Source organism: Macaca nemestrina, chromosome 2, assembly GCF_043159975.1.
Source record: "Macaca nemestrina isolate mMacNem1 chromosome 2, mMacNem.hap1, whole genome shotgun sequence".
In the NCBI taxonomy this organism is placed as follows: domain Eukaryota; kingdom Metazoa; phylum Chordata; class Mammalia; order Primates; family Cercopithecidae; genus Macaca; species Macaca nemestrina.
In genome coordinates, this window is record NC_092126.1 from 183,211,152 (window position 1) to 183,439,931 (window position 228,780).

The 228,780-nt window shown below is 39.6% G+C and overlaps 4 protein-coding genes and 1 long non-coding RNA gene across 9 annotated transcripts; 2 read left to right on the top strand and 3 right to left on the bottom strand.

Annotated features, from left to right (window-relative positions):
- Positions 1-19,173: 19,173 nt before the first annotated feature.
- Positions 19,174-72,174, bottom strand: LOC105477479 (leukemia NUP98 fusion partner 1). 2 transcript variants are annotated; one of them, XM_071092520.1, is made up of 4 exons: positions 72,052-72,174; positions 47,108-47,296; positions 23,534-23,821; positions 19,174-19,714 (listed from the first exon to the last, which is right to left on the bottom strand). In XM_071092520.1, exons 1-4 carry the CDS (start codon positions 72,145-72,147, stop codon positions 19,565-19,567), a joined length of 723 nt encoding a protein of 240 aa, XP_070948621.1. In that variant the 5' UTR covers positions 72,148-72,174; the 3' UTR covers positions 19,174-19,564. The 2 variants fall into 2 exon arrangements, with proteins under 2 accessions (XP_070948621.1, XP_011732295.1); XM_011733993.2 differs by lacking the exon at positions 72,052-72,174 and adding an exon at positions 70,815-71,812.
- Positions 31,651-32,801, top strand: LOC139362081 (uncharacterized). The gene is made up of 3 exons (XR_011620395.1): positions 31,651-31,768; positions 31,906-32,001; positions 32,669-32,801. It is a non-coding gene; the product is annotated as an uncharacterized lncRNA (long non-coding RNA).
- Positions 72,175-72,314: 140 nt separating the features above from the next.
- LOC105477480 (translocase of outer mitochondrial membrane 70) lies at positions 72,315-108,112 on the top strand. Its single transcript, XM_011733994.2, has 12 exons — positions 72,315-72,638; positions 84,610-84,783; positions 85,242-85,368; positions 87,026-87,135; positions 89,831-89,979; positions 93,677-93,884; positions 96,441-96,575; positions 97,911-98,018; positions 98,828-98,944; positions 102,388-102,485; positions 103,376-103,498; positions 105,834-108,112. The coding sequence occupies exons 1-12, from the start codon at positions 72,315-72,317 to the stop codon at positions 105,985-105,987; spliced, it is 1,827 nt and encodes a 608-aa protein (XP_011732296.1). The 3' UTR covers positions 105,988-108,112.
- An 8,083-nt stretch (positions 108,113-116,195) lies between these two features.
- On the bottom strand, positions 116,196-135,940 carry LOC105477477 (nitrilase family member 2). Of its 2 annotated transcripts, none has more exons than XM_011733991.3 (10): positions 135,769-135,940; positions 132,345-132,463; positions 131,606-131,726; positions 130,070-130,158; positions 123,703-123,796; positions 123,126-123,200; positions 121,106-121,184; positions 119,005-119,103; positions 116,716-116,771; positions 116,196-116,366 (listed from the first exon to the last, which is right to left on the bottom strand). In XM_011733991.3, exons 1-10 carry the CDS (start codon positions 135,923-135,925, stop codon positions 116,275-116,277), a joined length of 981 nt encoding a protein of 326 aa, XP_011732293.2. In that variant the 5' UTR covers positions 135,926-135,940; the 3' UTR covers positions 116,196-116,274. The 2 variants fall into 2 exon arrangements, with proteins under 2 accessions (XP_011732293.2, XP_011732294.2); XM_011733992.3 differs by lacking the exon at positions 123,703-123,796 and adding an exon at positions 123,825-123,873.
- A 9,417-nt stretch (positions 135,941-145,357) lies between these two features.
- LOC105477472 (TBC1 domain family member 23) lies at positions 145,358-209,340 on the bottom strand. 3 transcript variants are annotated; one of them, XM_011733978.3, is made up of 19 exons: positions 209,126-209,340; positions 191,183-191,294; positions 189,087-189,192; positions 187,159-187,363; positions 179,041-179,164; positions 174,838-174,962; positions 174,698-174,744; positions 173,765-173,868; positions 172,009-172,131; positions 170,723-170,815; positions 167,487-167,657; positions 164,840-164,882; positions 163,190-163,296; positions 159,515-159,654; positions 158,169-158,213; positions 154,028-154,116; positions 151,073-151,208; positions 149,610-149,804; positions 145,358-147,015 (listed from the first exon to the last, which is right to left on the bottom strand). In XM_011733978.3, exons 1-19 carry the CDS (start codon positions 209,176-209,178, stop codon positions 146,934-146,936), a joined length of 2,100 nt encoding a protein of 699 aa, XP_011732280.1. In that variant the 5' UTR covers positions 209,179-209,340; the 3' UTR covers positions 145,358-146,933. The 3 variants fall into 3 exon arrangements, with proteins under 3 accessions (XP_011732280.1, XP_011732281.1, XP_011732282.1); XM_011733979.3 differs by lacking the exon at positions 158,169-158,213; XM_011733980.3 differs by lacking the exons at positions 187,159-187,363; positions 209,126-209,340.
- Positions 209,341-228,780: the final 19,440 nt, after the last annotated feature.

Here is a 228,780-nt window from a genome sequence, read left to right on the forward strand (position 1 = left end):
AGCCCTGAAGAAAGCAAGATACAGACACAGAGGATGTTGGTAGAGGATGACGTGACATCTGACCTCAAGGTTTTTGTCCATAATAATGGTGATCTGCAACTTTAGCCATTTGTTAACACTGTCTTTATCCATTTGTCAACAGACAATTTTGTGCTACCATTTGAAGAATCCTGCAATTAACATAGGAATTCAAATGTCTTTCCAAGGTAGTGATTTCATTTTCTTTGAGTAGATACCCTGAAGAGAGATTGCTGGGTCATATGATAATTCTATTTTAAATTTCTTTAGGAACCTCCATACTGTTTTCCACCATGGCTGCATCCATCTGCATTCCCACCAACAGTGTAAAGAGTTCCCTTTTCTCCAACCACTAATGTCTTTTGACTTTTGAATAATAGCTGTCCTAACAGGTGTGAGGTAATATCTCATAATAGTTTTGGTTTGCATTTTCCTAGAGATTAATGATGTTGAGTGCCTTTTCATATAATTGTTGGTCATTTTTATGTCTTCTTTGGAGAAATGTCTATTCAGGTCCTTTGCCCATTTTTTAGTTGGCTTCTTCATTTGTTTTTCTGCTGTTGAGTTGTATGAGAGCTTTATAAACTTTGAATATTAACCTCTTTTTTCAGTTTTTAAAATTATTTTATTTTCTTTTGTTTTGAGACAGGGTTTCCCTCTGTCACACAGGCTGGAGTGCAATGGCACAAGGATGGTTAACTGCAGCCTCAACCTCCTGGGTTCAAGTAATCCTCCCACCTCAGTCTCCTCAGTAGCTGGAACTACAGGTGCACACAACCATGCCTGGCTGTTTTTTAAAAAAATTTTGTACAGTGGGGGGGTCTCACTATGTTGCCAGACTGGTCTCAAATTCCTCAAGCGATCCTCTCACCTCAGCCTCCCAAAGTTCTGGAATTACAAGTATGAGTCACTGAATCCAGTCTTTTCTTTCAGTTTTAAACCACACACATGTATTAGCTCACAAGTTCTGTGGTTCACAAATCCTGGCTTGCCTTAACTGGGTCCTCTGCTTCAATGTCTCTCACAATGATGCCAGATTTTTTGCTCCTTAGCTCAACTAGGTCTGAGTTCTTGTCTCACAACCAGGAAGAAGTGGAGACACTTGAAAAGTGAACAAGGGGGGAAGTTTTATTGAGTGATGAAACAGCTTTTAGTGGGGAGGGGACATGGGGGTGGTCCCCCTACCCAAAGGCAGGAGAGTTCTCAATATGGCTAAGCCTGTTACTTTTTATGGGCTCAGAATAGGGACTGTCTGCTGATTGGTTTGTGAATATGCAAAAAAGATTAAAACAAAGACACCACTCAAAGCTGGGCATGATAGTGTGGAAAAAAAATTAGGAAAGGATAGGTATATGTAAAATAGGTGATGGCTGGGATTCAATCAGAGGAAAGCATACCAAATGGAAAGGCGGGTTCTCAGTCCAGTTCAAGGATTTACCCAGGAATGTTTCTGACTCGAATGTTGGATTTCACCAGGTACCCACCTCTATCTGCTTAAACATTTGTCTGCCTCCTGCCTCTATCATTTCCCTCTCTGAAGAGGTGCCTCTAAATGCAGTTAGAATGGGCAGGAAGAGCAATCTTAACTGCTTCCTGTTGACAGGGTATGCTGTTTTGGGAAGATAGCAGTCAGATCTCCCTCAGAGGCCTATCTAAGGGTCCACAGTAAAAGGGAGCCATCATTCAAGACTCTGTTTCCACAACCATTTGGAGTTTGAAGGCCTAAAGGAGAGAAGAGACAAACTGGGTTGTTAGAAGATATATATCAAAGTAAAACAAGCAGTAAGGACAGCTAAAAAAATCTTGAGGCTGCTGACACACCCAGATAACTGGTGGCTATAGTTATGCCTACTAAGATTTGGGTGCATGGGGCTTGGCTTTGGTTAGCTTCCTTGGTCTTATTTTCTCAAAGAAACTTCTGGGTTATGGGCACCCTATGCCTTTGGCAGAATTTACAGGATAATTGCCTAGAACTATAATATTGTTCCAGATTTTTATATTACCCATCCCTTCTTGTTTCTTCTGAGCTGCAGCCAGAAATCAGTAGTTGATTCACAGAAATAAACAGGGTTAGTCTAAAATATAGGCCAAAAAAAACTTAAAAACAACTAATAAGACTAGAATTTAATGACAAATGTGTAAGTTTTGAAACATAATTTATCTCTCTCCAGTCCTCATTTTTGTTAAAAACAAATTATGATAGGACTGAGTTGTTTGCAAAATAAACTCAGTCTTATACTTGGCTTGATTATTTGCATAAAGTGCAGCAAGAATAATTATTTTTCACATAGGCTTTTAAATTGGCTTTGATGAAACACTCTTCCACAAGGAATCTCAGATAAGACTTTTTAAAGCTGAGCGCAACCATGGGTTTGTACCCTTAAATACCTATGAGTTGGGTGAATTCCTCTCTTCTTGTGGTCCCAAGAATATGGGGTTTCTGGGCCTGTTAGAAAGTGGCATTCTTTACTTACCACAGGTTGGGAACCCTTATCTACACAGGGACTGACAGGGACTGTGTAGATAAGGTATGAGGCCAGTTTTTCCAAGGGGCTTTTATTGGCTCTGCAAGTCAAGCTTGATTCCTTAAAGAGAAGCATACCCTTCCAGTCAAAGCCTTGGTAAAACACCCAGTTTCTCCAATTGTGTCCTGTTGCAAAAGAAAATGGATTCTTACTGTGCTGATGAAAATAACTATGTTGCCATGAGTGAGGAATACTCACAAATAGTTTCCAAATTCTGGAGAAGCCAGACAGAGAAAAACAAATATGCTCCAAATTTTGTTCACAGGAGTATACCTTCCTGAATTACTAAAGAATACAAATAGCTCAAAATAAAAGTTTCCTTGACTCTGAAAAACAAAACAAAGATCAGCAAAGTTTTAAGCAAAAAGGTTAAAAAGATTAGTTCAGTTTTATCTTAGTTCAGTCCATTCTGTTAACTCTTGTTCTGCTTGATATTCATGAACGTTTTAGCTCTTTGTTTACATTTTTCCTTTATTCCCATGTCACAGTCTCCAATGTTATCAGAAACCTGCACTTTATGCACCTGTCAAAGTCCTATAGCTGATTATAAACCATCTTTTGAAAAGGATCAAAGCAAGACAATTGTCGGTAAATGACAAAATATCCAGGGTAGTTACAGTCAGACACAATTAACAAAGAAATTTTGTTATCTCTGTGGTTTACAATAACTTAACATAAGAATCTTAATTATGATTGATAGCATACACTCAGACATTAGAGTTTTAGAAATCCTCTACAATTTTGGAACATGACCTAAAGATTGAACATCACTTTGGCAATCCCAAGTAACTAAACATGTTAAATAATCCTGTTTCCAAATAATCCAGGGGCCCTCTGTAGCGTCCAAAAGCTAGAGGTCAGGAAAGATTATTTTTGAAGCTGAAGTTTGATTTTGGGAAGCCTGTTTAATATGTTAGAGGTTCAAAGCACTTGATAATGATGAAATAGAATTCCAGATTACCATAAGCTATTTACCCAAAATGAGGACTCAAAAAATATTTTTTAAAGGCAAACAAGCTTTCATTATCCTTTACTATTACATGAAAATCTTATTCAAGAGAGAAAGCCAAATTTTACCCTTACATTAGTCTACTGTTAATGTCAACCCCATTTTCTAATGAAACCTTATAGACAATTCTATCCAATTTTACCAGTTTGACCATGAGGTGAGATTCTTATAAACCTCTAATAATTCTTTACACACTTTACTAGAGAGCAGATTTGTGCCTTAAGAGAACTTTGTTGTGCTTTTATTTCAATGCACAATTTATGGAAAAACCATACAATACCCTTTTAAATTTATTTCACGCACAAAATTTATGTTCATGCACAAAATTTCTTTTGCAAGATTAATTTTTAAAAATCCTTCCACAACTTGTTTAAACCTTCAGCTCTATCTCATCTAATTCAAAACAATTCTTTAACCCTAGGCAAAAACTTACTTTCCAAGCCTTCTTATAATATTTTACTAAAAACACATTTTTTACTGTTCTTACACACCTTGTTTGTAAATCCATTTTCAGTTGTCTCAAATACATGTTATAATGGTAACTCTTAGCAATTTTTAACTTTAATGTAAAAACTGATAAGTTACTTTAATTATGCACTAGACACCAATTAACTCTGACTCCTTCCAGCATAATTAAGAGCACAGTTAATTTCATATGTCCCTAGGCCTTACCAAGTTGTAAAGCAGGCTAGTCGAACAATTCTCAAAGGCCAAAGAAGCAGTTTACAACCTTAAAACATTTAGCAAACCTAGCTAAAACCTGACCTGACCTACATGATTCAGCCCACATATTTACATTTTTATGACATTTGCTTTTTACTAATTACCTTCAAATTGCCTCTATTTCTCAAAGATTAAAGTCACATGAACTAAAAGGCATTACAGCTTTTAGTTTTCCTTCAAAAAATATTTGACCTAAAAACTTATTTTTCTTTAAACAAATTAATTAGAGCTCTTTTTTATATAAACATCACACATACAACACATATATGATTACACAGACAGACAGAAGAAGATCCAGTAGTTGTAACATTTTTCATCTGCCAATCTCCTAATCTGATTATTGGCTTCAGGGTGGAGCCCTTCAAGAAACAGAATAATCAGAATAATATGGTTTGGCTCTATGTCCCCACTCAAATCTCATCTTGTAGCTCCCATAAGTCTCATGTGTTGTGGAAGGGACCTAGTGGGAGATGATTGAATCATGGGTGTGGGTCTTTCCTACACTGTTTTCAGACAGTAAATTAGTCTCACAAGATCTGATGGTTTTTAAAACAGGAGTTTCCCTGTACAAGCTCTCCTCTTGCCACCACCATGTAAGAAATGCCACTCGCCTTCTGCCATGATTGTAAGGCCTCCCCAGCCATGTGGAACTGTAAGTTCTTAAACCTCTTTTTCTTTATAATTTACTCAGTCTCAGGTATGTCTTTATCAGCAGCGTGGAACATGACTAATACAGTAAATTGGTACCAGTAGAGTGGGGTACTGCTGAAAAGATTCCGAAAAGTGTGGAAGCAACTTTGGAACTGGGTAATAGGCAGAGGTTGGAACAGTTTGGAGGGCTCAGAAGAAGACAGGAAAATGTGGGAAAGTTTGGAACTCCCTAGAGACTTGTTGAACGGCTTTGGTCAAAATGCTAATAGTGATGTGGACAATGAAATCCAGGCTGAGGTGGTCTCAGATAGAGATGGGTAATTTGTTGGGAACTGGAGCAAAGGTGACTCTTGCTATATTTTAGCAAAGATACTAGGGGCATTTTGCCTCTGCACTAGAGATGTGTGGAACTTTGAACTTAAGGGAGATGATTTAGGGTATCTGGTGGAAGAAATTTCTAAGCAGCAAAGCATTCAAGATGTGACTTGGGTGTTGTTAATGGCATTCAGTTTTAAAAGGAAAATAGAGCATAGAAGTTCAGAAAATTTGCAGCCCAATGATGTGATACAAAATAAAAACCCATTTTCTCAGGAGAAATTCAAACCAGTTACAGAAATTTGTGTAAGTAACAAGGAGCCAAATGTTAATCACCAAAATAATGGGGAAAATGTCTCCAGGGCATGTGAGAGATGTTTGTGGCAATTCCTCCCATCATAGGCCCAGAGTTGGAGGCATTGGAGGAAAATATGGTTTCATAGGCCAGGCCCAGGGTCCCCATGCTCTGTGCAGGATTGGACGTAGTGCTCTGCGTCCCAACTGCTCCAATCACAGCTGAAAGGGGCTGACATAGAGCTCAGGCCATGGCTTCAGAGGATGGAAGCCTCAAGCCTTGGCAGCTTCCACATGGTGTTGAGCCTGCGAGTGCATGGAAGTCAAGAATTAAGATTTGGGAACCTCTGCCTAGATTTCAAAAGATGTATGGAAATGCCTGGATGCCCAGGCAGAAGCTTGCTGCTGGAGCGGTGCTCTCATGGAGAACCTCTACTAGGGCAGTGAGGATGGGAAATGTGGGGTCGGAGCCCCTACACAGAGTCCCTATTGGGGCACCACCTAGTGGAGCTGTGAGAAGATGGCCGCCAGTCCAGATCCCTGAATGGTAGATTCACTGACAGCTTGCACTGTGTGCCTGGAAAAGCTGCAGACACTCAACACCAGCCTGTGAAAGCAGTTGGGAGGGAAGCTGTACCCTGAAAAGCCACAGGGGCAGAGCTGCCCAAAACCATGGAAACCCACCTGTTGCATCAGCGTGACCTGGACATGAGACATGGAGTCAAAGGAGATCATTTTAGAGCTTTAAGATTTGACTGCCCTGCTGGATTTTGGACTTGCATGGGCCCTGTAGCCCTTTGTATTGGCCAACTTCTCCCATTTAGAATGGCTGAATTTACCCGATGCCTGTACCCATGTTGCATCTAAAATGCAACTAACTTGCTTCTGATTTTATAGGCTCATTGTTGGAAGGGACTTGCCTTGTTTCAGAGGAGATGTTGGACTGTGGACTTTCGAGTTAATGCTGAAATGAGTTGAGACTTTGGGGGACTGTTGGGAAGGCATGATTGGTTTTGAAATGTGAAAACATGAGATTTGGAAGGGACCAGAATAACATAGTTTGGCCCTTTGTCCCTGCCCAAATCTCATATTGTAGCTCCCATAATTCTCAAGTGTTGTGTGAGGGACCTGGTGGGAGATAATTGAATCATGGGGGTGGGTCTTTCCTGTTCTGTTCTCGTGGCAGTGAATTAGTCTCATGAGATCTGATGGTTTTTTAAATGGAAATTTCTCTGTGCAAGCTCTCTCTCTTGCCACCACCATGTAAGAAATGCCTTTCACCTTCCACCATGATTATGAGGCTTCCCCAATCATGTGAAACTGTAAGTCCTTAAACGTCTTTTTCTTTATAATTTTCCCAGTCTTGGGTATGTCTTTAACAGCAGTGTAAAAACTGACTAATACACAGGGCTAGGAAAGCATGCAGTTTCTAGGGCCCAATAAACAGGCATAGCTGGAAGACAAAAACAGATTTTAAGAGGGATCTATCCACTTTCAATTCCTGGGGTTCTATGAGGAAAACAGAGGTTTCTTCCCAAAATGAGGTCAGTGGCACACTCTCTGTTTTTCCCAAGGAGTCTCATGTGCCCAGAAGTTATCTTAGGGCCTCTCATGTGTGCATTAAGAGTGGCAAGACAAAATGGAGAAAAGTAATTCAGTCAACTGAGAAAAAACCTTTTCCAGAAAAACAAGATCCAAGAAGAGAAAAACATAAAGGTCTCTTAAATATACCTATAGCTTCGATATCCACTTTTAATTAAGCTGAGCATTCTTTAAGAAAATCCTTTTAAATCCCTTGTTACCCAACCTTAGCCATGTGAAGCCACCAACATTTCTGGCTTTTGAACTTTACCAAAAGTAACCTCAAAGGTGAAACCAACAAGCTTCAATCAAGGTTATGACTTAACTGAATGTGCAAGGTATATTTTCAAAAAGGTGGGAAGCAGTTTTTACAAAATCTAGAACCTCTAAAGGTAACTCAGAGAATGGAAGCTAGAAGTTGTTCATGGGCGGGAAGAGAATCAGCAAATGGTAGAAGTCACAGAGCTGTTTACTTGAAAGTACTCATTCCCCAAGCCAGGATTGAATCCAGGTCACCATTGTAAAATGTCAGAGACTAAAATTAAGTACTGCCACGTGATTACATTTCAAGCTCCCAAGGACATAAAACAATATGGTGGCCTGCAGTAAAGTTTGTTACTGACCATTTGTTGGGCTAACTTGAACAGTGCACTTATGGGGTCCTAGGCCAAATTTCTATCCTAAGGTTCTTTCTGACAGAACTGTACAGAAAAACACACAAAGTACACCAGATTGACTACAGCTTAAGACAAACTTCATAAATCATTTTTAATTAATCAAAACTTTACAGATAATATAAGCAGTAATCCTTACCATTTTTTGTTATCAGTTTGCACAGGGAGAGAGGCCAAAAGACTTGGCCTAACATGGCCAAAAGTCTGACCGGTTAAAAAAAAACTTTTACCCTTTTGCTGGCAGGTCAGGCTTCTGGGTTCCCTTCCGCTGAGCTCAATTCTAAGCCAAGCAGTTTAAGGTTTGGTAAATTAGCTTTTCCTAGTTTAGAGGATGCATCTGAGAGGAGTGTCCTATGGTATGGGAATGCAATTACCCATCCATAAAGAGAGGACAGAGGAGGAAAGAGGAAAAAGAAGGCTTTTTTACCAAGGTACCCCCCTAGGACTCAGGATGCATTCAAGGGAGGTACGAACTAAAGATGAATGGTTCCCCATTCATGAATGGTTCTTTAGACAAAAGAACTGCCTCAGCAAGTGCATGGACTAAAACAGAGAGAGTGCCACTGACCCCATTTGGGGAAGATGAATGGTTACCCAACTGGGAAGAGGGGATAAGCCATCCCCAATTCCTTTTACTTCCCAGTGAATACCCAGGGTACATGAGGGAGAGAAAGAGTAGGCATCCCTTTTCTTTCTTATGTCCTTATATCCCTGAGTCCCAGCAACCTTGACAGGGTGCCACCCATGGGTGCCAATGTGGCTTTCATTCATATTAACAGAGCAGCCAAGGGGGTAGGAATATTTGCACACACCCACAGATGCCCTGCCCCTGCTTGTTGTCATAACCTTTGTGTTCCCTAGACCTCATTTATGCCATAGATACAGGCATGACCTCTATCCATGAAACAGGAGGCTTGGTTTAATTGGCAAGAATTAGCCATGGTCACCAATGCTGTGCATTTTAACTTCCACTGTTGTCTGCCTCTGGACCCCTCATATTCAATTTTCTATCCTAAGTCTTCAACCCTAAGCTTGGAATTGAGTTTGAGACAAAAGAACTGCCTCAGCAGGTACATGGAATCATCAAGTCCCAGGTGTCTCTCGCCAGATTGCAGCCAGCAGCCAGGGGGACTGCTCTTCTGCGGCCTCCTTTCCATAAGCCAAATGCTAAGGTAAAGCTGAGGAGCTGGGTCCTCCTCAAACAAGGGTGCAAAAAAGGGTGTCCTGTGGCCTAACAAGATGCCTTCCAAAAGGAGAAAAAAACTCTTGCATAGAAAAGCTCCCTATATCGGCCAGGCACGGTGGCTCATGCCTGTAATCCCAGCACTTCGGGAGGCCGAGGCAGGCGGATCACGAGGTCAGGAGATCGAGACCATCCTGGCTAACATGGTGAAACCCTGTCTCTACTGAAAATACACACACACACACAAAATTAACTGGGTGTGGTGACAGGCACCTGTAGTCCCAGCCACTCGGGAGGCTGAGGCAGGAGAATGGTGTGAACTCGGGAGGCAGAGCTTGCAGTGAGCCGAAATCGTGCCACTGCACTCCAGCCTGGGCAACAGAGCGAGACTCCGTCTCAAAAAAAAAAAAAAGAAAAGAAAAGAAAAGAAAAGGAAAGAAAAGAAAAGCTCCCTATATCTACAGGGCTGTGCTAACTGTTGACGGGGTGGAGAAAAGGAAGAAAAAAAAAAAAAAGCTTAAGTTCAGGGCTGGGAAGATGCCAGGGGTAGAAACCTCCTATTTATTCTTATGCAAGTGGGTTTCTTCAACAGGGAAAGAAACTTTTAATTGCTATCTCCTCCTTCTTGGCTCAGCAAGGGGAGGAAAGACTTCTTGGGCACCTAGCAGGAGGGGAGGGCAAGTGAGAACCGCTGGCCAGCCAGCCATGTGGGACCCCTGTGCTCTGTGCCCCAGCCAGGAGGGGAGCAGGGCAGGGAGCTTGACCATCTGTATGCCTGTGGCCATTGGGGTAGGGGTGGAACACCCCCACTATTGTAAAAGAAAAGATAGATGCCATTACAGTCCTGAAAAAAGAAGGAAAATGCCATAGAAAAGACTGGGTTGGACCAAGTCCAACATTCCTGACCCCTGAGAGCAACGTGGGGGCGAGGGGTGTGGGTTGCAGTATCCCCTGTCTTCAGAAAAAGTCTGAGGATGAGAAAGCTCAGAAACAAAAGTGAAAGAGATTGTTGGGTCCACATTTTACTCAATCTTCTGACAAATGCCAGACAAGCCTCCAAAATGATGCAGAATTTTTTGCTCCTTAGTTCAGCTTGGTCTGGGTTCTTGTCTCACAGCCAGGAAGAAGTAGATACGTGGACACTGGAAGAGTGAGCAAGGCAGGAAGTTTTATTGAGTGATGAAACAGCTTTTAGTGAGGAGGTTACACAGGGGTGGTTGCCCTGCCTGAAGGTAGGAGAGTTTCCAATATGGCTGAACCTAGGGCTTTTTATGGACTCAGAATAGGGAGTGTATGCTGATTGCTTGTGAGTATGCAAAAAAGCTTAAAGCAAAGACACCACTTAAAAATGGACACGATAGTGTAGGAAACCAATTAGGAAAGGGTAGGTATATCTAAAATAGGTGAAGGCTGAGGATCAATCAGAGGAAAGCACACCAAACGGGAGGGTGGGTTCTCAATCCAGTTCAAGGATTTACTCAAGACTATTTCTGGCTTGAAGGTTGAATTTAACCAGGGACCTGGCCGTATCTGCCTAGGTATTTATCAACAAGGCTGCAATCAAGTTGTCAGTCATGTGAAGCTCGATTAAAGAAGGATCCATTTCCAAGTTCATATGGCTGTTAGCAGGATTCAGTTCTTTGCAGGTTTTTGGAATGAGGGCCTCATTTCCTTGGCAACTACTGGCAAGAGGTCACCCTCAATTCCTTCCCCATGGGCCTCTTCATATGGCAGCTTAAACCCCCTTATACATACATAGTTTGCAAATATTTCTTCCCAATCTGTAGGCTGCCATTCCTTTGCTATGCAGAAGCTTTTTAGTTTGATATAGTCCCATCTATTTATTTTTGCTTTTATAGCCTGAGCTTTTGGTATGATATCCAAAAAATTATTGCCACTGCCAGTGTTGAGAAACTTTTTCCCTTTGTTCTCTTTTAGGGAATTTATAGTTTCAGGTTTACATTTAGGTCTTTTATCCATTTTGCAAAACTCCTAGTTTTGGTACATAGCATCTATTACACTCAGTCCTCTGTATCTGTGGGTTCCACATCCATGGATTCAACCAACCATGAAAAAAATATTTGAGAAAACATAAAATGGTTATGTCTGTCCTGAACATTCACAAACTTTTTTTCCTTTTTATTTTCTCCTAAATGATACAGTATAACAACTAGTTATATAGCATTTACATTGTATAAGTTATTATAAGCAACCTAGAAATGATTAAAAGTACAGTTATTCCTTGTTATATGTGGGGAATGTGTTCCAGGATGCCCAAGTACACCAAATGCCATACATACTCCGGGTCTTGAAGTCAGCCCTTTGGAACCCACATATAAGAAGAGTTGGTGCTCCATATACACTGGTTTGACATTCCTCAATAATGTATTTTCCATCTGTGTTTGGTTGAAACAATCTGCTTATAAGTGGACCTGCACGTTCAAGCTCTCATTGTTCAAAAGTCAACTGTATACAGAAGGATATGCATAGGTTACATGTCAATGCTGCACCATTTTATGTAAGAAACTTAATCATCCACAGATTTTGGTATCCACAGGGGGTCCTGCAATCAATCCCCTGTGGATATTGAAGGACAACTATGTATCTTGATGCCTCAGTCAAAATCTCAACATAAGCATTCTGTTTTGTATACATGTCTATTTTTCCAACTAAAATTGAAGTTCCTTGAAGGCAAGAACTGTGTCTCACTCACCTTGATGTGCCCCACCTATTACACTGCAGTACATGCAGCCCTTAGTAAATATCGATGAATTAGCAAAGCAGAGAGGAAACTGTTTCAAGATGTTTATAATACTTAAGAAATGGCTTTGCTGGCTGGGCACAGTGGCTCATACATGTAATCCCAGAATTTTGGGAGGACAAGTTGGGCTGATCACTTGAGGCCAGGAGTTCGAGACCAGCCTGGACAACATGGCAAAACCCCATCTCTACCAAAAATAGAAAAATTAGCCAGGCATGGTGGGGCGTGCCTCTAATCCCAGCTACGAGGGTGGCTGAGGCAGGAGAATCACTTGAACCCGGAAGCAGAAGTTGTAGTGAGGAGTTTGTACCACTGCATTTCAGCCTAGATGACAGAGTAAGACTGTCTCAAAAAAAAAATGCCTTCACTGTTGTTTCTTTCATTATTTCTTTCACTCATTCAACAAACCTATTCATGCACCGTGCTGTTTGCCAAGAGGATATTCTCAACTTAGAAGGAAAGTACCATAATTTTTTTCCCACTTCAAGAAACTCTTCCTTGTCTTCTAGCCACAGAGCTAACAATGACTAATGATGGAACTTTGGGGAAGCAGCATGGTAATGTATCTGAAGTGGCATAGCAATGTTGCCTCTGAGATGTATCCCTCCCTGAAATTGTCACACCATGTGATTCACTGAAAACCTTCCAGTAGCTTCCCACGACACTTAGAATAACAACCAGCTAGGTAACAGATTATCCACCCTTTGCATTTTCCAGCTTTGTTTTCCATTACGCACCTGTCATGCATTCCTTTCCAGGAATATCTTGCTATTTTTTAAAAAAGCCAAGCAAGCTCTTACCTTAGTGCCTTTACACTGATGTGCTGCTGCCTGAGACCCTTTTCCCTCATTTCGTTCATACCTGAGCTCAAATACCACCTCATCAGACAGGCTTTTTTGGAAATACACTTAAAAAGCATTTCCATTGTCTCTATTTCCTAACTGTTTTTGATTCTTCATGACATTATGCTATATTTTTCTTTGATTTTTGTTTACCATTTGACATGGTTTGGCTCTGAATCCCCACTCAAATCTCATCTCAAATTGTAATCCCCACGTGTTGAGGGAGGGAACTGGTGGGAGGTGATTGGATCATGGGGGCAGTTTCCCCCATGTTTTCTTGTGATAGTGAAGAAGTTCTCAAGAGATTTGATGCTTACACCCGTAATTCCAGCCCCTCAGGAAGCTGAGTGGGGGGATCCTTTGAGCCCAGGAGCTTGAGGCTGCAGTGAGCTATGATCACACCACTGTACTCCAGGCTGGGCGACAGAATCTAAAAAAAAAAAAAAAAAAAAAGTAACAGTAGTGATTTTCTCATTGGCCAAACACTGAGGCTTGGGTCCTGCACTACCTGTCCAAATGCTGGTTCAAGTCTGCCCCCTAGAGTGGAGTAACCAGAATGTCTTGACAGTAATAAAGAGCTGTGTTAAGGTCGTAATGACACTTGGCTTTTCCGGGAGGCTGTCATATTGTTTTCTGCGTTATTAGAAAATGTGTCAGCTATTACTTTTATAAGCAAAAAAAAGTTTCCATTTTATCAGGGAAAATATTAACTACAAATACAATTTTTCATTGTAAGAGAGTAATCTGTGACAGTGTTTTGCCTACAATAGGCAGAATTAATTCAAGTTTTAGGGTTCTGCTTGTTTAGATAGAGTCACACCCTCAAACTGCATATGGTTGTCCCTCAGGATACACAGGAGGTTGGTCTCAGGATCCTCACAGATACCAAAATCCGATGATGCTCAGGCCTCTTATATAAAATGACATAGTATTTGCATATAACCTATTCACATCCTCCTACATATTTTAAATCATCTCTAGATTACTTATAATACCTAACACAATGTAAATGCTATGCAAAAAGTTGCTATACTGTATTGTTTTTATTTGGATAGTTTTTTATTGTATTATTATTATTATTATTGGTTTTATTTTTGAATATTTTTGATCTGTGACTGGTCGAATCTGTTGATGTAGAACCTGTGCATATGGAAGGCCAGCTATATATTGAGATGCTACTATGTGATAGGTGCCTACTGAGTTTTGGGAATGGAAAGATGATTAAGATATGGTTTCTCTCACTAAGAGTTCACAGGCTAGAGAGGAAGACAGACATGTAAGGAAATAATTCCATTACATAGTGAAACCTACATGAGGTATACTATAGCACAAGAAAGAATATGAATAGACAGGGCACTTTTATTTGGAGAGGAAAGATGGAAAGAAGGAAGAATGGAAGAAAGACAGTTTAGGTATAACGAAATTTACTTAAACTGTTGTAACTAGTATTAGGCCAATTAACCCAAAATAGCACCTTGGATTAATTAAATTTCAACACACTTTAAGCTCAGTTAAACTTAAAAATTAAAATTTTAGTAATATAAAAAGAGGCTTGAAAGTTAGCCAAGGTATAGATCAGTGCTATCTAATAGAAGTATAATATGAGACATATACATAATTTTTAATTTTCTAGTAACCACATTTATATAAGGGAAAAAAGATAAAAATTAATGTTTGCAATATATCTGATTTAACCAAATATATCTGAAATATTATTATTTCTATTGTAAGAAACAAAGCAAGATATAAAGGGCCTGAAATCAGGTAGTAGCAATGAGAATGGAGGGAATTGGGTAGATCCAAGTGATATTCAGAGGCAAAATAGGCACAAGTTGATGATTAATTAGATGGAGAATGGGAGAAGTGGAGGAGTACAAGTGGCTTCAAACCCAGGCAAGTTCTTCTACGAGCAACTGTTAAATGATGCTACCAGTCACTGAGATAGGTAACACAGAAAGAGGGGCAGGAGAACACACAGGGCAAGAAAGAACAGTTTACTTTCAAAAGATGAGTTGAGATGTCTGTGAAACCTATAACTAATATGTCAAAGGGATGCTTTTATGTATAAGTGTGCTGCTCAGGAGAGAGTCTGCACCACAGGGACAGATTTGGGAGCCATCAGCACATAGGTGGCAGATACCCTGGACATGTTTGAGATTGCCCAGGGAAGATAAGGTGACTGAGACAAGTGCTTAGGCAGAGCGCTGAAGAAAATCCGTATTTAAGGTGTATAGATCTCTCACCAAAGCACCAAAGACAACCAGGAGTGATGGGAGAGGTACAAGGAAAACCACAAGAATATAAGTCTCAACAGCCAGCCAGAGAGGGGGCTTCAAGAGGGGGGGAGTAATCAGCAATGTCTGATGCTGCTAGAAAGTCAAGCAAAGTCGAGAGAAGTTTTCACGGAATTTGACAGTAAAGGGCTCAAGGGTGACTTTGAAGAGAATGGTTTCCATAAAGGGTAAGGATAGAAGTCACATTGCAGCAGACTGAAAACTGAGGGAAAATGTAGATAACTCTTCAAGAAATTTTTTGTGAAAAGGAAGATAGCTAAGTTGGTTACTATTGGCTATCAAGAATGGTATCTCTTGGTATGTTATGAGGGAAAGTTTTTATGATAGACGTGACAGCTGGGCGCCGTGGCTTACGCCTGTAATCCCAGCACTTAGAGAGGCTGAGGTGGGCGTATGACGAGGTCAGGAGATCGAGAGCATCCTGGCTAACACAGCGAAACCCCGTCTCTACTAAAAAAGTATAAAGAAATTAGCCGGGCGTGGTGGCGGGCGCCTATAGTCCCAGCTACTCCAGAGGCTGAGGCAGGCGAATGGCGTGAACCCAGGAGGCGGAGCTTGCAGTGAGCTGAGATCGCACCACTGCACTCCAGCCTGGGTGACAGAATGAAACTCCGTCTCAAAAAAAAAAAAAAAAGTGACTTGACTCCACTTAAAGACTATTTAAAATTATGTAATAAACAATTTTATTGATTAAAGAGATGTTAATGATATATTCTTAACTGAAGATTATGACTGAAAAAGTGTTTAATGCGCACTTCTGTTCATGTACACATGTACACGTAAATAGCATTCTGGAAGTATATACACCAAGATATTAACCATATTTATCTCCAAGAAGGTAAACAAACATGTTTAAAATTTTTATTCTGTCAGGCTTGGGGGCTCACACCTGTAATCCCAGCACTTTGGAGAGGCCAAAGCAGGAAGATCTCTTGAGCCCAGGAGTTTCAGAACAACCTGGGCAACATGGGGAAACCTCTCCGCAACCCTTACAAGTAATTTTTTTAAAATTAGCTGGCTGTGGCAGTGTGTGCCTGTGGTCCCAGCTACTAGGGCAGCTAGGGTGGGAGGATCATGTGAGCCTGGGAGGTTGAGGCTGCAGTGAGCAGTGTTTGCATGCAGAAGATGATTGGATCATGGGGGAAGTTTTCCCCAGTGCTGTTCTCATGATAGTGAATGAGTTCTCACAAGATTTGATGGTTTTATAGAGCAATTTTCCCTGCTTTTGCAAGCGCTCACTTTCCTGCCGCCATGTGAAGAAGGTCCTTGCTTCCCCTTGAGCTTCTGCCATGATTGTTTCTTGAACCCTCCCCAGCCATGTGGAACTGTGAGTTGATTAAAACCTCTTTTCTATGTAAATTACCAAGTCTTAGGCTGTTCTTTTTTTTTTTTTTTTCCAGTGGAATCTTGCTCTGTCTCCCAGGCTGAAGTGCAGTGGTGCAATCTCAGCCCACTGCAACCTCCACCTCCCAGGTATAAGCAATTATCCTGACTCAGCCTCTCGAATAGCTGGGACTACAGCACCCACCACCATGCCTGGCTAATTTTTTGTATTTTTATTAGAGATGGAGTTTCACCTTGTTGGCCAGGCTGGTCTCAAACTCCTGACTTCAGGTGATCCACCTGCCTTGGCCTCCCAAAGTGCTGGGATTACAGGCATGAGCCACTGCATCTGGCCTCAGGCAGCTCTTTATAGCAGTGTGAGAATGAACGAATACAGGAAACTGGTACTGCAGAGTGGGGTACTGCGATACAGGTACCAGAAAATGTGGAAGTGACTTTGAAACTGGGTAACTGGCAGAGGTTGGAACAGTTTGGAGGGCTCAGAAGAAGACAGGAAAATGTGGGAAAGTTTGGAACTTAATAGAAACTTGTCAGATGGTTTTGACCAAAATGCTGTTAGTAATGTATACAATGAAGTCCAGGCTGAGATGGTCTCAGAAGGAGATGCAGAACTTCTTGGAAATTGGAGCAAAGGTCACTTTTGCTATGCTTTAGCAGAGCAACTGGTGGCATTTTGCCCCTGCCCTAGACATCTGTGGAACTTTGAACTTGAGAGAGAGTATCTGAAATTGGAACTTATGTTTAAAAGGGAAGTAGAGCATAAACGTTTGGAAAATATGTAGCCTGACGATATGATAAAAAAGAAAAATCCATTTCCTGGGGAGAAATTCAAGTTGGCTAGAGAAATTTGCAAAAGTAACAAGGAACAGAATGTTAATTACCAAGACGATGGGGAAAACGTCTCCAAGGCATGTCAGAGACTTTCACAGCAGACCCTCCCATCACAGACCCAGAGGCCTAGGAGGGAAAAATAGTTTCCTGGGCCAGGTCCAGGGCTCCCCTGATGTGTGCAGCCTTGGATTCAGTGCCCTGTGTCCCGGCCGCTCCAGTCGTGGCTAAAAGGGACCAAGGTGCAGCTCAGGCTGTTGCTTCAGAAGGTGCAAGCCCCAACTCTGGGCAGCTTCCATGTGGGATTGGTACTGCGGGTGCACAGAAGACAAGAATTGAGGTTTGGGAACCTCTGCCTAGATTTCAGATGTATGGAAACACCTGGATGTGCAGGCAGAGGTGTGCTGTAGGGGTGAAGCCCTCATGGAGAACCTCTGCTAGGGCAGTGCAGAAGGGAAATGTGGGGTTGGAGCTGTTCTTATGATAATGAGTTCTCATGCAATCTGATGGTTTTATAAGGCAGTTTTTCCTGTTCCTGCTAGCTCTCTCTTTCCTAATACCATGTGAAGAAAGGTCTTTGCTTCCCCTTCACCTTCTGTCATGATTGTAAGTTTTCTGAGGCCTTCCCAGCCATGCAGAACTGTGAGTCAAACCTCTTTTCTTTATAAGTTACCCAGTCTTGGGCAGTTCTTCATAGCAGTATGAGAACGAACTAACACACCCCTTTTCCTTTTTATTTCTACTAAGTCAAAGTCAGTGCTTGCACAAGCAATCAATTACAGATTAGTTATGAGTAGTACTTTTGGGGGATTTTCCTCTTCACAAAATGGAGTATGTAGCTGCCCTTGGGCATTTGAAGGTCTAAGACAGATGAGGAATAAACAGAGAGAGCATTAGAGAACTCCAGTATCTTTGCTTTCAGGGGAAAACAATTACTCATAGAGTATGGTTCCACAAAGTTAAAACCCAGTGCATAAATCTGACCTCAGAGAATCAGTCTTCACCCAAGTAATCAAAACTGCAACCTACCCCACTCCTGCTGTTCTTGCTCACATCCACTCATTCACATGCACATCACACACAGACTGTCTCAGAACCTGCTACTAGAGAAAAATGAACATCCTGCCTCACGTGAGAACCATAAGCTCTGGCATCAGAATGAACTCGTCTCTGGCCCTAACTCTGCCACCTAACTCTGCCAGCAAGCTACAGAACTCTCTAAAATTTGTTTCCTCATCTAGAAAGTGAAGAAAAAAATAGGTCTATGATGGTTAATGTTAGGTGCCAGCTGGACTTGATTAAGGGGCACCCAGACAGCTGGCAAAGCACTATTTCTTTCTGCACAGATATGTCTGTTAAAGTGATTCTGGAAAAGATGGGCATTTGAATCAGTGGACTGAATAAAGGAAGATCCTCCTCACCCAATGTGGGCAGGCACCATCCAATTGGTTGAAGACCTGGATAGACAAAAAAGGCAGAGGAAAGGAGAATTGTCTCTCTCTCTCTCCCCTCTCTCCCTCAAAGCTAGGATGCCCTTTTTTCCTGCCTTGGATATTAGAACTACAGGTTCTGTGTGGCCTTTGGAGTCAGGGACTTGCACCAGTGACTCTCCCCTACCCTACCTTCAACCTAGGACTGAAAGTGATATCATCAGCTTCCCTGGTTCTGAGGCTTTCAAACTTGGACTAAGCCACCCTACTGGCTTCCCCGGTTCTGAGGCTTTTGAACTTGAACTGAGCCACACTACTGGCTTCCTTGGTTCTCCAGCTTGGAGACAGTTTATGTTGGGATTTCTCTGCCTCCATAATCATGTAGGCCAATTCCCCTAATAAATCCCCTCTCATATATCTCTATTCCTATTTATCTCTACCTCTATCTCTATCTATCATCTCTCTATCTATATATCTATCCATCTATCTATCTATCTATCTTTATCTCTATCCTATTGGTTCTCTCTCTCTGGAGAATCCTGACTAATACAAGGTCCCACCTCAGAGTAGTGAAGCTTATTTTACATAATGCATTAAAGCATCCAGCATAGTACTTGGCAGGTTAATTACCAGTTCTCCTTAAATGATGGCCATTAGACATACTTACATAATTACTTCTGACAAGAAAGTAAACTCAAGAGTCATACCAATGACTTTTATTTAAGATGATTTGTGAGTTGATGTGTAAGAAGGGTTGGTAAAGCTACGTGGGTGGCTCTTTAAATACCTTGTATTACGTTTTCAAATTTTTCTTTATTCTATTAAAATACCTTTTATTCTCTTTATTCCCATAAAAAGGCAACCAAGCAGAATATACTCTCAACTAAGATGCCAGCAGTAATTGGGGTATGATGCAAGTCATCTTGGAGCAGCTACCTACCCTGCCCACTGCAGTCACTCAGCATCTGCAGTTGCTTTTTATAGCTGTTTTTACCCCCAACCCCGCCCCCGTCCACATCCTGAAATGGTGAATTAGGGCTCAAAGAAAAAAACCAAAACTAGCATCTGATGTCATGAGGCGGAAGCAGAGTATTATTCAGGCCCTTTTTCAAACAGGGGAGCCATGTGTGCTTCTCCATGTTCTTCTTTCCTAGAGCTCCTTTCTTCCTCTACTTTCTTTCGGGATTTTATCTCCATCCTCAGGCATTCTCTTTCATTTCTCTCCTTTCTGCTTTCAGGTCCCTGAAAGGGAAAGAGCAGAAACAGGTAAAAATGCACAAACAGCTGACAACACTCCACATTTCTCTTAATAATCAGACACAGAGAAAGCCCTGATGGTTTAGCAGACTTCCACCTCTTGGTTCCAGAAATACATTAGCATAAACCTAAGGATGTTGCTAAAGGTTTTGGTCACAAAGAAAAGAATAGAGGGGATTGGGCATCAGCAGATGGTCTGGGAAGGAAGTACAACCCGCACACACCTGTGACTCTTTGTCTCTGAACATACTGAGGGGCATGATTTCATGGCACGATGAAATTAACAATCCCCTGGTGCTTTTTGAAAAGGAAAGTGTCAAGTGAGATCACACATGGAATGATTCTTAGCGCTCTGTGTTCAGTCCCTTAAATTATATTAATAGTAGAGTTTTCACTAAATTTTAATGTGAGGACTGTGGGAAGAATGAAGTGTTAAGGAATGACACCCAACCAGATTAACAACCCCCAATATGTGTCCCCAGGATTCCACATTATTCACTGATTAATTGAACATATACTGTTGTTGTCGGATCAGGAGATATAACACTAAATAGACCTACTTCCTAGATATTACACCTAGGTGGAGGGATACAGACAGTCATCAATAAGCCTAAAAGGAAGTGAAAAAATAATCCACAGTGATAAGTGCAATGATAACTGTAAACAGAGTGATAGGGACCTACTGGAGGGTGGGGGGTTGCTTCTTTAGTTTGTATGGCCAGAGGGTGCCTTTCAAAGGAATTATCAAAACGATGGCATTAATAAATGTGGCCACGGTATCTATTTATGCTTCTATTTTAAAAAATAAACAAGCAAAACCATTACTCCTCTCCTATTCAAACTAGAAATGTTGGGAAACCCCTTAGTGTTTATCAGGTGAAGTTAAGCAGTGGTGAGTGGCGGTCACATGAGCAAGGTCATGCGTGCTCAGCCGTGCTGGCTGAGAGTTATTGAGGCATCTATCTGTTTAACACAGTGGTGTCAGCCACTCTACAGTGTTAATGCAGTCATTAAGGTCTCTTACCAAAATGGTATAAGAAAGAGAAAATACAGTGATGATTAAAGACCATCTGAGAAATGCTTGTAAATAACGCTCGGAAATACATTTTATCACACCACTTAGATGCTAAATGTGAAAATTATCAAAATAAGCCGACTGAATTTTTAAATATCAAAATGAAAGAATTTAACATTGTTGGTCATGATCAGGACACAGAAACAGTTTCTGGTTCTTTTTGATGTCAAACTATGTAAAATTTAAATCTAGGTATTAGTATATATTTGGTCCCCAAACAAAAGACGATATAAATCATTTTTAAATTTGCTGAAAAATAACACTTTTTAATGTAGTTAGCCTTAGGAAAGCGTGTAGATTATCAAATAGGGAAAAGTTGAAGTGTATCTGTATATGTTCTGAATTTCTAATTTTGCATTAAGATTTTATAAAGTACTCTTTAAAAACTGATATAAAATAAAATATTTAAATTAAAATTAGTTATATAATGTGCAAATTTTAAAAATTTTATAAATTCCTAACAGGTTTCTAGTTATTATATATAACCATGAAAAAGAGTTTCGATTTTAAAAAGTAGAAAATGCTTCCCTAAGTATCTTGGAACTCAAAAGGAAGAACGTGGAAAATGAATGCAACAAGCATATTTTATATTTTAGAGATAATACGATGAGGATCTTTTTAAGCAAAATGACTTTATACACTTCTAGGGATTATAATAATAATATTAGCTAATGTCATGAAAGACAAGGAAAGACTGAGAAAGTGCTCCAGGGTAAAATAGACCACAGGAACATGAACATCAGAAGCAACACATGATTTCAAATTTCACTATAAAGAATATTATTGGGACAACTGGCAAAAAATATAAATAAGGTTTATGAATTAGAGATAATAGTGTTATATCAGTATTAATTTCCTGAGTTTAATTATTGTATTGTGTTTATGTCAGAGAAAGTTCTTGTGCCTGTGTTTGGAGATGGGAAGAGGAGAGATAGTGCAGGCAAATATGGACATGTTAACATTTGGAGGTAATCTAGGTGAAGGGTGTATGGGAATTCTTTGTCCTATTCTTGCAACATTTCTCTAAGCCTGAGACAATATGAAAACAAACAGTATTTTTTTAAAAAAGCAAAACAGCAATTCTTTTTTTTTTTTTTTTTCCTTGAGAGTCTTGCTCTGTTGCCTAGGCTGGAGTACAATGGCTCCAATCACAGCTGACTGCAGTCTCAAACTTGGGCACAAGGGATCCTCCCATCTCAGCCTCCCAAGCAGTCAGGAATACAGGTACAGGCCACCATGGCTGGCAGTTTTGTTTTTTTTTTTAATTTTCATAGAGACAGGATTTCACTATGTTGCCCAGGCTGGTCTCAAATTCCTGGCCTCAACCTTCCAAAGTGCTGGGATTATAAGAATTCTTAATAATAAGGTTTAGATACAGTAAAACGACAGCTGTCCACTATTTTCCCTTCCTTGTTCCTCTTCTGATCAGGTGGAGAAAGCAGCCTACAGAAGGGAACCCATATGGATACAGGGTCACTCTGAGCAAAAGTAAGGTGTCACCTGTAAGGCAAAGATGCACAGTGAGTCTCAACAGTTAATCTGCTAGATAGACAGCACCGTGCTCAGATGGACAATGAAACACAAAGCACTCAAGTATCTTCACCAGTGGACTCAGAGTCTAGCTCCAGAACCAGGAGTCATTACGCTTAGGTTCAGTTATTTGTTTTGTCTACTACACGGCAGCAACCCATTATTATTCCGGTTTTGCAAAATGAAACAAAAAACCAAAGACCTACAAAAAAGAAGCATTTTGCTCAAGGCCAGTCAGTGAGCATGCTGCAGAGTTGAAACATTAATTGATCTTTAGTTTATTACTTTATTTGATCTTTAGTTTATTACTTTATTTATCAAGTTTAGCATCATGAGTGGAGTTTCTATATTTCTATACTTCCCCCCATTTCATGTCTGTCTCTTCCTTTTACTTTACTGAGACTCCCATGACATCACCGTGAGCACCTAGCCCACTCCTATTCCTGGATACTTACTAGACAGTGTTTGGTCGTTCTTGTGTTTTTTAACTATAGGAGAACAAAACACCATCATGGACTATTTGCTAGAGGATTAAATATGAAAGGAGAGAAGCCACAGGGGCAGTTTTTTTCCCCCAAATTGTAAAAGGAGAATGAGTTACAATTATTTATAATAAGGTTGATGAAAGTAGGCTCAAGAAACTAGGGGGCTGAGTGTGGTGACTCACACCTGGAATCCTAGCACTTTGGGAGGCTGAGGCAGGAGCACTGCTTGAGCCCAAAAGTTTGAAAGCAGCCTGGGCAACATAACAAGACCCTGTCTCTAGAAAAAAAAAGTTTAAAATTTCGTCAGTCATGGTGGCACATGCCTGTAGTCCCAGCTACTCAAGAGGCTGAGGTGGGAGGAACACTTGAGACCAGGAATTCGAGGCTGCAGTGAGCCATGATCAGGCCACTGCACTCCAGCCTGGGCAACAGAGTGAGACCCTATCTCGGAAAAAAAAAAAAAAAGAAAAACTAGAAGACTTTGGTAAGAAAAATGTTTCAGGAACTCTTCCTATGCCAGATGTCTTCAATTACAAATAATAATTTTCAAAAATTCAATCTGGGTTGTGTTAAACTGAATGTCATTTTTCAAAGATCTTATTACTAAGCTGTAAATGAAGAAGTTACATTTGTTCCCCTCAATGTTAAAGAGGACAAAACCTTTGGGTTTCCTTTTCTAAAGTGGCTTAAATATTCAGTAGCTCTGCTACATACCAAAGAGGCAGAACGTTTGGTTCTAAAGCACAGCTGTCGTTCAAAGGACTCCGAAAATTTCTCAATTTTGGAATGGGATCTGCCTTTTGATTCCAGTGGCTCCTTGAATGACCCGTCCTCTGAGTATTCTCCGTAATCCCGCACATGGCTACGGCATCGAAATTCTTGGTCCTCATGAGAATGCCTTCTAGGAAGACGGTCAGATGATCGGCATCGGAATTCCTGGTCCTCATGAGAATGCCTTCTAGGATGGCGGTCAGATGATGGAATTCTGGGAAGCACAGGAAGCTGAGAATACAGAATGAAAAAATTTACAATATAAAAGGACTGTGCAATGTTAGCACAGAGGCAGAATGTTTATAAACTACTAACTAAATGAATCTCACGTTGAATTGATATGTTTTCTTTGTGAAAGGAAAATAAAACTTGGGGCCCCCAAATCACTAAGCTAAAGGGAAAAGTCAAGCTGGGAACTGCTTAGGGCCAACCTGTCTCCTATTCTTTCAAAGTCACCCCTCTGCTCACTGAGATAAACGCATATCTGATTGCCTCCTTTGGAGAGGCTAATCCGAAACTCAAAAGAATGCAACCATTTGTCTCTTAACTACCCATGACCTGGAAGCCCCCTGCCCACTTTGGGTTTTCCCGAAACCCTTTGCTTTGAGTTGTCCTGCCTTTTCAAATCGAACCAATGTTCATCTTGCATATGTTGATTGATGTCTCATGTCTCCTTGAATGTATAAAACCAAACTGTGCTCTTACCACCTTCGGCACACGTCGTCAGGACCTCCTGAGGCTGTGTCATGGGCATGAATCCTCAGCCTTAGCAAAATAAACTTTCTAGATTAACTGAGACCTGCCTCAGATTTTGGGGGTTCACATTTTGGCAACCATGAAGGGATTCTGAGCGGAGATGCCCTTGACCTTTGACAAATCTCCTATTGGTGCTTGGTACCAGCATGAGCTAACTCTATGGCTCAAACCAATAGGACAATTTGCTGAGGTCTGAGAGCACCCCCTCCAGAGAGTCCCTGATCTCCCAAAATTTGGTCTCGATCTAAAGTTTATTTTGCTGTACAACTCCTCTCTCTCTCTCTCCTTTTTTTTTTTTTTTTTTTTTTTTTTTTTTTTTTTTTTTTTGGAGTTTAGTTTTACTTGCTTCCAACAAGGAAGGCAAGATTTCCTGTTTCCATGATGATGGAAGGCAGGTAACTTTTATGGAGTTTGAGCTTGCTTCCAACAGGGAAGATGAGGTGTTTGCTTTTTTCTTTTCCTGCTTGTTAGGATGGTAGAGAGCAGTCCACAGCCTGAGACCCATCCCTAGGTAAGGAACTGAATTAGCATTTGTCTTGGCTAAAGTTAAGATTGACATCCAGGCCAGGCATAGTGGCTCATGCCTGTAATCCCAGCACTTTGGGAGGCCAAGGCAGAGGGATCATCTGAAGTCAGGGGTTCGAGACCAGCCTGGACAACATGGTGAAACCCTGTCTCTACTAAAAAACAGCAAAAGATTAGCTGGGCGTGGTGGTGTGTGCCTATAGTCCCAGCCGGAAGGCTGAGGCAGGAGAATAGCTTGAACCCGGGAGGCAGAGGTTGCAGTGAGCTGAGATCGCGCTATTGCACTCCAGCCTGGGCAAGAAGTGCGAAACTACGTCTCAAAAAAAAAAAAAAAAAAAAGATTAATACACAGTTCCAGCTGGCATTAATTTCTCTTTGCCATTAGAGCACTCAGTGACCATATAAGTTGTGCCATCATTTGTTTTGTTTAACTGTTTTTTTATTTTTGTTTCTGTTTTTGTTATTGTTTCAGTCTTTTTCCCATTGGGTTTGATCAACTCTACCTGACTTGATCAAATCAAAAGGAAATTTCCAAAACTATGGGGAATAAGGCCTCTGAAGTGGCTATGTTCCCACCAAAAAAGTGATATGGTAGGGGGAGAAAAACAGCCAGCAAAAGGAAAAATAGAAAAAGGAAAGATTTTTTTACTTTGACTACTTAAGAGTCTTTATTTACATAACAAGGCCATCTTTTTGCTATCCAGGCCAAACTGAAAGCAATGGCTGTCACCCCACATTGCAGTTTGATAGCTAAGGTCCTGCCTTCTTTTTTCCACCATGACAGCCTGGGTTTTGTTTCTTAAATAAAGCCCTTTCTGGTTTGATACTTGGTACTTCTGAAATAATTGTAATTTGTCCTAGCTCAAATATGGTAATAAGATTTAAAAAGTTTTTTTTAAGGAGCTCAATGATTAAAGTAAGCTTAATTAAAAGCTAACATTGAAGATGTATGTGTATATGTGTATGTGTGTGTGTTTGTATTTAAAAGGCCTTCATGTTTTTGGTTGTTTTTTTGTTTTTCTTTTTGTACGTTTGTTTGTTTGTTTTGTCTCCTAGGACCTTGTCCTTTTTTAAGCAGAAGTTTTTTTCTTCACGGTTGACTGAATCCTGTTTTCTTCATTTACTTCTGCTGTCTCTCCTTTCTCTTGCACCCTCTGCTGCATGAGAGACCTAAAATAGTATATAATAGCCCAGGGTTCTTTAACGAAAACAGAGAAGGTGCCAGACTCCCTTTGGGGGAGAAACCTGTTTTTCCTTATGGAACCACAAGAGTGTAAACAGACAAGTTTGTCTCAGCTTTTAAACTGCTTGCTTTTGTATTCTGTCACCTGATTTATTGTCTAAAATAATTACTGCAACAGAGAATGCTCTTGGGTTTGTAAAGAAGAATGTATTTAGACACTTAGAAATGTCTTTATTGAAAAAAAAAAATTAAGTGCACTGTAAAAACATCACATGGGCTAGCCTCAGGACAATTCTCCATTTTTGGAAAGCCAAGATTCAGTGTGGGCTCTGCCCAAAGCTCAGACATCCAGTTGAAAGATAGGTAGTCCCTATGTAAATAAAATTAGTCTCCTTATACAATCCTATAATAGATTTTTATAATTTTATGTTTTATTTGACATCCATTGTTAATCTTCCTCTAGCATACCAGACTTTTATTCTCCATACCTTACAATGTAAGTTTTGCTACTAGATTTTTCACCTGAGTTGCTTCCTTTAATATGTAAACTTAAAGCTATTTAGCTGATAACTGCCTAGGGTTGTGAAACAGGTTATCAAGAATCTGAATGTCTAAGATAGGAAAAAAAAAACAACGGTTTTTATGAATCTATAAGATGTACTTCTTTCAGCATCCCTAATACCTCTATGTATTTATGTGTTGTGGACACAGTGTTTCACTACTGAAAATATATAAAAGAGCTCTAATTAATTGGTTTAAAGAAAAATAAAAGCACTTGAATCAATACTTTATCAGGACAATAGAAAAGACTAGTCAAATGTGTTTTCAACTTTATGTAACTTAAGTAAAACCTTTAATAAGTAAGCTAACTTTAAAATTATTGGTAAAATAATACTAGAAATGTTTTAAGAATTGCCAGCATACATATTTGTTTGCATTTATTAATCAAGTAATTTTATGCTTATCCCTACCAAATACTATAAGGTGACAAAATTTGACATAGGGGTTACAGAACTATAAACCCAGCCAAAAACAGAATGATCTTTACTTGTGTAACATTTAATAATTTGACAATGATATTGGTTTAATAAAAACAGCTACATTGTGAATTTAGTAAGATTACCATAACTTCTCATCTTGTGACTTTAGGCAGTCTAGTCCACAGGCAGTGAGGTTTGTTTTGGCAAAGGACTGTTATTGTCTTTGTTTCAAAGCTAAATTATAAACTAAGTTCCTCCCAAAGTTAGTTCAGCCTATGCCCAGGAATAAACAAGGACAAACTTAAAAGGAGGTTAAAAGCAAGATGGAGTCAGTGAAGTTCAATCTTTTTCACTGTCTCAGCTATAATCTTACAATGGTGGTTCCATAACTTTAAATGATGATTATTACAGTTTTCATAAATAATCCAGGTAAACAATTAAAATAAAATGATTAGGTAAATGTAATGGGATAAATACTTGTAGACAAACCTGTCATAATTTAGAATCTAAAGTTAAATTAAACAATAGATATTTCATTATTTGGGTATTTTCCAACAAAAATATATTTGTAGGAAAACATTCTTTCTTAAAGAAAAGGTGTGTTATTTTAAAAGAGAAGAACAATTTTTGTCTAATTCAAAGCTTATTTAAAGGTCATATATAAAACAAGGTAACAGGAAACAAGAGAGATGTAAAAAAAAAGTTATAAAAATAAAGAGGGAGTTTCTTTGTAAGAAAGCTTGAAGAGAAATAATTTCATAGGAGAAAGACTCTTGTATGGTAAATTTAGTCCTAGAGTAAAATGACTGATTGTTTAAGAAAGAAGGATGCTCAGATCAAACCAGAAAATCCAAGCATGTCATGAATGGTCTGTGTAAGACATAACAAAAGGATTTTATTTTATTTTAATTATACTTTAAGTTCTAGGGTACATGTGCACAATGTGTAGGTTTGATACATAGGTATACATGTGTCATGTTGGTTTGTTGCACCCATCAACTCATCATTTACATTAGGTATTTCTCCTAATGCTATCCCTCCCCCAGGCCCCCATGCTCCATCAGGCCTCTGTGTGTGATGTTCCCCACCCTCTCTCCAAGTGATCTCATTGTTCAATTCCCACCTATGAGTGAGAGCATGCGGTGTTTGGTTTTCTGTCCTTGTGATAGTTTGCTGAGAATGACGGTTTCCAGCTTCATCTATGTCCCTGCAAAGGACACAAACTCATCCTTTTTTATGGCTGCATAGCATTCCATGGTGTATATGTGTTGCATTTTCTTAATCCAGTCTATCATTGATGGACATTTGAGTTGGTTCCAAGTCTTTGCTATTGTGAATACTGCCACGATAAATGTATGTGTCCATGTGTCTTTATAGTAGCATGATTTATAATCCTTCAGGTATATATACAATAAATATATGTGTGCATGTGTCTTATAGTAGCATGATTTCTAATCCTTCGGGTATATGCCCAGTAATGGGATTGCTGGGTCAAATGGTATTTCTAGTTCTAGATCCTTGAGGAATCACCACAGTGTCTTCCACAATGGCTGAACTAATTTACACTCCCACCAACTGTGTAAAAGTGTTCCTATTTCCCCACATCCTCTCCAGCACCTGTTGTTTCCTGACTTTTTAATGATCACCATTCCAACTGACGCAAGATGGTATCTCATTGTGGTTTTGATTTGTATTTCTCTGATGACCAGTGATGATGAGCATTTTTTCATGTATCTGTTGGCTGCACAGATGTCTTCTTTAGCGAAGTGTCTGTTCATATCCTTTGCCCACTTTTTGATGGGGTTGTTTGTTTTTTTCTTGTAAATTTGTTTGAGTTATTTGTAGATTCTGGGTAATAGCCCTTTGTCAGATGACTAGACTGCAAAAATTTTCTCCCATTCTGTAGGTTGCCTGTTCACTCTGATGGTAGTTTCTTTTGCTGTGCGGAAGCTCTTTAGTTTAATTAGATCCCATTTGTCTACTTTGGCTTTTGTTGCCATTGCTTTTGCTGTTTTAGTCATGAAATCCTTTCCCATTCCTATGTCCTGAATGGTATTGCCTAGGTTTTCTTCTAGAGTTTTTATGGTTTTAGGTCTAACATTTATGTCTTTAATCCATCTTGAATTAATTTTTGTATAAGGTGTAAGGAAGGGATCCAGTTTCAGCTTTCTACATGCAGCTAGCCAGTTTTTCCAGCACCATTTATTAAATAGGGAATCCTTTCCCTGTTGCTTGTTTTTGTCAGGTTTGTCAAAGATCAGATGGTTGCAGATGTGTGGTGTTGTTTCTGAGGCCTCTGTTCTGTTCCATTGGTCTATATATCTGTTTTGGTACCCATACCATGCTGATTTGGTTACTGTAGCCTTGTAGTATAGTTTGAAGTCAGGTAGCGTGATGCCTCCAGCTTTGTTCTTTTGGTTTTGGATTGTCTTGGCAATGCGGACTCTTTTTTGGTTCCATATGAGCTTTAAAGTAGTTTTTTCCAATTCTGTGAAGAAAGTTATTGGTAACTTGATGGGGATGGCATTGAATCTATAAATCACTTTGAGCAGTATGGCCATTTTCACGATATTGATTCTTCCTAGTCATGAGCATGGAATATTCTTCCATTTGTTTGTGTCCTCTTTTATTTAATTGAGCAGTGGTTTGTAGTTCTCCTTGAAGAGGTCCTTCACATCCCTTGTAAGTTGGATTCCTAGGTATTTTATTCTCTTTGTAGCAATTGTGAATGGGAGTTCACCCATGATTTGGCTCTCTGTCTGTTAATGGCGTATAGCAATGCTTGTGATTTTTGCACACAGATTTTGTATCCTGAGACTTTGCTGAAGTTGCTTATCAGCTTAAGGAGATTTTGGGCTGAGATGATGGGGTTTTCTAAATATATTTTTTAAAATACCAAAAACTTTTATACGATCAAGTTGTCATAATATTATTAGGTTTTGGTTTGCTAAAAAAGAACTGAGATTAAAAATGTTTTTTATTTAAGGTTCTTAACATCGTGTATCTCTGTTTATGCACTTTTAAAGTACTTGTGTCACTGAGTTACAGGCTTTGACTCCTGGGTCTAAAAAGGAAACCAAGTCCTGTTAAATGTTAAACGCTGACAGCAACTAAAGCCCTATCTTCAGGCCCTGTAGAAAATGCCAATCAAAATAAACTGCATTCCTGAGACCCAGGGCCAGAAATTAAAGCTATTCAACTCCTCAAGGCCTGGGGACTATCAAGGAAGAGGTGGGTGTGTGAGATTGTAAGGGACAATTTTGAGAGAGAAAATAAGTTCAGTTTCTCTATAATTTTTTTTGAGAGAAAGTCTCGCTCTGTCTACCAGGCTGGAGTGCAGTGGTGCAAGCTCAGCCCACTGCAACCTCCGCTGCCTGGGCTCAAGCAATTCTCCTGCCTCAGCCTCTCAAGTAGCTGAGATTACAAGTGTCCACCACCATGCCTGGCTCATTTTTGTGTTTTAGTAGAGATGGGGTTTCACCATGTTGGTGAGGCTGGTCTCAAACTCCTGACCTCAAATGATCTGCCCACCTCGGCCTCCCAAAGTGCTGGGATTACAGGCATGAGCCACTGCACCTGGCCAGTTTCTCTATAAGTCAATAATCAGTGTCAAAGGCACACTGATGCAAGGCCAGCTTATGGGCCCCTATGTCAAATTAACAAGGATTTCTTGAAGCATTAGCCAACTCCTTAATGAAGGTTATAAAGGTTTTAAAAGGCTTATGGAAGTTATATCTTACAGTCAGGATTAAAATTTTATAGATTGTTTATAACATTTTGAAAAACAAATGTAATTGGCTTGATGCAGTTTTTATTAGGGCTTATTGTTTGGAAAATTAAGTCTCCTATTTCAAAGAATGAAGATTTCACTTTTTAAAAAAAATCCTTTATCACTTTAGTTAAATGAAATGACTTATTTTATAATGACCTGCGATCCTATTTTGTGATATCAAGTGTTTTAAACCTTCGATATTTGACGAACTTTCCAAATCAAATAATAAATTATGTCTTTTTCTGACCCAATCAGTCCTTTAAGATAATAGGTTCCCTAAAGTCCAAAAATGACATAATTGGCTCAGCTGGCATAACAATTATACAGGAAGCACTGTCAAATATAAAATGGTGTTTGGTTTTCTTAGGGCTGTATTTCTATAAATATGTTATTGGTATGTGTTCCAAAATTATGGGAAACTCCTATAATTCCAATATGACTTAATGGACATTATCAGTAATAATTATAATTGTTAGGTTAAATTATTGTGTGCCACAGAAGTAACAAATTTCCTTGTCAATTGTGTCTTTAACTATGGCTGCCCTAAAAGTTTTTTGTCATCCATGGACAATTGTTGTCTTGTTTTGGTCCTCTTTAGAAGGTGGTTTTATAATCAGCTATAAAACTCTAACAGGTGCTCTTGAATGCAGGTTTCTGATAACTTTGGAGATTGTGACATCAGAATAGAAGAAAGACGTCAGGACTCATGGAGAGCTGAAATGTGTATGACTATCAAGCAGACCAGGAATTAACTGCTAATAATAGAAGTCTGAAGTAATCTTTTTAACTTTTTTAACTTTTTGCTTAAAACTTTGCTGAGCCTTTGTTTTGTTTTTCAGAGTCAAGAAAACTTTTAAGCTATTTACAATAGGTTTTAATAATTGAGTTAAGTACACTCCCATGAACAAAATGTGGGGCATATTTGTTTTCTCTCTACCTGATTTCTCCGGAGTTTGGAAACTGTGAGTATTCTTAACTTACGGCAATACAGTTATTTGCCTAAGTGCAATAAGAATCTGTTTTCATTTACAGCAGGACACAGTTGGAGAAACTTGTTATTTTACCAAGGCTTTGACTGGAATGGTGTGCTTTCCTTTAGGGAATCAAACTTGACTTACAAAGCCAGTAAAAGTCCCTGGGGAAAACTGCCCTCAAACTTGTCTACACAATTCCTGTACAGGGTTCCTGACCTGTGGTAAGTAAAGAATGTAACCTTCTTACAGGCCTAAGAGCCCCAGGTTTTATCTTAGAACCTCAAGAGGAGAGGATCAACCAACTCAGCTCACCTTTAAAAAAAGTCTATAGAACAGAGATTCCTTCTATAGAACAAAGTTCCATCAAAGCCAACTTAAAAGCCTATGTAAAAAATAATTACTCTTGTTGAACTGTACACAAATGATTAGGCCAAGTATAATAAAGCAAAGCAGTCCTACCATGATTTGTCTTTGGTAAAAATGGGAAACTGGAGAGAGAAAAATTGTTTCAAAAACTATAGCATACCTGTTGTTAGATTTTAGACTTGCCTAATGTTTTCCAATTTTTGTTCTTTTCTACATTTTGGACCAAATTCTAAATTTTCTTGGCTACAAGTCTTCAAAACAATGTTTTCCATTTTTCCCATGTTTTTCTCATTTGGAGTCACCAAAATCCAGGCCATGCTTTCATAAAGCCCTGCAAACCAAAGCTAGACAACTTAAACTTCAGAAGAAAATAACAGCAACCTATTTACATATATAAGCCACTTTCATACCTTCCTACTGATGTATGGACTTCAGAGTAATGTGACCAATATTGATATTCCAGAATTGTTCTTTTGTTTGTTGTTGTTTTTCTTCCTTCCTCCTCCTATTTTCTCTTCACAGGACATGAGACTTCACAACTCGCTAAGAATGAGCCTGCCTAACAACTTGGAACCTACCTGTCTAGGAATAAACCATTCTATCCATGAGAGAGCAGTGGAACCTACCTGTCTAGGAATAAACCATTCTATCCATGAGAGAGCAGTGGAACCTACCTGTCTAGGAATAAACCATTCTATCCATGAGACAGCAGTGGAACCTACCTGTCTAGGAATAAACCATTCTATCCATGACAGCAGTGGAACCTACCTGTCTAGGAATAAACCATTCTATCCATGAGAGAGCAGTGGAACCTACCTGTCTAGGAATAAACCATTCTATCCATGAGAGAGCAGTGGAACCTACCTGTCTAGGAATAAACCATTCTATCCATGAGACAGCAGTGGAACCTACCTGTCTAGGAATAAACCATTCTATCCATGAGACAGCAGTGGAACCTACCTGTCTAGGAATAAACCATTCTATCCATGAGAGAGCAGTGGAACCTACCTGTCTAGGAATAAACAACCATTCTATCCATGAGAGAGCAGATGAAACCTGAGACCAGAGACTCATTTCCTTCTAAAATACTTATTCCAAAAAATTGTATTTAAAAAAAAGGAGGGAAATGTGAAAGAAAAATAATCTTGGGGCCCCAAATCACTAAGCTAAAGCAAAAAGTCAGGCTGGGAACTGCTGAGGGCCAATCTGCCTCCCATTCTTTCAAAGTCACCCCTCTGCTCACTGAGATAAATGTATATCTGATTGCCTCCTTTGGAAAGGCTAATCAGAAACTCAAAAGAATGCAACCATTTGTCTCTTATCTACCCATAACCTGGAAGCCCCCACAAGCTTTGAGTCTTCCTGCCTTGCTTTGAGTTGTCCTGCCTTTCCAGATAGAACCAATATTCATACTGCATATGTTGATTGATGTCTCATGCCTCCCTAGAATGTTTAAAACCAAAGTGTGCTCTGACCACCTTGGGCACTTGTTGGGACCTCCTGAGGCTGTGTCACAGTTGCGCATCCTCGAGCTTGGCAAAATAAACTTTCTAAATTAACTGAGACCTGTCTCAGATTTTCAGGGTTCACATTTTCTTGATCAGTAAGACTTTTCTCCTACAGTGAGGCAGCAGAGTCAATTGGTTAAAACGTTAAGTAGAACATCCTGAGACTAGCTTTGTTGCTTACTACTCCATCATTAGAACACTAAAACAAAAGATGCCAATCCTTAAGTTGATATGTAAAAATATATCCCCAAATTATTTTGTAAATGTTTTAATGGAGCCATAAATGTTTAAGGAATATAAAAGTAAATATTCATGTAATTTTTACATGGAGAAAGAATTTCTTTTTTTTTTTTTTTTGTGACGGAGTCTAGCTCTGTTGCCCAGGCTGGAGTGCAATGGCCGGATCTCAGCTCACTGCAAGCCCCGCCTCCCGGGTTCACGCCATTCTCCTGCCTCAGCCTCCCGAGTAGCTGGGAGTACAGGCGCCTGCCACCTCGCCCGGCTAATTTTTTTTTTATTTTAGTAGAGACGGGGTTTCACCGTGTTAGCCAGGATGGTCTCGATCTCCTGAACTCGTGATCCGCCCGTCTCGGCCTCCCAAAGTGCTGGGATTACAGGCTTGAGCCACTGCGCCCGGCCACATGGAGAAACAATTTCTAAGTAAAAGAGTAATGGAAGAAGTCATAAGTAAAAAAATCAACTTTACTATATAAAAATATAAAGCTAGGCCAGGCACTGTGGCTCATGCCTGTAATCCCAGCACTTTGGGAGGCCGAGGTGAGTGGATCACCTGATGTCAGGAGTTTGAGACCAGCCTAGCTAGCATAGTAAAACCCTGTCTTTACTAAAAATACAAAAAAATTAGCTGGGTGTGGTGGTAGGCACCTGTAATCCTAGCTACTTGGGAGGCTGAGGCACAAGAATCACTTGAACCCGCGAGGAGGAGGTTGCAGTGAGCTGAGATTGCGCCACTGCACTCCAGCCTGGGCAACAGAGCGAGACTCTGTCTCCAAAAAGTAAAAATAAAATAAAAAATATATATATATATAAAGCTAATATGTATTAAAAGCAACATAAACAAATTTAAACTACAGGTGAAAAAATGAACTTTAAAAAATGTGCTATATATTGCTAATGTTTAATAAATATCCTAGAGATACATCAGTACATCTCACACACATAAAAAGAGATCATATAATATAATGACATCAATCATTAACATCACAATTGGAAAATGGGCAAAGGACAGACAGTTTAGACAAGCCAAACTTTTTGAAATAATTATGACACTTGCTCTCTCAATTTCTCGGACTCACTCAACTCACTCCAGTCCAGCTTCCTCACCCACAGCTAATTTTGATCAGGATGTTGGTCTTCATGTTGCCAAATTCTGTGCACTTTTTGCTCTTCATCTTAGTCATTCAGTAGCATTCAACTCTGTTATCCACAGGAGCCTTTTGAAAACACTGTTTCCTTGCTTGCTACCACCGCACCCTCCTGCTTTCCCTTTGATCTGGCTGCCACTGTGATTTAGACACGTGCTCACTTCTTCCTTCTGTCAGCTCATAGCTGTTGGGGCTCCCCAAGGTTCTAGACTAGTCTTCCTTTTCTACCTTTCCTTTCTCACTGGTCTTTGATCTTTCTCTTAAACTCACCTGCTCCTGTGTAGTGCAGGCACTGGCACAGGCTCCTCCCTGCCAGTGACCTCATCCACGACCCTACTCCCTCATCTTTCTATTTTTTTTTTTTTTTGAGACGGAGTCTCGCTCTGTCGCCCAGGCTGGAGTGCAGTGGCCGGATCTCAGCTCACTGCAAGCTCCGCCTCCCGGGTTCACGCCATTCTCCTGCCTCAGCCTCCCGAGTAGCTGGGACTACAGGCGCTGCCACCTCGCCCAGCTATTTTTTGTATTTCTTAGTAGAGACGGGGTTTCACCGTGTTAGCCAGGATGGTCTCGATCTCCTGACCTCGTGATCCGCCCGTCTCGGCCTCCCAAAGTGCTGGGATTACAGGCTTGAGCCACCGCGCCCGGCCTCTCCCTCATCTTTCTAATGGCTAATCATCCTTCAGTCACAGCAAAAACTGCATTTCCTCAGAAAGTCTTTTCTACGTCTCTGATTGGTTCAGGTTCCTGCCAGATGCTCTCTTGGGTTCCAGTACTTCTCCTCTGGGAAACTTATCACAACTGTGATTAATAATTTGGGTAGTTTTGTTCAGTACCTCCCTTCTCCACTGGATTGTGTGCTGCATCGTATCAAGGGCTATGCTTTACTCTCTGCTAGTACCCAGCACCTTGCCTTGTTCATGGCATGGGTTCATTAAATATATATTGAATGTACAGTATAAAGAATAAAAGAAAAGGAAATACCAAATGGTTATGAATGTTAATATTTAATTAGCAGTCAAAGATTCTGTAAAATAAAATAACAATATTTTACCTTTCAGGTTAGCAAAAAAAAAAAAAATGTGTTTTAACAATGCCAACACTGGCAAGAGTACAGGGAGACAGGAACTATCATCCCTTACTGATGGGATTATAAATGTGTGCAGCCTTCTTAGGAAGCCTTGAGAAATATGTGCTAAGAAGCTTAAACTATTGGTGTCCAAGAAGATGTAAAAAAGAAAAAATAATAAGCTTAAAATATTCCCCTCCTTAGATCCAGCCATTGTATGTTGTTGTGGGTTGAACTATATCTCTCCAAAAATCATAGGTTGAAACCCTAACCCCCAACAGCTCTGAATGTTACTGCATTTAGCCATACGGCTTTAAAGAGGTGATTAAGTAAAATGAGGCCATTAGGGTGAGCCCTAATCCAATCTGACGGGTGTCTTACAAGAAGAGGAAATTTGAACACATAGAGAGACAACAGAGTTGCTCACTCACAGAAGACAGACCATGGAAAATCACAGTGGGAAGGCAGCCATCAGCAATCAAACAAGCGAGGCCCCAAAAGAAGCCTTAATCTTGGACTTCCTAGCCTCCAGAACTGTAAGAAAATAAATTTCTCCCGTTTAAGCCACCCGGTGTGTGGTATTTTGTTATGGCAGCACTGGCAAACATATGCATATCTTTCTAGATATGCATACCTAGAAACTTATTCTCAAATAATCAGAAATATGGTTAAAGATGTGTAAAGCTGCTAAGATACCTAAGATAAATCTGTATATATTAGTCCATTTACTAAATAGGTCAGTCATGGTAGTAGGTGCTGTGGATAGGATGGGGAGCAAAACAGTCTCTTAGAGATTGCATCTGCACAGGAGATAGATGTTTAACAAATAGGGCATGTGTCTGCATCCTTGGATAAATGCTTTAAAGGGGAGTTCAAGGTGCAATGAGAAGGTAGAATGGGGTAAACCTATATATATTGGGGTGGGTCTTAGGGGGGTAAGGAAGAAGGATCCAGAGAGAATTCTGTGAATGTGTGACGATTGAGCTACAAGCTGAAGGATGAGCAAGGGTTGGAGGACAAGGACTACTTTCTGCCTGGAGATGAGCACCACATGGGCAGATCCACTGCCATGGAAGAAGCTTGCTGGCATAGTGGTGCTGGGGAGCACAGTGGACCAAGAGGAGCCAAGAGAGCTGGAATAAGGAGACATTGAGGGATTTCAAGTAGGGCAATATCCCAAGATTGATAATGTGAAAACATATCAAACTCTTACCAAAGGTTTTCTCTGTGGTGTGCTATTGTTTTCTTCCTTTTCCTTTTTTTTTTTTTTTTTTTTTTTTTAAGTATTTTTCACAGTTATATCTGGGTAGCATGTATGATATTGTCAGGAAAAAAAAAAAAAAACAATACCTTAAAGTTTTGCAACTGGGGCCGGGCGCGGTGGCTCACGCCTGTAATCCCAGCACTTTGGGAGGCCGAGGCGGGCGGATCACAAGGTCAGGAGATCGAGACCACGGTGAAACCACGTCTCTACTAAAAATACAAAAAATTAGCCGGGCGCGGTGGCGGGCGCCTGTAGTCCCAGCTACTCAGGAGGCTGAGGCAGGAGAATGGCGTAAACCCAGGAGGCGGAGCTTGCAGTGAGCCGAGATCGCGCCACTGCACTCCAGCCTGGGCGACAGAGCGAGACTCCGTCTCAAAAAACAAACAAAACAAAACAAAAAAAAAAGTTTTGCAACTGGGAGTGAAATGGAAGTTTGTACAAATGTCTTTTTCCGTTAAGGAGCCTAAAAAGAATGGCATGGCAAGAGTTTGATCACAACATAAAGTGTGTACTTAAAACTCCCTACAGCAGATAGATTTTCCAGTTTGTCTCTTTGCTTTGGCATATGACTTTGTAGAAAATGAGCTTAAAAGAGAACTGTAATTAGGACATGGAGAAGCTCTTCCTCTTTAAAAATGTTTACTTGCTATGCGAGTTCTATTTTTGGAATTTTATATGACCTCCTAAGGTAATTTTCCTCAATAAGACCTAAAACAATGTCCCAAATGGCTTAAAATAGCCTCACCTATCTATCCCCTACTTTGTGAATCATGCTGTAGAACCTGGGTTGCTACCTTCTCACACTCTGAGCTCACCCTGGGCTCCTGGGCTACCGCGTTGCAGCAGGCACTGACTGAGGGACATGACTGCCCTGTACACCGACTCTCCTAATTAGAGTGCTCCAAACAGCATGACTCTTTCCCCTGTGGTCCCAGAACAACAATCTCCATCAAAGAAAATCCCATGCACTCTCTATCCCCAAGTCATTAGTTCTCATTTAAAAAGAAATTGGTTTTTAGGACAGTGAAACTATTCTGTGTGCCACTATAATGGTAGGTGCGTGCCATGATACATTTGTACAAACCCATAAAATGTACAACAGCAAGAGTGAATCCTAACGTGTAAACTATGGACTCTGGGTGATAATGATGTGTCAGTGTGGGTTCATCAACTGGAACAAATGTACTGCTCTAGTCAGGAAGGTTAATCATGGGAGAGGTATGCATATCTGGGAGTATGAGGGCTATGGAAAATCTCTGTACTTTCTGCTCAATATTGCTTTGAGCCTAAAACAGATCTAAAAAAAGAAAGGGTTTTTTTTGTTTTGTTTCTGTTTTTTAAAGTGCCAATAAACCTAAAAGGAAAGGTGGGGAGAGGGAGATTGGTTAGGTAATATATTCACCTCAAGAGCTTAACTACTTGATGTTCTTTATTTTGGCTTTAATTGCAATCACCCTTCAATTGTATCCCTTCCACCCTGTAGTCAATGGTTAACAGCATGATGAGACATAATGAGAAAGATCCAGGTGCTGGGATAATAAGACCCATATTGAGTCCTAGTGCACAGTATGTGCCTGGCACTCTGGGGCCATGTCCTTGATAGCTAACTTCAGAATAAAGTCTACAAGGAGTGATTCTTCCCCTTTTACAGATGAGGAAAATGCATCTTAGTGAGACTAAGTCTTGCCTAAGACTTATGTGACTAGTGACTTTATTAGAGAGATAAAGTGACATGCCTAAGCATGTGACATCTGGTTCCTGGCTTAGCAGTACTAAATCCTTTATCTTTAACAACAGCAACAACTTCATTCTATTTCCATGTGAAACTGCCTGTAAATGTGACTTTTAACCATGTGCCAATTTAAACAGAATTCTATTATAAAGTTAGTAATAATAATCTATAGGTCTTTAGGAATTCATCTAAAAGAATTTTATATGAGGAGTATTTTATAACGTAGTCTCATGCTATCATCAGAGCCAGAGGACTACAAATGAGTAGACTAGCTATACATGGAAACACTATCAGGGCAAACATTCAAATGTTCAACTGGTAAAATGATAGTTCTTTTAGAAATAATAAAGATAAGCTTAGTAGCCATGTACTATACATCCTTCAGGGAAGTCAAACAATGTTTTAAACTAATCAGTAAAATAACTTTGTTTAATTGGGGAAATGAACAGACCCTGCTTGGTCACACTATTACACACTAAATCAATGCAAAACTGTCATCAACACCCTATCACAAGTCATACAGTGGCTAGACGAGAGCTATAAGAAGAAACTCCTGTGAGCTTATAACACTTCACACCTCAGGCACTTGGAATCTTTTCCTAAAGCAAAATTCAAGGACTTGTCTTACTCATCCCAAAGCTGCAGTAGCCAAACTAAGCCCATCTAAACCATATGCCTCTGAGATCATAACCCCAAATGACATTAAATTAGGTCATGTATAATAATGTTTTCCCTACTAGCTCTCCACTCTCTAGTGATGATGCTTGTTATGAAAATGTATTAGTCACCTTGGGCTGCCATAACAAAATACCATAACCTGAGTAGTTTATGCAACAGAAATTTGTTTCTCACAGTTCTGGAGGGTAGGAAGTCCCAGATCTAGGCTCTGGCTAATTCAGTTCCTAGTGAGGGCTCTCTTCCTGGCTTGCAGATGGCTTCCTTCTCACTGCACCCTCACATGTCTGCTTTTTTTTTTATGCACACATTGGGAGACAGAGAGGAAGAATAAGCTCTCTGATGTCTCTTCTTATAAGGGTATTAATCCCATTAGGCCAGGACCCCACCCTCATGAACTCATCTAACCCTAATTATCTCTCAAAGGATCCATTTCCAAATACCATCACATTGGAGATTAGGGCTTCAACATATGAATGGGCAAGGGGAAGCACAAACATTCAGTCCATAACAGAACATATGCTACCTGCCAGTGTTCAATATAAAATTACCAATGATCTTCCCATTGTAATATAAAAGAGAAACATGAAAGACAATGAAGTAAACGGAAAATGAAAAACTCTAGAATTTTGTGCAGTAATTAACTGAAGGCATCTGGAAAAAAATTTCCAAGTGTCAACACCTCTGACAGAGGAGGAGGAGGAGGTGCAGAGGGAGGAGATGGAAAGAGAGAAAGCATCTTATTAGGTATGTAAACTAAAAATAAAATCCTAAGCCCCCCATCAACTGAACAGACCCCCTCTTGGCCAAGGGGATTCCATAAAAACCTTAAAAACTTAGTTCCGAGCCATGACAGGACAGGAGCTCAGATGCGCCTCATTGTACCCCGTCATGTATGGTTTAGACACAACAATTGACCAGCATTAATGTTAAAATAGAGATCACAACACTGACAGAATAAAGTCTTTGTGGCAATAAGATACCTAATTATAAACAGAACCTAAGGCCATGCTAGGCAAGGGTTAAGTCGTGCACCCCTACACTTAAAGAATAAACCATGTTCTGACTGCCACAAGGTTTTTACTTTCCTCTAGCAGCTAAACAAGCACCAGCTCTGACACATGCAGCATTAAAACAATTTGTAGCTCCATCACATGCTGACTAGCTGATTCTCTTGTTCCACCAGCCATTACTACAGTTTTGATTGGACAAGAGACTGATTTCAATAACTTTCTCCTGACAAGACTACCAACCATGGACTGGTCCTAGCCGGTTTATGGGGGCTGCACACTCACTCACCTTCCTGCCCTGAGAAGATCTTTTCAGGAATAGGGCCTAATTGTAATATATTTAAATGTTAAGTCTCCATCCCAAAGTGAGCATGGGTCATACATGCTACATGCATGTTTGTTCAAAATTCCTGTGTCCACAGAACTGTGTCAGGATCACCTTCAAGAATATTCATAGCTCCTCCTATCAGCTGTTGCCTATGGATGTTTAGCCAACCTGTTCAGCATAAAGCTCCTACCCCTTACCCCTCCTCCTCTGAAGTGTCTGTCTCCAGTCTTTCTGGAGGCTATGCTTCCCAGGCTGTGGGATGGCCACCTTGCAGGCTATAAGCTTTACAGGAAATAAAGTCCCCTCTCCTTTTCTAAATGTATACACTGTATACATTTAGCATTAAAAAAAAACTTACTATTTTAATAAATAAGTTAATAGGTACTAGGCACTGTCCAAAGCACTATATATACACATTACTTATTGAATATTCATAGCACCTTTATGAGATCTGTACTATGATCACCAATCCCATTTACATGTAGGGAACTGGAGGCAAAGAGAGTTCAAGCAGCTTGCTCAGAGTTATGCTGCTAGTAAATGAAGGACACAGGAGGCCAGCTCCAGAGCACTTGCTCCTGACCACTCCTCTCCGCTGCCTTTCTACAACTCCTCCACCTTAGCACCTAGAAGAAGACAGAAAAGTCCACGGAACATTATGCTAAAAGCTCCCTTACAGTTGTCACTGGTACCTGAAATTCTATCATTAGTTTCATTTCCTTGGATTAAGGAATTGCCTCCTATGAAAATTAAATTCAAATATAAGCTGAAATACAAGAAGCCACTGCCAATCATGACACTTGATAGTATGTGTCCAGGTTTGTGAGAACTCCCCTAAGAGGGCCATGCCCCACCTGCCCTGTAGAGAGATACTATAAGAATGAGAGTGTAGCCAACTGAAAGTAGATCAACGATAAAAACTAAAATTACAAATACCTTTCATCATTTTAAAGTGAGAGCATGGAGAGAGAATATACAATGGAGAAAGGTAATTTTATTAAAAAAAAAAAAAAAAAAAAGACAGCCGAGTGCAGTGGCTCACACCTGTAATCTCAGCACTTTGGGAGGCCAAGGCGGGCAGATCACCTGAGGTCAGGGGTTCAAGACCAGCCAGGCTAACATGGTGAAATTTCATCTCTACTAAAAATGCAAAAATTAGCCAGGTGTGGTGGTGCATGCCTGTAGTCTTGGCTACTCAGGAGGCTGAGGCGGGACAATTGCTTGAACCCCAGAGGCAGAGGTTGTAGTGAGCCGAGATCTCACCACTGCACTCCAGCCTGGGCAATAGAATGAGACTTCATCTCAAAAAAAAAAAAAAAAAAAAAAAGAAAAAAAAAAAGAAGAAAGAAAGAAAAAATAAAAAGAAAAAAGAAGAAAAAAAAAGAGGCATCATGCTACCTGACTTCAAACTATACTATAAGGCTGCAGTAACCAAAATAGCATGGTAACAGGTAACAGGTACCAAAACAGACACATAGAGCAGTGGAACAGAATAAAGAAGTCAGAAATAAGACCACAGTTATATAACCATCTGATCTTTGGCAAATCTGACAGAAACAAGCAATGGGGAAAGGATTCCCTATTTAATAAATGGTGCTGGGAAAATTGGCCAGCCATATGCAGAAAACTGAAACTGGACTCCTTCCTTATACCTTTTACAAAAATTAACTCAAGATGGATTAAAGACTTAAATGTAAATCCCAAAACCATAACAACCCTAGAAGAAAACCTAGGCAGTAGCATTCAGGACATAGGCGTGGGCAAATACTTCATGATGAAAACACCAACAGCAATTGCAATAAAAGCCAAAATTGACAAATGGAATCTAATTAAACTAAAGAGCTTCTGCACAGCAAAAGAAACTATCATCAGAGTGAACAGACAACCTACAGAATGGGGGAAAATGTTTGCAATCTACTCATCTAACAAAAGTCTAATATCCAGAATCTACAATGAACTTAAACAAATTTACAAGAAACAAACAAACCAACCCATCGAAAAGTGGGCAAAGGATATGAACAGACACTTCTCAAAAGAAGACACTAATGCGGCCAAACAAACATATGAAAAAAGCTCAACATCACTGATCATTAGAGAAATGCAAAATCAAAACCACAATGAGACACCATCTCACACCAGTCAGAATAGCGATTATTAAAAAGTCAAGAAACAATAGATGCTGGCAAGGCTGTGGAGAAATAGGAATGCTTTTACACTGTTGGGGGGAATGTAAATTAGTTCAATCATTGTGGAAGACAGTGTGGTGATTCCTCAAGGATCTAGAACAAGAAATACCATTTGATCCAGCAATCCCATTACTGGGCATATACCCAAAGGAATATAAATCATTCTACTATAAAGACACATGCACACGTATGTTTACTGCAGCACTATTTACAATAGCAAAGACATGGGACCAACACAAATGCCCATCACTGATAGAGTGGATAAAGAAAATGTGGTGCATATATACCATGAAATACTATGCAACCATAAAAAGAATAAGATCATGTCCTTCGCAGGGACATAGATGAAGCTGGAAGCCATCATTCTCAGCAAACTAACACAGGAACAGAAAACCAAATACCACATGTTCTCACTCACAAGTGGGAGTCGAACAATGAGAACACATGGATCCAGGGAGGAGAACAACTCACACACTGGGGCCTATCAGAGGGTTGAGGGCCGGGGGAGGGAGAGCATTAGGATAAATACCTAATGCATGCGGGGCTTAAAACCTAGATGACAAGTTGATAGGTGCAGCAAACCACCATGGCACATGTATACCTACGTGACAAACCTGCACGTTCTGCATATGTATTCCAGAACTTTAAAGAAAAAAGAAAAAGTCTTGGGTGTACATCGGTAGAGACTTATTCTATATCCTTCAAACTATATCATGTGGGCAAGTACATATGGTGCCTTCCCTGGAGCACAGAAGAAGCACTGTGAAGGCCCATCTGGAGTTACAAAAGCCCTGGGCCAATAAACGCAGTTTCTTCTCCCAAAGATCTTTCATTTAGCACAATCTTCCCTTCCACGAGGCCCAGACTACATAGAACAATGTTAAGAGAACCATGTTAAGCTGAAGGAGATGATGACTAGAAAGCTAAACAGACTAAACATATTAAAAATGCACTTCCACAGAATAAATACATGACAGGGAAACTGTTTTACTTCAGTTTTGTATTCATGTGATGTTGGAGAGAGAAGGCAAGTCAGTTTAATAACAAGAGAAACTTCATATTACGTTCCTTTCACTAAGGACAACAGAACAATAACGTTGGATTTCTTTATTCACTTTAATTCAGCAAACACAGGTTCTAATGAGTCTGGAGAAAAAGTAGCATTCTATAAAAAGGCCTAAGCTTTACCCTTTGTTGTACCTCATTCTTTCTGCCAAATTTGTATTTTCTACTAGACTGACAGTTCCACAAGTGTGGGGTCTGGGCATGTCTTGTTTCACCCTGTGATACTCGGACAATGTTTGGCTCACAGTAGGTGTTCAATAAATATGTGAAATAAATTAACGTTGATCATTGTGGTTTTGTGTGAATCATGAGACTGATGAAGATGTATTAGAAACTACATTCAAGGAGAAGTGGGGAAAAAAAGAAACCACATTCAAAGTAGGCAAGGGCGAAAGTTCTTCTCCTCCTATGCATATAATACTGAATGTAATATTGATGGTTATAGAGTATTAAAAGGTTGAGAGAGGGAAGGGCCTTAGAGCAGTCGGGAGAGAAGAAAAAAAGTAAGGATAAGAGTAAGCTTTTCTCTTTAAGGTATTTTCATTAGCTCAAAGCAGACGAAAAATTGAAAACCAAACTGTTCCTTAAAATAAGAATATATATATATGTATATATATATATATATATTTTTTTTTTTAGACAAGGTCTCATTCTGTTACCCATGTTGGAAAGCAGTGGCATGACCACCATTCACTGCAGCCTCGACCTCTTGGGCTCAAGTGATCTTCCCACCTCAGCCTTCCAAGTAGCTGGGACTATGGGAGCACCACCACACCCTGCTATTTTTTTTTTTTTGGAGAGACGGAGTCTCACTATGTTGCCCAGGCTGGTCTCAAACTCCTTAGTTCAAGTGATCCTCCCACCTTGGCACCCCAGAGTGCTGGGATTCTAGGTGTGAACCACGGCACCGCACCAAAAGTAAGAATATTTGATTACATTTTAGAGATAGAAAGAGTTAAGTATTCAAGTATAGATTCACTTATACACATACAGCATTACGTACATAAAGAATGAAGTATTAGACTCCCCAACTACTTTCCAGGACTCTGCCCACTGACCTCTGGTTCCTCTGATTTGTGCTCTGTGCTTACTGTTTCTCCATTCTATTCGGTCATATTTTTAACTTCTTTAATCCAGCAATTTTTATTCTGCATGTTAGTCTAATAATTATGGAATTCATTGCTGACTCAGATAATCTAAACAGATTAATTCAGGCAAATGCCCGAAGCAGGGATGAGCAGATAAAGATGTCATAAGGACACAGTTTACAAATGTTATACATAATAGATGCTGTGATTCCATAGACTAAGGCAAACAACATTGCAACCTAAAAGTGAATTATGTAAATAGGGTAACCATCTCCATTTTAAAAGCCCTATAGACGCTAAAGTTTATTCAAGGAACTAGTAAATCATATTTCTTTCTTTGTTTTCATATTTCCTGTGGCTCCAAGGGGCCATTGTAATAAATAGTAAATTATGGTTTTTGTTTTTGTTTATCCCTGTTCTCACATCTGGAAACTGGAAAGTAATCATACTCCTGGTTCACACAGCCTGGATACTTCACTTATTGTGGAACATAGATTAAAATGAGAGGCAATAAGTAGGTGTTTATTTTATAACAGAACATGGAAGGTCAGAGGTAGAAGGGCTCTTAGCGATCACTCAGTCCAACACCCCCATCTTTTTCACTTCAGCAACCTGAAGCTGAAAGAAGGGTTGAAGATTGCCCTTTGTCCCTGAGAATGCATTTGGCAAGGGATCTATTTTGAAATATTTGTGTCTCAAAGAATTCTCATTCCTCGAACTTGCTGATCACCAGGAGTAACAGAGGTTGCCTTATACACTTTCATATGTCTTATAGACATTATGTGTCTGGGAAGCCTGAAGTTAAAAATAAAATAATATTACCCCAAACAAAACTTACTTGGTTCTGGGGTTGGCAACAGCAGGGGATTGGGAAAGTATCCTCTGGTAGCTGACATTTCATGTGACTTACAAAAAAGAAAAGCTGTATTATTGCTGTGTAACTGTGAAGCGGAGGACACACATGTCTACTGTGGAGCCTTCTAGCATCACAGGAGAGCAGAGAGAATAGCCACCCGTACCTGCCACTGAGTCCACAGCTGACCAAGCCCAACCATTCCCCTCTTGGGAGCTTTTCTGCATCTTGTTCCCCAGATACCAGGTGCTCTGCCTAGCCATAACAAAACAGTGCCGAGGGCAGGAGAATTTTAGCTCCCTCTCCCATCTAGAGACGAAATGGCCTCCCAGAAAGAAAAACAAGTATGTCAAATGTCTCAAAGGTAGTGACTTGTTATGTGGGATCCCCAGTTCCTTAGAAGGTCTACCAAAGAGTGGAACAATTTTCAGTATTTCAGATGGAAATCACACATTGAGCCACAAGGCTACACAGACTAAGTAGAGCATCAAGTTTCTTTCCTTTGGCTTAAGTTCTGTCACTCGGTGGGATTATCTCAGGCTTATCAGGAGCTCTGGAGAGTGGTTAAAGATCTCTCAGAAAACTGAAAATGAAGAAATCATTACCCATTAGACGAAAATCAGGTCCCTTGAAAGACAAGATGGAATAATAAGAGAGATTTCTGTGGGTATGAGAAAGACTCGGAAGTACTGGTTTTAAACCAAAGAAAACTTTAAATCCAAAGACTCCTCAAAAAATTATTTAAGAGAAACCCCCTCCCCTATTCCAGCTCTCCCCTCCGGTTCCATGACAATCACTCACTGGGCAGGGCAGGGAGGTCTTCCTGTGACTGGTGGCTTGTGGTCGGTGGCGTTCCCGGAGTCCTCTCTGATCCTCCTCTCTCCAGCTGTGGCCCCAGAAGCTGCTCATCCATTTGGCAAAAGACACATCATCATCATCATCATCTTTGTGCTCCATGTAAAGGTGATGCCAAATATTGAAGGCCTGCCCCTAAATCCGACAGAGGGAAATATCACCCAACAGGGCTGACAATGAAACCCAGATCTCCCCCAAAAGACAAAATGAAACTGGTCTTTTTAAAATGGTCTCCGATACTGGCATCCTTAAAGGAGAAAGATTTACTAAACAACCACTTCATCATCAGGCAGCCTTGGGCAATGTCTATTTATAAATTGTGCAGCCCACATTCCCCTCCCCTTGTCTTTTTAAATTGAGAGGCTTTCTAATCCTTCCATTGCTGGGGCTTGTGCCTCACAGCCTAAGGGTGGGAAGCAGAGTCCACTGCCTGGTTTTCCCTGTGCTTTGCTGCCAATGACATGTGATGGCATCTCCAGCTGTCAATGATGATGGAGCATGACCCTCACAATATGCCCGTCAGCTCCAGGCAAGCTCTGAAATGGGGCCACATACAAGGAACACACTGACCACAGCTTGCCAGGTAGCCAGCTGTTGCCATGTCATATCTAGAGCTAGATACTCTCCTAATAAAATGATATTGATATAAAATCCAGCTCCTGGATCAAAACGAGTAGCTTTTAAAATTGATGTACAGGCCGGGCGCAGTGGCTCAAGCCTGTAATCCCAGCACTTTGGGAGGCCGAGACGGGCAGATCAGGAGGTCAGGAGATCGAGACCATCCTGGCTAAAACGGTGAAACCCTGTCTCTACTAAAAAATACAAAAAACTAGCCGGGCGTGGTGGCGGGCGCCTGTAGTCCCAGCTATTCGGGAGGCTGAGGCAGGAGAATGGCGTAAACCCGGGAGGCGGAGCTTGCAGTGAGCTGAGATCCGGCCACTGCACTCCAGCCTGGGCGACTGAGCAAGACTCTGTCTCAAAAAAAAAAAAAAAAAAAAAAAAATTGATGTACAAATGTAAATAATATACAAGTACATGTAAAATGTACAAATCATAAGTGCACAGCTTGATGGATTTTTATATACGTATACCCCTGTGTTACCACCACCATGCAGGTAAAGACATAGAACACTGCCAGCACCCCAACTGGCTCCATGTATCCCCCTTCCAATCCATACTCCCTTCAAAAGTTTACCATTAATGATCTGTGTCACCATAATTTGCTTGTTTTTGAATTTACTTTCAATGCATTATACAGTATGCATTATCCTATGTTATTCAACATTATGTCAGTGAGATATATCCATGTTTTTGCAGTAATAGTAGTTGATGCTGTGTGTAGTATTGCATTGCATCAACATGCCACAATTTTTAAAAATTCAGTCTACCAGTGATGGTCATTTTAGGCTGTCATTTAGATTTTTTCTAGTTGGGGCTTTTGTAAATAAAGTTTATATAAATTTTACAGTCCCTGTCTTTTAGTGGGCATTTTTTTCAAGGTAAAGAGAATATTACGTTTATGGAACTCCTACTTTGCATCAAGTATGGAGCCACCAAGTACTCCATATTGCTCATTTTCTTTTTTCTTTTCTTTTTTTTTTTTTTGAGATGCAGTCTGGTCCTGTGGCCCAGGCTAGAGGGCAATGGCACGATATCGGCTCACTGCAACCCCCGCCTCCCGGGCTCAAACGATTCTCCTGCCTCAGCCTCCCGAGTAGCTGGGATTATGGGTGCCCACCACTACGTCCAGCTAATTTTTGTATTATTAAAAAACCCCGTAGAGACGGGGTTTCACCACGTTGGCCAGGCTTGTCTCAAACTCCCGACGTCATGATCCGCCTGTCTCGGCCTCCCAATGTGCTGGGACTACATGCATGAGCCACCACGCTGGACCCCATATATGCTAATTTTCTTATAACAACCCTGTGACTGGGAGATTTGTATGACATTTTATTGATAAGGAAGTTGAGATGCAAATAGATCACCCCTTGCCAAAGTGAACTTAATACTAAGTGGCAAAACCAAGTTTGAAGTGGGGAATAGAAAAACAAAGTCCAGGCTCTTTCCACCATCCTGTCAGTATTTCAAGAGAACTTGGAGAAGTCTTGCATTTTCAATCAGGAATTCTTGGCCATTTGCCATACGAAAATCCTTCCTTGAGCTGCAAAAAGATAAGCTTGGTAACTATGACCAATGTTTGTAGAGCATGGTATCACAACTTTTATGTTACTAAGGAAAAGTAGCCAAAGCTTAACATATCTTGTAACATTTTTATTTTTTGCAAATGGCCAAGACTTCCTGTGTTATCACAACTCATTGCTGGAGGAATTAAGCACATCCTGTGGGACTGCACTGGAACAGGACTTTTTGGAAGAGTGTGCCTAATTTCCTCCAGACTGCACCCCATATGCCTTTTCTATTTTCTTTCTCAGTTTTACTTTGTATCCTTTCAACATAATAAATCGTATCCATGAGTACGACTATATATGCTGAGTTCTAGCAAATCCCCAAACTGGGGATGACAGCTACTATCACAAGTGGGATTTGCTAAAAAAAAAAAAACAACCCAAATCACTGAAATATGGCTAAAGCAGGGTTTGGGAAAAGGGAGGATGAAGAGGACACGATGGTGAACCTTCAATGCCCAGTGGCTACCTAGCCATCTGTAGAATGAATCAGCTGTTGAGATGATGTCTGTTGTGAGAGGTAAAAGTTACCTACAGAATTCAAAATAACGGACTCAACCCCAGGACAATTGGTTCATTAGATTCCCTGGATACTTTTGGCCATGGGTAGCTAAAATGAAGGGATTAAAAAGTGCAGCCTGGCTGATGCCTTTGGGTTTTGTTCTCTCCTCTAGACGAGAAGAGAAAGGGTCCAAACATTCCCAAAACACATTTTGCATGGGCCACAAATGTTAAAAGTTTGCATTGCTTTCTCTTTCAAGTGGGAAGGAAGAGAAAGCAATGCAAACTTCTACCATTTTTGTTAAGTCAGTTCCAAGAGCTAGAACAAGGCTTTAGATAAACCAGCAAGAAAGGGGAGTGGGGGAAATAATACCCCATTGCCTGGTACAGCAGCCCTTTACATTCCAACTAGAAATCTCTCAGCAGGTATAATGTAAGTCATATATGCTGAATTTACCACTTTACTACTAGGAGTTTGAGAAAACCTGCAATGAAAAAAAAAAGAGATTTTTAAAAAATGGCTTCTATTCTGTGGCTATTGTACCTGAATGAATATGACAAAAACTGATGTAAAATATTATATGCTTATAATTTTGTAAATGCTTGAGGGATTGCCCTAGTTAGGGAAAGTGACTCTGTAAGAAATATTAGGAGAATATGCACCTCTTGATTTTTGTTGCTAGTAGACACATTACAATGTAAACTCTGAGTATTTAAATACTGAAATCTCCATAACTGATTATTTTGCTATAATTTTTGCCTGTTGGAGCCTATGGGAAAAGGTAGACAACAGAAGGATAGCTCATCTCCACTGGAAAAAACACCTTTTGAGTTTTAAAAAGCGGTTTTTAGTTTGCTAATAAGTTCTTATAAAATCGGGTGTCTGTCTGACCCTCAGAGGCTAATGATTTTCCAGCCTAATGTGCTTATTTTGGAGTGGGTCGATTGGACTCTAAACCTGACAATATAAAAAGGGCTTAGAAAACATTTCTTGTCAATTGCACTTGGAACACAGTTGTTTGGCCCTGTATCTTCTTGGCTTTGCTGCTGCTAAAGAAGAAATTTGCTAGCTAGTTTGGAATCCTGAATTCACGGATCCTAACTGCCTGGAGCTTATGCTAAGCTGAAACTTGATACTGTCTGTGAGGGACGGTTCCAATCTCTGAAGACAGGCATAGGCTCAAGGAACAGAACTCAGTCTCTGGAACTATTGCAGGTTTGTTTACAAAACTCCTCTGTGGGGCCATAAACTATGCTATCACATGGCTCACTTGCAGATGCCTACGGGAAAGCGCTTGTTCTTTGATAGGACCATTTGAAACCGAACTAGTTGCACCAGAAATGATTGATCCCAAGAACCCTGTCAAAAGCTGCAAGCTTGGGGAGAGCACATCGCAGAGAGTGGGACCCCTCCATCCATTCCTGACAGATAGGGCTCTTGACCCCTTCTGGGGATAGCTTACTGCTATTAATTTGTGTTCAGCTTGCCAGAGTATTTTGAAATTTGCAATGATGGATTGATAGTCTGACTCTTCTTTGCTCGCCTCTCTTCTTAGTTAAGCAGTTTGATTGCTAAATGCAGCTGCTCCTAGACAGAAATTGATATTTTCTAGGCTGCTTCCTGAATAAATAATCAGGACAAAAGGGATAAGTAATGTAAACACAGTCTGAAAATTTTTGAAAATTCAGGATTTTGTCCTAGCCCATTCTGAAACATGATGTTGTTTTTCTGGTTGTTACATGAAACAGTGATTTTCTATGTAAATCATTTTGTCCCTCTAACACCCAACCCTTCCTACCCTTCCTCATAAAAGGTCTAGATAAGAATAAACAATGGCTGGGGAAGTTATGATTTCTGAATGAATCACACTGTTGTGTAATAGCAAAGAAGGAAAAAACCCGGCACCTGGAGCAGGAGAAAGAGGGCATTAACGATTTGTTTTTTGGAACTGCTCCTGAACACCAGTGCTGCCTTTGCAGGATGCTGTGAGGGCTTGAATTCAAACTGACTGCTGAGCCTATGATCACACCCAACAGTACTGACTATGAGAGAGCAGCAACTGGCCCCAGCTCCTCTGGCTTCCAAGAACACCTCCAGATACTGTCCACACTTATGAGCAAAACTGACAGAAACAAACTGCCTTCAGGCAGTCCTTCTAAAACAAAGAACTTAGCTGAATTATTTAGACTGGACAGGGAAACTGTGGGCCGAAGTCCCCACAGTGGAAAGCCATACTGGGGGCTCTGCTAACCTGACTAACGCATGTCTTCACTGGGGTAATTGAACTTGAATTCTTTGTTTCTAAGAATGCTCCCTGGGATTGTACTTCCTGTGTAAATATCTTGACTATCATGGCCTGCCTCAGCCCAAGAAGGCAAGCAGGTCAGTTTCAATTTACTACCCAGAGATGTGCTGTGCTTGAATTGATGCCTCGGGCTAGGTTAAAAAAGGTTAATACAAAAACTGAAGGAGAAAGCCACTGGCTTCCTAAGATTAACCTTTATAGCTAATGGGATTTGTTTTAATTGGCTAAATCCAAGACCTCCGGATTTTAAGTAAAGTCAATATTCAGGTTAGTTTCATACTGTGTCGTGGGACACTACTGATAATAATTTTGCTATAAAATGCCTTGACCAAGGAGATCAGCTACACAGAAAATGGTTAACATAGCAGGCCTGAAACTGCTGATCCTTAGAAGGACCGGCTTGCAAGATTAGCCCTTAGCTGGCTTCTGGGAACTTGGCTGGTAAACAGTTCTTGCAGTAACATAACATTTTCCTTAAATTATAAGAGTGGTCTAAACTGTTTGCCCGACCAATGTGGTTTATGCTGAACAACTGACTTTCTTCTGCAAATCTGGAGTTTGTGTATGTGGTAGACAGTGTGCCTACCTGACCAACACCCAGGAAATATCTGGGGTACCGAGTCTCTATTGAGCCTCCATAGTAAACACTTGCCTTGCACATGTGCCACAACTCGTTGCTGGAGGAATTAGGTGTGCACTTTGTAACTCCACTGGGAGAGGACTCTTGGAAGCTTCAGCCAGATTTCCTCCAGACTTTCCCTATGCAACTTTTCTCTTTACTTGTTTCGCTTTGTATCCTTGCACTATAATAAATCTTAGCCATAAGTACAACTATATGCTGAGCCTTGTCAGTCGTTTTCAGCAAGTCAAGAACCTAAGAGTGGTCCTGGGGAACCTCCTAATACTGGAATGAAAGGGAACTCTTCAAATCTTTTACCAAAAATTATCCCAAAACAACAAGATGTAAATATACCCCAGAAAGAAAAAAAGATTTGAACTACATTATAGAAAACGAGACTTCCAACTCCATTATTTTCCCTAGTTAAGCCTATTTCTTCTTTAAAAATATGAGGAAAAGATAGCTCCCTACTCTGCCTATGCTAAGGTTCTTAAAAACAAACATGGGGCAGCAAAAAAGCAACAGCAGAAAGTGTCAAGTCTTTCAGCACTGGGAGAGATGCTCTTCTGGGCTTTCTTGGGAGCCCTGGCCTGAGGGGAGGCTCCAGCCCACCCTTGAAGCCCAGACACCTGCTTCCCTAGCAAGGGCCCCGGGCACCTGCCTTGAGGAGATGCTGCTGGGGACACGTACCAAAGGGAGCTGCCCTTTTGACCCTGCACCTTTTTGAGTCTGCAGGATGTATGCAAAAGCTGCCGACAGTTGCAGCTTCTGAGCTGAGAGTTTGAGTAGGCATTTTCTTATCATGCTGAATGTGAAAAAAATACCTTCTCTTAGAGAATAGGAAGTTTGTGGTGTGTGTATTCTCATAAAGTGACCAGACATCGTGGGTGCCCAGGTAATCAGTGAAAATGATCCTTGGGCTGTCAAGTGGCTTCTCAGTGCCCTCTCTCTTAGGAGACTATACAATGATGAGAAAACAATTTTCCCTTTATTTATTTTATTTATTTATTTATTTATTTATTTTTATAGAGATGAGGTTTCACTATGTTGCCCAGGCTGGTCTCGAACTCCTGGGCTCAAGAAATCCTCCAACCTCAGCCTCCCAAAGTGTTGAGATTATAGGAGTGAACCACCACGCCCACCCGATTTTCCTTTTATTTATTTCATTTTCCCAGTGCCATGCCTCTGTGGCAGCAGTAACTTATTTTTTTTATTTCATTTTTTTTTTTTCCTTAACAGTTAAGGGAAAGCATCATTGTTCATACTGATTTCAAGCTTGACTGAACTGGTCTCATTCTAGAAAGGAAATGCTATGTCCAGAAGAGCTAAACTGCTACATCTTCTTTTTTTTATTTTTAATGGTCAAAATACATCATTGGTTTTGAGTCAGTTTTTACTTCCCAGAAAGCAGTGCTTAAATACTTGAAACTGTGTGCTATGTTCTATTCAATGACCCGATTGCCAGAATCTTGTTTAGTGGCAATGTGTCATAGTATAATCATCCATTTCCATGTATGTTATCAAGTTACACTGTGAAGTTTGCCACTCTTTTGAGGTGGTCATCAAAGACACACCTTTTTTAACCAAGTGTCCTGAAGCATGTCTCTAAGGGTATATCACCATTATTTTTTACTCTAAAAAGCCATGAAGCACGTATTATAAGAACTGTTTTTAGACTATACCACTAGTGGTGTAAAAAAAAAAAAAAAAAAAAAAAAAAAAGGAGACAAAGAAAAGTATGTTTTCAGAGATTTGCCTACAAAATATTGGTTATATAAATATCCAGTTACCTTGGCATTAAGCATCATTAAATTCTTCAGGATTTTGGTTAATGGTGGGCTTCATAATAGTTGTTAGACATTGGAAGAGGTTTTGAAGAGCCAATAAATCATCTCTTCCACAAGAAACCTTCAAACACCGCCCTTATTCTCATCTGCCAAAGATGAAATCTGTGCAGCTTTGCCTCCAGAAATGTTATTAGTTGGTTGACCTCTCAAGGTCTCTTCAATCCCTAGGCACCAATTATCCTAAAACAGATGAGCTACTACTGTTAAAATTTACTACTATGTAAAAAACTTTTTGGGAGGCCAAGGCAGGCAGATCATGAGGTCAGGAGATCGAGACCATCCTGGCTAACATGGTGAAACCCCGTCTCTACTAAAAATACAAAAAAATTAGCCAGGCGTGGTGGCGGGCACCTGTAGTCCCAGCTACCTGGGAGGCTGAGGCAGGAGAATGGCATGAACCCGGGAGGCAGAGCTTGCAGTGAGCCGAGATCGCGTCACCGCACTCCAGCCTGGATGACAGAGCAAGACTCTGTCTCAAAAGAAAAAAACCACTTTATCAATCCAGTTCATCAGTGTGCTATACTTCAGAAAAGGCTTCCTTTCAGTTATTAACTGCAATGTCACAGAATCTAAAGGTAATATCTCAGCACTTCTGTTGAGTCTACAAGCCTCTCCATAAGAAGTGATCCAAACAAGAACTGGGGGAATTCAGAGTCCTGGGTACCTCATATTTGAGAGGGACAAAATGTTGCAATTTAGAATAAAGAAGAGGATCATCATACACATAAAGAAAACTGACAGAAGACAACATTTAGGAAAATAAATTGCAAAAACTAAAGTTTGAGTCAAAAAATAATGTGAAGTTTTCAGACTATTAAAACAAAAAAAATGAAGCTCCATAACAATCTTTTCTGAGGATGAAATGTCATATGTTATTAGTAGGAATAAGGTCTTTATGGAAAGGTATATGGCAACATGCATTTAAAAGCTTTAAAAAAAATTTGCATCCTTTGACCCAGAAATTTCTCTATTTTTTACAAGTAGATACTAAACATACAAGGATGTTTGTTCATATAACATTATTTAAAATGGCAAAAACTTGTAAGATGTGGCAACATCTTAAAAGTACAACAACTGGAGATCAGGCTAATACATTATATTTTTACAATAGAATTCTATGCAATTATCAAAAATCATAGGATTTAATGACACAGGAAACTTCTCAAAATAAAATAGGTGACAAAATAAAATACAATACAGGGTGATAATTAATTTTATGTGTCAGCTTGCTGGTCTATGGTGCCCAGATATTTGGTCAAACATTAATTCTGGATGTTTCTGTGAGGATGTTTTTGATGAGATTTATATTTAAATAGGTGGAATTTGAGTAAAGCAGATTTCCCAATTAGTTGAAGGCCTGAATAGAATACAGATTAACTGCCCCAGCAAGATAATCAAGAAATAGACCCACATGTATTTCTAGCTGAATTTTGGAAAGAGTACAAAAGCAATTTAATGGAGGAAGGATAGCCTTTTCAACAAATGGTGTTGGAGCAATTGAACATCCACAGTTTAAAAAATGCTTCAGCCTGGTGCAGTGGTTCATGCCTGTAATCTCAGCACTTTGGGAGGCCAAGGCAAGAGGATCACTAGAGCTCACAGACTGAGGTTCCAGTGAGCCATGATTATGCCACTGCACTTCAGCCTGGGCAACAGAGCAAGATTCTATCTCAAAAAATAAAAAAAGAATATTACATACAAATGAACTCAAAATGGATCACAGACTTAAATACAAATTGTAAAGACTTTTAGAAAAAAAAAAGCATAGGAGAAAATCTTTGGGATCAAGAGCTAGGCAAGAGCTCTTACACTTGACACCAAAAGCATAATCTATAAAAGGAAAAATTGATAAATTATACATCACCAAATTAAAAACTTTTGCTCTATGAAAGCTCCTGTTAAGAGGATGAAAAAGTAAGATAAACACTGGGAGAAAATGTTTACAAGCCATGTATCTGACATAGGACTAGTAACTAGAATATATATATATTTTTAATTTCAAAATTAAACATTAAAAGAACAAACAATCCAATTAGAAAACAAAGGCCAAGCATGGTGGCTCACACCTGTAATCCCAGCACTTTGGGAGGCCAAGATAAGAGGATCGCTTGAGCCCAGGAGTTTGAGACAAGCCTAGTCAACACAGGGACATGCTGTCTTTATAAATTTTTTTTTTTAAAAAAACTAGCCAGGCATGGTGGCATGCATCTGTAGTCCCAGCTACTCAGGAGGCTGAGGTGGGAGGATGGCTTGAGCTCAGGAAGTTGAGGCTACAGTGAACTGTGATCATGCCACTTTATTTTTTTTTATTTTTTTTTTTTATTTTTTTTTTTGAGACGGAGTCTCGCTCTGTCTCCCAGAGACAGAGCACTTTACTGCACTCAGGCTGGAGTGCAGTGGCCGGATCTCAGCTCACTGCAAGCTCTGCCTCCCGGGTTTACGCCATTCTCCTGCCTCAGCCTCCTGAGTAGCTGGGACTACAGGCGCCCGCCACCTCGCCCGGCTAGTTTTTTGTATTTTTAGTAGAGACGGGGTTTCACCATGTTAGCCAGGATGGTCTCGATCTCCTGACCTTGTGATCCGCCCGTCTCGGCCTCCCAAAGTGCTGGGATTACAGGCTTGAGCCACCACGCCCGGCCTGATCATGCCACTTTATTCCAGCCTGAGTGACAGTAAAGATCCCATCTCAATAAGAAGGAAGGAAGGGAGGGAAGAAGGGAGGAAAGAAGGAAGGAAGGAGAGAAGAAGGAAAGGAGGGAAGGAGGAAAGGAGGGAAGGAGGGAGGCAGGAAGGCAGGCAGGCAGTCAGGTAAAGAAAAGAAAACAAGAAAACAAGCCAATGACATCAAAGACATTTCACCGAGAAGGATATACAAATGGTGTCTATGGCCATAACACCTTGAATGTACCCAATGTCATCTGATTTCAGAAGATATACAAATGGCAAATAAGTCCATGAAAAGATGTTCAACATCATTAGCCATTAGATAAAGACAAACTAAAATCACAATGCAGTATTACTACATACCTATCAGAATGTGTAAAATTTAAAAAGAGTATTAACACCAAATGTTGAAGAGGAAGCAGAGAAGCTAGATCATTCATACATTGCTGATGAGAATAAAAAATGGTACAGCCACTTTGAAAAATAGTTTGCGGCCGGGCGCGGTGGCTCAAGCCTGTAATCCCAGCACTTTGGGAGGCCGAGACGGGCGGATCACAAGGTCAGGAGATCGAGACCAGCCTGGCTAATACGGTGAAACCCCGTCTCTACTAAAAAAATACAAAAAACTAGCCGGGTGAGGTGGCGGGCGCCTGTAGTCCCAGCTACTCGGGAGGCTGAGGCAGGAGAATGGCGTAGACCCGGGAGGCGGAGCTTGCAGTGAGCTGAGATGCGGCCACTGCACTCCAGCCTGGGCGACAGAGCGAGACTCTGTCTCAAAAAAAAAAAAAAAAAAAAAAAAAAGAAAAATAGTTTGCCTATCTCTTCTAAAACTAAAAATACATCTACCATGTGACACAGTGATTGTACTCTTGGGCAATTATCCTAGAGAAATTAAAACCTACCTTCATGCAAGAGCCTGCACATGAATGTATAGGCTTAACACACACAACTTGACATATTCAAGAGAACTATGTTGAGTAAAAAAGTTCAATCTCAAAAGGAATTTTATAATTGTATAAATAAAAATACAATCCTATATAAATACAAATAATTTTTATATAGCATTCTTCAAATAACACATAGATGAAGAACAGATTAGTGGTTCCCATGGGTTAGAGATTGGGGAAGTGGCTATCAGAGTTTAGTTTGAGGAAGCTTTCTGATGATAGACCAGTTCTGTACTTTGATTGTGACAATTACACAAAGCTATGGATGTGATAAAATTGCACAGAACTACATACACACACACACACACACAAATGAGTATGTGCATAGCTAGTGAAATTTGAGTAAGTTATATGGATTACACCAATGTCAATTTCCTGGTTTTGACATTATACTATAGTTATACAAGATGTCAACATTAGAAGAGTAGGTGGAGGATGCATGCGACTTCCGTGTATATTTATTTGCAACTTCTTGTCATTATTTCATAACAAAAAGTAAAAAAGAAAAATGACATATCAAGAAAAAGAAACTTCTCTAAATGGGTAGCTACAGGATCAAAATGCCGTGGAGTTAGAGGTACTCTGGGAAAAAAGCAACAATGACAACATAAATTTTTAATCTCTTTGAATCCCCACATGAAAACTAATAGAGCAACTGTAGCAGAAAAAAGAAAAAAACCTATGGCCAGCTCTACAACAAAACTAAGTGACAAGCTGAACCCCAAGATGTCCTCTACTCCCAAGTGCAGGTTGTGAGGTCAAACCACCAATATAGCTATAGACCTGGTATGGTTGTCCATGCAGGAGGAAGAGGAAAGAAGCAACAGGGCATCCTCCAGACCTGAGAACAGGAGAACCACAAAATAGCCAATAGTTTGGAAAGCACAGGGAACCAACTGGAGAATAGTAGCTGAAACTGGGAAGGATTTGTTCTCTCCGATACTGAGTGAGTACAAAAAGCCTGTGGTAAGAAGGATTGAAAGGGCTGAACTGTCCAGCCACCATAAACTCTCAAATCTGATCTTCTAGGACAAAGCCTCACACTGAGGAGAAACTGGGAAGAGTGGAATCAAAACTGCAGTAGACAGGCACAACAGAGATAAAGAAAAGAGTGGGTCTAAAACAAAATGGGATGGGGAACACAGCCAGCACATCTTAGAAAGCAAGCTGCCATATTTGTGAACACTACACGAACACAACAGAAGAGGAAGCTCTGTGGAATTTCAAAAACTTACCTGCACCCTATGTCATTCTAAGAGTTCCAGAATTGTACATAAAAATGAGGGGCAGAAAATATCAAGGTAGAATCTCACACAGCATTTCTGTTTTAAAAATCAGACTATAGACCTACAGACAATGAAAGCATGCCAAAAAAAAAAAAAAAAAAAACCTACAAAACAGATCAATATTGTTAGCCACTATTTCAAAATGAACTAAATGATAGTTACAAAGTGATGTGAACAGATCAATGTTGTTAGCCACTATTTCAAAATGAACTAAATGATAGTTACAAAGTGATGTGAAGTGAGGCACGGTGGCTCATGCCTGTAATCCTAGCACTTTGGGAGGCCGAGGCAGGTGGATCACTTGGGGTCAGGAGTTCAAAACCAGCCTGGCCAACATTGTGAAACCCCATCTCTACTAAAAATACAAAAAAAAAAAAAAAAAAAAAATTAGCCGGGTGTGGTGGCAGGTGCCTGTAATCCCGGCTACTCGGGAGGCTGAGGCAGTGATTTGCTTGCACCCGGGAGGCAGAGGCTGTACTGAGCTGAGATCGCACCACTGCACTCCAGCCCGGGTGACAGAGTGAGATTCCATGTACAAAAATAAATAAATAAATAAATAAATAAATAGTATGAGACATGAAAGAACAAAACAGAATTAGAATAACATACAAATGATATGATAAAACTCAGGAAATACTCAGAAATAAAGAGAAAAAAATCATGTCAGAAAAGGTTAAGCTAGAAGGAATGAGTAAAAAATGCAACCAATAATGTCTCCAAATAAATAGAAGATAAAAAATATTTTTTTAATAAATGAAGAAAGAAATCAGAAGAATTCAAGACTAACCATTACAAAGATATGCAAAGGAGAGTGACATTATAGATAATGAACTCCCCGAAAAAGAAAAGAAAAGCAAAGGAACAGAGCAAATACTGTAACTCAAAAAAACGCTCTCCTGAAAAGAAAAAAAGATTTAAAACTACATATTGAAAAAGTATACTGGCAGGGAGAGGTGGCTCATGCCTGTAATCCCAGCACTTTGGGAGGCTGAGGTGGGTGGATCATTTGAGGTCAGGAGTTCAAGACTGGCCTGGCTAAAATGGTGAAACCTCGTCTCTACTAAAAACATAAAAAAATTAGCCGGGAATGGTCGCGTGGGCCTGTAATCCCAGTTACTCAGGAGGCTGAGGCAGGAGAAGTGCTTAGCCTAGGAGGCGGAGGTTGCAGTGAGCCAAGATCATGCCAGTGCACTGCAGTCTGGGTGTCAGAGTGAGATCCTCTCTCAAAAAAAGAAAGAAAGAAAGAGAAAGAAAAAGTATACTATATATTTGAAAATATCAACCCCATACAACCAACACCAGGACATATCATAGTATGTTTGCTATATTTTAAAAGAGAAAGAAAGATTCCTTAAGGGAACCTGGGCAGAGATGGGGAGAGGGAGGTAATAGAGAGCATGAGTTATAAGGAAAAGACAATTAGATTATCCGCAGACCTTTTGCCAGCAATATTTTATGGCCAAGGAAAATATATGAACTTAAGATACCAAGGAAACATTGCTTTGGAAGTATGGTTTCCAAAAAGCATACTGTCAGCACAATTAGAATAAAAAATATGCACAGACGCAAAAAGATAAACAAAGAAAGAAAGAAGGTATGAGCTAGGAATTTTATACCTAGCAAAATCAACTGTGGCAGACATGAACTTGAATGGGACATGTCAAGATGAACTCAAGGGGAACAACATACACCTGGGCCTGTTACTGGGTTAGGGGCAAGGGGATGGAGAGCATTAGGACAAATACCTAATGCATGCAGGGCTTAAAACGTAGATGATGGGTTGATAGGTGCAATAAAGCACCATGGCACATGTATACCTATGTAACAAGCCTGCATATTCTGCACATGTAACCTGGAACTTAATGTAAAAAAAAAAAACTAAACAAACAAACAAAAAAAAGTACTTATATATTTAACCAAAATATTTTTTTACAATAAGGACAGACTAAAAACACCAAAAAAAAAAAAAAAAAAAAAAAAAAAGATGTACTCAAGGTATTAATATCCTGACTCTGTCCATAGAAAAGGCCTAGAAGCAAGGGCCAACCCAAATGCAGTGAAAACCCAGACTGTGGTCTTGAAATGCCAATTCTCATTAAACAACAACAGCAGCAGCAACAACAAAAGATTTAAAAATAAATGAAGACAAAGAAAACAAAACAAAACAGGGCTTCTTGAAGAAATGGCTGACTCCTGGTCTGTTGCAGGAAATAAACAAAATGACCTTGGAACCTCTTGACATAATATAGAACAAGGAAACTATGAATGACTACTCGGGTTTTTTTGTTTGTTTGTTTTTCAAAAAGACTCAAAGCCTCAGATGGAACAGTCTGAATTTCAATTTCCCCTTATAAAAATATCAACTAATAAATGAAAATGAGAGAAGAGAAAGAATTAGAATATTGCCATTTTGTGATCACCATTGAATTAGTGAGCAGTAAGCATAAAGGGTTGCTAATATTACAGACAATCAGACATTATCTGCCTTCTGCCTTGCAAAGGAATCAAACCTTGGTCTAGTCCAGACTCTAGGTGCATCTACCAACATAGATTACAAGAAACTTAGAAAACATCAATTTTTGCTAATGGACAAGACTAAACCACAGCATCTGGGGTTGCACACTTGAGTGACAACACAACTTTTTTCTTTTTTTTTTTAAAGCAAGTAAACTATTGTTGATAGTCAAGATAATGGTTACTTATAAGTGGTAGAAGAGGATTTGTGATTTGGATAACAGTCATAGAAGAAGCTTCTAAGGCGGTGGCACAGTTCTATTTCTTGGCTTGAATGGTGAAAGATAACATCAAGGGTGTTATCTTTACGATAATCCATCCATTCTTCTACTGGTAAGCTTTTATGTAATTTCCAGTTTTTGCTATTACACGCAATGGTGCCCTAAACAGGTTTTTTGTGTGTGCAGTGTGTTTTCTATCTAGAGGTGAAATCTCTGGATTGGAGGTATCTGAATCTTCCATTTTATTAAACACTAACAGTTGAGAAAAGGAACCCACAAAAAATATTCACAACGGTTGGCTCTCTAAAGTAGTTAAATCAATTTACAATTCCATTTTTTGACATTCTTGCCTCACTGGTACTGCTGGATTTAAAAACTGTTGCCAATATTGTAGATGCAAAATGAAATTTCATTGTTGTCTTAATTTGTATTCCCCTATTTATTGGTGAGATTATGTTTTCATATGTATATTTTCCATTTGCACTTCTTTTACAAGTAGCTTGTTTATATCCTTTGCTCATTTTTCTTCAGAGTTGTCTTTCTCTTATTGATCTATAGGAGTTTTACATGTATTCTGTATATAAACCTTCTATAAGTTTTATACATCACAAATACCTTTTCCCAGTATGTCTTAGCTTCCGACCCTTTGTAGTATATGTTTTCTGTAAGTTAAAATCTTTTAATGTACCCAAACTGATCTTTTTCTTCATAAGCTTATCCTTTACCCTATCACAAAGTCATCAAGATATTCTCTCATATTTTCTCCTAAAAGTTTAAAGTTTTAGTTTTCTGGGATTTTAATCTATTTGCCATTTTGTGTATGGTATGGGGTAGAATTCTCCTTTAATTTTTGTTATTTAGGTATCTTTATTAGTTTTCTTTGGCTGTATTTCAAATTACCACAAACTTAACAGCTTAAAACCACACAAATGTATTACAGTCTTCAAGACTTAGAAGTCTGAACACAGGTTAGCTGAGTCCTCTATTAAGGGTCTCATTAGACTGAAATCAAGGTATTTGAGACTCTTGTGTCTTCCAAGTCCACCCATTATTGGAAGAATTCAGTTTCCTGGCTGTTGGCCAGGGATCACTCTAAGCTCCTAGAGTTCCTTTCTATGTGACCCCTCCATAGGCAGTTTGCTTCTTCACAGCCAGCAGGAAAAATCTCTTTCACTTCCAATCTCTTTGACCTCTTCGAAGGGCTCTCTTGATTAGATCAGGTATACTCAGGATCATCTGCCCTTTGATTAACTTTTTTTTTGTTTTAAGACTGAGTCTAGCTGTATTGCCCAGGCTGGAGTGCAGTGGTGTGATCTCGGCTCACTGCAACCTCTGCTTCCCAGGTTCAAGCGATTCTCCTGCCTCAGTCTTCCAAGTAGCTGGGATTACAGGTGTCTGCCACCATGCCTGGCTAATTTTTGTATTTTTAGTAGAGACAGGGTTTCACGATGTTGTCCAGGCTGGTCTCAACCTCCTGACCTCAAGTGATCCGCCCACCTCGGCCTCCCAAAGTGCTTGGATTACAGGTGTGAGCCACCGCACCTGGCCCCTTTCATTAACCTTGATTAAACCATCTTGAACCTTCAGACCCACCCATTCAGCAGCTGAATAACACGGAGTAATCTCTGTTGATATTACCAGAGGAGCCATGTCCAAATTCCTGAGTAACAAAATTATGATATGTAATAAAACAATGTTTCAAGACACTGAGTTTTGGGGTAGTTTGTGAAGCAGCAACAGATAGTCAGAACATAGTTACAGAAACAATTTTTTTTTTTTTTTTTGCAGTTTTTAATGTTTCTCAAAATTTGACAAAATTGGGTCTTTTCTTCATTGTTGAAGTTAAGGCTATTTTCCACTGGTTGGGAAAAAATGGCAGAAAGATGGAAAAGCATGGACTAGAGGCTCTCAGGTTCAGTGCTAGAGCAATGCTAAGATCAGCACTGCATAACCATGGCTACTAGTCTGAATGCCTTTTATGAGTGAATACTGTAGGCCCATCACTTAGTAACGGACCAGCATTTTCATGCAAATCATAAAAAGCAGCACCTTTCTCCAGGCAGACAGAGTCTGACATAAGGCTGTGCTGAGCAAAGTGCAGGCTGGACCTCAACCCCCATTTGCCCCAGCATCCTTGTGTAGGGCACCATGAGCATAATCTGTATGTAATAGCTTTATAAATTAAAGTGCAGGGCAACAATTCTGCATTTACAAATGACACAAATTCTTGTGGGTGGCAATGAACTAAATTGATGAAGATGGAAAGATCTTATAAATTCATGTGAGTGGGAAGAAAGGTGGCAAATGAGCGCATAAAATATACATATGAGCCATCAGTCACAGCTAAGGAGAGGAAACTAGTGTTACTACAGATTGTTCCCTGAAGATAAATGCAGATGCTCCTTCTGACAGCAAAAAGGGCAACCACTTGATTGAATCGTAAAGTGACATTCCCTCTGAGAAGTGAAGCAGTACCACCCACTCAACTGATGCTTTACTGGAAGTTGAATAATGCAGAAACCATCAGGATTGGGAAAAAAAATAACGGCATAAGGGCTCAAAAGAAACAGGCTTCTATATATCATAAATGAGCTACAAAGCACAAACCAATCAGGTCTTCCAGGAAGCAGCTTCAGTAGTGGAGGTGGTAGCAGTGACCACAGCATGCTGGGGACTGGGATCTAGCTAGAGGCTACAGAGGTGGTAGAAGTAGACTATTTCTGGTGCTGGCAGCTGCAGCAGCAGGAGCATTGGTGTCCCAGCTGACACCAGTGGTACTGGACAGCAATGGTGGCGCCAGGCTGCTAATATTGACAACAGTATCAGTTAGAAACTTGTTCAACAAACACTTCATCAACTTTTTATTTGGCATTGACCATGTTTCAGGTATTGTGTTGGGTGGATAAATAAGTTTAACAGGCACCCATCATATGCCCAACTCTCTTATAGATACAGGAGTACACAGATGACTAGAACATGGTCCCTGCCCTTCAGGGACTCAGAATTGAGCACAGGCAGCAGATATGAGAATGAATAATTATGGCAATATAGTAATTGTGAGGAAGAAATAGAAACTGAGGTATGATCTAATACAAAAAGAGAAAACATATTACTTTGCTCTGACATACAGAATTAGAGAAGGCACTGTAGATTTTGTACAGGATACAAAATAAATCAGACACAGCTTCCAATGTTGAGATACTTATAATCCAGTGGATGAGTTAGGACAAACATAATACTATAAAACAAGGCAGAAAAGTAATAAGTTTTGAGAAAGTCCCAGAAAAAGTATTTTGGGAGTTTAGGTGAAGCAAGTCTATATAGAAAGAAGGAGACATAAGAGACTCCATTTTGTTCTGTATTTGAGATGCTGTTAATCTGTGACCCTACCCCCAACCCTGTCCTTGCAAGAGACATGTGCTATGGTGACTCAAGGTTTAAAGGATTTTGGGCTGTGCAGGGTGTGCTTTGTTAAACAAGTGCCTGAAGGCAGCCTGCTAGTTAAAAGTCATCACCATTCTCTTAATCTCAAGTACCCAGGGACACATACACTGCGGAAGGTTGCAGGGACCTCTGCCTAGGAAAGCTAAGTATTGTCCAAGGTTTCTCCCCATGTGATAGTCTGAAATATGGCCTCGTGGGAAGGGAAAGACCTAATCTTCCCCCCTGCCTGACACCCGTGAAGGGTCTGTGCTGAGGAGGACTAGTACAAGAGGAAAGAAGGTCTCTTGGCAGTTGAGAGAGAGAAAAGCATCTGTCTCCTGCCCGCCCCTGGGCAATGGAACATCTCGGTGTAAATACCCAATTGTATGTTCTATTTACTGAGATGGGAGAAAACGTCTTATGGCTGAAGTTTTGCTGCTCTTTATGCACTGAAAAGGTTTATGGAGATGTTTACATATGCATATCAAGGCACAGCACTTTTCCTTAAACTTATTCAAGTCACAGAGATCTTTATTCATATGTCTTACTGCTGACCTTCTCCCTACTATGATCCTATTATCCTGCCACTTCCCTTTTCTAAGATGGTAAAGATAATGATCAATAAATACTGAGGGAACTGAGAGACCAGGCCAGCGCCGGTCCCCTGGGTCCACTTTTTCTTTCTCTATACTTTGTCTCTGTGTCTCATTGCTTTTCTCAAGTCTCTCGTTCCACCTAATGAGAAACGCCCACAGTTGCGGAGGGGCAGGCCACCCCTTTATACACTAAAATTAAAAATCAGCCAGATGCAGTGGCTCATGCCTGTAATCCCAGCACTTTGGGAGGCCAAGGCAGGCGGATCACGACGTCAGGAGTTCAAGACCAGCATGGCCAACATGACGAAACCCCATCTCCACTAAAAATACAAAAATTAGCCAGGCGTGGTGGCGGGCGCCTGTAATTCCACCTATTTGGGAGGCTGAGGCAGGAGAATCGCTTGAACCCGGGATGGGGAGGTTGCAGTGAGCTGAGATCATGCCATTGCACTCCAGCCTGGGCGACAAGAGCAAGACTCCGTCTCAAAAAATAAAAATAAAAAAATAAAAATCAAGGAATCAAAAGCACCACCACAGACACATGTATAATGTTTAAAAAACTATCTGGGTATCCCATGGCCCAGTCAAACTGACACATGAAATTACCCATCACACCACCTATGTTCTGGCTCTGGCTGTACAAAATGAGAGGTTTTTTTTTAGACAGAGTCTCGCTCTATTGGCAGGCTGGAGTGTAGTGGGGTGATCTCGGCTCACTGCAACCTCCGCCTCCTGGGTTCAAGCGATTCTCCTGCCTCAGTCTCCCGAGTAGCTGGGATTACAGGTGTGCGCCACCACACCTGGCTAATTTTTGTGTTTTTAGTAGAGACGGTTTCACCATGTTGGTCAGCCTGATCTTGAACTCTTGACCTCAGGTGATCTGCCCGCCTCAGCCTCCCAAAGTGTTGGGATTACAGGCACAAGCCACTGCACTCAGCCCACATAGGTAATTTCTAATAGTGCTAGGTGCTAATATCTTAGACCAAGGAAAGTGAAGAGGTGTATGAAGGGAGGCATGGGTGGGCAGAAACATCGAACCTTATAGTGAAAGTGAAGAGGATTTAAAAGTCTTTGTGCTCAAGAGTGAAATTACAGTTATGCTATAGGAAGAGCAATTTGATATCAAGGTGCAGGGTAACACATAGAAGAGAGGCACTAGAGGCAGAGAAGTTATCTGGGAAGCAAGCAAATATAGAATTTTGGGAAGATGAACGAAATGAATAAAAGAGAAAAAAGAAGGGAATGTGATAGTATTAGGTGTTGAGGCCTTTGGGAAGTGATTCGATTATGAGGGTAGAGCCCTTAAAAACGGGATGAGTGCCTGAGTGCCCCTATAAAACAGATTCCAGAGAACTTTCTTGCCCCTTTCCACTATTTGAGGACACAAACCAAATTTGCAGTCGTCAACCCAGAAGAGGGCTCTTACAGAACTTGACCATGATGGCACACTGATCTCTAACTCCCATCCTCAGGAATTGTGAGAAATAAATTTCTAGAGTTTATTAGCTAAGTAGTTGTATGGTATTTTTGTTATAGCAGCCTGAAATGAGTAAGACGGGAAGAAACTATTTATAGAGCATCTGTTATGTGTTATACGTACTCTTAGGAGTTTTCACTTATACGAACTAAGAAGTGTCTGAAGATGTGAAAAGAAAACTGTAAGAAAGATACTACAACAAAGTTGAATTTGTTGAAGACTTAACAGCTGATTTTGTGTTTACGTGTGTATATAAATACAATAGCATAATCATTTGTGCTTGGGTAGGTAAGGTTGAAAAAGAGAGAGGTCTATAAAGGTCTATGGTTTCAAATACAAGTAACTGCTCAGGAAATAGTGGTATTATTAGAAAAAATGGATAACACAGGCTGGGCACAGTGGCTCATGCCTGTAATCCCAGCACTTTGAGAGGCCAAGGTGGGCGGATCACCAGGTCAGGAGATCAAGACCACCCTGGCTAACATGGTGAAACCCCATCTCTACTAAAAATACAAAAAATTAGCCGGGCCTGGTGGCGGGCGCCAGTAGTCCCAGCTACTCAAGAGGCTGAGACAGGAGAATCACTTGAACCCAGGAGGCAGAGGTTGCAGTGAGCCGAGATCACGCCACTGCACTCCAGCCTGGGCGACACAGCAAAACTCCGTTTTGGGAAAAAGAAAAAGAAAAAGAAAAAGAAGAAAGGATAACACAGAGAAAGAATGGGTGGGGGAAGATTATGAGTTATATCTTTGACAAAAGTCAGGAATCCAAGAAAAACTGCTGAGTAATTAGTAGGAAACATAGGGCTAGAGGTAAAAAGAGAAGCTATGCCAAAAGATATATAGACTGTGATTATCTGCACAGAAATGGTAACTGAAGCAATGAGATTTACTTTGGTTACTAATGGAGAGATTGAAAATAAAGAAGAAGACATATTCTAATAAATTCCTCACTTGAGGAATATCTAGAGCTGTGCTGTCCAATATGGTAGTCTTTAGCCACATGATACTACTTAAGTCAATTAAATAATGAAAACTGTAGTCCTTGTCACACTACATTTCAAGTGCTCAATAGCCACATGTGGCTAGTGGCTACCATATTGGACATCATAAATATAAAACATTTCCAACATCATAGAAAGCTGTGACGGACAGCACTGATCTAGAGTTTGGTCAGGGTGTAGAAGAACCAGAAGAATCTATTCTCCTGAAAGCCAAGGGAAAAAACATTTCAAGGAGAGAATAATCAGTGGTATGAAGTAAAAGTGGGTGACAGCCAACCTCTCCCCCACAAAAAAAAAAAAAATGAATTTTATGACTTCTAAAGCACTTTCAGACTAATTATAAAGTTGTAAACTAGATTACAACAGATTTTGGATGAAATGGGTGCCAAATAAGTAACAGATGTAGACAATTCTTTTCAGTAATTTTTCAGTAAGGAAAAATTGAATGAAAACATCAGACAGCTGAAAGAGAATAGAGTTGTTCTATATGTACGTGCTTAATATAAGCAGATTTGTGCACTGGCTGGAAGGCTTGGATGCCAGTCAACCAGCTATTTACCAACTCTAGCAATCTGAAAGGCTTTTCATGTAGTAATGACAATTGAAGGGACAGGATTGCATCATTTTAAGACAATAAGGAGCCTTAAAAATAATCTAATCCACCCCTCCTCACATTATAAAGAAAGCAGAGTTGCCCAGGGTCACACACACTACTCAGTGGTATTAAAATCTAGAATAAGAACTCAGGTCAGCAGGGCATGGTGGCTTATGCCTGTAATCCCAGCACTTTGGGAGGCTGAGGTGGGTAGATCACCTGAGTTCAGGAGTTCGAGACCAGCTTGGCCAGTACACAAAAAATTAGCCCAGCATGGTAGTAGCCTGTAATCCCAGCTACTCAGAGGCTGAGGCAGGAGAACTGCTTGAAGCCTGGAGGAGGAGGCTGCAGTGAGCCGAGATGGTGCCACTCACTCCAGCCTGGGCAACAAGAGAGAAACTCCATCTCAAAAAAAAAATACAAAAAACAAAAAAATAACTCAGGTCTTCCACAACTTAGTCCATTAGACTATCTCATTCAACTGCCTCCTAAGATACAGATCAAAGGTGAAGAAAGCTTCTTCAGTTGAATTCCACTAATCTACCAAGAAAATGATAATGTCTATGTTCACATATACACAACTTCAATTTTTTAGAAATGAAATGCAGTCCATTACTTCTTGACTTTAAAATTTAGAAAAACTGAGAACTAAGCATCAAATATCTATTACTTTGTAACAAACATCAAAAGAACTTTAAATATTATCTAAGTAAATCTATGGCCTGAGAGGTAGATGTTTTCACCATTTCACAGATTAGAAAAACATGCAGCAGATCAGTAAGGTCCCAAAGCCAGTAAGCGACACACTCTTAATGTGCCTCTACACTACCATCAATCAGGAAATGGAGGAGAAAAGAAGAGAATAGAGCAGCACAGGCTAGGGAATGGAAATGAGATGTTTATCAAAGTATAAAAGTAACCAGAACAGATTTGTTTACTAATGCCAACCTTAAAAATAAAGCCAAACAAAATGAGGCCTTCAGATAAACATTTTTATGTTTCGAGAAAATAACACCGATTCCCTTTGGAGAGGGGAACTGTGCAGCGGGGGGACAGGGATTGAAGGAAGACTTTTCACAGTAAACTCTGTAACTTTTGGAGTTTAACCATAACAGTGTATTGCTTACTCCAATAAATAAGAAAAAGGGTTAAAAAAAAAAAAAAACCTTTAAATATGTTTTAGTTCCTATCAAGTTTGTAATTGTTAGCATTCTACAATCCTCCAACAGGCCACAGAAAAACTGAAATTTCAGAAAACAAAAAATCCTAACTTCTGTTTTGAAAAAGGCAAGGCAGAGCTTATATTAAGGGGAAGAAATTTTGCCTTTGGGGATTGGGGGATCAGGCGGGGAGAGAAGCCGATTGCCTGCAACGATCAACTCAATTCCATTCCTATTTTTAGCCCATTTTTTTAGTCTGTTGCTAAGAAACCCTGTTGCCCGAAGGCAATTTACTAATAGGAACTTACATGAAGCAGGAGAAACCGGTGATCCTGAAATTCTTTCAAATCAGGCCATTCTATTTTAATCAATCCATTTTGGTGCCACTTGATAAAATATCTCCTTTCAATCTTTTTGTAGCTCTACTGTGATGTTGTTGCACTTGAAAGCAAAACGATCATTTATGAAATTTTAATGTAAGGCTTCTGCAAACCAGTATACCAGAAATGGAGCGCCATAGTTCTGGACTCTGATTTTCTATTAATAGTTGTCTTTTCTTCATGAAAATACCGTGAATTCCAAACAATGCCTTGCAAGGTAATTTTATGTTTTAAGAGATCTGGGGCGGAGCATCGGAAAAAGAGTTGATAAAGCTATTACAGAAACGAAAGTTTATGAATTGAAATTACGATCTGGGAATGAGAGGAGAAGAGGGCTGAGACAGCTATTGCAAAACAACCCGGGGGTGTGCGGACCTGAGCGAGATGTGGGCTGGTGTGTCACGTAGAAATCAGCTCAAGATACAAACACGTCAAAAAAGGCTCGAAGCCGGCGGGAACCCTGACGCTTCGCATTTCTACCAACTCAGTTTAAGAAATACCTAACAACGTAGAAGTCATCGCTTTCGTAATTGGTGGCGACGATAAGCCACAGCGACCACGCTCAAACCGTTTCGACTGCAGCCAACCTAGAAATGCCATTTCCACCTAGTCTTCTGCCATCGCTAACCTCCCCTATAACCTCAAATTCGTCCAAATTAAAATCTGGCTGTGTTAGTGGTAAGAAGTTCAGTGATGCAGCAGGCTTCTTCAGCAGTGAGCTCTTTCCTCATACATCTTTAAAAGTCCTTCCAATCCGTTGGTTTCCCGGGCACGCGGGCAGAAAACCGAGCTAACGGCCAGAGGTTCAAGAGGTGCCAACGTGGCTATAACGGGAAAACTGGATCCGAAATCAACCAGTAAACTGGGTAGCTAGCTCTACGCCCCGCCCACCACCCTTGCCAGCCAATAGCCTTCACAACTCTTCTGCCACTCCCGCCCATTCCAGTGCTACGGCGCTGCTTTTTCCTCCGCTCTGATCTCTTGAGTGCCGCTAGCCAGGTGTATACGCGCCCCTCCTCGGCTTCAGTAGGCAAGAGGGCCATCTGCCCTTCTCTCCTGAAAGTAAAGGGGACAACACCAGCTACGACGGGACTCCAGAAGTCAATCTCTCGAAAAGCAGCGGGGCGAAAAGAAAGAAAAAGGGTTTCCGAGGACTTCCACTCACACCCACGCTTTGCCTTAACCCGGAAGTGATTTCCGCCCCTCCTCTCCCTCTACGGTTGAGACTGGAGGAGAAGGACGGCCAGGTCTGGCCCGGCATGCCCTGGGCTTCCGGTGACCTCTGGCCCTTTTCTGTCGTCCGCTCTCTCTGCCTAGCGTGCTCGCTCGCTCATTGCCTTCCTTCCCTCCCTCGGTCTTCCTTCGCACGCTGCTTGGTGATTGTGGCGCTCGCGACAGGCAGGGAGGCGGTGGCGGAGGACACTCGTCATGGCCGCCTCTAAGCCTGTGGAGGCGGCGGTGGTCGCAGCAGCTGCACCAAGCTCCGCGAGTGGGGTGGGCGGCGGCGGGACTGCGGGCCCGGGCACGGGGGGGCTGCCGCGATGGCAGCTGGCTCTGGCGGTCGGGGCACCCCTGCTGCTAGGCGCGGGTGCCATATACCTGTGGAGTCGGCAGCAACGGCGCCGGGAGTCCAGAGGCCGGGGCGACGCCAGCGGCCTGAAGCGCAACAGCGAACGGAAGACCCCGGAGGGCAGGGCCAGTCCGGCCCCCGGCAGCGGACACCCTGAAGGTCCCGGTGCTCACTTGGACATGGTGAGAAGTAGCCCCAGGCCGTAGAGGTGGAAACGCGGGTACACCTTTTCCTTGGCGGGCTGTCAGTGAGGGGGCTTCCCATCAGACGGAAGCTGCCAAGCGGCAGCGCAACACATGGGTTTAGGGAGACTCATTTCTGCCTGCCAGTGGAGGGCACAGGAGTAGCCGGATGACAGGTTACTGGCATTCTTTGACAATTTCCTTTTGGTTTCAGAAAAATCTTTTGCTTTTCTTCTCAGTGACACAGCATTTATTCATAGTGTTGTAGATGGGAGTGGGGCATTTGCAAATGTGATGATTGTGTTTAATAAGTGAAGGAAGCTAAATTCCATTAACAACTGGCGTATCGTGATACGAACTGTTTCTGTGATTCCCAAAGCCTACAACTTAATCGGTAAAAGCCTTTTAATAACGAGCCACTCCCCCTTTTAGAGTGTGTTTTTGCTGGGGGTAAGTGGGCAACTACAGTGACGGTTGTTGACAAAAGCAGAAAAAAAACCCCAAAAAACTGATTAGATGGCTTTGTACATAGAAAAAGAAAGACTACACAGGTTCTAAAGAGTGAAATGGTGTTCAGTGGCATTTGTTCTACAGCCTCTGAACTGTAAGCAGAACTAGCAAGCTCCCAAGGCTCGTTCTCTCTCGGCCCGGAAGCCCCCTTGACTGCAAGCGCCCAGCGACCCGGGAACCTCCCCTGCCATGCCCCAGCCCGGAGGTGTCCTTTTACACTCCGGACCCCTTGGCCTTTCTCAGAAAACGCTCTGCACTGCACTGTCCCCTCTTGTTGCACAAGAGTAGCAGCCACAGCAATGCTCACCAGGCTTGGTTGCACACAGCCCTCTGCCCCAGGTCCAGGCCCTACACACACATACCAAAAAAATGGGAGTGACTTCTTAAACTTTTTGATTGGAAGCATCTTAAATTCAGTTTTTCCATTTCACCTGGAAATGTACATGACCAAGCCTAATATGCATGACATAGTTTCTCTGATGTTAGTCCAAGCATTGGAGTATTTAGTGAACAGCTTTGTATGGTTTTGGTGAACTGACTGTTAAATCCTTTTGGTATCTGACAGCTGTGCAGAGAATTAGCCTGGCTGCATTTGACACTACTGGGATTGGGTGTGGTGGATTTTATCTGGGTCTGGAGTTGTTCAGTGGTAGTACCAGAGTAAGTCGAGGTCAGAGAAGCGTTTGGTCAAATATCTCCCGGTTTTATAAATATGTATATACAGTTGGTCAAGTAACTTCCAGTTGTATCCAAGTGTATACACTTAAATACGTATGCAAGTCGTTTCCATCTTATACTATTCATGTTGATTTTTTTTTTTTTTTTTTTGAGGCGGAGTCTCACTTTGTTGCCCAGGCTGGAGTGCAGTGGCTTGATCTCAGCTCACCACAACCTCCGCCTCCTGGGTTCAAGCAATTCTCGTACCTCAGCCTCTGGAATAGCTGGGACTACAGGTGTGCGCCACCATGCCCAGCTAATTTTTGTATGTTTAGTAGAGATGGGGTTTCACTATGTTGGCCAGGCTAGTCTTGAACTTCTGACCTCAGGTGATCTGCCCACCTCAGCCTCCCAAAGTGCTGGGGTTACAGGTGTGAGCCACCGTGCCCGGGCGAAGATATTTTTACTAGGATGTCAAATTAGCTTTAAAGGAAGTTTTGGTATAGGAATGAACAAATTATCTACAGTGTGTGAGGCATTGTGCTAGGACATGAGAAAACCATATGATCTTTCCTATGGGAGGGTGAAGCATTGCCTATTTTCTAAAAGGTTTATGACTGGGTAGTAGAAGAACCTATGGACTGTGAGAACTAGGATTTCTAAGCTTTATAGTGGGCTCTCCAGCATTGCTACTTTGGGAAAGTCATTTTATGTCCTTGACCTTAGCATCATCCCTGTAGAATAAGAAGATTAAAATAATAGATTTCTTCTGTTTCTTCTAGCACTAAAAGTTGATGATTCTGGTTCTGATCATTTATAATAGCTCACTGCTGCTGTTAAAAGTAGTTATGAAGAGGCTTCTTTGAATTAATTATCACTTGTCTTACATCATTTTTGGATGTCTGAAATTCTCCAGTCATTTTCTATTTTGTTTGTTAATTTAGTTTTAATCATGGAAGAATAGTAGGTAAAATGAAAGATCCAAAACGTTTTCAGTTCTGTAAACATTAAAAATAAAGATAGTTTGTATACATGAAACTCGATTTTTTTTTTTTTTGAGACGGAGTCTCACTCTGTCACCCAGCCTGGAGTGCAGTGGCGCAATCTTGGCTCACCGCAACCTCTGCCTCCTGGGTTCAAGCAATTCTCCTGCCTCAGCCTCCCGAGTAGCTGAGATTACAGGCATGTGCCACCATGCCTGGCTAATTTTTGTATTTTTAGTAGAGACGAGGTTTCGCCATGTTGGCCAGGCTGGTCTGAAACCCCTGACCTCAGGTGATCCACCCACCTTGGCCTCCCAAAGTGCTAGGAATTATAGGCACGAGCCACCTCACCGGCCGAAACTAGATTTTAACATTTCATTGTGGTTTCAGCCAACCCACCTCATCCCAGGGGTTCTGTACCATTGATGTTTAATAAAACCTAGCCGACTCCTTTTCAGATTTTAGATTTCCTTAATTCCTCTTTTCCACGTGGTCTGGATGAACACTGATGAATTTAAATTTCATGATATTTCAGAGTTTTTTAGTTTTACTTTACAAATAACTTTTTTTTTTTTTTTTTTTTGAGACGGAGTCTCACTGTCACCCAGGCTGGAGTGCAATGGCGAGGTCTCGGCTCACTGAACCTGCCTCCGCAGGTTCGAGCGGTTCTCCTGCCTCAGCCTCCCGAGTAGCTGGGATTACAGGCACCCGCCACCACGCCCGGCTAATTTTTGTATTTTTAGTAGAGATGGGGTTTCACCATGTTCACCAGGCTGGTCTTGAACTCCTGACCTTGTGATTCGCCCGCCTTGGCTTCTCAAAGTGCTGGGATTACAGGCGTGAGCCACCGCCCCCGACCACAAATACCTTTTTATTCATCTGACTGCTGTTAAAAATTAGAATTTAAGATTGGACTCTTTGTGTTACTTAAACTGCTTTAAAATGATGTATTTTTGGCCCCAAATAAAACAGGGCAAAGAATTTGCATTTACCATTGTTCATCTTGTGGAATTTGTAGGCCTACACCTGGAATCTTTGAATTACTAGATTGTTCTTTGGTAAAGCAACAATAAGAAGGTCTTTGTGTTTTTTTTTTTTTTTTTTTTTAGACGGAGTCTCGCTCTGTCGCCCAGGCTGGAGTGCAGTGGCCGGATCTCAGCTCACTGCAAGCTCCGCCTCCTGGGTTTATGCCATTCTCCTGCCTCAGCCTCCCAAGTAACTGGGACTACAGGCGCCCACCACCTCGCCCGGCTAGTGTTTTGTATTTTTTAGTAGAGACGGGGTTTCACCGGGTTAGCCAGGATGGTCTCGATCTCCTGACCTCGTAATCCGCCCATCTCGGCCTCCCAAAGTGCTGGGATTACAGGCTTGAGCCACCGCGCCTGGCCTGTGGTTTTTTTAAATGGAAATTTTTATCTTAACTGTTGGTGACCAGTAAATGTTGAAAGACTACTTTTGTCTTCTTTTAATAGTCTCGTCCTTAGAGTTATTATTAGACTATCTAAATATAATTGATCAGTAATTGTAATTGCTTATCTGTGGTTGGAGAAATTGCTATACATTTGAATAGCACCTCTAAATTGGCATCCTCTATGGGTTTCGCAACCAGAAGCATTTGCTTTCACTGATGGAAAACTGGCAGAATCCTGATGCCCTAACTGTCCTTTCTCCACCTAAGCAATAGCTACAGTTTTTAAGGGAATGAATAAATAGACAAATATTGTCTGTGTAGGGTTTGATATCAGCAAATAGAATGGAAAATCTGCATTTTTGTCTTTTGACTTATGTTTACCTTAATGTAAAATGATCTGATAGAATTACTGGGCGTCTGTCTATTGGGTTTGAGATTTTCCTTTACAATTAGAGTGTACAATTACTTTTTTTCTGGGATAGCAAAAACTTGTACAGGAAGTGCAAAGGATATTCATCGTTGTTTTAATTAATGGGAATATTGGGGTATCACTGAAGAAAAGCGTTTAGTCACAGTTGATAGTGTCTCAGACTGAGGTGCTTAAAGTGTTAGATCATATTCCATTTTGAACCATTATGAAATCTACCATGATGTGCCATTTTGCTTCAGTAATTTTTTTGGACTTAAAGAATTTTAAAAAATTTTTAAATTGCAAGACTTTTTAGAGGATGATATTATCCATAGTACTTCTCAATCTGTGGGCTTGAGTCATCACAAGGGACCACCACACATATATTCCAAGCATGGTATCCTGGCTGTACCAATGTCCTAGATACTTCTTTTTCAAACATTCTGTGATTCTTTAGAAAAATGCACTTATTTAAAAGCGTTATTGACTACATAGTAACTTTTTGTCCAATTGTTATTTAATCTGATGATAAAAAATGCAGTCATTCTTGTGTTCATATTTAACATTACACAGAGTTTAACCCACATAAAATGGTTAGGAACCAATAATCTAAGCCAGCCTACTACAGTAGGAAAGGAAAGATGTACCTACACATTTTAGTAAAGGGTCAAGGACTGCATAAACTGTTGTTATTAGTCATCTTGTTTGAAATGAAATTATTGTCTCCCCCAAATGATCTGTTTTGAGTTATTTTTTTTAAAATCAGGGACACCAGTGACATTCCTCTCTAAGTTTAGTTTACACTTTTCAATCTTTTTTTTTTTTTTTTTTTTTTGAGACGGAGTCTCGCTCTGTCGCCCAGGCTGGAGTGCAGTGGCGCGATCTCAGCTCACTGCAAGCTCCGCCTCCCGGGTTCACGCCATTCTCCTGCCTCAGCCTCCCGAGTAGCTGGGACTACAGGCGCCCACAACCGCGCCCGGCTAATTTTTTTTTTGTATTTTTAGTAGAGACGGGGTTTCACCGTGGTCTCGATCTCCTGACCTTGTGATCCGCCCGCCTCGGCCTCCCAAAGTGCTGGGATTACAGGCGTGAGCCACCGCGCCCGGCCTACTTTTCAATCTTTATCTTAATCCTTGGCAGTATTTCACATTGTGCGCTAAATGTCGTAACTTTTCCTGTTGCTTCTGAGGTACTAAATTTTCCTAATTTAAAAAAACAAACAAACAAATACCAGCCTCACGGATTGTTACTCTCCTTATCACAACACAGAAGTCATTTCACCTTTTCTGAAACTTCTCGCTACCTAGGCACACCGCTATGTGATTTTGTAACACCCTGGACTTTTCCCTTTTATAGCACTTACCACGTGGTACTAGAATTACTCATTCCTGTTTCCTGCTATGCTTTTGAATCTGTGAAGGCTGAGACTGGCTCTGTCTTGTTCACCATTGTATTCCCAGAACCTAATACAGGTGCATAGCAAGTGTTGAATGAATGAAGTTTCATTTTTTGACTAATAATTAAGGGTTCCTTTGACAACCCTAAGCTCATGTTATATATATGTGTGTGTGTGTGTGTGTGTGTAAATCTCACAAGTGGTTTATTTTTTCACATTTTCCAGCTCTTCAGTTTTGTTCTACCAGTTAATGCTGGATTCCGTGTAAATCTTTTTTTCTTTTTTTTTTTTTTTTTTTTTTGAGTTGGAGTTTTGCTTTGTCACCCAGGCTGGAGTGCAGTGGTGCAGTCTCCGCTCACTGCAACGTCCGCCTCCTAGGTCTAAGCGATTCTCCTGCCTCAGCCTCCCAAGTAGCTTGCCACCACACCTGGTGAATTTTTGTATTTTTAATAAGAGTTGGATTTCACCATGTTGGCTAGACTGGTCTTGAACTCTTAACCTCAAGCAGTCCACCCACCTCTGCCTCCCAAAGTGCTGGGGTTACAGGCATGAGCCACCGTGCCCGGCCCCGTGTAAGTCTTAAACCTCATTTGGGCATACTTTTTGTAAATGAGTTGATTATGTATGACCTGCAACCATAATCCTGCAGAAGCAGTCGTTATGCAAGTATATTCTTCCTAGGCAAAGAGTTACTATGATTTAGTAGGTGGGGTTGGTTGTAGATTTTTAAAATTTCAAGACATGAGATGGGAAAGGACTTTTTTATTGTCTTAGGTTTTATTCCTTACTAGGTTTGAATGCTTATTATCTTAGGTATTATTATCCTAGGTTTGATTCATATGAAAGTAACAATTGGTTGGCCAGCTACAGTGGCTCACATCTTTAATCCCAGCACTTTGGGAAGCTGAGGCAGGTGGGTCACCTGAGGGCAGGAGTTCAAGACTGACCTGGCCAACATGGTGAAACCCCATCTCTACAAAAATACAAAAATTAGCCGGGCATGATGGCAGGTGCCTGTAATCCCAGCTACTGAGGAGGCCGAGGGGAGAGGATCGCTTGAACCCAGGAGGTTGAGGTTGCAGTGAGCTGAGATCCTGCCATTGCACTCCAGCCTGGGCGACAGAGCAAAACTCTGTCTCAGAAAAAGAAAGTAACAGTTGGTCAATAAGTATTGAAACATTGTTTCTCATACAGTAAGTGTTCCAGAGTTATTTAGGGTACAGTGAGCGGACATTGTGCCCCCTGGGTGACAGAGCAAAATGCTGTCTCAAAAAAAAAAAAAAAAAAAAGAAAAGGAAAGAAAAGAAAGTAACAATTGGTCAATAAGTATTGAAACATTGTTTCTCATACAGCAAGTGTTCCAGAGTTATTTCCTACTTCTATAAAGCTGTGATTCAAGTATAATACATGCTTTTTGAGTTTGAGAAATTTAAAACAATAAAACCATTTTAAGAGAAACATCAAACCACCTCAGGTATATTTTACCTGGGTGTAAGTGTGTCATGATGACAAGTTAATACCCATTTTATTTTCTCACATGCAGATTAATGTACTTAATTCTAGCTCATTTTCTTTTACAGTGACTATGCATGATCATCAGGTTAATATTTTATAAATGCTGAGAATTTACAATAGTTTTCTTATTGCCAGATACGTATCATTGACAGCTTTTTGCAATGTAGTCATGTAATCATGTCGCAGGACTTGTTTTTAGAGGCTGGTGCTTTTCTGATCTCCGGAGGTTCAGTACGTGGGCTAATCCTTTTAGGGTTGTTTTTCCTTCCTGGAGTACTTTCCTGTTTTTTGTTAGTCATTTTTATTTCAGAGCAGATTTTCATGAGTAGCCTTCACTGACTATCCTAAGCAAAACCTGATTTTCTTACTTTGTATTCCACTAGATTTACCTAGATTGTACCTTAATATTGTAGCTTTCATTTCAAAATGTAACCTGTTTTCTAGAGTAGATTTGGTGTCATGAAGAGCTGAGGGGCATGTTCCTAGGTTCTGCCTCATTTGACAAGTCTCAGTACACTGAAGAGAGAAAATATATATTTATTATTTTTTATTTCAATATCTTTTGGGGTACAAGTGGTTTTTGGTCACATGAATTGTATAGTAGTAAAGTCTGAGATTTTAGTGCACTCATCACCCAAGTGTACATAGTACCCAATCTGTAGTTTTTTATCACTCACATGCTCTGCCACCCTCCTCCTCTGAGTGTCCATAGTCCATTATATCACTCTGTATGCCTTTGTGTACCTGTAGTTTAGCTCCCACTTATAAGTGAGAGCATACGGTATTTTGTTCCCCATTTCTGAGTTATTTCACTTAGAATAATGGCCTTCAGCTCCATCTAAGTTGCTGCAAAACATCACTTCATTTTTGTTTTTTAATGGCTGAGTAGTATTCCATGATGTATATATACTACACTTCTATCAGTGGGCACTTAGGTTGGTTCCCTATCTTTTTTTTTTTTTGAGATGGAGTTTCACTCCCGTTGCCCATGCTGGAGGGCAATGGCACGATCTCAGCTCACTGCAACCTCCGCTGCCCAGGTTCAAGCAATTCTCCTGCCTTAGTCTCCTGAGTAGCTGAGATTACAGGCACGTGCCTCCATGCCCAGCTAATTTTGTATTTTTAATAGAGGCGGGGTGTCTCCATGTTAGCCAGGATGGTCTCGAACTCCTGACCTCAGGTGACCCACCCACCTTGGCCTCCCAAAGTGCTGGAATTACAAGCGTGAGCCACCACGCCCGGCCTCTTTTTGTTTTTGGGATGCAGTCTCCCGCTGTTGCCCAGGCTGGAGTGCAGTGGCACGATTTTGGCTCACTACAACCTCCGCCTCCCAGGTTCAAGTGATTCTCCTGACTCAGCCCCCCAGTAGCTGGGATTACAGGTGCTCACCACCACACCTGGCTAATTGTTTTGTATTTTTAGTAGAGATGGGGTTTCACTGTGTTGGTCAGGCTGGTTTCTGACCTCAAATGATCCACCCACCTTGGCCTTCCAGAGTGTTGGGATTACAGGCATGAGCCACTGCACCCAGCCCCACAATATATGCTATGCTTTTATACATCTAGCAGTGTAGTAGGTTTGTTTACATCAGCAGCACCACAGACACATGAGGAGTGCATTACAATGGCTGTGACATCACTAGGCAATAGGAATTTTTCAGCTCTATTATAATCTTATGGGACCACCATTGTATATTCACTCTGTCATTGACTAAAATATTGTTATGTTGCGTATAACGGTACATTTTCATAATGGGATTTTAGTGTTTCTGTCAGTAGTAGTTCTTTTGCGAGATTGACAGTTGTTTGTTTCCTACACTGGTCTCCAGTATGGTCCTTCAGGATAAAGACTACACTGTTGGTTATTGTATAGTAGAATCACATCAACTAAAATTCAATTGTACTTGCTTGGCAAAAAGAAAAAAATGTAATTATACTGATTCTGTTTGTCTTTCACTTTAATGACCTTTTGTCTTGGAGCCAGTGGTGCATGAGACAATGATACTTGAGTCTGTTTCCTTTGTTTCTTTTTTTTTAGATAGAGTCACATTCTGTCTCCCAGGCTGGAGTGCAGTGATGTGATCTCGGCTCACTGCAACCTCTGCCTCCCGGGTTCAAGTGATTCTCCTGCCTCAGCCTCCTGAGTAGCTGGGACTACAGGTGCCCGCCACCATCCCAGCTGATTTTTCTATTTTTTTAGAGACGGGGTTTCACCATGTTGGCCAGGCTGGTCTTAAACTCCTGACCTGAGGTAATCCACCCGCCTCGGCCTCCCAAAGGCATGAGCCCCCGCGCCCAGCCGATTGAGTTTATTTTAAACCTTTATTAGATACCTGAAGATTCATGATTGTTGTGCCTTTTTGGCAGATTGAACCTTTTATCAGTAAAACTATCTGGACATCATCTGATGCTTTTGAATGGTATTTTGTCTATATTGCCTTTTTAAAATTTTTATTGTTTAGTATTCACCTTCCACAACTTTTTACATTCCTTTAAAAAAAAAATTGTTTGGCCTTAGTGTCATTTGGTTTTACATCATGCCTTATAGGCAGCAGGTAGGTAGTTTTGGTTTTAAACAATTCGAAAGTCTTTTAATGCAGGGATCTAAACTACTCACATTTATTGTTACTATTTACATGTTTAGCGATTACTGCCATGTTTACTCTGCTTTTTTGTTTCTTATTTTTCCTTTCTTTCTGCTTTTTGTTGTGTTGGTCATTTCCCTATTTGGGGTTTATTTTTAGTGGTAAGGAAGCTGTACATTTCTATTTCTGTTCTTGTGTTCAACCTTAAATGTTAGTTTAGCTAGGTATAAGACTTTAGTTACAAAATAATCTTGCTTTAGAATTTTGAAATTGTTACTTAATTGGTTTTTGGTACCAAATGTTGGTGACAGTCTGGCACTGGATTGTTTTTCTTTTTAAATACTTTCAGGATTTTTGTTGTGAAATTTCACCATAATGTCTAAAAATGTGTGTCATTTTTCTTCAACTCCAAGAATTTCTCTGATTCCTTAGATTTTTTTTTTCTATGCCTTTCGTTTTATAACTCCAGGTAGGCAAATGATGGAACTTCTAGATTTATACTTCGTGTCATTTCATTTCTCCAAACTTCCCATCTCCCTATCCTCTCTTTCCATGGCATTCTGTCAGGTTTCCCCCATTCTCTACTTGTTAATTCGCTCCTCGGCTTTCTCCTTTAATATACAGCCAATCTGCTGAATTAATTTTAATAATCATTTTTCATTTTCAAAATTTCTAATCGGTGCTCTTTAAAAGCACCCTTTTTTAAATGATGGCAAGATAGCCTCTCATTTTTTTGAAACTAAATTTTTTGTTTGCTTGGCTTATCTTGTTTTCTCAGATACTGCTTTTCTATTTGAGTTGGGGGCCTCTTTTTGTATGGGTTGGTTTTCCCTTACTGTTAGCAATTCTTGATTGTGTGGTCTTTTTAAAAACAGAGGCAAGGTATGGTATGCCCTGTCACTGTCACTTGTCTCTTTGAAGAGGGTCTGGTCTCAATGTCTCAATATGTTGTTCAGGCTAATCTCAAACGCCTGGGCTCAAGCAATTCTCCTGCCTCAGCATCCCAAGTATCTGAAACTATAGGTGTGTGCCATGGTACCCAGCCACTTGTCTCTCGTGTAGAAGATCCTCACTCCTGAATGACACAGCCCTACTCTAATGTGATTTCTGCTTTCTCCAGTGGAGTGGGAGGATTGTTGAGGTTGTCTCAAATGCAAGTTTTCTAGCAATCACCCTGATGATTGCCCCCTAGAGCCTACAGCTACATAAGGGATTCCTAGTTTTGCTTTATTGTGGGTGTTTTGTGGGTGTTTCTCTGTCAGTCCTGTAGCAGTCTCTGTTAGTCCTGGCACGTATTCATAGTCCTGAAACATGATGTATCCTTGAAATTAAACTTATGTTTCAAAGCTTTTGGAAGATAATTAAGTCTACTGACAAATGGAAGATTTTAAGTTCATCTATTAATTTATATGTGCTTGTCTTGGTTCCTTTCATCCTCCCACATCAGTTTTAAAATATACATTCTGGTTGACACTAGCTAGCTTAAAGTAGCTATGTAATATTCTGAGCTTAGATACTTAGAGCTTCCTAGAAATCCTTTGCACACTTTAAATCCTTTAAAAACTTTAAAGTTCTACAGCCTTTTTGAAAAAGTCTGATTGTTTTTGAAATTAAAAACATATAAACCTCCAGCCTGGGCAACCTGGCAAAACCCCATCTCTACTGAAAAATAAAAAAATTAGCCAGGTGTGGTGGTGCGTGCTGGTAGCCAGGAGCAGCTGAGGCAGGAGAATCACTTGAACTTAGGAGGTGGAGGTTGCAGCGAGCCAAGATTGTGCCTCTGCACTCCAGCCTGGGTGACAGAGAGAGAGAAAAAAGTATATATGTATATACCTCTGTGTGTGTGTGTGTGTGTGTGTGTGTGTGTGTGTGTGTGTGTGTGTCTTTTAGCTGGGCATGGTAGTGTGCACCTATAATCCCATCTGCCTAGAACATGGAGGTAGGGCGATTGCTTGAGCCTAGCAATTTGAGACTAGCCTGGGCAATATAGCAGGGCACCTCTCATGCTTTTTTGCGGGGAGGGGTGGGTGGGCAGAGACAGAGGAGTCTCAGTCTGTCACCAAGGCTGGAGTGCAATGGCGTGATCTTGGCTCACTGTAGCCTCCACCTCCTGGGTTCAGGCATTTCTCATGCCTCAGCCACTTGAGTAGCTGGGACTGTAGGTGTGTGCCACCACACCCAGCTAGTTTTTGTATTTTTCGTAGAGACGGGGTTCTGCCACGTTGTCCAGGCCAGTCTCAAACTCCTAGCCTGAAGTGATCTGCCCGCCTCAGCCTCCCAAAGTGTTGGGATTGTAGGCATGAGCTACCATGCCTGGCCACAATATGCTTTTTGACTCAACAATCCTACTAGTTAGAATCTATTCCATGAAGATACTTGTATGAAGCAACTTACCTTATAAACAGCCATTCTGTCTTCCTGTTTTTATCAGTTTATTGTTTAATTACTGTGGTCTGAGTCTGTGAATGTGGATTAGTGTTTGATACATTGTTTCTTCTCATTTCAGAACTCTCTTGATAGAGCCCAAGCAGCCAAGAATAAAGGCAATAAATATTTTAAAGCAGGAAAATATGAACAAGCTATTCAGTGCTATACTGAGGCTATTAGCTTGTGTCCTACAGAGAAGAATGTCGACCTTTCTACATTTTATCAAAACAGAGCTGCTGCCTTTGAACAGTTGGTATGTACTCTAGGTTGTTTCTTCTGTTCCTTTTGTTTCTCTTTATTTGCTTAAAGTTTCAGTTAATGCTACTCAAATAAACCTAATATATTTTTTGAAGTTGTTTCAAAATTATGGGATGTTGTTTTTATTTCCATTAATTGCAAAACTTTTTAAAGAACAAATTCTATAGTTTTGCTGACTACAGATATACTCCAAAGTTAAGTATATTTCAGATTTTATAAAATTACATAGTATAGAAAGTTTCTGGTGATCCTATTCTCCTCAACAGTTTGAGGCTATTTCTTTAACTTTTTGATATGTGCTTTTGTAATGTATTGCAGATGTTAACTCTTTGTTTCTATTAGGACTACTTTTTTATTCTAGGACTTTTAATACTCAGCCTATTAAGTTTGAACTGATTTCTATTGAACAGTACTTTCTTCAGTGTGACTTTTTTGGAATACTTTCAATTACAGCAAAAATGGAAAGAAGTGGCACAAGATTGTACAAAGGCTGTTGAACTTAATCCCAAATATGTGAAAGCTCTCTTTAGACGTGCAAAAGCCCATGAGAAGCTAGACAATAAGAAGGAATGTTTAGAAGGTGAGGGTCATTTTGTGTTTACATATGAAAATTACTTAAGATTTTGTAGTCATTGGTAAATGTGTATGAAACTGTGCCTTGTGAGTGCAAGAATCAGTTGTTTTTAAAATTTGGATTCCTTTGCAATTAAGACTGTGTCTTCTAGTTTAAATTAAGACTGCTGATACTTAAGTATTGTCTCTGTTCTTAACTATGGAATTAAATGAGTATTAAGATTACGAGTTTACTACACATTTTAAACTTAGCAGCTCATCAGCGTTAGTATAATTCTCTGAATAAGGAAATCAGAAAAGAGGTTTTAGCAAGTGATAGTGTTTCTAAGGTTCTACATATTTCGTTTAATAGGTGTAAATACAGCTTTGAGAGCTATGTTTATAATATGTATAAACATAGCTTTGAGATGAATCATTAAAGAAAACATTGTGTTTTGCCCACGGCATTTTCAAACATTATTTTATACCCAATTGGAAATTGTTTTATACCTAATTTACACCTAATTGGAATTGATGTAATTGGTACAAAGCATCAAAGTGAATTTGTCATTCTCAGTAAATGCCATAAATATTCTGTGATCTCTGATTGGTCATTTCGCTGCTTCCCAAGCTGCAATTACAGTATACCTCTGGCCTTTGAAGTACATTCTTCTAGGTGACATGAAGCAAAACCAAAGTATAATTTTCTACAGTCTAAAAGTTCTTTCCATTTCATATTTAAGTCTGCTTTAAAAGCATCAGTAAAAGGAAAAGGCCCCTTTCTGAAAAGAGGAGTATAGATTCCCAAATGAGGGTATTTTAGAGAACATTTCAGCAAAATTTGAGGTTCTGTGGTGGCACATACTTTGATAGTATGTGGAAAGAGTATTGTTTTAGAAAAGGGAATCCTGAGTTTTGAACCAGACCTTGAAGTTACTAACATAATAACTGGCAGAGAGGAGGGTGATTGAAGTGTCACGTAGAAGAAACAGGATGGGGAAAAAAAGACATTGACATTGGCTCTAGCCATGGTTATCAGGGGAATATAACAGCAGATTGACTTGTTTGGTGGAGCAAGGATGTGGAATTACAGGAAATTTAATTCAGAAAGAGAAGAGATGTCATTGTTTGAGTGCTTTGAATGAAAGACTGAGAGGTTAAGGAACAAATTATCTTTTGGATTTCAAACCTCTGCATGCATCTTGAGCTGTGACATAACCAGATGAAAAGGTATGGAGGCAGATTTATTTGAGAGCTCTGTGGCAAGATGGCTTTGGAGACAAGGAATAACTCAGGCCTATAAAAAACACCAGACATGAGAGAGCCACACTATGTTGATATGCCTGAGTTGCTAGCCAGAAGAGAATATTCCTGGATTCCTTGTTTTATTTTCTATATATAGAATGTTAGAGTGGTGAGAAACATCAGAAATCATGCAGCATAGCCCCTTTCATTTCACAGGTAAAGAAAGCAAACCCCAGAGAAGTGGAGTGACTTTCTGAGCTTTCAGTTTGGTCATAGAGAATATAAAGTTAGGTATTAAGAATCAATTAATTGGAAATGAAACAGTCCCATTTGGCCATGAATTTAGTTTGGCTTTCTGTAGTTACATTGTACCCATTTGTTGCTGCTGACCATCTTTGCAGTAATTTTATATTTACCCTTGTGTTTTTCATCATTTCTAGATGTCACTGCTGTGTGTATATTAGAAGGGTTCCAAAATCAACAAAGCATGCTTTTAGCCGATAAAGTTCTTAAACTCCTTGGAAAAGAGAAAGCCAAAGAAAAATACAAGGTAAATTTATCTGATTTGGGGAATAGAGGGAGTACTATGTACATTGTGAGGGGTATTTTCTAAGTTTATGCTGCTTAAGCTTAGGCATAGTGGTAATGGCAACAGCTGCAATTAGAACTGGGCTATATTTCTTCTTCCTATTATCTTGGGCTTTTATGGCTTGTCCTTCTTCAGTAAGAATATATGCTCTATCCAGTACTCTACCTGGAGAATATTGGAATTCATCTCTGTTAGGGATTGCCACACTGTGGCCCATAGGCCAAATCCAGTCTGCTACCTGTTTTTATAAATGTTCAGTCACATGTTGTTTTCAGCTGCCTTTGAGATACAACAGCAGAGTTGAGTGGTTGTGACAGACTGTATAGACTCCAAAGCCTAAAATATTTACTATGTGGCCCTTTACAGAAAAATATTTTTCTATATTATTAAGTTTTTAAAGGTATACTGTGTAAGTTGGCATTAGTTTTAGGCTATTATTAACAGGTAGTTTAATTCAACAATCATTTATTAAACAAAGCTACATGTTTGGCATTTTGGAGGGATGGGTTCAAAGACATGGCCTTTGCCCTTACAGAATTAAAATTTAGTGAGAGAGACTGACTGTTACTATGTATAAAAGGCATGCTATAGTTAACTGCCCAAGGTGAGATGTAAGTAAAGAGAGTACTTACATACTCTCTTTGCATCAATAAACATCACTGGAGATTCATTGTTAAATCCCAGTAATAGCGAGGTAATTGTTTCTTTTTCCTTTAATAATAACTTGCTTTTTTCTTGAATTGATTTTAGTAATCTGTATTTTTAATTTTACATCTCTGGATGTTAGCTGAGTGAAACAGTTAAAACAAGTTTCTTCACTGCAGGACTTTAATAATCTACTAAGGCGTGTCGTGAATCTCTTAAGAGGGGTATAGCTGAAGTGATTCCCAGTCTCTCTCTCTCTCTCTCTCTCTCTCTCTCTCTCTCTCTCTTTTTTTTTTCTTTCTTTGTCGCCCAGGCTGGACTGCAGTTGTTATCTTGGCTCACTGCAACCTCTGCCTCCCAGGTGCAAGCAATTCTCATGCCTCAGCCTCCCGTGTAGCTGGACTACAGGCATGCACCACTACGCCTGGCTAATTTTTTGTACTTTAGTAGAGACAGGGTTTCACCATGTTACCCAGGCTGGTCTCAAACTCCTGAACTCAAGCAGTTCACCTTCCTCAGCCTCCCCAAGTGCTAGAATTATAGGCGTGAGCCACTGCGCCTGGCCCCAGTCTTTTTAAACTATGAATTTTTTTTTCTCTTGAGCATCTCATAAGACTAGTGTGTCTCGAAATCACTTTGTAAAACACCATGGTAGAGTCCATAAATTCAACCTCAAAGGAACCTAGTTTCCTTATACATAGTGTGGAGTAATTAGACTGGTTGGATTGCAGGATGGTAAGAAAATGTAAAATAATGTATATTTACATAGGTTACAGATCAGTTTCCACATTTTCTAATCTGTTTGTCACTTTGTAAATCACAAAATACCTTCTATATTATTGTTTTGATTTTTTATAACAACCGTATAAGATAAATAAGGCAAGTATTTCTATTGCCATTTTAGAGATAAGAACACTGATACTAAAAGTTTAATGACGTACATCTAGAATTTGTATCGTGTTCCTTTGATACTTAAATCCCTTTCTTGTAACAGTTTATTTTCACTTTAAATTTATAACCCTATATAGAACGCAGGGAGGTGATAGCTGCTTTTCTAAGCTGAAATAGGAAACTAAAAAGCATTAGTGATTTATCTAGCTTCAAGTAAGTGCTGTTTAAATTTCTATTTAAGCTTTTCCCCTAAAATGGTAAATGATTGCCACTACGTATTTCTTCTCAGAGTGTCTTTAGTATAAAGTACTAAAGTTAGGCATTTTTATCACCTGATAGGTGACCATTTGACTTAAAATATTTTATTATCCTAAATAAAAACAAATTGAATCTCTCCCCAGAGAGTGCCCACAGATCAATATGGGTTTTCTCTTAGGTTTCCTTTTTAGTTCTCTTTGGATCCCACATTGATCTATCCTAGATTAGATAATTTACTTACAAAGCCAATTCCTTTTTTTCTTCATTCGAATATGAAGACATTAGCAAAATAACAGTAATGATATTTGTTACACATACAATTTAAAATTCTGTGTTTCCATTAAACTGTTTGGGCTGAATTGTGTAGATAAAGGATTCAAAATACATTATGAGAGCCCTTTGGGTGTGTTGTTCCCACTTTATTTAAAACTTTATAATGATAATTGTGTTTTGGGAGGAAAAAAATTCTCCCATAATTGTGAATTAGGTTGCTATGTGTCAAATAAATAATCAAAACAGGAAATGTGATTTCAGTATGGTTTTCAGTGGCACTTACCTGTAATAAAGATCTTTAGATGAAAGCCCAAGGTAAATGGACTTAACATTTTCAGCACCTGTGTAAGATGTGATCTTACATCTTTGTAGAGGGAAAAGGCTCTCATTTAAAACCTGCTTTGACCAGCTGGGACTGGCAGCTTCACCTTTTCCACTGTCTTTTGTTCTGTGGCTTGGAGCTTAATTTTAGTTATTTGAAAAATGAAAATCCAATTTTTATGACAGTTATTCTTAGTGTTCTACAATGTACCTGCTTTTTTGGTTAGTATTTCCCATTCTGATGTCTTTGAACATGACTAAATTTCAGAATCGTGAACCTCTGATGCCATCTCCACAGTTTATCAAATCTTACTTCAGTTCTTTCACGGATGATATCATTTCCCAGCCCATGCTTAAAGGAGAGAAGTCTGATGAAGATAAAGACAAGGAAGGGGAGGCTTTAGAAGTGAAAGAAAAGTAAGTATGTCAAGCATAGTGTCTGCTTAGTGGTGTTCTGGCGGCTTTGAATATTCCTTAGGGCCCAGATGGGTTCTGAGCCATGTCACAGCAGCTGTCTATCTACAGATAGAGATAGACAGAAATATAATTTAAAATTATGTAATATTATTATTATAAAAAGACTTTTCTTTCTAGCATATGTCTGTTACTTCTCTGGTGACTCAAGGTTTTACTGCCAGGATTCTGCCCTGCTTTTACTCAAGGTCCTATGTGATCTTCTCAAGAGGACTCCCATTGAATCCAGTGACTGACTGTGTTTGAATAGAGGCAATAACTTGAAAATTACTGTATAGCTCGACATGCAGATGTTCTAGTACAGGGAAGTTTTTAATTTGTAAACTGAGATACTTTTAGGGATGTCCAAAGAGTGAATTTTTTCAAGGTTTTTTCTGCTTGTCTAGGAAGATGCCTATTTGGAGGGCTTCTTGTTGGGGTCTGTAGAGAGCTGAAAAGTACAGGATACTATGTTTCTAGCTGGACACCTAGTGATATAATGTCATATAAGTCATCTAGCCTGCTTTATTCCATTCATATTTGTCAATACTTGTATTTTTCTGTCAAGGGTAGCTCTCCTCCCTGAGAGAAGGTACGATATTATCAACATGATATTTTTTAATGAGTTAGGAAGAAAAGGAAATACTGTTCTAGTAGCTGAGCATAACTGGGTTTTGCATCTGCAGCATATTGCAGGGTTTGAAGAAACAAATTGCTTTTGATTTTTATCTTCCAATTTTTCTTCCATTGCTGGTGACCTTTTAAGAGAAGATACTATGCATAATTATACTGCAGTGTACAAATTTTAGTTCATTGATACACAATCTTTGAGAAGACTGTAGTTGGGAAGTAAGTGTTCAAGATGTCATGTTAGCTCTTTGTGACTGTTATGCAAACAATTTCTTCTTCTGGTTAGGAAATAGTCCTTGTCCCAGAAAAGCTATAATGAATTTAATACCATTATTCTAAAAGCTTTATTGAGAGATGGTAGGATGTAGCTAGCTATTATCAGCACACTAACTGGAATTGGACCTAAGTTTTAAATGCCAGTTTACTGTGAGCCTTAGCTTTATCATCCTTTAAATGGAGCTAGTAATATTTACCTTACGAGGTTATTGCGAGGTGTAGAAATCATGCTTATAAATAACTAACACTTATGTTCTTCAGTAAGTTGACATTACTTCTAATCTGATTTAAATCATTGTGTTTTCTTTCTTTTCTCTCTCTTTTTTTTTTATTTGATACGGAGTCTCTTTTGCCTAGGCTGGAGTGCAGTGGTGGCGCAGTCTTGGCTCACTGTAGCCTCTGCCTCCTGGGATCAAGCGATTCTCCCGCCTCAGCTTCCCTAGTATCTGGGATTACAGGCACACACCACGACGCCAACTAATTTTTGTATTTTTAGTGGAGACGGAGTTTCCCACGTTGGCCAGACTGGTCTCGAACTCCCGACCTCAGGTGATCTGCCCATCTCGGCCTCCCAAAATGTTGGAATTACAGGTGTGAGCCACCGCGCCTGGCCTGTTTGTGTTTTCTTTTTTTTTTTTTTTTTTTTTTGAGACGGAGTCTCGCTCTGTCGCCCAGGCTGGAGTGCAGTGGCCAGATCTCAGCTCACTGCAAGCTCCACCTCCTGGGTTCCCGCCATTCTCCTGCCTCAGCCTCCCGAGTAGCTGGGACCACAGGCGCCGCCACCTCGCCCGGCTAATTTTTTGTGTTTTTAGTAGAGACGGGGTTTCGCCGTGTTAGCCAGGATGGTCTCGATCTCCTGACCTTGTGATCCGCCCGTCTCGGCCTCCCAAAGTGCTGGGATTACAGGCTTGAGCCACCGCGCCCGGCCCCTGTTTGTGTTTTCTTAGCCTGGTGAGCTGAGAAACAAAACTAGAATGTAGGCAACATTTGAATGTAATTTCAGGAGAGGTTAGGGTAGAGCTTATAAGATTTTTCACTGACATAACTTTTTTAATTTATTTTTTTATGATACGGGGTCAGGCCAGGCATGGTGGCTCATGCCTGTAATCCCAACACTTTGAGAGGCTGAGGTGGGCAGATTGCTTGAGTCTAGGAGTTTGAGACTAGCCTGGGCAACATGGAGAAGCCCTGTCTCTACAGAAAACTAACAAAAATTAGCTTGGCATGGTGGTGTCCACCTATAGTCCCAGCAACTGGGGAAGCTGAGGTGGGAGGATGGCTTGAGTCCCAGAGGCAGAGGTTGAAGTGAGCTGAGATCATACCACTGTACTCCAGTCTGGGGAACAGAGCAAGACTCTGTCTCAAAAAACAAAAAGGAGAGAGAGGGGGTCACTCAGGCTGGAATACAGTGGTGCGATCATAGCTCACTGCAGCCTCCAACTCCTGGAATCAAGCTATCCTCTCGCCTCAACCTCTTAAGTAGCTGGGACTCTAGGTGCACACCACCATGGCTGGCCAATTTTTTTTGTTTTTAATTATGGAGATGGGGGTCTTGCCATGTTGCCCCGCCTGGTCTTGAACTCCTGGGCTCAGGTGATCCTCCCGCGTCAGCCTTCCAGACTACTGGGATTACAGGCACGAGCCACCACGTCTGGCCTGACGTAACTTTTAAGTCATTTGCCAGTTTTTTCTATACACATATAACAACTGAAATAAGAAAATGTACTTTAATTTACAATGCCTTATGTTTGGAAGATATCTCATGTACCTCATGACACCTAGTACAAATTTCAGATAAAAAGATTACTTCTACAAGCATCTCCATAAAAGTCATCATCTTAGAAGAATAATAAGAGATACTGTGTTCACTGCTCTTTAAAACATAGAGAAGGATGTTTTTTAAAGTATTAATTGATGGAAGAGTCGTACTTTGAATTCGCTTCTTTAATAAGTTCAGTTATTCTAGGTCTGCTCACACCTCTTGCCTTAGCTTCTGTGACTCTAAACTCACTTATTTCCTAGTTCCCTGTTCCTTCTGTTAACCGTGAAACACTGTTGAGTACCATTGATGTGCTTCAGATAGGAAGGTGAATAAGACAGGATCCTTACCCATATTGCAGATCAGTCTCTCTTTCATTAGCTCATCTTTTCAGTATCTAAATGTCTGAGCTGAGGTATTACCCAGGACTCTGCTGCTTCCTTTTTAAAACTCCTTGTCCAAGGTTTCAAGAAAATCCCCATCTACATCAAAAATCCTAATCTCTTTAACCACACCGCCCTTTCCCCACCCCAGCTCCATCCCACACTGGCTGATTATCTTGTTAAGGGCAAATAGACAATTGCTTAATTTACTCAGGTGTGCTAAATGTGGCATGTTTTAACATTTAATTTTTTCTTTCTTTTCTTTTCTTTCTTTTTTTTTATGAGATGGAGTCTCGCTCTGTTACCCAGGCTGGAATGCAGTGGCTCCATCTCGGCTCACTGCAACCAACGCCTCCCAGGTTCAAGCGATTCTCCTGCCTCAGCTCCTGAGTAGCTGGGATTACAGGCACACGCCACCATGCCCAGCTCATTTTTGTATTTTTAGTAGAAACAGGTTTCACCACGTTAGCCAGGCTGGTCTTGAACGCCTGACCTCAATGATCCGCCCACCTCAGCCTCCTAAAGTGCTGGGATTACAGGCGTGAGCCACTATACCCGGGCACATTTAATTTTTTCTTAGTAAATAATTTTCTATGTTTGTTTTTATTTTCAGTTCTGGATATTTAAAGGCCAAACAGTATATGGAAGAAGAAAACTACGATAAAATCATAAGTGAATGCTCAAAAGAAATAGATGCTGAAGGCAAATACATGGCAGAAGCATTACTACTACGAGCTACCTTCTACCTGCTTATTGGCAATGCCAATGCGGCCAAACCAGATTTAGATAAAGTCATCAGTTTGAAAGAAGCTAATGTGAAGGTACATTAAAAAATGTGTGTGAAGAAATTATTAAATAGAAGGTGATGCCTTTCATTATGTTTTGCCAGATTTTTTAAAGCATTTCAACTGCCATTCTTCGAAGGGCTGTTTTTGTTTTTGAAGAAACTACTCTTAATAATAACGTAATTGGTGCAATGAATCTGAAAATATAAATATCAATGATATTTATCTTTATTTAGGAAAGGACTTTTTTTTCCCTGTAGCATCTGGTAGTTTCATCTTCTCCCTGTAGCCACTGCCTACTGTATTGGACTGTATTTGGGCAGTGGTAAAAGTGATATAGCAATTCTGTAGATAATGCTGTAAGTAATGTATAATTTGTAGCACCAGGTATAAAACACTTAATAAAAACACATTAATATATTCAGAAAGGTTTTATGTTACATGAAAAAAAGGTTCTAAAAATAGAATGTATAAATATGCCAAAAGTTTTGCAGTTGTACAGTTGGAACAGCCTAACATTTTCTAAGTATTCTTAATGTGCTGTGTATTATGCATTTCATAATTAAGATTCAGGGGTATCTGTTGAATTGTTACATTCTATTCAGTGTAACAAAACAGAATTTAACCATCAATTAACTATATTACTTATTAGTTTGTTAACATCTCTGACCTGTTTCCTCATTACATTACATGAACTCTGTAGCCTCTCTCATCTGCTGTATTTGGGGGGATATAATAGTTGTTTTTAAGACCTAAATATTGTTGAAAGTTTCTTTCAAAATGAGATTTTCAAATTGAAGATACCCTCATAATATTATCTTTAATATTCTGCTGATTTTCCTGATGATTACAACTGTTATATGTTATATGTTTTTGTTACAATTATGGAGGATATTATTTGTTCTATATGTATGTACTATTGCTTTGAACAAAATTTTAAAGAAACGTATTGTTTTCATGATCACATGACTTCTAATGGCAAGTAGTAATGATGCTTACCATATGCCATGTACAAAAATTAACTTAAAATGGATTAGAGCCCTTAATGTTTAAGAGCTAAAACTATAAAACTCTTAGGATAAAATAGAGGACTAAATGTTTGTTACCTTAGATAAATAGTAGTTTCTTAGATATGGCACCAAAAGCACAAGCAACCAAAAAAAAAACAAACAAACAATAAATTGGACGTGATCAGACTTCTGTGCTTGGCTGGGGGTGGTGGCTCATGCCTGAAAATTAGCTGGGCATGACGGCATGTGCCTGTAGTCCCAGCTACTCAGGAGGCCGAGGTGGGAGGATCCCCTGAGCCTGGGAGGTCGAGTCTGCGGTGAGCCGTGATTGTGCCACTGTACTCCAGCCTGGGTGACAGAGATCCTGTCTCAAAACAACAAAACAAAACTTCTGTGTGAAAAGACACCATCAAGAAAGAGAAAACACATCACTCAACATGGGAAAAATATTCACAAATCATGTATTTGATTAGGAGCTTGTATCCAGAATAAAGAACTCTTAAGAGCTCAACAATAAAAAGACAACCTAAGTTAAAAATGGGCAAAGGATCTGAATAGACATTTCTCCAAAAAATATATAAATGACAAGATGGCGTCATTAGCCATTAGGGAAATACAAATCAAAACCACTGTGAGATGCCACTTCACACCTCCTAGGATGGCTATAATCAAAAAGACAATTAGGCTCTAATAAAAAAACATGGTGGATAATAAGTGTTTTTGAAGATGTGGAAAATTGGAACCCTCATACATTGCTGGTAGAAATGTATTAATACAATGGGAAAGCCCTTTTGGAAATTAGTTTGGCAGTTCCTCAAAAAGTTACCGTATGATCTAGAAATTCCACTCCTAGGTATATACCCAAGAGAATTTAGTACATTCATTAACACAAAAACTTATACATGAGAGCTGGGTGTGGAGGCTCACACCTATAATCCCAGCACTTTGGGAACCCAGGAGTTCTAGTCTACCCTGGGCAACACAGCAAAATCTCATCCTTTGTTAAAAAACTTTTTAAAAAATCTTGTATATGAATGTTCATAGCAGCTTTATGGTAGCCAAAAAGTGAAAGAAGCTCAGATGTCCATCGGTTGATGAATGGATAAATAAAATGTGATACCTGTACAATGGAATATTTTTCAGGCATAACAAAAGAATGAAAAACTGATACATGCTACAATATGGATGAACCTTGAAAACATGCTAAATCAAAGAAGCCAGACACAAAAGGCTATATATAATGTATGATTCCACTTATATGAAACATCCAGAATATACAAATCCGTAGAAATAGAAAATAGATTGGTGGTTTCTAGGGGCTGAAGAGTGTAGGAGGTGAGCGGGGATGGAGAGTGACTGCTTATTTGTATGGGATTTCTTTTAAGGGTGATGAAAATGTTCTGGAATTAGATAGTGGTAATCAATATACAACTTAGTGAATATACTAAAAACAGCTGACATGCATACTTTAAAAGGGTGACCTTTGTGATATGTGGATGATAGAAAAAAGCTGTTATTTAAAGAAACTAGATTGGAGGAAAAAAAAAGTAATGCTGAACCTTTCCTCATTTGGGGTATATAGCTTCGAGCAAATGCTCTCATCAAAAGAGGCAGCATGTACATGCAACAGCAGCAGCCTTTGCTGTCCACTCAGGATTTTAACATGGCTGCTGACATCGACCCTCAGAATGCAGATGTTTATCACCACCGAGGACAGGTACGTCTGTTTTCTTACCTAGAGGTCTGACTTTTAGATTGAGTTATTTGATACCATTTTTGAGAATTTCTTGTATAATTTTCTTGATTTTTCTTATATAATTTCTGATAGTTGTGAACAAAGTACCACAGTGGTTTACAGTTTGAATTGGCCTTTGTTTAATTTTGGTATTTACTTACGAAAAAAGAGTAAAGGAAGGCAAAAACTATTGGCTTACCAGTTCAAGTTTGTTTTTCTGGTGTTTCTGGTTCATAGGTTTTCAATGAGTAAAACATTAATAACATTTAGTAAGCAATCTGAGTTAATTCTAGAATCAACAGGATGATTTTTGTGAGCTTCCTGCTATATAAGGAAATAGTCTGGACTGTCCAAATCGTAAAAATAAGTGTATTTATCTTTTCAAGTTTTGTAACAGGCATATTAGTTTTTTAGTGGAAATATATAGAGAAGAAACAGTTTCCAATTCCTGTCTCAGGTGGGGAAAACATAGCTTTATAGTGGGCTTAACATGGCTTCTTGGAATGCTTTATGGTAGAAAGTGTGGGCTATGCATGATAATAACAGAAGAGCTGAAGTTCTTTCTAGTGGAGAATTTTACCTAATAGCGTCATGTGTCCTGCCTGGGAAGTGCATTATTCGGTGATTTTGTTGTGCGGACATCATAGAGTGTACTTACACAAAGCTAGATGGTATAGCCTACTACACACCTAAGCTGTATGTTGTAGCCTGTTGCTCCTAAGCTACAAACCTGTATAGCGTGTTACTGTACCAAATATTATATACAGTTATAACACAATGGTAAGTATCTGTGTGTCTAAAACATATCTAAACATAGAAAAGGTACAGTAAAAATGCAGTATTACAATCTTGCGGTCTGTTGATTGAAATGTAATTATGCATGACTATTTCTTTCGGAAGGATGTTAAGCGTTGAGATAACCTCTTAAAATTCTTGACATTTTGATCTTTACTGGTAGTGTCTGAAGATTCATTTGAAAGGTAATTATCTGATGTCTAACCTGCTTTGATATTAGAATGTACAGGATGTTTAGTTTTCTAGAAGAAGGGGTTTCTTGCTTAATAGTGGTCAGAATTGCAGTGCAGAAATGGTTGGCTTGTAGTCCTTTCTAAAAGTTGGATACCATTTTTATGTTTTGGAATCTTGCCTTTTAAATTTCAAGATTTTTAAATTCACTGTTTCTAGAAAGTAATTATATATTGAATAATTACTGCATGCTCAGCATTATGCTGAGCTGTAATAATAGAGATGGAGTACAGAACATACTTAACTGGTGGGCCTATTTGAATTACATTTATTTACATATTTTTTTCTTAGCTGAAAATACTCCTTGATCAAGTTGAAGAAGCAGTGGCAGATTTTGATGAGTGTATTAGGTTAAGACCTGAGTCTGCTCTGGCACAAGCACAGAAATGTTTTGCATTGGTAGGTAGTACTATCTCTTCTATTTTCCTAAACATCACTTTTATTTTCCAGTGTCAACAAAAATGAGTATCTCATTGTCTACAAAGTCTTCTCTCTCTTTCTTTCCCAAAGGATAACTACTGAGGAAAAAAGGTGCTGGTTAATACCTAGCTCTTGTTTTTCTCTAGACATTTGTTTGGGTTCATCTTGATAGATGTTTGTCCCTGATTTTATACTTCCCTAAACAGAACTGGTCTCCCTGCTTCTCCACCATAAATCAATACAGAAAGAAAAACATTTTGAGGAAATACTCTGTAAACATGACATCATGTAACTTGCTGTCTCACCCGTGTTTCATAGAACTATTTCTTAATATTCAGAAACATAAAGCTCAAAAGGTTGCATTTTTTTTTAAGTGCATTTCTAGTAAAATAAGGTACTTCCAGTTAGCTGTATGGCTAGAGTCCTAAAAGAATTTTCCGTTTAAAGGAAGAAATTGTGTCACAAATATATATTATAAATGAAAAAAATGACAAAAATTTTACTAGATTTAAAATTCATTTATTGCAAAGTTCACTTCTTACAAATTAGTATGCCCTCTTCTACAGTATTGAACATCTTGAAATTGTATAGTGGCCATGGAGTCGTAGTTGTACGTAACCTTTGGCTCTGCTGCTGAGATACCTACTTGGAACCCTTTTGGATGCTGCAGATTATGTTAGCAAATCACCTGTTTTTTGGAAATATTTATGTAATTTTGTATGTTTATGATAACATTCCATGAGTTTTTGAGTTCTTGATTTGACAGGCCTGTTTTGATTTTTTTATAGTACCGCCAGGCATATACAGGAAACAACTCTTCACAAATCCAAGCAGCTATGAAAGGTTTTGAAGAGGTCATAAAGAAATTTCCAAGGTGTGCCGAAGGCTATGCACTGTACGCCCAGGTAAATGTTTTTTTCAGATTTTTAAAAAATAACTGCATATATATGCTACATCTCAGTGTGGAAATCAGAAAACAGTGCTGTCATGGTTGCAGCTTCTTTGGAAGCAGGTGGCTTTGTTCCTAATTGATTCTCATGGCTCCTGGTTGGTCCTGAATCACCTCAGAAGAGGCTCCTTTGTTACACAATTTGGAAATGATGGCCCTAAACTCAATATGGGGAAGCTTAAGGCAAAAATTTCTGTCCTTTCTTCTTTTGGATTGGTTTTGCAAAAAGTAATTGCCTTAGGAAAATTTACTGTATGCAGTTGGTGGAGAAAATATCCACAGAAAGGCATTTCTTTCTGTTTGGTCACTGCCTTTTTATATGGCTAGGTTGTTGTAATAGTTTATTTTATCTTTACTTTATCTAAAATTCTTGAAACTCTCTTGGTTTAGGATTGAAGGTATGAAAAGCAGGATTTAAATCTGAATTGTTTTAACTTTCTTATTGTAGTCTGAAATTCTTGAAAACTTCTTAGTTTTAAATCATCCATTTAAATGAAAATGATTAGCTTCTTGTAGGTCATGGTCATACATTTTCCCCTCAAATAAATGACCTCTGAATGATTCAGTTTTCTTTCTTAAAGCTGAAAATTGGTTTTGGTATCTGCATAAACTAGCCATCTCAACACTGTATCAGCGGTACAGCTGCTTTGAGGCCTCTTAGGAATGGGGCCGCCCAGCGGGTGAGCACTGGGCAAGCATTACTACCTGAGTTCCGCCTCCTGTCACTGTCAAATCAGCCGCAGCATTAGATTCTGCTGCCTGATGATCTGAGGTGGAACAGTTTCATCCCAGAACCATCCCTCCTCCTCCCACCCCCATCCATACAAAAATTGTCTTCCACAAAACCGGTCTGTGGTGCCAGAAGTGCTGGGAAAGTGTTGGGGACTGATGCTCTATATACTTCATTTTTCTTTTTAATTACAAAAGACATGTTGGGTTTTTCTCCACAGCATAGAAATAGGAAACAATAACAAATTACCCTCCCCTGGCTGGGTGTGGTGGCTCCTGCCTGCAATCCCAGCACTTTGAGAGGCTGAGGCAGGCGGATCACTTGAACCAGGAGTTTGAGACTAGCCTGGCCAGCATAGAGAAACCCCATCTCTACTAAAAATATACAAATTAGCTGGGTGTGGTTTGGTGCACACCTGTTATCCCAGCAACTGGGGAGGCTGAGGTTCACTTGAACCTGGGAGGCAGAGGTTGCAGTGAGCTGAGATTGCACCACTGCACTCCAGCATGGGCAACAGAGTGAGACTGTATTTCCAAAATACATATATATATGTATTACCATCCCTGGTTGACCCCTCTCCTTAAACCCTTCTTAAGGTTGCTTGCTTTGTTTCTAATTTCCTTCATGGTATCTCTAGGCAGGTTATAAGAACAATTTCACAAGGATTTTAAGGGTTTATTGAGGGTGGAACTATGAGAAAATTGGTTTGTGTTGGATCAGTTCTTTAGAGGTAGGTCTTATATATAACTGCATTGAAGTGTACATTTTAATCCTATGAATGGGTACACTTGAGTTTATGCCTTATAATTGGTAACAAACCGGGAAGTGACAGCAACATCCTCATCATTGTCATGGAATTCAGAAGGGCTTTTTTGGTGCAGATTTCTCTAAGCATCTAGAAGAGCAAAGGCCACCGAATAGCAACCGCTACTGGGGAACAACTCTTCTGCAGAACTTTCCCAATAGCATATTTCCCTATTACCGTTCTGCCTTCAAGATAGGTTTGGTTTGTATGAGCTGTCTTCTCATCAGCATTAGCATTATTACAGTCATTTTGCACTCAGATTTCTTTTCTTTGATCTGTTTTCTAATTTTAGCTTCACTATATGGTATATGTAACTTTATATATGCATACAGTACGTGTATGTATGTGTGTGTGTATATATACTTAGTGTAACTTTTTTGGCCCTCAAAGCTTTGGTTTAGATGCTGGCCAACTCACAAAGTTACAGCTTGAGCATAGTCTGATATCCACAGAACTATGCCTTACATTTCAGCCGTGGGATTTGCCTTAAGATAGCTGATTATAGCTGCTGCTTTTGTTTTCAAAACAAGTGTTTATTACATTATTGTTAACTATGACAGACAATTGGGGAAAATCGTAAATGTTCAACAGAAGATTGAATTATGTTTGCAGAATTGTGGTACACTCACTTAATGGTATATTATGCAGCCATTAAAAGTTAAAAATACATTAAAGTTAACAAAGCAAGATATAGCACTGCCTGTTATTAAAGGGAAAATTGTATACTAAATGAACTAAACCATGTGAAAGAAAACGAATAGGGAGGTAAATAGAGATAGATAAATATATCAGGAAGGCATATGCTCACAATGGTGGAAGCTATAAAAATATTTCTACTTTCTACATCTTTCTGATTTTTATTACAAAGAAGATGTGCTGACTATATTTCTTTGATATTTTTAAGAGATTTTTAAAACATTTAAGTTAGCTTATTTTAGATATGAAAAGACTAAGAGCCGTACAGCCAAAAATAATGACTCACATAGTTCTTAAAAGTCATCTTATAAATAACTGGGGTTAACCGAATATGGGCTAGGTATTAGATAATATTAGGAAATTATTTTTGGAGATGTATTAGTTGAAGCAGTTATAGCTGCTTTTTAAAAAATCAATAATTTCAAAGAAATAGCTCTGAAGACATTTAACACATACATCTTAATTTATACCTACAGATGAATATTGCCCTTAAGATAATTCCCTGGCTGGGTACGGTGGCTCACTCCTGTAATCCCAGAACTTTGGGAGGCCAAGGTGGGTGGATCACCTAAGGTCAGGAGTTCGAGTCCAACCTGGCCAACATAGTGAAACCCCATCTCTATTAAAAATATAAAAATTAGCCAAGCAAGGTGTTGCGTGCCTGTAGTCCCAGTTACTCAGGAGGCTGAGGCAGGAGGATCACTTGAACCCAAGAGGCGGAAGTTGCAGTGAGCAGAGATTGTGCCATTGCACCCCAGCCTGGGTAACAAGAATGAAACTCTGGCTCCAAAAAAAAAAAAAAAAATTCCCTTGAGCTATATTATGATAAATCATGAATAAGTGATGTGACTGTACCTATGAGAATGTGATATTAGAGCTGTCACTAAGAATGGGATTATCTGTATTGAACAGTTTACCAGAGATTATCTGCTATGGCAGGTAACCACTTGCTGAAGAAAGAGGACAGTTAAGATTTTATATTTATACCAGTGCCACCTAAAAACTCCAACAATTAAGTTGTAAAATGTAAATCAGTCTGTATCCCCAAAACATGATAATTTTGTAATAATGAATAAATGAAGTAAATTTTTATAATGAATAATAAATACACTTTTAACTGCTTAGGTTGACAGTTACCTTAATATAACTGAAGTATCTCCTCACATAGGCATTAACAGATCAACAACAGTTTGGTAAAGCTGATGAAATGTATGATAAATGTATTGATTTGGAACCAGATAATGCCACAACATATGTTCATAAAGGGTATGTATTTTTGTGGTTGTTCCAATGAGATAATGAATTTCTTGCATAGTAATAAAATGTATTTATTTTGGCCACTGAGGAAGGGGACTGCGGTAGAGAAGTTAATTGACAAACTTCTTAATGCTCCTGGATGTCTTTTCATTCTTACAGAAGTTAGTTAAGGAGGCCAGGCGCAGTGGCTCACACCTGTAATCCTAGTACTTTGGGAGGCCAAGGCAGGCAGATCACCTGAGATTGGGAGTTCGAAACCTGCCTGGCCAACATGGTGAAACCCAGTGTCTACTAAAACTACAAAAAATTAGCCGGGTGTGGTGGCACATGCCCGATTCCCAGCTACTCAGGAGGCTAAGGAGTGAGAATCACTTGAACCCGGGAGGTGGAGGTTGCAGTGAGCCAAGATTGCACCACTGCATTCCAGCCTGGGCGGCAGAGTGAGGCTGTGTCTCAACAAAAAAAAAAAAAAAAGAAAAATTAACGTACTATTTTTGCTCTATGTTAAGGGTTTTAATTTTAAACTGAATATCCTGTCAGCTGTTGCTTATATCAAAATAGGAAGCATACACAAGTGTTCGTGGCCTTTGTGTACTTGAATTAGCCTAAGAAATTTCACTTAAATTTATATAAAGTGAAAAATAAGGGATGCAAGATAAGTTAGTAATAGAGCGTAGACCTTGAACCCTTTTTGTAATAAGGAACTTAGATTAGAAAACCAATATAAGTTGAGGAAAAAAACACAATTTGATGCTGATTATATATTGCTTTAGGTTTTGTTTTTCCTTGTAAGTTAACTTATAAGTTCATTGAAGGTAGAAATTGAGTCATATTAATACATGTGTATTTCTACTGATACTGGGCCATGGTCATATCTGACTATTTTTTTGCATTTGCAGTTTACTTCAACTTCAGTGGAAGCAAGATCTGGATAGAGGTTTGGAACTTATCAGCAAGGCTATTGAAATTGACAATAAATGTGATTTTGCCTATGAAACCATGGGAACTATTGAAGTACAAAGGTAACTTCTGGAGTCTGTTATTAGGAAACGTGTGGCAGCTCCATAGATATTTAGCTTTTTGTTCTTGTTACATACATGTTAAAGTCTGTTATGTTCTTTCCTTTTTATTCCTGTTGGGGGAAAAAAAATGCCTGTAATGTGCTTAGGCAGTGACAGAAGGATTGGTAGCCAAGTTGCCAGGAACTCTGGACCCTCTTACAAAGAAGCGTCCGCCAAATAACTGGGCAAGTTGCAACATCAACTCAGAGCCCCTGAATTTTCTCTAAAATCAGAGTTGGATAAGAATCTTTTTTGCGGCTCTGTCCTTAACCTCTTATTTTGTGTAAATGTTTATCCAGAATTGCTCTTAAGATCCACCATTAAAAGGTGACAACTATTTTATACATGGGATTTACTGTGTACCATCTTAATATTGGCATTGCCATTAGAGTTTCCTACTCTAGGGCAAGTACTGAACTTTAGATGTTTTCTAAGTACTCTTTCAATTAATCTTCACCCCCATCTTTAATAAAGGTGGAGATTATGTGATCCCTAGTTTAACTGATGCCCAGACTGCTTAGGTTTACAAGGTTGCACAGTAAGCCAACAGAGGAGACAGGGTTTGAGCTCTGATATCACTGATGCCAAAGTCACTGATCTTGACACTATCACTTGTCAGGAAGCAGCATGAGTTTTCTTAATTCCCTATCATTCAGCCCCTCCTGTAGTCCTCTCCCTGCTCTACAATAGGCAGAATATATATAGGCTGGTAAAAAAAAAAAATTGTGTTTCTTTTGAACCATTCTGTACCCACAGTGGCATGTAAATACTAAGTGTTTTTTGTTTTTTGTTTTTCTCCTTTTTGTGAGATAAAGAGTCTCCAGCCCGGACTGGAGTACAGTGGTGCAATCTTGACTCTGCAATCTCTGCCTCCCGGGTTCAAGCAGTTCTTGTGCCTCAGCCACCCAAGTAGCTGGGACTACAGGAACGTACCACCATGCCCAGCTAACTTTTTGTATTTTTAACAGAGATGGGGTTTTGCCATGTTGGCCAGGCTGGTCTCAAACTCTTGGCCTCAAGTGATTTGCCCATCTCAGCCTCCTGAAATGCTGGGATTACAGGTGTGAGCCACCACACCCAGCCTAAATTATTTCTTAATTGCTAATTTGTTAATGTGAATAAAATATTCTTGTACTAGAATAGGATAGGGTGGTAGTTCTTAATCTTTTTTGAGTAACGCTGTGGATTCTTCTTAGAATAATGCACACAAAAACACTTTGCTTTTAATTTAAGGCTTTCATAGATCCTGGGTTAATTAAAGACCTCTGATTTAGGGTTTGATGGAATTTTGTTCACATGTTAATTGAACTTTTAAAAAATCCATTCTGAACCTTACCTTTACAATTAAATAAGTGAATTTGAATAAATGAAATCGCAGATTATCCTAGGATTTTGCAGATCTGCTTGCTGTTGGCCTAATGCCAGAACATGAAATCTTGAAAAAAGTTTTTTTAAAAATAAGTCTATCACGTTGCCATATATTGTAATAGGGGATTAAATATAGTCACCCTAGTGGTACTTCTTACTGGCATATATAGAGTCTAGCTGGCACATATGCCAGTAAAATGTACCTTACTAACATGTATGCCAGTTAAACTATATATGCAGGTAGGTGTGTGTGTGTGTGTGTGTGTGTGTGTGTGTGTGTGTATATAGTAGGGACTTAATATTCTTTGTAGGATTGCATATAGATGTAGCTAATACTAGTTACTTAAAACGGTTCTTAGATAGCTGTGGATTTGACCAGAATCAGGCAGAGGCCATAAATCTGAGTATTGTATGTAGGTATGAGTGTGCAGTACATCAAGGAACTCACATAGACTGCCTGAAGAGTAGAGGTGCTTGGGGTTGGGGACGTGCTGGTAAGAGATGAAGCGGAAAGAGGGGGGCCCACATCAGTCTGTGAAGGTGAGGCCTTTGCACGTCATTAGTGTCCTGAGATTATGTTACTGCTTTCCAAAGGAGTCTCATGTTAATGGTAGAAACATGCAGAATTTAGGAACCAGACGGAATTGTGATATTTAGATAAGCCAATTAATTTCCGTAGTCTCACTGTTCTTATCAGTAAATACAGAATACAAGAGATATAATGTAAACACATAATATTTGTAATAGTAGTTAACATTCATTGAGTGCTCTCAATGTGGTAGGTACTCTTGTTTATTATAAAAGAAGCATTTTACCAGAATCATAGTAGAAACTTAGTGGTGAGACTTCATGTAGCATCACTTACAACCTTCATTGAATATTGTGAAGTGCTTGTTGAATCTGAGACTTAAAAATTTTGTTCTTTTAGAGGAAACATGGAGAAAGCCATTGACATGTTCAACAAAGCTATTAACCTGGCCAAATCGGAAATGGAGATGGCCCATCTGTATTCACTTTGTGATGCCGCCCATGCCCAGACAGAAGTTGCAAAGAAATACGGATTAAAACCACCAACATTATAAAATAGGGGGAAAGCAGACTGACCCTCTTTTTAAAAGTTTACCCCCTCTTCAACTGAACCCTAAAGACACTGTCATGAACTGTGTTGAATGGTGGAAATTAGTATTTCTGTTTGTGGTGTTGTTATTTGTTACATCTGTTTCATGTCTAGGTGTTGTGGGTGTGGCTGTTGAAGGAAGTTTGCAGTCTTGCAGCTTTTATTCCCTGTGCAACAAAAGATTAGAACATGTTAAAGGGATATTTAAATAAAGTTGCAAAGAGTACAAATGATAATTGGCCATGCAAATAAAAACTGATTTGTTGATTTTTTTTTTTTTGTAATGGGGGTTGGGAGTTGATTATGTTCTGGATGATTTCGTCTTTATATATATGTGTGAATAATGTATGTAAGTATTTTACAGCATGTTGATTTTTAAATTAACATAGTAAATGCTGTAAAATAGATTTATATTCAATTAACCGCTTTCAGTTGATTTTTTGAAAGAAACAAAGGTTCAATGGGGGATTAAAGTAAAATTGAGAGACCCTTTAAACCATTGTCAGCATGCACAATGCCTCTGATTCTGCAGAGTTTTAGAAACTCGGTGGCACTTACTAATCCTCTTGGCCCCTTTCCACTCTAATGGATAATGTACATTCTTCTTAAAGTCCACAACAGCAGATTTTCTTACAGTAAATTATGCAGATGCAAAATATTCTAATTGATATATATGCTGGAAGACTGAGTATTGATGGGGGAGTGGACCAGACAAAGAGGTAAGATGAAACAGAAGTGTGTTTATAATTGTCTGTAACTATTTTCTATAATAATTAGTACTATTTAATGGTGTGCTTTTAAAAGCGTAGGATAGAGGGTACAGTGGCATTGTATATACTATTTATAGTCTCAGCTACTTGGGAGGCTGAGGCAAGAGGCTTGAGACCAGAAGCTCAAGGCTGTAATGTGCCATGGTGATTGCACCTGCGAATAACCACTGCACTCCACCCTGGGCAATATAGTGAGACCCCATCTCTTTAAAAAATTTTAGAACTTTTAAAAAATCAAAGTGCAGATTGCTTGTATGTATAACCCAAATAAAGGTAGAGTAAGTGTGATATATGGGAGTATTGAAATAGCTTAAAATTTCTAGTGAAGAAAATGTAGCTAAAGGGTCAAAAAGGATGTAAGACTTGGAGCCAGAGCATAGTATTTCCTGAAATAACAAGTTTAGTGCTTTAACTAAGGCTACATGTGCTTAAGGAATTTTGAGCCACTTATTTTTGAAGATGCTGAGGACATGTAGAGTGCTTTTTTTGTAGTGAGCTAACCTTCATCTCTAAGGACTAACTACCCACCCAGGTCCAGGTTTTCACTAGGGATACTGATAGCAGTGTTTTATCTTTACTCTGCCTCCTTACTTAGAAATCACTTTAAGATTTATTTCCAATTTCCACTTTTATAGACCATCCTTTTGCTTATATGCTAGATTTTTCTGGTGAGGGAAGGGTTGTGTTCTTCAGTGGTCTTTTGTTTTGAAATACTCAGGATGGGGAGAGGTTTATTTAAGAAGGAATTATAATTATGGTTTACACTGTTGGGAGTAAAGGAGCATTTTTACACCCCTTAAGGGTGCTTAATTCTGTTGAAACCAAAAAGATTTGTCTACAAATGCTATCTTTTTAAGAAACTATTAGAAATGACTCCCTTTCAAAGTCAATCTTTGGAAAATATTGGGGAGACCACTAATTAGTTGGTGCGGTTATTATAATTCAAGATGATTTGGATGATGGAAAGTTTGAGACCTCTGCATTTTGTTTTTAAATTATGCACCTTCTGATAGGTCCCGAATACAGAAATGTTCTACATCTCTGGATGATCTCTGACTTTAAGAAAGTTTTTATTTGCATGGCTGTATTTACATTAACACTGACATTTTCTTCTACTCTTCTCCCTTCTTTCACCTTGGGGTTGGGTAGAGAAACACAAAGGAAACTGAAGCATGTGCCATTCTATACTGTCATTCCAAATTCTCATGGACTATTGCCTGTTGTGAAAATATTTGAAACGCACTGAAAGCTGCATCTGTCTGTATCTTTCTTTTGTAAATGACCTCACATGTAAATTCACCAAATAAATATGACATTCAAGCTCTTCTATCTATTATTTAAATAGATAGGTAGCTTAGGCTGGGCACAGTGGCTCACGCCTGTAATCCCAGCACTTTGGCAGGCTGAGGTGGGCGGATCACGAGGTCAGGAGATCAAGACCATCCTGACTAACACAGTGAAATCCCGTCTCTACTAAAAATACAAAAAATTAGCCAGGTGTGGTGGTGGGCGCCTGTGGTCCCAGCTACTCAGGAGGCTGAGGCAGAAGAATCGCTTGAACCTGGGAGGCGGAGGTTGCAGTGAGCCGAGACCACGCCACTGCACTCCAGCCTAGGTGACAGAGTGAGACTCTGTCTCAAGAAAAAAAAGGTAGTTTATTCATTTATTATGCTATTGGGTAAATTCACAGTGAATCTCATCAACTCAAAATAACTTTGAAAATAGGAATATACTGGAAATGTTAGTATATGAAGCAAAATAAGTTTGTTGGTATGAATGGTGGAGTTTCTCGAGAGCATCCACCCCTCCTACTGTGAAACAAGGCTCCACAGAGAGCTGGTAGAGCCAACTTACTTCATTCTTTGCCTCTACCTTACCCATACATGCACAGCAGCCTGGAAGGTTGCCAATCAGACATGGACCCTGCGGATAAGTTTATTTCGAATCTGGTTTCACCAGTGGGATTGATCATAGTTGTCAACCACATGGAGTCTCAGAAAGCATACCTGAAATAATCATCCTTGAAAATTGTGGTGTAAGTAGAGAATACATCCCAAAACAATAAAAAGCAACTTTGGCTGTAAAACAATTCAAACAGAACTTTCTGCCCTCTGGGAACTCAAATTGCAGTTTAAATAGCAGTTTGGACCTGTAGAAGTCAACTAATTGTTATCGTAAGACTATAAACAGGAGGGCAATATAATCTAACCAAACCAGGAAACTTATGAGTATAGAATAATAATTACCCAAGACTGTCCTGTATGGGATTTGTATTTATAAGGAAATAACTTAGGAGTTGTTGTGGGGATACGGGTTATAATTAGTCCTGTTCCCATCTTCTGCTAAATTGATTTGTGAACAAAGTGACAAAATTTTAATTTACTTGCAAGCTTTACCACGCTGATCGGATGAGTAATGATTCCCCAAAAGATAGCCACATCCTTATCCCTGCAACGTGTGAATGTTACTTTAGTTGGCAAAAAATGGGCTTTGCGGATGTGATGAAGGGTCTTGAGAAGGGGAGATTATCTTGCATGATCTGGTGACCTTAAAATGCAGTCACAAATGTCTACATAAGAGGAAGGTTTCAGACAGAAGAGGAAGTGGCAGTGTTGCCACAGAGGCAGAGCCTAGAGTGATGTGGCCACAAGCCAAATAATGTTGGCAACTACCAGAAACTGGAAAAGGCAAGAAACGGATCCTGGCCTAGAGCAGAGCACAGCTCTACCAACACCTTCATTTGGCCCCATGAATTTGGACTCCAAAAGTGTAAGAGAATAACTTTTTTTCAGCCACAAAATTTGTGATAGTTTATTACATCAGCCATAGAAAGGACTATTCCTTTGGCTATTGTGTACAAGCAGATAAATGGTTTAAAGGAATTCCTTTGAGTGTGCTAAAGTAGAATGACTTCATATACACATAAATTTTGGCCAAAGGTGGTTTAGGCAGTGAATGTACACTCACGCCACAGACTGAAGTTTGCATCAAGAGGTGGGGGTATTTGTGATTTAAAATATGAATGATTACACTATAATTATCAGACCAAAAAGCTGCCCTTCAGGTATAAAGTAAAAATTGAGATCCCTCTGCCAATACCCTACAAGAGGCATCAAAAAGAAGGCACTGTTTTCAAACTTAGCATGAAAATAACTAGTCTGATTTACTTCAAGGTGATAGTGTACAAATCATATTAGGAGCTGAGAGCTATAGTAGTCTCAGGTCCTTCTCAAAGGTCTTCATGCTGGAGGGCCTGCTGATCACCGGGGTAGAAGTAGCTGTGGTACCTGGCTAAGGCGAGGAAGCTGAACATGGCGTATGCTAGGGGCTAAGATGATTGCTGCCTTTCAGAGCCCAGGACACACGGCTCAAATTTCTCCATTTCTTTTGTTGGTGCTTAAAGATAAACGTGACTGTGCAAAAGTTGTCCTGGAAGGCTTTGAAACAGCTTACCTAGAGCAAATACAGGAAGACATGACTAACATTGGCTCTTGGGCATCGTTCTAGAGGATGAAAGGTTTAAAGCAGGAATGCAGCATGGTAGGATTCTCTGCAGAGATGATCCGTGGCCTAAATTATGAACTGCTGTATTAAATAACTTTTACCTGATTGTATTTCTCAGTATTGCTCTGTGTCAGCTGTAAAAGGCCTAAGATTTTGCCCTTCTTGAAAACTCGGTTTCCTGAACGCTGGCAGAAGACATGAGACTCCTGGGTCAGACAATAGACTTAATTATTTAGAACACAGCATGCAACATGAGCTTGAGCCCCAGATCCCATGGGAGCGACACGCGGTGATCTAGGTAGACACTGCACATGCAGTGGGTTTGCGCCACAGCCCACATCTAATGAGGCCACAAGCAAACTGGCCTGAGTTTTGCCTCAGAGGGAAACACTTTTTAAATGTATTGAATAGTAAACAAACCCGTCCTATGCTCCAGAGGAAGACAGTCTCCATCTTCCAAAGCGGTCATTGTACGGACATTCTCGATTGGACAGTTTGGAACAGAACACCAATGCCTCTACTCACAAAATGTATGGAGAACTGACCCATCTCTATGTGTTCTTTTGTGCATCTCAAACTTAGTTTTTCACCAGTGTAGAGCATTACAGTGTCTGCTGTGGACAAGAGCATGGTGCAGGGAGAAATATTACTGGCCTGAGTATCAGGTGACCTTAGCTCTAAATCAACACTGCTTTTTTTTTTTTTTTTTTTTTTTTTTGAGACACAGTTTAACTCTGTTGGCCAGGCTGGAGTACAGTGGTGTGATCTTGGCTCACTGTAACCTCCGCCTGCCTTGCCCTCCCGAGTAGCTGGGATTACAGGCATGCGCCACCACACCTGGCTAATTTTTGTATTTTTAGTAGAGATGGGGTTTTGCCATGTTGGCCAGGCTGGTCTCGAACTCCTGACCTTAAGTGATCTGCCCGTCTCGGCCTCCCAAAGTGCTGGGATTACAGGTGTGAGCCACCGTGCCCGGCCTCTGAATCAACACTGTTTTCTAACGGAGCTAAGATCTTAAGTAAATGAATATTCAGCTCTACAGCATATGAAGTTACATCACGTCCCAGGCTCTTCCCAGATCAGACTCCCTTAAGGTAAGGAAATCATTCCAGAATTATTTGGCCTGAAAACTTGGCGAGAGAACAAGTGCAACCTGTAGGAATAAATTCATTCCAACTCAACATTTACTAAGCACTCATGACGGTGAGGGTTGGCCATAAAAAGATGAACACAGAGGAGCTCAAAAACTGAGTTGTGGTGGGCTGGATAGTAAATGAACCTGCCATATGCTTCAGAGGAAGGTAGTCTCTAAAACAGAAGTACAGTGTGCCATGCAAACAAGAGTAATACATTGTGCTAAGCATTAAGGAATAAATAGGATTTAGGTAAGGAGCTTTCCAGATTGTGGGGAAACAACCACAACAAATCTAAGTAAAGGCACAGCATGAGTGTGAGCGGAAAATGAGACACTCAAGGTGGAGTCCAGCAAAGTGAAGTTGTTCTTAAACGAGTGGGGAAAAGCCAGCAGGAGAGCTACGTGAATGAGAATTATCAGCATATATTTAAGACCATGCATGTAGCTGAGATGACTCAGGACAAAATGTAAAATGTAAAGGAGCTAAAAATAAAACTATTAATATAAGGACCTTTGACATCTAAGGGACGATGTTAAGTGGTCAGAGAGGCAGTATGAACGTCACATCCATGGTGTTGAGTTTGAGAGAGGCCACGTGGACAGGTCTACAAATTGGTCTTTAGTATAATCTGCCACATGAGTGTCATTGGAAAGATGAGGGTAGAATCTGGCTGCGGGGGTCTGAAAAGCAAGTGAAAGAAACCAAGAAATTTGGTGAAAAAAATCAGAGTAGTTTAGAGGATGGCATGATCTTTGTTCTGAGGGAGAAACCTTGAGAATGAATCTACAAACAAAAGACTTAAAGCCTAGTTAGCACAACGGGGTATACTTGGAGGATTCAATATGCTTCAGGAAGAGCTAGGATGACATTTGGAATTCCTGGAGCCTGCCCTCCATGTTCTATTCTTGCAGATTCTTGTTCATTTGATTATGAATCAACTGTGAAGTAAATCATTGAACAAGAAGCACTATCTTTGTATGTATGTGTTTTGGTTATTTGTACATCAGGGGCTGAACTTATTAATGGGTGATTTTAACAAGACCATTTTATCCTAAAGTGCTTTCTCTTCCAACAGCTGGCTTTTTCTTAGTCTCCAAACTTCATTCGCAAGTAGAAATGAATGAAGGTCATTTGATAGGAAATGTGAAATTGTCACACAGGTGGTTAGGAGGCATAAGGAAGAGCCCCTACTTAGCCTGTAGCACACGCATCATTTCCCTTTTTATCCCTCCTGGCTTCACTGTACCCACGCGCCACCAAAACTTACACAGCAATGCCTAAAAAGTAGCACAAAAGACTTAAAACCAGTGCCAACAGTAGATAGTAGATAGTGCTTCTTGTTCAATGATTTACTTCACAGCTGATTCATAATCAAATGAACAACATTTATGTTGAAACCTAAACTCTTGTCTGAACTTTTTTTTCACTTGGTATACTTTGCACAGACCTAACTTTTGGTATCAGGAAGGAATCCTTCCCTAAATACCCAGTCGATGTCACAATCTACTCCTTGGTCATTTAAAACCCCATAATGTTATTTGTTTATTCATTTGCAACCAATGCAGCACTCATTATCTGTGAGCTCTCAGCTTCAGACAGCTAGGTCAAAGTCAGGTAGAACTGTCACCACAAACTGCACATCCTGGCCTGTTTCAGCAGAGGTCATCATCCCTGTGAGGAATTCACTTAAATGTGAAGTCATTAAATGCTCTGCCTTTTACCTAAACTGCAAGAGATATTGGTTCACAACTTGTGATAGTAGACTTCAAAATGTTATGCAAAAACAAAAATAAAACATCGTCTAATTCATTAGAAAGTCCGAGAGTACAGGGGTGTGGCAGTTAAAACTTACCCATGGCCTCAATTGCAATGTTCTTCCACTCCAAGTGGGAATCTAGTGTTCATTGTATTCAGATACCACTTTGCAAAGAGGTAAAATCCAGGGCCAGGGCACCACACATTTTCTAAGAATAAAATGCTACGTACTAATTACAGGAGATGCCTACTTCATTGGTTTCTTTTCATATTTTTCAAGAGTACCAGAAGGCAAGATCACCTGATATGCCACTAAAAGGACAATTCATTTAATGAAATACATAAAAACAAAAGGCTGCGTGCCGTGGCTCACGCCTGTAATCCCAACACTTTGGGAGGCCGAGGCTGGTGGATAACTTGAGGCCAGGAGTTCAAGATCAGACTGGCCAACATGGTGAAACCCCATTTCTACTAAAAATACAAAAATTAGGCCGGGCGCGGTGGCTCACGCCTGTAATCCTAGCATTTTGGGAGGCTAAGGCAGGTGGATCACTTGAGGTCAGGAGTTCAAGACAAGCCTGGCCAACATGGTGAAACACCATCTCTACTAAAAACACAAAAATTATCCAGGCATGGTGGCACATGCCTGTAGTCTCAGCTACTCAGGAGGCTGAGGCTTGAGAATTGCTTGAACCCAGGAGGTAGAGGTTGCAGTGAACCGAGATCATGCCACTGCACTCCAGCCTGGGCAACAGCGTGACTCTCTCTCAAAAAAAAAAAGAGTTTTAGCATCCACCTGCCTTACCTGTTACAGGAATGCTACATCTCTGTACGGCGTCTTTGCTTCTGTAGCATCAAGACAGTTAGGATGGCTTGTCCACTGGTTTTCAAACTTCTGAGCAGCTCTTTGGAGGAAAGGAAGTGTTTTGGGGAGTAAGAGAAAATCCAAGAGAGGGTTCCTGGGTTCCACACATCCACATCAACCAGATCTTTCATTTTTTTATACAGATGGGGGCTTTACAGTAAGACTTTCTATTTAAAAAAGAAAATGTAATCTGTCATGAGACTAGAGTAAAATATGTAAAAATAAGGAAATACATTGTTTAAAAAGAAAATGATTTCACACTATTGCAAGGTTTAACTATTTCAGTGTGCCTGCTAGGATAGAGAGCAGTGGTACCATAGTCTAGGGTTACCTGAAAGCACCTTTAAAAGGATCTGTGAGGTTGCTTTTTTGCAACAGCCAAAATCTGGAAATAGCCCAAATCTCCAACAGCAGGTAAATGGATAAACAAATTGTGTACTACTCAGCAATAAAAAGGGAATGAATTATGAATTACTAATGCACACACCAGATGAATCTCCAAGTAATTTTGAGGTCTGATTGCTTCTGTCTAAAAATGAAAGAAGTAATTTTGAGTGAAAGTAAGTAATTTTGAGTGAAAGAAGACATACAGAGTATGTAATTTTGAGTGAAAGAATTTTGAGAGAAGACAGAAAAAGCACAAATGGCATGATTTCATTTTTATATAATTTTAGAAAATGCAAGCTAATCTATAGTAATAAAATTTATCAGTGATTGACAGAGGACTAGCCAGAGGGATTATAATAGAGCACATGGAAACTTTTGGGTGTGGTAAATATGTTATCTTGATTGGAGTGGTTTACAGCTGTATATGTCAAAGTTTACCAAATTGCACACTTATTTTTTTAAATTATGCATCAATTGTAAATTTAAAACTTAATTTTAAAAAGTCATTTGTCTGCCGGGCGCGGAGGCTCAAGCCTGTAATCCCAGCACTTTGGGAGGCCGAGACGGGTGGATCATGAGGTCAGGAGATCGAGACCATCCTGGCTAACCCGGTGAAACCCCGTCTCTACTAAAAAAATACAAAAAAACTAGCCGGGCGAGGTGGCGGGCGCCTGTAGTCCCAGCTACTTGGGAGGCTGAGGCAGGAGATGGCGTGAACCCGGGAGGCGGAGCTTGCAGTGAGCTGAGATCCGGCCACTGCACTCCAGCCTGGGCGACAGAGCGAGACTCCGTCTCAAAAAAAAAAAAAAAGTCATTTGTCTTTCTGTTGTTCTCAGTACACAGTGTTGTTTTCCAGAAGTATATATATATATATTTCCATATATTTATATATATAGAGAGAGACACAGACAGAGACAGAGAGAGAGTCAGTCTCTGGCTGACCTCAAACTTGTGGACTCAAGGGATCCTCCTGCCTCAGCCTCCTAGGACTACAGGCACATGCTACTGCGCCCGGCTCAGTCCCTAATTTTTAACCACAAAAGGATTCTCAAACCAGTCTAAGAACTACTAGGTTCAGTGATTGTTTATCTGTGGAGCTAGAAAGTGTTACTGGGGAAAAAGAAAAAAGAAAAATAATGGAACTTTCGGACACTCAACGCTATCAAAAAAATCTTTTGCAGAGATTCATACTAAATTGCCTTCACTAATGGCACCACTGCCATTCTCCCGTGGGGCTCTTTGTTGACCCAGTCCTTCCTCCAAGACCCGGAGGGCCTGGGGTTGGATGAGCAGCTCCTTTTTAAATTTGAAGAGCCCAAAGGCTGGTAAGAGGCGTGGGGCTGCCAACTTCTCTGGCAAACACCAAAGATGTGTCACCTTGCGTCCTGTAGCTACTCATGAACCAAAAATGGAACTTCAAGGTACTGCTTGGAAAAGAATAGCACCAGACCACGTTTTCTACATGATGAAGATTCCAACTCCAGCAATGGGATAAGAGGTTCATGACATAAATATATTTATATTAGGTGACTCAATCACCAGGATACCAAGATCTGATACTTTCACAAACTGCTTGGAGGCAACTTAAGTACGGAAGAAGCTTCAGAACCAGCCCAGGTTTCTGCTCTCGGGCTCCAGGCTACATCCTTCTTAACGATTTAATGTGCTGTGGAAAATGTCAGCATAATGAGGCTTTGTCATCTCAATAGAGAACCTAGGAAGGACCAGGCTGAGTTTAAAAACAAAAACAAAAACCTTCATGAAAGAATTTAATAGGGAGTTGATTATGCTGTAGAATCATATCTTTCTGTTCTGACACATTAGAAACATAAACTTTAGGGCTTTTTCATCTCCACAGCATACAGGTCTGATCGCTTCTGTCTAAAAACGGGCATTTGCTGGCGTATTTCAGCCAGCTTCTTCAGGTCTGCAAAAAACGGGAAAGTACACTATTAATAATTTGCAACTCCTCACTAACCAAGGGGATTTCTTCCCCACACTGTATAAACCACCAGAGTCTTAGTGAGTAACTTAGTAACATAGGTCTTATCTAGGGGCACAGATGGCCTGGCATCCTTTCAAACCAAACCAAGAAAACTCAAGCTGATACACTCCCCAGGGCTTGGCCAGAGAACCAGACCCTAGAATATCCTCAGAGATCAATGAGGAGGGGCATAAAGGAACCCCTACAAATGACAGGGACTTCCCAGCTACGGAGTCTGGCCTCAGAACAATGGGGACATCAGAGACCTAAACCATATCTGGGAAAATCTTACCTATGTCTGAATACACGATGGCTTCTTCTGTGCCAGCTTTGGCTAGGACCTCCCCCCTGAAAAAGATGCAGAAGAGAATGAGTGGATTCACTGATGTTTGGTGATATTCAAGGTCTGTTTTTTCCTCCCAAGCTCACAGGCCAAAGGGAAAAGCATGAGATTGAAAACAAGAAGGTAGTGGTACAGATTTCTGTCCTATCATTTAGGTAACTCTGTGACCTTATAGCAAGGTATTTTAAATCTCCATTTCCTAATCTATAAAGTGGAAATAAGCTCTGTGAGGGCTTAGTGATAAAATTGTGGATCATGTTTCATAAACTGCAAACCACTAGGAGATGGTGGTTATCTGATGGTTATAAAGATCTGGGAATAGAGCTACCTACAACCAACGGGAAGCTCCATCTCATGCCCTCATGAGTGCAATTCAGTGGACCCCTTTACAAGGGCAGTCCAGACCTGTCTTCATACCTGCCTGGGCTGCTACCCTACGTAAGCGTGATGAAGCTGGGCCTAGGCAGGGCCCCAGATCTGCTGGGGTCTGTGCCCTGGTGGCTGTGATGCCTGAACCCCTGTGTTAATGGGCTTCAGTTCAGATTTGAGGGAAAAGAGTTCAACCTCTGAAGACTGGGTAGAAGTGGTGTGGGGGATGGAGGATAACCTCGCACTGGCAGGAGCCCTGCACTAGAGAACAGCCACCCTCCGTCATAAATCCAGGGTAAGGCTGACCTGTAAAACTATCTCCAGGAAGGGTGCGGTGGCTCATGCCTATAACCCCAGCACTTTGGGAAGCCAAGGTGGGCGGATCGCTTGAGGTCAGGAGTTCGAGACCAGCCTGGCCAACAAAGCAAGACTCCATCAGTACTAAAAATACAAAAATTAGCTGGGCATGGTGGTGTGCACCTGTAATCCCAGCTACTCGGAGGCTGAGGCAGGAGAATGGCTCGAACCCGGGAGGCAGAGGTTGCAGCAGTGAGCTGAGATTGCACCACTGCGCTCCAGCCTGGGCGACAGAGTGAAACTCCATCTCAAAACAAAACAAAGAAAGAAAGAAAGAAACTGGCTTCAGTGCTTAGTCTCTTGGCCCAGAGCAAGGGTTCAAACCCTTATCTAGAGAAATGAAGCTTCTCCAAAATAATCTGACATAACAACTGATTCTGTTTACCTGATAGCCACAAACAGACTTTTGGCACAAATGAGCTACAAGCACCACCATTTATGACATGTAACTGAATTATTTTCTGATTCTTCCCCATTTGCCCTGGCCTTCAAAGATCTCTGGACAGTGGAACTTGATGCAAGTTCAAGAAAATTTTCAAGGCAACTTAAGTCCTTCAGTGTCCCTCCTCAAGCCTAATATGCAGGAGGCCAACTGGAATCTCACACAAGTCATACTTCCAAGGCCTCCCCACCACACACATTGAGCTGAGCCCTACCTATAAAGGCAGAAGAGAGAAGCCCTCAGAAACCGCACAGCAATATTTCACTGTTCTCAGTCTTGTTACTGGTATACTCATCCGGAAATGTAGACACACATACCAGTGTGTGTGCGTGCTTTCGAACAGAGAACTAGTGTGGAACACATCCACGTTCTGAAGGCAGATGTCCTGGATTCAAACACTATTTCTAGCCACTTCAGCTCTGTAATTCTACCATCTATAAACTGGGCTTAATAAGAACAAGTTCCCGGGAGTTCAAGTTGAGACCATGTGTGTGAAAGTACGATGTAAACTGTACAAATGTAGACCATAAGGAATGTGTATGAGCGTATGTCTGTACCCGTGTCTGGGCAGGCTTACGTGCTGGCTCCACTGAGGAATCAAATGCTTCACCCTTTTGTAGGGGAGAGGGTCATAGTTTCACTTACTGAACCCATCCTTACTGCTCCTCTGGCCATTATACTGGGAGCAAAGTCCTCCCCCTGTAACTCATTCCTACCCTGGGACTAGCCAGCCAACTTAAATTTTAACCAAAAATGTCAGTCTCTTACTACAACCTGCCTGTCACTGCTGCCTTGCTTCCCCATGGGATCCAAGTATGACCGACAATGGAGGTCACCAGAAGCTCAGGAGAGGGCTGAGGCCAAGTGCTTGATCGTGAGAGCAGGGTGATTCCTTTCCACACGGTTTTCAAGTGGAAGCTCCTCACAGAGACAGACAGAACGCTGGCAGGATATGTGGGGAAATGGGAGTGAGAGGTGGGCGCCTGGCTGCTCAGGAACTGGAACACCCATCTGCCAATGAGCCACCTCTGAAGCTCCGACTGAGCCTGTTCTCACTTAGCCTCACTCACCAAGGGTTCACCACGGTGCTGTGTCCCCAGGCAACATAGGAGGCTTTGTCATCCCGGGCAGGAGAGGCTGTGGCCACATACACCTGATTATCAACAGCCCTGTAGTCAACAGACAGGGAAGAGGTAAATCATACATTATAAATCTGACATTTTTCTAACCCAAGTAGATAGATCCTTCTTTTAAAAAATAGGACAGTTCAGGCTAACTCAGATGTAGAAGGAAGCCAGAGCCATGGAACCTTCTCTTTAAAGTTACATTACTGCATAAGCCAGTGGTTCTCAAGAAGGAGCAATGTTGTCCACCAAATTTGACAATGTCTGGAGATCTTCCTGACTGTCATGACTAAGGAGATGCTACTGACATCGAGTAGGTAGAGACCAGGGATGCTGCAAACATCCTACCGTGCACAGGATAGCCCCCAAAGAATTACACACCTAAATGTCAACAGTGCCGCTGCTGAGATACCCGCCGTAAGCTAACATAAGAGAGGAGCTTCTCTGGTTAAAGCAAGTCAAGGTGGTCGGAGAGAACGGGAGTGGCCTCATGAGAGCAATACACCTTGCAGGCCGCATGGTGCTTCCGTGCCCATGGTGGCAGTCCCACCACCTCAAATAGAACAAAAATGGCAGCTCGCAGTCCAGGTACATCAAACCACCTCACCTGGGAGCCCTCCAGACTTCATGGACCCATGTTGGGTCATGTCAGTATCCCAGAAACTTTTCTTTCTTTTGACAAAACTGTACCTTCATTAATACTCATGGCATCTTATACCCCTACCCCCATCTTCCACCATGCAAGCAGCTAAAACCTCTTTCCTTTCCATTACAAATTACCACCATCTCTAGAAGTGAGAAGAGCGGCTACCTCTAGGCAGAGGGAGGAGTATTGACTAGAAAGGGGCAGAAAAGGGAGCATCCTCGGGGGCCGGAAATGTTCTGTATGTTCATCTTGGTGGCAGGTGAACACACAAAACTTTACCAACCTATATGCTTAAAATTAGTACACTTTCTTGTATTACTTCGACTTTTAAAAATTCTAAAGAAAACCATCATCTCTGACCAGCATTTCATGGGCTGTAGAGCACTTGACAGACAGACACACTCACACACACAGTCACACTCATTTTCCCTTCCATCTTACGTCCACCTGTGCTACTTGCCCTTTACCACCTCTCAGCCTTAGAAGACTAAGGAAAGGCACCTGTGACCTGCCAAAGATGCTTGTGCAAAGCCCTGGAGTTACAGGTTAGAAGAACAAGAGCTTCTAGTGAGTTTCTTGGCACAGTACCGTCAGGACTAGTAGGACAGTGTGAAGGAGGGGGTAGGATAAGCATCCTGATCTGAATGGCATAGAATCAGCTGGGTACAGACCACAGATCTCTCCCTAGGTCAAGCTAAACTAATCCCTGCCTTTTCATTGGCTGCTGGGGCTCTGAAGACATAAGCTCCGTGGTTCTCAATTTCTCTGTAAAAGTTGCTGGAACTGACGTAAGAGGGAACAATCCACATCTAATCACAGAAAAATGAAATCACTACCCATCTAACACACTGAATATTGAAATGCCAAAACCACAGTTCCGGCAGGGCTTGGGGCTCACGCCTGTAATCCCAGCACTTTGAGAGGCTGAGGCGGGAAGATTACTTGAGGCCAGGAGACTGAGACCAGCTTGGTCAACAGAGTGAGGCTCTATCTCTACAAAAAATAAAAAATTAGCGAGGCATGGTGGCGCATGCTTGTAGTCCCAGCTACTCAGGAGGCTGAGGCAGGAGGATCTCTTGAGCCCAGGATTTCAAGGCTGTCATGAGCTATGATTATACCACTGCACTCCAGCCTGGGCAACGGTAAGACCCCGTCTCTTAAAAAAAAAAAAAAAGGACAGTTTCCAAAATCCATGAGGTTAGTACTGTGGCTTCTGAGGAGAAAGTGCCCAGCAGTAGAAGTCCTCCCTACAGCTTCATCCTTTCCAACCGCATTTGGATACAAGGGCATCCTAAGTCAGGGACAGAATCCACATCAGGAAGGCTGGCACCTCCACCCAACCGGAAATCTTTCCACAAAGAGGACATACCGAGAGGCTTGAATATATGGTTCCTTTCTTACCGGCTTCGCTGAAGCAACTCCCAGTGGGCTGGTCCAGTGGTCAGATTAAAAGCTCCTGGATATACCAACAGCTGGCAGCCTTGTGGAGAGAAAAGCCAAAGGACAGTGGATGCAGTGAGCACCCAGCACCACCAGTCCTCCCCACTGTTCCTTAGCCAGCAGGGACTGAACTCAAACTTTCCCAAACACAAGAAGATGTCAGCCAAGTCAGACAGTGCCAGCAGCAATTAAGATATGGCTCTGAATTCCTTTAAAAGTCACACACATATGGACACACAAGAAAAGTGGTATTGATGACCAAAATCACATGTGACCTTGAGACAGAAATAATACAGGATGGTTGCAAGAGAACAGAAAATTCTAGGCAGCAGTTTCATATGACTAGCAAAAAGCAACTGTTGAAATGGCTGTATAAGCTAGGGGCTAAGACCCTGAGAAACCAGGGCTAAGACCCAGTGGACTCAATATGGTGCTGGATTTGACCTAGGTTTCACCTAGGACCTCATTATCCTCATTATAAGCTCATTAACATACTAAATCACACACCCAACAGTGCCATGATAGTTGCAATAAATCTCCATACTTTCACTATTTTCTGACTCATTCTTGAATTCCTTCTTGCAATAGTGTCAACAGCATGGACATGGCTGGGGTCAAGGTCCTACTGGTGTTTGGGGGCCTCCCCTAGCCCACCGGCATCAACTTCACTTAAAAAAAAGTACAGAACGCCTGGGCAACACAGAGAGACCCCATCTCTACAAAAAATTTAAAAATTAGCCAGGTGTGGTGGCGTCCCAGCTACTTGGGAGGCTGAGGTGGGAGGATCACTTCAGCCAAGGAGACCAAGGCTTCAGTGAGCCAGGATCACGCCTGCACTCTAGCCTGGGTGACAGTGAGACCCTGCCTCAAAAGAAACAAACAAAAATAAGGTAGAGAACTGTCATTCACATTTCTCTCAGCTCTGGCTGGGCGCAGTGGCTCATGCCTGTAATCCCAGCACTCTGGGAGGCCGAGGCGGGTATACACCTGAAGTCAGGAGTTCGAGACCAGTCTGGCCTCGAAATTATGGCCAGGCGGGTGCATCACCTGGGAGGCGGAGGTTGCAGTGAGTTGAGATCACACCATTGTACTCCAGCCTGGGTGAAAGAGCTAAACTCTGTCTCCCAAAAAAACCCAAAAACAAAACAGAAACAAAAAAACAAATTTCTCTCAGCTCCATATGTCAGCTCCACATGGCCAATGATCACTTTTTGTAATTCTTTTCAACTGAAATTAGGGGCAGAGTAGTTGCCCTAATGCTTATTGATATATGGCTCAACAGAGACTACTGACCCCAGAGCCCATGCACCTCCCCCTTCTGAGCAGGCAGTCAAACCATTTCCACCCGCTTCACTTGGTTAAGTGACAGTCTATTTGGAAGTAGCTTCAAGCAGTCTAGTAAGGATGCTGGGATTTGTTGAGTACCACACGAGGGGCTTATAGTTTCTCTCTTCTTACTCCTCATATCATTCCTGTGACTAAACTGAGAACCACACTGCTCTAGAGGTTAAATCATTTCACCAAAGCACTGTGCCAATTAAAGGGAAGAGTTGGAACTAGAACCCACATCTTTTGAACTGGCTCTTCCCAGACACTGGCACATTTCTCCTCGTCTGGACCGAAATATCACAGACTACATTTCCACTCTACCCAGTGTCTAGGGGTACTGAGTGGTGAAATCCACTTCATTTCTACTGGGCTTCAAGTGACTCTCCGAACACACTAACAAGAAGGACTCAAGGGTAGACCAGACCTTTATGAGCATAGCTCCTACCTTACATGATGTGTTTAATCACAATCCCTGAAAAACCCTGTTATCCACACGCAGCAAAAGTCTGGGAAGCCTCAAGGGGGTGAAAGGGCTGGTGATGGAGAGATGAAAGAGCCCCCTCCCAGCTTTTATTGACTAAGGATCCCACCTAGACCAGCCTAGAACCAAGCCTCCAAGCACCCACGTAACACAGCTGCTGCAGTGCCTCACCTCTCTGTGCGTAGATTTGTGCGAGCTCTGCAAACCGCATGTCGTAGCAGATGCCCAGACCCACTCTGCAGTAAGCTGTTTCCAAACAGAAAACGCACACGTGGAAAGTTAACTCCCTACAGCGTGGTGTGGCAGAGGAGCCCCTCCATGACTTAATGATCACAAAACACTGACAGGGATAAATTAACACAGGACCTGAGGACAGAGACCATGGACGAGCTCATTCCTACTTGGACTTCATCTCATAAAGACATCATTTACATCAGCAGAGTAAAGATGAGAAATGCATTCTAACTGAATGCTTATTATCTAGATGGGAGGTACTCAACCATGGCCTAATAGGTATACTCTGGAAGCCATAACAGGAGGCTACAATCAACTCAAAGGGCAAAATCGTGTCAAATCCTTAGTTCTCAAATAAGGCCGAACTTTCTAGATCGGTGATAATTCTCTGCCTTTCTCACTTACGGTCTTTCAGTTAGGTTATGTGAAGAAATTGGAGAGAGACAAAAAAGAAATAAATACCTGATTGTCTTCTACTGAGATTGCTAAAGAGGCAAACTTATCTGGTACATACGAGTATCAAATGTGGAGAAACTATCACCCGGACTCAACGTTTCAGATTCTTGAAATGTAATTTTTCCAGGAACATCAATGTCAAACAGATGGATCTGCATCACAAATAATGGATTTGATTACCTCTTTTCCAGCACGTAAAATGGAATGGCAGTAACGACAATATCTTTCCCTGGGTGGATACAGAAGGTGCTCTAAGATCAACTATGCGAAGAGTACCCCCAGACTGCTCATAATCCACCCCACAAGCTGACTGACACCTTATCAAAATGAATTCTACCACAGGGAACTGGAAAAATGATGCTGTACCTTTTATAACCCCTATTTTATATGTGGTATGCAAATCAACCTCTAGGTTTCTCATGGCAGGTAACTAATGTGTTGCTTTTTAAAAATATAAACGCTAGGCCGGGTGCGGTGGCTCAAGCCTGTAATCCCAGCACTTTGGGAGGCCGAGACGGGCGGATCGCGAGGTCAGGAGATCGAGACCATCCTGGCTAACACGGTGAAACCCCGTCTCTACTAAAAATACAAAAAATTAGCCGGACGTGGTTGCGGGCGCCTCTAGTCCCAGCTACTCCGAAGGCTGAGGTGGGAGAATGGCGTGAACCCGGGAGGCGGAGCTTGCAGTGAGCCGAGATAGAGCCACTGCACTCCAGCCTGGGCAACAGAGTGAGACTCCGTCTCAAAAAAAAAATAATAATAAATATATATATGCACTAAATAAAGACTTCTCAGAGTCAGGCTGGACATGGTGGCTCACGCCTGTAATCCCAGCACTTTGGGAGGCCAAGGTGGGTGGATCACCTGAGGTCAGGGGTTTGAGACCAGCCTGGCCAATGTGATGAAACCTTGTCTCTACTAAAAATAGAAGAAAAGTTAGCCGGGGGTGATTGTGCACGCCGATAGTCCCAGCTACTCAGGAGGCTGAGGCAGGAGAATTGCTCAAACCTGGGAGGTGGAGGTTGCAGTGAGCCAAGATCGCGCCATTGCACTCCAGCCTGGGTGACAGAGCAAGACTCTGTCTCAAAAAAAAAAAGACTTATCAGAATCAAACTGACAAATTGACAGGAGAGGTGGAAAGTGGGTGGGCATTTAAAAATAGGTAAAAATTCTGCAAACCAAATTCAGCAAAAGAATAATGCATCACTTCCAAATTGGATTTATTCAAAGAAAACAAATGCTGTTTAAGATTAGAAAATCAATCGATTTTACTAAAGTAACAAAATAAAGAAGAAAAAATCACATGATCATCTCAAAAGATGTATGAGCATTTGGTAAACTTCTAAGCCATTCCCGATTTAAAAAACAAAACAGAGGCCAGGCACAGTGGCTCACGCCTGTAATCCCAGCACTTTGGGAGGCCGAGACGGGCGGATCACGAGGTCAGGAGATCGAGACCATCCTGGCTAACATGGTGAAACCCCGTCTCTACTAAAAATACAAAAACTAGCCGGGCGTGGTGCTGAGCCCCTGTAGTCCCAGCTACTTGAGAGGCTGAGGCAGGAGAATGGCGTGAACCCGGGAGGCGGAGCTTGCAGTGAGCCGAGATCGCGCCACTGCACTCCAGCCTGGGCGACAGAGAGAGACTCCGTCTCAAAAAAAAAAAAAAAGAAAGAAAGAAAGAAAAACTTCTAAGAAGGGAACTTTATTAATCTGATCAAGACTATCTGCAAAACACCTAAACAAACATCATACTTGATGATGAAATACTGAAAACTCTCCCACTGAGATTGGGAACAAGACAAGGACACCTGCTTGGTACAGGTACCAGAGAGCCTAAACAGAGCAAGAAAGAAAAGAAAAGAAGTAAAAACTGTAACAACTGAAAAGAAAAAATGAAATCTGTCATTCTTCTCAGATGATATAATTATGTACCTAGAAATTTTAAAAAATCTACAGACAAATTATTAGAATTAATGAGTGAGTTTAGCAAGGTTGCTGTAAGTTTTTTTCATTAAAAAAAATTTTTTTTGAGACAGAGTCGTGCTCTGGCATCCAGGCTGGAGTGCAGTGGTGTGATGTTGGCTCACTGCAGGCTTGTCCTCCCAGGCTCAAGTGATCCTCCCACCTCAGCCTCCTGAGTAGCTGGGACTACAGGCATACCCCACCCCCACCCCAGCTAATTTCTTTTGTAGTTTTTGTAGAGAAGGGGTTTTGCCATGTTACCCAGGCTGGTCTCCAACTCCTGAACTCAAGCAATCTGCCTGCCTCTACCTCGCAAAGTTCTGGGATTACAGCCAGGAGCCACCGTGCCTCACCACAGAGTCAATATTTTAAAAACTTGCTCTACTTCTATATATTAGCAAGAAACAGAAAATGGGCCGGGCATGGTGGCTCACGCCTGTAATCCCAGCACTTTGGGAGGCCAAGGCAGGCAGATCACCTGAGGTCAGGAGTTCAAGACCAGCCTGGACAACATGGTGAAACCCTGTCTCTACTAAAAGTACAAAAATTTTCCAGACATGGTGGTGTGTGCCTATAATCCCAGCCACTTGGGAAGCTGAAAGAAGAGAACGGCTTGAACCAGGGAGGTGGAGGTTGCAGTGAGCCGAGATCACACCACTGTACTCCAGCCTAAGCGACAGAGCAAGACTCCATCTCAAAAAAAAAGAAACAAAACAACAACAACAACAACAAAACAGAAAATGAAAAAGCATCTAAAAACACCAATGAGGAATAAATCTCACAAATGTTATACAAAATTATACCCAAAACACTATAAAAAGAAATTGAGAGAAAGTAAAGAAAGCGTAATAAATGTCAGGATATATACCACATTCATGGGATGGAAAACTTAATACTAAAAAGATGTATTTCAAAGAGTTGGGTTAATAGCCCAGTGCTGGCTGTCCTTCCAGCAGGTGCACAGTAGCTCCTATCAGACCAGCTCTCTTGTAGTTAACTATGAACTCTGGGCAAAATAAAAGGCACAACTACTTAAAGCACTGAAGAATGACCAAAACAAAGCAGGCAAAACCTGAAGAGAAGAACACAAACATGTGGAAGCAGGGAACAGCCCTGGATGAACTTCCCGGTTCTATTTACCACTGTTACCCTGAAGCAAGGTCTTAGCTGCTGTGATAAGTGGGGTGAAAATTACCCCTAATCACACTGGCTTGAAAACAAGAGCTGGAACCAAGGGAGGAAATCCTGAAATGGAGAAAGCAAAGAGTCAAGAGCCCTAAATTCTACATATAAAATCTTTCTAAATCTCTGGCTGATCACTGAGTTAAACAAAAGTAGGGCAGAACAACCAGATAGAACAGAGCAGCTAAAGTTGCTGCCCACGTTACAAAGAAGATGCGAGTTTGGTGTTTGAGTGCGACCAAGTTAACCATCAGTTAAAACAAAATATTCAACACTTTTTGGAAGACTATAATAGAATCTTGAATCTCTACAACATATAATCCACTATACAATCTTAAATTAGTAGATACTCAAAGAAACAGAAGTGTGACTCAAACTGCAAAGAAAAGGCAATCAAATGAACACAGATCCTGCCATGACCCAGATGTTACAATTTTGTTGTTGTTGTTTGTTTAGACATGAGTTTATTTACATCAAAGGCCTTTTAAAGGCCTAAGAGTCTCATTCTGTGGCACACAGATGTGATAATTATCAGACTTTAAAGCAGCTATAGAAACTGACTAAGCTCAAGAGTGTAAAGAAAAATATGCTTTTAATGAACCAACAGAAAATATAGAGTACTAAAAACTATAAAAAAGAAACAAAAGGGTATTTCAGAACTGAAAATTTTAATATCTGAATTTTTTAAAATGTCACTGTGTTGGCTTACAGGAAATTGAACAAGACAGAAGAAACAGTGAATAAGTCTGAAAGATCAACAGAAATTAATCTGTAGAAGAGAAGGAAAAAGTATTGGAAAAACAAAAACAGAAAAACAGAGCCTGGTGACCTGAAAAAATATTTAAAAATATAATGTATATATACTGGAGCTCCATAAGAAAAAGGAACAGAAAAATATTTAACACAATAGTGTCAAAAAAACTTCCCAAACACAGTGAAAGATTTAAGTTTCCAGTTTCAAGAAGTACCAAGGAAGACAAAGACAAAGGAAACCACATCTAGGCATATCAAAGTCAAAATACTAAGAACTAAAGATTATGAAAACATCTTCAAAGGAGGAAGAGAAAAACAACAAATTATGTCCCAGGGAACAATACAAATTACTACCCACTTCTCATCAGGGAAGGAAAAAAAAAAAAAAAAAAAAAAAAGACTAGATAACAACTACTAGTGGGAAAAAAAAAAGAAAACTATCAATCCAAAATTCTATTCCAGCAAAAATATCTTTCAAGAATGAAAACAATGTAAAGACATATTCGTAAAGAAAAACGAACAGAATTCCTAGCTAACAGATCCTCAGTACAAAAGTTCTAAACGAGGGCCTTCGGTCTGAAGGATATACCAGATGAAGAAGGATCTTCAGGAAGGAAAGAAAAACACCAGGAATGATAAATACTTGGATAAGCATAAAGATTGTTTTCTTCTTAATTTCTTTAAAATACATATGACTATTTAAATCAAGTATTACTGTTTTGTTGGATTTATAACATATATACATGGACTACAAATGACAACTATAGCATAAAGAATAAGGGCAGGGGCAGTGGGGTAGAAAAATGGACTTATACCATTATAAGGTTCTTAAAATTCACATAAAGTTATATCATATGAACTCTTAAGTAGCCTATGAAAAGTTAAGGATGCATATTATAATTCCCAGGGCAACAACTGGAAGAAAAAAAAAAAAAAAGCAAAGAGGTATAACTAAAAAAATAAATTAAAACAGAACTCTAAAAAATATTCAATTAATCCAAAATAATACAGAAAAGATGAACAAAGGGAAAAAAAGCAAAATGTCTGTATCCCTAAATTCAATCATATCAATAAGTGCATTAAATATAAATGGACTAACCACTTCAATTAAAAGACACAGATTGTCAGAATAAAGAAAAAATTAAGATACAATTATATGCTGTTGACAAGAGATCCACTTAAAATATGAAAACACATATAGCTTGAGAACAAAGAACTGGAAAAACCATGTACTAGCAAACAGTAGGCATAAGAAGCCTGGGGTGGTTACAGTGATAGCAGAGATAAAGCAGAATTCAAGACAAAAGGTATTACAAGAAAAAAAAGAGACATTTCATAATGATAAAAGGGTTAACTCATCAAGAAGACTTAATGATTCTAAATGTATGCATTTTTCTTTTTTTTGAGACGGAGTCTCGCTCTGTCTTGCCCAGGCTGGAGTACAGTGGCACGATCTTGGCTCACTGCAGCCTCCACCTCCCAAGTTCAAGCGATTCTCCTGTCTCAGCTTCCCAAGTAGGTGGGACTACAGCCATGAGGGACTATAGCCATGAGCCACCACACCCAGCCAATTTTATATATTTTTTTTTAAATCTTTTTTTTTTGTTGAGATGGAGTCTCGCTCTGTCGCCCAGGCTGGAGTGCAGTGGCTGGATCTCAGCTCACTGCAAGCTCCGCCTCCCGGGTTTACGCCATTCTCCTGCCTCAGCCTCCCAAGTAGCTGGGACTACAGGCGTCTGCTACCACACCCAGCTAATTTTTTGTATTTTTAGCAGAGACGGGGTTTCACCATGCTGGCCAGGCTGGTCTTGAACTCCTGACCCCAGGTGATCCACCCACTTCGACCTCCCAAAGTGCTGGGATTACAGGCATGGGCCACTGCACCTGGCCATGTATATGCATTTAATACTAAAAAGATGGCAACTCTTCCCAAAGTGTTCTCTATATACTCAATGAAATACTAATAAAAATTACTATAGGTTGGCCGGGCGTGGTGGCTCATGCCTGTAATCCCAGCACTTTGGGAGGCTGAGGCAGGCAGATCACTTTGGGAGGCCGAGGCCGGAGATCAAGACCATTCTGGCTAACATGGTGAAACCACGTCTCTACTAAAAATACAAAAAATTAGCTGGGTGTGGTAGCAGACGCCTGTAGTCCCAGCTACTCGGGAGGCTGAGGCAGGAGAATGATGTGAACTGAGGAGGCGGAGCTTGCAGTGAGCCAAGATTGCGCCACTGCACTCCAGCCTGGGCCACAGAGCCAGACTCCGTCTAAAAATAAAACCAAAAAAACAACAAAAAAAATTACTATAGGTTGTTCCTTTGCAGAAATTGACAGGCTGTGTCTAAAATTTATATAAAAATGCAGATGGCCGAGAATAACCACCTATGCCAATCAGTTAAAACCCTAATACATGTATGATATAATGAGAGGAACTAGGGGACTTCATAGCAAATTCTTTTTTTTTTCCACACATTGTTGCTGGCTTAAATATAACAAATTATTCTGCCACACTTCCTACTTACCTTTCTGTACTTTGCTAGTAAAGTTCCATCAGGCCCAAACACAGCACAGGTGTTATATAATTTCCCAGCATCCTCTTCAGGGATAGAGCCTTTCATTGAGAGAAGAAATATACCATAAGAAAAAGAATAGAACAATTCTTGTGTGAGAAAGGGATAAAAGCCTGATAACTTGGTTCCAAAAATAAAGAACCCATCTTTTACGGTTTATTTATTCATTTTGTTTTTAGAATAAGGCAACACCTCATTCTACAATACAGAATAAGTATTCCCTTCTATGGGTTATTTAATCATGGTTTTTTTTTTTGGTCCTTCTTGAATATGATCTTTCAGAGATAAACTGCAGAGTGTAGCCGGGATATGATTAGGTTAGATGCCAAAGACAGGCTTAAAAAATAACCAAACTGTTCCTGAAATTCAGCCATGATCCTGAGCAACACTTAATCTCTAACATTAGGGCAAAATGAAAAATTTCCCATTGCTTAACTTGAATTCACCAGGTCCTGCAACAAAACTGTATCCCAAAAGATGAGAATGTGAAGTCAGAAGCCTCTCCATCACTGAATGCAGTTTCACCTCCAGGCTTCTTTTTTTTTTTTTTTTTGAGACGGAGTCTTGCTCTGTCGCCCAAGCTGGAGTGCAGTGGCGCGATCCTGGCTCACTGCAAGCTCCGCCTCCCGGGTTCACGCCATTCTCCTGCCCCAGCCTCCCGAGTAGCTGGGACTACAGGCGCCCGCCACTGCGTCCGGCTCATTTTTTTTGTATTTTTAGTAGAGACGGAGTTTCACCGTGGTCTCGATCTCCTGACCTTGTGATCCGCCCGCCTCGGCCTCCCAAAGTGCTGGGATTACAGGCGTGAGCCACCGCGCCCGGCCAGATCTCCAGGCTTCTTGCTTTGCCTTCATTTCTCATTCTAAATATATCATCGTACAGAAAACATTTTATTTGCTATATTTATATAACTTTTTCTATGCTTATTTTTTATTTAAGCAAATAAAACCTTTAAACATTTATTCCAAAACCACAAAAATAAAGTTACCTTTATGTATGTGGCCTCTATGGAAAAAAATTTTTTTTCTCAATCCTCTATTAGTATAACAAAAAACATGCCTGGCATGATGGCTCACGCCTGTAATCCTAGCACTTTGGAAGGCCAAGGTGGGCAGACTGCATGAGCCTAGGAGTTCAAAACCAGCCTGGGCAACATGGTGAAACCCCGTCTTTACAAAAAAATACAAAAATCAGCCAGGCATGGTGGCACACACCTGCAGTCCCAGCTACTCAGGAGGCTAAGAGGTGGGAGAATCACTTGAGCCTGGTAGGGTGAGGCTGCACTGAGCCATGATCACACCACTGCACTCCAGCATTGGTGACAAAGCAGGACCTCACCTCAAAAAAAAAAAAAAAAAAAGAAACTCTCTGCTTCAGCTTCCCAAACTGAAGCTTCCCAAGTAGGGAATCCAGGTGCACGCCACCACACCTGGTTCATTCAGATGTTTTTAATGTTTAGGCCATTATACCTTGTGGGTATGAAGTTACCTCCAATAAGATATATGCTGCATTCCTTTGCTACTTCAGAAAGCTTCTGTGTGGATTCACCAGGAATTTTCTCTGCATATTCAGGAAAATATTTCGTTCCATACGGAGAATTAAAGCATTCCTAGAAAAATATTGACAGAGAAAAAAAAAAAAAAAAGATCAAAACACCCATCCATTTTAAAGTTCTGCTGTAAGAGGCCATAGCTGCTGCTTCTAGCTCTGCTTTCAGTGGAAGGGTTAAAACACAGCTAATAAGAAAAACACTGACATCTCAAGGGTAAACAGCCTGTAGTCACAGGCAAGACTACAAAGCTAGCCTAGTGGGTTAGAAGAGACAAGTCACATGGGCTCTCCCAGAGTTCATTAAAAAAAAAAAAAATGTTGGAGGCTCAGTGCTAAAACCAACATGGTCTGGTCCTATAAAGACTTAATTATATAAGGAACAAAGTGTCTAAGCACTGAGTATTTCAGTTTTCCGTATGTCCCTTGAAATACTAGGATTTTGGCTGCTTCATCTGAACAAAGAGGAAGATCCAAAAGCTAAAGACCTATGACCGTGTTGGCACATCCTACCTTACAAAGACCCTTGCTAAGGTCATCCTCCAGTTAAACACAAAACAATCTATGGGCTCCAAAGGACACTGCTCGACCCCAGGATACAAGAGGACCACCAGAGCTAGCAAACACTGTTCTGCTGGGTCTACAGAGCCCAGAACAGGATGGCTGCCCCCATACTGACCGGCAAAGAAACTATTTTGGCTCCTTGCGTTGCTGCCTCCCGGATAAAGCTACAAGCTCGAGTGACGTTATCTGATTTGATGGAAGAAATTTGAAGCTGGATGAGGGCCAGGCGGAAAGCTGAGGACAAAGACAAAAGAAAACAGCTGTCAGAAGCTTGAACTGCTGGATTCAGACAGAGCCATGGTTCTCAAATGGAAGGCAATTATGTCCCCTGGGGAACATCTGACAAAGTCTGAAGACACCTTTGATGCCACAACTGATGAGGTATGAGTGGCATCTAATGAATAGAGACCAAGGATACTGCCAAACTTCCTACAATGCCTAGGACAACCCCCTCCAGAACAAAGAATTACCCTGTCCAAAATGTCAATAGTGCTAAAGTCTATCTGGAGATAGAGCAATATGCATGGGTAAAGTCCCATGCCAAGCACAAGAATCTAGAGCGAACCAGCTTCTTACTATGCAGTGTAGGGAATGAAATGAGAATATGGCTAAAGTAAAAAGACTGGGTTTGAATATGGTCCTGTCCCTTACTATTTGTTCTTGGACCTCTCGCCTATCTCCAATCCATATACTGAGCATGTCCCAGCACAGAAAGTGCAATTCCTTGGAAGTTGCTCATGTGCTTCCCATGGGCAGCCCAGCTCGTGGGAAGGGAAGATGTCTGTCTCAGTTTCCCCACTACTGGCTGGGTCACAGCACATTGATCCGGCTGCTGGCAGAGGGAAACCCTGGCAGCCCGTGAGCTGCACACATGCCTACTCACAGGACAGGGGTCCCAGGCACCTGTAAAAGTCTGCACTTACCCCATAAACATTCCTGTGTCCAAGAGAACATGACATTAAACAGCAAATAACACCATAAGAGGTTGAGAGAGATACTGCAGGAGGAAAAGCTAACAGCACTTTTCCTTGCTCTCTGAACAAGGGGATTGGGCCCCACAAATGATGTAGCCAGCCCTGACAAGGTCTGTGCTCAGCCCTGGAGCAAGGAGGCTGGCGGCTCTTCCAAGCTTATTCCTTCCTGGAGGTGGTAGCTAGACATCTATTTGCTTTTCTTCTGTTTTTTAGAGTTCCCTTTTAGCTTTTATGAAAATCACTTTCCATGAGCTAATATTTTTAACTTTGAGGCAGGGTCTTGTTCTGTCGCCTAGGCTGGAGTGCAGTGGCACAAACATAGTTTACTGCAGCCTCCACCTCCTGGGTTCAGGCAATCCTCATGTCTCAGCCTCTTATGTAGTTGGGACCACAGGTATGCACCACCATGCCTGGCTAATTTTTAAATTTTTTTGTAGAGACAGGATCTCACTTTGTTGCCCAGGCTGGTCTCGAACTCCTGGGCTCAAGCAATCCTCCTGCCTCAGCCTCTCAAACTGCTGGGATTACAAGCATGAGCCACCATGCCTGGCCAGATAATAATTTTTAATATAAAATTTTCTGCCGGGTGTGGTGGCTCACACCTGTAATCCCAGCACTTTGGGAGGCCAAGGCAGGTGGATCACCTGAGGTCAGGAGTTTCAGACCAGCCTGGCCAACACGGTGAAACCCCGTCTCTATTAAAAATACAATAATTAGTTGGGTGTGGTGGCAGACACCTGTAATCCCAGCTACTCAGGAGGCTGAGGCAGGAGAATCACTTGAACCTGGGAGGTGGAGGTTGCGGTGAGCCAAGATCATGCCACTGCACTCCAGCCTGGACGACAGAGTTAGACTTAGTCTCTAAAATAAATAAATAAATAAATTTCCTTGTTCCAGTTACTAGTGTTGTCTCCACGTTCTGCCTGGACCCTGATGGATACATAGTTCCTGCTCACGGTCTGGTGGGACGCCGCAGTAAAGGATCCAAAGCACATCATAACCTCCGAAGCTCTGCAAAACTTCAGGAATTATTAGTAATGGCCTGCCCAAACTCCCCATCCCACCTCTGCTCCAGTCTGAAAATCCTACCATTAGAGAGCTATCTCTTTGGGTGTTTCCTGTAACAATGCAAATGTCTCCAGAAGCGGCAACGATGATAAACCTGGCCTCTGTTGAGGGCCTGTTCGGCTCAGGGTTAACTAAAAGGAAAACTCAGATGTCCCATTCCTCCATCTATCCTAAATATAGTGAGAAGCACTAAATTTAACCCTGAAGGCAGCCTGCTACATAGTTACAGAATCTGAAGGAATACAAAGGAAACTTAAACAGGAAATAACAGCTGGGATTATTCTGGGGCAAACAGATATTTTGAGCTGCTACCAGCACAGCAGACAAATCCACTAAATGTCTCCCCTCCATTTCCCAGGGTTAAGCCATCCTCCCTCCTCAGCTTCCCAAGTAAGCCGGGACTACAGGGGCGTGCCACCACGCCGGGCTAATTTTGTATTTAATTTTAGTACAGACAGGTGTCGCCATGTTGCCCAGGCTGGTCTCTAACTCTGACTCCTGAACTCAAGCGATCCTCGTGCCTCAGCCTCCCAAAGTGTTACTATTACAGGCGTGAGCCACGTGCCTGGCCATGTCTCTTCCTCTGAGGGTGGGAAAGATAAAGCTCACCATGGCTATGCTGATGGCTTCCTCTCCCACACATCTCACCCACAAGGGCGGGGTCCTCAACTAAGCTTAGGACTGCCTGTCATTCTGCAAATGACCCCCTCTACAGGCGTGCTGCAGCAGGGAGACCCCGCCACTGGGCAGTTCCTCATGCTAAGGACGAGACGCCAGTCACTCCGTCTCATCTGTAAAGTGGAGACACAGTGACTTTTAAGGCTGCCCTAATATTCATCATAATCTAACAACGAAGGCCCAACAAAGGGGAGGAAAAAAAAGAATAAAACACTGTGAGCGAAGGAACCAACAAGGGAATAAAATTTAAAGCAATGTGCCAGGTCCTTCACACATAAACTTCTGTGAGGTATCATTAACATCATTTTACAGATAAAAAAACGGGGCTTGCAGGGAGAAAGCTGCACAAAGTCACTGAACAAAGTAAGTGACACAGCAAGAATCCAAGTCAAAATCTGGAGCTGGAAAGTGAGGGGGTAAAGGAAGAACCGCCTGGGCACTTTTGTGCAGTGGGTGCTGGAGGAGGTCACGCAACTTGAAAACACCCAAGGGAGTCGGATCCTACCACCGCGGCCCACACCGTGGAGAAATACACGTCCATCAGCCTCTCTCAAGCAGGACGCGGCGGGTGCCGGCGCGGCCCGGGCGGCCTGGTGCTTTCTGGGCCTCGCCCGCCACCCCGGAAGCCTGGAATCCCGGGAGTGCGCCCGGCCGCCCCGCCGCGCGATCCCGGACCCACGCGAATGCCCGCATCAGGGAAGGCCGCGCACGGCGGGGACGCGGGGCGGGGGGCTGAGCCGGCCAAGCCACCGCCGGCGCCGCTCCAAAGCCTCCCCTCCGGCCCGAGCTCGAGCTGCAGCGCGCGGCCGCGCCACTTACTGGCCATGGCTCTCCGGACGAGCACCACCTGCGGCGCCGGCTGAGAGCTGGAGTCCGGGCGGACTTCGGCGACGCTACGGTGGGCGGGGCCCGCGTCAGAGGCCACGCCCCACCCCTCCTCCCGGGCCCGGCCCGGAGTAGAGGGGTCTGCGTTCATTCCAGTGCGCCTGGAACACCAGGACGGACCAACGAGAAATGGTTAATTACCACAGTCCGGAAAAAGCATGCCTCGAAAGGCAAAGGGCAAAAGGGAACAGCCTAAGTCGAGGTGGTGTGCTGGTGAATGTTTAACAACCGAACTTTTCAGGGACGAAAGCCCTGATTTGTAGCATTTGCTGATTCTCCGCAAAAGGACTTTTAGCTGGTTGAATCAACTCTGTGGCCAGGGTAACATCGTATGCTGATAGGCTTGAGCTATTTGAACAAGTCGCTGTGACGGGGATGGAATGACCCTGGTTGGTTTAGGCACGCGAGACGTCTGTAGGATCTGACTACAAGCCTGCTAGACCAACGGGAAAGATGCTGAGGGTTCAACGCGAGGCTCTCATCGAGTCAGTCCCCGAATACACTGTCATCTCTTTGCTAATATTCTTTTTTGTTTTGTTTGTTTTAGACAGGGTCTCGCTCTGTCACCCAGTCAGGAGTGCAGTGCAGCAGTCTCGGCTCATTGCAGCCTCGACCTCCTGGGCTCAAGTGATCCTCCGTCCTCAGCCTCCCAAGCAGCTGGGACTACAGGCACATGCCACCGTGCCTGGCTATTTCTATTTCTTTCTTTCTTTTTTTTTTTTTTTTTTTTTTTAAGTTTTTTACTTTTAGTAGTGATAGGGTCTTGCTATGTTGCCCAGGCTGGTCTCAAACTCCTGAGCTCAAGACCCTACTACCTTAGCCTCCCAAAGTGCTGGGATTTATAGGCGTGAGCCTCTGGGATTATGGGCATGAGCCGCTGAGCCCGGCCTATAGACTCTGATTTTTGCATTTTTATTTATTAGATTGCTTTTTAATTTTCGTGTTTTGTGGTTTTGTGCCTTGTCAAACTTGTGGAACAAAATTCCAAAACTTACCACCTTTTGGAATGCCCCAGAATAGTTTATACTGAAACAGATCCTGGTTTGTAAAAGAACACTATAAAAACATTTTGGGGGCAACTAGGGAGATTTAACTATGAACGAGATATTCGATGCTTTATGAATTATTTTGTGTGCTATATGTTGTGATTGTGCCAATGTCTTTATTCTTAGAAAATGAGGAAGTATTTAGGGATGAACTGTCAGAATGTTTGACTTGAAAATCGTCAGCAAAAAGAAAATACATAAGATAAAGCAGATATGGCAAAATGTTAATTATTAAATCTAGGAGGAGGATACAGCTGTTCATGGTACTAGATTAAAACTTTGTAGAAGTTTAAAATTTTAAGCTTTCATAACAAAAAATTGGGGGGAAATATGTAGCAGTTATGGTCTTTCTGCAGCTTAAGAGACTATCTGGACTTGGCTTTGTAGCAGGAAGACCTTTAAAAACCTTTTAATTTCTGCTATGCTCATTAACCTATGAGGTTTCAGGGTCAACCTTTGGTCACGGACAACCTGTGAAAAAAAAAATTCATCTAGACTTCCAATTTTATTGGCATGACATTGTATCTAATAGTGGTCCTAAACCTGGCTGGACATGTTATTTGAAGTGCTTGTTCAAAATGAAAATTATTTCAATTTTTTAGAAATGGATTCTTACAATGTTGCCCAGGCTGGTCTCAAACTCCTGGGCTCCAGTGATCCTCCCACTTTGGCTTCCCAAAGTGCTGGCCTTTTAGGCATGAGCCGTGGCATCCAGGTGGAGATGCCCAGTAGGCAACTGGACCAAAGCCTCAAGCTCAAAAGATGTCTGGGCCGGAAATTGACTTAGGAGTCCTCAGCAGTTTTAACTGAGAGGAAGCTCTGAATCTGGATGAGAACACACAAGCGGAGTGTGAAAGGCACATGCGGAAGAAGGGGCTGTGGAGCCTGGGAAGGAGCCATTAGAGAAGGACCAGGCTGAGTGCAGTGGCTCACGCCTATAATCCCAGCACTTCGGGAGGCCGAGGCAGGTGGATCACAAGGTCAGGAGTTCAAGAACAGCCTGACCAGCATGGTGAAACCCCGTCTCTACTAAAAATACAAAGATTAGCTGGGCGTGGTGGCACATGCCTGTAATCCCAGCTACTCAGGAGGCTGAGGCAGCAGAATCACTTGAACATGGGAGGCGGAGGTTGCAGTGAGCCGAGATCATGCCACTGCACTCCAGTCTGGGCGACAGAGTGAGACTCCATTTCAAAAAAAAAAAAAAAAGAGAGAGAGAGAAGCAGGACCAGGAGAAGGCCATCAAGACCAAAAGCCTATGGGTACTGTCCCTCTGTCACATGCAGGGAAACTGCTGACTTGGGCACTATGGGTGTTCTGGGCACTAGGGGTGTTCCTAGAGAAGGAAAAGCTAAATGGAAGTGTGTTTTTTACACCTTTCTTTAGAACTTTCTGGGCATAATGGAAAAACTAGTCACTGGGTTCTGGTTCAGGTTCTGGCTCTGACACTGGGATGTTAATACCTGGGGCAAATCACCTCACCCTCAGGACCTTTTCCTCACCTATATGTAAAAGGATTTAGAGGTAATGGAAGAAGAATCTGGCTGAAGGGTGAAGTTTGTGCAGTCCTGCCCGCCACCACTCCCCTCACTGTCCCTTCTCTGCAGCAGCTCTGCCTTGTCTCCATGTTCCTGTTCATCTGACATATGAAAATAGGCCAAAAAACAAAACTACCAGGCCAAATGGATCTTGAAAGCCCAGCTAAAAATCTGGTGTGCCTTTTCAGTCTCTATTCTCATTTCTACCCATGTCTCACAGGCTTAATGACCATTTCCAGGCTGTTACTAGTCAGATTTTAATTTTTACTCCAGAGGACCTATTTCAACATCTCCAGCTGCCACCATCTCTATGTACATGTGTTAACATCAGTTCAAACTCAACTATGTGAAGCTAAGTGCATCACCTCCAAGAGCTTCTCCGCCCAGCACTTACAGGCACCACAATGTATGCCCAGTTTTCTGATTCTCCCTGCTTTCCAGCCCTCCAAGAAAATCTAAGTCACTTCAGTGACTTTCGAGTCTTTCATTCCCCGCCTCTGGTAAGGGACAGGGCTCTTCTTACTCTCCTGAAATGTCCCTGATTCCTCCTTTCAGTTCCCACCACCACCATCCACAGGTAGGCCTTGCTCACCTTGGGGAGACTGCTACAGGCACTTCCTAACTGGTCTCTCCTTTCCGTCAGCATTCCTCCAGCTGCCGCTTCATAGCATGAGTTGAGTCTGCGGGAACATGAGCTCAGTTTTTGGGAGAGAGGTGGATATGTGTTCCAGGAAAACTCTCCGTGTTTTTCCTCTGCTCTTCCATCACCATCACAGCAATCATCAACACGGAAGAATTCTGTGACCAAATGTGAGGGGGTTCCTCCCTACCACCAAGCAGCGGACACCAGCTGGGTATCCTCCTCCTCAGTTCCAACACTGTCTACCTGAGGAAGACACACCAGGCACCAGCCATATGTCTTGGACTCCAGAACTTCTGACAACCACTTTCAAGTTGGGGTTGCTATGACCCCATCTCTGGGTTTGAATGATTTGCTGGAGCAGCTCACGGAACTACGGAAACATGTTTCCTGGTTTATTATAAAGGATGTTGCAAAGGCTACAGATGAAGAGGTGTAGGGCAAGGTATGGGAGGAGGGGCACAAAGCCTCCAGGCCCTCCTGGGCACACCACCCTCCAGAACCTCCACGTGGTCAGCTATCCAGAAGCTCTCCAACCCCAGTTCTCTTGGGCTTCTATGGGAACTTCATGTCATCAGCATTCCTTCCTCCAAGGCATAGCGCAGGAGCTCTCAGGAGAGTTTTAAGACCCAGCGTCTGCAAGATTAGAGTCCTGCCTTGGGGCAGGTGAAAAGGAGAGCAGGAGAGGCGGAGAGATTCTGTTGCCTGGGGCCTGCCCCTGAGGCCTAACACACCTGGCATTCTAACAAAAGACTTAACAGGGCTGTAGGAGTCAGGGACTGTGCTTGAAAACGTGTGTATGTATGTGTGTGTATACCTCGTAACACCACAATATGCAAATGCTAACAGCAGTCAGAAATTAGGGGCTGAAAATCAGAACTGCAGTCATTTGCAGAGAATAAGAGAAGAAATCTATGAGTAGATGCAATCCGAGAAGGAAAGAGTATGATACTACAGAAAGCAAAGGATCAAACTTGGGAATTATCATATTGAGTTAGAACTGTGTACAGCGAGGAGTCAAATAGTGTGTATGCATCTAAATATACACATACATGCATAGATACATAGAATTTTTATATTTCTGATGCAGTTCTCTGCAAATCAGGAGACCTGAGTTCAAAACAGTGCTGACACACCATGTAACTTTGGACAACTTGCTTAATGTTGGGAAACCAACTTAATATTCCCACGTGGGTTAGACAGGTACCTGTGCAGTAAAGCTGGCAACCTGAAGAGAAAAGCAAGTACTGAGAAGGCCACTAGCTCTGGCCTACTGTTTCCAGGACAGCAAACAGCAAAGAGGTGGCACAGTAGAGCAGTTATGACCATGAACTCTTCCACGTGGATGTTTAAGTCTTCATTTCCCTAGGGTAAATACCTAGGAGAGGGATTGCTGGGTTGTATAGTAAACGTATGTTTCTTTATAAGAAATTGCCAAACTGTTGTCTAGAGTGTCTGTACCACTTTGTACACCCACCAGCAATGTATGAATGTTCTAGTTGCTCCATATCCTCACCAGCACTCGGTATTGTCATTTTTTGTTTTTAATTTTAGCCAATCTAACTGGTGTGTAGTAGCATCTCATTGTGGTTTTTACTTTTCCCCAACAGCTAATGATGATCTTTTCACATGCCTATTTGCCACCCATGATTCTCTGAAGAAATGCTTCTTTTCCCCATTGTTTTGTTTTCTTATTGTTGTAGTGAAAATTTTTGTATATTCTGAACACAAATCCTTTGTTGGTATGTTTTGCAAGTACAGTATTTTCCCCCAGTATGTAGCTTGTCTTTCCCTTCTATTAAGTGTCTTTTGCAGAGCAAAAATTTTAAATTTATTTTTAATTAATTTTTTTTTTTTGAGATGGAGTCTCGCTCTGTCACCCAGGCTGGAGTGCAGTGGCGCGATCTCGGCTCACTGCCACCTCTGCCTCCCGGAGTCAAGCGATTCTCTTACCTCAGCCTCCCGAGTAGCTGGGATTACAGGCGCACACCCCCAAACTCGACTAATTTTTGTATTTTTAGTAGAGAGGGGGTTTCACCATGCAGGCCAGGCTGGTCTCTTAACTCCTGACCTCGTGATCTGCCCGCCTCAGCCTCCCAAAGTGCTGGGATTATAGATGTGATTCATTCTTATGGATTGTGCTTTTCATATGTCTAACAACTATGGCCTCACCCAAAATCATGAAAATTTTCTCCTGTTTTCTATTAGTTTTATAGGTTTACACTGCACATTTAGCTGTATGATCCATTGAGTTAATTTTTGTATAAGGTTTGAGATATAAAGGGTGAGGTTAATTTCTTTGTATGTGGGTATCTAGTTGTTCCAACACCATATGTTGAAAAGAGTACCCTTTCTCAATTGAATTGCCTTTGAAACTTTGCTCAAAACCACTGCCCATTATTTGTGGGAGTCTATTTTTTTTCATTTTAATTATTTCCATAGGTTATTGGGGAACAGGTGGTCTTTGGTGACATGAGTAAATTCTTTGGTGATTTGTGAAATTTTGGTACACCCATCACCTGAGCAGTACATTCTGCACCCAATTTGTAGTATTTTATCCCTCACCCCCTTCCCACTCTTTCCCCGAGTCCCCACATTCCATTGTCTCATTCTTATGCCTTTGCATCCTCATAGCTTAGCTCCCACTTATGAGCGAGAACGTATGATGTTTGGTTTTCCATTCCTGAGTTACTTCACTTAGAATAATAGTCTCCAATATTATCCAGGTCTCTGCGAATGCCATTCATTCATTCCTTTTTATGACTGAATAGTATTCCATCATATATATACATATATATACATATATATATATACATATATATATACATATATATATATACATATATATATATACATATATATATATATCCACTTGTTGATTGATGGGCATTTGAGCTGGTTCCATATTTTTGCAATTGCAAATTGTGTTGCTATAAACATGCATGTGCAAGTTATCTTTTTCTTATAATGACTTTTTTTGAGATGGTATCTTGCTCTGTCACCCAGACTGGAGCGCAATGGCGTGATCTCAGCTCACTGCAACCTCCACCTCCTGCGGTCAAGCAGTTCTCCTGCCTCAGCCTCTCAAATAGCTGGGATTACAGGCGCCCACCACCATGCCCAACTAATTTTTGCATTTTTAGTAGAGACAGGGTTTCACCTTTTTGGCCAGGCTGGTCTCAAACTCCTGACCTCAGATGATCCACCTGCCTCAGCCTCCCAAAGTGCTGAGATTACAGGTGTGAATCACCACGACCAGCCAATGACTTCTTTTCCTCTGGGGAGATAGCCGGCAGTGGGATTGCTGAATCAAATGGTAGTTCTACTTTTAATTCTTTAAGGAATCTCCAGTTTTCCACCGTGGTTGTACTAGTTTACATTCCCACCAGCAGCATAGACACATTCCCTGTTTACAGCATCCATGCCAATATCTATTATTTTTTAATTTTTTGATTATGGCCATTCTTGGAGGAGTAAGATGGTATCACATTGTGGTTTTGATTTGCGTTCCCCTAATCATTAGTGATGTTGAGCATTTTTTCATGTTTTTGGCCATTTGTATATCTTCTTTTGAGAATTGTTTATTCATGTCCTTAGCACACTTTCTTTTGTGGTAGAACACAATTTTACTTTTTATATGTCCTGAATTTATTATTATACTTAAGAGCCCAAATATTAATATTATATTACATTCTAGGGTACATGTGCACAATGTGCAGATTTGTTACACATGTATACATGTGCCATGTTGGTGTGCTGCATCCATTAACTCATCATTTACATTAGGTATTTCTCCTGCTATCCCTCCCCCTCACCCCACCCCACGACAGGCCCCAGTGTGTGTTCCCCACCCTGTGTCCAAGTGTTCTAACTGTTCAATTCCCACCTGTGAGAACATGCGGTGTTTGGTTTTCTGTCCTTGTGACAGTTTGCTCAGAATGATGGTTTCCAGCTTCATCCATGTCCCTACAAAGGACATGAACTCATCCTTTTTTATGGCTGCATAGTATTCCATGGGCACACTTTTTGATGGGATTTTTTTCTTGCTAATTTGAGTTTGCTGTAGATTCTGGATATTAGTCCTTTGTCAGATGTGTAGATTGTGAAGATTTTCTCCCACTCTGTGGGTTGTTTACTCTGCTGATTGTTCCTTTTGCCATGAAAAAAGCTCTTTAGTTGAATTAAGTCCCAAATATTTATCTTTGTTTTTATTGCATTTGCTTTTGGGTTCTTGGTCATGAAATCCTTGCCTAAGCCAGTGTCTAGAAGGGTTTTTCTGATGTTATCTTCCAGAATTTTTATAATTTCAGATCTTAGATTTAAGTCCTTGATCCTTAAAAGTCCTCGGTAAAAAAAAATTTCTATTAAGCACTACATAACACACTGCATGCCACATAAAACTCTGCATAACATTCTCGCAGGGGTAAGTGACCATAGCTGAATTCTTTTCTCATCAATCAGGAAAATGAAAATGCTTCCTTAATCAATGTTCTCCAGTCTCTGACACATAATAACAACTCCAAAAATGTGCCTCTCTTTCCATCAAACTCCACTGACATGAAAAATGGGCAACCTGTTTTTCCTTGCCCAGTTAGTGAACTTGCGGGTGTACCCAGTGGCCACTCTAGGGATCGCTATAATCAACAAGACACAGTAACAAGTATTGGCAAGCAAGTGGAGAAATCACTCATATTGCCAGTGGGGAAGTAAAGTGGAATAGTTTGGAAGTTCCTCGAAAAGTTAAACATGGAATTAACATACAACTCAGTAATTCCACTCCTAGGTAAATATCCAAAAGAACTGAAAACGTATAACACAAAAATTTGTACACAAATGTTCACAGGGCATTATTCATAAAAGCCAAAAAGTGGAAGAAACCTAAATGTCCACCATCTGATGAATAAATGAGTTATATCTATACAATAAAATACTATTCAGCCACAAAAAATGAAATTGATACATGCTACAATGCAAATGAAGCTTTAAAATATTATGTTTTGAGATTGGGCATGGTGGCTCATGACTGTAATCCTAGCACTTTGGGAGGCTGAGGCGGGCAGATCACTTGAGGTCACAAGTTCGAGACCAGCCTGGCCAACATGGCAAAACCCTGTCTCTGCTAAAAATACAAAAATTAGCCAGGTGTGGTGGCACACACCTGTAGTCCCAGTTACTCGTGAGGCTGAGGCAGGAGAATTGCTTGAACAGGGAAGGTGGAGGTTGCAGTGAGCCGAGATCTTACCACTCCACTCCAGCCTGGGCGCCACAGTGGGACTCCATTCACCGCCCCCCACCCAAAAAAAAAATATATATATATATATTTTTTGAAGAATTAGATGTGATTTAAAAATTAGAAAAACAAAATATGTATATTAAGTGAAAAAAGCTGGCAATGTATGATTCCTTTTATAATGAAATGTCCGGAATCCACAGAGACAGAAAGTAAAATGGTGCTTGGTAAGGGTTGGAGGGAAGAGGAAAGGAGAGTGACTATTAACAGGTATAGATTTGTTCTGTTTTTCTGAAGTGACGAAATGTTCTAGAACTAGAGTTGCACAACTCTGTGGATATTCCAATAACTACTGAAAAGGGGGAACTTTAAGGCATGTGAATACTTCAATAAGTATGTTAAGTTCAAGATGTTAATGTTCAAACTGAGATACTACATTCATTACTCATTCAACCTACAGGGTTGGGGTCCCCCACATCAAACTATCAATTTTAACTAGGACTGCCAAGTTACAGCTGGTTAGTCTAATGTCAGAGTATCATGCTAAGGAGTTAAAGGTCCTGTGTGAAACACAGTGACAAAAACGGCTGAGTATGTCAATACAAATTTATCATAATGACCAAGTTTTATTAATGGTGAGCAAATGGCATCAATCCTATACAGGAGAAATAATTGTATACCTTCATAGACAAAAATAATTTCCAGGGAGTGTGGAGATAAGAGGAATACTTTCTCTTTTCACTCAATTTCTTTGAGCCTTGGTTTCCTTCTCTTGAAAATACAAAAAATAACAACTTCCTAAAGTCGCAACCTGTGCAATCATGAAAGCCCATGAGAGGTGGCCACCCCAGAGTGATTCCCAGCTCTGTGGTCAGTGGGCCAGTGAAGGGAGGATGAGCTACACAAGTGCCTAGAACATTCAATGAAATGTATTTTCGTTTAATAGTCATAAATAATCCTGTAACTGTGTAGTTCACGGTAGTAGGTAACTTACTAAATGCCTTCAATTCTCTAATTTTGCGGTCTTAAGAGATTTGCAAATAGGGAAAAGAAAGAGAGAGACAGTGTCTTTAAGAAGAAAGTTCTGAGCAAACTGTATTAATTTATTTACAATTGTAATTTATAAACAGTAACACAAACATCTTTACAATAATATTATGAAAAATGTCCCATGGCTGAAATGGGTGAAAAATGAGACTTCAGCACATTTCTAAAGGGGTGCCAAGAAAAGGGAAAAAATGCAATACAACAGTTTTAGGGGAGAGTTATACCAAGTAATGCACCTAGGTGCAATTTCATGCAGATGTCTTCAACCACTCAAACTGTTTTTATTAGATATTAGAATAAGATTTCCTGAATTATGTTGCCTTCTATTCACTTGATTTCCATAAGTAAATCAAAATGACTGGCTGTTAACCAGGTACATCTAAATATTTCTCCCATCAACCCCTTAGAGATAATCCATTACATTTTAGGACACGTCAGATTGTGGGTATTGCAACTTCCCAAATGGATTTTACAAAATATCATTCCATGGCCCTAAATGTGTTCCTGGATTTCTCTTACCAAATGTGTCTAATATGGACCACTATACATGAAATGAAGAACTCTGCAAAACCACAGCAGAGCAATTTTCAGTACATTAAGACAATGTGTCCAAAAATAAATTCAAACCACTGGAACTTCAATGAGAGGATAAAACCAAAAGAAGAGAAAGAAATTCAGAAAATGATGACAAAAACAATTGTACTTTATAAGCTCTCTGATTATTTGGCATTTATATAAGTGGATATTACTGTGGTTACAGACCATAATCCTCAATGAGGACAAATCAATGTGGCTTAAACACTTGTTTTAAAATATAAATCAAATAATCCACTTGTAATAAAAACCAACGACATTTTTACAGACACAATTCTGTCCCCAAAATGTTAATCTTAACAGCCTACCTACTTATTTTAATGCTTTCAACTGCTCTTTATAAATCGTTAGGATGAAGTTTCTTATCTTTGAAGCATTTAGTGTCCAAATAATTAGCTAATGGAGCAAAGGTGATTTAGAAAATGATGTTTCAACATTTTACTAGCTGTACTGTATTTTGAGTTGGCAGGAATCTTCAACCATTCCATTAAAAAGATTTCACTCTTCTTAAGAAGAACAGAAACAGTGAATGAATTATTTATGTTCTTAGTTTCTGATATTGCTCAGTGGGTAAAACAATCTAGCAATTAAGGAAGTCTCCTCAACTAATTCTATCTCTAATTTTCAGTGAAGACACTGCAGATATGTACATGTACAGCTGTTTTTGAACCCGAAAGTGATGCATGTTCCCTTAAAACAGCTCTTCAAAACAGAACTGCATTCTGTATCCTTACTTAGTCCATAAGGGCACAAGGTCAGTTACTTCAAAGTAATTTAATAACTGACCTTTATAATACATCATTTTATAAAACCAAAATGCAAAAGAAACACTTTTAAAAAGTTTACTGTCCACAGATTGATTATAGTAATTTATGCTTTCTTAGACCTGCTATTTAAGCAGCCCCATGAGCAAATGAAAGGTCTCCAGTTAGTATTCACCAGGAAGTATATGTCCATGTTTCTCTTGGTTGTCTTAATTTCTTTTTATATAATTTTCTTTTATATTAACTTTCCAAAGCATCCAAAACTTTCATGATCTGCTGTTTTATGGCTTTAGTAGCATCCCCTGCATTTGGAATCAAATACCTAAGGGGAGGGAAAAAATACATATATATATATACACATATATATATTAATACAGTGCTTTCCCTTCAAGACTCAGCTGATAGGTCGCCTCCAATGGGAAGCTTTCCCTAACCCACAAAGCCAGCAGAAATGCCTCCTATGTACTCCCATAGCTTATTTGAACATAATCCAAAGCTTATTTTGAAAGAGAGAAAACCTAAATGCAAAGGCAGTGTCATTTTTCATACAGTGTAAAGCTAAAATTCTTTGAGCCATTATTAAATATAGGTAATAGCTAGATAAAACACAAGATAAAAAATGTAATATTCCACTCCCCAATACAGATGTACCTTCAATTAGCTACAGAAATCACATACAAATTGTTGGTATCCAATTCCAAAGACAATGACAATTCCAACACTTAATAGTTTGACTTTAAGCAAGTAATTTAAGTTCACCAAAACAGATTCCTACATAAAAAATAGGTGTAGTTATCCAAACTTTACAGAGGGTTATGTACATAATAAAATGGTGTTGTAAGGTCTGAAATATTTAAAAAAGACAAAGACATATGATAACTATTACAAAATATCGACACTATAGATTAAATGTCCATTTTCTTGGAGAATAAAAATAGTGGTTTTTTTTGTTTTTTTGTTTTTTTTTCCACAGCATTTTCTGTAAAACCTAACAATTCCACTGTATAAATCATCTGTAAGTGTTACATATGCAAGGCAGAATAGAAACCATAAATATCAATGAAGAAAGGCAGAGGGAGAATCTAGTTACTTTATCTTCCACTATTAAGACTATCTGCCACAACTCTGAATTAAAAAAAAGATGTTGATCTATATATAATAAACTTCAATTTATTTAGCAAAATTTATGGGAAAGCCTTTAAAACATAATTCTCAACTTTTACTATGCATGACAAAGTCATAATTCAAATATCCTTTGGTTAAAATTAATTTATCAGTAGATATTAAAATGTGTATACCTCAGAGACCCACTGAATCTACTTGCAGGAATTTATCCTGAGAAGATGAATTGGACAACTACGTAAATATACATTTTTTTAAAGGCCCACTAGAAGATTAATAGTGAAACATATGAAATAATGTAAATGCCAATCAACATGAGGCTTGTTAAATCAATCTCCTGAGAAATCCTTATAACAGAATATCTACCATTAAAAAGTTAAGAATTTATATTTATTGGGCTGGGCGCGGTGGCTCACGCCTGTAATCCCAGCACTTTTGGAGGCCGAGGCGGGTATATCACAAGGTCAGTCGATCGAGACCATCCTGGCTAACACGGTGAAACCCTGCCTCTACTAAAAATACAAAAAATTAGCCAGGTGTGGTGGTGGGCACCTATAGTCCCCGCTACTTGGGAGGCTGAGGCAGAAAGAATGGCATGAACCCGGGAGGCAGAGCTTGCAGTGAGCCAAGATCGCACCACTGCACTCCAGCCTGAGCGACAGAGAGAGACTCTGTCTCAAAAAAAAATAATAATAATTTATATTTATTAAAATGTAAATATATCACACTATACTGTTTTCTTAAAAAATCAGAACACAAAAACAAGCCTGTATCACATTTATCTAGTTTTTAATAAAGAAATAACATATGCATTAAAAAAATCTGAGATGATACTCATCAATGTGTTAACAGAGAATTAGAATGAAATATTCTTTATATTTCTATTAATTGAAAATATCACTATGTAAATATTTATTCTTACATAAAGCAACAAAGTGATTGTTTTTACAAATCGGGTATTATTTTCTTTTAACAAAGTACATAAAACAGTACAGATTCATGATGTTTGCTACCTAACTGTCAGAACAAGATCAAAGAAACTGAATAATTTCCCCTTCCAATTGAAGTTGATTATTTAAAAGTGCTCCGATATGACCTTAAGCTTACTCTTTATCCAAGCACTCCTGTAAACAAGAAGTGTAATCCTAAATCTCAGGAGGGGAACAACTTGAACTGATGCAAGGTGGAATAAACCACAAATCAGGAGTCAGAAAGGCTATATTTGGATCTGTCACAAACTAAGTGTCAGGATCTGAGAAGTCATTCAACTCCTCTGGGCTTCATATTTTTATCTACAGATTTAAAAATGGTTTAGTATCAATATCAGTGTGGTCCACAGCCCTTGGGCCAGTCTGTGAACTGTTAGTGACCACAATGAGATAAAGTGGGGGGCTTGTACCAGGGTGTAAATTACCTATATCACCCAGCACACTGCTTAGTTCACTGACAGTCTGTCAAAACAAGAATTTTTCTGTGAAGGAAAATAAAAATATTGACATACTCTAAAACAAGTTTCTTACTTCACTGCAAGCCAGCAATTAGTGCAGCACTGGTGTAGATTAACAACAAGGATCCTTGCGTCAGAAGCTTTATGAAATTTGCTATGGCACTTACTCAAATCATGTGCTAATGGCTAAACCACATATGGCTAAGGACTGGGGAGGAAGAGATAATAAGAAACACTAAAAGTGGTTCACCTATCCTATTCCACCATCCATTCCCCAAAATAGAGAAACAAACTCTTTATAGTGAACTGCAGTAATTCAGATAATATCATCCTAAGGAAAATCTTACCTTTCAATTGCCAAGATTTCTATTCCTGAAGCACTGCTATTTCCATACTTGAAGGTAATGAGTTCAGGATGTTTTTTTTTGGATGTAATTTTAACTACAGAATTCAGCGCTTGTCGAGACTGTATATAAGCCAATCCTTTCCGTGAAACAATCTCCCTTAAACAATACATATGTGTTGCGGTAACCAACAGATGACTTGAGACAAAAAGAGCATTAAAAGAAAAAAAAATTTAAGTAAATGTAATTCAAAACAGGTGTTGTTTTGAAACAACCACCCCAATTATTAAAAATGTTCAACTCTAAATAAAATTATTTGAGTTAAAAGATACAAACAGAGGTTAATCTATAAACAAGTAAACTACACATTAAAGGCTTTTAATTGTATGCAAAATTAATATTTTATTAACAGATAATCCTGCAATGATTTAAAAGTAATATAATAAATGTAATACAAAGTTCCATACAACATAGAAATCATTACAATAATATATCTTTTATTGAAAAGGAGTATATTACTTTTCAGATTTTTAACACTATTACCTATATTCATAAACTATTCTCATTCAATGCACCATATCCTATATCTAATATCCAAGATCACTAGGCAATTGTTGGGTTTCCCTACATATTTTGTAATACTCTGTAACTGGATCCTGAAGGCAAAATGAGCATAGTATTATTAACACTCACCCACAACCCCTGTACCTCAGCTTCTTTTTAATACTTTTACATTTTTATGTACAGTAATACCATATGACAATTATCAGACAAGCCCAGCATGTGGAACATTCCGCAGGATGATTGACCTGGACTCAAAGGATTCATTCATCATGAAGAGAAAAGGGAAGTGAGGGAGTGGGGGGATGAGTTCTGCTGCACACAGGGTGAGACTAAAGACACGTAACAGACAATGCAATGTGTGAACCATGAACTGGATCATGGATCAGAAAGAAAAAACACACTTCAAAAGATACTTTGGGAACACTGAAAAATTGGGGTATGATCTGTATGACAAATGATGGATTTACAAAAATTTTTAGGTGGGGTAATGGCATTGAAGTTGTGCAGGAGAATGCTCATATACTTGGGAGGTTTATGCTGAAGCATTTAGGGGTGAAGTGTCACATCTGTAGCCTTCTTTTGAAAGGTTTGACAAAAGTGTACATATACATGTATATGTACATATATACATACGAAATGGGGTGGTATTAAAAGGTGTTAACAGTTGATCAAAGAATCATAAGGGTGTTCAATGTACTATTCCTTCAACATTTTTGTATAAAATTTTTCAAAATAAAAATTATATAAGAAATACTGTTATAATTCAAGACCTATTATATAAGTAGACAGAAGGAAATTATAACTTATTGTACTAGGATAAACAAAGGTTCTTCTGTAGTTCAGTTTTGTATTAACTTCCCTAAATTCAATTTTACTTCTGATGAAGACATTTTTAAAAGTACCTGGGAAACATGTGTCCACTTTCTTTTACTTCTTTACAAGGAAAATGATGTTTGACATCTGGCTTGTTTATCCAAGTCTGAATGTTTACAACCTCTTTTCTATCATCATCTGACATTGAAGAACTGTCAATTTCATCTATAAAAAATATAAAGTGTTAAATATGGATATTACCAACTTTTAAAATGATACATTCTCTAACAGTCTAAAAAAATTTCAGTAGTATTTTGAAGATATGGATTAAAAAACAAACAGGCTGGGCGCAGTTGCTCACGCCTGTAATCACAGCACTTTGAGAGGCTAAGGCAGGCAGATCATCTGAGGGCAGGAGTTCGAGACCAGCCTGGACAACATGGTGAAACCTCGTCTCTACTAAAAAATACAAAAAATTAGCTGGGCGTGGTGGTGCACACCTGTAATCTCAGCTACTTGGGAGGCTGAGGCATGAGAATCGTTTGAACCCAGGAGGTTGCAGTGAGCTGAGATTGTGCCACTGCACTCCAGCTTGGGTGACAGAGTGAGACTCTGTCTCAAAAAAAAAAGAAAAAAAAAAAAAAAAAAGAATAACACAACCAATTCTAATCCTGCTACTCTATTTCCTTATGCCACTGATATTAATATAGAAATATTATTATCAAACATCACTTTCATACAGTAACAAAGTCAAGTGTAAATATTAAGAATACATTTTTAAAGATTAAACTATTTGGGGAATTTCAATTGTTTTGATATGCATAACCTAACTATGATCTGACTAGTCTGTAAAGAGATGGCTGAATTATTAAATACGCAGTATCTTGAGGGTAAAGATGGTAGATTTCTTTTTATCTTGCTGCTTTTTGATTTTAAAGAAAATAATCAATCCTGGGATAAATAAGTAAAAATCTAGGGTTATTTTCCCTAAGAGAAATATAAAATAATATTTTCTAATTGTATTTATATATTAATATAATTAATAATTATATTTTCTAATTTAAGAAAGGGAAAATACAGTCTCTAAGGTAAAATTATAGGTTCTGTCCTTTGCTTTTTAGCAAATACTGCAAAATATACAGACATAATGAAAAAGGAAATTGCACGTATCTACACTCCAGCTTACAGAAAAGTGAACCTCTCATGTATCTCTTCCTACTCACATTCTCCTCCCTTCCCCACCAAGAAATACTATCTGAATTTGGTGTTATCAGTTCCATATATGTCTTTGCTTTAACATGTATGCATGTATGCATATCCCTAAATAATATACAGTAGTATTATACATACAGTAGTAGTATACATGCTTTAACATGTATGTATATATGCAAATCCCATAACATGTATGCATATCCCTAAATAATATACAGTAGTATTCGACAAACCAAATGTATATAAAAAGTAGACTACTCAACTGCATTCTTCCGCAACTGCTACCCTACTCCCAACATCTGAAATTCATACATACTGATACACATAGTTCATTTTCTCACTTTCATTATGGTCCAATTTTCCATATTGTAAATATGTGTATGTAGATACATGATAAATGTAAATATGCCACAATTTATTCATCCATTTCCCTCTCCCCTTTGTTAATGGAAGAAGTTGAGATATTAAGGGAGAGACAGATAACAGAAAGAAGATGGCAATAGAGAGGGGAAAAAAGAAGAAAAGGAAACAATTAGAAATATCACATTTACCTCTGTGCAAGTTTTCTGGAAAGTGATTTCATGTATCTACTAAAATGTCACATGTGATTCCCCATAACCTAGCAATCTGACTGCTAAGAATTTACCCTCTGAATATACTTTCATCAAAAGCTAATCTGCATATATATCTTTATATAAAGATCCATTGCCATTTGAAACAAACAAAAACCCTGGGAAACCACCAGTGTCAACTGGAAGACGGACTAAATAAAGTACGGTATGTTTATATGATAGAAGGAGAATGAGGAGATACACGAGCTGAAATGGGAAATATGCAACAAGTTTTACTAACTGGAAAAAGCAAGGTGAGATTTGGGAGTCTTTTTTCCTCATTCTGCACATTTATATATTTTTTCCCTAACTCAATACACATAGTAACCAAAATTAGTTATGACTGCTTACCTAACACATATTAACCAATATTAGTTATGATTGCTCAATTAGGATGAACTGGGCAGTAGAATTATAAACCAAAGACTAAATTTTTTTCTTTTTTTTTTTTTGAGATAGTCTCGCTGTGTCGCTCAGGCTGGAATGCAGTAGCACGATCTTGGCTCACTGCAACCTCCGCCTCCTGGGTTCAAGCGATTCTCTTGCCTCAGCCACCCAATCAGCTGGGATTACGGGCATGCACCACCATGCCCAGCTAATTTTTGTACTTTTAGTAGAGAAAGGGTTTCACCATGTTGGTCAGGTTGGTCTTGAACTCCTGACCTCAAGTGATCTGCCTGCCTCGGCCTCCCAAAGTACTGGGATTACAGGCGTGAGCCACCGAGCCTGGTCTAAATTATTTTTAAAAAACATAACCACAGAGAAGACAACCTTCCCTGACACAATATCACCATCTTGTGGCCCTTTAGGATATTGCCTCCAGTTTCAAAAAACTTATCCCCAATTTTGTAATTTTCAGTGCTTTAGTCCCACAACTCTCAATCTCCTAGGTGATTGATCAAAGGAATTTCAATCCCATCACTTGGATTTAAATACTATTTCTACACTGATAGCCCTCAAATTATCATCAGTTTAGACCTCTCTCCTCAGCTGAAGGCACCTATAATCAATTGCCTCTACTTAACATTTCTGCTTGGATTTCTAATAGGTACAATTCAAGGTGTCTAAAACCAAACTCTTAATAGAAAGCCACAGATTCTCCAATTATTTCTACAGAATCTGTTTTTTAAAAAAGCAGTTGATTGGCTATTCCCAGAATGACTGCTGTAATCACTCCTGATGACTGAGCAAAGCCATCTGTAGCTAAGTGTATTACTACACCTGTGTCGTATTCTTCTTCATCCCCAATGCTGAAAACAGGCTTTACACCACGGTAAGGCTTGCCCACTCTGTCACTGCTGCTCACATGCCTATATTCAAAGAATTTTAGGGAAGAAATAATCATTTAAGAAGTTTTCAAAGATTTTTACCAAGCATCATTTGAATATTCACACAAAATGTAAATATTCCTTATCCCCCGCAAAACCCTGTGCACTAGCCATAGTTTTAGGAGAGCTATGTTAAGGAAATTAAAAGAAGATAAAGAAATTATGTTAGCAAAAGTGGCATAAGGCCTTGGTAGACTGAATGCTCTTAAATATGTAAAAATTAAATTTTAAACAATTTTAATATCCATATTAAAACTAATGTTTAGATCTGTTTGGCCTTGGGCAAGTTATTTAGATTTCTGTGCTTCTGATTCCTCCTCTGTAAAATAGTGCTAACAATATCTACCTGTCAGGGTTATCGTGAGAACTAAATCGGTTAATTTTATTGTAAAACTATTAGGACAACGCCTGGTACTACCTTCATGTCTGTTAGGTAAAATAAGTTACTGACACCAAATATTCAAATTCCAACATGAGTGGTTAAGGTTTCTCATATAAGTGCAAGTGTCTTAAGGGTTATCTTCCCATTTTTTTATTACTGTTACTTTTGTTTCAATAGAAATGAAGATTCTACTTTTGTTGTGCAAATATAAGCCATAAAAATGAATCTGCCTCCACCAGGCGCGGTGGCTCACTCCTGTAATCCTAGGACTTTGGAAGGCCGAGGAGGGTGGATCACCTGAGGTCGGAAGTTCAAGACTAGTCTGACCAACATGGAGAAACTCCGTCTCTACTAAAAATACAAAATTAGCTGGGCATGGTGGTACATGCCTGTAATTCCAGCTGCTTGGGAGGCTGAGGCAGGAGAACCGATTGAACCTGGGAGGCGGAGGTTGTGGTGAGCCGAGATCGCGCCATTGCACTCAAACCTGGGCAACAAGAGTGAAACTCCACCTCAAGGCAAAAAAAAGAATCTGCCTCTTTTTCAAAAGGCAGAAGCATGTAAACTCAAGCTTGATTAGGTCTACAGGAAGTGTGACCTCTCTTTTTAACATAAAAATTAATACCCTATTAATTTTCGGGTAATCCCAAATAAACTAAGAGGTAAAATTAAAATGTGTCAACAAAATACTACATGTGTTTCTGAGGGGAAAAGCATTGTTTTACTTGTAGGATAAGGATCAGCTAAAATTACCTACTACAAAGGAAGACTCCAGCTTTTTGGGGTGTGTGCATGTAATGTATGAAAACACTCAGAATCTTCTATTTTCAAGAGATATTCCAATGTGAGAAAAAAAATCAAGTTACATGCCTTTGGTTATTATTATTATTATTATTATTTTAGAGCCAGGGTCTCGCTCTGTCACCCAGGCCGGAGTACAGTGGCACAATCTTAGCTCACTGCAGCCTCGAATTCTTGGGCTCAAGCAATCTTTCTGCCTCAGTCTCCCATGCAGCTGGGACCACAGGGGTGCAGGACCACACGCCTAATTTTTTTATTTTTTCAGAGACAGGATCTTGCTATGCTGCCGATTGGTCTGAACTCTTGCACCCGTGATCCTCTCACCTCAGCCTCCCAGTGCTGAGATTACAGGTGTGAACCACCACACTTGGCCTTTACTTAGGTTTAGAATTCAATTTTCCCAGAAGATAGAGATCAAATCCATACTTTAAATAATTTTAAATATACATCATCAATAAACATTTTTTTGTAGCCTAATTCTGTTGATTTACTTCTTCCAAAATAACATTCCTCAACATAATGAGAGTTTAGTGTATAACAAATATTCATTGGAAATTACAAGTTAGGTTAATCAATACATAGGCTTAAAGTCTGGTTAAACAAAAAGTGACATAATCATTTGGTTTTATGTTAAAATATATCTAATGTAAAACTGTCCTATAAATTACCAAACTATGCTCATGAGAGAGAGATAGAAAATGATATAATTTGGATGCCTTTGAAACTCAGATTCAGCTTTCTTACAAAAGAAAGAGGTAAGAGCTTTATCTAAAAATGTTTTGATGCCATCTAGATTGTAAAATTTTAGATAGATTAGATTAGGAGTTCTCTAATATTAAAGCACAATTAAACTGCCATAACATAGAAAGTAACAAAGATAAATGTTTACAGCAAATAAGCATTTGCTACAACTAGATAACCAAGTAACCAGAAAGTATGAGTAAAGAGACAATCCTAAAAACCAAATTATTAATTGTTGATCAAGATTTATAATACAATGCAAAGTCTTTATAACCATGAATGCTAAGAATTATTGAGACATTTCTGGAAAGACTGGCTAAAAATGAATAAAATTCAACAGCTGGACTATTTTTTTAAAGCATAGTATCTATACTTTTTTGCCATGGTAATAACAGAAACATCTCTAGTATGGTTTGAGTAGGCTTTAATTTACTGAGCTTAGAAAGAAACCTACTTCATTCTAACTTCTCATGAGATTCTCTTTTCTAAACAAATACATCTAACTGTGGATCAGAGGTGATTTAAGTTACAAAAATTAATAATTTGGGAACTTGGGAGTTAAAAAAATTAGACTAATTCAATGGTCCTATAACAGAGTAAAATGGAAAGGATGATTCACAAATAGATTATAATTTTAAAAGGAGCAATTTCCTTTAAAGTAGTGCTAGGTAAAATTATTAGCAGAAGTCCTGTAATTGGCATTGTGTAGGAATAGTCACAATAAATCAAAACTCTTAGAACATAAGTTATTAGAGAGTGAAGTATTATTATTATTATTATTATTATTATTATTATTGAGACGGAGTCTTCTCTGTCGCCCAGGCTGGAGTGCAGTGGCACGCTCTTGGCTCACTGAAAGCAGCGCCTCCCAGGTTCACCCCATTCTCCTGCTTCAGCCTCCTGAGGAGCTCAGATTACAGGTGCCCGCCACCATGCCCAGCTAATTTTTTTGTATTTATTTATTTATTTTTTAGTAGAGACGGGGGTTTCACCGTGTAAGCCAGGGTTTCACCGTGTAAGCCAGGATGGTCTTGATCTCCTCACCTCGTGATCTGCCCGCCTCAGCCTCCCAAGTGCTGGGATTACAGGCGTGAGCCACCACGCCCGGCCAAAAGTATAGTCTTAGAGAATGAAGTATTATTTTTTAAAATGCTACTTCAAGTCACTGAGAATACTGAAGTGACCTGAGACAAATTCCATTCCATTATTCCAAAGCTTAACTTACATTCAAAATATGACTAGAATTTCTTTTTTTTTTTTTCTGGCCCACTTAGGATTTACAGAATTTCTTTTTAAATGTTTGTAGGTGTTGCTGTAATTGATATTCTAAATTAAATTGCTGAAAAATTCTGTGAGTATAAGAACTGTAAAGTCACACAGAGTTAAGTTAGTAAAGTTCTTTTGTTATCCTAATTGAAGATCCAGTAGATTTTTAAACCTTAAACTTATTTTGTCTTTTAATGAGAGACACCTCATTTTATTTGGGTTAGAGAAGTGACATATTATACATTAAAGTAATCCACCACCTAGAAAAAAAACGTAATTGTTTTTTCAACAAAAACCAAAGGCAGAACCCTAGAACTGTAGTCCCTTAGATTTATATATGCTAACTCAACCTAAATACATACATCTTATTAAGAAAAATCTAAAAATATAAAATTACATAATGTACATTAATTAACAAAAATTTTGAACCATGAATGGTGCCTATTTTTAGGTGCTATAATTTTCTCTGCTGCTAGGCAAGAGATAGAAGCAAATGAGCACCAAAGCAAATAACCTGCCAACTCGTGACCACACACATGCTTTCTTTGTTTCACCTTTCCCTGTCTCAGAATAAAAACTGCAGGTTTTGAACAAACTTAATTTTCATCTGTGGAATGCGTGATACAAACAAGCATGCAGGAAAAGAAATTAAAATGATCAAGCAAAAAACAAAAGAAAAGTATATCAAACAATATGACACACTCCTAAAAGCAGAATGAGAAAAGTTTAGCATTTGAAATAGCTGCATGAAATTTGAGCCAAGACAGCATAAAGCTTATAGATGGCATGAGGCATATTAAAGGAAAAGGATGGTTCAAGAAAAATGCTCTACTCATTGGCTTACCGCTCTGTACATGATCTGTCTGGCCAAGGAAGATTGAAAGACATTCTATAGCAAATCAAGGCAGAGGACAGAACAAAATGATTATAAAAAAATGCAACAGCTTTAAAACAAAAAATATGGTACAGTTTAGTCAGTTTTTCTCACCCAAAGTGTACATTATAAAGATGTTTCCATCATCCCAAGTACAAAGGAGAACAAAGAAAAGCCAATTACAAGTAAATCAAGGCAGCAGTCTTTTTGACTTAGTTATCACCAGTCCATTTTAAAATAAAACAAATAAATTTTAAAATAAAATTGCAAATGTTCATGCTACAAAATGTAGCAATAACAGTCCTCCAACCTAGAAGCACCAACAAAAGGTAAAAGGGTTAGCTTTTGAGAACAGACATAACTTTACTGCATAAACAAGTCTTTCAGGCTTGATAAAACACCTTGGTAATTATCAGTTGACCACTTTGGATAAAGTACAATTTTTTGGATCAATGAAAATAATCTATTACCTTCTCAGCTATTAACTAAATGCAAAAAAATGTACTTTTGTATGCATATACACTATACTTAATAAAGGGACAGACAACAAAGCCCTGACATTCAGTTCTTAAAGTAAAATACGTCAGTTTTCCCAGGATACTGCAAGACATGAAAGTGAAACCAAATATTATAACACATTTCCAATATAAGGCTTCCTTAAAAACAAATTTTGTGTTGCAATTATAAGACTAGCTTTGAACTCTAGGAACAGGAAGGATCAAACAGACTCATACATGGAGAAAAATATGTATCCTCAGTTACAATAAGAAACAAGATACATAAAACAGATATTTTTAAACTTGTTTATCAGTTGTTAACCACGTCCCTCATTTGTAATTTACAAGGAAATGGGGTTTTGTAAACGAAATTCTATGAAAGTCTGATCTTAAACATCAGAAGGTGGGTTTCTGCTATATTTAGCATGACCAGATTTTCTAGGTTTTAAATTCTTGGAGCAGAGGAAGAAGTTCTTACTATGAGATCACTGAATTCAGCAGATGATTCTCCATCCATTTGACATTTGGGAAGCAGCTACTATATGAAAAGTAATACATACTGGGACATAAATTATTTTTAGTGAATGGCATGATGTGACAGATACATTATTTGCATCTCTGAGTAGTAAGAGAGAATAATTATGGATATAAAGCACATTCCTGCAATTCTAATGAAAACGATGAAATCATCTAATAGCAAATGTACTTTATAATCCTTTTCTGGAACACATTCAATTCAACTAACATTTACTTACTGTAAGATATTATTTCTTTAGTTTTAATTATTCATCATAAACTCATACTATATAAACAACTCACCGATCCACAGGAGTTGATGTATTCTCTATAAAACTGATAACTTTTTCCTTGACATTAACGGATTTTGTCTTCAAAGCCACGGTCATTTTATTTACTAGTGATTTCATTCCTCTATCATTTGAGCCATTAGGAGATTCACCCTAAAAAAAGAAGACAGATGGATTAACTGCTCTCTAAATGACTAGAAGACATACTACTGCTAACCGTTATCTACATGCTATAGACTGAATTGCAATCCCACCAAATTCATATGTTGAAGTCCTAACTCCCAGTATATCTCAGAACGTGACTGTATTTGGAGACAGGGCCTCTACAGGCATAATTAAGGTTAAATGAGGTCTTTATAGGTGGTCTCTAATCCAGTCTGACTGGTGTCCTTATAAGAGACAAAGACATGAGCATATGAAAACTGAGAAGAAGCCATGTGAGGACACAGAGGGCAAGGCAGCCATCTACACGCCAAGGAGAGAGGCCTCAGGATAAACTAAACCTGCCAATACTTTGATCTTCGACTTTTAGTCTCCAGAACAGTAAGACAATAAATTTACATTGGTCAAGCCACCAGTCTGTGGTATGATATTTTGTTGCGGCAGCTGCAAACTAATTCATTAGGTGAAATCATTTTAAGAATAGAAGGTAGAGGCCGGGCGCGGTGGCTCACACCTGTAATCCCAGCACTTTGGGAGGCCGAGGCGGGTGACCACGAGGTCAGGAGTTCAAGACCAGCCTGGCCAAAATGGTGAAACCCCATCTCTACTAAAAATACAAAAATTAGCCGGGCATGGTGATGGGCACTTGTAATCCCAGCTACTCGGGAGGCTGTGGCAGACAACTGCTTGAACCTGCGAGGTGCAGGTTGCAGTGAGCTGAGATTGTGCCACTGCACACCAGTCTGAGCGATAAAGTGAGACTCCGTGTCAAAAAAAAAAAAAAAAAAAAAAAGAAAAAGAAAAAGAATAGAAGGTAGAATAAAAAATTAGGATATACTTGCACATATATGTATGTGGAGTCTGACATTACCTTCTTTATTATAAAAGAAATAGTTAAAACTACTGACCTTTCCTATCTCAGACTAGTTTACAAAAATAAGCAAAAGTATGATCAAACTACTATTTGCACATATGTGTGTGGAGTCTGAAATTACCTTATTTATTCAATAGGAAATAGTTAAAACTATTAACCTTTCTTAGACTAGTCTACAAAAATAAAGCAAAAGTATAATCAAACTACTATCCATGTAGCTAAACTTTTAAATATTTATCCCTTGTAAATGCTTGCTTTTTAAAGACACTGCCACTGAGGCCTTTATTTTCTGAAGAAAAGTTATCCTGATGTACCAAATGTAAGAGATGCGAGTACAATTCTTTTTTGTTTGTTTTTTGTTGTTGTTGTTTTGAGACAGTCTTGCTCTGTCACCCAAGCTGGAGAGTGGCACGATCTCGGCTCACTGTAACCTTAGCCTCTCGAGTAGCTGGGATTACAGGCACCTGCCACCACACCTGGCTAATTTTTGAACTCCTGACCTAAGGTGATTCACCTGTCTCGGGCTCCCATAGTGCTGGGATTACAAGCATAAGCCACTGTGCATAGCTGTGAGTATAATTCTTAAATTGTTTCATGGGATTGTTCACATATACCTTCCTAGAAGGAAATTCAGTGATGGGTGTCAAATATTTAAAAGTGATCCTCTTTTTTGCCAATTAATTCCTCTTTAGAATTAATGGGAAGGAAGTGCCCAGAAATTTGGGTACTATTTGATGGAAAATTACACAGCCATTACAAACTCATACTATTTTTAAATAGCATTTTAAAATGCTAGAAAATGCTCATATGTTTAGTGAAAAAGCAGAAAATAAAATTCTAGTTTGCTATGATCACTACTTTTAAAATAAAGAAACACATTCACTAAAAAGGGTTTGATGAAAATACTTTAAAATATGAATGGCAAAATTATCTCTGGAACAGCTACAGGTGATTTTGTTTTCTTTATACTTTTCTTATTTATATATGATGCTACAATGAACATCTGTTACTTTTATTTTTAGAAGAAATGTCATTAACAACACAAAAAACTATGTTTCTATTTCTGTATCTAAATTCAAAGCCAAATTAAACTGCAAAACTTCTTTGGTACTTTGAAAAGAATGCGCTTTAAGATAATTTCTAAAATAGCCTCAATCAGCGTTTTTCAAATCTGAATATAAAAGCTTCAACAGAAAAACTATCCAGTGATGTGAACAGGAATATAAATTAGAATGTTTTTTGGAGAGCCATTTGATAATAATGCAGAAGTCTAAGGACTTTGGTAACATTTTAATCAAGTTATTCCACTTCCAGGACTAAATAATCATGGCATATGCAAATTTATCACTACAAAAATTAAACTGTTTGTAACAGAAAAAAACTGGAAACAATGTAAATACTGAATAATAGAGAACTGAATAAATTATAATATACCCAGACAATGAAATACTATTTAGTTATTTGTAAGTGAAAACAGCAAACATTTACTAAGTAAATGGTGATTTCACACAAAGAGCATCAAGTTAAAAATAAGTATCAAGTTAAAAATAAGATTCTCAGGCAAGCCTTATCTGCTGATGTGAAAATAATCTGATTTCGATTTGCATGGCCGAAGATAAACCTCAACTAACACAGGTAGTGAGTTACAATTTCATAATAACTACTATTAAATATTTGGTGACAGGTACTATACTTTCCATTTACTTCCACAGTTAATCCTCGAGTTATCCTTAGGAAGAAAGTTATGTTGTTAACATTTCTATTGCACAGGTGGAGAAATCACAGCTCAAAGACCTTGCTGGAGATCATGAAGAAAGTGAGTTGTAGATGAAATCTGAACCCAGGTATGTCAGACCTGTAGGCCCAAGCTACTAACCATGCCCTTGTACTGCAGTTTCCCTTCTATTTCTGTTTTAAAAAATAATCACTAGGTAGATGAGGACCATTATTTATGAAAATAATTTAATGACATCTAATTCAACTAACATGAAATACTGAAGTACTGGAAAAGCACAAAAGACCTATTACCCAAATATTTCCAAAGTAGAACAGAAAAACAGATTTATCCACTGTAGCAAAACCGGGTAGTAACACACATCTCAATAACTAAAAATCAAATAGGATTGGAAACTGGTTCTTGTCTTCCTCTGCCTGACCAATTCTCCAATGTGGATAGACTCAAGTTCACATCACTTAAGTCTGTGATGGGGATGGGTACAGATACAATGTGCACGAGATGATTATGAGCCCTAGTATTCTGGCAAAAACTAACTGGGAGATGCCTGGAATCAGCTTGCTTAAGAGTCCCAGCTATTTATAGGACCCAGATTTGTCCCCATCGATATTTAAGCTAGAGCATAAAACTGTCACTACGTGATACCAAACTACAGATGGACAGGGAGAAATTTGAATTCAGCAGCTGAACTTCAAGAGCTCCCACCTAGTTTAGCTGTGAAGGCTTGCTGTATCATGTCATTAATCTCACAATAAAGGCTTGCTGTATCATTTCATTAATCTCACAAAACTATGACTCTTCATGGCATGTGTTTAAAATGTTTTGACTCCATTTCTGTTATGGTGGGGTTTTAGTAGTTAATCACCTTTTCTGGGAACTTATCCAAATCCAGTAACGTACTCTCTACATACACTTACATCAACAGAATTGATACTGCTCCTTGAGCCTGAGGTACTAGCAATCCAATGGCCATATCCATTTTCTGGTCCATCCACATTAATGTCTGCCAGGTGCTGCTGCAGTGCTTAAGATAAATTAAAAACAACGACAACAACAAAACCTAAAATATCAACCCTCTTTGGAAAAATTCATTACCAACGAAATATAATAAACATGTCACAGCTGAGAAAAAAGGACCGAAGGAAATAATCACAGGTATTTCTTTCTGCACGTCTGTGATGGAGAAAAGGCCTCCAAGCTAGAGCAAACCTTCCTCTTCTTCCTTCTAAAACCCTCTGTACACGGACAACATTTCTTAAGTGACGCCAAAGGTGATGATAACTGTATAGGCTTTATGTTTTCTTCTTTGGAAGGAAATCTTTCAAGTATTAACAGATAATTTCTGCAACATTTTTATGACATAAAGGATTAATAGAAAACTGATTGTGACTTTTGTTATACCATAAGGAGACATCAATCAATCTCTCCCATAATAAAGAAGCATTGTTAGGCATTAACAGTTACAGAAAGAGATATTATTCTTGGTGAATAAATAATCCATGGTTTTAAAAACATTTCCAAAATCTGGGCTATACTATTAAAAAAATGCTTTTCAGACACTTTTGAGAATTACAAGCTTAATAATCAAGTTTTATATCATTACCAGGATTCCTAATAAATAACACTGAGCCTAGGGCCAATACATGTTTAACACTACTTATTAAAATAATCTTTTTTGTACATCACTCTGGGTATGAACCTCAAAAGTCGTTAGTTATCAGGTCATGATATATAGAAGATAATCATAATCCTTGTTAATATCAACAAAGACCAAGAGGAAATACATCCTAATGTTCCAAAAATCCTAAGTTACAGCCTAACTCCCACGATTAAAGCCTAAGATTCCATTACTCTCAACATATACTGATTTGATTTTTGGAGCTTCAGTTGCACAATTGGTTAGCATGTGATTCTTATATATTGATTTGATTTGATCATTGATTTTCCCCAGCATTTACAGCTCAGTATTTTTGTAATCTCTTTTTCTAATGTAAGACAGGCTCTTTTAAAATCTTATTACTCTGCCTGCAAAGTAAAATTCTCAATACTTGCCTGCAGAGATCTTGCCAATTATTTTACTTTCCTAGATTATCAAATATTAGTCTGCAGTTCTGAAAACATCAGTTTATTTTGTTCCACTTAGCTAACATTTTTTAAACAGAGAATACCTTCAAGTAGTTCAAAAATAAAATAATAAAACACCTAAAGAGTCCAAAAGTTATACTATCAAAAGTATTCCTTGAATTCTTCCTTCCCCGTCCCATCATTTAATCCTCCTTCTCCACAGAGGCAATCATATGGACAGTTTTTCATTCATCTTTACAAAAATATTTTTTGGAAACAAATCTATTAAAATAGTCTTACATCAAATAGTCACTCATTTCAACTGCCTATTACGTTTGTCTGTTATCTGTAAGTCCTCCTGGCCTTGCCTTTTCTGAAAACATTGAATGAATGAAGAGAGTCTACCCATTAACTAATGTGATCACTCCAGATCAACTCTATTGATAATCAATACAATTTCTTCTGAAACACAGAGGAAAAAAACTAATAAATTAAAATCTTACCCATAAATCCTCCACTGGCAATACTCACATATTCTTTGTTTTTCTGTAATGGAAAAGAAAATTTAAATTCTTCCAAAAATGTGACTTTATTAAAACTTCAGCTAGTTCTAAAACACTGATAAATACAATATCAAGTTATATATTAAATTTCTGGGCTTTCTTATTTCCTTGACATTTTGGAGTTTGGCACAGAGAGGTATATCCATTTACCTTACATATTGTAAGGGTCTGGTGCTTGGGTGGGAAGAAGGGGACAACTTCAAGGCTATTAACAAGTCTTGATTTTACTTGTATTATTGTTTCAATAGTGCAATGTTCAAACCAAAATTAAACAGTATTTTAGGATGTAATCAGAGTGATTTTTAAAAGCTTTCAAAATATTTGGGTCCTCTATTAAAAGATAATATAAAAAGAAACATTATGGCTAATTATGAAGAAATAAGGGAATGTTACCATTTTGCAAACTACTAAAAACATAATGGATCTAAGTAATAAAAACAACAATAAAAAAGAGGAACACTAAAAAGATATCTAAATAGTATTTACCATCTAAAAGAGGCAGGCATCACCCCCTCAGGACCTCCTTCTCCTAAACAAAGAAGTCTGAACATCTCTAGATTTAGACTACTGGCTTACAGGAAATACCAGGGACAGAACATGATAAACGACACCATGTGAATGTAATCAGCAAAATCCAGAATGTGGGGAACTCTATAACACAAATTAACTGCTTTTCCCAACAAAAATATGCAAGGAAAACAATTTAAAAAAGGAACCTATAAACTAAAAGAAACTTAAAAGACATCAACCAAATGTCAACGTCTTGTTTTAGATCTTAGGAAAATCAGGGAAACTTGAACACTAAATTTTTTTTTTAATAAAGTATGATAATGATGTGGTTATGTCTTTATAATGAGTTTATGGCATTCAGTTCTCCCTACTTTTCCATTTCCTTGAAATTTTCCATAATAAAAATTGGGGGAAAAATTTATAAAACCACACAAAGAACTTGAATAATTTAAAAAAGTTCACAATATTCCAAACTCTTGCCCTATGACAGCCCTCACAATATACAGTATAGTTTACACTAAAGCGTTTTTATTTTATTTTGTTTTTGAGGATAGGGTCTCGCTCTGTCACCCAGGCTGGATGGAGTACAGTGGCATGAATACGGCTCCCTGCAGCCTCAATCTCCCAGCTCATGCAATTATCCTGCCTCAGCCTCCCAAGCAGCTGGGACTACAGATGAACACATCCACACGCAGTTAATATTTTTATTTTTTGTAGAGACAGGGTCTCATTATGTTGCCCAGGGTGGTCTTGAACTCCTGGGCTCAAGTGATCCTCCCATCTCAGTCTACCAAAGTATTGGGATTATAGGTGTGAGCCACCCTGCCTGGCCTGAAGCATGTTTAGAATAGACCAGTTAAATTTATGAGTGAAACGAGTTTGGTTCCTTATTTTTGTTATTTCCTATGCTTCTAAACTCTTTCCTTTAATATAATTTAAAATTATCCTACAATCCCTCTCCCAAATATCCTCTTCCTTCTCTGATTTTGCTTTTCAAGGATTTCGTCTTTAATTTTTTCAAACCAGATTCTCAGTAAAATACAACATAAATAGAAATGAATCCAAATTGAGTGGCTTGTGTATTACCAGGCCTACCATCTTGCTGATTCCATAGCTCAGGACCATACAAAGTAAGGACTTCAACACATAAACTGCTAAAGAATACCTAGTAAGTAACTATTTTAATACAAAACAAGCCATCACTGAGTGACATTTTTAAAAAAGCAGAGAAGCAGGTTGCATAAAATCACTAATTCAAATTAGTTGTGTTGAAGACAATATTTAAACACAAAAAGGAAAGATGGCTAGGTGTTGTGAATGAATGTGTACATGCATTTATTCAGTTTCAAATGAAGATATTAAGATGAATTATATAGCTACTGTAAAAAGTACTAGGACATAAATACACATAAAGATCAATGTAACATAATAGGCCAGGCACGGTGGCTCACGCCTGTAATTCCAGCACTCTAGGAGGCCGAGGAGGGCGGATCACTTGAGGTCAGGAGTTCGAGACCAGCCTGGCCAACATAGTGAAACCCCGTCTCTACTACAAAAACAAAAACTAGTCAAGTGTGGTGGCGCATGCCTGTAGTCCAGCTACTCGAGAGGCGAAGGGAGGAGAATTGTTTGAATCAGGGATGCGGAAGTTGCAGTGAGTCAAGATCACGCACTGCACTGCAGCGTAGGCGACAGAGGAAGACTCCAGCTCAAAAAAAAATAATAAACAGAAAACAATAAAAGATCAATGTAACATAATAATCCAGAAATAGATCTTGATGCATAGAGGAACTCAGTATATTAATAAGGTAGTATTTCAAATTGTACAATTTGTAAGCTATTTGGAGAAATTTTAAATTCCTACCTTACTTCTTACACAAAATAAATTCCAGATGGTTTGAGTTAAACATTAAAAAAAAATCATATAAGCATATGAGAAAAATCTGGAGAAGACCTTAACAAGTCACAAAACCAAGAAAAATACAGATAAATCTGACAAGCAAAAAGTTATCTATGCAAATTTTTTAAAGGTGATAACATTAACCAAACAAAACTGAAATAATTTATGTCAGCATACCTGTAAAAAGTGTGCCAGGACCATGTTCATATACATGTCTTCTTCCTCCCTGCCACTGCCCATAAAACAGAGGTGCTCCCCACCAGCTATGGAGCCAGACTCAATGGATTGCTTCTGCGCTTCCAGCAAGGATTTTACTGACTGTGCAAACTCAGATGGATTCTGGAGCATCTAGACAATTTTTTTAAAGTTAAAAACTTGACAAGCCTGTGTTTCACATATATTTGTAAATTTGAAATTTTTTTAGGAAAAACCCCAATATTTAAAGAGCCACAACGAAAATGAAGGGAAAAAAAGACTCTTATAAATAAAACCCCTGGGATAAGAGAAATATTTATAAATGTATCTATAATACAATAGAACAAAAATTGAACATTCACACAAAGATTGACGCAAAGAAAATACTTCTCTACTACAGAAAACCTGTTTTGTTCCTGTTTTTTCTTACATAACAAGTAGCAACTGTGTCCTTAGGTATCAAGACAGAAAGAGTATAAAACTATAGATCAAAACAAGCTCTATTTTTCAGTTTCCCCTTAGATGGTAAGCCATGTATTTCTTAGAGCATAGTCAGAAATAACAGAAGGCATTTGTTTATCGGCACTATTCCAGGTAATGGAGACACAAAGATGAAATATTCATTTCTTACCCTCAAGGAAACAAGTACGACAATGACTACAAAGATGTTTAAAAACTGTTTTAATGGAGATACACAAAAAGTACGGTGAAAAACAGAAAAATGGACAGACCACATAGAAAAGCAATTTGTAAAAAACAAAAGCAAATATAAACAGCACACTCACAAAAAATAATGTTCAACCTCATTGGTAATTACAACTATTTTTCACTCATCACTCTGGTAAGATGAGAAAAGACTGATAATGTCCAATAATACCAATGGCATTCTCATTTACAGTTCTGAAACATAAGAAGGTTTCACCTTTTTTTTTTTTTGAGACGGAGTCTCGCTCTGTCGCCCAGGCTGGAATGCAGTGGCCGGATCTCAGCTCACTGCAAGCTCCGCCTCCCGGGTTCACGCCATTCTCCTGCCTCAGCCTCCCGAGTAGCTGGGACTACAGGGGCCCGCCACCTCGCCCGGCTAGTTTTTTTTGTATTTTTTTAGTAGAGACGGGGTTTTACCGTGTTAGCCAGGATGGTCTCGATCTCCTGACCTCGTGATCTGCCCATCTTGGCCTCCCAAAGTGCTGGGATTACAGGCTTGAGCCACCACGCCCGGCCGGTTCCATCTTTTTTTTTTTTTTTTTTTTTGGAGACAGAATCTCCCTCAGTCACCCAGGCTGGAGTGCAGTGGCGCGATCTCAGCTCACCGCAACCTCTGCCTCCCAGGTTCAAGCAATTCTCCTAACTCAGCCTCCAGAGTAGCTGGGTTCCACCCTTTTAAAGGGCAATATGGTGGTCTCTAGTAAAATGTATATATCCACACACCTCAACAAAACAATTTTAATTTTAAGAATCTATTTTACAGAAATATTTGCATAAGTACAAAATGTATAACTGCAGCATTATTACAAGAAAACAAAAAATAACCCACATATACATCAATCAGGCAATAAATTATAGTATACCTACATGTACCATGGACTATGCATCATTAGAAAGAATGTATTTATATCAAAAGATCTCTTAGAAACTGTTATGTTAAAAATCAAGTGGCAAAATAAGAAATATGTAAATAGATATTAAAAGTCTGCAAGATTAAGTAAGTTGATAATATTCTTTAAAATTTTTTAAAAATTCAAGCCTGGCATGGTGGCTCATGCCTGTAATCCCTGCATTTTGGGAGGCCGAGGTGGGCAGATTACTTGAAGCTGGGAGTTCGAGACCAGCCTGGCCAACATGAACCCCCTCCTCTACTAGAAACAAAAAAATTAGCCAGATGTGGTGGCACACACCTGCAGTCCCAGCTACTCGGGAGGCTGAGGCCGGAGAATCGCCAGAACCTGGGAGGCTGAGGTTGCAGTGAGCCAAGATCACACCACTGCACTCCAGCCTGAGTGGCAGAGTAGAAACTCTGTCTCAAAAAAAAAAAAAAAATTAATTTAAGTATTCATGAATCACCTGAGTAAACTGTTAAAATAGGAACGACAGAGGAATCAAGGGAAGAGAAGGGTACAGAGTTCAACTATAGAATATGGATGAGCTAAGATGGCCTTTCTCACAATATCCAAAACTCTGATTTCTTATGTTAGTTTTCTCTCAATATTACCTAGGCCCTTTCACACACCCTTTCAGTCTCAGCATTAAATTTTTAAGACAAGTTAGCAAGGGGAAAGGTAGACTTAATATTTAGCTAAGAGATTTCTCATCCCACTCCTGTGTTCCCCATCCCTGAGGCTTTAATGATCCCAGAATGGCTTAAATGACGTTAGCCTCAATTTTACCAATGGCTCTATACATCTCTGACAATTATTTACTTTACCATTCTTCAAATTAAATGACCTAGGATAGTAGTTTTAATAACTAAGTACTTATAAGCCAGATACTATCGTTATTAAATATTAGTTTATTATATGTATAAATACTCATGATTAAAAATGGTTCACACTATAAAGCCTACAGAATTCTTACTCAATTACAGTAAGAGCTGATATCTGAAGAATCCTTAGTACGTGCAGTCCACTATGCTAAGTGCTCTACTATGTAGCTCAAACTAAATTCAGAATTTACTGACATAACAATGGTAAGCAATAGTAAGCCATAGTGAGCATTGTTTCAGCTACTCTTTATGATGCCAAAAGGGTATCTGGGCCGGACGTAGTGGCTCACGCCTATAATCCCAACACTTTGGGAGGCTCATGTAGGGGGATCACCTGAGGTCAGGAGTTTGAGACCAGACTGGCCAACATGGCAAAAGCCCCTCTCTACTACAAATACAAAAAATTAGCCGGGCGTGGTGGTGGGTGCCTGTAATCCCAGCTACTCAGGAGGGTGAGGCAGGAGAATAGCTTGAACCCAGGAAGCAGAGGTTGCAGTGAGCCGAGATCGCACCATTGTACTCCTGCCTGGGCAACAAGAGCGAAACAAACAAACAAACAAACAACACAAAAGCATATGTGGGTGAAAAGGAAACCTGACAGCAACACTTTTCTTGTAAGGGCAGAGACTGCCTTCTTAAACAGAAAGAAAAAATTCCCTAGTCTGGGACCTATACATTTATTTATGAACTAAAGGAAAAAAAGTTACTTTAAGAATAATTAATCAGCATTTATACTAACCAGATCTGAATCTAAGTGGAAAGCAGTTGCTAAATGCCCAGCATTATATTGCTCTGCAGGACGGCAATCCACCACAAAGAACCGGACTCCTTCCTAAAAGGGAAACAACATTTGATATATAGGAATTTCCCATGAGGTTCACATTGCACAATATAATATTCACAGCTAACCAAAGGAAGGGAATAAGTTTATGAAAACATGGATCTCACATGGAATTAGGAGGACCTAGTTAGTATAGAAAATAACCTGAAGGTCCTAAATACTTTTATTTGTTTTTAACAGTTAAAACATTTTTCTTTTTTAGATGTTGTTCTTTACTGGAAAGTCTTAAAATACACAGAAGGAGAATGCCTGTTTGAGCTATAAAACTAATTATACTGGAATTTGACAATGTACCATGTAAACACTACATAGTTATAAACATAACTTTAGATATGCTTTCCTTTTTTGCAAATAAATCTGCAAATTTATCAACAGCTCAATTCACATAAGAACTAAACATCTATTTCGTGTGGGTGGGATGAAGGGAGAATGTTCTGAAATACCAGCTTTAACTAGAGAAGTTCATGTGGGTCTCTTTAAACTGGATAACATGTTTTCATTTGTTTTTTAATATTAGTCTGAATAAGTAAAAAGCGAGATGCTTGTATTTTGAAAATTCTTAATAACCAGCACAGATACAGTAAGAAATCCAACTAAGAAAGATCTACCATAAAAGGATATCTTTCCACGTCCATTCCTTTCCTGCCCTCAATCTTGGAAATACACTACACCTTCCAAATACAACCACAGTTAACTGTTGCACTACTAGTAATAAAGACTATATATTAAAAACCATCATCAGTCAAACTGACTTACTAGATTTTCATGCAGAAAATTACATTTTCACAATTCTCGTTTGCTGTAAGTTGTATCGAACTAAACCATGTAATTCAATTAGCTGTAAACTACCAGAAACTGTTAAATGCTAAATTCACCCTTTTAAGTATTTTATACAATGCCACATTCAGTCGCTCTACTGAAATATGAAAAAAGATATGTCGATTTACAAAAACTGGTGTCAAGAATGTCAACAATAATTAATTGTAGACAATTAAAACAACACACAAGCTGACAAGTTTTAAAATGACCCTCTGAACATAACATTTAACACAATCATTCAAAAAGCCAAAAGAGCCACCTTGTTGCAGTAAATTGATTTTGTGGGAATCACTGAACAGGGAGGAAGTTGGTTCCTTGTATTTAAAATGAACAGTCCCCTAACAAACTGGGTTTCCTTTACTTACCCCTTGTAGCTGATTCGCTTGAAGGATCTCTGACACTGAGATGGCCAGACAAAGAGCCTGACTCAGATCTGCATCATCATCCTTAATTCCCAACAAAGTACTACCAAAGAGATGGTGATTATCCTGTTTGAGGGGAAATTTTTAAACATTATGAAAAAAAATCGAAATTTCTTCCTAAAAATATTCTAATTAAACCACAACAGGTTGAGTTGTGATTTTTAAAACCTAATACTAATCTCAAATTTTATATGCTAAGAACTGCAAAAAAGTCACATAAAGTCCCTGTTAGTGTTCACACAAAATGAAAGACTAAGAAAAAAAAACACATTCTAAATAGCTATTTTCTATACTACCACCTGTAGTTAATATTGAATTTTAAAAATAGTTACTTACAATTTTTCATATCTTAATAAAAGCAAATATGTGGCAGAAATCGATTGCATAAATGAGTTAAAATACTGATCCACAGCCTGCTCTAATTCACAACTGCTAGTGCAGATTCACTATGTCTGAAGAATAAAAGGTGCAGCTCTTGAAAGAGAAAAAAAATAAGACGTCTTTTTCATTCAGTATTTTAAACTACTGTCCTACCATCTGACTTATCCAGCATTGTTAGGGACTGAAGAGTTCTATATAAGAAAATTATTAAAATAGTTGAAATTGGTCCCTAGAAATAAGTCTTTTAAAATTAGTTATTTTTAAGGGAAAATGATCATAAAAGGTTTCCTTTACCTGCTTTCTCAAACACAGTGTACTAAACATAATTTAACTTTATCTTGACACTTCAGTGACATGACGAGTACCAACTAGAAATTATTATGGCAGAATGCTTTAAAAAAAAAAGACAATAATGCTCTCATGGGCACCTGAAGTCACATACAAACCTGCTGGCTTTAAAAACTTGTGCCTCTTCCACTATTAGCTTTTGCTTCTTAAGAGTTTCATTTTTCAGGAGTTCACATCACTCACACTTCTAATCTGGTGTCCTTTATTAAGCACCTGTCTGGTCTAAGGGTCTAAGTCTTTATGGGGCCTAAATGACCTTTCATTATAAGACAGCTCTGCATCACTAACACTGTACAAACCTGCACTCCAGAGAAAAGTGGCATAACTCTACCTCCTCCACTGGATTACTACTGTAATAGAATTTTTTGCTTTTTTTTTTGAGACAGCGTCTTCGCTCTGTCACCCAGGCTGGAGTGCAATGGCGTGATCTCGGCTCACTGTAAGTTCCACCTTCCAGGTTCACGCCATTCTCCTGCCTTAGCCTCCCAAGTAGCTGGGACTACAGGTGCCCGCCACCACACCTGTCTAATTTTTTGTATTTTTAGTAAAGACAGGGTTTCACCGTGTTAGCCAGGATGGTCTCGATCTCCTGACCTTGTGATCCGGCTGCCTTGGCCTCCCAAAGTGCTGGGATTACAGGTGTGAGCCACCATGCCCAGCCCTGTAATATAATTTTTAAAGTCAAGAAAACACTAATTTAGCAAATATCTCACAGTCAATTTTCTTATGATCAGAAATAACAATAATCAGAAGAGAGGTAAGATGCTTTCTACTGTCTTTTTAACTAGTCTCTTCCTCCACTAGGGAGGGTCTTTATGGAGAGGAAAAAAAAAACCCACACAAAACTACAACACATAAAGAAACAGAAAAAATTGACAACCTAGAGTATTTTAACTAAAGTGAATACAAAGTAATTAAACAATGTACAAAATGTGAAATGCAAAATAGTTGATCATTTCTTGTCTTATACCTTCCTAAAAGAAGCTGGTGTTTTGCTGCAATAATACTGAGCCAGAGAGAAAAGGTCTTCTATATCTTCTATATTCAGACTGGATGGAGTATTTTGCAAGAACTCTGAAACATGATTATAGACATAATATTTAGTAGTTTGTGAAAAATGCAAACATTAAAATTGTTTATGTATCAGAGCTGAAATATCTTCATCATAAATACTATGCAAATAGAGTCTCAACAGTGGTGCTTTTACAATGTCTTGTGGAAAAGTGGATTTCTCCAAGTGAGCTGAAACTGTTAATGTAAATCTCTTGTTAGTGAAGGATGGTGTCAGGCAATCAAATCAAATTCATTAACCTTAATTAGAATTCTATGATTTATTTAACAAACATATATGAAGAAGTGCCAGGGCCCCTGAACATACAAAATATCTAAGAAATAGTTACTGACTTAAAAGAACTTTGTCTTGTATGAAAAAAATAAAAATAAATCATTATAATGTAATAAGATAAACATTACTATACAGATAGCACAAAGTGACAGGCAATATAGAGAGGAAGTAACTATCTCCATGTGGGGAATATGGTGGGGAGAACCCAAAAGGAGAACCAAAGTTTCACAATTGAAATATCATATAAACTGAGTATTGAAAGGTAAATTATGGATGGGTAGAGAGGAACAGAGGAGGGCGATCTATTTGAACAGTGAAACCAAAGGAATAGTATATGGAAAGCAATGAAAGAGTGAACAAATATGAAGGAATGAATGAAGATGGCAAAATAAAGGAAAATCGTCTTCAAGGTCTGTACCTGGAGAGTGTTTATATAATTTGAGAGTTGAATGGAGCCTCAGAGCTCTTCTAATCTCCTAAATTTATGAATGAGGAAACTGAGTAACTTACACAGATAAGGAGACCCAAAATGTTTTCGCTACATTAAATGATACTTACGGATAACTTCTTCTTTGCTGTCTGACTCTTGTGTTAAAATAACTTCTCTGTAAAAGGGAATCAAATCAATTTGAGTTAAATATTAACAGAGCACCCTGAGAAAAGGGGGAAAAAAAACAACTAACCAACCAGATACTTACTTTGCATTAACAAGGATAATTAACATTAAGAAATAAATAAAAAATGGATCTGCTTGTTGTAGATATCCATCCCATATTGCCTGAGTGACTTCAATGGAACAGTAACATGCAAAAAGACTTCCAAGCTGTAATCAGGAAATGAAATGAGAGACATAAACCACTGGAGGTGACTTGTTCTCTTAAAAGTATTAAAGCAAATGAATAAGAAACATTACATCAAATTATCTGCACCTGATATTTAATGCGTACCTTAATCTTAGTGTATGAAATCCAAAGGCAAAACATGTGAATTCAAGGGACAATGGAGCCACTTATTAACTGTGTGACTTAGGACATGTCAACCTCTTTAAAGCTTCCATTTTTACTTCTGTAAAAAAGAGGAATACTGCTACCCATCTTCTACTACTATTGTGAAAAGAATACCTAAAGTAACCAGCACATATCTTTGCCATAGCATAACTAACATAATTATGGTCTGAGCTCCATAAGAGTAACTAAAATAATTACAATATAATAACAGCACAGTATTTAAATTACAAGGTAATTGTGAGGATCAAACATGGTAATTTAAGAGCAGCTAATAAAACTCTAATCATAATATAAATATGAATTGCTCCCAAAGCTCACTTGTACATCACTTGAAAGAGATTAGGCTGGGCACAGTGGCTCACGCCTATAATCCCAGCATTTCAGGAGGGTGAGGTGGATGGATGACCTGAGGTCAGGAATTTGAGACCAACCTGGCCAACATAGTGAAACCCCGTCTCTACTAAAAATACGAAAATTAGCCAGGCATGGTGGTGCGTGTTTGTAGTCCCAACTACTCGGGAGGCTGAGGCAGGAGAATCACTTGAACCTGGGAGGCAGAGGTTGCAGTGACACGAGATCTCACCACTGCACTCCAGCCTGGGTGACAGAGTGAGACTCTGTCTCAAAAAATAAATAAATAAAATAAACAACATTCATATCCTTCGATATATCTCAGGAGCTAAGAGTTGTTAATTTATAAGCATCTCTACAACCCAATTGTGTTTTAAGTTGCATGAAGTAATATTTTTAGATCATTCAACTTTCATTATATACAGAAATAATTCCTCTACAGGTTTAAATTTAAAACATTTTTAATGGCTAACTAAAGAGAATTAATGGGAACACATATATTTAGTGCACTCTTTGTGCAATACTAAACTAATACTAAACTATTATCACATGTCATTAAAAATATCTCTTACTTAAATTCTCACAACAGGCCTGGAAAGTAAACACATTTCTTCCCATTTTGCAGGTGAGAAAGTAGATTTCAATTACTCGCCCGTTTTTTTCAGGTGAGGAACTTGGATTACTTTCTCAAGCTCACAGAGCTAGTGAGTGGTGCTGGGAATAGGAAAAAGCCTGAGACTCCACAGCCTATGTCATTGCCATCACACGTGACCACAAGCCTTTTAAAATACATAATGCTACTAATGTTTTTTTGCGGTTGCTTTAAAAATTACGATTACAAACACAGATTAGAAGAGGTACATACAAACAGAATAGCAATATACAGTCATCTTTAAGCTCACTTAGCTCAACTAAAGCTACCACTGCATTGCTCACAGTGGTTTAGGAATTACTCTTTGTTTCATCTCCTGATATTTAACAAATTCTATTTCATCGACATGATACTAGTAGCAAGAATAAACTATCTGGCATATCAGCTGAAGAGAAACCACTCAGTTCAAACTTCCAGCTACCAGCACTAATTCAGAGCTCTGGCATCAGAAATGGCATTTCCTAGGCAGAGAGACCACTATTAATGATTAAAATGCTTAAGAGAAATAGTTCACTTCTTAAACATAAAAGTAGATTCAGTGGCAACATATGAATCTCAGAGAAGCTACAGTTTTATAGGTATTTATTCATTTTAACTCAAAGTGGTAAGACTAGGCTTGGCTCACACCTGTAATCCCAGCACTTTGGGGCCTGGGCAGGAGGATTGCTTGAGCCCAGGAGATCGAGATCAGCTCAGGCAATACAGTGAGACCCTGTCTCTACAAAAAAATTAAAACATTAGCCAAGCATGGTGGCACATGCCTGTAGTCCCAGCTACTCAGGAGGCTGAGGTGGGAGAATCACTTGAGCCCGGGAGGTGGAGCTTGCAGTGAGCCAAGACTGTGCCACTGCACTGCAGACTGAGAGACCAGAGCAAGACCTCATCTCAAAAAAAAAAACAAAAAAAAAAACAAAAAAAAAAAAGTGACAAGACTGTGGCCAAGAGGGAATTAAAGAACAGGCTACTGAGGTTTGAGATTTAATGAGCCCAGAAGTGAAACCAGTTAGAATTCTCCAATTACCCATTTCCTGATTGTTAACTCATCCTATCATCCTCTGAAGTAGGTACAGTACTATTATTATTTCCACTTTGCAGATGAGGAATTGAAGCTCAGAGGCTGTCTTAGATCACACAGTTAATAACCGGAAGAAATGGGATTCTTCCTGAAGAAAAGTTAAGCAATACATAATAAAACAATATGAATATATAGTCTCCTAGCACCCAATCATTGTTTTAGAAAGATCTTCAAGTTAACCAGAAGAGCAGTTCTCAAAGTGTGGTCTCGGGACCTCCTAGAAGTCCCCAGGATTCTTTACAAAGGATCTGTAAGGTCAAAACTATTGTTACAAAAATATGTAGAATTTACCTGCCTTTTTCATATTTATTCCCTCAAAAATGAACAATAGAATTTTCCAATGGCTACATGATATGTGATATTAACACAGATTGAATAAAGAAGCAGATATGGGCCAGGTGTGGTGGCCTCATGCCTGTAATCCCAGCACTTTGGGAGGCTGAAGCAAGCGGATCACCTGAGGTTAGGAGTTTGAGACCAGCCTGGCCATCATGGTGAAACCCTCTTTCTACTAAAATTACAAAAATTAGCCGGACATGATGGCGGGCACCTGTAATCCAAACTACTTGGGAGGCTGAGGCAGACGAATTGCTTGAACCCGGGAGGTGGAGGTTGCAGTGAGCCAAGATCGTGCCACTGCACTCCAGCCTGGGCGACAAGAGCAAAACTCCATCTCAAAAAAAAAAAAAAAAAAAAAAAAAAGCAGAAAAAAAAAAAAAAGCAGATATGATAATCCATCTTTGATGTAGCCAAACATTAATGAGATTTGCAAAAATATAAAACAATGCCACTACTCTATTTTCTTTTGGAAAATAGTTGTTTTTTATTTTTAAAAAGGCTATTTATATCAACATGTAATAAATTTATAATTACTTTTAAATAAATTAATAAACATTTAAAATTCCTTAAATTTTTTTTTTTTTTTTTTTTTTTTTTTTTTTTTTTGAGACAGAGTCTTACTCTTTTGCTCAAGCTAGAGTGCAATGGTACGATCTCGGCTCACTACAAGCTCCGCCTCCCGGATTCAAGTGATTCTCCTGCCTCAGCCTCCCGAGTAGCTGGGAATACAGGCACACGCCACCACATCCGACTAATTTTTGTATTTTTAGTAGAGTTGGGGTTTCGCCATGTTGGCCAGGCTGGTCTCAAACTTCTGAAGTCAAGTGACCGCCTTCCTTAGCCTCCCAAAGTGCTGGTATTACAGGCGTGAGCCACTGCGCCTAGTCTAGTTTTAACTTCTTCTCAACATAATCCATATGGATTATCAACAAATTTTAAGAGTGTAAAGGGTCCTGACACCAAAAGTTTTGAGGACCACTGACCTAAAGTAAGACTTCCCATTGAAAATACAAATACAGAATGATAGAGTGCTGAGTTATACTTTATATTCTTTTATATTAACCACTTGATAACCTTAAGTTATTTTCCTCGTGACTATATACCAATTCTTATACACACCATCAACAATTTAAACAAAGTTCTCAATTGAATGGATATATGTATCATATATTACATGTATATATTCATATTTATTACATATATGTAAGTAGTTGTAATATTTACTTGTAATTAGTTGTAATATTAGTTACATTTACAAATACATATAAAACAATAAAAGTAAACTTCATATCAAATAATCTGAACACAACTGAAGAGCAAAAAAAGTTATTTTTAAATGCCAATAATTTTACCCGTTTGGTTTAAAAATGATCTATAATTAGCACTTTTCTTTCTCTTCCTTGAAAAAAAAACCCACCTAAGTATAGCTTTATATAAATCTATTTTTCATTAAATGTTCCTACTTTCACTTTATTACCCAGTTGAGTGCATAGGAGTCTGGAGTAATTTTCTTTGTATCAAGATAAGAACAAAGCTCAGGCTCATGGTATTGGATGAGCAACCTGAAGAGATGAAATGGTCTCCCTTTCTGGGAACAATCCCTAGAAGACAAGAAGCAAAATTTTTTTGCATTAATAGATCAGAAATAATCACATCAGTAACCAGTCTTCCTGCTACACTCTCCACAGCATTCACTGAAAGCCCACCTGACAGTAGCAGGCAGAGGTCTCTTGCTAACACCTTTTTCAATGTCCCTGACTTGACAAAAGTTGTAGAAACAGTAGATCTAAAGCCACTCTAGGGAGATTCTCACAGAACCCAGGCAGCACTCAAGTGAGAGAACTACAGGGATCACTGAAAACAAATTTAGGTTATTTTGATAAGGCTGGGATCCCAAAAGGAGATCTGGAGAGTCCTTCCTTCTCTGCCAAAAGAGAGGAAATTCTAAAAACTAGGCTTCAGGTTAGCGCCACAGTTTATATACTCAATTAGAAATGTCCTTTAGCAAAGTCTGAAATGGGCAGGTGAACATTTTAGAAATAGTGGCCTTAAAAACTGTTGAAGTGGCCCAAGTACCAACTCCTCAGAGTAAATTCCAGAAGGTGCCAAAATACTCGTCTTGTTCAATAACTGTCCTACTTCAAAGGGTTATTGTGAGAGCAAAATGGAAAAAATGAATCTGAATGTTGTTTTAAAGTATAAGGCACCAAACATGTACATTAACATTTTTATCAAAAGCCTTTTTAAAAACAAATACCACATTTTCCTGCCAGAGACTTCAAAAGTAGAAAGAGTACTCTATTGCCTGGGTGGTAAAATAATCTGTACACCAGACCCCTGTAACACACAATTTACCTATATAACAAACCTGCACACGTACCCCTAAACCTAAAATAAAAGTTAGAAATAATCACAAAGCACCTACAGATGAATTTTGGGTCATGGATTTCCTAGTTTCTAGTCATCAGCTCAGGAAGCATTTCAGCCTGCTCAGCTCTAAGAAGACTCCTCTGCCACAGGTCACAGTAGCCACCCACAGCCTTGATCTGAAAAGTACTGTCCGTCTACCCAGGAACCCAAGCATCTGAGCCCAGAGATGACAAACCCTTGGAGCAGGTCCAGATGTGGTCCATGAACTAGGCTCACTCCTCAGGAAGCACAGTTACTTCCTCCTTCCATGCTCAGTCCCTGATCTCGAATTCAGAAGCCTTATCTTCTAACTCCCACATAAGTAGCACTCTTAGAAAATCTTTCAAGCCCAGAGGATTTGTTAAGATACTATTACACTCACATTAGTTCATTTTCTTGTGTCCATGTTTGTGATAACTCAAACAGAATACTTCATGGAAAAAATCTCTTAAAAGATACTAGATTTTTGGTAGTGCATCTTACTGGATATAGGGAGATAATTACATGTTTTTTGGGGGAGTTTTTTGTTTGTTTTTTTAAGAGAGGGTCTGGCTCTGTTGCTCAGGTTGGAGTGCAATGGCATGATCTCGGCTCACTGCAACCTCTTTGCCTCCTGGGCTCAAACCACCCTCCCACCTCAGCCTCCCAAGCAGCTAGGACTACAGGTACATGCCAACATGCCCAGTTGATTTTTGTATTTTTGGTAGAGACAGGGTTTCTTCATGTTGCCCAGGCTGGTCTCGAACTCCTTGACTCAAGCGATCCTTCCTCCTTGGCCTCCCAAATTGCTGGGATTATAGGCATGAGCCACCATGCTAGGCCAGAGGTAGTTACTTTTTAACCCATACAGTTAAAAACAAAAAGCAATACTACAAACACAGTTACTTCCAGACAGTTTGGTTAAAGTATGGTGTTACTGTTAACAAGGTGCTGACTAACTCAATCTTCATTTAGACCAGTAGGCTTCACTAATTCCTCAGTTCTATAAATTTACTCCATTCAGCGTTTGTACTGAAATACATTCTACAATTTTTTTTTCTTTTTTTTTGAGACAGAGTCTCGCTCTGTCGCCCACGCTGGAGTGCAGTGGCGCAATCTCGGCTCACTGCAAGCTCCGCCTCCCGGGTTTACGCCATTCTCTTGCCTCAGCCTCCCGAGTAGTTGGGACTACAGGCGACCGCCACCTCGCCCGGCTAGTTTTTTTTTGTATTTTTTAGTAGAGACAGGGTTTCACCGTGTTAGCCAGGATGGTCTCGATCTCCTGACCTCGTGATCCACCCGTCTCGGCCTCCCAAACATTCTACTATTACAAGGGAAGGAGGCGAGAATGTATCTAATGAATCAGCAAAAACTTACAAACAGGTCAAAGCACAGGTCATCATAATAAAAGTCAACTATTTATTGAGGAAATACCATGTGCCAGACAATGTAATAAGCATTTTACAAAGTTATTTCATTTTATCTTACATTTTATAAACAAACCTATGAAATCTACACCCAATTTACAGATGAGAAAACTGAGGCTCAACTGAAGGTAAAATAGCTCACTTCAGCTCACTGAAGGTAAAATAGCTATGAAGTGATGGTGCTAAGACTTGTACACAGAAACTGGACATTAAGTCATTATGCTATACTGCCCCCTTCCATATCTAAGTTGATATTTCAACAAGTGGTATTTTTGTAGGGGTACCATCTCTAAAAAAGCAAACTGTAAAGAAAATGAAGTAAAAGGCCTCATGTAAAAAAGTCAATGAAATGAATGACACAGTTTTTAAAATTTTTTTTAATTTTTTTTTTTTTAAGACAGGGTCTCACTATTGCCCAGGCTGGAGTTCAGCGGCAGGATCATGGCTCACTTCAGCCTTGACCTCCCTGGGCTCAGGTGATCCTCCCACTTCAGCCTCCTGAGTAGCTGGGACTACAAGTGCACACCCCCATGCCTGGCTAATTAAAAAATTTTTTTGTAGAGTCAGGGTCTCACTATGTTGCCTCAGCTGGTCTCAAACTCCTGGGGTCAAGTGATCTGCCTGTCCTGGCCTCCAAAAGTGCTAGGATTACAGGTGTGAGTCACTGCAACTGGCCTCACAGTTTTAACATGACAGCATTAATAGTGTTTTTTTTTCTTTTTGGAGACAGAGTCTCGCTCTGTCGCCCAGGCTGGAGGGCAGTGGCCTCACAGTTTTAACATGACAGCATTAATAAGGAGTGTTTTCTTTTTTCTTTTTTTTCTTTTCTTTTTTTTTTTTTTTTTTGAGACGGAGTCTCGCTCTGTCGCCCAGGCTGAAGTGCAGTGGCCGGATCTCAGCTCACTGCAAGCTCTGCCTCCCGGGTTCACACCATTCTCCCGCCTCAGCCTCCCGAGTAGCTAGGACTACAGGCGCCTACCACCTCGCCCGGCTAGTTTTTTTTTTGTATTTTTAGTAGAGACGGGGTTTCACCGTGTTAGCCAGGATGGTCTCGATCTCCTGACCTCGTGATCCACCTGTCTCGGCCTCCCAAAGTGCTGGGATTACAGGCTTGAGCCACCGCGCCCGGCCTCTTTTTTTTCTTTTCTGAGACAGAGTCTTACTCTGTCATCCAGGCTGGAGTGCAGTGGCTTCACAGTTTTAACATGACAGTATTAATAAGGAGTGTTTTTTTTTCTTTTTTGAGACAGAGTCTCACTCTGTCGTCCAGGCTGGAGTGCAGTGGCCTCACAGTTTTAACATGACAGTATTAGCAAGGAGTGTTTTTTGTTTTTTTTTTTTTTGAGACAGAGTCTCACTCTGTCGTCCAGGCTGGAGTGCAGTGGCGTGATCTCAGCTCACTGAAAGCTTTGCCTCCCAGGTTCCCACATTCTCCAGCTTCAGCCTCCCAAGTAGCTGGGACTACAGGTGCCCGCCACCACGTCTGGCTAATTTTTTGTATTTTTAGTAGAGATGGGGTTTCCCTGTGTTAGCCAGGATGGTTTCGATCTCCTGACCTCATGATCTGCCCGCCTCGGCCTCCCAAAGTGCTGGGATTACAGGCGTGAGCCACCGCGCCCGGCCAATAAGGAGTGTTTTAAGAAGGGCAGAGTGGCATGCATGTATAGTCCCAGCTACTCAGGAGGCTGAGGAGGGAAGATCACTTGAGACCAGGTTTTCAAGACCAGCCTGGACAACACAGGAAGATTTTGTATCAAAAAAGCAAAAACAAAACAAAAACAAAAACAAAAAAAGTCTTACAATGTAATTGAAAGGGAATAAAAAATAATTTCTAAAATCTAAGATGTGAGGTCAATGCCAAGATTTGCATGACTCTCAATCTATCACTTTCTGATACTGCAGGTGGAAGGAAGTTTTACAGACAAGGCCCCAGGCTGGCAATTCAGGTGCCCAGACACAGAACTAGATTCATACTGGCAAGATTACCTCCTCCTTAGTCTTAATACTTACCCTACTGTATAAATACAAGGCAAAAGAATGCTAAGGCAGAATACACAGTGAGTAGGGGCATACACTATAGAAACAATTGCCTAGTTCATGATCTTGTCTTCTGAAAAAGTGGGGCATCTCTGGGAGTCAGCCATTGCAACAGCATCTATTCATTTAACAGCTGTACACTGCAAAGCTGCTCTCAACTACAAGGCACTGTGCTTGACGGGATTCTGCCATCTTATATGTGAATCTGTTATAAGAAGATATGGTAGTGGTAAAACACACTCTCTACTAAAAATACAAAAATTAGCCAGGCGATAGTGGCATGCACCTGTAAACCCAGATACTTGGGAGGCTGAAGCAGAAGAACTGCTTGAGCCTAAGAGATGGAGGTTGCAGTGAGTTGAGATTGTGCTACTGCACTCCAGACTGGATGACAGAGTGAGACCCTGTCTCAAAAAAAGAAGGAAAAAAGGCCGGGTGCGGTGGCTCGCGCCTGTAATCTCAGCACTTTGGGAGGCTGAGGCCGGCAGATCACTTGAGGTCAGAAGTTTAAGACCAGTTTGGCAAATGGTAAAACCCCACCTCTACTAAAAACACAAAAATTAGTCAGGTGTGGTGGCACATGCCTGTGATTCCAACTACTTGAGGGCTGAAGCAGGGGAATCGCTTGAACCCGGGAGGCTGAGGTTGTGGTAAGTCAAGATCACGCCACTGCACGCCAGCCTGGCAACAGAGCGAGACTCCGTCTAAATAAATAAATAAAAAAAGAGAAGAAGATATGTTAGGTCGGGAGGGGTGGCTCACGCCTGTAATCCCAGCACTTTGGGAGGCCGAGTTGGGCGGATCCCTTGAGGTCGGAAGTTCGAGACCAGCCTGGCCAATGGTGAAACCCCATCTCTACTAAAAACACAAAAATTAGCCGGGTATAGTGGCACACGCCTGTGATTCCAGCTACTCAGGAGGCTGAGGTATGAGAATCGCTTGAATCCAGAGGCAGAGATTGCAGTGGGCTCAGATTGTGCCACTGTGCTCTAGCTTGGACGACAAAGTGAGACTCTGTCTCAAAAAAAAAAAAAAAAAAAAAAGAAGAAGATATGTTAAAATGGAGTTCTAGCAGCATTGTGTGGGGCTCAGGGTTCTTTCCAGGGCTATTAATGCTGATCCTGGCTGGAGGGCTGTTCCATATGGAAGTCATAGAAGCAATAACTAGAGAACCTGACAACAGTATGTTACAAAGTACAATGCAAAAGTCTTTCCCCTCTAGTCCTAACTACCATCACCACCATTCTCTAGAGGCAAAGCTAGGACATCTTGTATCTTGCTGTTGCTAGCTCTGTTAGAGCAAGAGGTGGCCATGAGAAGTGCTAAAATATAGCCAGTTGAGAGACCTAGTACAACAGAATGATCCCTAAATAGGAATTCAAGTCTTGGCTCTGCCATGACCTTAGCCTTGTTTTCTGGTATCTTTAAGTCTGTTTTCCTTACATAAAGCAGTATGACTTCAAGTAGCACAGAGATTCTCCATCCTGGTACACATCAGAGTCACCTGGGGAGATTTAAAAATATCTATACCAACGCTCTTTGCAGTCCACTTATATTTGAAACTCTAAAGGCTTATTGGGGAAAAATAGAAGTGCAAAATATTTATTGGGGAAAACAAAAACAAAAACAAAAACACAACTCTAGGGACCAGTATGTTTTAAAAGTACTTTGGGTGAAGAGTCATTTCTCCAAAGAAAAAATACAAATTGCCAATAAACACATAAAAAGATGCTCAGCATCATTAGCCATTAGGGAAATGCAAGTCAACAACCATAATGAGATATCACTTCACACTCACTAGGATGGGCTATAATGAAAAAGACAAATGTTCACGAGGATGTGGAGAAACTGGGATCTCCACTGACTGTTGGTGAGAACATATGATGCAGCTGCTATGGAAAAATCCGGCAATTCCAGAAAAGATTAAACATAATTACCATATGGTCCAGCAATTCCCCTTGTAAGCACACATCCCAGAAAAGTGAAAATACACGTCTACACAAAAACTTGTATGTGAATATTCACAGCTTCATACTCCTAACAGTAAAAAAGTGAAAACAATCCAAATATCCATCAACTGATGAACAGGTAAATAAAATGTGGTATATGCATACAATAAAAAATTATTTGGCAAAAAAAATGAAATATGATACGGTACAATATGAACCTAGAAAACATAATGCTAAACATTAAAGGCAGTTACAAAAAACATATAAGGTATGATTCCTTATATAGAGAATCATACCGATCATTCCCATTTTGGGGGAAAGTGGAAAGTTGACTACTAATGGGTATGGGCCTTCTTTCTGGGGTGATAAAATGTTCTAAAATTGGTTGTGGTTATGGCTGTACAACTCTGTGACTATAATTAAAACCAGTGAATTTTACATATTAAAATGGTGAATTTTAAGGAATGTAAATGATATCTCAATAAAGTAGTTATTTAAAAAAAGAAAAAGTGCCTCAGTTGATTTTAACAAGCAACCAGGGTAGAGAACCATACAAAACACTTATACCTCATACATTGTGATATCACATAGAAAGTAGTAAAAAATAAGAGTCAGTTAACTATCAAGGTCCAGATTAGTGGTTCTCTACCTTGGCTACATGCTGAAATTAGTTAGCTCTGAACAAACTGATGCCTAGGTCCCATCATCAAGAGATTTTGATTTAATTACTCATGTATGCAAATAGTCATTAGGATTTTTAAGAGCTCCCTCAATAGTTCTAATGTGCATTCAAGGTTGTACAGCCAAGCCACTAGTCTAGACTACGTCTAATGTTTCTTTTGGTACTAAAATTCTAACTATCTGATCTATTGCACTGGGAACTACAACAATTCTTTCTGGCCTCATGAGCCACCATGACCCCCACACTACAATCCCCATCACAATCACCTGCACATCTGTCTGGTCTCAACTTAAATGCTACTTACCATGGGAAAGTCACCCGTGACCTCCAGGGTAAGTTAGGTCACCCCCATTACACATCCCCATAGCACTCTATATTTCACCTTTCTAACATTTAGCATACCTCAATTTACTTGTTCAATGCCTATATTTCTAGGATTTCCTTCCAAGCTCAATAAGGTAGCACCTCCAAAATTTTACTTTCCACTTGGACACTGTAATGTTTTTATTTTATAGGCAAATAAATTAAAATAGGAATACCACCAAATAAACTGGAAGAATTATATATATAAACTCTAAAAATTTTTAATTTTTAAATTCTTTTTTAAAAGTAAATTTCTGTGCATAATACAGCATGTTATAAAAAACACATACATAGTAAATGGTTACTACTGTGGAACAAAATCATGTACCTATCATCTCACATTCCCACTTTCCCCTCTGTGGCAAAAGCAGCTATAATCTACTTATTTAGCAAAAATCTTCAATATAACACACTATTATTAACTGGAGTCCCCACATTGTATATTAGGTCTTTCAACTTGTTCATCACACCTATTTGCTATTTTGTATCCTTTTGACCTAGATCTCCCCACTTTCTCCCCAACTCCAACCCCAGTATAACCACTGTTTCAAAAGTATACATTTTTAACTAAAGAATCTTTTAAAAAACGTTTATAACCACAAAAATAAAAGAATAATTATGGCTCAAACAACCTTCAAAATTATTTGAACCTTTTACTTTACCGCCAAAGTAAATGTAGCAACTTTAGCTCAAGGCAAACCAGACCTGTATTCACTTTAAAAAACTACAATAACTAAATCATATTTTACCTGGGAATGTACTTATTCATTATGGCATAAAAGCAGTTGTATAAATCGCTGCGTGGCAGTTGAAGATGCACCAATGGTTTGAGTAGATGTATCCAGCTAAGGGATGTGCTATATTTAATGTTACGTGATTTACAATAAAAGGTAATTACAGATTCAATATCCAAAAGTAATTCTGTTGCCTTCTCCTCTGGCACTGAAAGCTGGTCTAGAAAATAAATGTTAAAAATAAAGTTACCCAGGGCCTGTTAGAGGCTGTTATTGGACATAACACTTGTTTACAAATATATAATATTATGTTAGCGCATTTAGAGAAAGACAAAGTGAAACTACATGAAAGTATATTTTCCCTTACACTTAACAATCATTGGTTCACAGATCCAAAACCCAAGGAAAACACACAGTCGAAACTCTTTATAACAGCTCCCCCCACCCTTTTTTTTTTTTTTTGAGACAGAGTTTAGCTTGTCACCCAGGCTGAGTGCAATGGCACGATCTTGGCTCACTGCAACCTCCACCTCCGTTTCAAGTGATTCTCCTGCCTTAGCCTCCCAAGTAGCTGGGATTACAGGCAACCACCACCACACCCAGCTAATTTTTGTACTTTTAGTAGAGACAGGGTTTCACCATGTTGGCCAGGCTGGTCTCGAACTCCTGACCTCAGACATGAGCCACTGTGCCCGGCCTTCTAACAGTCTTTTAACTTTAAGACAGTTGTTTAAAGAAAATTAAGAATACAGTTTCACTTAAGCATGTTTTCTTTACCTAGTCCATTGAGAGAGAAGGGAAAGAAACAGAAGACTTCTATACATTCAGTATTTACTAAACACTAGCACTTAGTAATACCTGACCTATATATATGTCAAACATAAGAATGGCCAATCTGAATTAAAGGGATAGGCAAAGATAGGCATAGCCCGTGTTCCTGGGAAGCAAAACTGTTTTCTAAACAGATGATCACCTACCCCATGATGGGCAGCTGTTGCTATAACTCTGGCAAGAAGAGGGAAAGGAATTCATTCTCCACTACCAAATTCTCTTTCTTTTGTCCACACCACGAATAATGTTTCTGGTGTGCTTACCACACATAGGCCTATCAAGCCAATAATTTAACTAAAATATGATGGAAAGAGAAACAAAAATACAACAAAGCACTAGAGATGAATTTAAAAGAATAAACTAAATTGATCTACATTGTGAATTGAAATAGATGTTGTGGGTGATTGGAAACCTATTCAATCACAATTTATAATACTTTCTCTACAGCAGACCACAAACTATGATTTATAGATAAACTTGTGCAACAAAGCTCCTCTTTAATTTGAGGGCTGTATACAATCATACAGATCTTTAACTATACAAAAATCAAAGTCAAGACTACAACAAACCCATAAATGTACACGAAAAATCTAACATATAATGCAAAAGAAACAGTAAAAACTAGGTTATTGTGTTTGTTTTTTTGAGACAGAGTCTCACTCTGTGCCTAGGATGGAGTGCAGTGGCACGATCTCAGCTCACTGCAACCTTTGCCTGCTGTGTTCAAGCGATTCTCCTGCCTCAGCCTCCCAAGTAGCTGGGACTACAGGTGCCCACCACCACACCTGGCTAATTTTTGTATTTTTTAGTAGAGACAGGGTTTTGCCATGTTGGCCAGGCTGGTCTTGAACTCTTGACCTCAAATGATTTGTCCACCTTGGCCACCCAAAGTGCTGGGATTACAGGCGTGAGCCACTGCACCCAGTCAAAACTAGGCTCCCTTAAAATCAATAGACAATATTTCATAAGAATTTCAAAAGAAAAGTTCTAAAGCTATTTACAAGCCTTTTTCATATTCTGAAATTATAAGAAAATAATTCTGAAGAGTGATTCCTCAACCCAAAAATTATTTCCAAAATTTAACTCTGCTTGAAAATGATTATTAAACTTACCAATAAACTGCAGGCAATCTTTGTGAATAGTGTTCTGTTCTGGCAAGTCTAAAACACCATCCCATGATGCCAAACTATCACCTTTTCCTGCAACATTCAGAGCAATCTGGAAGAAAGATTTAAAAAGCAACTAGTTCATATGTTATTCCTCATTCTTGGAAAATATGCTGTAATAATTAAAGGCCCGAATTTAAAAATAATAATAAAGATTACAATTAAGGTATCTATACTCCACCAAATGTTGAGTATTTAGCCATGTCACAACCAGCAGAATTATTTTAAATTCTCCTACATTAGATATTTCTTCATGTTGATTTAGGGAATACAATAAATTACCCAAAATATTTATATATTTAGATATGTAAATTTACACAAGCAATCATCTTTCCTGTTTTTTTAAAATGTAAAAACAACAGAATGTACAGGCAAAGAAAAAGTACATCTGTGCCATATATATTTTAAAATTATACAGAAGAATATTTAATAAATTGAGAAAATGTTTTTGCTGTTTTGTAAGGTTTTTTTAAAAATATAAAATAAACTGTGTTGATTTAAAGAATCTTAAGTGACATATCCAAATGCAACAGGTAGGCCTACTAGAATTCAAATTTAGACAAATCACCTATAAAAACACATGTATGAGACAACTAAAGAAATTATCTCATGATGTTAAGGAATTACCAGTCTTTTTTTTTTGAGACTTAGCCTCGCACTGTTGCTCAGGCTGGAGCATAGTGGCATGATCTCGGCTCACCACAACCTCTCTGCCTCCCGGGTTCAAGCGATTCTCCTGCCTCAGCCTCCCAAGTAGTTGGTACTACAGGCACCGGCCACCACACCCAGTTCATTGTTGTATTTTTAGTAGAGATGGGGATTCACCATGTTGGCCAGGCTGGTCTCAAACTCCTAACCTCAGGTGATCCACCCACCTCAGCCTCCCAAAGTGCCGGGATTACAGGCGTGAGCCACTGCACCTGGCCAGGAATTACCATTCTTTTAAATGTTTCAGACTTTTAGTATGCTAGCAAGGATTTGCTTTAAAACAGTCCAGTGAGTCAGATGTGGAGGAAAGGATGAGGATACTAATCAAACAACATTGGTTAAATGTTGATACCAGTTAAAGCTGGGTTATGGGCACATGGGAGTTCATTATACAAGTTCTACGCTTTTGCATGTACTTAAACTTCTATAATAAAATGTTCAGAATGCTATGTACAGTTTTAATTCCATTTCTGTTACGTATATGCATAGGGCAAAAAGGTAAAAAGGTAAGCACCAAGACCTTACGTGTTTTACCTATAGGTGGTAGATAACAGATTTTTATTTTATCCTTTGTGGTTGTTATGTCATATATGTTTCCACAAATACATGTATTTCTTTTATAATCATAAGAACATCTTAATTGAAAATTAAAAAGAATAATAATACACACGCACTGGTGAATAGCTGAATAGAGGAAAACAAAGGGAAAATTTCCTATAACCCCAACAGCCAGAGGCATACTTTTTCTTTTTTTTTTAACATTGCTATGATCTGTATCTGCAAATATACATCCTATTTTACTCACTGATTGTATCTTGTTTCACGAAACAATTTTCATAAATATCACTTCTTTTCGTTTGTTTTGAGATGGAGTCTCACTTTGTCACTCAGGCTGGAGTGCAATGGCGCTATCTCAGCTCACTGTAGCCTCACCTCCTGGATTCAAGCAATTCTCCTGTCTCAGCCTCTTTGTAGAGATGGGGTTTCACCATGTTGGCCAGGAGGGTCTTGAACTCCTGACCTCAGGGGATCCGCCCGCCTCAGCCTCCCAAAGTGTTGGGATTACAGCATGAGCCATTGCGCCTGGCCCCATAAACACCATTTCTAATGCCTACAAAAGCATATATTACACTCCAAAATCTAAACCATTATTGTTAAATATACCAAACACTACAGAAACACACATTTTAATAAGCTACTGTTTGATAAATCTTCTAGATGTGGCACGCTCATAAGATAATAAAGTTTTCTGCAACTAAGACAGCTGAAGCAACAAACTTTTAAAAATATTATTCTTCAGTGATTATATTTTATTCATTTTAGTTTCTAGTTACCTTCCAAACTTTGGCCCTCAGATCAGCAGGCAGTGGTCTTCCTTGAATTATATTTCTCAAAGTTTCAAGATCACAACCTCCTGCTTCCAGAGCTTCTTCAAGATCTTTTTCCCTAAAAAACAAGTCCTATTTATTAAAATAAACTTTACTTCATACTTTTTTCTTATTCAAGATTCATTTATAAGCATGGCCTATTAAAGGCTTGTCTAAGACACAAAAGTTCTCAGCAGCCAAAATGTAATGCCAAGGCATACACAACATGTTTTCTTGGTGGGAAATCTCAGGCTTCATATAGTCAATTTACTCTCATTTTACCCTTAGTTCTAACCAGTTTCGTTGTCTTTTCCTAGATTACTTTAAAGAGGAGATGGAGTAAGCTGGCTGACAGCACTGTGAAGTCATAGTAATAATAGTGTTCCTAGCAGTGGTAATGACTTTACATAGCAACTATGTGTGGGGCACTATTTCAAACACTTTATGTGTTCTTTTTAATCCTTATAACAATCCCTATGAGGTAGGTTACATTACCGGCCCCACATACAGATGCAAAAATGGAGGCAAAGAAGGGTTATAGACATTTAGGGGACAACTGAAGAAATAACTTTATTGGTATTAAAAAGTTACTATTCTTTCAAGGTATTTACCAGTATTATGGTATATGGTCACATGTCATATTATGGTCACATGTCATATTAGCAGTAGAGCCAGCATTCAAATTTTAACAGTCTGGTTCCTGAATTCATGTTCTTAACATTATGCTCAATTCAGTCAAGAATTCAAAACACTGCAGCCTGAGACTATTTAGTAAATGACTATATCAATATCATGCCTAGAGCAGTGACTAGCTTAAAATAAGTATTAAATAAATGTTAGAGGGGAAAAATGATCTATTGGTATATTAAAGAAAAAGAATAATATCACATCATCTACCGGGGAATCTGTCCCCAATATTTCAACATAGGTTCTTTCTATTTTCCATAAGTGTTGGCTGGCTGAGAAATAAAGAGAAAGAGTACAAAGAGAGGAATTTCACAGCTGGGCCACCAGGGGTGACATCACATATCAGTAGGACCGTGATGCCCACCAGAGTCTCAAAACCAGCAGGTTTTTATTAAGGATTTCAAAAGGGGAGGGGGTGTATGAACAGGGAGTAGGTCACAAAGATCACAAGCTTCAAACGGCAAAAAGCAGAACAAAGATCACATGCTTCTGAAGGCAAAAGGCAGAACTCCTGATATCTATGTTCAGCGGTGCGCATATTGTCTTGATAAACATCTTAACAGAAGAAACAAGGTTCAAGAGCAGAGAACCAGTCTCACCAAAAATTTACCAGGATGGAGTTTCCCAATCCTAGTAAGCCTGAGGGTACTGCAGGAGACCAGGGTGTATCTCAGTCCTTATCTCAACCACACAGGACAGACATTCCCACAGCGGCCATTTATAGACCTCCCCCCAGGAATGAATTCCTTTCCCAGAGTATTAATATCAATATTCCTTGCTAGGAAAAGAATTTAGTGATATCTTCCCTATTTGCATGTCTGTTTATAGGTTCTCTGCAAGAAGAAAAATATGGCTCTTTTTGCCTGACCCCGCAGGCAGTCAGACCTTATGGTTGTCTTCCTTTTTTCCTAAAAATCGCTGTTATTCTGTTCTTTTTCAAGGTGCACTGATTTCATATTGTTCAAACACACATTTTACAATCAATTTGCACAGTTAACACAATTGTCATAGTGGTCCTGAGGTGATGTACATCCTCAGCTTATGAAGAAAACAGGATTAAGAGATTAAAGTAAGACAGGCAAAAGAAATTATAAAAGTATTATTTGGGAACTGATAAATGTCCATGAAATCTTCACAATTTATATTCCTCTGCTGTGGCTCCAGCAGGTCCCTCTGTTCGGGGTCCCTGACTTCCCGCAACAATCATCAAGTAAATTACCAAGCAGTTTTGTTCGGTCTACTATGTTTAGGAGAAAAGTATGAATTTAATTTCATTTGTATAAGGTAAAAATAACAAAAAGAATACTTTTACAAAGGTATATATTGTTTTCTAGCCAGAAAATAACCAGTTAAATTATCAATTCTGGCTGGGCCCAGTGGCTCACGCCAGTAATCCCAGCACTTTGGGAGCCCAAGGTGGGTGGATCACAAGGTCAGGAGTTCAAGACCCGCCTGGCCAAGAAGATGAAACCCCATCTCTACTAAAAACACAAAAAAGTAGCCGGGCGTGGTGGCAGGTGCCTGTAATCCCAGCTACTTGGCAGGCTGAGGCAGACAACTGCTTGAACCCGGGAGGCAGAGGCTGCAGTGAGCCGAGATGGCGCTACTGCATTCCAGCCTGGGTAACAGAGTGAGACCCCGTCTCAAAAAAAAAAGAAACAAAAAATCACTCAATTCCTTAGGAATTTTCAAAAACTGAGGTTTCAGTCACTGTTTACGATTTCGGCACACATTAAAAATCTGTACAAATTTTTAAGAGCTTCATGACCTGGACAACTTATAACATTCCTTGAAGCAGTCCAAAAGGCAGTTCATCTCACTAGGATCAGGAAATCAGGATTTTTGTCCCATTTTTGTGGTTCTGAAGAAAATAAATTACTCCCACTCTTCATTTTTTTCAATAAGACAATGAAAACCTCCCCATTGATAGGCATCTAAGAATATTAGTTTAAATGTACATATTTCATAAAATGTTGCTCTCCTAAGGGAAAGGAATTACATGAAAATGTAATCACATAGGATCATACTCAACAGAAAAGTACTTGTTGAATTTGAAAGGTTCCTTGACAAAGCTACTACAAATTCATATGAACAGAAGATAACTAGTGACCACACAAGAAACACTTAGTTCTTTTGCTATATGGTCACCGAAGTGTTGGAAGGGAGAGGTAGAGAAAAAGATTTCAAGTCTACTGTTGAGAGACAGTTCAGGTCTACAGCTGATAAACACTGGGGTTTATCTATTCTCTTCTGGCCAAAATGTACAAGGCAGGCTGTTAGTAACCATGAAACAAAGAAAATTTAATGGCATCTTTGGTGAAAAAATACTACATATTTAAACAGTCAAATGTATCAAATAATGAGGGACTAAAAACACTACTTACTGAAATGAAATTATTTTACTAGATGAAGAATTAGAATTGTTCACTTTTTAGTGCAAAATTCTTTTCTTTTTGAAATAATTTTGCCAAATCCCTTACTATTCCCGAGAACAAAGCTTGTATTTTGTTGCAAAATGCCCAATCCTCAAAGTACTTTGTAAATCATAACAATGTACAAGCACATCTCTGTTGATACAGCTGCTGTTGGATTCTTTGATGCTGTCCCCAGGGAACCACGAATGTGCTCTCCAGCAGTAGAACCATCAGCAAGGGCTCCTTCGAAGACCAGAAAATGCTACACCTTAATTAGTAAAAGATACTTCTTACAAACCTAAATAATTAAAAGTAACATGATTTTCTGAACAAGGCATCCAAAGGTACAGTTACTAGACCTTCGACAATATAAATGTGCTTATAAAAGTAGTAAAGAGCTGAAAATTGTTAAGGTAAATAATTCATAGAAGGATCAAGCAGAGATAAGAATTCTATGGCCTTTAGCTCTCTCCTCTTCCCCTAAACCAAGTTTCTACTTTTAAACAAGTAATACAATTCTAACACACAAAAGCAAAATCCATATCTGGTGTGGTATGAGTAGGTGGACTGTGTTTTGTTCAGTCTTCTTAGACCTTACAGCAGCTTCTCACTGACCTTACAAATTAAAGGTTGGTACAGTTACACTGGACATCCAGACAAGGTTTTAAAACAGAAAAGTACAGGCCTTGTCCATTTATTCTAAGAAATACAAAAAATAAGCAAAATTATCTACTTTGCTCAGAAAGTTCAGGACAGACCAAATCCAATGCTTCTGAGGTTGGAAGGAAGGAGAAACTCACCTCCTCCTGACTCTGTGACTTTTAAACTATTAACATGTGTTGGTATAATACCATAGGTTCCTGTCATGATCTATCAATAGCATATTTTCAAAACCTAAATAAAACATAACAGAATATCCCCTCACCTGATGTTGTATGATAAAATCACCTACTCTAAGCATTGTAGCCCAAGTTGCTTCAGAATTACAATGAGCAAACAATGTCACTAGATTTACATGGAATTAGTTTAATGTTTATACTCAAGCTAGCAAATGAATTGGATTTTTCTTCTTCCACCAAATGGTGAATAACATATGGAAGCATTTGCACAATGTATGGGAGAAGGAAGCACGAATTTTCAAGCACTACCAAATTTAATATGCATTTCCAAATGCTTCTATAATTAACTAATTCATTATAAGAAATTTTGTAATTTTCTGAATAAACCATATTGAATCATACAAAAATTGTGATTTTTAAAAGCAATTGGATTACATATATTTTGTTCCTAAAATTTAAAAAGTTACAGAAAATCTCCCACTAGCAAAAAATGACTATATATTAACATTTTTCTAAATTTGGTTTTCCTCCCAACCATGTTCTAAAAACTTATTTTTCCCATCATTTCAAAATTTATGAAAACTGTTTAAATGTACACACTCTCTCGCCAAACAGGGCACAAAAACAAGAAACAAAACTTAGTTCATCCCCTTTTTTTTTTAAACAAGTATCTTTCTTCACTTAAAGAAACCCCATACCCATTAGCAGTCACTCACTATTCCTCCCCACCAGCACCTCCTATCCTGCCCCCAGCCTCTACCAACCACTGATTTACTTTCTGTCTCTACATATTTACCTATTCTGGATATTTCATATAAATGGAATCATATAATGTGTGGCATTTATGCCTGGTTTCATTTAGCATAACATTTCAACATCTATCCATAATGTAGCATGTATCAGTACACGCTTTTCATTGCCAAATAGTCCACTGTATATGAATATACCATATTTTACTTATCCATCCATCACATAATGGGCTTTTGAGTTTTTTCAACTTTTTGGTTATTATAATTACCTTAATTTTGAACATAAGTATCAGTAGTTCAACTGGTTAAGTGTATGATACATATGTATTATTTATTAATTATTTATTCTTCAAGAGGTCTGAAAGAATTTAAAGATCAAGTCTATTAAAACCTCACTCAAAAACCAAACCCAAACCAGGCCAGGAGCAGTAGCTTACACCTGTAATCCCAGCACTTCTGGTTGGATGGCTTAAGCCCAGGAGTTTGAGACCAGCCTGGGCAACATGGAAAAAATCTGTTTCCACAAAAACTACAAAAAATATCAAGTTGTAGTGGTGTGCGGCTGTAGTCCCAAGTACTCAAGAGGCTGAGGCAGGAAGATCAATTGAGTTCAGGAGGCAGAGGCTGTAGTAAGGCCAAGATCACACCATTGCACTCCAGCCTGGGCTACAGAATGAGACCCTGTCTCAAAACACAGGCTACAGAACAAGACCTTGTCTCAAAAAGCAAACAAACAAAAAACAATAAAACCAAACCAAAGAACCCGTCACACTCATTAGGATGACTACTACTTTCAAAAACATAAAATAACAAGTGTTGACAAAGCTGTGAACTCTTGTGTACAGTTAGTGGAAATGCAAAATGATGCAGCCAGTAGGGAAAACAGTATGACAGTTCCACAAAGAATTAAAAATAAATGTCCCATACAATTCAGCAATTCCATATCCTGGAATGTCTGAAAGAACTGAAGGCAGAGTCTGAAAGAGACTTTTGTATACACATGTTCACAGCAGCATTATTCCCAGTAGCACAAAGGTGAACGCAACCCGAGTGTCCATTCACTGAGGAATGAATGAAGAAACAAAATGGGGGGGTGTACTTTATGTACAGCTATAACGGACTATTATTCAGCCTAAAAAGGAAGGAAATTCTGACACATGCTACGACATAGGTAAACCTTGACAACATTACGGTAAGTGAAATAAATCCGTCCCAAAAAGACAAATACTATACAATGCCACTTATATGAGGTACTTAGAGTAGTTAAATTCAGAGAGACAGAAAGTAGAATAGAGGTTACCAGGGCAGAGGGATGGCAGAATGCAGAGCTCTTTAACAGATACAAAGTTTCAGTTCTGCAAGATGAAAGGAGTTCTAGAGATTATATGCACAACAATGTAAATGTACTTAATACTAATGCACACTGAAAAATGGTTAAGATGGTAAACTTCTTACATTATGTATACTTTACCACAATTAAAAAAATCAACTCTAATGTATTATAAAAATTCATAAATTTGAGCTTCAGTGTCAGATCCGGGTTTCAATTTTGGCCCTTCAACAGCCATGTGACCTTATAAAAGGAAAAAGCACCACAGTGCTTACCTTATAGGGTCAGTTAATGCTTAAATAAGTTTCTGAACACAAAACATTCAGTGCAATGCTTGGCTACATAATTCTTTAATAAACAGAATCCATGAATACTATTACTTTTGTTATTATTACTGAACAACAGCTTACTTTCTTAAAATGACTTTTTAATAATCATTTTAGACAATTTTGCCAATGCGTTAAAAAAATTAAAAACCAACCACAATTCCATTACCATGAGATAATCACTTTTTGTTAATTACTTTTCAGTTTGTCACGTGTGTATTTACAGACATATATATTTATAGACATATATATTTATAATAAACTCAATTATACTGAAAATATAATTTTGAATGGTATTCCCTGGGTTTTATTCTGGGGTTTTCACAGTTTTTAGATTTCCATCTTGAGGTGATTTTTGTATACAGTGTAAAGGGGTCCAGTTTCAATTTTCTGCATATGGCTATCCGGTTATCCCAACACCATGTATTAAATAGGGAATCCTTTCCCCGTTGCTTGTGTCAGGTTTATTGAAGATTAGATAGTTGTAGGTGTGCAGTCTTATTTCTGGGTTCTCTATTCTGTTCCATTGGTCTATGTGTCTGTTCTTGTACCAGTATCATGCTGTTTTGGTTACCGTAGCCCTGTAGTGTAGTTTGATCAGGTAGCATGATGCCTCCAGTTTTGTTCTTTTTGCTGAGAACTGCCTAGGCTATTTGGGCTCTTTTTTGGTTCCATATGAATTTTAAAATAGTTTTCTTTAGTTCAGCGAAGAAAGTCAACGGTAGTTTAATGAGAACAGCACTGAATCTACAAATTGCTTTGGGTAGTATGGCCATTTTAACAATACTGATTCTTCCTATCCATGAGGATGGAATGTTTTCCCACTTGTTTGTGTCATCTCTGGAGGTCATTACCCCTAGCAATCTAAGGCAGGAAGGGAAAATGAAATACTGCATGTTCTCAAACATATTACTTCTTTGCTTAGCGTATTAAGTAACTGCTACTTAAGAAAGGATACTTTACAGAACCATTAAGTAGGAAACAACGTGGCATATGTGCTACTTTAAACTGTTTCATTCTAGCTCTCCAGTACTTAATATTGCAAGTATAAACAGGCTAAACAAGTTCAACTTACAGCTGACAACAAACTGTATTTTAAAAGTTTTCAGTATGATAAACTTGGAAGTAACATAAAAGATATAAAAATATGTGGCTCAATTTTTGAGTGGAGAAAATAATTAATTTGAGGGAGTAAGCATCCTCCCTACACTCCCTGTGGATGGAGACAAAGGTAAAGGATGGAAGGGTGGCATGGATTAGTTAGAAGAGTCTTCTTGTGACTTCACTTTATGTCCTCAGTCTTGATTCCATGGCCCAAAACTTAAAGCATATTCTTGACAACACTCTTGACTTCTTCACTCCTTGGTCTTTCTGTCACATTCAGAAAGTTGCAAATTCCTAACATTAGGTTAATCTAACCAGTCTGCCTTCTTTGTTCCTATACTCTACTCACTGTGGGCTTCTTGGGAAAATAAGACAACTCTATGATGCTATCATATAACAATAGTGCCTGGGAATCTCCTATTCACCACTTACTTCAGACTCCTTACCCGGCCACTTTACCTCACGTGACTTTACTTATGACTCCAAAGAGAAAATATAGGCCAGCAGGCTTCTCTTCCCTTTGATCTCAGCCCCCTCCAAAAACAAACAAATAAACTTAAGCAACTTATTATTCCCGTCTATTTTCTACTGGCTCTTTCCTCCGAGACAATATGCTCAAAAATTGTCATTAGAAATAGCAATGTTCACCACAAAAATGTCCCCACACTTTCCCTTTCCATCCAGCTACCAAACTTTTGGTTGTTCCTTTCACAAATAATTCTTGACAATATATGTAACAACTTTTCCCTTATCTTAAATTTATCTCTTCCCTCTCTTGCTAACCCCCTTCCACTTCTCATCCCTCTTTGATCCTCACCACTCCATAGGGACCACTCTCTGTATCATCTCCACCTTCTTTCTTAACCAAAACTAAAACACTAAGATATTAATAGAATGTTTTCTGGGTTGGAAAAAAAAATGTTTTAAATTCATGAAGCCTCTCAGTCTATCAACTAAGCTAAGTCAGCTTTACTAATCTTCAAAATTCTCAAAATTGAATCCTTTTCTGTAATTATAAAAATAATGAAGACTAGCAGTTTTAAAAGGACCAAGTAGGGCCTATAATATATGTAATCACTCTACACTTAACAGCAGAGTACAGAGAAATTACAAGGAAAATCCAGTTACCACATTAAAAAATTAATTTTGTGTCTTAAAGTGATCAAGGTCTAAGATTCATTATTGTTTTCTTAAAATAAAAAAACAAAAGCTACACTACTGGGAAATCAATAAAAGCCCAAAGCCTGACATGTAAACATCTTAAATATGTTATTTCTATCACATAGGATATTATTCAAACCTGTGAGTCTGCTAACAGTATTAAACAGAGCCAAGATTAAAAAAAAGAACTCAGAAATCTTCACTGAAAGTACTTCTAGCATTCAAAAATATAACCTGTGATTATCTCCTTTCCTTTAAAATTTTCACATTTACTTACTTGAAGGGTCCTATATATAAATATAACCTACTTCCCATCAAAAAGTCACCTCTCTCCTTCCCTTTACAGTTCAACTTCCTTCAAAACAGTAGTCTCGACTCAGCTAAATGCTCTCATTCACCCAAAACCTCCATCACTCTACTAAAGGTGCTCTCAGAAGTCATTAGTCATCTTTCTCAGCTCTCGTCCCCTTTACAAACACTGCAAAGTTTGACTGTCTCCTTAAAACACCCTCTTTTAGATTTTCCTCTGCTTTCCTAACCCATATTCTGAATTATTTCCTTCCCTGACATAAGTATTCTTTTATTCAAACCTTCAACACATACGTATTGAGCACCTACTACAGGCTACCCACTGTGTGAGGCACTGGGGATGCAGTACAGAAAAAAAAGTCAATGCTCTTATGTAGCTTACATGCCAGATGGCTATTCCAAGGTTCTAGTCCAAGTCCTATCATCTAAATCCTGTTGAACAGAGGTGTGAGAGCGCCTATGAGGTGCAGTTTATTCATATTTGTTTAGAATGTAAACCACTGTGAGCACAGATTAAACCTTAACAGCCCAGCTTGTCCATGTATATATCCTAATCAGGTATAAGCTTCTGACCAATTATTTAAAAATGTTCTAAAGTGAACAGCTAATTAGTCATAAGCACTAGCAAACTGTGGAACACTGAGCAAGCAGTGGCAAGCTGCATGTATTGAATTGTGGTTTCATGGCTTAATTTGTGCCACCACATTTCTGGGGGTTTCTTAATGCCCAGGTAATGAGACATCAGGACCAAAGCTTTGTCTGAACCTATTTTGCTACTATTGTTAGGACGCTGGTTACAAAGTACTACCATAACAAAACTCCTTAATTAGCTCTTGAATATTCTGTATGACATTTGGTAGAAATGAAAAGAGAATAACTTTGTTACATATTCACTTGTACAGTAGATGCGCATGGAGTTCAATGACCACAGTATGTCTTGTGCAACTTATTTTTAAACACCAACCTCAAACCATCAAAACTTTCCAAGTATTTCAATAGTATGATAGCACATTCAGAAAAGAACTTGATAACTTAAAGTCTTGAGAGAACACAATTTGATACAACTTGATAATTGTGAAGTTATCTAGATTTGTGTCAGAATCAGACATGCTTGTTACAAGCATTTTAACAAGTTACAAATTTATATGCCAAGGGGAAAAACACCCATTCACCAGCTTTAAAAAAATTGTAAAACTTTGCATTAGGACCAGATCCATAAAAACAGCTTTGGGAGATTCCCTTATGAATAATGTAATCTTCCCTAGAATTTGTGTTTTAATCATGATCTTGGGCCAAGTAAAGAAGGTGCTAAATCTAGTCCTCTTGGCTTGACAAGCCAAACTTAACAGCTACAGTATTTCATCACTGTATGCAATAGACAAAAAGAGATAGAGATCACAGAAATGTTATTTTATAAGCTACTAAAATTAACTACAAATGGAACAGGTGTTTTAAATCTTAGATTTATTTTGATCTACAATCCATGTAGATCAAATTACACCAACGGTACCAATGGTGCCCCTTTCTCTGCTAAGAAAAAAACTCAGTTGTTGCCTAAGTAAAAAATAAAAAGACAGACACAAAAAGGTTTCTCATAACTACATGTATAATGTTGCAATGCATTTGCTGTAAGATTTTGACTACAAAATTGGAGAGTAATTTCTCTAATGAGCAGTCAACTTCAGTGAGTACTCTAAATCCTTTCTTCTTCCATGCTTTCTCAAAACAAAAATCCTCAACACTGTTCCCTTCTATCTATATATATGGGGTGACTTTTCAGTATTTTTAAGGCACTATGAAATGCATCCTTGTTTTCTTACCCCCAGCATTTGGAAACTAAAAATAGAGTGTATCTTTTGCCTAAGACAGAGAGTGGTATGAAAACAGCAAGAAGTCAGAGAGAGATATTACCTACGTCTATTACAAATTTCCACTTTATCCAAAGTGTAACGATAAAAGAAGTGTCACCAACATTCCTTGTCTTGAAACTATCACTTCAGAAACATAGTTGTTATAAAGAAACAACTATAGCAAATGAAGTGACAACACTTTGCAACATATGGACAATTCTCAAAGGTACTATGCCAATGGGGATCATAGTTCGACAAAGAAATACATATTGGGTTTTTTTTTTTAAGCTGGACTGAAACCATCAGAGAAGATTTTTTTTCATAAGAGGATTTCACTGAATTTTATGCTGATGGTTATTAATCTAAATGGAATTCACAAAATAAAGGATTTCTGGTATTCAAATTGCACACATACATGAGACGAAAAAATCTTTTGCATCACAAAGTGATGCACAGAGGCTTCAAAACAAAGGTTAGAAACTGTTTAAAGGAAAAATAACACATGTACATTATTATTATTATTATTATTATTATTATTAGAGACCGAGTCTCGCTCTGTCACCCAGGCTGGTGTGCAGTGGAGTGATCATAGCTCACTGCAGCCTAGATTTCCCCCGTTAAAGCAATTCTTCTGCCTCAACCTCCCAAGTAGCTGGGACTACAGGTGTGTGCCACCAAGCCTGGCTAATTTTTTTATTTTTAGTAGAGACGAGGCCTCACTATGTTGCCCAGGATGGTCTCGAACTTCTAAGCTCAAGCAATCCTCCCTTCTTGGCCTCCCCAAGTGATGGGATTACAGGCATGAGCCACCACGCCCAACGCATAACTATGCTTTCTCATAGAGCTGTTTTTAAGATCAAAATGAAACGTTTATATAAGCATTATATATAAAGAGTAATGCTCTATGTAAATGTATAGTATTTTCTTATATAGGTTGAGCATCCCAAATCCAAGAATCCCAACTCCAAAATGCTCCAAAATCTGAAACTCTGGAGCACCAACATGATACTCACAGGAATGTTCACTTAGGCATTATGGATTTCAGATTTTTGATTAAGGATGCTCAACCGGTTAAGTATAATACAAGCATTCCAAAGACATATTCAACCTGTATCTCCTTGCTAAAATTATTAAATACCACCATAACACTAGTTTAATGTAACAACTACTTTAAAAAAGAAGCAAACACTACAAGATTCCCACCCAACTATCAAATGCAATGTCAGCTAAAGGATAAGAAAAAACTCCTTTAAGCATCAAGAAAACAGATGAAGACTTGCAACAAATGATGTAATTAGACATTATTTTCTTAACTCGGGTTAAAAAGTTAGGCAGACCCTTAAAACAACTAGACAGTAAATTTTAGAAAATAGGTTTAAGTGGCTCTTATGTTCTTTATTTCTACAAGAAAGAATTTGATTTTATGAGCTCAGTGGAAGGTACTTACTTGCTTTCCATCTGTAATTCTCAATATCGAACTCATTTTAAGCCCTGCCCCTTTTCAAACTGTTTAGTCCTATTCTTTTCTGCTAGAGCCTGTAATTTCCAAAATACCAGCATTTAGATATCTTCAGAAGTTATTTTCACACAGTATTCCTAGAGATAAAATGATGAAAAAATTAAAGTGTCCAAGGAAGGCACCACAATGCACATTCCTGGTCTTAAAACGGTTTCAAATTTTTTTCTAAAACCTTACACAGCAGCTGGAATATAACCACTATTCAGCGAATGTTTGCTGAACTGAGAATGTTTTTGCTAAACTCTATTTTGCTTTTGGACACATGAGAAAAGGCACTGTCTTTATACCAAAAAGAATCCACATTTCAGCACTATGCAGCAGAAATGCTTTGTCAAGCATATTTTCTCAATTCTGTCCAGAAGACTCTTCTGAAAAGTTGGCTGCATACTGCAGTATATTTAACTGGGTGCTCTGAATTGCTCACTATACTTACATAGGGAATGCACTTGTCCCCTCTCTGCAGTGAGTACACAGAGATAAAAATGAATTAACTGAAATACATTTATTTAGCATGCAAAAAGCAATCGCTAACTCAAATTATGGATATTAAAACATCCACAGGAAACAAAATCCTAGAAGTGAATTATTACTTAAGAATTACCTTTAGGCTGGGCGTGGTGGCTCACGCCTACAGTCCCAACACTGTCGGGGGCAAGGAGGGTGGATCACCTGAGGTCAGGGGTTCGAGACCAGCCTGTCCAACATGGTGAAACCCCATCTCTACTAAAAATACAAAAATTAGCCGGGCATGGTGGTACATGCCTGTAATCCTAGCTACTTGAGAGACTGAGGCAGGAGAATCGTTTGGACCCAGGAGGCAGAGGTTGCAGTGAACCAAGATCATAAGCTCATGCCACTGCACTCCAGCCTGGGTGACAGAATGAGACTCCGTCTTAAAAAAAAAAAAAAAAATTATCTTTAAAAATTATAAAATTTACATTATAATTAAAGACTTTAATGTAAACAGTATGTCTTTTTCATTTCTTTGCCTGCCCTCTAATTATAGTTTACAAAATCAACTGTCAAATCACAACCCCAATTCAACAAATGAAGTTCATTTTCTCATTTCTTCTAAAGTAGTATCTAGCCTTCCCAATTTCACAAGTAGACAATGTTCTTCTTAAACAAAGTTACTTTTTCTTTTGTATTTAACATATTTCTTTATTGATTATATCATATTTGAAATTTCAAACACTTAGTTCTTAAATGATATTTAAATTTTTTCTCATATTTTAATGATTATTAAACAGGGACCACTGATAGTACTATTTACAGAGTACAGAAAACTTTGAAAAATAACTTCTTATTCTCAAACAATTGCTACTCACATCTCAGATTAACAACAATAAAAGATTCTTGTGGAATTGATATTTTTACAATTTTAAGAAAAGTTTAGCAATAATTTAAGAAGAGTTTAGCAATAAAAAACACTAAAAGCTGAATATTAAGTAACATTTTTTAATTAAACAAACTCCCAATTTCAACAGTTATATAATTAACGTCAAGACCAAAACAATTTTTAAGTTATGACTTTAGATCTTTAGACATTATTTCAGGAAGAAAGTCTTGGAAAATGAGAATATATGTTCAAATCCAGTGCTATTTTTCTTCAATACCAAGAAGGGTAATTACCAATCTTTTCACTGTAACAATTCAACATGTTTAATTTTACAAATCCAGATTCTCACAACTTATATTAATTTTTTTAAATTAAATTCAAATCACTTCAAACTAACTATAAGCATTTTTACAAAAATTTCAGCACACCCTTTGAGCTTACATGGCTGAATCCCAGAGAGCTTGAAAGCCGAGGCATTTTCTGATTACTCTGGCTTTCCATAAAGAATAAGCATTATACTAACAGACAATTCCACAGCTCACAAAAACACTGGAGTCAGGAAATTTGTATGAAATGACAGCTTAGTATGCTATTGCACATAATTATATGAAAGTCTTTATTCATTCATGCGTACATTCACTCAACAAACATTTACTGAGCCGCCTGCCTTTTATCAGCCACTGCCCTTGAGAAGTTCATTATCTAAAGAGCAACGATAAGTCATGTAATTACACGTATTTTAGTATAACCTGTAAGGTGATACAATGTGACATACACAAATTCCTCTGACCTACTCATTCTGATATACATATAATCTAGAACCCTGATAACTAAAGTGTGGTCCATAAACCACCATAATCGGCAACACCCAGAAGCTAGTCAGAAACAGAATCTCAAGTTCCACCTCAAAATCTACTGAATCACAACTACAATTACCTGGGTAGCATTTTAACAAGCTCCCCAGATAATTCCAATGCACATTTAAATTTTGAGAAGCACTGAACTAGAACATAACTGAAAATCAGCAAAAACAATGTCATAGAGTCCACATACTTTTAAGATCTTCAAGGTCCATCCTGAGCCTTTTTAAGAATGTATATACAATTTTAACAAGTTCAATGACTTAGTTTCACAGACTAGGAACAAATTAAGAGATACTACTGACAACAAAAAAAGAAAATAGGAAAAACTTACAAAAAGCAATCTCGAAAAGGGACTGCTGTGTCATTTAGCATAGCAACAATTTGTCTAGATAGGCCCCAAAAGTCTCACCATATTACAGTAACACAAAAGTAATCCACGTTCTCAAACACACCTCCTGTATCTAGACCATAAATTCCTTGAGGACAGACATGTAGTTTTATCCTTAAATTACATTTGTAAACTGAATGACTCAAGTCATTAAGATGAGTTTGAGCTAGGCAGTAAGATATACGATGTATTTTGGAAAAAATTCCATCTGACGGAGTTAAAAACATTTGCTTCAAAAAGAGAGAAAGAAAGCGAGGGAGGGAGAGGAAGGGAAGAGAAAGAGAGCGTAAAACACCTGGACGGATAGGGCACACCTGTAGTCTCCAGCTACTCAGGAGTATGAGGCCAGTTTGGGCACCATGGCGAGACCTCGTTTCTTAAAACAAAATAAAAAGAGAGTAAAGCATCCCCATTCTATAACCCATTCACCAAGCACTCTAAGAACACAGGCTTTACTCAATCTATGGCTCCCAATCCCAAAGTCTTCCTGACTCTATTCAAACCCTCTTCTGGGGGGACGATGAGAGTGCTGGGAGAAAAAGGAGAAAGATTAGAAGAGGATGGAGGGAAAACAGAAATCACTGACCATGTCAGTGTTCCTCCATTCATGAAAATAAAACCAGCAAAAATACAAAGACACACCAAAGGTACAGCAATCCCACAAGAGAACAAGTGCTGTCTCTAGTAAACATTCACTCCATGTCCTCTGCCCCTGCGAACCAGGAACATGCTCACAATCCCTCAAACCTAAGAACTCCCCAGAGGCACCTTAACTGTGGAAACATTTCCCCTCACGGCACTCAATGAGCTGGTGAAGGCCAGGTTATGATACAATTCACCGTTCCAAAACAGCAAACTTCAGGCTACAATCAACTAGGTCACTTTCTGAAAAGTGTTGTAATGTCTGTCACTGATAAAACGTTCTTTTAATTAGTTAAAAACTTTTTTTACTATTTTTCCAGACCTATTTTTCTTTTTTCTCCTGCCATTCTTGCAGGATACCAGAAGCAAAAAGACGTATTTTTCTGCAACTTCTTTCCAACCAGGTAGTTCTCATTCTTACTCTCAAAACAAATTAGTTGCCTTGTCTACGCCCTGGCTTATGCTGTTACTCCATTCAGAGGCCTTTTCCATCTCTTAATCTGATTCTGCACTAATATGTTAGCCCCAAGCCATGTGTGGATATTTAATATCTGAAATGTGGCTAGACCAAACTGAAATATAAGGTAGATGTAAGATGCACATTGGATTTTGAAGACTTTGCACAAAAAAGATGTACAATTATATAATTTTTAAACTAATTACATGTTGAAGTATGTTAAATAGATTATTAAAACTGATTTCACCTGTTTCTTTTCAGTTTTTGTTTTTCTTTGTTTTGAGACGGAGTCTCACACTGTCGCCGGGCTGGAGTGCAGTGGCTCGATCTCCGCTCATTGTAACCTCTGCCTCCCGCGTTCTAGCGATTCTCCTGCCTCAGCATCCTGAGCAGCTGGGATTACGGGCACCCGCCACCACGCCACGCTAACTTTTGTATTTTTAGTAGAGACGTAGTTTCACCATATTGGTCAGGCTGGTCTTGAATTCCTGACCTCAAGTGATCCGCCCGCCTCGGCCTCCCAAAGTGCTGGGATTACAGGCGTGAGCCACCGCGCCCAGCTTCTTTTTAGTTTTTAACGCTGCTACTGGAGAATTTTAAATTACAATATGTGGCTTCTATCAGACAGCCCTGGGGTTTAAATCCTACTCATTCTTCAAAGCCTAATTGAAATGCTGCTGCTTTCAGGAAGCTTTCCCCCAGTGACTCCAACTGCCCCAGCCCCCACTGCCAACCTCTCGTAATACTTTTAATCACGCTCACAAAGAATGAGATTAATTTTACCTTGTTATACCTCCCCAACTCCAACATAAGCAAGTTGAAGAACAAAAACTACATCTAGATCACCATGAAGTGTTCCTCTGACACCTTGGAGAGCCCAGCGCTAAGGAATGTTTGATGTCTGCTAATGGAGAGCTCAATTTCTTAATTACTAATTATCTATCCCTTTCAACGATTTCCATTTTTTTCCTCTGGGATTAAAGTCGAGGTCTATGAATGTCCTGTATTATTTTTAAAGTGCCCATGAGCTGTACACAAAGAATATAACGAACAAGTAAACCCAAAACTAATACATGTGGTTAATACACTTAGATCAACTGTAAAACTTAGACAAGCCTCTAAAGGTCCCTTTTTCAAAAGTGATGTTGTAGAACATAACAACGTACTGTGAGATCAACCATTTCAAAAGTAGAAGCCTTTCCCAAAGATTAACACTGGGTAAGCAATTTACCAAAAAATTATTGGCGGTCCTCCCCCACCATCCCGACTATAAATCAGGTAAGCATGCAAAAGCTTGGGTGCAGCAAGAGCAAAGTCCCACACTGCATCCAAAGCTCAGAAATCGAGCTGTGAGAAACGTGGTAGTAGGGGAAACGACGACTTGCGTGAAGGAGACGCATGATGAAAACTGTTGGAATGCAAAACGAGATAACAGCCGGAATAAAAAAAAAGTATACCAGCTACGTGGAAGGGATCCTCCTGGGGTCAACCTCTGAACCCTCAAGCAAAGTTCGCAGTGGTCATTTCAAAACGTCTTTTCTTCATATTGTATTTTAGTGCCTCAGATCTGCATCCAACAAACTTCCGTCTTCAGCCTACTCCAACTCCCACAGCCAGGGACTCCGGCCAAACCCAGCCCTGAAGCCACCCTCTCCAGCACACTTTGGAGACTGACGGACGACATGGGAGGACCGTTCTGAGGCCCAGCACCTGGATGACACCCCTCTCCTTGGGAGTCCCGCCCCAGTCCCTCGGGTAGAACCTGGCAGGCAGGGGGCACCCGGCAGGCAGAGGGGGCGGGGCAGGGCACCGGACTTCGCCTAGGACTGGCCTCTCCGTTCTATGCCGACGCCAGACGGCTCCTCGGGGACCGGCACGATGTTGAGAAGGAAGAATAAAGGGGCACTGGGAATTAGCCCCGGCTCTCACTCACCAGTTGTCGCCGCTCGACGTTGGCAGCGGCAGGACCTCTTCTCCTTCCGCCATTGCTGTTGACGTCCACGTCACTTTGCCGAAAAGTGGATCCCGCGCTGAGACCAACTCCGAGACCCAATGTCGTAAAAGGTCTTCGGAAGTCCAGCACTGAGCTTCCCCAGACGGGAAGAAAGAGGGAGGTGGCAAGGCACTGCAGGAACGCAGCGTCACGGCGTCCCGAGGCCGAAAGGCAGCGTCTTGGGGGAGGAGACTTGGTGGAGGCAGCTGCCTCTCCAAAGACTACATGTCCCAGGATGCCACGGTGCCGCGGACGGGGCGGGGTGGGCGGAGCTCGGTGGGAGCCGTCCCAGTTGGAGGCCTTGTGTGGTAACAGCGTCTCTTTTTGGCGTCCAGTTAGCGTCTTCATTCCAGCTTGGCGTCGAAATTAACAAAGTTAGAATTTAGAGTCCTAACTATTTGAGAAACCCAGGGAAATGGGAATTGACACAGGGAAGGCGGACGTAGGAGAAGAGCCACAGTTCAGTAATTTCCTGCTGTAGCAATTTAATTTGCAGAAAGAAGTGGGACGTAAGGAAAGGGGCAGGACCACCTCTATTTGTGAGGCCCCGTCAAAAGTATAAGTGAAGGCCCGCATACTTTTTGTCTGAATATTTAAAAGTTGTAAATCAAGCTAAATACTAAAGGAGATACGTTCTAGCCTCCTAACTTAAATATATCTTCCTAACAGTCTGAAAGATCAAGTCCGAATTTAGAATTCTAGGACTGGAATTCCAGGAAAGGAGAGCTGCCAAAATCCTTCTCTTCCCATTCCACTTCCCCTTCACACCACATGGGCGGACACTTGGCCACCACCGGGGCCTTGGGATGAGCACACACTCAGGAGGATGGACCTAAAGAAATGCTTTTGCAAGCCCTGAAAACAACAGTGATGAAGTAGTACTGCATGTAACAATATGGATACATCTGAAAAATACGCTGTTAAATGAGCAAAACAGATTGCAGACGGATAGGTAAAGTATGGTATCATTTATATTTGGTGTTTAAAAGACAGTATATTAAAAATAGATCCATATGAGTTTAAAATGCAGGGGAATGATACATAGAAATCTCGGAATGGCAGTTACATTCAGGGAAAGGGAGGAGTTTGCATTAATTTTTTAATATTTTATTAAGGGCCCAAGGTGGCCACATAGGTGGCCAGTATTCTTTACAGAGTCTATACTTAGGTATGGAAAGTGTTTCATAATTTTAAAGCCTATTTTTTATTAAAATAAATACAAAACATAGTACAGCTATCTCATTTACAACCAAAAACATGTTCACTCTCTTCCCTAAAAGGCAATAATACAGATCTGCATGGTACTGCACCCACTTCCAAGGTCTGGATCTCTGTAATGTTCAGTCCTCTGTTAGGGAACATTTCTTTTAACATAGAATGAGACTTTAGATGCCTTCTATCAAAAAGAATAAAAGACGTGAATCTAGGTCACATTACCATTCTAATATTCAGGACCTCCGCTGGGTCCCTTCAATTGTTGCCAGTAGGTTTTCAGAAACTTTTAAAAAAATGGTTTTAAAACCTATTCAGTCATTGACATGAGAAGCAGTTGTTCACTGGTTAAGAAGATTCTAGTACTCAATTATGATTCATTTTGAGTATAATTAAATCAGCAACTGCTTTATAGTCTCTAGTAGAATATTTTCCCATTAAAAATATGTCACTTGACATTTTTAAACAGTTCTTTATTCTGTCAAAGTAAAGTGGAAAGTTCTGACTTCTGTGTTCTTTAATGGAGCCAGAGCCAGCTTCATGGACATGTAGTCTATGCAATAGCATGAGACCATATGCTTAGAAGAACTCTGTGCTTAATTTCACAGTCTAGTGTTGCCATCTTGAAATTCTTAATAATTTGGGAACAAGGAGCCACTGGTTTTAATTTTGTACTAGTCCTCACAAATTAGGGAGCCAGGTCTAGACAGGGTCAATATCTTAGTGATGTATAACCCATTGGGGACAAGATTTCAACCGAAATTGTTTAGCGATAGTATCTTCTGGGGATTTGTGTCTTTGGTTTTTTTGTTTGTTTTTGTTTGTTTGTTTGTTTGTTTGTTTTGAGACAGAGTCTCACTCTGTCACCCAGGCTGGAGTACAGTGGCATGATCTCAGCTCACTGCAACCTCTGCTTCCTAAGTTCAAGCAATTCTCTCGTCTCAGCCTCCCGAGTAACCAGGACCACAGGCGTGTGCTACCATGCCTGGCTAATTTTTGTATTTTTAGTAGAGTCGGGGTTTTGCCATGTTGGCCAGGCTGATCTCGAACTCCTGACCTCAGGTGATCCAGCCACCTTGGCCTTCCAAAGTGTTGGGATTACAGGTGTGAGGCAACATGCCCTGCCCATTTGCTCTTTATTCATCAACCTGTTGTAAGTTCTACTCAGTATTTGCTCCAAGGTCATGATATTCAAGACCTCGGACATCCTTTTTCCTCTAGTGATAACTCTAGAAATCTAGCTGAGAGGCCAAGTAGTACTTGAAACTTGGAAGGTCTTTGACTCCTTTTTCTTTGTTATTATTTTATTTTTATTTTTCTGAGACAGGTTTCACTCCCTCAAGTAGAATTTGTTAAATTTTCATAATGGACCTCTGCTTAAAACAAAACAAAAACACTTTTCAAGAACTAGAGAGGATTTCATTATGAAATCTTAGGGTGTATCCCCTACCTGCATTTGTGCATCTAATTGTAGATCCCACATTCTAATGGGAAGGTGTATTATTTCATATTATCCTTGGATAAAATCAAATAAAAATGTATTTCTCATAACGATAAAATTAAAATGTCTTGGTTTTAAATGAAATTGTAGAGAACATAAAAAGATTTTGCATCTATTATTTGGTGTTCTGAGCCATATAATTATGTCATTTATACTGTATTACATGTACTTAATTTCTACCATGCCTACGACACAGTAGAATCTCCATAAATATTTGTAAAATGAACTAGGGAATTTTCTGAAGTACTTTTGTAATGGATTAAACTATTCACCTATATAGAAATGGCTGGTTGGGTTCAGGGACAGGTAAGGATTATGAACTCATCTGCATGGTCATAGTTGTTATGTGAGTAGAATTTAATTCAGTTTTCATTGAAATATTATTTTACCATTTGTTAAAAAGAGATGGAGAAATGATCATAGCTCTTGATCATTTATTCCATATTCGTGCAGCCTTTTCTTGACTTTTGTGCATTCTTAGGTGAAGACAAAGACCTGAGATGTTTTAATCTACTGCTACACAACAAATTACCCCAAAACTCAATGTCTTAAAGCAATAAATACTTAACTCACAATTTCTGTGCATTCAGGAATCTAGAAGCAGCTTAGCTAGATGTTCTGGCTTAGGGTCTCTTGAGGTTGGAGGCAAGATGTTGGCCAGGGTTGCAGTCATGCAGTCATCTAAAGGCTTCAGTGGGGCTGGAGGATCCAGTTCCATGGTGGCTCACTCACATGCCTGATGAGTTGGTGTTGACTGTTAGCCGGAGGCCTCAGATCCTCCCCAAATGAGCCTCTCCATGGGCTGCTGGAACATTCTCTTGACGTAGTGGCTGGCTTCCCGCAGAGTAAGAGTTCAACAGAGACCATGATTGAAGCGACAACATTTTTTTATTACCTACCCTCAGAAGTCGTAATTTCTGCAGTATCTTATTGGTCAGCTTTATTCAATGTGGGAAAGAACCACAACAAAGGCTTGAATACCCAAAGGCAAGAATCACTGGGGGCCATCTCAGAGGCTGGCTGCTACATGAAGTGATATTAAATCCTACACATTCTTCATTGTTCAGTGAAACTTGCCCCTGAGATTCCTGCTTATATCATCTCAACCCTTCTTACATTCTGTCGCCTCTCACCTAGTTTAGGACCATCAACAGGCACTCTCATCTGGGCACTGAATCATACAGCATCTTGTATTCTTTAACTCTGAGAATGGCAACTGTTTTTAAGTTCCTCTGTAGCCTCCACTGCACCAAATGCAAGGCTGAACGCATAGATAGTGCCTAAGAGTTCTTGTTAAATAACAAAATATTGATTTTTGTTTTTGCAGCTATTGTGTGAGAGTTTCAGAATTCTAAACTTTCCCAAGAATTTCCCTTTGTACCTTACAAGGACAAATGTTTTCACAATTATGAAAATTAGTTCAGTTATTTGCCTTTTTAAAATCCCATCAGGACCTGCATTCCCAGGCTCTTTAAACTACTGAAGCTTAACATTTAATTGAATGATGAACAAAACCAAGTTAATTCCCATTCACAGATGACAAGTGAACAGTTGGCAGCAATTTCAACATCTGCTTTTAATTCGTTTTAAAATGTTGAGCAAACCGATAAAAAAAAAAAAAAAAAGAGCTGGAAACTCTATTTCTCCATTATCCTTCTAGTAGTCGTCTTCGCTAATTGAAGTTGACTCTAAATAGGTTTTGTAGTTGGACCCAAAATAAACATTTGGATAGGGATTGACCCATTCTTAGGTTTGAGATGTTTGTGCTTTAATGTGGGAGTCTGTTTAACCCTTTGCTCATACCAATTTCGTTCCCAAATGTTCCAGGCAAAAGGCTTTTATTGGGGTTGAGTAATTCCTGGTTGGAAATAGGGATAGTAAACAACATGTTAGCTGGAACTAGCCTTAGTTTTTAAAAGTGAACTTCCTGCTTTTTCATGAACTAACAGCTGTAAGGACACACACACACACACACACACACACACACACACACACACACACAGGCACAATCTGAAAACAGAATCCTTCAGACAATGGCAGTGCTATTCTTGATGTATAATTTATCTCTATTTGCCTTATACACTTGTATTCACCCTTCCTTTTTGGTATATCTATGTGTTGCCAAATAAAATCATTAGCAAGGAATCATCTAAGGTAACTGGATGGAATTATATGATATATGCTTTTGACAAAGTGTGTTAAAAATATAGGTATATGTTACAATTTATCTGAATATGTTATTTACAAGCTGATTTCTCTAATACCCTAGCTAAATTGTACAGCTTGTCATTGTCATTTTCACATCTCAAATTTACATAAGAAAAATACAAAAGTAAACAAAAAGAATTTTAGGATATCATGAACGTAAAGAATGACTACAGATACAAAAGCATCCAGAAGTTTAAAGAATTTATTCTCTATAATTTTGCTCACACTTTTTTTCAGGACAATAATAAATTCTCTGTTGTTAATTCTCACCCATAATCTGGTAACTCCTGTATCTCCGTTTCCAACCCATTATTACTATAACAATAATGTTGCCATAAAAAACATTATTATTTTAAAAATTATTAATATTTTCAAAGCATTCTGTGATAATCTGTCAGCAGAGAGAAAGCCCATTTGTCTTCAGCCTATTTGTCTACCTTCAATTTAGATAGATATTCAAAAGAAATTTTTTTTTTTGGCACTCTGCATATATAAATCCAGCCATCTACTGGGAGCTTGCACTTGGACGACAGATATTCCGAACTCAACATTTGAAAACTAAACTCATTTTGTCTACCTACCTGACAATCTCTACCTGCCATTTCTTTTTGTTAATTTTTCTTTATTATTTACTTTTATTTTGTTAAATTTCAAAGACTGTGTGCACATCTACCTGCCAATTCTATAGAGTTGAATTTTTTCATTAAATCTCCAGTCATCTAGCCAGAAACTGGGAACTTAGTCTGACTTCTTTGTCTTTCTTCCCATCGGTCAGCATGGCCTATGATTTTTTCCCTTCCTAAATATTTTTAAGTTGGCTTCTTGTTCCCTTCTGCAGATTTTCTCTTGTTTTTGTCCTGGTTATATTTTACATGAAGGGGTTCCTTAATTAGTCTCTACTTCTTCTATGCTCTTCCCCATGCAGTCAGCACTTCCTCTACCCCAGAGGTTCAAACCAGCAATCCTGAGGCTGAATTTACTTAGCAGTTTTTATTTTGTTGTTGTTTTTAATAACTTCAGTGTCTTTATACACTTTTCATTGTGCTTCCCGCAAGACTTCCCATTACTTCAAACCAGACCCCTTTTGTTACTTGCTAGGTTCTCCAAGGTATTTGAATTTGTGCCTCTTGCTGCACATTTTCTAAAATGAAAATCTACCTAAATTGCTTCAATGACTCCCCACTCCCTGAAAGAATATCCAAATTTCTTATAACTGATACAGTATTCTCATAATCTGTCTCATTAAGTGCTTTCCCATCTTTCTTTTTGGTTTTTGTTTTTGTGAGACGGAGTCTTGCTCTGTCACCCAGGCTGGAGTGCAGTGGTGTGATCTCAGCTCACTGCAACCTCCACCTCCTGGGTTCAAGCCATTCTCCTGCTTCAGCCTCCCCCATAGCTGAGATTACAGGCACGCACCACCACAGCCAGCTAATTTTTTTTTTTTTTTTTAAGTAGAGACGGAGTTTCACCATGTTGGTCAGGTTGGTCTTGAACTCATGACCTTGTGATCCACCCGCCTCAGCCTCCCAAAGTGCTAGGATTACAGGCGTGAGCCACCACGCCCAGCCCCCATCTTTCTTTATAAAATATACTTCAGCCACTCTGTATTCAAGGCTTAAAATATACCCTGCTGCTCCATGACTTTTGTCTTTTTTAAAACTATTTCCTCTGCTTTGTTAATTCTACTCAGTCCCTCAGCTGGTTGCTCCTAGCTACAAGCCTTGAGCATCGTTTCCTCTGTAACCCTCTCTCCCAAACAGAGTTATTCATTTCTGCCTTTTGCTGCTGCTGCCCCTTAAACATACCTCAATTATTGCCATTTGATTTACTTGAATTTGGATTTCATATTCATTCATTGATAATTTATAGGATTGTTGGGAGGATTAAATGAGTTAGTAGAAGTGCTTAAACAATGTCTGGCACGTAGTAAATGCTCTATAAGGGTTTGTACTTATATATGTGTGTATGTGTGTATATGTGTGTGTGTGTGTGTGTGTGTGTGTATAATCCATTCAATCATTTATTCCTACAGCAAATTACAGTTGTGTATCAGGTATAATGCCAGGCATTGGAAATGGAAAGGTATAACCTGGTCCCAAAGATCTCATATCTAGTGGAGAAAACAAACATGTGAAAACATAATGAAAATAAAGTTGGAAACAGGGTTATAGCCCAGGAAATGGATTGGGTCGAAGGACACGAATCATGGTAAATTTTGGTTTTGATTATTTATGTAAGATGAGAGATTACCAGTCAGAGACAGAGAATGGCAATAGGCACTCTCATATGCCATTTATGGGCGGTCAATTGATACAACACTTTTGGGTGGAAATTTTGAAATACTTACAATTAAAATATACATACCTTTTGAAACATGCTTTTCCAAGAACTTATAGAAATATTTATACAATCGAGTAAGAATATATACAAGGATGCTCACTGATGTTTTGTTTGGCTTGTAAATGCAAAAACGTGGAGTCAGCCTAATTGTCCGTTATTGAATGGTTCATCTCTATGATGAAATACCATGCTGATGCTAAAATAGAATAAGGTAAAACTGTGGATGCTAACACAGAAATATATTTATGATATATTAATTTATAAAAGCAAGTTACAGAACGCTGTCTAGTATTATCACATTTTTTTCTAAAAAATTGAGATGATATTTGAACATGCAAATAGAAATTAAATAATATATGTGGAATTGTTAATGGTGATCATTTTTAGTGGGTAGAATTTAGGGGGAACTTTTGTTTATGTGTTTATAAATTGTTAGAATTTTGTTTTCCAATGAGCATGTATTACATTTGTAATATGAATACAAGTTTGGTGAGGCTAGGCATGGTGGCTCATGCCTATAATGCTAGCACTTTGGGAGGCCGAGGCAGGCAGATCACCTGAGGTGAGGAGTTTGAGACCAGCCTGGCCAACATATAGTGAAACCCCATCTCTACTAAAAAAAAAAAAAAAAAAAAAAAATTACAAAAATTAGCAGGGCGTGGTGGTGCACGCCTGTAGTCCCAGCTACTTGGGAAGCTGAGACAGGAGAATCGCTTGAACCTGGGAGGCGGAGGTTGCAGTGAGCTGAGATCACACCAGCCTGGGTCACGGAGCAAGACTCTGTCTCTGAAAAAAAAACAAAAAACAAAAAAAAAAGTTTGGGCTAGGCACAGTGGCTCACACCTGTAATCCCAGCACTTTGGGAGGCCAAGGTGGGCGGATCTCTTGAGTCCAGGAGTTTGAGACAGGGTGGGTGACAGAGAGAAACCCTGTCTCTACAAAAACCTACAAAAATTAGCCAGACGTGGTATCATGCACTTATTGTCCCAGCTACTTGGGAGGCTGAGGCAGAAGGATCGCTTGAGCCTGGGAGGCAGAGGTTGCAGTGAGCCAAGATCCTGCCTCTGCATTCCAGCTTAGGCAATGGAGTGAAACCTTGTCTCAAAAAAAAAAAAAAAAAAGAAAAAAAGAGGAAAAGTAAAGAAAAAAGTGCTTGGAATTTTAGAAAAATCACTTAGAGATTTTCTTCAGGACGTTAGTCGGTCACTGATACTAAAGGTGAGATAGTAATAGCAGGTCAAAGCAAGGCAGAAAAACATGTGACAGGCTTAATTGTGAGAGGGAGTGGTACATGGTATGTATATATATGAAAGCAAATGGACAAGACCCTCCTGGACATTCTAGTCCCTTTCCACACCATGTTCTTCTTTCTCTTATACTGGTCTCCTCTGTGTTCCTTGAATAAGCCATACTCTTTCCCAACATGTGGCTTTTGCTGTCTCTTCTGTCTTGAAAGATCAGCCAGCCCTGCACGCCCTTGGATTCCAACATATGTACACATAGCATCAAGTTACTTCCTACTCTTACTTCAGTGCTCAGCTCTGTTGTCTCTTCCTCAGAGAATGACAACAAAGCCTTTTGGAATGTAGCCAGTCCCTTTATCATACGTGCCCTTTATCACATCTCATACATGACATGTGAGTTGAATGGAGGAATCAAGAAATTAAAAATGGGAAAGGAGAAGGAAAGCAGAGAGTAATGTAGACTTGAATAGTGTTCAGGTTTTAAAACATTTCTTCTTGATCTATATGGACATGACTACCTGCTTCTCCTACTTTTAAGTTTACTTGTGGTTCTTTGTAAATGTTTCTTATATGAGGCCATAAAGAATCCTAAAATCATGAATAGATTGTGAACTCCTTCATTCTCATCATAGCACCTCACATTGGACAAGTTTCAGCAATCATTTATTGAGCACTTGAGTATAGACCAAGTTCTGTTTCAGGATTTAGAGGGAATGGTCTTATCTACCTCCCACCTTTCCTACATTTATTTCTTTATTCTCTTTCTCAGCAGAAGCTCAGCCCAGCACTGTGTTTTTCAATCCTTTTAGCCTCAGAATAATCTAAGGAGCTTAAAAACACACACACATAAAATGATAAGGGAACCTCACCCCCAGGAATTCTGATTCTGCTGGTTTAGGGTCAGACACAAGCACAGGTGAGTTTTAAAAGTTTCTTAGGCAGTGCTAATGTGCAGGCAGCATTGAGGACCACTGGCCTAGACTAATCTTGAAATAGAAACTCAAACTGGAGAACTGCAGAACATCTGACTTCTGGAAATCAAAACTTGACTGGTTCCAATGATACTTTTATTACAACTGATCTCTAAGATGGTGTTACACCCACAGAAGGTGCTAAAAAGGCTATAACTGATGCATTGCCCCTGAATTAAGGTTGATGACTTTGGACCAGAGCACTTGGTTGTAGGAAATAATGTGATTACTTGTACACCTGCTTCAGGGGCAGTCACTCATGGTGGAGGAAAGCAGACTGAATGCCTATGGGCACTTTTACCAACTTTTAGGTTCTGTTCTCTGACGCTCATGTGTCTCAAAGACTTGAAACAAATATTATTTTATGAGTTTAGTGCCTGGGTAACCTGAGACCCTGAAAGGTTTAGGCTTTATTTTCTGGCACAGTCTAGTAGGCAGGACTCCGGACTCCCAAACTCCAGAGATTATCTCCAGTTGAGGAAACCGTGAAACAAGTCGCCTGATTTCTAGTCTTAGCCACTAGCCAGGTAGATGTGTGGCCCTGTTTAAGTTATCTCTGATATTGGGGCCTCAGTTTCCTCAGATGAGGTAAATTGAGCTAGATGGTCTATCCCGGCCCCCTTCAGCTTTAACAAGTGTCACTAGGTGGCACTCATGTAACTCCAGTGAGGAGCCATTGGAGCAAGTTGGCTGCCAAGCTCCTTCTGTCCCTTAAACGACCCTGGGACCTGTCAGGGGCAACTTAGAAAAGAATGCACTTTTAGGAAGACTATTCAGGAGTCTTTTTTTAAAATCAAGAATAGCTTTTGAATCTGCGGACACCTGTTGTATTTTACCAGCTGCTTTCAAGCATTATGTACTTCTGGTTTTATATTCCTATCCTTTTACCATCTCAAATTTTGAAATATTGTATAGAAAACGATTTCTGTGGCTTAGCTACATTTGTCACATTGTCCAGACATACTCGTTTGTGTGACGTAAACACATGAGGTATTCTCTTAGCAAGTACTGAACTCTGCCAGCCATAAGCCACTGCATCAGTAACTTTTAAGAGGAGAAAGATTCACTATCCCAACACTGGACTTCAAGCACATGGGATTTTGCCCTGGGATGTCTCCCCACTGGATGGAGTCAGTCAGATATGGTTCTTACTTAAAGACTTGCTCCCTAAACCTGGTTTGTCCTGGTGTCTGACATTGCTAGGGAGGTTTATTCTCACTCAGATTCATTTCAGAAATTCAGTCCTGCTCAATCTGGCTTCCAAATTCAACTCACAGGTAGGGGAATTGGGAGCCTCCATCTGCCCGGCCAATACAAACAACTTTTATCGTTTATAATCCTCCTCTTGATTGCTTTTCTCTACTATAGTGTTTTTACTTTCCAACCTCATGTCAGTTCTACAAAGCTTAACAGATACCCATTTGTGGCTTCCTTTCGCACTGTTGCTGTCACTCATTATTCCTTTTAACATCCCCCAGGTAAATAACTCTGTGGGCTCAGAAAAGATTTGGAGGAAGTTTGTGCCAGCTTTGGTACAAACTAGGTGTGTAAGCACAGTGAGGTTACTGAAGTGTTCTGGAGTTCTGATTTTCCATTTGTAAAGTGAAGCATGTATGTTCTTACCATCTCTATCACCTGGATTATTATAAGGATAAAATGAGATAATTGATATGGTTTGGCTCTGTGTCCTCACCCAAATCTCATGTGCAGTTTTAATCCCCACATGTCAGGGGAAGGATCTGGTGGGAAGTAACAGGATCGTGGGGGTGGATTTCCCCAATGCTGTTCTCATGATAGTGAGTTCTCATGAGATCTGATGGTTTAAAAATATAGCACTTCCCCCTTTGCTCTCTCTCTCTCTCTCCTGCTGCCATGTAAGATGTGCCTTGCTTCCCTTTTACCTTCTGCCATGATTGTAAGTTTCCTGAGGCTTCCCCAGCCATGTGGAACTGTGAGTCCAACCTCTCTCCTTTATAAATTACTCAGTCTCAGTGTGAAAATGGACTAATAGAGAAAACTGGTACCAGCAGAATGGGGGCACTGCTATAAAGATACCTAAAAACGTGGAAGTGACTTTGAAACTGGGTAATGGGCAGAGGTTGGAACAGTTTAGAGGGCTCAGAAAATAGGAAGATGAGGGAAAGTTTGGAACTTCCTAGAGGCTTGTTGGTTTTAACCAAAATGCTGATAGTGATATGGACAATGAAGTTCAGGCTGAGGTGGTCACCCATGGAGATGAGGAACTTATTGGCAACCGGAACAAAAGTCACTCTTGCTGCATTTTACCCCTTCCCTAGAGATCTGTGGAACTTTGAACTAGAGAGAGATGATTTAGGGTATCTGGTGGAAGAAACTTCAAAGTAGCAAAGCATTCAACAGGTTACCTGGCTATTTTTTTTTTTTTTTTGAGACAGAGTCTTGCCCTGTTGCCCAGGCTGGAGTACAATGGCATGATGTCGGCAACCTCCACCTCCTGGGTTCAAGCGATTCTCCTGTGTCAGCCTTCTGAGTAGCTGGGATTACAGACACACGCTACCATGCCAGGCTAATTTTTTGTATCTTTAGTAGAGATGGAGTTTCACCATGTTGGCCAGGCTGGTCTCGAACTCCTGACCTCGTGATCTTCCTGCCTGGGCCTTCCAAAGTGCTGGGATTACAGGCGTGAGCCACCACACCCTGCCCAACCTATCTTTTTATAAAAATGTACACTCATATGCGTTCACAAAAAAAATGACCTGAAATTGGAACTGTATCCTGCAGAGCCACGGAGGCAGAGCTGCCAAGGCCTGGGGAGCCTACTTCTTGCATTAGCATGTCCTGGATGTGAGACTTGGAGTCAGAGGAGATTATTTTAGAGCTTTAAGATTTAATTTCCTTGTTGGGTTTTGGACTTGCATGGGGCCTCTATGCCCTTTGTTTTGGCCAATTTCTCCCATTTGGAATGGGAGCATTTACCCAGTGCCTGTACCCCAATTGTATCTTGGAAGTAACTAACTTGTTTTTGATTTTACAGGCTCATAGGCAGAAGGGAACTTGCCTTGTCTTAGATGAGACTTTGGACTCAGATTTTTGAGTTAATGCTGGAGTGAGTTAAGACTTTGGGGTAATGTTGAGAAGGTGTGATTGTGATTTGAAATGTGAGAAGGACATGAGATTTGGGAGGGGCTTGGATGGAATGGTATGATTTGACTGTGCCCCCACCCAAATCTCATGTGGAATTTCTTTTTTTTTTAAGATGGAGTCTCGCTCTGTCTCCCAGGCTGGAGTGCAGGGGCGCGATCTCCGTTCACTGCAAGCTCCGCCTCCCGGGTTCATGCCATTCTCCTGCCTCAGCCTCCCCAGTAGCTGGGACTACAGGTGCCCACCACCACGCCCGGCTAATTTTTTGTATTTTAGTAGAAATGGGGTTTCACTGTGTTAGCCAGGATGGTCTCCATCTCCTGACCTCGTGATCTGCCCGCCTCGGCCTCCCAAAGTGCTCATGTGGAATTTTAATCCCCACGTGTCAGGGGAGGGACCTGGTGAGAGGTGATTGGACTATGGGGGCAGATTTCCCCATGCTGTTCTCATGATAGTGAGTTCTCACAAGATCTGACTGTTTACAAGTATAGCACTTCCCCCTTTGCTCTGTCTCTCTCCTGCTGCCTTGTGAAGAAGGTTCCTTGCTTCCCCTTCACCTTCCACCATAATTGTAAGTTTCCTGAGGCCTCCTCAGCCATGCCTCCGATACAGCCTGTGGAACTGTGAGTCAATTAAACCTTTCTCCTTTATAAATTGCCCAGTTTCAAGTAGTTCTTTATAGCAGTGTGAAAATAGACATACAATAATGTATGTGACAGAACTAAAATTCTACAGGTGGGTTCTTTGGCAAGCAGATGGTGAGATGGAATTAGGAGTACCAGAGGTGTTTGGGGGAATTTACACCTGTAAAAGAAGAGAAATAGGCAGGACTGAGCAGGGAGTTGTCAGAATACAATGCTTTCTCTGCTAGTCCAGTAGGGAGCATCTCTGCAGAGGTGAACAGTTGTAGGAGTCCACAATGGGTGGGAATGGCTAGCTCCTTGTACCCACCGCCTTGTTCAGTTATTGATTGAGGACCACCCTACTAAGAGTACAACCTCAGCTCTAATGCAGAGTAGGTTTTAAGGAGCTAACAGCTGGAATCTGTCAGTTAACTAGACTTCTTAAAGTTGGGTAGCAAATCCTTCTTGAAAGGGGGAGCCTGAGTGGCACATCTCATGTTTTCCACAGCCAACCACTAATATGACTCTGCTCAGGGCCACTGAAGACATTTATCAGTTATATCTCAAGATCATGAATTCCCTTTTTCTGATTACAAACTTCTGCCCTTTGTTATTCTTCATTTTCCCTCTGAGCACTGAACATGCTCCTCCCTCCATCTGTGACCTCCTCCATCTGTCCCCCTTCCTCTTGACAGCTTGTCACCTTCTTCTGATTTCTCTTGCCTTTCTGTCAAGGTTCAGTAGTTTGGACTAAGGATCTAGCAGTTTAATCTTTCCCTCGCTTGCTCCTCTTAATCTTTTGAAAGTTTATCTGCCTGTCAGAGTAATTTCTAAGTCTGAGTTACCCCATAGCCTGCCTTCTTTCCTCTGAAATTTGCATGAGTGAGCTCTACTGGAGTAATTTATGTAAATCTTCTGAAGCATAAACTACACTTCTGTAACAGCCAGTTTCATCAAGTCTTTTACTGTTGCAATCTTTTTTATCCGGTTTTATTGTCTCCCTATTCTACTTACGTGGCACTTAACTCATAGATTATTGACATTTATCCTGTGCTATCTGTGCCAAAAATATCTAAATACTTAAAACGACTGCTTCCACTCTTCTCCCTCCAACTTTTGTATGGTAACTCTTGAGGGTTGGGCCGTAACTTAACTTGTTCAACCCCCAGCACAGTGGCATTAACTTATTTAGCACTGAAAAAAATTGTAATTGAATTTTTTAAAAAAGAAATGTGTTGCATGTATATTGCAGGCTAGATACAGTGTCAGGTTCTTTATATATGTCATCTCACTAATCCTTTTTTTTTTTTTTTTTTTTGAGATGGAGTCTCACTCTGTAGCCCAACTTGGAGTGCAGTGGCGTGATCTTGGCTCACTGCAACCTCTGCCTCCCGGGCTCAAGCTATATCTTGTGCCTCAGCCTCCCGAGTAGTTGGGACTACAGGTGCACGCCACCACGCCCAGCTAATTTTTTGTATTTTAGTAGAGACGGGGTTGCACCATGTTGCCCAGGGTAGTCTTGAACTCCAGAGCTCCAGCAGTCCACCCACCTTGGTCTCCCAAAGTGCTGGAATTACAAGCATGAGCCACTGCACCTGGCCTCATCTTACTTAATCCTTAATCTTCACAGTACTCTCATTTTGTGGGTTTTAATAGTCCTACTTTATAGATTTATCTGTTGCTTGACTATGTCTACCACTAAATATAACTTCCTTAAGGGAAAATATTATGTCTGATTAATTTCTATAGCTTTCTAGCTCCACTTCTCAGACAATGCCTGACACATAGATGATGTGTCAGATGATGAGATAAAAATTAAATGAGGGATCAAATAAGTGACAGAACCAACACAGGCCCAGGTCTCTTCAATTCTAAAGCTTGTACACTTTGTGCCAAGCATTGTAGCTCTGTCTGAATTAAGTATTGTCAACTACCCAAGGGCTTATAACAATTTAGTGATCAAAGCTGAAGGAGAAGAAAATGATCTTCTATGCCATACTTCAATAAAAATAGGGACAGAAACTGTAGTTTTCACTTGCTTTATTTATTTACTTCTAAAGACTGTATCTAATATCATAGGGAAGACAATTAGTTCAGTAATTTTCTGTTTTCTCTTCAAACATTGGATTGTCATTGTTTAATTATTCTCTTACCTTGGTTTGAGGTCAGTGGCAACTTAATGAATAGTACTGTGGGCCAGGTGCAGTGGCTTACACCTGTAATCCCAACACTTTGGGAGGTCAAGGCAGGTGGTAGATTGCTTGAGCCCAGGAGTTCATGAGCAGCCTGGGCAATGTGATGAAACCCTGTCTCTACAAAAAATGAACCAGGCATGGTTGTGCATGCCTGTAGTCCCAGTTACATGGAAGGCTGATGTGGGACTATTGCTTGAGCCCGCAAGGTTGAGGCTGCAGTAAGCTGTGATCACACCACTGCACTCTAGCCTGGGTGACAGAGCAAGATGCTGTCTTGGAAAAAGGAAAAAAAAAATAATAAAGTAAGTAAATAGTACTGTGTTCGGACATCACTCAGGAGGCCTGTGAATTCTATATGGCTTCTATTTCTCACCACAATAACAAAATTAGCTAATTTTGCATATGCTAAAACTGGTGATAAAATGATAAAGTATGAGTTAAATAAAATGCCATTTAACAGAAAATTATAATTAAGTGCTTAATTGATCTTCCTTTCTGCTAGAATTTGGCTTTTAGTCAACTGAAACCTTTTGTTAATAGTGTAATGATGTGGCAAACATCAGAAAGAAGACAGCTCACAGTTCCCAGCAGTAGGTGTGTGTTTAAAACATACGTTGAAAATTGAAAAACAATAGATTTGAGATTCCAGAATTTCCATTCCCACTACTACTTATTATGGAACTCAATAACCATGAATGCATTTTAGAAATAAATGAGGCCTTCATTCATGAAGCATTTTGTGAATCTTTCCTTGTAAATGCCAAATACTTTTAAATCTTGTGATTGATTACATGATGAAATGTATTCATAAGCAAGCTGGACCACTCCATAATAGTTCTAATGGTTTCTCTATTTATGTACCTTTCAAAAATAGCCACAATATAGTGAAGGAGGACTAAAGAAACGTGTCTTTTTAAAATATATGGGTAGTAACCACATGGAAGCATATATTAAAAGTTTCTGCTCAAGCAATGAAACCAAAACAGTCTGTAAAACAAGGGAGTTGAACTAAATGATCTCTAAAGTTGTTCACTCATGGGGGGAAAAACTATGGCTCTAGCTCTAAAAACATTTAGTCAATGTTAAAACCTAAGTACAATTCACATGCCCTGTTATTCATGACTTACATGATACATTCTTGTTTATGAAACTCAAATCTGGAGGGAAGTTAGCAAGTCTATGTAAATTTATTCATTTGTTTTTATTAACTCATCATTCCATCTCCATATTTAATAAAGTGGTCATAATACACCAAGAGATCCTGGTTGAAGGAAGAGGCATTTTCAGAATGTTTTTTTCTTTATTTCTTTTTGTAAAGGTAGTGACAGAATTTTTTTTCTTTTTTTTTGAGACGGAGTCTCGCTTTGTCGCCCAGGCTGGAGTGCAGGGGCATGATCTCGGCTCACTGCAAGCTCTGCCTCCCGGGTTCACACCATTCTCTTGGCTCAGCCTCCTGAGTAGCTGGGACTACAGGTGCCTGCCAACACGCCTAGCTAATTTTTTTTTGTATTTTTAGTAGAGACGGGGTTTCACCATGTTAGCCAGGATGGTCTCGATCTCCTGACCTCGTGATCCGCCCACCTCGGCCTCCCAAAGTGCTGGGATTACAGGCGTGAGCCACCGCGCCCGGCCGTGACAGAATTTTAAAACCCAGCTTTATATTCCATGGTTATAATTTTGTACCATATTTACATGAAAAAAAAGAACTGACTTTCGCAGTACCTCTCTTGATTGTAATAATATCTTACATTCATATCGTACTTTACAGTTTAACAAATTATCTTTTTCAGTATTTAAACTTCCTATCATGTTCACCGCATTGGCTCTTCAAAACCTGCTTGTCACTCTTTAAGTAACTAGTCTCCTTGTTCCCTCATTCATCGCCTTTGATCCCCTCGGTGTCCCTGAGCTGAGTGCTTGGCAGGCATTGTCATTTGGAGATGAGCAAGCTGAAGCTCAGAAAAATGAAGAGACTCGCTGGTGGCTGGTGGTGACTCAGATTACAATTTAGATTGTGTCTGTACAGTTCATTTGAAAAAAAAGTTTCTCAATGAAAATAAATCATTTGGACAACCAAAAAATGCTGACATCATTTTAGGAAAGTTGATAACTGATAGACTCACATCAAGACTATTGGCCTGGCCGGGTGGGGTGGCTCACACCTGTAATCCTAGCAATTTAGGAGGCCAAGGCAGGAGGATTGTTTGAGACAACATAGTGAGACCCATCTTTACAAAAAATTTAAAAAGGTTAGCCAGGCAGGGTGGCACACGCCTATACTCCTAGCTACTCGGTATGCTGAACTGGGAGGATAGCTTGAGCCCAGGAGTTTGAGATTGCAGTGATCTATGAACATGCCACCGCACTTCAGCCTGGGCAACAGTCTGAGAGCCTTTCTCCAAAAAAATTTGTTTTGAAGACCATTGCCCCACCCACAAGCATCCTTAATGACTTTTAAACAGAACTTATCTCTGTACATGTAGTCATCTTGCTAAAGACAGATCACACATATGAATTTGGATTTAGACCCTGCTGACTCCCTGTGTGGCAGGTCTGGGTAAATATAGTGCTTGGTATGTAGTAGGTGCTGAACAAATATTTGTTGAATTAATAAATAGACTTCAGAATTTTCATATGGTCTCATTTCTTAAAAGCTATTTCTTTGGCACAATCCTCTTGAAAAACAATAAGTGCAATGTGTAGCAAGAACCACAAGAATGTGTGATACCCCTGGTTCCAGATATTCTACTCCAAAGAATTTTTCATAAGGAAATACAGTTGTTCCTCGGTATCCATGGGAGATTGGTTCCAGGACCTCCAGTGGATACCCAAATCTGCAGATGCTCAAGTCTCTTATGTAAAATGGTGTCATATTTGCATATAACCTACACACACCCTCTCATATACTTCAGATCATCTCTAGATGACTTATAATGCCTAACACAATGTAAATGCTAGTTTCTATACTATATTGTTTTATTTGCATTATTTTTTGTTGTATTGTTGTTGTTTTGAGACAGTGTCTCATTCTGTTGCCCAAGCTGGAGTGCTCAATCTCAGCTCATTGCAACCTCTGCCTCCTGGGTTCAAGTGATTCTTGTGTCTCAGACTCCCAAGTAGCTGGGATTACAGGCATGCACCATTACATCCGGCTAATTTTTGTAATTTTAGTGGAGACGGGGTTTCACAATGTTGGCCAGGCTGGTCTCAAACTCGTGGCCTTAAGTGATCCACTCTCCTCAGCCTCCCAAAGTGCTGGGATTACAGGCGTGAGACATCACAGCCAGCTGCCTTGCTGTGTTTTAATTTTTTCAAATATTTTTGATCCATGGTTGGTTGAATCTGTTGATGTGGAACCCACAGATACAGAGGGCATTGTAATCCCATAAGAGTAAGAGGAATAGCCGTAAAGATGTTCCCAGTGTTACCAGTCCCAGCCAAAATACTGAAACAATCTCAAAGTCCAGGATTTAGAATCTGTGAAAGGTACTGCTCAGCTGTTTCTTCCCTATCACTTCCTTTGCCCTTCCTAAATGTATGGGTAGGCACATGACCTAGGGTGATCGATCAGTTTGTCCCATCTCCATAGCCCACAGTGATTGGTTTAAAGATGAGTCAGTGAAAGTCCTTTCCTTTGACTTTTCCTTTGGAATTGGTTAGGAAGACCTCCTCTTTCCTCTAGAGTCTAGAACTGGAAAAATATAACCCTGACATTCTCAGCCACATGCAGAAAGCCTGGCTGCAGTTAGACCAAATAAGGCCTACACACAAGCAGAGACAAGAGATGAAGAGTGACGGAGACTCAGCTGACACATTCCTGAAAACATCATCTGAACCTTGAATCTAGCCACGTCTAACATCTCCCCTATGCTCACCCCAATTATATGAGTCAATAAGCCTCTGCTTTCCTTAAGCCAGTTTGAGTTCTGTCACTTACAATTAAGAGTCCTGATTACTGTATCCACAGAAAGGAATGATATGTAGCCTTTGAAATAGCAATTATATGAAAATGTGGAAAATGTTTATAACAACATTAAATGGAAGTAAAACAAGACAAAATTATAGGTGTGTATGTATAAGTATACAAGGAAAAAGGTGGATGCGTTTATAGTGATTACTCTTTTTTTTTTTCTTTTTTGAGGCGGAGTCTCACTGTCGCCTAAGCTGGAGTGCAGTGGTGT

What these genes read in the sequence shown, in the direction of transcription:
- LOC105477480 (XM_011733994.2), top strand. Translation starts at nt 72,315, where the DNA reads ATGGCCGCCTCTAAGCCTGTGGAGGCGGCGGTGGTCGCAGCAGCTGCA. An exon ending in TGAAAGAAGCTAATGTGAAG is followed by an intron (nt 93,885 to 96,440) that starts GTACATTAAAAA and finishes TGGGGTATATAG; the next exon opens with CTTCGAGCAAATGCTCTCAT. An exon ending in GGAACTATTGAAGTACAAAG is followed by an intron (nt 103,499 to 105,833) that starts GTAACTTCTGGA and finishes TTGTTCTTTTAG; the next exon opens with AGGAAACATGGAGAAAGCCA.
- LOC105477477 (XM_011733991.3), bottom strand. Translation starts at nt 135,925, where the DNA reads ATGAACGCAGACCCCTCTACTCCGGGCCGGGCCCGGGAGGAGGGGTGG. An exon ending in CAGCATATATCTTATTGGAG is followed by an intron (nt 130,159 to 131,605) that starts GTAACTTCATAC and finishes TCTCAATGAAAG; the next exon opens with GCTCTATCCCTGAAGAGGAT. An exon ending in GAGTTGCTTCAGCGAAGCCG is followed by an intron (nt 119,104 to 121,105) that starts GTAAGAAAGGAA and finishes TGTTGACTACAG; the next exon opens with GGCTGTTGATAATCAGGTGT.
- LOC105477479 (XM_071092520.1), bottom strand. Translation starts at nt 72,147, where the DNA reads ATGCCGGGCCAGACCTGGCCGTCCTTCTCCTCCAGTCTCAACCGTAGA. An exon ending in AGACCTCCCTGCCCTGCCCA is followed by an intron (nt 23,822 to 47,107) that starts GTGAGTGATTGT and finishes CTGTATTCTCAG; the next exon opens with CTTCCTGTGCTTCCCAGAAT. An exon ending in CCAAACGTTCTGCCTCTTTG is followed by an intron (nt 19,715 to 23,533) that starts GTATGTAGCAGA and finishes TTTCCCTTTCAG; the next exon opens with GGACCTGAAAGCAGAAAGGA.
- LOC105477472 (XM_011733978.3), bottom strand. Translation starts at nt 209,178, where the DNA reads ATGGCGGAAGGAGAAGAGGTCCTGCCGCTGCCAACGTCGAGCGGCGAC. An exon ending in ATGAATAAGTACATTCCCAG is followed by an intron (nt 179,165 to 187,158) that starts GTAAAATATGAT and finishes CTTGTCTTCTAG; the next exon opens with GGATTGTTCCCAGAAAGGGA. An exon ending in TCCACTTAGATTCAGATCTG is followed by an intron (nt 167,658 to 170,722) that starts GTTAGTATAAAT and finishes AAAATTGTCTAG; the next exon opens with ATGCTCCAGAATCCATCTGA.